Genomic DNA, 278,684 nt, shown 5'->3' with positions numbered 1-278,684 from the left:
CCACCCTCAGTTGGGAACATCCAGCAGGGCGAGGCTGGCATGAAGCAAACACACAAGTACTTATATAGTGTGACATCGATGCAGTGGGAACGAGTAAGGGCCAGAGTATGACCAGGTGAGAGGGGTGGTCAGGGAGGGAGGTACCTAGGAGGAGGTGACTTTTGAGCGGAGGCCTGGAGGAAGTGAAGGGTGGAGCATTTTCAAGACCTGGGACAGAGCTTCTAGATGCAGGGAGTAGCATGTGCCCAGGCCTCGGGGTTGGGGGAAGGGGTGGTGATGAGCGGGGGTCTGTTTCAGGGTCAGGAGGATCAGTGTCACTGGGCCACATGCAGGGAGAGGACAGTGGTAGGTGACGAGCGGTGGTGGGCAGGGGTGAGGTGTGGGGGGGACATGGCAACTGTGGATTTTATTTTGAGTACGGACATGACAGAGGGAGGGTTCAGAGTAGGGGAGCACCAGGCTCTGGCTGGGGCTTCACACAGACCCTCCGGCTGCTGCCTGCAGGCAACAGAGAGGGAGGCTCCCACTTCCAAGTCTCCGCACTACTGTCCTGGGCTGCCCCTGCTCAGCAAGGCCCAGGGTTTATGGAGCAGTGGGAAAAGCAAGGGCTTTGGAGCCAAACATATGGGGACTGAATACTGGCTGGGTGACCTCAGGCAAGCACTTGACCTCTCTGAGCCTGCTTCCTCAGTAGCGTGGTGAGGGGAAGGAGACAGTACAGGCCCAGGCCACCCTGGAACACACAGTGTGGGCTGGTGCAGCCCGCGACAAGGCCCCCTTGGACCTCTGCTCTTTCCCCTTCCCCCTCCACCTTTCTGTCTGGGAAAGGGACCTTGCCATCACCCCTTGATCACCCAGAGCGGTAACTGCTCAACGAAGGAATGAGGGAAGGTGGCCAGTGCACCAGGGCCACCCAGAGCGGGCAGACTCCGCCTGTGTGACCTACAGGGACACCTAAGTCCCCCAGAATGGGGCCGGAGGGGTGGATCTGAGAAGGCCAGGCTGGGTTTCTTGTCACAGGAGCTGGCTAGAGTGAGGCGGAGGCCTGTGGACTGGCCTCCAGTCCCCGCGGGAGATGGTCGGGGAAGGAAGGTGCGAGGGAACCCGTGGGCCACGCCGCGCTCCGGGGTTTAAGGAGGCCGGGCAGGACGGCAGGAGGCGGGCGTTCACCGAAGAGTGGCCCCCGCCCGCCCCTAACACAGCGCAACGCTGGCCACGGGCACGTCCTCTCACAGCTTAGAAAGAGGCTCGCGAACGTGTCAACCGTCCCTGGGGACGCCGCATTCCGGAGTCGGCCGGGGGTGGGGGCGGGGCCGGGGGCCCCGGGGCGCGCGTTTGGGTGAAGGAACGGGAGGGCGGCTTCCCCGACCCCCGCGGCTCCTGCGGACTCCGCGACCGGGAGCGGGACGGGAAGGGGCCCGGGGTGGGCGGCGGGGCGGCCTCTGCGCCTACGGCCCCTCCGCGGGCCCCACCGCCGACCCGGCGCCCCCGGCCCCAGCCCCGGCGCCGCTCGGCCTCCCGCCCCGCCCGCTCCGCGCGTGTCCGCGCCCCGCCCCGCCCCCTCCGCGCGTGACCCCGCCCCGCCCCCTCCGCGCGTGACCCCGCCCCGCCCCCGCCCCGGCTCCTCGGTCACTTCCTGATTCCCGCTTCCTGCTTCCCAGAGGTCGGGATCCGGAGCCGCCCGAGGCCGGTGCCGCAGCCCCCGGCGTCCCCGGTGAGCGCGGCGGGGCCGGGGCCGGGGACGCGGGCAGGGCTGCGGGGGCCGAGCGGCGGGCGGCTGGGGTGGGGGTCGCGAGTCCGGGGGCCCTTCCCCTCCGCCGCGCCCCACCCTCAGTCGCAGCTCCTCCTGGCCGCGCTCCCTGGAAGGTGGGCTGCTGGTTCACCTGGACCCCGCTCTGGGATGCCCCGCGGGGCCGGGCTGGGGCTGCCTGCAGCTCCCTGCACATTCCCTGGGACTCAGAACCGGGACCCAGCTCGGCCCGACAGCAGGGAGACCTCAGGAAAAGCCTCCCGCCGTCCTCCCCATCACCCAGCGTCCAAATCCCTGGGCAGGAAAGAGGCTGCTCCGAACTGGCTGGGGCCTGCAGGAGGGCTGAGCTTTCCGGGCTTGGGCGCCTTCTACCTCCTGTCCCCCACCCCGATACCAGAGCCAGGGAGGGGCCACGTAGATCCCTACAAAGACCCTCGGGACTCAGCGGTGGCCAGGGCCGGGCAGGTGCATTTACCTTTCCAGATCTCCACCTGGAGGAGGCAGCCAGGGTCTGCACCTGTGATCCCATTCTGTAACTGGGGAAACTGAGACCCAGGCGTTATGAGACCAGGCTCCCAGTTGAACCCTCCCCACTTCCCTATGCAGCAGTCCTGGGAGGCTGAGGGTTGTTGGGGTGGGCCGAACTGATCCAGGCTTCTCTGCCCTGCAGACATGTCCTTCCGCAAAGTGGTCCGGCAGAGTAAATTCCGGCATGTGTTCGGGCAGCCCGTCAAGAATGACCAGTGCTACGAGGACATTCGAGTGTCCCGTGTTACCTGGGACAGCACTTTCTGCGCAGTCAACCCCAAGTTCCTGGCGGTGATTGTGGAGGCCAGCGGTGGGGGCGCCTTCCTGGTGCTCCCCCTAAGCAAGGTGGGCCCCATCAGGGCCAGAGGAAGAACTGGCGGTGCCTGACCACACCTGCCCGGCCTTTCCACACCTCACATCCCTTATCTTGCCCATCCCCACGCTGCTGGGCAGGTGTCATAATCCAGATTTCCTGCCCAGGTGTTAGCACAGATGGAGAAAGTGTTTTATTGCCATGTAGTCAGGGTCAGAGGCAACAAACATTTCCTGCTCACCTGGTGGGTGGGGCACAGTCACATCTGGGCCACCTGTGAGCCAGGCCAAGCGCATCACTTCCACTCCATGGAGAAGACTAAGGCTCTGGGAGGGAGGGAGCCCAGGGGTCTTGGGTCCCCCCTGATTGCCCCTCATGTCCTCAGATGGGCCGCATTGACAAGGCCTACCCAACGGTGTGTGGGCACACAGGACCTGTCCTGGACATCGACTGGTGTCCCCACAATGACGAAGTCATTGCCAGCGGCTCGGAGGACTGCACTGTCATGGTGAGGCACAGTACAGGTTGGGCAGGGGTCTCAGGTGTGGCTCGAGGCTGCTGGCAGCAGGGGCAAGCAGAGGCCTCAGCCTGGTGTGCCTACCCCTACCGCAGGTGTGGCAGATCCCTGAGAACGGGCTGGCCTCCCCACTGACGGAGCCGGTGGTGGCTCTGGAGGGTCATACCAAGCGAGTGGGCATCATCACCTGGCACCCAACAGCCCGAAACGTGCTTCTCAGTGCAGGTCTGCACCACTCCCTACCCCGTCCCCCTGTCCCTCTCCATATGGCTCTGGAACATCACAGCAGCCTGTCTTAGGCCCATCTGACAGATGGGAAAGCTGAGGCCCACAGAGACGGAGAGACCCAGTCCCAGGGGATGGGCAAAGTAGGCCTGGTGGGCTGATGGCCCCCCACCACCTGCCAGGTTGCGACAACGTGGTGCTCATCTGGAACGTGGGCACAGCAGAGGAGCTATACCGCCTGGACAGCCTGCACCCTGACCTCATCTACAATGTCAGCTGGAACCGCAACGGTAGCCTCTTTTGCTCGGCATGCAAGGACAAGAGCGTGCGCATCATTGACCCCCGCCGGGGCACCCTGGTGGCAGTACGTGACCCGGGAAGGCAAGGATGGCAGTGGACAGGCCCAGGGGCTTGATCAGGGTGCTGCACTGACCAGCCTGTATCCCCACAGGAGCGGGAGAAGGCTCACGAGGGGGCCCGGCCCATGCGGGCCGTCTTCCTGGCCGATGGCAAGGTGTTCACCACAGGCTTCAGCCGCATGAGCGAGCGGCAGCTGGCGCTCTGGGACCCAGTGAGTGGCTGTGGCCGGCCTGAGTGGGCAAGCTGGAGACTTGGGCCCCACCATTGGGAGCTCCCCACTGAGCCAGGTGGCAGGGATCACCCTGGAGAGGCCTGTGGTTTCCGGGTTCTCAGCCAAGCACTCAAGGCTCTCACGACTGGGGCCGTGCCGGCTTGTCCCCCTGCTTTGCAGCCCTCCCCAACATCTCCATTGCCTCCCACTACCTCCCGTGCCTGTGCCCACATTGTGCCTCCCACTGAAAAGCCCTTCCCTCCTTTGCTTGCCTGAACCACCCAACTGTTCTTTGAGGTCCAGGGCAGAGGCTGCCTCCTCCAGGAAGCCCCCCAGCCCTTCCCCTGAAGCTCTCTGTTCCACAGACCTGTGCTTCTGTACAGTGACCTCCATGGCCCTTTTGAGGCAGAGGCTGGCACCCCTAGACTCCCTGTGGTGGGGATTTTCTCACACTTGCTCAGTGGTGGCCTGGGAGTAGTCTTAAGACCTGGAGAAGGCTAGAAAAATGGGGCCCTGAGAGTGGAGAGGAGCCAGGAAAGGTTGGTGGGGCACACCGTGTGGGCAAAGTCTTAGAGCGGGGAGAGAGCCCATCAGCATGTTTGGGGTCAGTGCTGGCTGGCATGTGAGGCCTGCTAAGTCCTGGTGGAGGGTTGGGGATGGGGGAAGTTCTGGCTTGGTCTGACTGTCCCCCTGTGTCAGGAAAACCTTGAGGAGCCCATGGCCTTACAGGAGCTGGACTCAAGCAATGGGGCCCTGCTGCCCTTCTACGACCCAGACACCGGCGTGGTCTACGTCTGCGGCAAGGTGGGGCTGGGCAGGGCTGGTGGGGGTAGAGGAGAGGGGTGCCCGAGTGCTGAGCTCGCTACCCCCACAGGGTGACTCCAGCATCCGGTACTTTGAGATCACAGACGAGCCCCCTTACATCCACTTCCTGAATACCTTCACCAGCAAGGAGCCCCAGCGGGGCATGGGCAGTATGCCCAAGAGGGGCTTAGAGGTCAGCAAGTGCGAGATTGCCCGGTAAGAGGGGCCGCTGAGGCAACCCTGAAGGCAGGGTTCAGCTTGGGGATGGCCTGGGGATGGGTCAGCCTGGGGGACAGGGGCCGGGCCATTGGCATGCAAGGTGAGAGGTCAGATCATGCCCCTACTTAGGAGTAGGAACAGGCCATGGGAGGACCCAGGGGTCAGCCTGTGGGCACCTTTGAGGCAGGGAGGTGGAGAGGCCATGGGAGTGAGTCACCAGGCAGCATGTGGGAGGGATCTAGGGGCCAGCTGTGGGAGGGCTTGGAGTGAGGACTGGAGGTGGAGGGCAGGGGGAGCCAAGAGAGCTGGGGGGTGGTCCCACCCATGGCTCTTCCACTTTCTTCCCAGGTTCTATAAACTGCATGAGCGCAAGTGTGAGCCCATTGTCATGACTGTGCCAAGAAAGGTGAGACCACATGGTTCCCCTGCCCACCTGCTCTGTTCTCTAGCAGACAGGCCATGCAAGGGTGACCAGGGTGAGGCCTGTGAATGGGACATGACCAAGTGTGGGGTGTGCTCAGTAGGCTGGACACCAGCATGCCCTTGTACCCAGCCAGGTGTTGGGCTGTGCCAGGCAAGGGTGAGACAGAGTGAGCTGAGACCTTGCCCTGGGCGAGCCACAGGAGACATGCCCATCAGTCAGGGAGGGAGTGGCATCCATGGAGGTCTTCCTGTAGGAGACAGAACTGACAGCACAGCTGAGGTGGTGCCATCCAGTGGAGGGTAGGCCGGGCAACGGGCGTGGAGGTGGGAATGGAGAGAGAGGGACAGGAAGTCTGGCCACAATGGAAGGTCCCATGAGGAGGGGATCAGGCCAAGACTGTGGCTTGGCCCCCGATGCCCAACCAAGAGCCTTGGACACACTACATAATTTTCCAGTTGGCGTTCATTGAGCTCTTCATTCAATGTGCCAGGTACGTTCTGAGAGATCGAGGCTGTGAACAAGGCCCCCAGGGCCTGTGCAGGAGCTCAGATGTGGCCCTCAGAATCCCACAAAGCCACATAGCTGGCCCCTGCGGCTTGCAAGAGGAGGGTGGTGATGGGCCCTGCTCAGGAAAACTGGGGAAGGCCTCAGAGGAACCTGTTGGTGGTGCCCAGAGGGAAGTGAAAGGACACATTTGAGCTTTAGAAAGGTCACTTGGGCTGGCTGGTCAGCTTGCTTGGTTAGAGCATGGAGCTGATAACACCAAGGTCCAGGGTTCCATCCCTGTACCTGCCAGCCACCGAAAAAAAAAAAAAAAAAAGTCACTGGGGGCTAGGCCATTGGAGGATGGGTTGACAGAGTGCAAGCCTGGAGGCCAGGGAGTGATGGAGGCCACCAGGGGCCGCCAATGGATCCTGACCAGCCCCCCCCCCGCCGCGTGCAGTCTGACCTCTTCCAGGACGATCTGTACCCCGACACAGCTGGGCCCGAGGCGGCCCTGGAGGCAGAGGAGTGGGTGAGTGGGCGGGATGCCGACCCCATCCTCATCTCACTGCGGGAGGCCTACGTGCCCAGCAAACAGCGGGACCTGAAGGTTAGCCGGCGCAACGTGCTGTCCGACAGCCGGCCCACCGTGGCCCCTGGCTCTGCCCGCCCGATGGCCTCCACAGCTGCTGCCACCACCACTGCCAGCACCACCAGTGGCAGCTTTGCTGGAGCCGGGGTATGAGCCCCCAGCCGGGGATGGTGTTGGGGAGCTCTCTGTAGGCCTGAGGCCTCTGCTGGGTGGCAGGTTTGGGGAGTGCTGTGGCTCATGGCCCCTCACTGTCCCCCCACCGCCATGTCCCTTCAGGAGGCTGGGAAGCTGGAGGAGGTGATGCAGGAGCTACGGGCACTGAGGGCACTGGTCAAGGAGCAGGGTGAGCGCATTGGCCGCCTGGAGGAGCAGCTCGGCCGCATGGAGAATGGGGACGCGTAGGACCACCCGCCCGTGGACACCACTTCCCCCACGCTGCCACCTGCTCCTCCACCCCCTTCTCACTCGGCTTCTGCTGGCAGGTCACACCTCCCGGTGGGCCTCTGGGGCAGATCAGGGGCCAGTTCACACCCAACCTATCCTGGGCCCCAGTCCAGAGCCACCACCTGGCTTTCGTCATTGTTACTGAGGAGGATTTTTGTACCAAGGCAAGCTTGCTTGTTCTCTGAGGGACCATCTCCGCCACCCCCGCCCAGCCCTCTGCTCCCTCCCCAAAGGAAGCAGTGCAAGGGATGGGCTCTATATTTTCATTCCAAATAAAATTCTCTTTCTAAAAGCCAGGTTTGACGTGCTGCTGCAAGGGTGGGGCTTGAAAGGAAGTCTGGAAATGTGGGAACAGATGAGGCCACAGGAATCACAAACATGAGAAAGTTCTGGGGGCCCCGAAAAGCCCTGTAGTCGTTTCTCTCCGAAATTGTGAGGAAGGGAAGCTGAAGCAGAAGACCTGTGGCCATGTCCAGGGCCGTGTCCTGCTTTGAGCTGGGCGCCCAGTTCCTCTCGGCCCCGCAGCCCAAGCTGCATCCAGACAGTCCTAAGAGGGTGGTCCTGAGAAGCCAAAGCCCCAGCACGGTGCGGTGGCAGGTGGCAGTGAGGAGTGGGTGGGGTGTCGCAGGCAGGAAACGGAAGCGTCGGAAACCCCTCGCTGCAGTGAGAGCTCGAGAGCTCACTTCTCGCTCAACACAGCCAGGGCTGGAGGTGGGCGCCCAGCGCGGAGGCCTGTGGACCCATGGTGAGCACTGGGGGCCCACTGGGTTCTTGGGGTGGGGGCCGCAGGAGGTCAGTGCTGGAGTGTCTGGGCCCCGGGGGCTAAGGAAGGATCCCTCCACTGGGGGCCGGGGCCAGACAGGCCAGGATGAGCATGGGCGGAAACCAGGCCTTCCTCCTCACCTCAGCTGGGCTCCCCAGGGCTCAGAGGTGGTCCCCAGCATCTCCTTCACAATCCCTGGGATAGACCCTCACCTTCTCTTGTGAGCCAGAGCTCGGGCAGAAGGCACAGCTCCACTCACGCGCTGGGGCCTGGGCGTGCAGCCCAGGGTGGGGTGGGGACGCTGGCTTGTGCCTCCCACCCCTCCCCCACACCCTCCACCTGCCGCTCCGCAGACCGACCCGACCGCAGGCTTCCTCTGGCAGCTGCACCCGCCTCCCCAGCCCCCGGCCCTGCACCCTGAGGCCCTCAGGGACGGAGTTGAACAGAAACCTGCAGCTGGGGCAGCCCCGTAGCTAGGGGGGAGGAGGGGCCTCAGGGACCCCCATCCTGGGACCCGGCCAGGAGAGGATGAGCCGTTGCTTCAGGGTGGTCCAGGCCCCTCCATCCCGGGCCTCCCCTCCCTTCCATCTCCTCCCACACCCCCCTACCCCCCACCCCAGGCAGGCAGAGTCAGGACATATTCAACCAATATTTATTGAGCACCTACTATGTGCCAGGTTTTTTTGGGTTTCTTTTAGGTGCTTCACCCCAGAAAAGCCCCTTCCTTTCTGCAGCTCATTCCAGTGGGGGAGATAAGACGATAAACAAAAAATAAGTGCACTTATCTCCTGTGTGAGGTGTCCTGGGAGGGGAAAGTGGAGCAGGTTAGGAAGCATTGAGTGTCGGGTGGGGTGGGCTGCGGTAACAAACATGAGCTCAGTCACGTTAGGCCTCACCGAGGTGACTGGAGCCAAGGGGAGCGTGTGGCTCTCAGGGAGGGAGCATCCGGGCAGAGGGATGGCCATGCAAAGGCGCCAGCAGCAGAGGCTTGCTGCAGTAGGAGGGAATGCAGCGACGGGTGGGAGGAGGGCAGGGGGTGGGGGGGCTGGTCTCACAGGACCAGGGCCTGGTTGACCAAATAAGGACTTGGGCCTTACTGCTTGACTGTCCCCATGTGCCTGAGAGGCACCCAAAGATGGATGCACTCAGAGAGGAAAGGAAAGCGATCTCGGTCATGCAGCCTGTCCCCCGCTGGCCCGCATCCTGGGTGATGAGCCCCGCCTGTCTCCCTGTAGGCTCTGCCCTGTGCCCTAGGGCTCGGGATGCTGCTGGCCCTGCCAGGGGCTCTGGGCTCAGGTGGCGCCAACCACGGCGTGGGCTCCAGCTCTGTCACTGTTGTCCTGCTGCTGCTGCTGCTCCTGCTACTGGCCACTGGCCTGGCTCTGGCCTGGTGCCGCCTCAGCCGGGACTCAGGGGGCTACTACCACCCAGTCCGCCTGGGGGCTGCGCTGTGGCAACGCACCTGCCGCCTGCTCTGGGCCAGCCCCCCAGGCCGCTGGCTGCAGACCCGGGCTGAGCAGGGGTCACCAGACAACGACCCAGAGCAGCAGGAGGATGAGCAGGAGGCAGAAGACGACTACATTATGGATGGTGGCCTGCGGGTGGCCGAAGCCCGGGAGGGCGTGCAGCAGTGCGGAGAGGGGCCCAGCCCAGAGCGGACCCCGGAGCAGGCTGAGGACGCACACAACAGTGATTCCGAAGGGGGCCTGGGCCTGGGCTCCCAGGGGCCAGCGGGCTCAGGGGGCAGTGCCGAGGCCCTGCTGAGTGACCTACATGCCTTTTCTGGCAGCGCAGCCTGGGACGACAGCACTGGGGCAGCTGGAGGCCAAGGCCTCCATGTCACTGCACTATAGGGCCAGCCTTGGTGTCCCATCTTGCCACGGCCACTCACTCACTGTGCCCCTGCTTCCCACGCTACCATGGCTGGACACAGCCCCCAACCCCCACATGGAGCCCTTCAGACTGTCACCCCCACTGGTTACCAAGTCTGTGCATCTCCATCCCCATCCCCATGGGCATTGGGCAGCTATTTGAAATAAACCCCCCCATCCCTGCAGTGTGTCCTGTAGCGACCCCTCGCCTCCTTATGCAGGGACTCGTCCTGGCACAACCCCACCCACTCCTGCCCCCAAAGTCCAGCAGAAGAGCCAGGTTGGTGTCATGATTCAATCCTTTAATGTCCACGGGCACAGATGGATGCAGGAGGCCAGGTGGGTGGTGGCCCCTCCACCAGCAGCCATAGCCTGTAACTCTCCACACTCATGATTCCAGGGCACAGCCACCCTCGACAAGGACACTCCCATACCCCAAACACAACCCCAGGTCTCTGGAACTGGCCCAGGGTCCAGCTGCCCTCATCCCTACCCATCCTCCTAGCGCCCAGGGTGCCCACGGCCCTTCTTGGACTTCTTGGTCCCTGAGGGGGGACGGATGGGAAGAGGGGCAGTGCTCGAGGGTGGTGCTGGTGGCGGTGGCATCAGGAGTGGAGGGAGAGGTGGCTCCATGGGCTCTGGTGGGCCAGGGCTGGGCCGGAACCCTTCGAAGGGGGAGAACTTGAGGGGACTGTAGGGGAAACCAAGGCAGAGTCAGAGCCTCCTAGGCCCCGATGGCCTGCAGGCACTGTGTCAGGGAGGGCAGTCTCCCACCCACCTGGGTGCACAGACTGTAGCATCCACAAGCTCCCACCCAGGTCCCCGTGGGAGATGAGGACACCGACTCTAATGCTGATTGAGAGCCTCGGCTGAAGCAGCCCAAAGCTAGAGATGGCCGCCTGCCCACTGGAGCCCTGCCCCTCGGTACCTGATGGGGGTGCGGGGGCTGCTGTGGAGGCGCCGGGGGGAGCGCCGCTTGGGCTGGAAGGAGAAGCCCTCCTTGATGCTGTCCAGGACAGAGGGTGCCACATACGTGAAGCCCTAGGGGCGTGGGCAGGGCGGGGTGACACTCAGTGTCCACCACTACGTGGCCACAGTCCCTGTCCCGGTCCCCATAAGCACCAGGTCCTCACCAGGAAGGCCTGGTTGGCGCTCTCACTGAGGGCCGTGTCGTCTGGACTGTCCACTGGCGTCTGCCGCGTGAAGCGACTGTCAAACTGGCTCACGTCCTCCTCTGACTGCTGTGGACAGACCCAAGAGAGGAGGGGTCAGAGGGCACCCAAGAAGTGGGTCCTCCACCTGCCACTGGGCCAGTGGACCTCCACTCACCAGACAGGGCCTGAAAGGGGGGTCCACACGGCGGACCAGGAGGTCATCCCAGTTGATGTGCCGGAAGAAGGGGTGCCTCTGTGGGTAGAGAGCACCCTTGAACATGCCAACAGTTTACCCTGCTCGGCTCCCTCAAGTAACTCCCTCTGCCCAAGGTACCTGCCCCTGTACCGTCACTCTTGGAGCTTCAGCCCTGCCCCCTTGTGGTGGTCCCAGACCCACCTGCACATCAGCAGCGTCCCCTGGGCCACCCCCAATCCGTTGGCTGGGATTCCGCTTCAGAAACTGTAGGACCAGGGCAAAGGGTGAGGGCCTGGCTGGGGCGGGCTCAGGTGGGGTGCGGGGGAGTCGCTGGAGTGTGGCCTCCACCTACTGACTCCCTCAGGACTTTCAAGGTTTGGTCCAGTGGCACCCTCTCCATGAAGCCTTTGCAAAGGCTCCTGGTTGCTGACAACGCCCAGGGCGCTTCCTTGAGGCTCCATCTCCAAATTAGGACAGAGCACCTCCCCTCCCCTACCACACCTCCAGTGCTCACCTTTTGCTGGAAGAGGGGTTAGCTCATCATGAACTGTTTGCTAATTAAGATTCAGACTAGGGACTGGCCAGGGGCAGCCACTGGTCCGTGTCAGGGCTGAGGCCTAGGCAAGGAAGGAGTCCTGGGCCCCATGCAAGAGCTTTCCCTCCCAGGGGCTTGCCACGCAGTGGCAGGGGTGGCTCCAGCTTCTTGGAGGCCCAGGGCAGGGAGACTCAGGAATGTGTGCGGAGCCTGGAGGAAGCTGGGGGCCTGATCATGGACAGGAGGGAGCCCCACCTTTTTGACAAGGTCCCGAGCATCTGGGGTGAGGTAGGGGGGCAGCACCAGTTTGCCCTTGACGATCTTGTCCATGGTTTTCTTCCGATTCTCCGCGGTGAAGGGTGGCTGGAGGAGGCAGCAGGTGAGAGGAGCCTTGTGACCTTGCACCAGGCCCTGCCTGTAGTGGGGGAGGGGGGTCCTCCCACCCCACACCCACCCTCCTCCTGAGGGGTCTGGACTTGCCGATCCAGTGAGCATGTCGTACATCAGGGCCCCCAGGCTCCACCAGTCCACTGCCCGGTTGTGGCCGCTGCGCGCCAGAATCTCGGGGGCCCTGGGGGCCGGGTGGAACTGTCGGTCAGGCCAGGCCCTTTCTGGCTGTTCTCCCGACCCCTGGGGGCCAGCCAAGTGCCACTTACATGTATTCAATGGTGCCGCAGAAGGTGTGAGTGACAGCGCCCTCATGGATCGACTCCTTGCAGAGCCCAAAGTCTGTCAGTTTGATGTGGCCTGAAGAAGAATGTTGCAGGAGGTGGTCAGTGCCCCACCACACCATGGGGCTCCTGGGCCCTCCCGATAGAGTGCACACCCCAGGCATGCCGCTGCTGCATGTGCATGCAGGCACATGTGCGCACCCTGGCTATTGAGCATGATGTTCTCAGGTTTAAGGTCCCGGTAGATGATGCCTTGGGAGTGCAGATGGCCCAGGGCCAGCGTGATCTCGGCCAGGTAGAAGCTGCAGAGACAGAGCAGGGTGAAGGTGGGGGATGGAGGCCAGGCGCCCTACGGGAGGAGGCAGGAGTAACACCCACCAGGCTGTGTCTTCCAGGAAGATGCCCTCGCGCTCCAGATGTGTGAAGAGCTCGCCACCTGCGACACAAACACATCAGCAGCCATGTGCTGGGACAAGGCCCATTTACTCTGAGTCTCGGATTCTTCCTGGGGAAGGTGGGGCTCGTAATTCCCGCCCTACCTGCCTCACAGAGCTGCCGTGGGGATTCAATTCAATTCAGCAAACATCTATGGACGCCTATTCGGTGCCTGGCCCTGTGCTGGGTGAAGCTGGGGACAAAGATGAAGAGACCCAGCCATTGCCCTCAGGATACTCAGGCTAATGGGGAGACAGACATGCACACAATTGCTCTAATACTCCACGCTGCAGCAACACCTCCAAGAACTTAACCCCAAAGATCCCCCAGAGGAGACAGGAAAGAAAAACTTCATCCCAACACAAGAAAACGGAGAAAGTGTGGTGGCGGTGGGACTTGAAGGGGATGCTGAGATGGAGGGGAGGGAGTACAGAGCGTGGAGGCAAGGCTCACAGGGCTCTTCTGGTACAAATGAGGCAGATGAGAAAAACAGGCCTGGACGATGAGTAGGGAACAACAGGCCAAGGAGGCTAGGCTTTCTCTGGGCAGCTACAGGGTCACAGAATTCTGACTAGCTGTGTCAGGAACAATCCCGTGCGCCAGGAAGATGACCCTGGCAGTCAGAGGAGGAGACACTAGAAAGCAGGTGAGCTGGAGGCCTCAAGCCTCATTAAAAAACAACTGTGACTCCTCGCCTCCCCCCGAGAGTGCAGGGGGTGGACGACACTGCAGAGAATGAACCGGCTGGATTTGGGACCTGACTGTATGAAGGGCACCCATGGGAGAGGAAAAGGACATGAAAGGGTAGTAGAAATGGACAAAACCACCTTCTGGACTTCTTTACCAACTCCCACCACTCCTATCCACCCCAACACAGGTGAGACACAGCACTGGACAGACGTTTGCTGAATGAATGAATGGACGGACGGATGGATGGACAGATGGGCAGTGGGTGTGGGGGCTCCTAGCCATTCTCCATGACCACATGTCTCAGGGCTTCCCCCCAGAGCTACCTGTGCTTCCTGCCCCGCCCACACCCCTGGCTGCGCCTGCAGTCATACCACTGAGACACTCGAGGATGAGGTAGAGTTTGCCACCAGTCTGGAAAGCATAGGCCAGTTCCACAATGAAAGGGTGCTTCACTGACTCTAGAATGTTCCGCTCAGCCCGCGTGTGTGCCGTGTCCTTCGCATTGCGCACAATTTTGGCCTGAAGAAGCAGGAATCAGTGAGAAGGTGGGGTACCCAGAGCTTCTTCAGTCCCTCCAGCCATTACCCTTCTGTCATCCTCTGCCACTCCATTGTATTTTTCCATAATTCTGCTGCTGTCAGCAATCACCCTTTTCAGGAACTGGCTTATCCTCCAACACAGGGTTTCTTAACCTTGGCACTACTGACACCTTGAGTCAGATAATTCTTTGCTGTGGGAGGTTGTCTTGTGCGTTGTGGAATGTTTAGCGGCATCCCCGGCCTCTACCCACTGGATGTCAATAGCACTTCCCTCTCCAGTCTTGACAATCAAAATGTGTCCAAACATTGTCAAATGTCCCCTGGGAGGCAAAAGTGCCCCTATTTGAGAATTACTGCAAGACAATATACATCACAATAGATAATAAACTGGCCAATGCCATGTCTCCTGCATTGTGTTAACTGCTGTCTTCCCAAAGCCTGGCTTGTGCCTTGGGAATGGCAGCCAATCACTATTTGTTGGCTAAATGAATGACTCACCTTCCTCAGGACTTTCATGGCATATATTTTGCCCAAGTTGGTGCCTTGCACCTTTCGCACCTGGAACACCTGTAGAGCAGGGGAGACAGGATCAACTTCCCTCTCTACATCTAGTCTTCAAGAAGCCCCACCCTGAAGCTCTGGCATTGGGACCAAGAGGCCTAGGCCCACCTAAGGGTGGGGCAGTAAAGATTTCTAGTCTGATTCTGACAGCATTTGCCCTGCCCTCCTTTATGTTCCTAGATCTGAATTCTATCAGAGGCTCTGCTGATTTACAAGTCTTGTTTGTTTTGAGAATCCTTTGCTGGCACAAGATTGAGGCTATGTGGTCGTGAGGAGGGAGCACCAGTACCTTGCCATAGCCCCCCTTGCCCAGCACACTCAACAGCTCAAAGCAATGGGGTCCGATGCGCTCAGGGCCCAGGTTCACACTGGTCTCAGTCAGCTCCACCTCCTCATAGTGTCCCACAGGCCTATGGACACAAGAAGTTCATGGAGGCAGGCTCCAGTGCTCCCCGGGTCTCCTTCCCCACCCCATTCCCCCTCCCCCAACACGACCCTCACTCACTCCAGGCCAGCCGCCCTCGACTCGGCAAGGGGACACGCGTCCTGTGAGAAACCGAGGGGTAAGAGCCAAGGGAGGTGCCGGGATACCCCCCTCCCCTCCGAGGTGGACTGCTTGGCCCAGGGGAGAAGGGGATCAGGGATGGGAGCTCGCAGAGGATGGGCCAGGACTGGGGAGGAGAGGACTAAGGCAGAAAAGAGAATCCGGGGAAAGGGCTGGGGGCCTGGAGGAGAGGTGGGGGAAGGGTGCGGTCACGGCTGGATAGGGGCGGGGATCAGTCGCGCCCGGGCGGAACACTCACCGCGGAGCTGAACTCTGGCTCGCCCTCGCCCTCGCTGCCTTCCTCCGTCTCCAAGTCCAGGTCAAACACGGCCGTCATGGCGGCGCCGGCCCCGCGGGCCCCTCGGCCCGTACCTGGCCGCGCTCTGACTGACAGTCCCAGGCCCGGGCATGTACGTTATCATCCCGCGACGACAGCCGCGCGCGCCGATGACGCAATGACTTTGCTCACTCTCCGGTAGGCCGATTAACCCACAAGAGAGAAAAGATGGCGTCCGTCGCAAGGCGTATCGGGAGTTGTAGTCCCAGAGTGCAGGGAAGCCCACACTTCAGCCTGCGGAACCCTCTTCGGAGGGCCCCTCTGGCTTCCCAGCACTGCTCCCCAGGGTCAGCACTGGACAGAAGCGGATGGCTCTGGGGAGAGCTTGAGTTTGGATGGGTCAGAGTGGGAAGTGCATGCAGGTTTGAGTGTAAATGCAATCCCCAGACCTGTTGGAGACGTGTGCTGCCAGGCTGGCTGGGTGGCGAGGGGCAGGTCGCCCTCCTCCCTACTCGCTCCTGAAAGGAAAGCGGCTGCATCAGGGCCTCCCTAACGTGCCTCTGGCTCGAAGACTCTGCGGGTCAAAGCATTTACTGGGTGACCAGCTCACTGCCGGGTTCTATTGCCAGTTCCTTGCCCTAAAGATTTTGGGGCTCATTGATCCACCTGTAAATATGGGCAAACTCAGTTGTCAATTTGAGCACATTTAGTAATTTGGCCGCCTGGTACAGAATAAGCACTTAACAAAACTGTTGAGGCTGGCCGGTTGGCTCAGTTGGTTAGATCCTTGTGCTGATAACACCGAGGTCCAGGCTTCCATCCCTGTACAGCCAGCCTCAAAAAAAAAAAAGCAAAGCTTTATTGAAAGAATAAAGACTCCAGACCTTGTCTATGACTTCATTTTTATTTTTTCTAAAAAGATGACCGGTAAGGGAATCTTAACCCTTGACTTGGTGTTGTCAGCACCACACTCTCCCAAGTGAGCCAACCAGCCAGCCATCCCTATATAGGATCCGAACCCATGGCCTTGGTGTTATCAGCACCGCACTCTCCCAAGTGAGCCACGAGCCAGCCCCATCGTCTATGACTTTAGATTGGTCATGGATTCTTGTCTCATGTGGCTCTGGGGGTGAATTGGGGCCAGACCAGGCCTTGGGTGTGAGTTCTGATTGTTGGAAGCTGTCTAGATGTGTATTCCAGCTGCACAGGGGAGGCTGGGTACAAACTCAGATGGACAGAACTTAGGGGTCTCCAGCCTGGTAGAGGGTTATCTGGTTGGATGTGGCGTTCTGGCTGTAATTCCACCAAAGGAGATCCTCAGGTTTGGGCCCTGATGTGGTGTAGGGAAGGCCCCTACTGAAGGTCAACCCAGAGGCCTGGCCAGTGGCGTGCTTTTCCCTTAGCTCCAGATGCTCCAGGCATCACCTACCCTCACTTCCCTCCCCTCTCCCCCCCAAGCTGAGCCTTGGAGGAGTTGTCCAGTTGAGGGAACCTATCTCAGACTCCAGACACTTCACTAGTCTGTAAACCTTTATTTGGGGAGGGATGCTTGGTTGCTGTCCACAGCCCCTGTGCTGTGCAGAGGCAGGAGTTCCTAAAGCAGCCTTCCCTGAATTAGGTAGTGTAGACTCTCATCAGCCAATGCTAGTTAGGTGTGACAGGGGCCAAAGCACTGAAGTTTGGTGGAAAACGTGCATGGTGCACAGGAGGGAGGTATTCAGGGCCACTTATGGATGAGGGCAGGGAGGTGAGGGGGGCTTAGAAGCTGAGTGCACATGTAAGACTTAATAAAAGTGAAAACCTGGACCTTGCATCATGTCCCACAACCCTCCATCCACTGTGGTATGACCTTGGGGCAGTAATTTTTCCTCTCTGAACCTGTTCCCTCACCTGTAGAATGGGGGCAATAGTGTCTGCCTGGAGGTGTGAGAGGAGATGACACTGCTGACCACAGGTCACTTCCTTGTACTGCCGGAGAAGCGGCAGGGCACTGCCAAGGTTTTCAGCAGGCTCTAGAACTATCCTGGGATTTGGGTAAGAGGAAGACAAAGGCTGTAGTCTCAGGTTTTCCTGGGATTCATCCAAGACCAGAGGCCCCCCTTCCCCAGTTCTCTTCTCCTATAAGTGGCAGAAAGAGAGACAGACCTGGAGGGGTGGGGAGAGGGGCTGGGTTTGAATTCACTTCCACCTGGGGTGGGGAGTGGGGGCAGCAGTATGTGTGTGCAGCTGTTGTCACTTCTCCAAGGCTAGAGTCCTGGGGCAGCCATGGGGTGGGCTGGGGCCTTTGAGAGAGCAAGAGGGCCCGGCAGCCCCCAGATATTTGCTTTTGTGGCGCTTGAGCCCAGGAAGCCTTTGGTGTCAAAATGGCCCTACCACTCTGAAATAGACCTGAGCATTGGAGTGGGCCAGGCCGGGGCTGGGGTGGGGCCATAGAGAGAGGGGCAGGGAGCACCAGGGAGCAGAGGGCACTACAGCTCCTCTCCCCAGCACTTCGTCCCTGCCCCCGGCCCCAGTGCTATTTGAAGTGAGACAGAAAGTAGGCAACAGGGTAGTTGGGCCCGTCAATGCCCAGACCCTGGCAGAGTCCCAGCAGGCGGAGGCGGGCCTCAGCGGAGCTGGACCCCGCACAGGCCACACTACAGTAGGGCTCCTCGTATTCGCCAGGCACCAGGGTCTCCTCCAGCAGATTGAGGCGCAGCAGGCCCTGTTCCTGCAGAGCCTGCAGGGTCTCCCGGTTGGTGGTAGAACTCAGCATCTGCTGGTGCTGGGATACCAGGCACATGATGCCCATCAGGTGGCCACGGGCACGTGGGTGGGTGGGCAGGGCGGGACGCAGACCGCAGGCCACCATAGCAGCAGCCAGCAGCAGGTCCACACCATACAGCTCCAGGATCCAGTCACGTAGATAGAAGCCACCCATGCGGGGATTGATCTCAATGAGCCGAGGCCCAGCCCCAGTTAGCTTGAGCTCCACATTAAAGACCCCATCAAGCAGCCCGCAGCCCAGGCAGCAGCGGAAGGCTGCCTGCACCATCTGTGCCTCCTGCTCTGGTGCCAGCCCAGTGGGCATGCAGGCTGCCGTCTCAGTGAAGCCAGGCAGTCTTGTGGGGCCATTGTCAGAGACAAAGGCAGCCAGCAGCCGCCCGCCGAACACCACCAGGTCTACATCGTGCTCAGTGCCTTCTACAAACTCCATCAGCAGCATGGCATTGCCCCAGCCCAGCCCGATGCCCGGGTAGTCAGCCTCCCCCTGCAAGTCGCGGGCAATCCGGGAAAAGTGTTCGTGGCACTGTGGCGCATCCTCCACCAGCCGCACACCCACTGCACCTGCCCCAAACTCCAGCTTCATGACGCCTGGCAGGGGTACCTGGTGGACAGCCCTCTCCACGTCAGCTTCACTCTCCAGCGGGCAGCAGGGCACAGCATGGAGGGAGGGCGCAGGCCAAGGCGGGCCATGGCAGCCCAGCAGGTGCAGTTGGGTGCGGCTCTTCTGCTTGGCCAGGCGCATAGCAGCCGGGGGACTGCAGGGCAGACCCAACTCCTGGCAGAGCATGGCTGTGAGCACCAGGCAGTCGTCCCAGTAGGAGAAACAGCCATCTAGCTGCAGGCCACGTGCTCGCACCAGCTCTGCCAGCAGCCGTGCGTTCTCTTCATCCCTCCGGTGCTCCGTCGTGTCAAAGTGAATGAAGGTTTGCACCAGCTGGGATGCAAAGTGGTTAGGGTCTGACTCCACCAGGTGCAGCTGCAGAAACCACAGGAGGATGACACACCCAGGTCAGCTGGTGCAAGCACCTGCTGTGCCCTGGGGAGATAGGATGGGGTGTAGGACGTGGTGGTCCCAGCCCTCAGGGGAGACGGCTCACAAACACTAGGTGTGCTCAATAAGTATTTGTTAATGACCAATTGAATAAATGGAAGGTGTGGAGGTGGGACACCCAATCTCGCTTGCAGGAGAGAAAAGGCGCCCTGGAGGAGGCAATGCTTAAACTGGGAGCTGAAGAACAAGAGCCAGCAGAGGAAAGGAGAGGCTAGGAAAGACGGCTGCAGGAGGAAAAGGGCATGATCTGGGTGGCAGTGGGCTGGAGTGCAGAGGGGAGGCTGAGAGAGCACTCAGGAGGCTCATTCCCACCGGCAGCCTCACTGCCCAGGGCCTCTCTCTGCAACCGGGGTTGGGGCTCAGGACAGGCCGTTATTCGCTCCATGTGTTCTGACACTGGGAGGTACCCATGGAGGAATCCAGTGAGGACATGGAATGCCAAAGCCCACTGCCCACTGGTACCCAGGGCAGAGGCAGCCACTGAAGAGGGACGGGAGGATGGCTGTTTGCATTGTAACACTTGACATCAGGAGTGGAGTGACATCCCAGCTGGAGAACACAGTGTGCAAGGCTGGGAGCGCAGGTGGCATACCCCAGGAGAAGTGGGGAGAGGGGGAGAGAGCGAGGGGAGGAGGGGTAGATTAGGGCCAGCCTGAGAAGGCCTCAGTTTTCTTATCTGTTCAATGGGGATAATGTCTACCCGCCTGGCTTGCTGCAGATTCTGTAAGGTGGGGCCACTGCTGAGAACTTGATTTGGGATCTGTAAGCTGCTCCCCAGCACCCTCCGCGGACCCTGGGTGCCAAGTGCCAGTTCAACCTCAAAGGGCCAGCCCTTTCCCCTGGATAAAGCCAGGCTCCTTAGCCTGGCATTCAAGGACCCAGCCCGGCTCCGTCTCTGGCGCTAACCGTAAACGCCGCCCCTGGCCCCTGGCCCCCAGTCCCCAGCCTATTTATACTGGGCTCTTCTGCTCCTCTTTCGGCGGAGGGATCCGTGCCCTTCCGAGGGGCCTCTCACACTTGGCAGGGCCAGAACGAGCTTAGTCCCCTAACCCCGGCGGGACAGCGGGTCCCGACCCTGCGCCTGCGCATTGGCGCCCCGGGAAGGCCCCGCCCCTAGGGCTGCTGGCCCCGCCCCAAGCCCCACCCACCCACCCCTGAGCGCCTTGGCTCCAGGCCCCGCCCCGCGGTCCCGCCTCCACCACTCAGGCTGGAGCTTGAGGCCCCGCCCCGCGCCCCGCCCACCTTGAGCCCGTAGTCGCGCGCCGCCTGCCACACGAACTTCTTGCTGACGCTGCCCGCGCCCACCAGCAGCAGCTGCCTGCCCTCCATCAGGCAGCGCGCGGAGCGCCGGAGCATGGTCTCCACGAGCGGCGCGGCCGCCACCTCCTCGGCCCCCGGCCCGGGGCGCGGCGCGGCCCACAGCCCCTCGAGCGCTCCGCACGCCTCCAGGCACAGGCCGCTGTTCAGCTCCAGGGCCACCGGGGTCAGCGCGCGGCCGGCCACCGTCAGCGCGAAGTCCACGCCTGGGTCGGGTGGGGACACGGGCTCAGCGCGGGGCCCTCGGCTCTCGACCCCCAGCGCCCGGGCCAGGGCCGCCCGTACTCACCGAGGAAGTCAGTGTGAGCCCGGCGCCCGCCGCGCTGCTCCGCGCTCAAGCTGGCCTCCAGGGCCAGCACGGCGGCCAGCGCGGCCTCGGCCGCCGCCTTGACGCGCTGCCGCACGAGCGCCACCTGTGCCGCCTCGCCCAGGCCGCACTGAGCCAGCGCCATCTCCAGCGTCCTCGGCAGGGAGCTCTGGTGTCGCAGAGGTCGGTCCCTGCGGCCCACGCCGCACACCACCTGGGCAGGGTGTGGCTCAGGGTACTGGCCCAGGAGGAGCCCTCCCAAGACTCCCCCCTCTAACTGCCCCCCGAGATGCTCCCCCGCCCTGCCAAGATCCAGGCCAGACCCCTCACTAGGCATTCAAGGAGCCCCATCCTCCTGTGTGACAAACTGCACAGAACACCCTCCCCTGCCACTACCCATCTGGTCCCCAGACCCCTCCAGGGACTGTGCCCGGACTTCCAGGCCCAGCTGGGGTCCGTGATCCTGGAGGACTCTATGCATGCTTGCTCCAAGCTCCTGCAGCCTGGGTGCTTGTGTCACCCTGGTGTGCCCCGGCCCTGGCATCTGCCCTGGAAACCTCTGCCCTGCTCTACTGGGACTCCCTGAGGGCAGGGTTGAATTTCTCTCCATTTCAGCTTGGCCCAGAGCTGGGTACCCAGGAGGGTCCCCAAGCCTTCCTGAACTCCCCAGCTTGATGTCCCCTCCTAAAGGGCTCCAGGTAGTGGAGGTTTATCAGGGAACCTGGGTCAGCATCTTCAGCGGGAAGAGGTGCAGCTCCCTGGACCCTGGTACCCAGCATGGAGCTGAGCATAGGGGCAGGGGCTCCTGATGGGGGAAGGGTTCAGGAAGGGTTGGAGGAGAGGGAAATTTTGTCAGACCCAGGAGTCTCCCCAGAAGCAAACAAGATCCCCCCGAAGATTTTGTCCTTCCTGCCCAGAGACTGCCCAGGGGCCCTTGTCAGATATTGAGCAGGGCTAATATGGCAGGTAGGGTCATGACCTAGACCTGGGCCACACTCACCTTGCTCATCAGGGGCCTGTCACCCTGTATCCGACACACCACAGCACAGATACGCACAGCCAGCTCAGGGCCAGGTGAAGGACCACCTGGGGCAAGACGGGGAGGCCTAAGCCTGGCACAGGGAAGCCAAGAGGCCAAGCCAAGCTTCCACCCCTGGCCAGCCCGGGTGGCTCTCACCTGGGAAGGGCAGCTGGGCAGGTGGGCACACAGCCTCCACTAGGACACTCTCCTCCTCCTCCAGCTTCTCCAGCAATGCCAGCACTGTGTCCACCACTGCGCCCAGCTCTGCCCGTGAGTGCAGACGCAATGCCTGCCGCCCCCGCCAGCGCCAGCCACTGAACTTCACTGCCACCTGCGGTGAAGGGAGGGCAAAGGGGCTTCCTTGACACCTCTCCACAAACCCGCAGGGTGGGATGCTCATACCACAGCAGCCAACAAGTAAACTGAGGTGAGAGGGCAGGGGATTGCCCTGGAGAGATGGGGCAGTGGCAGGGCTAAAAGTTGGGTCAGCTTCCCAGCAGGACTTGGTAATCATGCATGGATCCCATCCTGCTGGCATCTGCACAGACTTTAGGGTGGGCAGGAGCCTGTTACCTGCACGACATCACCCAGGGCCTCAGAGCACAGAAAGGCCCCTATTTCCTCTTTCACCAGGGTTTCCTGGCCCTCTTTGCCACTCAGCTCCACCAGCCGCAGTCCTGGGCTGGCATCCCCTCCCTGCAGAAACCCCGGTGGCTTGTAGGTGAAAGCCAGGGTAGCTGGCACGGCCACACTGCCATGCTGGGCCAGCAAGCGCCTCGTCAGCAGCCGGTCCTCCAGCAGCCGGGCCAGCTCAGCCGAAGCTCCTGTGGGGCAGGTCAGGTCACGGGCAAGCTCTGCTGCCTCTCGGCCCCAGCCAGGCCCCAGCCCCAGGCCCGCCAGGAAGTAGGTGGCACGGCGCGGGGGGACAAATTCATCCAGGAATGTCAGGCCGCCTGGGTAGAAGCTCACGGCCTTGGAGACCATCAGGGCTGCCTCACTCGGCTGCCCGGGTGCTGGCACCTTCGTCAGCCAAGCAGGGGACAGGCAAAGGAGCATGTTTCCTGTGGGCAGAGGGAGGCCGGTGGTTGGCTAGGGAAGGCTTACTGCCCCACGCCCTCCACCTCCAGTCTGGGCCCCTGCGTAGTGGGGGCAGCTGCTCCCAGAACCCACCCCCACTCAGAGTGTGGCAGCTGGTCCAGTGGAATGAGAGCAGTTGCCAGGGTTGGCGGGTATTTTGGGATGTGGCTGGGCCAGGCAGGGCTGCCCTTTCTGCAGGAGGGGGTGGAGAACTTGGGCAACACTCACCCGGACTCTGGACCCCCCCCTCCAGCAACACGGACAGAAAGGTGCTGGGGGATCCCAGAATGCACAAGGTCACCTCTGCCCCAGGGCAACCTCGGGGGAAGAGAACATTGCCAAGCTCAGGGAGGCTCTTCCTGCTGTCTTTCTGCCCACCTCCCCCGACTCCCACACCCCTGCCCTCACCCTTGGGCCCCCAATCCTTCCCAGGGATCAGATGAGAAGAATACAGGGGACAGAGAGGGAGCTGGATCGGAAAGGGGGAGCTGCCCACTCGTCCTGCCCTGTGAGGCTGGCTCCCTTCTCTCTTCAGCTGGTCCAGAAGGCACTGCAGGCTGGGTAACCAGAGACCTGGGTTCTAGTCTGAGCTTTGAATTCTGTGTGGATTTGGAGGAGTCACTGTTTCTCTGAGCCTCAGTTTCCCAGTCTGCACAATGGGATCAAGTATGTGATTCTCATGTATTCTAGCTGCAAACCCTCTGTCCACACATCTTTCATGGCTACCTGAGAGATAAAGCAGAGGAGGAGCCTTGGGGTCCTAACTGCTGAGCTGCCTCTACAGCAGCTCCCAAGACACCTCTCTAGACACTTCAGTTCCATAGAACATGGTTTGCACATCCCAGGGCTGGCTCTTTGGGGGAAGCGGATGAGGGTGGACAGCCCCGATCTCTGACCACTGGTGCCAGATGCCCTTGGAAACCATGGCTGCCCTGGGCCGACTGGCTTTGCCTCCATGCCTTCAGACCCAGGCAGACTCTGGGGGAAGGGACCAACCTCGACAGGGATGGGAAAGCAGACTGGGCTGAGGGCCCTTCCCTGCCCCCAGGGGTGCTCCCCTCCATGGAGCCCTCGGGCACCTGTTCGGGGCACCTGGCTGCGGTCCTGGGTCTCCGGAAGGCCAGCTTGCTGCAGACAGCTCTGCAGGAGGCTGTAGTAGTAGACGGTCCAGGCCCGGGCCTCGGCCCCCTCAGGGGAGCCCTTGCAGTCCAGGCCCACATCCTGGCGCCAGGAGCCAGGGAAGCAGCCTGTGGGCGGCAGGCTGGAGCCCCCTCCCCATGGGCCCTCCTCTTCATCCAGGTCCTTGGAGCCCAGGGGGCAGTCCCATTCAGGACCCAGTGGATCCAAGGAGAGCTGAGGGGGCAGAAGTGGTGGGTCTTGGGCAGGGTGGGCAAGAGGCACATTAAGTCACCCAAGGGTGTAAGTCCTCCTCCCCAGTCTCCCAACCTGGGTTATGCTCAGGGCAGACACTATCCAAGGGACCAGGAGAGGAAGGAGTTGGGTTGGGGAGTGAGGACGCATCAAAGGGAACTGCGTAGGTGGGAATGCTTTGCAAACTGTTACATGTGGTGCCCCCGGGGGCAGGCAGGAAGCAGTGTCCTGCTGGCCAGACCACTAACCCCCATCCCACACTGGGGTCTGCCCTAACTTGCTTGACAGGGGCAGAGGTTTTTGTCTGTTTTGTTCGTTGAGGCAACTCCAGCACCTAAAATAGTGCCTGGCACACAGTTAACTGCTCAATAAGTGGTTTTTGTTTGGGATTTTTTTCAGCAGCTGGCTGGTAAGGGGATTCGAACCCTTGACCTTGGTGTTATCAACACTGCTCTCTAAGCAACTGAGCCAAGTGGCCAGGCTCCTCAGTGTTTGTTGACTGAAGAATATATGAATGGGGCCGGCCTGGGAGAGTGCGGTGCTGATAACACCAAGGCCATGGGTTCGGATCCCATATAGGGATGGCCGGTTTGCTCACTGGGTGAGCGTGGTGCTGACAACACCAAGCCAAGGGTTAAGATCCCCTTACCGGTCATCTTTAAAAAAAAAAAAGAATATATGAATGAATGAACTCAGCAATCACTCCTGGGCTGCTCGTTTCTCTCTGGGCATTAGTGATGGGTATCTGCCAGCGTGGAGTTCACTCTCACCTAAATGTGTAGATGAATCTGTTTCACTGTCATCCCCAAGTAGGGCTTGAAGACCTACTCTGCGCCCAGCCCTGTGCTAGGCACTGGGAGAAAAAAGGCTGGTGCCCTTCATTTCAGATGTTTTGAGTTCTGGAAATGCTTTCTTTGGATAAAATTTAACACCCCTGCCCCTCTCTGAGGCTGGCTGACTCCCATATGGGGCTGCTGTTAGGTTCAGTGTGAACACAGATGGAGACACTTATTCTTTGCTGGCCAGGCCAGCCCTGGCAGCTGGGTCTGTCCTCCAGGAGACAGGCTGGGCCACCTTGAGCAAGTTATGAGGTCTCTTTGGGCCTTGTATTTGCCTGGTGCCTGCCCTGTTCCATCCTGAGGGTGTTGATGAGGCTTGGACTGAGTCACTTCGTTGTTGGGAGACAGTGTACTGTGGCTGGGACAGCAGAGGTCTGGGGCTCAGACCTGGGCTTGAATCCCAGTTTGCCAGGGCCAAACTCTGAGCCTCTGTGCCCTCCCAGAGGGTGAGAAGTTTCACTGCTATGTCCCCAAATCCAGAATGGTTCTGGGCACGCAGTAGGTGCTCAGTAAATGTTGTGGAATGAACGAATGTCAAAAGCACTAACAGTGACCACCTGCCGGGGCTGATGGGGACATGGGGTGACTGACACACAGCAGCTACTTTTGCCATGGCGCAAAAGCTGGGGGATCAAGCTTGGGGATGGGTCTGAACTGTCTGCACAGGGCAGCCCCCAGGATTAGGCCTCCGGGTGCCAGTCGCTGCCCTCTGGGCCCTCCCTCTGTCCAGGGATTTGGGCCTTTTGGGGGAGGAACCACAGGTGACTCACCATCTCGCAGGTGGAGAGGCTGAGAGACTGATGGCAGAGACAGAGGGACAGAGAGACAAAGGGGGGGTCAGGGCAGCCGGGTCCCTACCAGCCCCTAAGTCTTTGGGGGCAGAAAGGTGGCCGCCACCGTGCCTCTCTCCTGTCCCTGCTAGGAGGTCGCCAAGGCTGCCCCACCCCCGCCCCAAGGTGGAGGGGGGACTCTGCCGCCCGGACCCCCTGGGCTCACATTCCGGGTTGCGCCGGCTGCGCTGGGGGTCCTGACTCAGCCCCTCCAACGGGGGACGCCCCGGGTCCCCGCGTGTGTGTGGTGGGGGGTTGGTAGTGTCGCGGTGCAGCGGGGGGCGCGGGCGCTCAGGGTCCCCGTCCCCGCGGCCCCGCCCCGGCAGTCCCCCTCCCTGGCTCTCCCGGGGCAGGGGCCGGAACCGGGGTACCTGGCGGGCGGCAGCGGCTCGGCCGGGCTCGGCAGCGGACAGGGACCGGGCGGGGCGCGGCGGAGGCGGCGGCGGAGGCGGAGGCGGCGGCACAGCGCCCGGCCGCGCGGCGCCGCTTTATATGGAAGCGCCCGGGCATGCCCAGTGCCGGGCGGGGGCGGCGCGGGGCGGCGGGGTCGGGCACGGCGGACCCAGACACGGGACCGACACGGGATGCGACACGGGACCCGACGTGGGACCTGCCGCCAGGGACCCGCCTGCCCCTCCCGCCATACGTCCGAGACCTGGGGCATGGGGACAGGGAGGACTTGGACCCGGCAACAGGCGGCTCTGAGCAGGCCAGGGAGAGACAGACAGTCCGAGGGACAGACCTTCAGAGACAAAGTCCAACAGGGGGCCAGGTACAAATGGACAGGGACTGTCAGAGAGGGTCGCGGACATCGGGCTGTGGTAAAGAAGAGACAGAGACAGAGAGACCCACGTGGAGAAGAGACGGGGGAGGGGGAGGGGAGCGCTGGCGCGGGCAGAGGCTGGTACTAGGGCCCGCCCTCGGGGTGCGGTGGTGGCCGGGAGAGCAGGCCCCGTCCCGATCCCCGCCCTCGGATGGGTCCCGAGAGCTCCCGACGCACCCAGCCCTGCAGCTGTCCCGCCCAGCCTTGAGCTCTCTGCCTGTTGCAGACTCTCCCAGAAGGGCCCTCCTGGGCTGGGTCTCTGTACCTCTATGGAGTCCCCTCCTCACCTTTCCTGCACCTGCAAGTGGGGGCCCCTCCGTTAGATGCCCTCACGAAGGTAGTCCCAGTTCCAAGGGAAACCTTCTACCCTGCAGGGGGCCAAGAGGAAAGGGGGTGGCCAGGCCCAGGGGTCCCAGTGGGCCTGTACATGGGAAGGGGAGTGTCTACAAGATCTGCCGTGCCCTGCCCCAAAACACCCAGGTCAGCTGCACACCCAGTTACACCCACAATCTCTCCAAGACCCACATACTCACACCCAGGTGCACCCATCCAAATACCCACAGAAGTATACCCGGAGAGACCTGGCTCACAGCTGCAAATTCACCCCCAGAAGCACACCCCAAGACTTGCACCCTTTCCTTGAATGTGTCACACCAGCGGGTTCCAATCCGAGCTCTGGCTGTGGGACCTGGGCACCTCCCCTTTCTGTCCGAAGCTCACTTTCCTATTGCCTAAAAAGGGACTGATTCCCACCTTGTAGGGCTGTGGTGGCCCTGTGCCCAGTACAGGTTGCCTTTTGTTACAATTCCCTCACCTCACACCCCACACTCAGACCCTCTCCCGGCTGTCGCTAAAGCCTCCTGGGCTGGGGAGAGAGTATGGAGGGGCTGGCGGCACCTATGGGGACAGAGGTGGCAGCTTTTGAACCTTTTCTGTAACTACACAGAGCAGCCCGTGAGGACCCACCCCTGTCTACCACTGGAGGGGCTCACAGCAGGGAAGTGACTTAGCCAGGGTCCCCCCAACCCAGCCCACATTTCCCACACAGCTTTCTAGGGCTCTTCCAGCTCCAGATCCACGCATAGCTCTCCCTGCCACCAGCCCAGGAATGAGGTGCAGCCACCCCAAAGGTCCATTCCCTTAATGCATGGGTGGCCTGAGCTCCTGTGTGATCCCACTGCAGGGGCAGGGGTGGGACATGGATGTCATCTAAAGAGCATGAGATCTGACATTTAGCGAGCTATGTATGCAGCCTTTGGGTATTCAGTTTTCTCATCATCAAGTGGCGATTGTGGTGCATACCTAGCCTAGGCTTGGGCAGGGGACGCCTGGCAGTAGGTGAGCACTCAGTAGTCATATCAGCAAGTGTTTCTTGACCTTGTACCAGGCACTGCAGGGGGCTGTATGTGCAGGATCTCACTTAACACTGTGAGGTAGCAGTTACAATTCTCTGCCTTTTACACATGAGGAAAGTGAAGCTTAGAGACGTGGTATGATTTGCCCAAGGTCACACAGCTGGTGAATGGCAGAGCTGGGGACTTCCCTCTGCCAGAATGTGTGCATACATGGACAGAGAGCAGTGTGGTTCTGTGCCCACTGCCAGGCCTCCCTGTCTAGGCATCAGCCACACTGGCTTTTGACTTACAGATGCAGGGAGGAAAATCAGGCCAGACAGGGTGGTCCTGCTCTCTCCCCGCCAGGAAAGCCTGGACATCACCTGAGGCTGAGCTGAGCCAGGTAGGGGTGTGGTGAGGAGAGGCAAAGCTTCAGCTGCCCAACGGGACTGAACACAATCATCACAAGGAGACTGTCAGAGCACTCTTGAGGCTGGGGCGGGAGCTATTGTTATCCCATTATCTGTAGGAGAAAACCGAGGCTCAGAGAGGGTGAGAGGGCCTTTCCCATGTAGGGACTTTGCAGAGAGTCCAAGACTGGCCTCTGGGAGCCGTGGGGGATTGGGGGAACATCTGGGGTGGGTGGCAGTGCAAGATGGAGACATGGCTTCTCCCCCTGATCCAAGGTGGGGATCCCCTCACCCTTCCACTCCCTTGTGTGCCCCCCACTTCTGTCCTCTGGGCTGATGCAGGCCGACAGACAACCCTGGGCGCTTTGATCCCCACAGACTGAGCACTCTTGAATGTATCGCCTTCCCTCTCTGAGCACCTTTCCAGGCGGGTTTGCAGTGAGCTACTAGGTTTACTGAGTATGGTTGTGCAGGTTTCTCACTGCACAAAGGCACCCAGCTGAGTGGTTCTCCCCACTCTGCCACACTGTGCACTGTGGCAGGGCTGCATATCGCCTGGAGGAGGGACATCGTTTTCCAACTAGTGCAAAGGCGCTGTAGGGATTAGTGCGGCCCTGGGGAGGAGGGCCTGCAGGAACATGTGTATACATGTTCACAGGAGGAGGAGCTGGTCCTTTTCTGGTGTGAGCCCTCAGTTTGGGTTCCCTCTGCAGATGGTTGGTAATGGGACCTGCAGAAGAGCTGCCCAGAAAATACTTCCCTGAGTACGAATGTCAGTGATTCAATGCCAGCTGGGGGGTCCCGGCTGGAGGCCATCTGCTCCTAGGGTCTGAATCCAGGATGAGCCACTGTCACTGTGCCACTCCTCCCACCCCCAGCCTCATTCTGGGCCCAGGACTGAGGTTGCTGCATTCTTGCTTCCTGTTCTCCAGCAGAAGAGCTGAACCTTGGAGGGCAAAGAATTTATGTGTGACCTCCAGGGGCAAGCCCCTCACGGACCCACCTGCTATAGTACCTGAGATTCCATCATTAGACTCCTCCTCTGGGCTAAGGCATTATCTAGAAGGCACAGAGATCTGCATTCTAGCCAGCTCTGCCTCTCGTTGTGGTCTTGGGCTGGGTACTCAACCTTGCAAAGGCTCCATGTCTTGAATCTATCAGGGCCACCTACAGAGGGAAGGTGTGGGGGGTCTGAGAAAGGGTTTTGTGATCTTCAGGTGAGAGGATTATTATTCAGCAGCAGGTACCCCAGTAGGGTGGAGGAGGGAGGAAAGGAGGGCTCTGGAAGCTCTCTTCAACTCTGTAACGCACAGGGCCCCAGCCGACACTCCACACTAAGAGGGGCCAAGCCCCAGGCTGGCACGGACTGGGGGTGGGATGAGCTGGCAGCGGAGAGAGCACCAGCAGGAGGGCAGGCCGAGGTGGGTGCCCAGTGCGGGGGTTTGTTCATGGGCTGCCAATGGTGGGGGCAGGGGTAAAGCTTGGGTCTGCCATGGGCAGTGAGGCTTTGACCAAGTTTCCTCCCCTCCTGAGCCTCAGTTTCCTCCAGCAGAACTACAGATATGGGACTGGACCTCCATGATTCCCTCAAGGTGGTGAGCTCCTTGGGAGTAGGACATGTCTGCCCAGATTCAGGGCCTGGCCAGGCACATAGTAGGTACCACACGAACATGCATAGAGTGGGTATGTTTCCACAGCCTGTGGCCCAGTCACTAGAATATTTGGAATCCAGGTTCTGATAGGTGCCCATGACAATGTTCCAGCACAGCCACTGGGACATGCAGATTAAATGCTCACCGTTAGGTAAGCATGGGTCTCCAGGTGCCTTCTCTTGGTCCTCCCAAGTCCTGCCATGTTCCCCACCTCCAGCATGATGGGGAGCTGCCAAGGGAGGCAGAGAAGCAGGGCACCAGTAATGGGCACTGTGGGGACACATCCTGCATCGAATCAGCCCTGTTGTCCTGGCGATAGCTCATGTCCCAGGCACCCCAGGCACCCATGGGAGCAATTAGTGAGTGTAGGAGGGGGTTTCCATGGTGGCGGTCCCGAGGGTGTGCATCCAGGGCTTAGGGAGGGGCAAGGGCTGGCGGGACCTTTCTCCTTTGTCCTGGGCACACTAGGTCTTTGTTCTTGCCTGGCTCCCTTTGACAGATGGATTAGGATCATGGCAGGGCGGGGGGGGGGCACTTGGGGTTGAGTCCCCCCACCGCGGGGAGTCCTGAACCAGGCTGGGGGGAGGGAAGGAGGGCAGATAAGGGGATAGAGCTCCTCCTGGGCCCAGCATCCACTGGGGACCCCTCCTCCAGCAGGTGGAAAGCCTCACCTGCCCCAGGAGGCTGGGGCAAATCGGCTCACAATCAGCTCCTGTTCCTGGTAAACACCTTCTCCAGCAGCCAATGGGCAGGCTAGGGCTGGGCCAGAACAGAGTGTCCCTGGGAGGGGGGGGTGAGGTGAGGAGGGCCAGGTACAGCACATCCAGGGTTAGGGGTGGAGGCCACTTGATTCAACTGCATCCAGACATCTGCTCAGTCAGACTTTATTCCAGATCCCCCGGGAGCCCTTTGGGGTCCCGTAGCCCCACCAGCCACCTCACCCCCATACTCCATCAGTGCTGGCTTTGATACTTGGGAGGGCCCAGGAACCAGGACAGCTCCATGAGTAGATGGCTGGACTGGGTCCCCACAAGCCCCACTCTGTGAACTTCCTTCATCCTTGTGCCTGGCACAGTCCATAAAGTGGGGAAGTCCCCTTCCCCCACTGCCTAGTCCTTGCTGGGAAGGGAGCTGAGTACCCAGATCCCAGCAGTAAATGCAGTGACCATTTGCAGGGCTGGCATCAGCCACTCAGGTGGTTGGGATTAGTGGGCACTGCGTCCATGGTACCCTCAAAAGCAGGACCTTCAGAAGTGGGTGTCCAGGAAGGAGGCGGAGCCTCGATGGGGCCTGGAGGGGCCCTCGATGGGAGGGCCCCGGGCCCGAGTCAGGAGTCCGTGGAAAGTCTTGCCACGGGTCTGGGGTTTGCGCCGTGGTGGCCTTGGCTCCTCCGGGGGCTGCACCACAATTCGAGGCACCTCAGGCTTGGCGCCTCCTCTTGCCCCTGCTAGCTGCTGGGCCTCAAAGATGGCTTGGGCCCCAGGAAGGCGGTCCTGCGGCCGAGGAGGTGGCCCAGGCGCTGAGTCGGACAGCTGGGCCAGCTGGGCCCTGATCTCCCGCTGCAGGTCCCGCTCCGACAGGGCCACGCTGTGCACCTGTGGGGAGCAGTTGGTACTGAGTTTGCCCGGACTCAGGGGGTGGGGCAGGAAACCATGAGGTCCCCACAGGGCGGGCAGTACACAGCCCAGGAAGCGGCTGAGGGCTGAGGGCTGACAGAGCCTCGCTAGGTGAGCCACAGAAAGCTACTTGAGGCCTGGGGTTTTCATGTTCTCTGCAGCTCAGAGGACAGGAACTGGGCCCTGGTTCTCACTTTGGCTTTCCGTTCTGGGTCTCAGTTTTCTTAGCTGTGCAACAGGGGCTGGGCCATTGTGGAGGGTAGGCAGGGGGCACCCACCTGGGACATGAAGACCTCCTCCTGCAGCTGGGCTGGGGGGATGGCTCGAAGGGCACCGAGCGTCTCCAGGAGCCCCGGGCAGGCCATGCGCTGCTCTGCAGTGCCCAGAGCCAGGCGCACCAGGGTCAGCCCCACACGGAACAGCACCTTGGCACCTGCAGGCCAGGGGCTACTCACTGGGAGGCCAGCCCTGCCCTGGCCAGTTCTACACCTGAACCTGCCCTCAGCCATACTCCTTCCACCCTCCCTGCAGCTCTGCCCCTTCCCCAACTCAGGCCAGGAGCAATGATGAAGGGGAAGATTGCAAACTGTGGGGAACGGGCCAAGTCAGCGTCAGGAGCCCCAGACACTTCTGGGGAGAGCAACCTGCCAGGAGCCAGGGGCTACTGATAACTTCATGCCCAGCTTTCTCCGGGCCTCAGCTTCCTCGTATGTACAAGGAGAGGTCAGGTGGGTGCCTTTTAAGGCCGTTCCAGCTTGGATCTGTGACCCTCTAATTCTAGAAAGAACCTAGGCACAACTTCTCACCCCTAAAGTAACAGCATAGTGCTGAGTGTGTGTGTCTGCGTGCATGTGTGCACACATACACGGTGTGACCTTGGCCAGGCCTGGAGCCTCAAAGTCCCTTCCTGGCAGCTTCTGATCTGCTAAGAACAGCAGCCAGGGGACCCACTGAGGCCTAGTGACAACTGTGACTGGTGAAGGCACAATCACTACTACTAATAACATCGTTGTTGTCAAGGAGGGCCTGCACAGTTCTTGTTCCCAGGTGAAGGGGGCAGGGATGAGCTCAGCCACACTGGTCAGGCCCCACCCTAAAGGTCTGAGGCTGGAGGGGTGGTGACACAAAGATGGCAACTTGGACATGTGTGGCCAGAGCTCTAGACCAGCTAGTGCTCCTGCAGCTGGCTGGACATATAGCAGGTGCTCAATGTATGTACTGATTGATTTCTACTCTTTTTTTAGGCACAATCTTCAGACGTCACATATAGGACAGGATACGGGTGGGTTACAGGATAGGGGTATGGAGGCAGAGTCCCAAAGACCCAAGGAGTCCAGCTCGGCTCTGCCCAGCTCCTCTTCTGCTCTTGACCTGGCTCCCAATGGCTCTCTCTCTGGCTTCACCTCCCCACCCCTCCCTCCTGCGTCGGCTATAGCCTGGACCCTGCAGACAGTGGCCTTCCTGGCTGTGGCCTCCATGAGTGCCCCTGCAGCCTTGCCTCCTCCATAGAGTGGCCAGAAACATCTTTAAAAACAGGGATCACCTCCTGCTGCTCCCCTGACACTCTCTGTCACATCCTTTGTTTTATTTCCTTCGTGGCACTCAAGACAATCTATAAATATCTTGTTAATTGGGGTACCATCACCTCCCATCCCTGTCCCCACCAGAATGAAGAAACTCCTGGCTGCCAGAGCCGTGCCTCGTGCCGATGAGCATTCGGCCAGTGCCAGGGGCTCCGAGGAGGAGCACCTCCTTTCGTCAGCCATGCCCCAACCTGCCCAGCCCCTGAGCCAATCAGGCCTCCAAGAGCTGTGCTCCTGCCCCACCCACCTCACATGGAAGCCTCCCTGTCCCCAGCCCTGCCCTGGGCAGCACCTGTCCTCTCTACAGTGGTCTCCATCTTGGGGGCTACGATTCATTACACTGGTGATGTGCCACCAGGGCCTGGGCTGCTTTCTCCAGAGCCAGGCACGGGGCCACTACTTTCATCACACCCAGGGCTGTGATGTGAGGCTCCCGAAGGGCCAGGAGTGGCAGTGGCAGAGTGGAGCAGATCCAGAACAGGCGAGCTAGCTCCCCGTGTGCACTCAAGGCTCCCAGCCCTGCCACGGGCTGCCCCACTCACCCTCACTGAGGAAGGCATCCCAGACACGCAGCACCGTGGGGAAGGGCAGGGAGCGAGCGAAGAGGCACAGGAACCACTCAGGCAGGTAGAGCAGGGGTCCGACGCCCACCTGCTGCAGGTGCTTGTGCACACGTGGGAGCAGCCGCCGCAGCAGGGCCATGAACACCTCGGCGTCCAGCCGTACAGCTTCCTGCAGCCATACCCATCAGCCCGGCTGCCCAGTGCTGCCCGGCACCACCACTCCTAAACCCCAGGCTTCTGCCCCCCTCAGTCCCCAGGCCCGTCCCCCTCCTGCCTCCAGCCCCCATCCCAGCCTCTCACCATGTGGGGCCCATAGTAGCCGGGGAGGTAGACCTCACAGATTTGCACCAGACACCAGAAGGCCTCCTGGGGGGGATGGGCAGGGCACAGGCCCATGAGTGCCCACCGTAGAAGGGACCACAGAGGGGAAGGCAGGACAGGGGAAAGGGGCAAGCAGGGGAAGGCCGAGGCAGCAATAGGAGCCTGGACTCAGTGCTGTTCCTACTCCGCTCAGTGCCTGGGGGCTCTGCCCAAGACAGGGCCCACTGATGGGTTTAGGAGGTTGGCAGTCACAGGGCTCAGGGTGCTGGATTTCAGGGTCACAGGGTTGGGGCTCACTGAGCAAGGGTTGGGAGGGTCCCAAAGCTCAAGCCCTAGGTTCCTGAAGTCATTGAGGTCAGGGGTCACAGGGTTCAGAATCAGAGAGGTCAGGGGTCACAGGGTTCAGAATCAGAAGTCATGGGTCAAGGTGATAACACCCAAATTCTTAGATCACTAGGGTAAGGGTCAGGGTCAAGAGTCCCAGGTTCCAAGAGTCTAGAACATTAGACTTGAAGGTCACTGAAGTTGACAGTCACGAGGCCCTGGGTCACTATAGGGTCTGGGAGTCAAGGATCTCAGGTCCCTGAGGCTGCAGGTCATGGGTTTAGAGCTCAGGATCACCGGGGGCCTAGGTCACTAGGGTTTGGGGATCAGGGGTTCAGGTTCCTGGAGCAGGGTCGAGGTCACTCACCTCCGGGGGCAGGTGCATGAGTAGCACAGCAGCCACAGGGCCCTGGGCCTGGCAGTAGCCCTGTTCTGGCCGATACAGGGTGTAGGCCTTCAGTACCTGCAGGAGCCCCTGCTGCCTGTGCCAGAAGACCCTGTTAGGGGCCAGTCCTCCAGGCATCCCTTCCCTACCCTCCGGTGGCCTCTGCCCAGGCCTCAGCCTCCCTGGGCCTTACTGGGTCCCCTGAGATGCAAAGACATAAGGCTCGGATGGGGAGACTGGTCTGAAGCACCTGGGGGTTGGGTGGCTGGGGGTCCCTGGGCATCACCGGCCTCATACCCATGACCCTGAGGTGACACAAACATCTCGTGCAGAGGGAACTGGCGATGCAGGTCCCTGCCGATGGTCTCGGTCCACTGCGGGTCTCCAGGAGCCTCCGCCAGCTCCTGTGGGTGGGCAAGAAGGTGAGTGCAAGGGCTCAGTGTGGCAAGGGGCTCCGGGAAGGGGAGAGCCCTTCCTCCCCTGCCAACCCCCTCACCTGATAGATGCTGGGGCTGTTCCTCTGACACACATGGGCCCCACACAACAGGGGCCAGCAGCGGGCCCGCAGGGCAGAGGGGATGCCTTTCCGGCACTGCATCTTCACCTGCAGGGGAGGCCATGGGGCTATTAGGCCAGCCTCCCTCCTGTGGGCAGGCCCCAAGCACAACTTATCATCAGGCGGGGACCCTTTGGGTGGCAGGGAGCCAAGGCAGGAGGTGCTGGAACACAGGATGGGTAAACCTTGCCGAGGCGTGGGCAGAGGCAGAGGGAAATGAGCCGAGGATGCCGGGGTGGGGCTGCTCTCCCCTCACCTTCTTGTACCGCCGGGACATGGTTTTCTCCCAGTGTGAGGTCATCTCCACCCACTTCATCTCCCGTTGGCGGATAAGGTCTGCAGGGGGATGACCTGGCCTGGAGGCACATGGCATAGGTATCCAGGCACCGGGCAGCTGTACCTGGATTCCACACCTGCCACCCTCCAAGCTACCCAGGTGAGCCCAGCTCCGACCTTGGGGATCTCTGGGAAGTCCTGAAGGGTGACCTGTGACCCAGGAGCTGCCAATGGTTGTCATGGGGACTGGAAAGCATGTGACTCTGATGTGGGCATAAGCAGGTGAGACTGAAGGGGTGAGTGGTTGTGTGTGGGGGGAGGGGTTGGTTGGCCGTCACCCAGGACAGGAACACAAACAATTCATTGGGGAAGCTGAGTGGACACAGCCCTGGACTGAGTTTGAGTCTGGTTCTGCTTCTGATCTGCTGCATTACCTGGGGCAAGTTTTAGTCTCTGGACTTGTTTTCCTGTCTGTACATTGGGGAAGATAGGGTGGGAGGTGGGTGGTGGTGTAGTTTCTGCGATTTGGATCTGGGATTCCTGGGCCAGAGATTAGGAGGGGAAGGATGTTCAGCACTAGGGGTAGTGCAAACCCTTGGAAGTCGTGGGTACAAGAGACATACAGAGGCACACATGTTCCCTTCTTTCACTTCCCACCTTAGGATCCCACCTGGATCCTGAAAAGGGGTGATACTGGCCAAGTCCCCAGCCCAGTCCCTACCGACAGACCATCTCCTGACCCCCAAAGTTAGGCCTCACTCCAGAATTCAGCCTTCAGCCCCCATCCTCAGTCCCAGCACCCCACCATCCCCCATCCTTTCCCCACTTACCCTGGCTCTACTGAGCTGCCCCCAATGAAGCCATAGCGGTCAGCCTGGCGGTACGGGCCGGGCCCACTCAGTTCTGAATCAGACCCCAAAGAGCTGGAGTCATCCTGCAGCTCAGAAGGCTGCACCAGGTCCTCCCCCAAGGCCCGGGCCATGGTGTCCCAGACCCCCGATGCCACAGGCTGCAGGATGTGGGGAGAGCCAGTGTGAGGGGCCACTCCTGGCCAATCGGGCTTGGGTTCCCATCAAGCCAGTCCCCAGCCTCAGGGCCTGTCTGTGGAATCCAAAGTGGAAGGTTTCACACTATCTCACCAAGCCCTCTATGTCCCCTCTTTTATTGGGGAGGGGCGGCTACGCTCTGAAGTGACAGAAAGGCTAGGCCTTTATACAGAGACCCAGGCCCAGGCCCAGCCCCTGTTCCCACCAGCCTGGCTCACCTCCCCGCTGCACCTCACCTCCTCCTCTCACTTCCTCCTCAGATGGCTTCAGCAATCTGCTGGGGGCCCCTCCCAAGTGTGGGGGGGTGACCCCTTCCTCTCTTAGGCTCTTCCTGCCTGCTGCAGTGCCCCAAGCCACGGGCTCCTCCCACCTCTCCTTGGGCTGGGTGGCTGCAGATTTGGGTTCCTGAGCAGGGTGTGATGACATCAGGGCCTGCTAGAGGTAGACAGGTCAGACCACCTCTGGTTATGAGGCTACTGGCATGTAAAACGCCCAGTTCTGGGTTCCAGTAAGAACTATGGTTTATTCAATGTTTGTTCTTTACAAAGTAATACTTGATTGTTTTTTATTTAAGATGACCAGTAAGGGGATCTTAACCCTTGACTTGGTGTTGTCAGCACCACGCTCTCCCAAGTGAGCTAACCGGCCATCCCTATATAGGGATCCGAACCCGTGGCCTTGGTGTTATCAGCACCACACTCTCCCTAGTGAGCCACGGGCCAGCTCTTACAAAGTAATACTTGTTAACACACACACAATGCAATATTATTATGCTATTAAAAGGTAATTATGGGATATGTCAACTTAGCATGCATCAAGGCAGTGTAGACCAATACGAGCACGATGCCCAGGGACAGGTGTCTCTGAGTCTGGTCAGCAGCCTGAGGACACAGGGATTCAGAATGAAGAGGCCTTTTACGAACATGAGGCCAGGTTTGGGATCACCCCCCCCCCCCCGCCCCATTCGTGAGCCTCAGTTTCCTCTCCGCACTTCGAGAACGCAATCTGCAGGGCATGGGGAGATCGGTATTAAAGTGCACACACCATCCTTCCACCCAAGGCAGGGGTGGGAAGGGCTGTTTAACCTTAGAAAAACAAAAACAACTTCCACAGCACTTCCGGTCTCATCCTCTGAACGGGGCTGGTGACTCTTCAGGGGCGGAGCCAGACTCAATCCCGCCCCCCACAAACCCCGCCCCGCCCCGCCCCCCGCGCCTCCCGTCCGGTGGGGGCGCTAGAGCAACCGGGAATGGGCGGAGCCGGGCGGGCGAGGGGGCGGGGCGGCGGGCCGGGGCGGGCGGAAGAAGAGCCAGGCCGGAAGGAGGCCGCGGGAGGGCGGGAGGCAGGAGCGGGTCGGGAGCTGCTGGGCCGGAGCGGCGCCGCCGCCATGTCCGACAGCGAGAAGCTCAACCTGGACTCTATCATCGGTCGCCTGCTGGAAGGTTGGCCGGGGCGGGAAAGGTCCGCGCCCGCCGCGCTCTAGCCCCCGGCCCGGCCCGGAAGTGGCGCACGGGCGGGCCTTCCCCTCCCGGGGCCAGCTTAGACTGGGCGGGGACGGGACCGCGAGGTCCCGTGGTCACAGCCGGCCCCCCACTCACGGGTGCGCCCGAGGTGTCTGGGGCCCGCTCTGGCACGAGGAGCAGCCCCCTCTCCTGGGCTGGGGGCGCCTGGCTTGGCCTGCGCTCTTGGGTGAGGCAGAAACCTGTGAAGCCTAGCCCGGGAAGGGGTCCTGCGCTATGAGGTTTGGGGTGGCAGGCCCCTGCGCACAGCAGTTCCCTTTCGAGGGCCTTGAGGGTATTTGGGGTCTTGTACTGGGAGGCTCAGCAGTAACAGCTGTTCCTGAGCAAGGAGGGGTCCAGGAGACCCAGGCGCCCCTAGAGGTGCCCATGGGGACACCCGTGTCGCCCACTCTCTTCCCATCTGAGGAGCCAGGGTCCTGACACCCCATTCCACCCCCAGTGCAGGGCTCGCGGCCTGGAAAGAATGTACAGCTGACAGAGAACGAGATCCGTGGTCTGTGCCTCAAATCTCGGGAGATCTTCCTGAGCCAGCCCATTCTTCTGGAGCTGGAGGCACCCCTCAAGATCTGCGGTGAGCCCCTGCCCAGGCCCCTTTGGCTTCCTGAAACTGGCATTGGCCCCCCAAGTTCCTGGATCCCTCCTCCCTTGAACCCAATTCCGGCCCTGGGTTCAAGTCTAGACCCTGCACCCATCTTACGTAGTTCCCTGGGTCACAGGTGACATCCATGGTCAGTATTATGACCTTTTGCGGCTGTTTGAGTATGGCGGATTCCCTCCGGAGAGCAACTACCTCTTCCTGGGGGACTATGTGGACCGGGGCAAGCAGTCTTTGGAGACCATCTGCCTGCTGTTGGCCTATAAGATCAAGTACCCTGAGAATTTCTTCCTGCTCCGTGGGAACCACGAGTGTGCCAGCATCAACCGCATCTATGGTTTCTATGATGAGTGTGAGTGGTTGGGGGCTGCACTCCCTGCTATTCAGTGGGACCCTCACACTGGCCCAGCAGCAGTGATGTATCTGACAGATACCTGCTAGACTATGAGCTCCATGAAGCCAGGGCATGGGTCAGTTCATTTCTGTCTGCCTTAACCTCCCTGCCATGGGGGCTGGCAGTCAGGAGGGGTCCAATGACTGGCTGCCAACTAGAAGGCTGCCCATATTCTAATGCTTTCCCTCAGGGCCCTCCCTGATGACACTCCCCTCCAGTACATCCGTTACTTAAGCACTTAGCATGCCTATATGAACTAGACTCTGCTGGCCAGTTGTGATAAACTAGATCGTCTTGGCCTGGCTCTGCTCATGGAGTGGGGACGGGTGCCACCAGTGAGGTTGGTCCAGATTGGAATTCAGGTTCCTGTGGGCTCAGGAGCTTTAGAATTACTCCTGGAAGGCTGGTAGGTAGTGTGTGTGTGTTGGGGGGGGGGGGGTTGAGCCCTCTCTGCCTTCCCCTCCCTTCTCCCAGCTGTTTGAATAGACCACCAATGCCCTGCAGGGCCCAGAGACCCAAGTTGAGGGTGGGGCGGGCAGGCCTCCTCATGAGCCTTCTCCTTCCCCTGCGCAGGCAAGAGACGCTACAACATCAAACTGTGGAAAACCTTCACTGACTGTTTCAACTGCCTTCCTATCGCAGCCATTGTGGATGAGAAGATCTTCTGCTGTCACGGAGGTGAGGGTGGCTCTGGGGCAGGTACCGAGGGAAAGCCTGGGAAGAAGGAGCCTTGGCTACATCCATGGGGATGAAGCTGTTAGCTGGAGGACATGTTACCAGTCACCTGGAACAACTCTCCCTTGGGTCTCATATATATTATCTCTTCCAGGAGGTCCCCCCTGCACCCCACTGCGAAGCCACACTCATTTTCCTGTTGTGGCATTCAGCATCCTGCATGGAATTTACTTGTCTCTCTTCTCCAGGGAGTGCTGTGCTCCCAGAGAACAGGGAACATCTCTGTGCTTGTGTTTGGGTACTGGGAAAAGCCGAGGGGAAGGTGATGACTTCTGGTGCCTGGGCTCCCAGGAGTCCAGGAGAGGGGCCAGGTGGTAGTGGGAAGGCTCACTGGCAAAGGCTTCCTGGAGTAAGGGGGTCCTTGTTTTCAGGCTTGAGGAAGTGACCTGTCCCCTCTGCCCCCAGGCCTGTCCCCAGACCTGCAGTCCATGGAGCAGATTCGGCGTATCATGCGGCCCACAGATGTGCCTGACCAGGGCCTGCTGTGCGATTTGCTGTGGTCTGACCCTGACAAGGATGTGCAGGGCTGGGGCGAGAACGACCGTGGTGTCTCCTTTACCTTTGGGGCTGAGGTGGTGGCCAAGTTCCTGCACAAGCACGATTTGGACCTTATTTGTCGGGCACACCAGGTGGGCCGGTGGCTCAGGGTCTGAATGGGGAGAAGGAATGGGCAGGCCAGCACTTGTGAACTAACTTTGCCCCTCTTACCCAGGTGGTAGAAGATGGCTATGAGTTCTTTGCCAAGCGGCAGCTGGTAACACTTTTTTCAGCTCCCAACTATTGTGGCGAGTTTGACAATGCCGGCGCCATGATGAGTGTGGATGAGACTCTCATGTGCTCCTTCCAGGTGGGTGTAGGGAAGAAGCTGACGGGTTTTGTGGGTTAGCCTTGTGAGCCTGACCAGCTTTCTCTTTTAGATCCTGAAGCCCGCCGACAAGAACAAGGGAAAATATGGGCAGTTTAGTGGCCTGAACCCTGGAGGCCGACCCATCACTCCTCCCCGAAACTCCGCCAAAGCCAAGAAATAGCCCCTGCGTACTGCTCCTCTACCCCAGATGGATTGATTGTACATTAATCACGCTGCCATGGATATGGGGGTGTCACACTGGCTCCTCAGGCCCACCCGTCTTGGGGAACATGGAGACTTCATGTATTTTTCCTTTTTTTTAATGAATAGCAGCGTCCAATCCCTCAGGGCTCCCTCCTGTCTGCACCTGCAGTGGCTGCAAGCAGGATCCTGGGGCCGAGGCTGCAGCTCAGGGCAATGGCAGGCCAGATTGTGGGTCTCCAGCCTTGCTTGGCCTCAGGGCTGGCAGCTGATCCTGGGGCAACCCATCTGGTCTCTCGAATAAAGGTCAAAGCTGGATTCTCGCCACAGCCTCTGTCTCCCTTGTCCCAAAAACTGGGCCTGGCAGCCCTTCTGCACAGAGCCACTTAAGAGGGCAGGCTTACTGGGCACAGGGCCCCAGCCAGGGCAATCCCAGCCACACACTCAGGGCCAAAGGTTCTTAGAAGTCCAAGCCATGGCCAAAGAGTACTGGGAAAACAAGAAAAACAGTCTGTGCTGGCCATAGAGGGTCCCAGAGGTGTGCCCAGGATTTGAGGGAGGGACAGGTCATGATTGGCAGAGAAGGTGGATCAGCAGGGACCAGCAGCCCCACTGGTTTTTTTTTCTTAGGTGAGCCTGAGGAAGGCAGGCTTTCAGCCCAAGCCAGATGGCTAGAATCTGACCTGAGGCTCTGCAGTTAAAAAAAGGCTCCTGTCAGATGGCTGCCCAGCACCAGGCCTGGGAGCAGACAAGATCGCTTGATAATTGGGAGGACATTACAGGTCCCAGGCCCATCAAGGTCAATGGCCTGCAGGAGGCAGCAGAACAGCCAGCTTAGCTCCAGCACAGCCCACCTTTATGACCCCCTGCCCCAGGGCTGAGATTCAGGCCCGTGCTGGCTAGGACTTCTAGTCCATGGCCTCTGGACAAGACTTCAGGTTCTCAACTCAGCCTTCACCCTCACTGTCTTCAGCCAGCACAGGGCTGGGGCCCTGGGGGGAGTGTACAGGGACCAGGATAGAGCCAAAGAACAGCGAGCGGAACTGGAAAGAGAACAGGGGCCAAGTGAGTTCTGGAGGCTGCTGCCTTCCTCACCTCCCACATGCTGCCTCCACCTCCAGCCCCTACCTTCTTGGGTGGGGGAGTCCCAGGCACTGTACTGGGCTCAGCTTCATCTTCCTCCTCTGAGTGCGGGCCAGGTGAAAGGGAAATGGAGGGCAGTACCTTTGAGCCCTCACTGCCTACTGTGGTTTCCATGGCGATCATGTAAGAGTCAATGTCATCATTGGCAAAGTCATCCAGGTGAGGTGTGCTGCAGGCAGAAAAAGGAGGATCAGTGAGGATCAGGGAGAGAAGAGGGGGCACAACAGCAGGGCCCCACCTTGTAGGACTGAGAGGGGCCTTTTGGGCCTCATGACTGCTGGTGATCTCTTGGTTTTGTTACTTCCTGATTTGGTTGGAGAGGAGAGAATGCAGAGGTTAAGCGGTGGCTTCCTGGAGGGGGTGGGCCTGGAATCCCTTTAATCAGAGTTCAGGTAGGGGCCTGAGGGAGGCATCCTAGGGGCCAGTTTGGCTCAGCTGGGGAAGGAGAGCAGCAAGTCCTATGAGCTGGGCCACTTGGGACCTGAGCCCACACCTTCCCAGGGGACAGGAACTGGAGAGCACTGGAGCCCAGGGACACGCTAGGCAGGAGGCCAGACCAAACTTCCTCTGCTTTAACTACACTGGGCCCATCCTCCCCAAACCCATCTGCCCTTCCAGCCACCTGCTTCCCCCAGCCCAGGCAGCTCCTTGCCTCCCAGCAGCCCTTTCCCTCCTTGGCCTGGGAGGAGGCTCAGAGGGGAGGCCTCAGCCAGAGAAGCAAGCCAGCAGGACCTTGGGGACACTTCCTTGGTTGGGAGGGGTCTCTGAGTACAGCTGACCCTGAAGACAGAGCCTGCAAGGCTGGAAGCTGTGAGCACTGGAGGGGCCAGGGCCTGACAGGAAGCGTGTGCATTGGGGGAGGTGCAAAAGCTGGAAGCAGCAGGCTCAGGCTGGGTGCACAGGGATGGGAGAGGAGTGTGGGGGGTGGGGGCCTCTCACCTGTGGGTTCGGATCTGAGGCACTGGCTGGTGGAGCTCTGGGGAGCCCAGGTTCTGGGAGTGTGGGTCAGTGTCTGAGAGTGTGGCCAAGACAAAGTGGCCATCCAGCAGAGAGTCCTTGATGGTGAAGATTGCTGGCCTGGGCAGGGGACATGGAACCCAAGCTAGGACATCCCACTCAGCTCCTGTCATCCCAGATCCCTCCCCTCCCCTGTTCTGAGGCTGGGAATTACCTGCCTGGAGCATCAAAGTGAATGCTAAGAGACAAGTTTGCTGACTCTGCAAAGCTCAGGAGCCCCTGGGAGGGAAGAGGCAGAGTGGTGAGGCCCTAGGCTGGAAAGGTTGGTGAGCTTGAGGGGTGGGGGGGCAGTGGAACCTCACCCGGAATTCCTTGAGGCAAAAAGTGATGGCCACCCCTTCTTGGGCCTGCATCTGCTGGAAATCCTCCTCTCCAATGCTCATCTCAGTCACCATAGCTTTGACGGTGCTGTCTGTAGGGGTAGGAACAAGAGGAACTTGGGCCCCTGGGTCCCACCCCTCTCCCAACTACTCTATCCCAGGCCACATCTGGCTCCCTCACCTGCTTCCTCTTCCTGGTAGCTGCGCAGGATGACCCTGCGGCCACGGCCAATGCCCAGCGTCACTTCAGCCAGCGCAGGTGGGAAAGGCAGAACAGCCTCCCCCAGGACCCTGTGAGGAGACCAGAGCATTACACCCGATGCATATCCCCGCTCAGGGGCTTTTCTCTCAGAGGACACATGCGCATGAGCATGTGCCTATGTGTACAGGCCTAACGTGCCCTGGGCGGGAGAGGACAGGACAAGCAGGACACATGTTCCCAAGGTGGGAGAGAAGGGACGGGGCAGATAAGAGCAGAGCCAGAGAACGTAGCAGAAAGGATGGGCAAGCAGCACCTGACCATGCAGGGGTGGGAGAGGCCGTGGGGTGGGACACCACAGTCATGCCATCCCTATAAACCTGGCCCTCAAAAAGAACTCTTAAATCCTTGTTTTCCAAGGATACACATTGCTAAAGATTTACAGATAAAATAACATCTGGAATTTGCCTCAGGACAACTGGGGACAGGAGCTGATATCTGCTTTTATATGTATTTGAAACTGTTCATAAGAAAAAGAGAAACAATCGATCATTTTTAAAAAGAGAGGAACCCCATACTGGCCAGCTGCCAAAAAGAGAGAGAGAAAGAGAGGAAGAAATAACCCCCAAATGCAGACCAAGGTGATAGCCTTCCCTCCTTTCTCTACCCAAAGGAGTCCTGAGCAGGGCTAGCTCAACAGAACCTAAGGAAACAGACTGTCAGGACCCACAGGGACCTTCAGTCACCATGAGAAATGAACGGGACCTTGGATACTTGAATGCAAGCAGCATCCAGCACGGGGCAGGGAGCAAGCCCACTCTGCACAGTACCAGAACGGCCCCACCCTCATGGCTGATTGTTCAGGCAGCACTCCTGGACCTCAACCTCCCTGCCCAGCCTCTTGCCGTGGTCTGGGGGCGCTTCAAGGCTTGAGCTCAGGCAGTTAGGAAGAGAGGCTGCCCTTGAATGGAGAACATCCCCAGGATGACCAGGCCAGAGAAGGGTTTTGAACCTCTAAGTCGCATAGTTAAGGACAGACCTTCAAGGTTACTGAGGTAGACAAGAGATTTGACGGCAGGCCCGAGATGATTCCTCTAGGAGAGGAATCAGAATGGGTCTGACAGGCCAGAAAGCCGGGCCAGACCTTCAAGATGCAGCCTGCAGACTCGTAAAGACAATGAGGAGAAGGGAGCAAGAAGGCACCTGCCCCTCCTCATCAGCCTGTGCCTTTAAAGAGCCAGGAAAGGAACTGAGAGCACACTGGGCTGGGTGAGTCTCTGAGAAACCCTGTAGTGAAAATGGAGGAGGAATCCTTTTAAATAGACCCTTGAGGCCCGAAAGAAGGAAGAGAGAGACCTAGGGCTGTGCGTGTGGCAGGGGTGTGCTCACCGTGCTGGGGCACGAAGCACGTGGCGGCACAAGGCTGGGTCGAAGATGGCCTGCAGGGACTCGCAGTCCTGGAAGGACAGGTTGTGAGTCTTCCTCACCCCTGGATGGGCAGACGGGGTCTCAGTGGGCCTCACCTACCTCCTCCCTCCCACCCCTCAGGGATCTCTTGATGGGACAGCTGCCTACTCACTGTACTTGCAGTGCAGCTGGACCACCAGGCGGCTGCTGCTGCCATTCAGGAAGATGCAGCATTTTTCCACAGTCTTCTCCAGCATAGCCAGCGAACGGAAGACGGACAGGAAAGACTGAGTGGGAGAAGACACATCAGCCCTGCACTACACCTCCACCAACCAGCTCTCATATCCCATGTAGGCCCGGACCCATCGTGAGCCCAGCATGTAACACCGGGATAGGGGCTCCCATGACATGTGGGGCATTTGCACACTTCCAGATCTTGTTCATGCTGTTCCCTTGCCTGGAATGCCTTGAAAGACCCATTCACCTTTCCTGGCCTGGACAATGTGAATCTCACCACTGTCTCCAAGTCCCTGGCTCAATCAGTTGCCCTGTCCACAGCTCCCTTTACCCTGTGGATGTCTCTGCTGTGCTCCTCGCTGCATTGTGCCTGCATGTGTCTCTCCCCAACTGGCATTTACTGAGTGCCCAGAGCAGAGGCACAGCTAGTGGAGATTCCTGGGGTGGGGAAGTGCTGCTGCTGAGGGAAGAGCCTCACCTTCATCAGGATCTTACAGCGCAGCAGGTCCTGACCAGGGCTGGCCGCCTGGTACTGCTGGAAGAAGAGCGGGGCAAAGAGGAAGCAGGCATAGGCAGAACGGGAGGAGTTCACCGTCCGAAGGGAGAGCTGGGCCACGAAAATCACGGAGAGCGACGTGGTCAGAGGCAGCGACAGGCCCGGCCCTCTGGCTTGCATTTGCCCTAACGTCCTCCCCCTCCACTATCACCTGTTGAAACCTCCTCCTCCTTGGAGCACCTGCTCCATGAGCCTTCCCAGTCCGCCTCAACACTGCTCCTAGAGGCACGGGTCCACACACGCCGCCCTTCCCCGTAGTTACTCTAAGTCTACGCCACCCTCGCCCCATCCCGCCACTGGGTGCTCCAGGGAGGACGACTGCCCTCAATTCACACACCAGCATGGGAGATGACAAGGCCCAAGCTGACGCCCCACTAACCAGGGAGAAAACAAGCTCATCCTGCCTGGTGGAGGCGGGACTCGAGTCCAAGTTACAGCCTCCCGGGTGGAATGCCCCCATGCCCCTGCCCCTCACCCCGTCCTCCAAGGGTTCCAGGTAGATCTCGTCCCCGATTCGGGAGAGGGAGTGGACAGCCTTGCCGAGCACTGCGGGCAGGAGAGCAGACAGGGGGTGAGGCTGGCGCCTCGGGTTGGTTCACGTGCGCCCCCCGCTAGGCCGGCCGGAACTCACCTTTCACGTTGCCGCCCGTGACCAGGCACTTCATGCTGCCGCCGGCACGGAACCCGGGCCTAGCCTGCCACTAGGCTGAGACGTGAGCGACTTGCGGCGAGGCCACACGGCAGGGCTCCGTGGCAGCCGCGGGGCCCAGGGATCCCTTCCCGCGCGCCGACTACCGGCCACCCCCGCCCCCGCCTCCTCATTGGTCAACGCGCGGGAGCCTCCGTCACGTGAGAAAACGCTCGCAGGTTCCGCTGTCACGTGACGCAGTCCGCTGGCGGGGGGGGGGGTCGGGCCCTGTCGTCACTTGGCCGGGGGGCGCCGTGCGCCGGCCTCAGCAGCGGCTGCTCGCTCTCCAGGACCGTCCCTGGCCTTTGCGCGGCCCCGGAGCACGAGGCCACGCGGCGGGCTGCGCACCCGAACGCGAGGGGTAGAGGACGAAACCCCAGGGCGCGAGCTGCCTGGTGCGGTGGACCGGCGAGCCCCCCGTGGGCCACTAATTTAGTACACACTTCCTGGGCGTCTGTCCCGGGGGATACAGAGTTGAGGCAAGACCGTCCGCACCCAGTCTGGGCCGGGCACTCGCAGCAACCACCAGCTCTAAGAAGAGGTCAAAGCAACTTGCTGCAGGACCGAGGGGTGGGAGGTGGCTGTTCATTCTGGCTTTGAAGATCCTTCATTGATCCAGGAAGAAAGAACAGAAGATTGCCCTGGAAGAAAGGGATAGAAGGGTGTACCTGGCAGAGGGAAGAGCAAGAGTAAACGTTCAGCCGTGCAAGGGCTCTGCCGCGTGGAGGGAAGTGGGCGTGTGAGCCTCACAGAGAGTGGGGGCTGCCAGATGAGGGGCACTTCTGGGAAGCAGTGGAAATGTTTTATTTATTTATTTATTTATTTTTATTTATTTTTTAAAAGATGACCGGTAAGGGGATCTTAACCCTTGACTTGGTGTTGTTAGCACCATGCTCACCCAGTGAGCAAACCGGCCATCCCTATATGGGATCCGAACCCGTGGCCTTGCTGTTATCAGCACCGCACTCTCCCGAGTGAGCCACAGGCCGGCCCAGTGGAAATGTTTTATGAGGGTAGATCATGGTAATGTGCATTTTAAAAAGACCCCATAGGGGTTCGGATCCCCATACTAGCCAGCCGGAAAAATAAAGACCCCAGCCTGTGTGAAAGGAGGGGCTTCATCGTGTGGACGGTCGTCTTCTAGCTCTAATCTCAGTGCCCACGCGTGTAAAGTGAAAGGCAAGTCTTGGAGGGGACTCTGACCCCTAGTTCCCTGCAGCACCAAGGTTCTGTGGTTCTTAGAGTCCTAGGCATCGCTGCTTCCTGTAGGGCCGGCCTGCACCTTTCCCCTCTGGGCCTGTAGTTACTGCTGAGGCTACATTCTGCCTGAGGCCCCTTGCCCTCTAGCCCCGCACTTTTTCCCTCTCCTTCCCCTCACTTCCCCTCCTCTCCCAGCCTTTGCCCCTACCCTAGAGGAGGTTATTCTGCCCTTTCCCCTTCCTGAGGGGTCAAGTGTAAATGGTACCGCCTCTACCAGGGCATTTAGCTCAGTAAACTGGGCGTCCTTAACCCCACCATCTGTACAAACCTTCAGCAGATCCTGACCGCTCTGCCTCCCAAACAGATGACAACTTTGCCTTCCCCTTCTGTCTCCACAGCCACCACTTTGCTTGGGCAACCATCCTCTCTCACCTGTAACGGCTCTCAATGCTCTCCTGCCTCCACCCTGCCCCCTCCAGTCCACTCTGCATACAGCAGCAGAAGTGGCCTTTCTAAATGTGGATTGTGTCTTGATTCTCCCTTGTTTACATGGCTCCAGTGGTTGCCATAAAATCCAAACTCTTTATCACGCAGGAGCCAGCCCCACCCATGGCTCCACCTGTCTCTTCCCCTTGATCACCTGTGCAGCCATGCTGGCCCTGTCCCCTCAACGTGCCACTTCCGCTTCCGCCTGGGGATCTTTGCACATGCTATTCCCACCGCTGGGCATGGCCCTCCCACTTCTCACATGCTGGCCCTTCTCTCCCTCAGGGCTCAGCAGCAATTGCCCCTCCTCAGCTAGGCTTTCTCTGCCCCGGCCCAGCCCAGTAATCTGTCGCTCAGCCCTCGCCCTGTTTTAGCCATAGCACTTATCACAACTTAACGTGGTTTCGTACATATGTTCACTTATCTAACACCTGTCTTCCCCACTGGGATGTCGGCCTCTCCAGGGTATGGACCATATCTGTTTTGTTTATTGCTATATCCCTGTACTTCACACAGGGCCTGGCCCCCACTAGATAATCAACAAATAAGTGCATAGTAAATTTGTGAACCAAATAAAGCTGAGCTGCCTCTAAGTCACTCTTAGCACAGTGCTGTGGTGAGAGACTCAAATCCACTTCCAACCCAGTGCCCACAGTCCCACCCTTCCCTGTATGATAGCTGAGCCCACACTCTCCCCATCAAAAACAAAAAACAAAGCAAAAGCCTCATAGCATTATCGGTTTGCTTTCTTACCTTTTCCTCTGCTCTGGATCTCTCTCTTTTTCCTCTCCAATGTAAATCAGCATAGCCTTCCCAGCTTCTCCACCTCTGCCCCATACCCATTACCCGGGCAGCCCACCTGGAACAGGAGGTAGAAACCCAACCTCCCCAGAAGGCAAAGGAGGGGAAGGCTGTGAATATTCACACACATTCACATAATATTCCTGTTTCTGCCTGTGACACCTAAGGGGCTGTAGGGTCCTGTGGTCTTAAGGTCTTTGGAGCAAGGCCCTAGGGAGAATGGAAGGGAGCCATAAGCTCTTTAGGACTTTTTTTCTTTTTCTTTTTCTTTTCTTTTTTTTTTTGGTGGCTGGCTGGAGGACTCCTAATGAGTTTTCAGTCACCCTCCCACCCCCTTTCAAAAAGTCAGAAATCATCTGTACCTTCTGAAGGACTTAAAATCAGAAAGGAGGGCTGGCTAGTTACCCAGTTGATTATAGTACAGCCTTGTAACACTAAGATCAAATCTCCATACCAGCCAGCAACAAAAAATAAAAATAAATAAAACCAGAAAGGAGCCTGGCTGGGAGTCAGGAGACCTGGGTCTCTCATCTGGGATTCAGCACTGACTTGCTCTTGACTTTGTGCGAGACTCTCCTGTCTCAGGCTGTTTCCTCATCTGTATATGTGATACTCATTGAGGTCCCTTTTAACTTTGATGCACTGTGATCCTGAAGGGTCCCTTCGGCTTCTGCGTGCCCCTCATTTACCCACAGCTCTAGAGAGGAGCTGTACTCGGCCGTGCTTCTTCCCCTCTCCCCGCCCCCAGCCTGTGGGGCTGGAAGGGAGCTTTCCACTCTGAGGCCAAGGAGCCTCTCCAAGCTCACAGTCGACATATCCAATAATGCCGTTCAGGTCCAGGAGGGAAGTCACACCCAGGAGGGAATGAGGAGCTCAGAGCTATTAGGAACACTTTGTGTTGGGAAAGGGGTGAGTATAGGGACCCAAAGAGGATTTGGGGTCTGTGCTAAACATCAGGAGACCTGGGTGTAGCTCCAGCCCTACTCATAGATGATCTCAAGCAAGTCAAAGCCCCTCCTCTGGGCCTGTTTGTTTCTCAATAAAATGAGGGGATTGGATGAGATGCTCTCTTGGGAGTCTTTCAAACTCCAAATTTATCGTCTTCGCGGTACCCCGCAGTAGAGGTGGCTTTCTACAATTAAGTATGTAAGTATGTGTGAATGTGTGTGTGGGTGGGGGGTGGCAGATATGGAATGGAAGTGGTTACCATTTCAGACCCTTAAAATAATTATCTGCTGGGAAATTTCTTCACTTCATCCACCACTTCTCACCCATCTGGTTAGGTCTGAAGTTGTAGGAAGCCCAAAGCTTCGGATCTTGGTGCTCAGTAATTCACTCATTCAACAGATATTGATGCACTTTTCTAAGTATGGGGAAGAGTATAGGACAAAAATCCCTGCTGTCATGGGGCTTCCACCCTGGTGGAGAGAGACAAACAACAAAATAAACGAGTCAATCACATAGTATGCTAGAAGGTGGTGGGCACTACAGGGAAAAAGAAGCCTGGAGAGGGAGAAAGGAGGGTTGGGAGAGGAAGGCTTCGACTTTAAATGGCATGGCCACACTGGCATCATTGAAGAGTTGACACCTGAGCAAACACCTGAAGGAGGTGATGGGTGAGCCCTGCAGACATCTGGGGAAGAGTGCTCCAGGTAGAGGGAATGGCCAAGGCCAAGGCTCTCCGTGGCAGTCTGCCTGGACAGTTTGAGGACCTGCACCCTCAGCAGAGTCAGGGTTCCTGAGCTGGGGAGGGTGAGGAGAGCTACATTCTGGTGGAGGGAAGCTGACATTAGTCAAAGAATCAGCACACTAAATATGAAATTACACCTTTGAGAAGGGCCAGGAATGATGATGACATGGGCTATAAGAGCATGTCACTGGGTAGAGCTGTAAGGGGCAGCAGGGAGGACTTCCTGGAGGAAGGAGCAGTCTGAGGGAGGTGAGGCATGGAGAACAACTTGACCAGAAAAGCACATCTGCTGAGGAGCCATTGGTGAGGATGATTTGCAGGCACCACTCTGTCCAATCATGGGATGTCCTGTGCAGCCCCCTTATAGACATAACAGCACACGTGGGATTACTCGTGGTTGGAGTTTTGCCAGATTGGGGTAACTAAAGGGCAGAAGGGCAGGGAGTGTAGAGCTTGGGAGTTCAGTCTGGTTTGTTTTGATCTAGTCTGTGCACACACAGAAAATGGTATTTATAGGGTTGATCTGGAGTGACCCTAGCTCTAAGCTGCTGGGGGCACTGAGCTGGCGGGGCACTACTCGGCCCGCTCGTGATGTGTCTATGGCACGCCAGGTGCTGCCGCCCCCAATGCCGAGCTCTGCACATGCCTTTCTTGTTCCCTGGCATTTCCCCCAGCATGCAGAAGAACGTTTGGCACCTAGTAGTGGTTTAATAAGTCTGTGTTGAGTGACCAAAGCATATGGGATTCAGAGAGCTTCCAAGACTTGAACCCAGGGTTGTCTGTTGAAATGGAGAGTGGGGTTCTAGGTGCCAGCTGCCTAGGTCTGAGTCCTGGCTCCATCACTTTCAAGTTGTGTGAAAATGGACAAGGTGCTTCTGTTCTCTAAACCTCAGTCTCCTACTCTGTATTGGGGGTCATAACATGTATTAGTCCGTTTTCTGTTGCTTATAACAGAATACCTGAAGCTGGATAATTTATAAAGAAATAGAATTTATTTCTTACAGTTTCAGAGGCTGGAAAGTCCACGGTACAGGGAGCATATCTGGTGACGGCCTTGTTCCTGGTGGTGGCTCTACAGTGATGCAGGGTATCACACAGCGAATGGCTTGAGCAAGAGAGAGCTAACCTGCTCATTCACTCTCCTTATAAAGCCAAGAGAACCACGCCCATGACCACCCATTAAACCAGCAACTTATTACTCCATAAATGGATCAATCCATTCACTGGGGCATGGTCCTCACGATCTAATCACCTCTTAAAGGCCCCATCTTTCAATTACCATAATAGTATTTCCCACCCTCAACACTATTACAGTGGAGATTAATACATGAACCTCTGTGGGACACAATTCAACCCATAGCACTACCTCAAGGGCATTTGTGAGCATTAACTTAGTTAACACAGAACAGCTCTTGGAGTCTGCTGTTAGTATTGCTATTATTATGACTGCATTGTCCTGACACCTTCATCTCTGGGGTGTATCCTAACAGTATCTTCGGGTCAGACCTGGAGCAAATCATGACCTTAGATGAAGCCACAGCAAATCCACCCTAGAAACCCAGGAGGAAAGTCTCTCCAAAGCAATATTACAGAGAAAAGGTCTGCACTCCAGAAACTGGAAAACATCAAGAGGACTCTTGGGTAGGGGGAAGAGGTCAGGAGGAAGCTGCTGCCTCGAGCTGCCCCACGTGCCAGCCCCCACAATTGTGGTCCCTTGGTTTCCTCAGCTTCGTGAGGACAGTGTGAGTCCTTGGCTTCCTCACAGGCTGCTGGAGACTGGCATGAGATGATGGGTGTGCCCACACTGCCGGACACTGTGCACAAAGGAGGGACCTGGTCTTTTCAGTCTGCACGGCTGGAGGTGGAGGGGAGATGAGATGGAATTTTTTAACTCATAGTGGGGATGGGAAGGGGGAAGCTCGGGATTATTCACCAAAACCTGGCAGGCTGGAGCTACAGGGCCCCCTTGGAGCATAAGTGAGGTAAGTTTAGGACAAATCAAAGGCAGTGCGCTTCACCCAGCAGGGGAGGACACCGATGGAACTCATTACCCCAAGATGTGGTCTCCATTGGAAATATAAATAGCTTCACAAAAGGTTTAGATAAATCTGTGGATGACAGCTTCATTCATGGGTTAGAAGGGAAGGAGGATGTTTGGGGCTTGCTGTCTTCCTGGGAAGGCACCAGGGAGGCCACCTGGCCTCCCCAAGACCACCCCTTGGTGCTCCTGTTGGAGGCAGGCTTCTGGCTGCAGGGACCCAAGGAGGCAATGTCGGTGTTCCTGTAGGCTAGAACCTGGCCCGAGTCCCCAGGCCCCTGGGAACCCAGGAGGGAATGTCGGTGATCCTGTAGGCTAGAGCCTGGCCTGAGTCCCTGGGCCCTTTCCTCAACATCCCCCAAACTCGCCATCCACTGTTTGAGGGAGCCAAGGGCACCACCAGTTTTGGGGAAAGCATCCTGGCCGGGATGTCCCCTAAAGGACCAGCAGAGGGAGACAGACACCAGCTCTCAGAACCGACCAGGCAGGTCAGCCTCAGATAGGGTCAAACAAGCTTCCGTGGATGCCAGCTCTGTGCCCAACTTTGTGCTAGACACTCACAGGGGGAAGCGGGCAGAGAAGGTGTCCTGCCTGACCAAGATGGGTTTACTACAGGGGAGATGGGGGTGGGGAGGAAATTTCAAGGAAGTGGGGCCGGTGGTGGGGGAGTGCTACTAATTAAGGGCAGGGTGGCTCTGGAGCCAGGTTGCCTGCCTATGTGAACTTAGGCAAGTTATGTAACTCTGTGCCTCAGTTTCCCCATGGTAAAATGGCAACTACAGTAGCACCTGCCTCAGGAGGACGATGTGAGACTGTCTGTGTCAAGTCAAGTATTTAAATATTTCACTACAGTGCTGGGCAATTAGTGAGTGCCCAGTAAATAGTAGCTATAGTCTACATGGATGGGGAGTCCAGAAGTCTTTCTGGTCTCCTTGGAGCTTTGCAACTTGCAAAGCCCTTTCAGTTTATTATCTCATCTGAGCTTCACCACCACCCTAGAGACTTGGCAAGGCTAAAGGCTCACTAGTACGTGGTAGACCTGGGTTTTCTGATACTAAAGAATCCAGGCATCTTTCTAGAGTTCCCTGGGGAGCTGGAGGTAGGAGGAGGTCTGCTCCTGGTGCCCTGGTCTATGCTGCACCTCCTGGCAGGCTGCCCACATCTCTGGTCAGTACTGAAGTCATCTTGCTCTCTGTCCTAACAGATCCCAAGCCCCTGGCAGGCAGGCTGTGCGTCTTCATTGGTCCACAGTATTCAGCAAGGTGCTTCAGAAAGCTTCTGGAAGGTGACTGGACCCCACAGGTCTGAGCAGCTCCTCCCCAAACCCTGTACCTGTTCCAAGCCAGGTGTGACCCTCCTCTTTTTGCCATTCAAATCCCTCTGCTCTCTGGGTGAAGTCTTCTCTAACATCTCCTCCCTCCTCTGATCTCTCCTTGCTCTGCCTCACAGCCCTTTGTACACCTTCTTAAGTTCCTGTTTTATTTAAAATTTTTTTCAATGGTTAACGGCTGAAACTGAAGTATGTACAGAATGCACTGTTAAGGAACACGGGGTGGACCTCGCAAAGATGCCTGGGGGTGCTTGGGAGTGAGTGAGCGCCTCACAGACACAAACCACGATGTCTTGCAGATGCCCTGAAAGCCTGGAATGGGGCTGGCATGGGATCGGTTGGCTCCTTTCTTCCCTTCTGAGCAACTGTTCCCTGAGAACCCACCCTTCTCATCTCCACCCTCCTTCAACACATTGACATCCTACAAGAATGCTGCCTGGGATACAAGGTCACATCCTTAGGAGTTGTTTATTGTGAGGGGGTGATGAGATATCCTCAGATAGAGCTTATGACAAATGGTAGAGCAGCAAGGGCCCTGTGGTGGGGAGTCAGAGTGGGAGTGATGGAGACAGGCTTCAGGAAGACGGCAGAAGAAGAAAGAACAGACAAGTTTTATTTATTTATTTTACTTTTCTGGCGGCTGGCCACTACATGGATCGAACCCTAGACCTTGGTGTTATCAGCACCACACTCTAACCAACTGAGCTAACTGGCCAGCCACCAGATAAGGTTTAGATGTGTATACATAGGGACTTAACAGGGGTAGGTGGAATTCTAGGTAGAGGAGACATCGATAGCAGAGATAGAGGGATAAGGCATGAGGGACAGGTAGCAATACTATTTAACAGCAATATTTATTGCTCCCAAGTGCCAGTGATTTGACGTATATTAACTCGACTGAGTGCCTTATTCTGAGGCAGTTGCTATTATTATCCTCCCTATTTTACAGAGGAGAAACCCGAGGTGAGGGGTTAAGTGACTTGTGCGAGGTCACACAGCTGGTGGAGGTGGAGCAGGCACTCTCTCTTTATCACTAAGTCTGGAAGCGCAGGCACACATGGTGGGACCCCACAACACTGCATCACAGGGACAGCCCCAGGGGAGGTGGTGTCTGTCCTCTGACCCCCAGCACCCCTTAGGAGCCTGGACAGTCTGGAGAAAGCTGTGAGACGCCTGAAGGAGGGAGGCGGGTGGGAGGGAGGGAGGGGAGAGAGCAGGAGGAGCCGACAGTGACTCAGCAGGGCAGGCAGGATAAGGATCTTCCAGCCCAGGGAGAGGTAACCCCACTCCTCTGCCAGGGGAGACGGAGTCACAGAGCCTGCGGCATGGGTTGGCCAGGGCAATGGAACATCCTGGGAGAATGGCGGGGAAAGCTCCTGGCAGGCAAGGGAGGAGATGAGCACCTGGGGTATCCCTTCTGCCCCTGCCTTCTTCACACGCCCATGGCCCAGACATCCTCGCAGATGGAGAGAGGCCAGGGAGGGCACGGGAAAGGTGGGCAGTAGGACCTGGTTCCTCTCAGCTTCTCTCTGGCTTCACAGGGGTGGCAGGGGGTAGGTGGTGGTGGGGGGGTGTCCTTTGGGAGGCCTGAGCTGGGTCAGGTGTGGGTGGGGGACCTAGGGCAGGGTAGGGCTGTTGCTGAGGTAAGAGGAGGCCCTCTGCCCCAAGGTTTCTGCTGACATCACGGCCAGCTCAGGGTGAGGCAGGGCCCTCTGGGCTTCTGCCCACTGGAGGGAAAGGGAAAGCGCGCCCCACTGCTTCTTTCCCCTCTTGCCCTCGGTGGTGCCCGGTGCCTGCACACAGACATACTGGAGGGTGTGCACACACGGTGGTGAGAGGAGGGCTCCTCCTAAGGATGCACAATCCCAGGTGCATCCTGGGCAGGGCCTCCGAGCCCACGTAGGCTTCACTTTGCTGGACGTCAGTGGGGCCCTCAGGAAGCAACAGGATTCTGGTTCTGCTGCTCGGTAGCCATCAAACTCCCAGTTTGATGCTCAATCTGTGATTCCAGACTCCCTAATGGAATCCAGAATTCTAGCTGAGCTCTCCAGTGCTCTTGGGTCTGCCCTCTCTCCAACTCAGGAGGGTGATGTGAGGTGCCTGGTCCAGTGTCACACAGTCAGTTCACACCAGTGGTGGGTGGCAGACAGAAGAGCTCAGGCCTCCCCAGGCAAGGATTTCTCGGGCACTCGAGGACACTCTTTATGTCCCAAGGAGCATCTTAGTGTCCTGAGGAGACCAGAGGCAGCTCCTGCTATTGCTGAAATCTGCTCTCAGCATCTAGCCTCTTCTCATTTCAAGAGCCCCCTGCCTCCATGCCCCCTGCCCCAAGCTGGCACCTGCATGGTATAATTAAAAGAGCATGTCACTGAGGTCAGAAGATGCTGGGCTTCAGTCTAGCTCTACCTCTTACAGGATTATGTGACCTGAGGCATGTGACTTCACATTACCAAGCCTCAGTTTCCTCATGTAGAAATGGGAAAATGATAGCTCCTATCTCATGGGGTTATTGAAAGTATGAAGTGAAATAGTGCATGGGAAGCCTTAGCACCAGCACAGCTGGGAAAGTTTAGCACGTTTAAACTATTGTTAGTATTTAAGCAAAGCAAATGTCAATGAGAAACGCCAGTACTGCAGCAGAAGGGCAGGGGTCGCTGTGGCAGGCTCCTGCCTCGCTGGCCTGCCCCTGGTCAGCCTCCACCCCTCCACCCCATGGCCCCTTAGGGCTCCTCTCTTTGTCCCCAGCACCTGGCATGGAAGAGACACTCAGGGAATGTTTGGTGAACAAATGGATGAATTGGTGAATGTCCCTACCCACCTCTGTGGGCTTCTCCAATACCACATTCCTGCTTGTCTCTCAGGGGGAACCACACTAGAGGCTTCCCTAGTTCAGGAATCTGGACACTCCCTGGGTCAGGGTCCCTTCAATACTAATTCTACAGCTTTTCAGGACATGGTGTTTTTTGGGCACCCAGAGAGCCTTCCTTGGGCATGTCAGTTATAGGGAGAAGGGAGGGAAAGCAGGAGGAGGGGGTGGGACACTAGCTAGCCCCTTGGCCAGTAATGACTCACCCTCACCCCTTGGAGGCCAGCTCTGCCCCCCATCCAGCCACACCTCTTGGTGCCTGATCTTCCACCCCCCGTGGATGGTAAAACCTGGAGTCTGAAGGTCCAATGAAGGTGGTAAACCAGTGTCTCCCTCCTCAGCTCACTGAACATTCCCACCATCCTGTGGAGGGGAGGGCAAAGGTGGTCATGCCCCATTCCACAGAGAGGTGACAGTCTCAACCTGGCCCTGTGCCCTCTGCAGGGAACTGTGTGGGCCATGCCCAGTGCTGCCTCTGCGCCTCCACCTGTGGTTGCTGCTGCCCTTCCTGCTCTGTCCGCCCACGTTTCCACCCTGAAGCTCTACCTTCTCCTGAGGTTCTTCTCTCACCATTCCCCTCGGCCCTAAACGCATCCACGACCACCTATGGCTGACCTCAGATGGCTTAATGAGTGTCCTGAGACTGAAATTCTTGGAGGCAAGGGTGGGTTTTCCTTGTCCTCTGTCCTTTACAAGACCTAGCACCCAATAGGAACTGAGGAAATGCCTACACAATGTGCCATGGGACAGATGGAATGTTTCTCTACCTGAAGATACTCATCTGGAGCGAGGGACCCCTAATAAGTTCTGTTTCTGAGAGCTGTAGAGGAGCAGGAATTTTCCCAAGGTGTCCCAGCTGGAAATCAGAGGGCAGCCACCTGTCCTGCCCCATCCCACAGAAATTCCGGAGGGGCTGCTCCTGCTCCACCTCTCTTTCCTTCCTTCTCCCCCAGATCCCAGCAGCCCACCCCCATTTGGGGATTTGGCAGAATAAAGGCACAGTCTTTATTCCAGCCCCCACCCCAACCCCACTGGCAGCTCCTAGCCAGCTGCCTTTGCCCAGACATGGCGGAGGGGCACTGGCAGCTTGGAGATGGAGTTGATTTTCCCTTTGGCAGTGTGGAGGATTGGGGGAGGGGAGAAGCTTGGCCCCCACTGGGTGAGGGGAGAGGGCAGGGACACAAGTCCAGACAAGAGGCAGAGGGAGAACATGACTTGCCCAGCTTGTGGGTCACTACATTAAGAATCAAAGACAAACTGGGAGCCCGGGGGGGTGGGGGGGGTGGGTGGGGGGGTGGCGCAGAGAGGAGGGTTATGTGTAAAGCCAGTCGTCCCTGCACCCACCCAGCCTGGGTCCCTGGTTCAGAGCTGCAGCCCTTAGTTCCTATAAACCCGTGCTTTCTGGACTCCCGAGGTGAGGAGGTGAGTGTTTGCTGGGGGCAGCATCGTAAACTCCCCTCTCGTACTTGAGTCTCTTCCTCTTCCTCCCAGCTTCTCCCCCTCCTCCTCCTTCAGCTCCTGCCTCCTCCCCGCTTTCTCACTCCCACCCATTTGCCTCTTTGTGTCTCCTCTTTCCTCCCCTGGTCCCTTCTCTCTTCTCACTCCTCTTCCCTCCTGTGCCCCCCTCCCTTTCTTCAGCTCCCCCGCCCTCTTTCCTCTTTCTCTCCTGGCCCCCTCCTCCTCTCCCACATTGGGGCTGCTTTCTCCCTGACTCAGCAAGGTGCTTTATAAGGTGCTGAGGGGGCTCAGCCAAATCCAAACCACATTGTCTGTGCAGACTCTCTCCACAAGGAGTGAGGCTGCACGGCAGAGGGGAGAAGGGCTTGAGCTGCTCCCCATCGCCCTCTCCCCCTTCCCTTCTTGGCCCTCCCTCTGAAAGGGTAGCGGCTAGGGGGACCTCCTGGCCAGCCTCAGTGCCAGTCACCCATGGGCATCTGCCTTCTTGACCTTGGCATGGGCATCAAAAGATCGTTGGGCTAACTTGCCAAGAATGTCATTGAAACTCCAGAGTCCTGGCTGGTGGGGGGTGGGGAGGAGATGAGGGGTGGAGGGGAGAGGGAGGCCCTGAGCACTTTCCACCAGGGCCCCTCCAAGGCAGTTTTCATCAGAGCTGCTGCTGATGCCCCAGAAGGTCCCCTGCCCCCCACCCCAGACCAGCTCTCCTTTGCTTTTTCTCCTTGTTTAGGAAAAAATTTTATAAAAAAGAAAGAAAGAAAGGAGGGAGAGAGAGGGGGGGAAAAAGCAACCCAACAACAAAGTCTGTCCCACTCCAGTGAGGTAATTGAAAACAAACTTCTTCCCCCCCACCCCCCCACCCCACCTCAGTTCTTGAAGTGCAGAAAAGGGAAAAGCTGCCCTGGGAACCCAGCACTGGCCATGACCATGATGCCTGCTCTGACCCACAGGCTGGAGGGGCTGCGGCCAGCCTGGCAGAGTGCCCTCCCTTCCCAGGGGCACAGGGGCAGGAGTGGGGAATAAAGGCTCTGATGACACTCCAGAGAGAGACATCACCTTCCAGGGCTGGCCCACCACTGGCCTCTCCCCCTTTGAAACATCAACAGCAAGGAGAGCAACTTATAACCAAATGATTTAATTGGTGGTGTAGTTCTAGAGCACCCAAGCCTTGGAGACCAAATGACTGTCCTCCAAGAAAAATCACAAAGTGGATGTTGTCTACAAGCCCCAGATTAAGAGCTGTTTCCTCTGTGCTTGCTCTCCCTGGCAGCCCTTTCTAGAGGGAGGAAGGGAGACCCTCCAGGAAGGGTCTAGGCTTGTGGGTCCCCTAGGTATCCTGCCCAGCAAGTCCCAACCCAGGCCTAAGGGAAGCAAAGAGAGCGCTGCACAGCCAAACCGCCCCTACCTCAGCACCAGAAAAAACCAACAACCCAAAACCCCAAAGGAAGAAGAATGCCAAGTGTCTTTATGGGGAAGCACTTCACAAATGGGGACGCTTGGTCTGTCCATCGCCTTGAATCAGGAGCATTCTCGCTGAGTCACCCATGAAGCCTCTGGTGTTGAAACTGGTGCCTCGTGCTGATTAATGAATTACAAATCCCCCACTCATGTGCACTCTCCCTGGTCACTGGGAAGAAGAATGAAGAACCTTGTGAACTTGAGGGGAAAACTCCCCGCCAAGTGCCCTCTTCTTTCCTCCAAGCTGGGCAGTGGGTCTGTGGTGCCCTCTTCCTCCCCCACAGGGGGCATTGTGAGCTGGTTAGTCACCTGCCCCAGCCCCTGGCGCCTCACTTAGTTCGAGCTTTTGGAAATGGGACAAGTGGCGGGACAATAGGCAAGGGGGGCGGTCAGCCCAGACAAAGGGCAGCAGGAAAAACACCATCACTTGCTTCGAGGCCAGCTCGCTGGCATTTGGGAGAATGTGTCATTGCATTTACTCGAGGGGGAGGGGGAGGGAAGGTTAGAGATCAGGAGGCAGAGGTAGAGTGGGTGCAGGGACCCCGCACCGGGCAGGGACAGGGGACAGGGGGCAGGGGGCAGGCGTCCCCAGCCGACACTGAGGGAGAAGCCCACACCCCACGCCGAGGCCGGCTCACGCCCCTGGCTCTCGGGAATCTGCAGGAGGACTGATGCCCTCCCCGCCCCCTCCCCCAGGAGCCCCGGGGTGGTACCGCCGCTGTCTCGCCTCACCTCACCCCCCCTCGGTGCTGTGGGAGGGAGAGGAGCCCCAGAAGCCCTCCCTTCCCTCCTCCCCTCCTCCCCCCACCCCGGGGAGGGCCGCTACAATTTGTGGTTACAGCTTTACACGTCAGAAAAAAAAAAAAAAGTTTGCAGAATGTCCCACACCGAAAAAAAAAAAAAAAAAAAACCCGAAACCGAGCGAAAAAAACCTGCGAGTGGGCCTGGCGGATGGGATTATTAAAGCTTCGCCGGAGCCGCGGCTCGCCCTCCCACTCCGCCAGCCTCCGGGAGACGAGCCGCGCCCGGCCGGCCCGGCCCCCAGCCCCATGGACCTCCGAGCAGGTAGGAGCCCCGAGTCCGCGGCCCCGGCCCCCGCCCCCGCCGAGCGGCCGCGAGATCCGGTCCCATCCTCCCCCTCCCCATCCCCGGAGCCCCGAGCCGGGGCGGGCCGGGGAGCAGGGCTCGGGCTGGGGGAGGCACGGCTGGGCGCCCTCGAGAGGGGCCGGGCGGGGACGCGGCATTCCTGGAGTCCGCTCGGCGGGGCCAGGAGGTGGCCGGGAGCGCGGCGGGGAGCCCGGACGCCCCGCAGACCCGGGGAGGCGGCAACCTGGAGCCCCAGCGAGGCGGGGTCCCGGGGAACCCGCGCACAGAGAGCTCCACGCAGAAGTTGGGGCGAGCGAGTCCGAGGCGGGGACCGAGGCTGCGGGAGAGAGAAGCGGCGCGAGGGGAGGAGGGGGCTGGGGAGAGGAAGAGGGAGGGAGGCGGAGGGGAGCCCGAGGCCGGGCCGGCCGGAGGCGAGGGGAGGCCGACACCTCGGGCCGCGCCGCTCTCCCTCCCCGGCCCGCCCGCAGGGAAGGCGGGCGGGAGGGAAGGCGGGCGGGCGAGGGGAGAGGGGAGCGGCGGGCGGAGGGCAGAGCCTGGGCCGGCGGGCGGGCCGGGCCGCGGCACTCGCCGTTCGCTCTGCGCGCAGCGAGCCCTCCGTGCTGCCCGGGGCCGGGGAGCCGGCGGCGGCAGGTAGGGGCTGCGCGGCGGGGCGGGCGGCGGCAGCGAGTCCCCCGGCCCGCCGTGGCCTGGGAGTGATTACTGCGGGGGGGCGGGCGCAACCCGGCCGGACCCGGCAGGAAAAAGTCTGTCACCGGCCGGGGAGCGCCGAGAGCTGCCGGCAGCGGCGGGAGCGGCCGCTCGGCCCGGCGGCCCGCGAGCAGGAGCGCGGGCAGGGCAGGGAGTTGACGCGCGGGAAAGGGCAGCGGCCCGGCCGAGCCCGGAGCCCGGCGCCTCGGACCCCGCCCCCGCCCCCGCCGCCGGGAAGGGAGCGACCGGGCGGGAGCGGGCGGGGGGCGGGGCCGGGGGCGCCGGGGCCACACAGGGGGAAGGCGCCGTCGCCGGGAGGGGTCCGGGAGCTAGAGGTCACCGCGGCGCAGGAGGGCCGGCGAGCGGCCGCCGCCGCACACTTCCCGGCTCGAGCCCCTCGAAGGAAAGCCCAAGTGCCCGGGGCCGCGCCAGAGTTCCCTCGTCTCCGCTCTCCCCACCTTCATTTCCAGCAACTCCACGCTGGGCTCCGGGAGCTCTCCCCACAGACCCAGGGACCCCTGTTACCTCCGGGGCCCAGCCTGGTCCTCCCGTCGGGGGAGGCAGGAGCAGGCTCTCCTGTGAGCCTTGGAGAGAGGCTGGGGTGGGGACACCGGACACACTTCTCTTTCGGGCACCCGCTCTCTGACCCTGACCCAGGGACATCTCGTTTTCACTGCCTCCGAAGGACCTCCACCCCTGCTCCCGAGCACACACTGCCCCTCACATGGGACACAGGTACATATGACCCTAACAGACCACATGCGCCCCCCCCCCCCCCCCCCGCGCCCCGGCTCCCAGCTCAGACACACTAGCTGCCCTGGAGCCACACACTCAACCAGGGGAAGAACAGGCAGAGATGGTAGCAACTGTCACCCAGCAGCCACAGAAGTGTCCACTCCTGACGGGTGTAATGGCTCCCTCTCCCTTCCACACACACACCCACACTCTGCCCCGTTCACACTTCTGCACAGCACCCCTACACACCAGCTACTCGATTACTGACACTTCACATTCCTCCCCACAATCCCACCTGCCTATTCACACCGTGGCTCCTGCCCACTCTCCCGGCCCCGCCCACACCCTCTTGCACACTCTTGAGAACACCACCCTTTGCAGCTCACCCCCACACTTGCCTGGACTAACTTCCCTTCACTTCTTCCCGTGCCTTGCTTTCGCTGGCTGCTCAGCCCCCTCCCCCGCCTTCACCCTGCTCTCCCTGAGCACACACACCCAGGGCCCTCTTGTGGCACAATCAGGAACCTTCTCACTCCAACCAAAGCCCAACTCCTGTCTCAGTTTCCGACTTCACAAGGGAGGGGGGCTGGCCTGCCCTCTGCTTCTTTCACTGGACCTGAGTTTCTTTTTCTGCCATTTAGGCTGGATGAGAAGGGCAGGGAAGCGGATGCTGAGGAGGATAGTAGAGATGGAGCCCCAAGTGTCTCAGCTGGGAGGAACTACAGCATGCATAGTGCAGCCTCCTTACACAAGCCCACATCACCAGATGAGCTAGTGGCAAAGCTAGGTCTTCCAGGCCCATGTGTCCCGGCTCACCAAGCTACTTCTCAGAGGCCTGGGGGAAAGGGAACCAAGGAGAAGGCAGAAGGAAGAGAAGGAAGAGAGGGGAGGGCAGCCAGCCCAGAGGATGGAGGAAAGATGGGTTTCTATGGGGCCTTCCCTGGGAAGACAGGTCAGGAAGCACCCCTAGGGTGATTTCCTACCATAACAACACCTGCTGGATCTCACACCACATTGTACATACTGCCCCCTAAACCACTCCATCCCCCCAATTCCATTCAACAGACCCCTCCAAGGTCACTCAAATGCTGATCCTGGTCCAGCCTGAGGGCAGGGCCTTTCCTTCTGGCTCCTATATTTAGCCCAGCTTGCTGCCATCATGCCCCAGCTCTGGAGCTCTGCAATGCCTCCCTGGCTCCAACATTTAGGGCTTACAGCTCTTAGCCACCAGTCTCAGGTGTGGAGTCTCCTGCTGACTGGTCTTAGCCAGCCTAACCACCCTGGCACATCTGCACCGCTGAGTCCCCACCCTCACTGAGTGAGGTCAGCATGGGGGATACAGGCCAGGGGCTGAGGGGCAGTTGGCTAACGAAGTGTACATGTGTGTGCCTGCCCGTGCAGCCGTGTCATGCCCTTGCATGGGCTGAGAGTGTGAGAGTATGTGTGTGTGTGTGTGTGTGAGTGTGTTCATGAAGGGGCCTTGATTCCCAGGGCCCAGGGATCTGGATAGAATTAGGGGCTGGCCTGGGCGGGGGCCAGGATGGGGGTGGGGGGCCGCAGCAGGAAACGTGAGCTGCACTCATTAGCTCCTCACGTGCTCAGCCGGATTTATAAACACAAGGAGGAGACGGGATGTAAACAATCAGTGGGCAGCAGCCAGAGGCAGAGCTGAGGCGGGGGCTGGGCTGGGGGCCAGGACTGGGGGAAGGGGTACAGGACACAGCCCCCAATGGGCCAGGGTCCACCTGCACGCCGTGAACCTGGAGGGGAGGATGGACGAGGGCTCCAGGACGCCCACTGCATATTCCCACTTAGGGACGCAGTGATCTAAGAGCTGCCTGGGTTTTGGGCTCATGAGGAAACCACAGGTGTTCTCTGCCCCAGGCAGTTTTACTGCCTGAGATATGGGCACATCTTGCCCAGAGTTGGAAGCTGCCACAGGAGAGGGCAGAGCCCTGTTCTTTTACCTCCCTTTCTCCTCTCCTAGCTTCTTCTCCCTTTGAGCTCCTGAGACGCCTTCCCTCTTTCTGCTTCTCTCCATGGGCTGGTCAGTCAGAGCCTTCTGCTCTCTCCCTTGCCCCCCTCACCCCCCCAGCCTGCAATGACACAGTTACCTCAGAACTGAAATATTCCTGGAAACACCGGCCTTGTCTGGTTAATTTCATGAGCCGTTTTTCTGCCCAGATGACTTAGCTCTTGTTTATCCAAAGGCTCCTCTCCCTGCTGTCCCTGTGTAGGGAGCTGGTCCCCCCCAGGGATGTCCCGCAGGGCCTAGAAGGGGAGGGGGGAAACAAGGCCCAGAGCTGGGTTCCTGACCACACTCCTGCGTGGGATAGAGTGCAGTCCCAGAACTCTGGCTAACAGGGCTGCTCAAGGCAGGGGGGTAAAGAGGCAAGCCCAACCCCCAATTCCTGCTTCAGCCGGGACCCTTGTCATTGCCATTCACTTTGAGCGAGGCCAGATTCAATTCTGAAGGCTACCTCAAGGCTGGAAGGGCCACTGCCTATCTCAGCAGGTCTCCAGTCTCCAAAACTAACCCCACCTGGTACCCATAGGAGGGTGGAGATGACTCAGCCAGATCCCCAGGCCGAGGATAGCCCAAGGCTTCCTGCAGAGGAGAAGGGCCTGGAGTTGTCTTGGGATGTGAAGAACAGGGATAGAAAGGAACTCTGAGAGGCAGAGCTAGGAATGGAAGGGAAGAATGAGAGAAAGGAGCATTTGAGAGGGAAGCCACAGGCTGCAGATGGGGAAGACGAAAAGGGGAGCATGTTTCCCCAGGGAGCAGTTAAGTGCCTGACCCTGCTCTCTGTCCTAGAACACATGTGCACATGTGCATGCGCAACTCCCCCCCTCCCAAACCAAGAACCCTTTACCCAAAAGAGCAGGGTCCCTGTGACTGCTGGCACCCGCACTCCCACACTCCATCAGTAAGGCCAGCCAGTCAAGCACCTGAATGAGTCAAAACTGACCAGTTGGGCTATGGCAAAAGTCCCCACCTGACCCTGTACTCTATAAGAGATGTTTTATATAAACAGTTTGAATCCTGAACCCTTGCTGGTTTGTAAGACTCTCTAAAACCCTGACCCAGCATTGTTACTTACTCTAAACCTAACCTAGTCTTCATTCTTGATTTCTTTTTTTTTTTTTTTTTGGCAGTTGGCTGGTACAAGGATCTAAACCCTTGACCTTGGTGTTATAACACCACGCTCTAACTGATAGTCTTTATTCTTTCTTAACTCCAAACCCTATCCTAATTCTAAATACAGTCAAATTGTTAAACCTCTCCAACTTATTTCTAACCGTCAAAGCAACATATGTCATTATAGAAAAATTTGAAAGTATGAAATACAAACTAGAGGAAAGAAACGACTCGCGACCTCACACCTATTCAAATTTAAAAAACCCAAGCTAGCCCTACTCTTAGTGACATGCCAAGCATCGCCCCGTCTGACATCTAAATCAACAAATTCACAAATCTTAGCCCCAGCTAAACCTCTGCCTGCCCAAACCTAACCACATCCCCCTGCTGGACTCAAATCTCAACCACACTCAATCAAGCAAATCCCAAATCTAAACTAATCTGAACTTGAAGAGGAACGCAGTTCTTAAACCTAACCTAGCCCAATACCAATTATATCCCTACTCAATCCTAACCCTAATCGTCTTTACCCCTCCCAAATGTTCACTGAAGAACCTTGACCTGGGACCTCACCGAAAAGCCTGGAAAAGCCCGAAAAAGGACAGCTATCTATGTCCCTCTTCACAGCATCAACCCCTGGCATCCTGGGATGTCCAAACTCTCCAGTGCCAACAGCTGGCAAACGCATAGCTCTCCCCTTTCTGTCGCCTCCTCCCCCTCAAGGGCAGGCTGATGGGAGGGCCTCACCGAAGTCAAACTTTTCTTTATCCCATAGATAAGAATGGGGTGAACCTCCACACTGCCACCAATCCAAGACAGTGAATGCTAAATCTCCTTCAGTCTAACCCTGCCCTACACTGCTCACACCCAGGAGTCATATCCTAGAATATACCCACAGCTGACTCCATCAGCCAGCCCTGCATCCTTCAGCCTGACCCTACACCTTGCCTCCTATGGCCAACTCCATTCTTGGCTGCAGGCTCTCTCCTGAGCCCACCTTAGGGCTGGCTGCTCTCAGCTTGCCAGCTATGACATGCAGTTTCTCAATCCTTGGCTCCCCTCAAGCTGCAGTGGTACTGGGAGACTGGGAGAGGAGGCTGGTGTACAACGGGAACCCAGGCATACTAACTCTCCGTCCCTAGACCTGGCCACATCCCTCTGTGTACACACACACACACACACACACACACACACACACATTGGCACATACACCATGACACAGGCCAAAGACTTTCTCAGCTGACACACAGATATACTCTCAAATACCTACTGATAGAGACACATACACACACACACACACACACACACACACACGCACACACGCACACACACACACACGCACGCCCCCTCTCCTCTCTCTCTCTCAGGCCAGACATACTTCCCCTCCTCCATCCCCCCCGCTCTGCCGCCCATCTGGTGTCCCACCCTCACCCCCGCTCCCAGCTCAAGGTGGGGACAGACACCTGAGGGGCTGCCAGCTGCTTCCCTGCCTGGGCCTGGGCCCACCTCATGCTTCCTGCCCATCCTGTCCACAGGGGACTCGTGGGGGATGCTAGCTTGCCTGTGCACGGTGCTCTGGCACATCCCTGCAGTGCCAGCTCTCAATCGCACGGGGGACCCAGGGCCTGGCCCCTCCATCCAGAAAACCTATGACCTCACCCGCTACCTGGAGCACCAACTCCGCAGCTTGGCGGGGACCTATGTGAGTACCCAGCTTAGGAGTCTGAGAGTTGGGGCAAGAGGGAGAGAATGGTGGAGGGGTCCTGGTGAATGATGGGGTCATGGGGAGGGGCCTTTTGGCTCCAAGCAGCCTCCCTGTCTGGCCTATCTCCTTGCCCTTCCCTCTGAGGTGCCCCACTCCATCCCTGGCCCCAGGACTAGGCATGTGGGCAGGCCTCGCACCCGCCTTGGCCCATTGCCCCACTGGCTGCCAGCCCAGCCACCCGCCTCCCCCTGGGGGCCGGGGAAGTCTCCTCTGTTTACACCGTGTTGTGGTGTCTCTTGTACGGGCGGGGTTGGGTGGGGATGGAGGGGGGCCCCACCTCCCATGCCTGTGTTCCAGCTCGCCTCTGCCCCCAGACCTGGGGCCCTGCTGCTCTGGACCCATGGGCCTCCCTCTGTCTGCCTCTCCCATCCTGGCTGGGCCTCCTAGGGGGGTCTTGAGGGAAGGGGGCTGCAAGGAACCCAGGGCAGTGCTGGCAGGGGGTTCAGGGTGTGGATGGAGGCTGTGCTGTAAGGATTTTGGGGCAGTCCAGAGGTGTTCAGAGAGCCCTGGAGAGAAGAAAGGAGAGTCAGAGGAGCCGAGGACCATGGGGAACCGGCCCCCTCTTCCCGTGTTCCTCTTCCACATCCCAGACCCTACTCTGGAGCCAGGGAAAGGAAAGGGAGGAGGTGGCGGGGGAGCTGGCTCCAGCCCCAGGATACACCGAGGAAATTAGTTTGTCTCTGTGCTTGTCAGCGTGTGAACCTCCCCCTGGGCCCTTGCCTATCCCAGGCCTCGCCCCTCTCTTCTCTCTTCCTCTCCCAGTTACACATCTCCCTCATCCCTTTCCCTGGGCCCCAGGCCGCTCCCCTGAGGGTTGGCAAGGGCTTTGCCCTCTTCCCTATACTGTACTGTCTTCCATATCCTTCCTCCTGCCCCACTCCTGGGACTGCCTTAGCTTCTTCCTTCTACAGCCCTGCTCCTATCAGCCGAACCCTCCATTGGGGTGTGAGTACCCTCTGTCCCCTATCCCTGCAGATGGTGAGACTGGGCATGTCAAAGAGGCAAATGGAGCTCTGATGCCAATGGGTCCCTCTGCCTTTCGACACCTACTTTCTTTCTACTTTCCCCGTGCAGAAAACCTTTGCTTGACTCTGCTACCCCCTCTTGTTCCCGACCCTTTTTCTCTCCTGGCTTTCCCTGCCAAATTTCTCGAAGGAGTGGTCTACACCCTCTGCCTCCACTTCCTCTCCACCCACTCACTCCTTAACCCCCTGCAATCTGGCTTCCAGGCCACTGCAGTGGTTCTCTCCAAGGTCGCTAGGCACGTCCTTCTTGCCAAACCCACCAGTATCTCCTAGGCTCATTCTCCTCGCTCTCTGTTTTGCAGCCACACTGTGAGCACTGCTGCCTTCTTGAGCTCCTCTTCCTTGGCCTCTGCACTCTCCTGGTCCACCTTCCACCTCTCCGCCTCGCTCCTGGCTCCTCAGGCTCCTCTTCCTCTCTGCCCTGCCCCCATGGTGGGTGCTCTCCCAACGCGTACCTGCCAGCCAACCTTCCAGCGCGTCCTTCCAAGTGGCTCCTGCGTGGTTTTCTCTTTCTACACCTCTCCATAGACGAGCTCGTCACCCCCATTGCTTCAACTGTCACCTTCACGCACATGACATCCTTGTTGGAGAGACATAGGGGAGGCCTGTGAACTTGAGAGGACTAGTATGGAGACAGAGCCAGTGTCAGGGGACACAATAAATAGAAGTTTTGGGGGCAGGGATCTCCTCAGTAGCAACTGGCCACTCTGCCCTCCTTTCCATTGCCCTCTCCTTTTCACAGCTGAACTACTTGGGGCCCCCTTTCAATGAGCCTGACTTCAATCCACCTCGGCTGGGAGCAGAGACTCTGCCCAGGGCCACTGTCAACTTGGAAGTGTGGCGAAGCCTCAATGACAAACTGCGGCTGACCCAGAACTACGAGGCCTACAACCACCTTCTATGTTACTTGCGTGGCCTCAATCGTCAGGCTGCCACGGCCGAGCTGCGCCGCAGCCTAGCCCACTTCTGCACCAGCCTCCAGGGCCTGCTGGGCAGTATTGCGGGTGTCATGGCAGCTCTCGGCTACCCACTGCCCCAACCTCTGCCTGGGACTGAGCCCACCTGGGCCCCTGGCCCTGCCCACAGTGACTTCCTCCAGAAGATGGATGACTTCTGGCTGCTGAAGGAGCTGCAGACCTGGCTGTGGCGCTCAGCCAAGGACTTCAACCGGCTCAAGAAGAAGATGCAGCCTCCGGCAGCTGCGGTCACCCTGCACCTGGAGGCCCATGGCTTCTGATCTCTGACCTTTACCACCTCCTCTTCCTTCCTCTTTCAAACCCTGACCTACTTTGGGAGGGAGAAACCCATATGCCAACACTCGTTGAGCCAGGAGACAGAAGCCATGAGCTTCTGGCCCTCCCCTGGGCTTGGATGGGGATGCGATGAGATAAACCATGTCCCCTCCCCACCTCCCAAAGTCTTACAGGTCTGGGGAAGAGGTGCAATAGGCCCTGTCCTGTTTCCACAGGAAGTAATACTCAAGGGAGTCCCAAGTGGTTCAGGTTGGTGCAAAGGCTGTCACAGTCTCTGACCCTCCACTCGCCAGTAACCACCCGCCCCTCAAGTGGCACTTCCAGGAAGCACACCTGGAGGACAGGGGTGGAGGGCCACCACAGCATGTGCCTTTCTGGGGTGAAGCCCTTTGGCTGCCCCACTCTCCTTGGATGGGTGTTGCTCTCCTATCCCCAAATAACTCTACACATCCAATTCAGGAAACAAACATGGTGGAGGGTCTAGATAACAGATGGGATTTAAAATGGAAGGGGTGGGGTCTGCATTAGAGATGGCCTATAAACTAGAAGAGATAATATAATACTGAAAGCAGAGGGGCAGGGATAGACTGGACCCAGGATTCACCAAGGCTGTTGGTGGCACAGGGTGGCAAACAAAAGCCGTGCATCAGGACCTTGCCTCGAATCTTCTTGCCAGCATGATCTGGCACCACCTGGCACCACCCGGCATCATGATGCCTCCTCTCCACCCCCTTTCCCAGTGTATCTGTGGGTTACTCAGGCTGGGGAGGGCAACCATAGCCACAGCCACAGGATTTCCTGAAAGTTTACATTACAGTAGCATTTTGGGGTGTGGGGTGGCAGCTCCCCCAGGCCCTGCCCCCCAGCTCCACCTACTCATGATTCTAAGTTTGTTGTATTAATATTTATTTATTTGAAGATGTTATTTATTAGATGATATTTATTGCAGAATTTCTATTCTTGTATTAACAAATAAAATGCTTGCCCCAGAACTTAGTCTCTTGCCTGGCCTTGCCCCTCCTCCTGGTGTTCATCGCTGGCTGTCCTGATCTTTGCACACCCCCAGTTCCCACCCTCCCACCGCAGTCTGGGTAGAGATGCACAGAGCTGGGGGAAGAGGCTCTCCACCCTGTGTGCACTGGGGTGACGTGCACACCTTGGACTTGTCTGCTCCTGCTCTCACCACCAACCATGTGATCCCTCAGTCCTCCCAAGTAGCTTGTCTGTCGCTGGCTTTCCTTCTGCCTGCCATTGCCTAGTCATCCTCACCTCTCCGGATTGCTCTAATGGTCTCATAGGTCTGTATCCCTGCCTTGAATTTCTTCCCTCTAGCCCACCCTCCACATGGTGAGTAAAGCTGTTCATCTGCCCCTCTCATGCTCTCCCCCAAGCTGTTGGCACCTGGGCATTCAGGTCCAGCTTCCCTAGGACCCACCTGTGACTGCCTGCTGGGGTGCTAGGAGCGGTGACCTTCACCTCCATTCCCTTCTTCTCCTAGGGAGGGCAACAGACTGTGGCCAAGTCAGAATTCTCAGCTGTGACTTCCTTTCTCTCCAAAGTAAGACAGCATATCAACCCCCAGCTTCATGACCTACTAGCTGAATGACCTTAGACAAATTAAAGCTTCCTATTCTCCAGTTTCCCATCTGTAAAATGGGAATAACTAAATATCCTTTTAAGATTGTGGGAAAGGATAACAGAAACAATAAAGCTAAGATGCATGGCTATAGCAACAGCAATTATAATAATTACAGATTATTTGGGATATATCAGCATATCATGACACTTAAGAACCACTGGGTAAATTAATAGGTTAACTGATCCCAGGTAATACATGGGTATTTTACAAGGGCTTTTTTAGAGACAATGTCTTAAGCTAAGGAAGTAATAAATGATTTGTCGATCAGTTAAATATTCTGAAGACCTAGTTACCTGCCCATCACTGTGCTAACTGTTGTAGGAAAGCCAAAAGAAGTCTAAGATCTAACCCGGCTCCTGCCCTTATGGAGCTTTCAGTCTACTTAGGAAGAAAAGGTCAGCTTACCTGAAGTAATGAGGGACAAAAGCATACATGTGCCATGTAGACTAGGAGGTACCAGCAAGTGCATGAGCCACTAGAAAAGGGAGGGGTCAGAGTGTATGTACAGGAGCTATTGGACTTGTGTGTGGGTGGGGTGAGCTAGGCTTTGCTGAATGTCCCTGAGTCACCTGGCCCAAGCTGGAGGGAACATGCCCAACCCTGAGGGGTCCATACTCTTCAGGCCGAGACATCTGCCCAGGCATGGCCAGGGGCACCTGCAGGCCCTGCTCCTTGCCTAACAAGATAGAAAGGAGAGGGTATCTGGGCTGTCTCCATGCACAGGCAGAATGAGTCAGGCCCTGTGATGTGCACGGCACTAAGCAAGAGGCTATAAGGCATACAGAGATAAGTAAGGTGTAGGTCCCATGATCACAGAACTCGCACAATACTACACTGTGAGTTTCTTAGGGCAGATTCTGAGTTTTCCTCTTTTCTCTATCCTAGAACCCAACCTAAAGAAGGTGTTCAATTAGTTTTTGAACTAAACAATCTAGAAAAGGGAATAGGAACCCCTCCTCACAAATGGTAGAATTCAAAGCAGAATTTGATTACATGCAGAAAGACAGACCCAGGAAAAATACTATGGAAGTCAAGTAAGGTGTGACTGCATCTAGTTGGGTGCAGGCACTCTAGCCTGTGAGCCCTAGAGGTGAGGAAATGGTGTTTGAAGTCACTACTGTATTTCCAGTGCCTAGCACACAGCAAGTGCTCAACAGCCACCTTTTGCATAAATGCACAAAGTAGGATTTAACACCATTCTTGGAGGATGGGCAGAATTTAGACAGATGGAGATGGTGCAGGATAAGACTTAATAAAGTGTGTTGTCTCTTTTTCAAGCAGATAGCATCTTGAGGCCAGGCTCCATGATTTACAGATCTTTGTAACCCTACAGCATTTTATTTTATTTTATTTTTTGCAGCTGGCCAGTACAGGGATCCAAACCCTTGACCTTGGTGTTGTAACCACATACCCTACCAACTGTGCTAACCGGCCAATCCCCTACAGCATTGTAGCAAAATGCCTGGCATGGTAAAGTACTCAATAATTTGATTTAAACTGGTTTAAAGAGTGTCAAGACAATAGTGTTTTAGAAGTTGAGAAAAAAGAATGTGAAGGAGGCAGCTGATCAACAGTCTCAGATGCTCCAGAGGAATAGACAGAAGAATTTGGAGAAAATTCCATTGGCGTTGGGAATCAGGAAGTCACGGTGACCTTTGAAGGAGCAGGTGAGACACAGATAACAAACTGTTAGTAAAGAAGGATCTGGTGGGAAGACAGTAGAAACGGTACATATATTCCCTCAGAGTTTGATGGTAAAGGGATTATCTAGAGGAATTGGTAAGACCAAGAAAGGTTTGTTTGTGCTGTTGTGTTGGTTTTTAAACAGAAGAGATGTAAACATGTTGTTGCTGAGTGAGGAAATGGTGGCTGAAGAACAATGGAAAAGTCTGGGATGGAATGAAGAGACAGCCAGAGGAAAATCAGAAGGGCTACTGGGCAGCCACGTGGAGCCCAGTGATATCAGCAGGGATATCATTCAGCATGGATTGTGACATTCCCCAGCAAGCCAGAGATGGCCAGAGGGCATTTTTCAAGGCTGAGGACTTGCAAGACAGTAATGGCTGAGAATCAGGGGGCAATGGAGGGACTCTCAGGCGCTAGAAGCTGTATTGTTGAGTGGCATTTGAGGGCAGGGTGGTCAGCAGAGGGAAACAGAGGAGGGATATGTTGGGAGAAGCAAATGGACCTGAAGTAGCATCCCAAATGGGGAGCACTGGAGTTCACTCCTGTGAGGATGCAGAGAGCTCCCATGGGGGGCACACAGTCTGAAAAGGTACTTTCAGAGTCTGAGTTCCTGAACCCTCCCCCAAATAGTTCCTGATGACAGTGGCAGGGATGCGAGCCCCTCCTTCAGGTTTTGGCACCGTGCCTCTTGTGAAACGCCAGCACCACAGGACAGGTCGCTCCTGGTAAATGATAGGTCAACAGTGTTTTCTGTGAGTGAGTTTGTCATTGGTTCTCTAGCCATAGCTACTTCAGGAACTTGATGAAGTTTCACTGCTTATCTAGGTTCCACCTCTTAAGCATGGCCTTAGGGTTAGGGGCCCAGGTATCCACAGGCCAATGTAAGAACCTAGAATGCCTGGGTCCCTGTAGAGTCATGCGGGGGCACTATCTCTAGAAGTCCTTACGTCCTCAGGAAGGCAGGGAGAGGGAGAGTAGGACGGAGGGAGTGAAGGGCATCCTCCCTCTCGGTCGCCGGACAGCACGGGTAGGTTAGCAATCCTGCTGTCATCTTGGATGCCTGGAAATTCATACCTTTGTGTGAGAGAATGAGCACAGGATGGAGAACTGTCATTTGGGGGAGGAGGCAACTTCCAGGAAGGTGGAGTGGGTATAAAGGAGGCTCTGATGGGAGGTGGCAAAACAGTCAGACCTTGCCAGCTTCCCGCTTTTGCAAAGATTTACCCAACATCCAGGACTCAGGGGCCCCTTCATTATGTGAGGAGACTCATTCAAGCATTCATCTTACAGACACACACACACACACACACACACACACACACGCACGCACGCATGCACGCACGCACGCGTGCGCGATCACCCACTTGCCACAGCCACCCCAAATGGGGAAGGGCAAAGGGAGGCCCTCTGTTCCCCTTAACCTAGAGGGCAAGGGACAATGATTCAGGCCTGGCTGAACGCTCTGATAAGCAGGTTCCTCTCAGCTCCCCCTTCTTCTCTAGAGTTACAACTGTTTCTGCCTTTGTCCCTTCAATTCTTAAGCTCCCTGACTCAGCCTGGTTCCTGAATTTCCCAGCAGGGGACAAAGCCCTTGCTGGGGGGGGGGGGAGCGAGGGAATAACTGTGAAAAAGCTTTAGAGCCAGAGTTCCGGTCCTTTCCCCCGTCTCAGTCTTCAGGATCCTTTTCGGCCTCACTAACTCAGAGGACACCTCTAGTGTGTCCTTCCCACCCCCACAACTTGCCCTGATCTCCAGGGCCTGGCTGATAAGGTAGAAATGGTTAACAGAACCATCCTCCCAGCTGAACAAAGTCTGACACCTGGTGGCCAAGGTGAGGAATGGCCAGAAGAGCCCCTGTTCAAATCTCCCCAGAACTTCTCCAGAGCCAGGATGGCTAAGGTGAAAGGGGGAGGTGACCAGTGGAGGTGCAGAGGATGGCGGGGTCAGGGAAGAAGAGACATCAGTGGCAGAAAACACCAGACACTCAGGGGAACCTTTCCCTTCCCCCAGGTTCCTGCTCCTTACAACCACTAGGCCAGAGAACCTGGACCAGGGAGAGGAGGGGGTGTTTGGGAGGGTAGTGAGGGACTAGGAGGAGCTGCCTGGAAGTATTTTGGCCCACAGGGTGATGAATGGGGCCCAGGGTGTGTGAGTGTGTTGGGGGCCAAAGAGTGTTAGTCTGGCTGCCCCAAATCTCCTGAGATAGCCCGATTTTCAGCTCAGGGTAGGTGGCAGGGCCCAAGGGCTTGAGGAAGGGGGGTGCTGGGGAGAGGGAAGGAGAGCTGGATACCCCACAGCCCACTGGGCCCCAGGAAGCTGCTCCCCTCCCTCCTTCCCAGCTCTGTCTGCTCTCCCCACAAGCTCCATCATGAACTGGAGGAGAAGGGGCTCATAGGGCACAGGCACAGTGCTGAGGTCCCCCATTCTGCCACATTGTCTGAGCTAAGCCAGGCCTAATCCTCCTTCCCCTTGAAGCAGTCACTGGTGGGCCTCAGCCTTCATGAAGGTGCTGGGCTCCTGTTTCGGTTCTTTTTTGTTCTGAGCTCCCCGGGACTTTGGCTTTGGGAGTGTTCCCAGGCCAAGGTGCAAATGTCGCCCTGCTAATGCCATCACCAGCCTCTGGGTGTCAGAGCTGACACAAAGAACCCATGCCTAGGTTTCAGGACATTTCCTGAGAGAGAGAGAACTTAGTCCCCAACTCAGACCTCTGGCCTGGCCCTGCAGCCTGAAGCCTGAACTGTGACAGACTCCAGGACAACAATTTTGGGAATGGGCACAGGAGGCTGCCTGAGTAGGGGAAGGGATTCTAGGCAAGGTGACAGGAAGTGAAGAGGGTTGGGGAGTCAAGGAGGAAAAGACCCGAGGGATGGCAGGCCAAGGTCCAGTCTAGTTGCCAGCACACCTTAGCAGTCCAGATGCTGAGTCAGGGAAGCATGCCTTTGGACAGGGATGGCTCCAAAATCCTTGGATGCCAGCTCCTCCCTGGGGCTTGATCCCACCGCTGACTGGCACAGGGGGGCAATGCTGCCTGCAGAGAGTTCCAACTCCAGGCCAGACTCCCAGTCCTAGGATGCCTGTGCTTGAGCTGACCCCTCTGATTCTCTTTCTTGGGCCCTGGAGTGGGGGTGGGGCTGAAGCCCAAGGGAGACATCTTCCAGGTTGGGTGGGAGAGACTAACAAGTCCTGGGCCAGGCAGAGCTGGGGGCAGCTGGAAAGCACGGCCCAGACAGTGTTCACAGAGCAGGTCAGGGTGCCAGAGGCTGCCAGAGGAGAGAAGGGAATAGGCCCAGGCGGCAGTAGGAGCCGCTGTGGCCGCCCAGCGGCACACCCTATTTCACGCTCCCTGGGCGGTGGCAGGGCCCCACGGCTATCAGCTTTCAGGGGTGGGAGGGACCAGGAATGAAAAGGGGTCTGCCCCACCCATGGCTCCCTACTCCCTCAGGGCTTTGTGGACTCAGGAGGTGGGTGCCACACACCTCAGGGAACAGCCCAGGATCCCCTTGCTGAGGTCCTCTGGGGAGGGCCTGGTCATCCCACAGAGCCTGCGTGCCGTCCCTCCAGAGTGCTCAAGCCTGACTGGACTCAACACCTAAGCCCTTCCCAGCTCTGATGGAGAGGGCCTCCTTGCCTCCCTCCCTAATTCAGTAGGGCCCGTCTCCCTGATTGTGGGCCCCACTCAGTCCACCAGGCAGATGGGAGATTAGACCAAGCCAAAGAGTAAAGCAGGGAAGGGCCCTCCAGCTCTGTGCAATGCACCCATGAGCTCCCTCCTCCACTGGGCCCTCCTCAAGGAAGCAGACAGGGAGAACCAGACAGGAGGTGGCCCCTGAGGACATGGCCTGCTTCTCCTCCCCTGTGGTGGTCAGCTCTCCACAGCATTCTTCCCCCTAGCTCCCACGCATACCAGGAGCCCAGCTCTCTTCCTAACACAGAGCATCCAGACCCCAGAGCAGTGGGAAAGGAGGAAGGAGAAGCCTCTGAGCAGGCATCAGCCCTGGCATCTCTGCCTCACCCTCCAGCCCTTGCACCCTTGGAAGGAAGAACCGGATGGGATCTCTAGAGGGTGATTAGAGCTGGGCTGGACCCTGTGCTGGTTCCCAGACTCCCACTGGCCAGCACTTTTGCCTGCTGCCAGGAAGCTGGTGAGGGGGAGGCGGGATTAGGGGTGAGTCAGCGATGACAGGAGCCCAAGGGACAAAGGTCATGGGTGGAGAATTGAGAGACTGTTTACAGCAGACCACCTCCTCCAGGAGGCCTTCCAATGCTAATTATCCTTATGGTCCTAACTAACCTCTGACCCGCCCCTGTCCCTCTCTTCTGTTTGTCAGGAATTATAGCCTTGCATGGACAACTGTCATCCATGTGTCCTATACTCCTGTGAGTTCCTGGGGTGCAAGGAGGAACTGTGGTTTTACTTGAGCCTCACAATGCCTGTGACTATCAGCAGTGATCATAATTTATCTGTACTTCCTACTTTCAAAAACCTTTTTACATCTATTTCAATTAAGTTAACACGTGGGAAAGTTCTCAGAATAGCAGTTGGCACATGGTAAGTGCGATATGAGCATTAGGTTTATTGATAGTATTTTCTGCTCATACTCACATTACTGTAACAGACATGGCAGATTTTGCCAATGAACTGGGGATCCAAACACATTGTGAATGGGGACTAGACCCCTTCTCTGGCGCCCTGCTCAGTAAGGAATCTTCCTGACTGGAGGACAGGCAGGTGCAGGCTATGGGACCCCAGGACAGCAGACAAGGCAAATGCCCGCCTGGACTAAGAGTGGGCAGTGTCTTCAGGCGCAGACTATGAGAAAGGAGCTTTAAGAACCCATGGGCTTCTCCAGCCAGGTCTCCTGGGGTCGGTGGGAGTGGGGTGGGGGCAAGGAAGGGGGCTGGATTAGTCCACACTCTCCTCGGACTTCCAGTCCTGCCCCCACAACGGTCGGCGGGCCAAGGGGCCAGAGTGGAAGGCTCCAGCTGGGCTCTGGGGAGTTACAAACCGGCCACGGGGATTAGTGAAGCTGAAAAGAACATTTGCCTAGGAAGGGAAAACGGGAAGTGAGAGGCTGAGGACAACACGCTGTAAGTCCCTTGGGACTCCCTGCGGACCAATGGGGGCCAGGAGGAGGTGGCGAAGTCCGGGGCACCCTGACAGCTCCCCCACCCCAGCCTAACCCCTCCTCCCAGGACACAGCTGCAGCAGCTGCCCCGGCCCCGCCCCCGCCCCCCGCCATTGGCCAAGCCGGGGCCCCGCCCCGCAGTGGCGGCCTGCCATTGGCCCAGTCTTTGATGTCTGCGTGCTTGCGGGGGAGGGCGACAGGCGTCATCCCTGGAAGCAGTGCCTTCCTCTCGGCTTGTCTGGGTCGTTTCGTCTGCCCGTTGCTGGCCCATCTCTCTCTCTCTCTCAGCAGCTGTCTCTCTCGCACCCGCTGGCCAGTCTCTCTTCCCCGCAGTCGCCTCCTTCTCCGCCTGCCTGGGTGGCCGCCATGGGCCGGAAGCGGCTCATCACTGACTCCTACCCTGTTGTGAAGACGAGGGAGGGGCCCGCTGGGCACAGCAAGGGGAAGCTGGCACCAGAGCTAGGTCTCTGAGGTGTGGGGGAGGCAGGAGGACTGGACACGAAGGGACCTGGGAAGACGTGGGCGGTGGGGCAGATGGAAGGGGAAATGTAGCATGTCCTCCACTTCCCACACGAGGTTTGGCTGCGGGATGGCAGAGGCGAAGGAGTGGTGAGGACGGCCCGGAATAGTGGCACAGCTGTGAGCAAGAGGCAGGGCAAAGGCCCGGGCAGGCCTGAGGAGCAGCATGTCATTACAGGGGAGGAGCCCCAGCCCCCCAACGAGGATGAAGCGGAGCTGGAGCTGCTGAGGCAGTTTGATCTGGCCTGGCAGTACGGGCCCTGCACAGGTGAGAACTCCACTCAGGCCCCATGGAGCTAATCTCTGAGCCAATCCTGTCACTCCATGCGTCTCTGAAGAGACTCAAGTGCCTGTCTGACTCTTGGGCACTGTCTCCCGAGACTGGGAGGTGTGAGTCTCCCAAGACTACACACCACTCCACACACACATTACCTCTAGCCTGGACTCTTCCCCACCCCCCATGAAGCCCCAGAGTCTTCTTCCCACCCTGGCAGGGATCACACGGTTGCAGCGCTGGTATCGAGCAGAACAAATGGGCTTGGAGCCTCCCCCAGAAGTGCATCAGGTGCTGAAGACCCACCCTGGAGACCCCCGCTTCCAGTACAGGTCAGAGACAGGCTGAAGGGCTTTTAGGGGAACCAGGGCCTTCTCCAGGTACCCCTACACTGCTGGCCCAGGTAGTGGTTGCCCTGACCTGAGGGAGAAATGGATGCAGGCTTGGGGGTCCCTGCTGAGTAGGCAAGAAGGTTCTATAGGGTGCCTGGCTTGGGAGGACAGGTTGCTTTAACAATTCTTGTCTCTACGAGATAATGGTGGGGGAAGGGCACACCCAGGGCCCAAGGGACTATCTATTTAGTATTGAAGGACTTGCCATGGACAAGAACTGGGGCTGGTGAAATTAGAACAAGGGACTTAACTGACACTCTCTCTCTGGTGTATCCCTCCTTCCCACCCATCTTCCACAGCCTCTGGCATCTCTATCCCCTATGAGGCACTGCCTAGGACCTCCTGCCCTTGGCACTCCTGCTAGCCACCCGAGAACCTCAGGACAGAAGCAAGGGCCAGTTGCTGCTGCTCAGCTCTGCTGTGGAGGAACATTTGACAGGCTGAATCTGTATGTCTCAGCAGTTCAGTTCTTCCGTCTAACCAACAGGCTCTTGGAGCCCCCTCTGAGAGCCCATGCAGCTGAAGCTGAGCACCTCCTAGATGGAGAGTGGTCTGTGGGGACAAGGACCTGGCCATGACCCTTCTGACACCTGCCACATGCCTCCCTGACCTGTGGTGTGGCAAATTAGATATAGCTGTGGGCAGAGCCAGAAGCAGGCAGATGATCTGAGAGGCAAAGATGAACTCCCCACCCAAGACTGGGAATCTGTGGGCAGAACTGGCTGAGCACAAAGGGCAAGGAGTTCACTGATGCTTATCAATAAAGAACTTTGAGCCTGGAATCTTGGCCTCCAGTCCCTTAATGTGACCCTGCTTTGGCTGGCAGTCTCCAGCAGAGTCCTGTCAAGAGCTGAACAACCTCTGGCGCCCCCTGGTGGTATACAGGGAAACTACTCTTTAATCATCTTCACTGACCAGCCAGGCCTGCCCAGCGTTGCCCACCTCACAAACATGGGTGCTTTGCCAGAGAAGGATTCGTGGGGCCCATGGCTCGTAATGTCCAGACAGGCCTACACATCCCAGAAAGCACCTCTGCTTCCCACATCGGGGGCTACCTTGATCCAAAGTAGGGCTGGGGGAGGGTGTCAACCTGCAGGACCTGCTCAGACATGACCATCATCTGAGGGGCTTTGGTAGGGAACTGGCTGGATCCAGAAACAATGCTTAGAGGATTCTGGATCAAGCTATGACATGGAAAATGGAATCAGTAACCCCTTACATAGTGTTACCTTCTTTTGCTATATCAGCTCTCTGCCCCAGGGGCAGATAGAGACAGCACTATTAACTCCATGGAAAAAGGCTTGGAAAGCAGCTAAGTGGCCTTTTTAGCCCCCATCTTGTTGAGCATTGACCACGTCTCAGGTACTTTAAATGTATTATCTTTAATTCTCCTAAAAAACCTTCCAGGGGGGGCTGAGCCCATGGCGCACTCGGGAGAGTGTGGCGCTGGGAGCGCGGCGACGCTCCCGCCGCGGGTTCGGATCCTATATAGGAATGGCCGGTGCACTCACTGGCTGAGTACCAGTCACGAAAAAGACAAAAAAAAAAAAAAAAAAAAACCTTCCAGGGGCCAGCCCATGGCTCACTTGGGAGAGTATGGTGCTGATAACACCAAGGCCACGGGTTCGGATCCCTATATAGGGATGGCCAGTTAGCTCACTTGGGAGAGCGTGGTGCTGACAACACCAAATCAAGGGTTAAGATCCCCTTACTGGTCATCTTTAAAAAAAAAAAAAAACCTTCCAGGTAGATTTTACAGAAAGAAAAACTGAAGCTTAGAAAGGTTAAGTTGCCCCAAAGCACACAGCAGGTAAGTGGGAGTGCAGAGACTTGGGGCCATGTGCGTTAGGTAGGCTCTCCCACACTATACTATGCCCCTGACCATCTGCAAGCGCCTACTATGTGCCAGGCACCAAAGGTCCCCTTGGGGTGTTATTAACGGTGAGACGATGGACAAAAACAAACATGTAAATTAATTATGTCAGGTGGGAGTCAGTGGTAAGCAAAATTAGGATTAGGGGTCAGAGAATGCCAGGGGTACTACTTTTGAGAGCTTGATCAGGGAAGGCCCTCTGGTAAGGCGGCATTTGAGCAGAGACCTGAGGGGCGTAAGGGAGCAAGGCTTGCACCTTCGTGAGTGTTCCAGACGGAAACAACAACAAAAAGAAACTCCCCAAGGCAGGAGTGTTTCCAGGCTCTTGAAGGAACAGCGTCGGAGCCAGTGAGGCTGGGACAGAGGGAGCAAGAGGACAGTGGGAAATGAGGCCAGACAGGTAGCAGGCCAGTCCCATAGGGCCTTGCAGGCCGTGATAAAAAAAATCTGGATTTTACTCTGAGAGGGGAGGCCTTTGGAGGGCTTTAAGCCAATAAATGACATAGTCAAACTTATATTTTGAAAAAAATTATTCTGGCTGTTAGTGGAGAACAGATTGTAGAGTTGAGGAAAGAGAGAGGTAGCAAAACCACTCAGGAAACTACTGGAGTCAGCCTCATGAGTGAGGAGGAGACTCACTTGGACTAGAGTGGGGAGATGGAGCTGGTAAAGTGGCCAATTCTCTCTGTATTTTGAAGGGAGAACTGACAGGCAGGATTTGCTGATGGGCTGACTGTGGGACTTAAAAAGAGCCAAGGACAGTTCCCAAGGTTTTGGCTTGAATGACTGGAAGGACAAAGTTCCCATTACTGATATGGGAAAGATTTATGGGGAGGGAAAGGTGGGCTGGGGAATCAAGAGTTCGGTTTTAGACATGTTGGATTTGAAGTGTCTGTGGCACATCCAAGTGGAGATGGGGTATAGGCAGTAGATATTAAGTCTGGAATTCTGGGAGGTCTAGATATGAGATAAAAATCTGGGAATCTTTTAGATGGCATTTAAATCCATGAGAGTGGAAAACATTACCTGAGTAAGTACAGAGATGAGAAGTGGTCCAAGGGCAGCCCTGGGCCCTCCTATGCTTAGAGGCCAGGGAGAAGGGGGCATGCAGCAAAGGAGACTGAGGAGTGGCCAGTAAGACTGGAGGAAATCAGGAGAGTGGAGGGTCTGGGAGGCCAGGGCAGAAGGTGTTTCAAGGTCTCAGACACTCCTGAGAGGCTGTTAAAACAGACTGAGAACGGCCCACTGGATATGGCAATGCGAAGGTCACTGGAGACCTTGATAAAAGCAGTTTTGTGGAGTGACGGGGACAGGAGCTTGCCTGGAGTGGCAACAGAAGTGGAAACAGGGAGTATGTCAATTCTCTTGGGGATTTTTTACTGTAAAGGGAGCAGAGAAATGGGGTGATAACTAGAATGGATGTGGGATCAAAGGAAGGTTTTTTAATGTTTTATCTTTCGTTTTAGATAGAGTGATATTGCAGCATAATTACACAGTGAAGAGAGTGATACAATAGGGAGGGAAACTGGTGCTGTAGGAGACAGGGAGGTAATTGTATGAGTGAGGTCTTTGCGAAGGTGAGGAGGGCCAGGAACTAGCACACAAGAAAGAGGGTGGCCTTTGACAGGAGCGTCCACTGTGACAGGAAGGGAGGCAGAGCACGTGGGAGTAGGTGCAGGTAGGAGGATATATTTGCGGATGGGAGTATTTGAAAATAAGATGTTTATTGAGAGCTGGCACCGCTGGGAGGGAGCTGACAATTCCTAAGTGTCCCTGCTGTCTGCTGTGCTGAATGCTACACGTGCGTTATTTAGCTGGATCCTCAGAACAGGCTCATTAGGTAAGTATTGTCTATGTTCTACAGATAAGGAAGCCAAGACTGAGAGAAAAAGTGCCTTGCTCAATCAGTAAACTCTAGGCCCTGAATCCACAGCCAGATCTGTCTTGCCATTCGGTCACGCTGCACCTGCACTCCAGATGCTTAGGATGCTGTTGAAGAGATAAGGCCTACATACATGGAAAGTTAAAAACCATGCAATACAAATGCTACCCCGAGGCAGCCTAGGCGTGTAAATAGACACTGAGGTGTCCAAGTTGTCAGGAAGGAGAGAATACCATGGGTTACAGGGACCTTCCTGCAGGGGCCTGGAGTATAGGGCCTGTCACCTCCCACTGCACTGGTGTTAACCCTGCCTTCTCTCATCTGCACCTAGCCCCTTGGACTCCCAGAGTCCCTGCTCTCAGACCTTTCCACTGCAGACTGAATGCAGACACCCCACTGGGACTGGGGGGTTAGCCCAAGACAGCTCCACTCTGAATATTCTAAGTAGTTTTGTATTTTATCTTAAAAATCTTCTGCCAATTTTGCATACTACTTCATGATATGTCTGGGAGTAGTTGTTTTAATATAAAAATAGATGAAATTATTTATTATCAAGTAAAATGAACCCTTCAGGAAAACGTGCCATGTGTGGCCTATGGCTGGCTTCATATACCCAACACACCACGTTGGTCAATTTGAGCAGCAGTACAGAAATGCTAAGTAAGCACTTACCAGAAGGAAATGGGAGGTAACCAGCCGTTGAAGGGTAGAAGTCAGCAGGCAGCAAACAGCATGCTAGACCGAGGGAATAGGCTGAGCAAACGCGATGAAGAGGGGGTCAATGCGTGTGTCCAGGAGGAGGTGTGCAGAGGTGTGCAGTGTGCAGCCCTCCCTTTGTGAAAACCAGTGCAATAAAAAGCTAGCATTTGAGCTCTTACTGTGTAGCCAGTACTGGTCTAAGTGCATTTTAACCTCACAGCAACCTGAGAAATGATTATAAAACTTCATATAAAATGATTTTAAAGAGCAAACTCAGGCACAGAAAGGTTAAGTAGTTGCCCAGGGTCACACAGCATGTAAGTGTTGAGGGTAGGGTTTGATCCCAGAGTCTGGCTCCAGAGTGTGTACTCTTATTCATGTACGATAATGCCAGTGAGGTGAGCCGGGGCCAAAAAAGGCTCCTGAGCCCAAGGCTAAGTAGTCTGGACTTTATCTATGGTGATGAGAGCACCTGAAAGTTTTTGAGCAGGAGAAAGACAACATAAAAAATCTGGCCAGGTATGAATGAGAGACTAGAGGGGAAGAAACTGCAGGCACCCTGGATTGGCAGATAGAATGGAAAGGGCAAAGAACTGTAAGAGAAGTTGCAAAGGAAGCTGGCAAAACTTGGGAAGGGGAAGGGCCGGCCCGTGGCTCACTCGGGAGAGTGTGGTGCTGATAAAACCAAGGCCACGGGTTCGGATCCTGTATAGGGATGGCCGGTTGGCTCACTGGGTAAGTGTGGTGCTGACAACACCAAGCCAAGGGTTAAGATCCGCTTACCGGTCATCGTTTTTAAACAAACAAACAAACAAAAACTTGGGAAGGGAAGGATGAGGAGGAGGCACCAAATCTGACTCAGGTCTCGAGCTTGGGTGGGTGAGAGAACGCTGATGCTACAGGCAGAAAAATGGAAAATGGTGATGGGGGAGTGTCGGGAAGACAGGCTCAACTTTCACACTTGTTTAGTTTGAGATGATGACAGGACACCTTATAGGAAACATCTGGTAGGCGATGGAAACACAGAGCTCAAGTCCAGCAGAGAGGTCAGGGAAGAGGGAGGTGTCCAGGGGACAGAGGGGAGTCATCTGCATAGAACTGACCCGTGAACCCATGAGCATGGATGAGTTCTCTGAGAGAGTAAAGAGAGACAGGGAGAGGGTGCAAAGAGAGGACCAGGCTGGCACTGAGGAAAATTCTCTCCAGAAGAAGGTGGAAGAAGATCCAGCACACCAGAGGGGAGAGAGGCAGGAGATGCAAGGTAGAGCAGTGTCACAGGTCAGTGAAGGACTTCACAAGTGGCAGTCAACAGCGAGATGCTGCAGAGATACCAAGGAAGACATCGTTAGGAAGAAGGTAAAGGAGATAGGAAGGCTTACCCTAATTCCACTCCTGCCTTTCCCACTCCCTCTGTCCCAGTTTTGTAGTTCTCTCTGGGATCTCCAGCTGTCACAGTAACTACCAGCACCACACCCATCCACGAGGGCCACACTGATTCATTCTTTATTGACTCAGGTGTGGCAACATTTATCCACCCTCAAACTCACTATTAGCTTGAAGGTTTAAGGAGCTAATTTACCAAGAAACTAAAGTAAATAAGGGAAAGGAACAAGTCTCTGAATTGGTCTAGAAACAGAAGAAAGCTACAACAGTGCCAGCTTGAGGCAGATTTGGGTTAATGCCACCTCTAGGACTTACGGGATTCTCAAAATGATTCCTAGTTTTCTGTGCAGGTAGGTCACCAGTTCATCCACCTGAGTCCTAAACTAGAAACTAGAAACAGTAACTTTGTGCTAGTCATGGCAGACGCAAAAGACTAGAACCCCAGTCCCTAGGCTCCAAGAACTTACTGTAGTAGGGGAGAGAGAAAAAAAGACAGGCAAGAAGATTTCAAACAGTGTTGCAAGAAAGGTGTGAAAGGAACCTGTGTGAAGTCAGAGACTTCCTGAAGATAGCCTTTCAGCTGAGTATCTGAGGACGAGTAGGCTTTCACATGGTGAGCAAGTGATGGTGGCCCATGTGTTGGGTCCTGGGTTGTTCTTGATTCTGACTTTGGTCTTTTGTCTCTTGAAGGAAAAGACATTTCCTAGAAACTTCCTTTGGGGTGTGAACTTCCTTATACTGATCTTGTGGGGTACCTCCTTCGCCTCACCTAGAGGTGCTGATGGTTCCTACTCTTGCAAGCCCTACCTAAGAAGAGTTAAAGATTCCTTCTTTGCTCCTCATAGTAACCTGTTTATATTTTATTATAGCATGTCACATTGCTACAATACATTTCATTGTCTCTACTGCTAGAGCGTGTGTTAATCCTTGTTGGTGTATACCTAGCACAGGGTCAGCTATACAGTAAGCACTCAAACCCAACAGAACCTTCCCACTTCACTCACATCTACTTTTTGGCCCATTGGTCCTGTCCAGCCTGTGAGAATCATTTATGTGACAGTTGTGAAGGCCAGTCCTAAACTTCAGTGAACTCTGTTTCTTCTACCCAAGTCATTTCTCCATGGGGGTTGCATGGCCAGAAGCCACTTTTCCCTAGGGCTTCTCAGCAAGGCAGGCATCAAAGCTGTCAACCTCAGAAGCTGGTCCCTTTTCATTTCCTGTTTCAAAGCCCATGCCTCTGCTGGGCTAGCCAGTGAAGTGCTCATCTGAGGCCCTCTGAGGTGCAGGGTGGAGACAGTCACATCTAGAGTGCAGTGGACCATCTAGCTCATTTCTCTACATGCTCTCAGGAGGATGGCTGGCCAGGATCCTACTATTACAGTCATACAGTGCTGGAGTTTAAGCTTGTACAACTCCAAGGATGCCAATTACCAAAATTTAAAATGTACATATTCCTTTCAGTCCATATCTAGGAATCTATCCTACAGACACACTCATATGTGTAAAATAACATCAATAAGTTTATTTCTTATAGCACTCTTTGTAACAGCAAAGACTATAAACAGCCTAAAGTCTATCAATAGGGACCGGTAAAGTAAGAAATAGTACACAATAGATAGGATACTGTAAAAAAGTTTCAGGAGGCTCTTTACATATTGGAATAGATTATAGGATAAGTTCCAAAATATACAGGAAAGTGGGAGGGGGAAAGGATTTACAGAACAGTGTGTATAATATAGTACAGACTGGATAAAAATATGTGTATTTGCTTATATTCTGCATACAATATCTCCAAAAGGACACCCAATAAATTGATATTATTTTGTCTTCGAGAGGAAGATAATTTGGTGGCTTGGAAATTAGTAATGAAGGGAAATTTTTCATTGAATAGTACTTTGAATTTTGAAATATGTAACAATATTACATACATATTACATATAATCAATCAGTAAGAAAAAATTCTTACCATGTCCACGTCAACATATTTAACAAATACTAAAAATAATGGAAACAATTCCACCAGCATAAAAGGGCTATTATACCATGCAGTGCAATGATTTTGTGGTAATCTCTGGACTCATGATGCTGTGCTCTTTTTACCACATTCCACCGGGAGAGAAGGGTCTTCTACCCATCTCTGTCCTGGAAGAGGGAAGGTCCAGGACATGCTCCCTGTAGAAGGCCCACCTCCTCTTTTACCAGATCTCTGCCAGGCACCTGACACTGCCCCACACTGAGACAAAGGGCAATTTGTCAAGACAGCAGGTATTTACAAGAGTCCAAACATGATGAGTTCAGTATAAATCCAACCAGTTCATTCATTTATTCCTTTAACAAGTGCCATATAGTATACTCAGTAAGAGTAGTATGTGGAAAATACAGCTTGGGTCCCAATCTTTAAAGAGTTTTCAGTCCACCTTTAAATACATGAAAAGATGCTCAACTTCACTATAAATAAGATTGGCAAAAGCTAAAAAACTCAAACAGTGAAAGAGAAAAATGAAACAGCCTGTATGGAGGGGAATTTTGTACGACATACTAATAAGATGACATAGCACAGCATTTACCCTTTGACTCAGCCAGCAATCCCACTTCTAGGAACTTATTCCAAAGATTCACTTCCACAAACATAAAAGAACATGTGCATAAGCGTATTCATCCTGGCATAACTCATAACAGAATATCAGAAACAACCTAAGTTCCCGTCCAAAGGAGATCAATTAAATAAACCTACCCAATGGAATACTGTGTAGCTATTTAAAAAATGAAGATTTCCATTAGCTGATGTGGAGTGATTTCCAGGATATATTATTAAATATACAGTATGCTACCTTTGTGTAAGAAAGAAGGGGAAATACGGTATATATTTGAAAAAAGAAATAAAGGAAGGGTAAACTAGAAATGAATAAAATGGCTACTGTTGGGAGCAGGAAAGGATGGGGCAGAAGAGATAAGATGGAAGTGAGGCTTCTGTAAGTATATTTTTAAAGACAGTTTCAGCTCTTGAATCATATAAATATTTTGTGTAGTTAAAAATATCATATCAAAAGAGATTTTTAAAATCCAAAATCAAATACAAACAATAACAAATGAACCTCACTATATATCCAGGTGATAGTATAACCACAAGAAAAAAGAATACAAGAATTCAAGTAAATTGTAAACACAGTTCATGGACTTCCTAAGAATAAAAGAACTACAAAAAAATCTTGAACTTTACCTAGTAGGTTTCTTGCTGATAATGGTATTGGTGTAGTAATTCTAAAACTGTTTTACTATTTTTGTGTTAAGAATAGAAAAAAATGAATAAATACTGTATACGGATGTTGGAAACCAGAGATTGCACTGTGAAAAAAGGGAGATGAAATATGTAATGGGGGAAAGTGAGGAAGAATCCTCAAGTATTGGATTTGAATTGGAGATATCGGTATGCAGATTTTTAAAAAATCAACTTTCAAGGTACAATTTATTTACAACAAAATTATAGATTTTAAATGTATAGTTTTGATAAATGTATACACTAGTATAACCACCAATCACATTAAGACCTAGAACATTTTTCTCAGCCCAGAAAGTTCCCTCACCCTCCTTTGCACCCAATCCCCCCTCCTCCACCCAAGGCAATTTGATTTCTATAATCAAAGATTTGTTTGCCCATTACAGAACTTCACATAAATGCTACCATACAGCATGTCTGGCTTATTTTCCTCAATATAATGTCTGTGAGACTGATTCATCCATGCTGTTGTGTATCAGCAGTTCATTCATTTTTGTTGCTGAGTAATATTCTCTTGTATAAATATACTAAAATGTATTTATCCATTTATCAGTTGATAGACATTTGGACTGTTTCTAGTTCTGGACTCTGATAAATCCTGCTGTTATGAACATTCATGTACAAATCTTTGTGTGGGCAGGTTTTCACTTCTCTTGGGTAAATGCCAAGGAATCAGATTGCTAGTGAGAATAAACTGCCAATCTGTTTTCCAAAGTGGTTCCACTGTTTTACATTCCCATCAGCATAGGATGACAGCTTTAGTAGCCTCATATCCTCACCAACACTTGATATTGTCAGTCTTTTAAATTTTAGTCACTCTCATTATGGTTTTAATTTGCTTTTTCCTAACACTGACCATCCTTTCATGGGCTTACTTGCCATCCATATATTTTCTTCGGTGAAGTGTATTTGCAAGTCTTTTGCCTTTAAAAAAAATTATTTTTATTTTTATTTATTTACTTTTTTTGCGGCTGGCAGGTACAGGGATCAAACCCTGGACTTTGGTTTTACCAGCACCACACTCTAATCAATTGAGCTACTCAGCCAGCCCCAATTTTGCCCATTTTAAAATCATGTTGTTGTTTTTTTGTTTTTTTTTTTTAAGATGACCATTAAGGGGATCTTAACCCTTGACTTGGTGTTGTCAGCACCACGCTCTCCCAAGTGAGCCAACTAGCCATCCCTATATAGAGATCCGAACCCATGGCCTTTGTGTTATCAGCACCGCACTCTCCCAAGTGAGCCATGGGCCAGCCCTTTGTTTGGCTTATTAATGAGTAATAAGAGTTCTTTATACATTCCGGAAACACGACTTTTGTCAAATACATGTACTGTGAATATTTTCTCCTAGTCTGTAGCTTCCCTTTTCTTTCTTTCTTTCTTTTTTTTTCTTTTTGGCAGCTAGCCAGTATGGAAATCCAAACCCTTGACCTTGGTTTTATAACACTGTGCTCTAACCAACTGAGTTAATTTATTTTCTGAACAGTGTCTTTTGAAGAATCAAAGTTTTAAATTTTGATGAAATCCAATTTATCAGTTTTTTTCTTTTATGGTTAGTGCTTTCTATGAACTAAGAAATATTTATCTATCCCAAGGTAACAAATATTTTCTCTTATATTTTTTTCTAGATGTTTTATTGCTTTAGCTTTTACATTTAGGTCTGAGATCTATTTTGAATTAATTTCCACTCTCATTTCTGATAATTAATAATTTATATATTCCCTTTTTCTTAATCTTGCTAAGGATTTATCAATTTTATTTTTTTCAAAAAACCAACTTTTGGCTGTGCTGTCTTTAATCTTTGTATATTTTCTTTAAAAAAATTTTTTTTTCTTTACGTATTTTCTATTTCATTAATAGAGTTAAAGTTCGAGGTTTGAAACTAGTTTTTTCTTTTTTATTATGGATATCCAGTTACAGCACTATTTATTCAAAGACTTCTTTTAATCACTTAATTACCCTGGCAGCTTCATCAAAAATCAATTGGCCATATAAGTGTGAGATTATTGATAAACTCTCTTTTATGTCCCATTGATAAGCTTGTCCATCCTTAAGTCAATGTCATCTTGATTAGTGTAGCTTCACAATAAAGCTTTAAATCAGAAAAGAGTCCTTCAACTTTGTCTTTTTGGAAATTGGGTTTTGTTTTGTCTTTTTAATCTTTTAGATCCTTTGTAGCTCCTATAAATTTTGGAACCTGCTTGCCAATTTCAACAACTGCTTGTATTTTTATGAGAATTACATTTATTGATCTATAGATCAATCTGGGGATAAATGACATCTTAACAACACTGATTCCTCCAAACCATGAGCACAGCATACTTCTGCATGCATATAAGTCTTCTTTATCTTCTTTAATTTTCTCAGCAATGTTTTCTATTTTTAAGTGTAGAGGTCTTACCTGTCTTTGGTTAAATTTATTCCTAAGAATTTTTTTGTGATATCATAAATGGATTTTTTAAAAAATTTCATTTTCCCATTGTTTGTTGCTAGGATATAGAAATACAATTGGTTTTTGTATATTGACCTTATGTCCTACCACCTTGTTAAATCCACTTATTTATTCTAGTAATTTTTAGACAATTCCTTGCACTTTCTATGTAAACAATAAAGAATTTTACTTCTTTCTTTCCAATCTGTGTCTTTTTTTTTCTTTTTAGTGCCTCAAATACCTCCAGTACAATGTTAAATAGAAGTGCTATGAGCACATATCTTTTCCTTTTCCTTACCTTAGAGGGAAAGCATTCAGTATATCATGATTTAGTATAATGTTAGCTGCTTTTCATAAGTGTCTCTTATCAGATTAAGAACATTCCCTTCTATTCCTAGTTTCCTGAGAGTTTTTGTTAGGAATGAGGGTGGAGTCTTATCAAATGGTCTTTCTTCACCTATGAGATCATTAAGTCATTTTTCCCTTTTATTCTGTTGATGCCATATATCACACCAAATGATTTTGAGCAGCGAACCAACTTTGTATTACTTAGTCATTATCTTTTTTATCTATTGTTGGATTTTATTTGCTAATATTTTGTTGAGGATTTTGCATCTATATTTATAAAAGATATTGGTCCTTAAGTTTTTCTTGAAATGTTTGTGTTTTAGGTTTTGCTCTCTAAGTTTGCCAGTATTATACGATGAGTTGTAAAGGGCACCCTCCTCTATTTTCCAAAGGAATTTATATAAGATACGTTTTTTTGTTTGTTTTTAAAAATCATGTCATTTGAATCATATGGATTGGTATTTTTATTCCTTAGATGTTTGATAAAATTAACCAGTGACACCCTCTGGGTTTGGAGTTTTCTTTGTGGGAAAAGTCTTTAATTACAAACTCAGTTTCTTTAGTAGCTACAGGGATATTCAGATTTTTATATCTTCTAGGGCCACAGTTGGTAAATTGTTTTTTAAAATTTGCTCATTTCATCCAAGTCAAATATATTGCCATAAAGCTGTTCACAATTTTCATCATTTTAATATCTAACAATCCATGGTGATATCTACTTTTTCATCCCTGATAACTGGTCATTTCTCTCTCTTTTTTTTCTTAATCAGTCTTGCTAGGGATTTATCAATTTTATTAATTTTTTCAAAGAATGAACTTTTGGCTTTGCTAATTTTCTCTATCCGTTATGTATTTTCTATTTCATTAATTTCTGTTCTTCATTATTTCCTTCCTTTGGGTTTAACTTGCTCTATTTCTAGCTTATTTTATTCTATTTTTGAGATATAATCCACATAACATAAAATTCATCATTTTAAAGTGTATAATTAAGTTAATTTTAGGATATTCACTATGTTGTGCAACCACTGCCACTATCTAATTCCAGAACATTTCCATCATCCCAAAAAGAAATGCTATTGGCAGTCTGTCCCAGTTCCCCTCAGCAACCACTAATCTGCTCTCTCTCTCTATAGATTTGCCTATTCTGAACACTTTGTATAAATGGAATGATGCAATGTGTGGCTTTTTGTATCTGGCATCTTTCACTTAGCACAGGGTTTTCAAGGTTCATCCACATTGTATTGTAGCATACAACTACTTTATTTTTTTGATGGCTGAATAATATTCCATTGGATGGATATGTTATGTTTTGTTTATGCATTCATCTGTTGATGGACATTTGGATTGTTTCCACTTTTGGGCTATTGTGACTAATACTGCTATAAACATTCATATACAGTTTTTGTATGAACATGTTTTTGATTCCCCCGGGTATATACTATGGAGTATAATTGCTGGGTCACATTCTGTTTAACTTTTTGAGAAGCTGCCAAACTTTTTCTAGCTTTGTAAGGTAAAGACATAGAATACTGATCTTAAATCTTTCTCTTTTTTTCTGATATAAGCATTTACAGTTACAAACTTTCCTTTAAGCACTTCCTTAGCTGCACTACACAGATACGTGTGCTTTCATTATCTTTCAGATTGAAGTATTATCTCATTTCATTTGTATTTTCTTCTTTGACTCAGTTATAAGAAATAACTATATTCTTTAGTTTCTAAATACTTGGCGATTTTCTATATATTATTTCTTTCTAGTTTAATTCCATTGTGATCAGAGAGCATACTCTATGAAATTTTCATCTTTTGAAACTTATTGAGACTTATTTTACGGCCCAGGATATAATCTAGGTTGGCTAATGTTCCAGAGGGTTTCTGAATCTCTGACTATGTGCATTTGTCTGTTTCTCCCTTTAGTTGTTAATTTTTGCTGCATTTTTTTGTAGCTCTGTTACTAGGACTATATATTTCTGTTCAACTGGTTTTTTGCTTCTGGCAGCTTGCTGGTATTGAACCCTGGACGCTGGTGGGGTTTTTTTTTTTTTTTTTTTTTGGTGGCTGGCCACTACCTGGATCTGAGCCCTTGACCTTAGTATTATAACACAGAGCTCTAATCAACTGAGCTAACTGGCCAGCCCTCTGTTCAACTGATCCTTTTCTAAATGTCTCTCTATCTCTGCTAATTCTCCTTGTCTTAAAGTTTACTTTGCCTGATTTTTTTTTTTTTTTTTTTGACAGCTGGCTGGTATGGGGATCTGAACCCTTGACCTTGGTATTACCATCACCGCACTCTAACAGAGCTAACCAGCCAGCCCTACTTTGTCTGATATTTATAGCCATACTAGCTTTCTAGTGCTTCCTACTTGCATAGGATATCTTTTTTCATCCTTTTACTTTCTGTATCTGTATATTAAAAGTATATCTCTTTTATATATTACATAGTTGGGTAGATTTTTTTTATCATGTCTGACAATCTCTTTTAATTGGAGTGTTAAATTAAAGTCTTTATACAGCCATGTGTTGCTAAATGGCAGTTACATTCTGAGAAATGCTTCGTTAGGCAATTTTGTCACTGCGCAAACATCATGGAGTACTTACACAAACCTACATGGTATATACAACCTACTGCAAACCTAAGCTATATGCTCCAACCACTGTCATATATGTAGTGTCATCGACCAAAACGACGTATAATACAATCATTAGGCAGTGCATGACTGTATTGAATGAATTTATTAATATGGTTGGGTTTAAGTCTGCATTAGTTTGCTAAAGTGTTCTACAGTCTGAATGTGTCCCCAAAATTCATGTGTTGGCAACTTACTCCCTAATGTAACAGTGTTGGAAGGTGGGGCCTTTTGGGAGGTGTTCAGGTCATGAGGGCAAGCCCTTATGAATGGATTAATGCCACTATAAAAAGGGCTTGTGGGAGAGGGTTTGCTCTCCCTTGCCCTTCCACCTTCACTATGAGAGGATGCAATGAGAAGGCCCATGCCATGGGCTGGCCAGTTAGCTCAGCTGGTTACAGCATGGTCTTTAACACCAAGGTCAAGGGTTCAGATCTCTGTACAGGCCAGCTGCTAAGGAAAAAAAAGAAGACCCATACCAGATGCCAGTGCCTTGGTCTTGGACCTCCTAGCCTCCAGAACTATGAGAGAGTACATTTCTATTCTTTACAAATTACCTAGTCTCAGGTATTCTGTCACAGTAGCACAAAACAGACCAAAACAGGTTGCCATAACAAAGAACCAAAAATTGGACGGCTTAAACAACAACTTATTTTCTCACAGTTCTGGAGGCTAGAAGTATGAAATCAAGGTGTTGGCAGGGTTGATTTCTGTTGAGGGCCATGAGAAAAGGATCTGTTCTAGGCCTCTCTCCTTGGCTTGTAGGTCACGTCGTCTTTCCTCTGTACATGTCTGTGTCCAAATTTTCTCTTCTTATGAGGACACCATACATATTGGATTAGGGTCCACCTTAACTTAATACTTCTCTAAAGACTCTTTCTCCAAACCCATTCCCATTCTGAGGTACTGGGGGTTAGGACTTCAACATCCAAATTTTTGAGGGGGAACACAATTCAGCCCATAACAAAGTCTATCATGCTGATATTTGTTTTCTATTTGTCCCACATGTTTTTTGTTCCTCTGTTCTTCTTTTCCTGCCTTCTTTTGAGGAACTGAATATAACTAATATGTTTACCTATAATCTGATAAGATTATAAGATTATAAGATTTTATAATAAGATATAAGATATTAATATAAGATATTATAAGATTATATGTTGAATGTATAATATATAAATATAATTATTATTATATTTTATTATTATATTTGCTTTTTAGCTATACTTCTTTTTATTATTTTTAATGGTTGCTCTAAAAATTATCATATGTACCACAAATTTATCATACTCTTATTGCACTTGACATTTCACAGATATAAAAACGTTATAACCATATAATTCTACTGACTCCCACACTCTTTGTGCTATTATCATATATTTTATTCCTCCATATATCATGAACTATATCTTAAAATAACAGTACTTTTGCTGTAAACAGTCATTTGTCTTCTATGGGAATTAAGAGAAGAAAAAAGCTATTTTTTTCTATTTACCCAGATATTATAATTTCTGTGGCTCTTCATTCCCTCCCATAGATCTAAGTTTCTAAATTTCCTTTCAGCCTGAATAGCTTCCTTTAGCATTTCTCATAGCGTAGAGTTGAAAAATCAGTTAAGTCAAACCACTGTAAGTCAGGGATGGTCTGTATTTTCTTAACCTTTGGTTTTCAGCAATTTGACTACCATGTGCCTAGTCTAGGCATGATTTTATTTGTATTCATCCCATTTGGGGTTTACCAAGCTTCTTGAATCTGTAAGTGAATACTTCTCATCAAATTTCAGAATTTTCTGGACTACTATCTTCTCTTCAGGTGTTTCTGTCTGTCCCATTTTCTCTCAACTCTCTCACTGAGGCTCTATTCATTTCTCTTCAATATTTTTATCTCTGATTATCAGTAGAGATAATTTCTTTAGACCTGTCTTCAAGCTCATGTCCCTTTCTTCTGCCAAGTCGTCTTCTTCAATCTTCTGTTAAGCCCATTCAATGGATTTTTATTTCACATACTGCCCTTTTCAATTCTAGAATCATTCTTTGGTTATTTTTCACAGTTTCAATTTCTCTGCTGAGATTTCCCATTAAGACCGCCATATTCGGGCCGGCCCGTGGCTCACTCGGGAGAGTGCGGTGCTGAGAACACCAAGGCCCCGGGTTCGGATCCCATATACGGATGGCCGGTTCGCTCACTGGCTGAGCATGGTGCTGACAACACCAAAGTCAAGGGTTAAGATCCCCTTACCGGTCATCTTTTAAAAAAAAAAAAAAAAAGACCGCCATATTCTCCTTTAAGCCCTTAATCCCATTTATAGTAGCTGCTTTAAAGACCTTGTCCACTAATTTCAATGTCTGAGTCATCTGAGGGTATGCTTCTACTAATTGCTTTTTTCTTGACTATGGGTTATGTTTTCCTTCTGCATTGAATGACTAGTAAGTTTTTATTATATGGTGCAACTTGTCTGGATTGTCTTCTTTTAAAAAATGCTGAGAGCTTTGTTCTGGCCAGAAACTCATTTCTGGCAATTCTCCTTGATCATTCTGAGACTTGATTATAAGCTTTATTAGGATAGGCCTAGAGTTGCCCTTACTCTATGGAGCTGACTCCTGTAAAGGGCCAGATAGTAAATATTTTCAGCTTTTCAGGGTATGTCGTCTTTGTTACAACTACTCAGCTCTCAGCTCTGCCACTATAATGTAAAATCAGCCATAGACAACATGTAAATAAATATGCATGGCCCTACTTGGCCCGTAGTGGGCAAGATTTGGGCAGGTTGTAGTTTGCCTCCCCCTGCTCTAGGTCATGGTCCTTATTCCTGAGGCATGGCATTTCTGGTGTGTCAGTTCAATGCCCAAGATATTAATGAATTATTTCCTCCCTGGCTAGGTCAGAACTCAAATTCTACCTGCACTGTGTGACCTTTAGTATCTCCATTCCACTCCCAATCCCACAGCAGCAGCAGCCTCTGCCACGTCTCACAGAGTCTCATCCTACACAAGTGCAGCTCAGCTCTCAGCGAAGGATTCACAGAAAACCCACATACAGACCTTTGAGCATCCCCCCCTCTGCACAGCTCCCACCTCTCCAGCATCCTGCCCTGTAATTTCCAGCTGCCCTCAGCTCTGAGTTCTGCCTTATCAGTTCAACAGAACTGTTGTGTTCTGCTTAGTCTCCACCTCTGTGCTGTGCTCAGCAAACTGTCTCCAAGCAGAGGTTAAGGGCCAAGGTTAACATGTGGCTCAACTCAAATATCTTTCTCCTCTCAGTAATCACAATCCTGCCTATTGTTGAAAGCCTAATAATAGTCACCCTATATATTTTACCCAGTTTTATAGTTGTTTACCATGGAAAGGCTCTAATATGGTTAGAAGCGGAAGTCTTTTTTTTTTTTTTAAATGACCGGTAAGGGGATCTTAACCCTTGACTTGGTGTTGTCAGCACCATGCTCTCCCAAGTGAGCTAACTGGCCATCCCTATATAGGGATCCGAACCCATGGCCTTGGTGTTATCAACACCACACTCGCCACGGGCCAGCCCCAGAAGCAGAAGTCTTAAAGCTCATTGATTAAAGGGAAATTTTTAAAATTCTCTGTCCATTGAAAAGGCCTAGAGCAGGGCTAGCCGGTTAGCTTACTTGGTTAGAATGTGGTGCTGATAACATCAAGGTAAAGGGTTTGGATCCCTGTACTGGCCAGCTGCCAAAAAAAAAAAAAAAAAAAAAAAAAAGACAGAAAGAAAGAAAAGGCCTAGAAGCAATACAACTCTTGAAGCAATGAGCACACCTAGAATCTTGATCCTAGTTTCTAAATATCTTTTCCCACTTAAAGAAACCAGGGATCTTTGGACAAATGGCTGATTCCATGCATCTGAAACATTATGCTAGAAAGCAACAAAGTGCTCAAAGATTAATAGAAACATGACAAAAGGACCTGGGGCCAGCGTGAAGAAGTTCTCAATGGCCAAATATAGGAAAATTTGATCATCAAAAAGGATAATAAGGTCCGAGCCCGTGGCGCACTTGGTAGAGTGCTGCGCTGGCAAGCGTGGCGACGCTCCCGCCGCGGGTTCGGATCCTATATAGGACTGACCGGTGCACTCACTGGCTGAGTGCCGGTCACAAAAAAACGACAAAAAAAAAAAAAAAAAAAAAAAAAAAAAGGATAATAATTGCATGACTTGTAACACATTAAATAAAAAAAAAGAACAGATGTATCTACAGCGATATTAAAAAAGGGGATACAGGAAAATTCTTTTTTACTGAAGAATAATACCTTATATTGATGGAGTTTGGATGTGTTGTCCCCTCCAAAACTCATGTGGAAATTTGATCCCCAATGTGGCAGTGTTGGAAACTGATTGAGTCATGGGGGCGGATCCCTCATGAATGGATGAATGCTCTCCCTGGGGGAGGGGGAGTAATGAGTGAGTTCTCACTCTATTAGTTGCTGAGCTTGTTGTTCACAGGACCCTGGCACCTTCTCTCAATCTCTTGCTTACTCTCGCCATGTTATCTGCTTGAACCCACTGGCTGCCTGCCACTTTCCGCCATGAGTAGAAGCAGCCTGAGGCCCGTGCCAAATGTAGCTGTTCCAGAATTGTAAGCCAAATAAACCTCTTTTCCTTATAAATTACCCAGTCTCAAGTATTCTGTTATAGCAACATAAAACAGACTAAAACATATGTTAAATGCATAATAAATGTAGAAGGAATGGTATAATTTTTAAAGCACAATGAAACAAATAATTTAGGCAAAGAGTATCACTTGATGTTAAAACCAGGGGTTGATAGGTTGTTGGGAAACAGGATATTCACATGGTCTCAACTTAGCACCCAGAAGATTACTTAAAAAGGGAAAAGGGTTCCTTGACAATGGAGAGATTTTGTAGATACCATCTTAACCAAGTAATCAAACTCAGTATCACTAATAATGGGATAAAGTAACATTATATGACTAAAGTAATGCAACAAACAGGAAGAACATATTATTCTTGTTTTTTTGTTTGTTTTTGGCAGCTGGTTAGTACTGGGATCTGAACCTCTGACCTTGCTGTTATCAGCACCATATTCTAACCAAGTGAGCTAACCAGCCAGCTAATGTAGTATTCTTATGTAGTATTCTTGTAGTAGTATTCAGTATTCTTGCAAAAAGGCTTAACCTAAATCTAACTATAGGAACATTCAAATAAACCCAGATTAAAGAATATTCTGTAAGACGACTAACTTGGATTCTTCAAAAATGTCAACATCATGAAAATCAAAAAGGCAGGAAGGGGGTTCCAGTCAAGATGGAGAAATAAGCGGTCCCCAGCATCACTCTCTCCCAGAAATCAACAAATTACACCTATATAAAAAAGCAACAACAGCCAAGCTGGGGCCACGAGAGCTCAGGGGAAGAATGAAGGCAGGAGAAGCCATGATGGGAGAAAGAAAAAACTGCTCTGACTACTTCATGCCGTGGCTGCTTTAAGGCTAGAACAACTGAGCACACAGAGCAGGAGACAGCAAAAGCTGCAGCTGTGCCCTTCGGATGGAGTTGCTTGGAGGTGGCAGGGGAGAAGAGGGCCTTGGTGGCCCCCAGGCCAGCAAGACCACTAACAGGGTTCCCGTGGACCCACATAGGAGTGAGGAGCCAGAACAGCTGAAGAAATGGAGCCACTCAGAGGCCGGTGAGTCACTGCAAGGGACTGGTGCACAGACCATTGCACGGGAAGTGTTTGCAGCACTGGCAGTGGGAGAGACAGGCCCACCGGGAGGACACTGGGGCATAGCAAAGACAGCTGATCTGCACCCCAATCAGCATAGGACCACTCAGAGGAGACTGGTCAGGAATATAGAAATGCATGGGATGAAGTTTGATGAGAAGACTCTGGCCCAGATCAGAGTTTCTACACAACCCACGTGCACTAGGTCTCTGGTGAGCTGGAAGTACCTATAAAGTCAACCATTATAACCTGCCACAAAAAGCCTTCCCTAGGGAAGACTGCAGCAAAGCAGCAATTTAGCTAAACCACAGAGCTCAAGTACTGGTCCCAACAGGAAGTTCCCCCACTTTAGAAGTAAGCAAAGGACAAAAAAATTAGTTCCATCTCAGACACACCACCAGCACCTCAGGTCCTCCCGGGGATGTGAGGTATGGAGCCAGGGACCAGAGCCCCCTCCCACACCCGGGCACACCACCAGCACCTCAGGGGTCACCTGGGGACCTGAGGCTTGGATCGGGGACCGGACCCCCCTCCCCACAACCAGGCACACCATGCCAGCACCTTGGGGCCCGCCAGGGACCCAAGGCATGGAGAAGGGAACTGGACCCCCTCCCCTCAACCAGGAACACCACACCAGGGCCTTCTAGCCCACCCAGGGACCTGAGGCATGGAAATGGGGACCAGACCCCCCTCCTACAACCAGGCACACCATGTCAGTGCCCCAGGGCCTGCCAGGGGATCCGAGGCATGGATCTGGGGACCAGACCCCCTCCCACAACCAGGCACAACACCAGCACCAAGGAGCATGCCAAAAACATCACCTCCATGTAGGTGGTCCACCACAGCCACCACAATAACCACAGCTGCCACAAAAGTGTCTAGACGCCAAAACCACCATGCAGATGGTCCGCCAACCACTGGAGTGCATTGACACAAGGAGAGTCGCCAGCAGAGATAAAGAAAAGAAGAGGATGTCTCTCTTCACAAAGCCCATTCCAGAGTGACATAAGAAGTATCTGCTCTACAATATTGGGGGACCTGAACACACCTCTCAGCATTGGACAGATCATCTAGGCAACAAATCAACAGAGTAACCATTACTCTTTCAGAAGGAGAGAAGAAATCTAGGGTAATTAGAGGGGTGAGGGAGAGGGGGATGGGGAGAGATTGGACAAGTGGCATAGAGAATAATAAGTATGATTTGTAACAATATATATGCTAGTAATATTGATTTGATCAACATATGTCAATGTTGAACCCCAAAAATATGTTTAATCAATTTTGATTCAATAAAAATTTAAAAGTTAAAAAAAAAAAGTATCTCATTAATAATTTTATACATATATTCTGTATATGTTGTATTTATAATACTAAAATTAATTTCACCTGTTTAAAAAAAAAGGCAGGAAGACTATTCTAGATTAAAGAAGAATGAAGAGACATGACAACCAAACATAATCTGTGATCCCTCATTGGATCGTGGATCAAATTTTTCTAAAAAGCTGTAATGGGGCCGGCCCGTGGCTCACTCAGGAGAGTGCAGTGCTAATAACACCAAGGCCATGGGTTCGGATCCTATATAGGGATGGCCGGTTCGTTCACTGGCTGAGCGTGGTGCTGACAACACCAGGCCAAGGGTTAAGATCCCCTTACTGGTCATCTTTAAAAAAAAAAAAAAAAAACTAAAAAGCTGTAATGGAAAATTTAGGGATATTTAGGGAAATGTAATCATGGTCTGTAGGCTATATAACAATATTGCATCATAATTTCTTGGTTGCTATGGAAAAGTCTGGCAGCTCTGCAGAAAGTTAAACATAGAAATACCATATGATCCAGCAATTCCACACTTAGGTATATACCCAAAAGGACTGAAAGCAGGGACTGAAACAAACACTTGTAAACCAACGTTCATAGCAGCATTATTCACAATAGCCAAAGGTTAAAACAATCCAAATGTCCATCCATAAATGAGTGGATAAACAAAATGTGGTATATCCATACAAGGGAATATTATTCCGCCTTAAAAAGAAATGAAATTCTGATACATGTTACAACATGGATGAACCTTGAAAACATCATGCTAAGTGAAATAAGCCACTCACAAAAGGACAAATAATGTGGGTCTCCACTTACATGAGGTAACTAGAAGAGGTAAATTCACAAAGACAGAAAGTATGAGAGGTTATCAGAGGGAAATAAGAAGTTATTGTTTAAAGAATACAGAGTTTCTGTTTGTAATGATAAAGTTCTGGAAATGGATAATGGTGATGGTTGCATAACACTGTGAAGGTACGTAATGCCACAATTATACACCTCAAAGTGGCTAAAATAGTAAATTTTATGTTGTGTACATTTTACCACAATTCTGTTTTTTTAATAAAAAAAGGATAGTGTGGTTACATAGGAAAATGTCATCATTATTAGGAGATATGAGCCAAAATAGTTAGGGGTGAAGTGTCACAATTCCTGCAACTTATTTTCAATGGGTCCAGAGGAAAAAAAAAAAAGACAGAAGAAAGAAATGTGACAATAACTGGTGAATCTATATGTAGAGTATATGCATGTTCATCATATTATTATTTCAACTTCTCTATAGGTCTGAAATTTTTCAAAATAAAAAGAAAGTGCTCAATAGGTATTTTTTAAATGGTGAGATGAATGCTGGAGGGGACCCTCCCAGATAGAGAGAACAGCATGAGCAAAGGTGAAGAGGTAGAAAATGTGTTTTTGAGAAATAGTAGTCTAGTTTGATCACAGTGAAAGGTACACACTAGGACATTCTGGGAGATAAAGCCATAAAGGTGGGCTGGTGCCAGATTGGGAAAGGCCCCAAGTAAAAGAACAGACAACCTGTACTGCATTTGGCAGGCAATGGAGAGCAATGCCAAAGGCATGGAACATGGGAGTAATGCCTGTGCAGTGGTGGAATAGCTCTGAAAGGTGAATTTAGTCATGATGCTTCAGACAGACTAAAGGGCACAACCAGTTAGGAGGCTATTACAGTGGTTGAGTCAAGGGAACAGGGAAGGTAGGTGGAGGAAGTGGGACTAAAAGGCAACTGTTCTATGAAGAACCATCAGAATTTGATAACTGATTAAATGTAGAAAGTGAGAGTTATCACCCTGAGGTTTATACCTGGGTGCAGGAGACTAGAGAAAATAGAAGTCAGCAGGAGTGGCTGGTTTGGAGCTCAAGATTTTGTTTATCTCAGCCTTCCTATCAAATGGATACTTTACAGTCCATCAGACTCAAACAGGGGTCCAAAGAGAAACAGAATTCTCCTTCCGAGGACAGACCCTCCATCAGACCAGCCTCAAGTGGCCACACACCCATTCTCAGGGACCTTCAGGCTCTTACGGCTCTCTCAGGTTATTGGGGCCTTCAGTTCTTCTCAGGTAGCACCCCCTCAACCTAGCTCCTTCCCATCTAGCCTCAACATAGTTCTTAGTCTTCTTGCCCTAACCTCGTCTCTCATCTGAGTCCTTTTTCTTTTGTAAGAGGAGAGGAATCAGACCTATCAGCCCAGGAGCACAAGTCCTGCAGCGTGCAGGCCAACACAGGCATTTCTAGGAAGCTCAGCTGTGGGTGGGTCAGGCAAGGGTATGTGCCCCTGTGGTCAGCAACTATTGCTGGTACTGCCAAGAGGGAGGAAAGGAGGAAGAGAGGGGAGAGATGAATAAACACGGAGGGCTGAGGTGGAGGATGAGGCTGGAAGAGGATGGTGGGTGGGCCAGTGTAACAACCTGCAGATCTTGCTGTAGTGACAGTATGTACGCCTCACTCTAGGCCAGCCCCACCCACCAAATGTGATACAAAAGGAGTACCTGGTGGGGGGATCTCTGCTTACCAGCTCAGGGATCCCAATGACCCCAAAGTAATTCCATCTGTTGCCCCCTAACCACTTACTGTATCCACCATGGCACTCAGCCTCACTCCCAATTTCCCATTTCTATGTTGAAAAAAAGAGCTTCGGGTCGGCAGGAAGGAGGACAATCTGAGGAGGCATAGGTCCACCTAGCATAGGAACATTTGGGATGATGAGATCATCCATCTGTGGACAGAGCTAGAGGAGCCACAAGTGAGGGTGGAGGGTATGGAAAAGGTCACTTGTGGGCCTTCATAGAATAGGAGCCAGTCCACCAAACCAGGAGATGAGCTGCGTAGCAGTGTGTGCTGTCCTGGGTAGACCTGCCCAGCTCTAAGCCTTCTCAGGCCATATGAAGATAAATTATGCAGGATGCATATAACCAGCCCCCTCTCCCCCCCTGAGCCTCCAGGGCATCCTCCTTCACCCAGAGCTGAACCCACTCCCACAACTGTGTCTGGCTTGAGTTAGGCCAGCATGTGGGATGCTGCTTTAGCCTGGGCTTACAACTTGTTGTGCCCTTCCCTGCCACACCCACCTCACCACCTTTACCTCTGAGGCTCACTGAGCTGCTGCCAAGGGTGCCAATGGGGTGGGGTGTGGCATTACCACCCAGGCCAGTCCCATCAGTCAAATTTTTGCTAACTTCCCTCCCCGCCTAGTGAGAGACCAGCTTTCCTATTCTTCCTCTAGCCCAGATGCAGAATCCCCTAAAGTATCCCAGCTATCCAGGGTGCCCACCTGGGAGAGGGGAAACCTAGCAGACTCAAGGGGAGGAGCACTAGCTCCCTGATAGGACCTGCTGCTGTGAGAACAAGTCAGTGTCTAGCAAGGGCAGGAGAATGACAGGCTCTGATCAACTTTGTCTGATGACAGAGATAAGCTGGGCTGGGATGGAAAACTGAGGAAAATGGGCAGGAAATTCTGGCTGAAATGGGAAAGAAGGAGAGTCTTGGTCTAGTTTCAGGTTAGCCTAGGACCATGGCCTCACCAGCAGCCAGATGGCATCCCTTCAGTGATAACAGAGGCAGTGGAGAGATCACTGGTCTCAGTGCCATCATTTGGCTCTCTGACTTATAACCCAAGCACTCAGCCCCCTCATATGGAAAAGTGAAAGTTATAGTACAAGAGCTTCCAGCTGTTGTTGAGATAAAATGAGATCACAGGAAAGTGACACAGTTTTATAAATTGTAAAGGACTCATAATGCCCCAGAAGAAGGCTGATGTAGGCACTGAGCTCTCACAACCTCCTCTCAAGCGCTAGGCCTGGAGTTACTAAGGCTTCACATGGTGCTTAGCTACAAAGGAATCCTGACACATTCTGTCGGCACTTACCTGTAGCCACTGGAGAGCAAGCAAAGTGGGGAGGCAGGATGAAGAGGAAAAGCAAGGCTCCATGTGGGAGCACAAGCTGACAGAAAAATGATGTAACAGCTCACCTCGGGGTGCAGCTCCAGGAAAAGAAGCATTTGTGGTCCTCAGAAGTCGAGCACCATCCACTATCTAGGGACAAAAAAGGCAGTCAGTCGTGCTCTATCCCCTCTCTGGTTGTATCCACTTAACCTCTCCCCAGCTTCCTCGTTCTGAGGATGACTGCACCCTCTGGGCAACAGGATTCTAGAGGGAATCTAGACCTTGGAGGAGTTAAACAGGACTTGGAAGGATGTACCCTATCCTCAAGCCATCCTCCTTTCAATCTTCTCCCACTTGTGCCCTCCTCAAGAGACACCTGCATCCCAGGTCCTGAGGCAGTTCTCCCCTCCAAAGGTCACTAGACACCTGTCTCAGAGGGGTCTACTTCAGCACTAGCTCCTGACACAGGCTCAGCCCTGGGCCGGACTGGAGAAGAGCAGGGCCCCGAAAGTCAGCCTGAAGATGGTGCTGCTAAAGCCAACTTCATTCCTTTGCAGCTGCAGGCCTTGGCAATTGTTGATGTGGTGGACATGGTTTTCCACTCCCAAGTGGGTCACAGATGGGAGATAACTGTCCCTTGGGAGGAGTGGGCCTTAGAAAAAGAGCCAAGAATGGACACAAGAGCCAAAGGAGTATCCAGACTGCTTCATAATCCTGTGCCTCAGTTTCCTCCCCTGTGGTTTTTCACCTTGATTCCAGGGAAGGAGGCTCACGAACCCTCCTATTCGTTTATGAGAACTTGTTGGGCTCTCAGCTGGTTGGTACTATACTAAATATGTCAACAATATCGCCCTTGCCCCATAATTGTCTGCCTGTTCACATTCTCCCCCTCAAGAGGGGCTGTAAAGGGGCATGCCCGTCTAATAAAACAGCCTCCGGGTAATATAGAGACCACAGCTTGGTTCCTCCCTGCAGGAAACTCATAGCCTCTATTCATTCAGTAATATTTACTGCGTGCCCACTTTGCCATGTGGGGGAGTAAAACACTGACCAAAACACAGTCCCTGCCTTTTAGGAGCTCACCAACTAGTCAGGGCTACAGACACTTCTCCATGTATCTCAAGGCTGTGGAAAAGGTGCCCAGAATAGCTTTTCCCTACTTCTTGGCATATCCATATTTTCTACATCCTTTAGGAGGTTCAAATGCTGCCTCCTCCTTGATTCTCCTATTATACAGTGACTCAGCAGTGGTCTCTCCTGCCTCTGAATCTTCATAGCACAGTTACCTGCACCTCTGTTATGACACATCACTTTCTACTTGAATTACATGTGTTTTGTAAGCATAATTGGTCTTCTCTACTAGACTCTGTTTCTTGAGGAGAAAGATTGTCTTATACATCTTCATATCCCTCAGAGCACCCCGCACAGTAGCACGTACATAACAGATGCTCAAAAAAGTGTTCATGGAATGCAGCTTCCCCATAAAGATGTTTGTTGGAAAAATGGAGTCTTCTTTGTGAAGGTACTGGGAGTTCCCAGACTTAAAAAAATAGCAAATACTTTTTTTTTTTTTTTTTTTTTTCCGTGACCGGCGCTCAGCCAGGGAGTGAACCGCTCATCCTTATATAGGATCTGAACCCGCCGCGGCGGGAGCGTCGCCGCGCTGCTAGCGCAGCACGCTACCGAGTGCGCCACGGGCTCAGCCCAGCAAATACATTTTTATCACTAATTCAAAGCTCCTTGTTAAGATTTTCCCCATTAACACAAAGCTTGAGGGGCCGGCCTGTGGCTCACTCGGGAGAGTGTGGTGCTGATAACACCAAGGCCATGGGTTCAGATCCCATATAGGGACGGCCGGTTGCTCACTGGGTGAGCAAGGTGCTGACAACACCAAGTCGAGGGTTAAGATCCCCTTACCGGTCACCTTTTAAAAAACAAACAAACAAACAAAAAAAACCCAAAAAGCTTGAACTCAATTCAAGCAGCATAGGATGCTTACGTATTCTTTAAAATTGTGTGTGTATCCAGTCTTAAATATAATTCAATATTTATATGTTTTTGCACCATAACATGTATGTGCTCACATCCTCTACAAATCTTTTTTTTTTTTTTTTTTTTTTTTTTGTGGCTGGCTGGTTTGGGGATAGGAACCATGACCTTGGTGTCATAAGGCTACGCTCCTCTGTGAATCTTAAGGAATGAAAAAATCGAAAGAATTGTCCCTACTACATGGTGTTGGGCCTTTCATTCTCCCTAGATGCTGTACAGTAATTATATAATCCAGACAACAGCTGAAGAGAGGAGATACACACTGGCCTTGAGCATCCAACCTGGATAAAGGAGAATGGATTTGCCAAGAAATAAAGGAAGTGACTTCAAAAATTAGGAAAAACGGTTCGGATCGTCATACCAGCCACCCTCCCCGACAAGTTAGGAAAAGGTTTTACAGTGGCTAAAGAATGTTTTTTAAATTATCAGAAGTGATAGTTAAAAGGGCTGGCCAGCTAGCTCAGTTGTTAGAGGGCAGCCTTATAACACCAAGGTCACAGGTTCTGATTCCCCGAGCCGGCCAGCCACCAACACCCCCGCCAAAACCGAGGTGCAATATCTCGCTTAATCCTCAAAACCCTGAGGTGGTACTACCATTATTCCCAGTCTTGCAAATAACTAAACTGGGGGTCAAGAGATGTAATAACTTTGCCCATAGTGACTCCAGATTTCAAGCTGAGAGTCTTGCTCAAACCACACCAGTTCCCTTTCCTACTTCTTGCACTTGGTGTGCAATAACGGCCAATGAACCCAGCTGCATGTAAAACACACCGCTAGAAGGGACCTTAGGGATCATCTGCTTCAACCGTTTTGTCACAGAGAAGGAAACGGATTGAGAGAGATAAAGGAGTTTGTTCTCTAGGTCACACAGAGCCGGGGGCTGCTCTGCAACGGAATCGCAACGGGCACCAGAATCTTCCAGAACGGGGAACCTGAACCCCACAGGAGCTGGGAGTCGCCCCAGGTCCCGAATCCATCAGAGGCAGAGCCGCGTCCAGCCCCGAGCGAGCTCCTGGCCCTGCCCGACGCTACCTCCACGTTCACCTGCAGCGCGAACCATCCCTGCCGGCTGCCCCAGGAGTACCTGTCGGCGGCGCGTAGGCCCTCGGCTGGGGGTGACAAAGCACTGGGTCAGGACGAATGGGCCTGCGCGGGCCAGAGCCGGACCCTGGTCTCGCCGACCTGGGCCGACCCGAGCCGACCCGGACCCCTTTGCCTCAGGACGCCGATGCCCCAGGAGCGCGCGGACGCCGGGACGCCCAGCAGAACTTGGGAGCGCTGGTCCCGGGAAACGAAGTTGGCCTGGCCTCCTCCCCTCCAGCCACATACTTTCACCCCTTCAGCCGTCTGCAGACCCCGTCCCGTGCCCCTCAGAAGGAAACAACACCTTCCCGCTCCGCGGAGTCAAGCCGCTAGGACTCTAGGGGCGAGGTTCCCATGGAAACGAGAAGAAGTCTTTGCGCCTGCGCAGGAACGCTAGGCACGCTGGGAAATGTGGTTTCCGGATTCTCAGCTGGAGGCCAGGGAAGCTGACGCAAGATGGCGCCCGAGCGTCGTGGTCGACTCAGGCGAGTCTCGTCTCCCGGCCCCCGGCGCTGCCGATGTAGGAGAGGCCGCGGAGGCCCGAACTGTCGTTTCTGTGGGTAGCCGCGGCTCTGAGGCGTCTGGAAGGCGGGGTGAAGAGAAGGAGGCGCGGTTTGATTTCGCCGTTTGAAAACTTGGCCTAACGGGGGGCTGCCCTGGCTCGGGGCAGAGGAGTGGCCACGTCCGAGACCCCGCCCTAGCCCGGGCCGAGCGGGGCTCGACGGAGGGAGAACGTTCCGGCTGGCCCAAGGGGGACCGGCTGCCCGAGGGACGCGAGCTCCTCGTCGCAGAAAGTGTTGGGGTCGGGGCTGGGCGGCCGCGCCCGCTGCTGAGAGGCTCCTGTATCAGGTGGGAGCCGAGGGGGCTCCGGAGCGGGGTCATCCTGGCCCTCTGCAGGGGGTTCCAAGCCCTGCTGGGCTGTGGAAGCAGGGAGTTGACTGCCTAGGAACCATCCTCTCCATTCCCGAGTTAGGCTCCTGGACTGAGGAATTTAGAAGCCTAGGAACTATTCAGGCTCTGTGCAGACTCAGTAGTTACTTCTCTGAGCCTCGATTTCCTCATTTCTAAAAACGGTGGTAATTATAATGCTTGCCCCTTTTTCCTCTGGGGGTGTTGCCAGGTGATATTAATGTGTCAGCTGGACAGCCCTTTAAGGACGTAGACAGACGTTCTCATTCACTATAAATTGGTGCAACTTCTTGGAAGATCAGGCGATGCCTATCAAAATTAAAATTGCACATAGCCTTTGCTTCAGCAATTCTAGAAATACGTCCAACAGATTTAGTGGCCATGTGTGCATAGGAAAGTATATTCAAACGTACTTAATGAGGCATTACCTGGAATAAGGAAAAAGAAACCTGTAAACAACTTAAATGTTCATCAATAAATGACCACTTAAATAAATGATGGATTCCATAAAGTGGAATATGTGTGGTTATTTTTAAAATGAGGCAAATCTTTATACCGATATGTGGAACTCTTCATGACATGAAAATATTTTCAAAGTGCAGAATAGTATGTTAATGAAAAGAATACATGTACCAATATATTTGATTATATAAAGCATGGAGTGTCTTTGGAGGGACTCTGAAGAAGCCGGTAAGTCATTGCCTGTGAAGAATGAAAGTGAAGACTGGAGGACAGGGAGGGAAGATTTACTTTTCATTTTATATCCTTCTTTACTATTTGTTGCCCCTTTATCATATTTGCATGAGCTTTGTGTATACATATGGTTCTTAATCATTTGTATTATTGATGCTAATAGTTTCTTCTCCAGTCTTTTGTTTCCCTGCTTGCCGAATTCTTACTTCTTAGAGTCCTCATGGATTCTAGTCGGACCCACAGCCCTCAGTTCATGATTGGACCCTGCCTTCTGAGCTGCACAGACTGCAGGAGGGCAGGGCCTGGCCTTGGCTTCCTCCTGACACTGTCACCTCCACCCACCTGCAGCCCCAGCCTATGACTGCTGAAAGGGCGGTCTGGGTGGGACTCCTGGTTGGCCGCAGGATGTCAGGTAGCCCCCAGTGTTTGCTCAGCAGGATGGATCAGGAATCAGAACTAGCTTCCCTGAACCCCATCCTGAGACCCTAGGCATGCCACCCAGACAGGTGCAAGTGATTCCTCTTCTGGACAGCACTTAGAGGTTGAATTCTAGCTATATATATAGATGACATGTATTTTTTTTTTTTTTTTTTTTTTTAAGTATCAAAGTAAGAGGGGTGGGCCGGCCCGTGGCTCACTCGGGTGAGTGTGGTTCTGATAACGCCAAGGCCATGGGTTCGGATCCCATATAGGGATGGCCGGTTAGCTCACTGGGTGAGCGTGGTGCTGACAACACCAAGTCAAGGATTAAGATCCCCTTACCGGTCATCTTTTAAAAAAAAAAAAAAAAAAAAAAGTAAGAGGGGTGTTTAGGGATTTCCTGGTGTAATCCCTTTGTTTTACATAAAGAAACAGAGAATCAAGGTGAAGTAACATGTAAGTGGTGAAGCCAGGGCTAGAATCCAAGTCTTGGCATTTTAGGGTTTGTGCTGGGAGTCTCACCAGGGTCTGGGTGAGAGATTCGTTCTTAAAACTGGGCGGGAGATCTCAGTCACTGAGAACATTTGGTGCCAGCTCCTACCTCTGAGACCTACTTTGAGGGAAGGAGTTGAGCACTGCCCCCTTCCCCCAAAGCCAGTATAGTGTGTCGTAGGGCAGAGAGTATGGTCTTGTGAAGAGGGGATAGAAGCAACAAAGATGGAACCACCAACTCTTCCTGAACACTAAAATTAAGCAGAAGGAACCCCTAGGCAGGAGGGAAAGAGTCGTTGAGGGTTCTTCCCTGGCAGCAATGGGCTGGCTTGGAAAATCAGTCTCTCATGTTTTATAGCAGGAGGAAGATATTCTTGGGACCCAAAACGTGCTTGAGAACTAGCATCAAGTGTCCAGAAGGAATCTTAGCTGTTGGAACAGGCTTAGTCTTGTCCAGATAGGCGGCAGCAGCTTCCACGACCTCATGGGTAATTCCCTTCAGCTGTGCCAACAGAGCCAAATGCCTGCTGCCCAGTGTAGACTTGTTTCCCACCACCAACCCGCCTGAGGGGCATGGGCAGCCGCCACTTACCCAGGCCCTGCCCTAGGAGATGAGGGAGATAGCACTGGCCGCCTCCTTTCTCTTCCCCATTCTTCCTCCCACTCCACCCCAAATACACCACTCCCCCAAACAGGTCTGTCACGAGCCACCCGGGAATTGTGACAGAACTGTAAGGAGTGAAGGGAGGCCAAACTCCTTGTGTAAACAGAAGGATCTGATTGAAAGATGGCATTATCATAAAACTGCAAATAACAATATGAAAACGTGTATTTCTCAGTACAAAGCCAGATACTATTAAGACAATGAAAAATCGGCCATAGGCCGTGAAGTTCAAAAAGAAGACTCTTTGGCCCAGTGCCCGTGACCAAGTGCAGTGCCGTGGGAGGACCAGGGCAGCAGGAAAAGACTCAGGCCAGGTGTGAGGTGTGTGAGGGAGGCGATCTGCCAGCCCCCTTGGAGCCTCCTGGGGCTGGGAACTGAGGCTCGTCTTGCCTTTGGGGCCCACTGGTTCTCTGGCCCTGCTGGCTCCAGGAATGAAAAGGGGGAGAGCCGGAGGAGCAGGGATGGGACAGACAGGAGGGGGAGGCATGGACCTTTCAGCAGTGGGAAGCTGTTTTCCGTGGCTGCAAGTGAGTCTTTCAGGGCAAGGGTTGAGAATGAAAGTAGGGTGTTATTCCCCCCAAAGGCACCTTCGGTCTTTCTACCAAATCCCCAATTATGCAGACAGTCTTGAGCCCTTGGACAGGTGGACATGGGTCTGAGACTTAAGGCTGTAGGAGGTGAGGCTGAAGAGACAGGGGTCTGGGTACTCCAGGGGAAGAGCTAAGAGAGGTGTATACAGGCCAACAAGCGTGAGGGGTGTTGTCTGAGGAGCTGTGGATCATTAGCCTCTATTTAGTGTCTAGGGGGACATGGGCATGTGTGGGGCTCAGGCTTCACCCTCCTCTCCACTGTCATCCACACTGGCCTGCCTCACCATCTTCCGAAGCCTGGGGGTGGAGGAAGTGCCAGCCTCCCCCCGGCCCTGCTCCTGGAAGGCCCGGGTCCGGCTGGCCACGAGGGCGGCGCTCTGGAGGGCAACTACAGACTGGCGGGATTTCAGGGCAGGCCAAGGCCCCTTGCGGAGCTTGGCCCTTGGGAGCTGAGGGAAGGGCTGCTGAGGCTCTTCGTCTGAAGACTCATGGGAAGAGAAAACCTGGATGGGTGAAAGTACAAGGAAGAACAGCATGGGGCAGGATTCCCAGGCCGGGGCATCAAGTACAGAGCCTGCAGAAAGGTAGGTGCAGAATGTCTGCTGAATGTGAACAGAAAAACGGCCGTTTGTGGTCCTCACTTTCCTAGGACAGAAGACAGCAGCCTTACTGCCCCTGCTCCTTGACCCTTACCTGCCTGTAGTGTCCTCTGGCCCCAAGAAGCCCTTCAGCCCCCCTGCGCCTGCCCCTGCCTGTAGACCTAGACCTCACTGGCCCTCCGCTCCTCCTCTTGACCCTCTGCCTTTGTAGTCAGCCTATGAGTCACGGAGGAAACACCTTCCGCTGCCAGACCTGGAATGGGGCGTGTGGATGCATGTGCTGGTGAGGGGTGAAGACACCCTGCCTCTGGCAATGCCTGCCCATCCATCAGCCCTCCATGCTTCCCCATCCTTCACACCCAATGCCTCCTCCAGAAAGCCTCTCCCAAATGTTCCCATCCTCAATAGACTTTCCTTCCTTGGGTCAGCCATCTGGCCTCGAGGTGCATGTGGGGCCTGGCTTCCTAATGCAAGGACCAGCTTTAGGTCTTAGACTCGTGCCCACAGAACTTAGCAGAGAGGGTGCTTGCTCAGTCAGTACTCAGTCAGGGGGTGTGGGTGCCAAGACCCCTGTCCTCCCTCACCCTTGACTGTTGCGCCTCAGATTTGAGAGGAGCCTCAGAGATCATCTTACCCACCCCCATCTCGGGTAGGAATCGTCTCCAGGGTCCGCAGTTGGCTGTGGAGCTTGTGGCCTGGGAAGGACGCTCATTCCAGTCCTGCCCCTTAGGAAGCTAGTCCCTTGGTCACATGGAAACTTGCCTGCGTTCTGGGGCTGGCTTATCAAGGAGCCCTCAGAACAGGTGATGCCTTTTGCCCCTAATCCTGTGACTGCTCTCCAGTTTTCCAGACTATGCCTTCAGAGCCCTCACCTGCCCTCACTGGGTCTTCTTGGCTGCTCTGAGGATGAAAGGGCCCAGGATGTGGTCCCTGTCCTCAGGTATACTCATGGGACATTTCAAGATGCCTGGTGCTAAGAGGTATTGGGCAGACAGTGTGGGGAAGACAGGGACCAGGCCCCCAGCGTCCTGACGTCTCAGGAGACCCTGGATGAGGATCCCAGTGTGGGTCCAGGTCCCCCTGCTCAGGGCCTAAAGCTGAGCCAGTCCTGGTCTTTCTCCATCCTCCCTCCTCTTCATGCTCCCCTGCCACTGCAGACTGAGCTCCCCTAGCCTCACCTCTGGCAGGTCACCGGCCCCTGAGGTGTTCTCCAGCTCCGAGGAGGGCTCCAGGAGACTGATGGACTTCATGACCCCTCGGAGGTTGATACGGGGCCTTGGCCCAGGCTCTTCTTTTGGGACTGCCTGGGTCTCCTCCAAGCCGATAACCTTCACCTCCCCACTGCCCCCCGGTTCAGGTGGAAGAGCTGGGAATGGTGTGGAGACTTCGGGGGCCAGGGGCTCCTCTGGAGAGACCCCACCCACTTTCTGCTCCCAGACATGGCTCTGCCGGCTGTGAGGAGTTGGCCTGAGTCAGCTTTGATCGACCCAGCAGCCACCCCCAGCACACACGTACATTCACCCCCTGCTGCTTGCTGCCCTGCTCCATACCTGGCAGTCAGGATGCCCTGGTAGGTTTGCAGCTGGCGCAGGAAGCCGGGATTGGGGCGGGCGATGGGCCGGTGCTCTTGCACGTGGTGCAGGGCCTGCTCCAGGCTCCAGCCATACTGCTTCATGGCGTAGGCCAGCACCGTGGCCGCCGAGCGGCTGACGCCCATCTTGCAGTGGACTAGCACCCGGGTGCCCTGTGCTCTGGGAGGTGGAACATGGTTAGCTCCCCCCACCCCCTCTGTGAGGGGCCTTGCAGCACAGCGGGGGAAGGGCAGGTAAAGGGAGAGCAGAGGGAGGAAGTAAGGACACTGGGGGCCAGAAAAGGTAACAGAGCTGATAGCAGGGCAGGCAGGAAGAGGGCACTGGCGACAGCTTGAAGGGTGGGCAGCGGGAGCCAGGAGGAGCCTGACCTCGCCGCCTCAATGAAGTGGTGCGTCTCCTTCCAGTGGGGCAGCAGCTGGGCGGACTCCTCATCCCAGAGGCGCACGTTGTGGTAGGTGAAGCGCTCAGGGTAGAAGTTGTCAATCTCCCGGGCCATGTTCAAGATGTGGCTGACCCTGTACGAGAGGGCCCAAGGCCAGGCTGATATGGGCAGGGACACCAGGCTCTTTGGCCATCAGACCCAGCACACCCTGGGCCTTTCTGTTTAGTTCTTAGTTCCGAGTCAGGTGGAGGCAGCAGTGATAGAGGGAGAACTAAACCAGTTGTCACATGACTGTGACCTTGAGCAAATCATCTTACCCGGCTGGGCTTGAGTTTCCCCATCTAGTCCAGATAGCTGAGGCCAACTGCAACACTAACCCTTCTATTACTCTTGAAGAACAGCTTTGGAGCTAAGCTGAGATGGGGTGGATCTGTATCAGTGGGGGAGCAGGGCTATCGCAGGTCTCCCAGAAGCCCGTGGTGGACAGATGACAGGTTTCTATCAGAGCAGGCAGCCAGGTCTCCACCAGGAGAAGGGTAGTTCCTTCTCCCCTGAGACATGAGCAGGCAGAGAGGAGACTTCTACTAGTAAAAGGCAGGCACAGCAACACATGCTGCTGCCCACATCTCGGAGTGGTTGAGGCCCTGTTTCTGCACTTGCTTTACAGTGCAGGGAGGGTAAGAGAGCAGGCCTGGGCTGGCCAGCAGGGCAGCGAGGCTGCTGTCTGTCCCACACAACGGCACAGCCCAAGGGGGAGTTGGAAGCAGAGGCTGGCCAGGCTTCCCCTTTTGGGGAAGCCAAGAGAAGAAGGGGAAGAGGGTGGGTAGTCCTGACAGGCTCATGACCCCTACCTGTTTCTCTGCAGCTCCTCCAGGTTGGCCGCGTTCCACTCTGAGCCCTGCAGAGAGAGAAGAGCAGCATGGTTCTCCCTTCCCTCCAGCCACAGTGGTCCTCACCCCACCCACCAGCCTGCAGCTCACCAAGTAGAGGTGGGGGAAGATGCGGGAGGCCCGGTCTTGCTGGGCCATGAGCAGCAGCATCTGGTTGTCAATGAAGTCACGGTACTGCTGGAGGGGGTGTCCCAGGCGCAGCTCCAGGGCCTGACGGATCTGTGGACAGAGCCCAAAGGGAGGAGAGGCTGGGGTTGGCTCTCCAGCTTCCTGATCCTCCAACCCTCCCTCTGGGCCTCTGAGTACCCTCTCCCATCTAGACAGTGGAGCTGAGGCCAGACATGGGGCTGAGGCCAAGACATCACAGGGGCTCAGGACGGGAGGAAAGCGAGGGGGAAGGAAGGGTTCCAAGGAGAGGCAAGCTCGTGGCCCCAGCTGGGCAGTCCCCAGCCCCTTGGCCACCTGCCCACCTCTTTGGAAGTGACGCTCTCCAGGTCGCTGGAGTCCAGCACTTCCCACAGCTCAGCCCGAATGGCCTGCTCCATCTGCTCCTGTTCTGAGGACCTGGGAGCAGAGCCGCTCCGTCAGGGGCCCCTTCCCTTCCACTGTGGCACCCCTGCCCTTTCCAGCCCGCCCCCTTCCCCCAGGCCCACCCCTCCCTGCACTGACTGGCCAGGCTCAGCACTGGAAGGTCGCAGAGACTCCAGGTCAGCCATGGCCATCCACTCATTGAGGCAGCTCTGGTCAGAGTTCAGTCTCTCCTGGTAGTAGCCAGCCCAGGTGAGGGCACTGCCTCCAGGAACAAGGCCACTGCTGAGAGCTGCCTCACAGGCCTGGTGCAGCACCTGGAGCGTGGCCCTGGGACAGGAGGAGAGGCTGGGTCACACTGTCCTCCCTGCTGCCCTTACCCAGGCCCTGCAGCCATCTCCCAAGATGAGGCTGGCCCGAGTCTGGGCAGCCCCAGCCCTTACCACATGGTCTGGATGGAGATCGGCTTGAAGATTCGGCTCTGCCCACCTGACGTCACACTGAAGCCCCTACAGGAGACCAGGTGGGGGTGAAACCAAACTCCAGGCTGTGGGACAGAGAGCCTGCCCATGTATGGAGGCTGAGGCCCGGAGAGTTAGGTGATTTACCCAGGATCACAGTGAATCTGAGGTAGAGCTGAGAGGAAGCCTCAGGCCCCAGACCCCCAGCTTCGAGTTCTGCTGTTCCCCAGTGCCCAGCCGCTCTCACATACATCACACTTCGTTATTCTGCCCACCTGGCCCTCCCCCCCCCTCATTTTCCAGTTGCCACCTCTTACCCATCTCCATCCAAGTACACCTGAGTGTCACTCCAGAGGGGCAAGACCAGGCCCAGGGTGCAGCTGGGGGAACTGGCAGGGGACAAAGGGAAAGCCATTGTCCCCCAGCATCTCACTTCCTCGCCCCCCTCTCTTCCTGTCCCTGCTCCCACCTGCTATCAGGGAAATCCACCCCCAGGAGGACTGTCTCATCCTGACTCAGAGGTTCTCGTGTGGAAATGACCAACAAGTAGCGGAGCCTGGGGGGCCGGGCTGCCTCCAGCTGGGCTGCCTGGGAAAGGTGGGGACAGAGAAACCCACAGTCACAGTGGTCCGAGGCCCTTGCTCCCCCCACCCCACCTGGACACACCCCTGGGCCCAGAACAGCCCTGCCTGCTTCCTCCACTCCCACCCGCTCTTCCCAGGTACAAGATCAGTGGTTACAAGCCAATGGTTCCCAACTTTTAGATTTTATGGTCCAACAAAATTTTTACAAAGATCTTTCATAAAGGGGCAGTGTGTGGGAAAAAGGTGACAATGAGACTGATTTAGGTCACCTATTTTTTGTTTCTACCTAGGAAAGAGATTTAAAAAAAAAAAACCCTATTACTTTCCATTACTACCATTTCATTCAAGAAATGTTTATCACCGGAGAAGTATTAATGACACAATCTTACAATAAAGAACGGTGCCTGTGCTACAAATTCAGCTTCACAAAAGACTTCCTGCAGCTTGTCCACATTTTGCCGTGGAGAGCGGGCTGTGTCCACAGGCTCCCACCTGTACTCAGCCCTCATAGGTGTTCGAGGCTTCTACCCTCTACCTAGGCCCCTCTGGCACACCAGCCTTGGCAAACCCTCTTTGGGCGCCGGTCTGTTGACACACACCTCACATTACCAGGAAAGTCTTCTGCTGGTTGAGGGGAAACCTACCTCCATGGGAGTCCTGACTCTTGCACCTAATTTGGCTGCATGGGCTCACACGGGACAAACCTCCCCTGTCCTTTCACAGCCCTTGGATCGCTGCAGACATGACCTCACCCTTTGAAAACATCTCTGGCTGAAACAGCAGAGTTATCGGGTTTGGGTGATCCCTACACTCATCGGATGTCCCCTGCCTTCACACCACTGCTCCCCAAACAGACACACACGCTGGCTCCATCCCCCATCATGGGGGCCTCTCACTTCTCCTGGGCTCTGAACAGGCCCCTCACCAGGCGGATGTCGTCCTGTGACCTCAGCAGCTCCACCATGCGATGCAGGTGCTGTCTCTGCTCCTGTTTCTGGGGACTCTGGGGTGTTTGCCCGCAGTCAGCCTGGTCTCCGTAAGGCTGCTCCTCACCCGGGGGTTCCTCTACCTGCTCAGGGCTGGCCTCCACTGCATCACCATTATCCCCTCCATCCTGCAGTCCCAGGACAGCCCCATGGAGCACTGCGAAGCTCTGCCTGGCAGGGTGGAGGAGAAATCGTTATGGCCCCTCACATCCCTTAGGGTAGGTAGGGCTTCTCAAACTTCAGCCTGAATCAGAATCCACTGGAGGGCTTGTTGAAACACAATGTTGGGCCCCATCCCCAGAGAGCTGATTGGTGTGCAGTGGGGGCCTGAGAATGCACTTTAGCCAGTTCCTGCTGCTGCTTAGCGCACTGAGTGCCAGCCTGGGGGGCTCTCAAGTCCCTGGCCCAGCTCTTCTGGCTTGTCTGAGATGGGAGGAGGCCGTTCCCTTTTCCTTCCTGCCTGCCTAACTCAGGAGAGGGACCCAGGAGTCCTCAGGCTCTGTCGTCCCATCCTGCCCTTTGACTTGTGACTACAGGCCTGAGCCAAAGTCCTAGGTACTATGTGAAGGAGCCCCAGCTGACTGGGGGAAGGTAAAAGCAAAGCAGCCAGCAGACCATGGGTCACATCGCCCACATATGCAGCCGTGAACTTTGGCTGCGAGCCCTCCAGTGAGCCTTCCACGCTGACACCGGGAGTCCGGGATGGCAGCGGGCAGGCCTGGGGACTGGATGGAAGCATCTGTGTCGGCAGGAAGGTGCTCACCTTCGCTGGAGCCGGCTTCTCGGCTTGAACGCCTGGTCCTGCTGAGAGAGCAGCCTTCAGGGGCCAGTGGGAGCAGGGGCACCCTCCTCCCTCTTCTCCTCCTCTCCCTCCTCTCAGGGCTGCTGGGGTGGGGGTGGGGGTGGGGGCTCTGGGGATTCCCTTTGTGGGGCAGGGGCAGAAAAGGTGTCAGATGCCAGTCCTCTCTCTTCCCCAGTCCACTGCCCACCGGAAGCACTGGGGAGCCCCAGCCCAAGTCCAGGTATGGAGGGAAGCAGGAGGTGGGGTGGCTGCTGAGGGCGTGGGAAAGGTCAGCCCAAATATGGGCCTCCGCGGACTGGACTGGCCCTCGGGGCTCCGGATCTTGCCTTGGGGCGAGTTCCTGGGTGCCTTGAGTCCCCCCCGCAATCCCCTCCAGCCTGAGATTTGAGGCCCTCCTCCGCACAGCCCCGGGCTCTAGGGGAGGCTGCCGGGGGGCAGTACGTGCTCCCCCGGGCCCAGCCGGTAGCCAACTGCGTGGTCAGGACCACAGCAAAGCCAGACTCACCGCGGGCGCCACAGGCGTGGAGTGGCCGCTGGCCGGGGGCGAGCGACTCACTGTGACCAGGGCCATGGGGGCAGGCCGGGGGCACCTGGGCTGGCACCGGGCACGGCCCCCTCCCTCACGGGCAGTCCCTGCCCCGTAGGACCAGGAAGAAGAGACCGGAGCCACCAGGGCCTGGCACCTCCTCAGGGACGGCCCTTAAAGGGCCAGACACCCGCCCAGCGCTGCCTGCCGAGCGGGCAGCGGGCGGCCGCGGCCCCGCCCCTCCCACCTCCCGGGGTCTGCCCGCCTCGTCCCGCCCCTCACCGTGCGGGGGCGGGGCCGGGGCGGGGCGCAGGTGCGGAGCTCGCGACCCGGAGAGAAGCTGCCCTAGGTCCTGGCCACCTCTGCCTTTATTCCGGGGCTCGGTCTCCTTCCCTCCCCAAGGAAGCGTCCTTGCCCTCATTTGGGTCACCTGAACAGTTTGGGGCCTCAGCGTTCTGTTACCCAGCAGAGGTGTGTCCCAGGGAGGCAGGGGCTGGAGACCCAGGTCTTAGAGGATCAGGCACAGTGGGTCTTAAGTCAGGGGCCCCCACCCCAAACATATTTCCCCTTGCGGGCTGGCCTTCATGCTTCCACTCTGCAGGAACCACTGGAAGACACGCAAAGCCTCAGGAGAAACCGGGACAGAAATAACTCATGAAGCTCACGAGGGGTTCTCCCCCTCGGAGGTGAGGCGGGCAGGGCTAGCCTGCTTCACAGCTGCAGCTGACAGAACACGCTGGAGTCAGGGAACCTGGACTTGGGCTGCAGGGGATGGGGGCGGGGTTCTTCCCAGCTGCGCCTGAGTACGGTCTGGAGGCTCAGCCTTTCCCTCTCCCCAAGAGGAGCACGGGCCGGGTTACACGAAGGCCAAGCGGGATGGCAGGAGCCTGGGCCTCCAGCGGGGGACAGGGCTCAAGGAACTGACGCGTATGGAGTATCTGCTCTGTGAAGGCACCTGACATGGGCTGGCTCCTTTCACCCTCCCAACAGCTCTGAGGGGTGGGGGTGGTCTCATTTTACAGCTGAAGAAACTGAAGCTTAGAGAGGCTAAGGGGGCCATGGCCAGGATTCAAATTCAGGTCTGAGGCCGCTGACCATGATGCTCCCCGACCTCCAGCCCACTGAGCCGAGCAAGCCTGCTGCTGACGTCTCTTTATTTCCATCTTGGTCTCCACTGCAAGCCCACCCCCAGGGCTCCAGGCCCCAAGCTCTGCAGCAGACAGTTTATAAATAAATAAATTACAAAAGCGGGTGGAGGGAGTGGCCCCGGACAGCCCTCCCAGGGGCAGGTGGCTTAGTGCTCCGTGAGCGACAGCTGCAGGATCCGCTGTAAGTCTTCCTCCTCCTGCTGCCCCCGCCGCTCCCGCTCCTCCTGCTCCCGCGATGACAATTCCAGGGCCAGGCGAAGCTGCTCCTCAAAGCTTGGGGGGGCTGGGGGCATCCTATGTGGGGACCCCAGGCCCCTGGGCTCTGTGGACAGCCGCAGGCTTTCCTGGAGGGCCCTTCCAGGCAAGGTGTAAGAGGGAAGAGCAGACCAGTGAGTGCTAAGGCTGGGGAGGCAGCCAAGGGGCTGGGGACTTAGCTTTGGAAGACAAGGACAGGGTGGCAAGGAGAAGAGACAAGACAGGGCATTATCTCCCTATCCCTCATGCCACTTTTGGTGGCGGGCAGCATGGCTGATGGACGGTGGCCTTGAGAGGGCATGGGGTCCTGGGACCAGCACTTCCCTGCTCCCCAACCCTATCCCACAAGCCAGGGCCAGCTGGGTGCTCGAGCCAGAGTGGGGCAGGAGCGGGACCCAGTAGGTCCTACAAGGGCCTCACCGCTCCAGCTGAAGCTGCTCCTCATAAACTGTGGCCTGGGGAGGAGGGTGGGCACCAGGCCGGGTGTTGGTCAGGGCTTCCCAGACAGTCACCTGCAGCCGCCAGAGCCCAGAGCTGTCACCTCTACCCTGTGGCTGCAGAGGCCAGGGGCCCACCCCCTGCCTAAGTCGCACCTGCTCTGCCTCTGTGCCCGCCTCAAGCAGGCTCTGCTGGATGGCGAATTGCAGCAGGTCGTCATCCTCGTCGCGAAGGGGCTCACTGAGCTCTGTGCCCAGCACACTGTACCCCTTGGGCACCTCAAACACCATGGGGTCCACCTCGCATGGGAAAGGGCCCCCTGGGCAGATGGCAGAAGGGCCATGCTCAACCCCCAGGGCTCAGCCCCAGAGAGCTGCACAGCCTCCCTCTTCCTCTCATGGTGGTACCTGAAGCTGCGACAGCAGAGCTGGGGGCCGGCACCCACACTGAGCTCAGGGGCTCGTCACAGCCACACAGGTTGCTGAAGGTGATGCGGGCGTTGAGCACGTGGAAAAGAGGAATCTCTGAGGAGACAGCCGTGCCTGAGCCGCCCTGCGGAGACCCACCTGCACCTGACCCCTGGCCCCGCACCCACCCTGCTCTGCAGGAGCGGCCCCCCGCTACCCCGAGCCCACCCGCTCACCAATCTTGACCGGGAAGCCGGGAGGGAGGCGGAGGGTGATGAAGTCACGCAGCTTGGCAAAGTGGGCGTTGCTGATGGCCATCAGGTCAATGATGGGTGTCACTTGGTCACCCAGGGAGAGCGGGTGCTCCTCACTGAGCCACAGTGTGGCCTTGAACCTGCCCAGCCGACCACGCATGTGGGTCAGGAACCTCGGGCGGCGCTTCCGCTCAGGCTGCCCCCTCTGAGCCCTGCCTTCGCTCGCACCTTCCAGGGGTCTGGGGTGCCCTGCTCTCCGCTCACATGCCCCTACCTGCCTCTTCCAGGAGTTGTGTAGTGGCCCCCTGGCCCGAGCTGCCCCCACACCCTGGGCCCACACTGGGGCTCATGATGGTCTTGTGCCAGCTCATCTGGTCTGGAAGAAGGGGGCAGGGCCAGGCTGTGGGCTCCCCTCTGGGCCTCATCCACAGCCTCTTCCTCAGGCCAGAGCTGGCCAGCGCCTCACACTCAGCCATACTTTTATGTCCGCACAGCCCAAGGGTCAAGACTGCTGGGGCACGAATCCCAGCTCCATCACGGGTGGCTCACAGGATCCACGCGAGGTAGCTGGGGGGTGCTGGGCCTGCTGAAAGCCCTATGTGTCCATTGTCACCACTTACACCTGCTCATCACACCCTCATGAGGCAGGTGGGCCGACAAGTGTAAGTGTTCTCATTCCACTGAAGAAGAAACTAGACTTGGGGAGGGGAAGACATTTCCTTGGGCCCAGCAGCAGAGCCCCAGGCCCCTTCCATGGGCCCTTCCGACTCCATCATGTGCTGGTCCCCAGCAGGTGCTCATCATATTGTATAGAAAACCATAGGTGGGTGGTGCCACACATTCATTCATTCATCAAAGAAGCATGGCCAGTTCTCTGGGCCAAGCCCTGTGCTGGGTGCTGAAGACCATGGATAAGACAGACATGGTTCCTGCACTCAAGGAGCATGGTCCAGAGAGAAGCCAGCTGGGTGAGCAGGTCCCTCACTATGATGGGCCCCGTGTGTGACAGCAGTCTGCAAGGGTCCAGGCAGGGTTCCCATTTCTGAGGGAAGTCCACAGCCAGCTCCCAGACCTCACCTCTGTACTTTGCTGGACATCTCGATGGGGCGGCCAATGTTTCGTGACTCCAGGCTGAAGTTTGGGTCGAAGTACTCATCGGGTGAAATAGCTGTGGGGTTGGTGGGGCTGGCTGCCTGCTGCACAGGAGCCTGGGGTGGGCCCCAGGACAGCACTTAGCACTCAGGATGGCACACTGGCCCCTCCTGGCCCAGCCCTCCACCCCCAGCCCTGGCTCACCCCATTGTGAGAGGAGTGTTGCTGGGCCATCCCCAGGAAGGACTGGAATGGAGTCTTCCCCCCTAAAGACAAGGGGTAGGAGCCCATGAGGGGACTTTGTACTACTGTCCCCAGACTGCCCCCACCCACCCTCCAGCCTGGGAGCCTCCTGTCAGGTGGGAGAGAGCAGATAGGAAAGGGGAGGCCTCCCACCTTGTCCTGGGATACTCTGGCCCCCGACCCCAGGGTGACCCCCACCATGCAGTGTGACCAGGCAGCAGGCAGGCGCACCTGGGTTTACCTTTGCTCCTTGACTTGTCCTGATCAGAGAGGTGCTCCGTTCGTGTGCGTGTCACCAGTTCCACGTTGGTGGCACTGTACACCTGGGGAGCAGGGGGGACATGGGGAGCTGGGGGCTCAGAGCCTGCTCCCCACACTCAGCCTCACCAGCTCAGGACCCAAGTCTTCCTATCGCTAGAGATAGACAAGATCTCACCCTCCACAATGGAGGATGTGGCAGGGTCTGAGCCCCGGAGAGTCACCAATGAGGGGATGTAGCCCCAGGGTTAAGAGGAAAATGCTCCTTGTTTGATCTTGGTACCATGGGTGGGGGCCCGTGCTGTGGGTGATCCCTATACACTCAGCAGGGGTTGGGTACATGGACCCCATTGTGTTCTCTTGACTGCACAGGGTTTCCAGAGCCCAAGGGCTACTCCAGCTCTCCCTCCCTCCACACTCTGGAGTGGATGTGGAGAAGGAGCTGAGTTCCTGGGCCTCATTTCCTACCCCCAGCCCTCCACCACTAGCCTCTCCTGCCTTGGCTTCGTAGCCGCTAACAGTTTCCATCTTCTCAGACCGCCATCCCCAGATACCACATTTGTTCCTGAAACAGACCAAATAGGAGCTTGTGAGGACTTGCACCCTCCACACCCTTTCCTTCCAACCCCCCCTCCAAATTAGCCTGCCCTGGCTGCCCAACTCCCAGGATCCCTCCCCACTGTGAAATATGAATGGGCCTTGAAAAGGGTGCCTGGACAGCTGGGGACATTTTAACAAGGACTGGGGACTAGAAGATACTGAGGAATTATAATTAATTTTGTTGGGTGTGATAATAGTTCCAGGACTGGATTAAAAAACAACCTTATCTGTTAGAGTCATTTGCAGAAGCATTTACTGTTGAAGTGATATGACATCTGGGATGTGCTTTCAAATACTCCAGGAAAATAAAAAAAGGCAGGGAAAGATAGAGTTAATAATATTGGTAAAAATGTTCATAAATATTGAAGCTGGGTAATGAGTAAGTACATTATCTCTTCTTTCATATATGTTTGAAATTTTCCATAATAAAACATTAAAAATAAAAGTATGTCTGATTCAACAATAATAGTTAGAGACTTCAATACCCCACTTTCAATAATGGATAGAACAAGTAGAAGATCAGCAAAGAAATTGAAGACATGAACAACACAGTAAACTAACTAGACATTACAGACATTCTTAGAACACTCCACCCAACAATAACAGAATACACATTCTTCTCAAATGCACATGGAACGTTCTTCAGGATAGAAAATATGATGGGTCATAAAAGAATCTCCAATGAATTTGAAAGGATAGAAGTCATACAAAGTATTTTTCCAACCACAATGGACTGAAATTGGAAATCAATAACAAAAAAATGTTGGAAATTCATAAACAGGTGGAAAGTAAACAATACACTCCTAAATAACCAATGGCTCAAAGAATAAATCAAAAAGGAAATCAGAAAATACTTTGAGGGCCAGCCTGTGGCTCACTTGGGAGAGCATGGTGCTGATAACACCAAGTCAAGGGTTAAGATCCACTTACCGGTCATCTTTTTTAAAAAAAAGGAAAAGAAAATACTTTGAGATGAATGGAAGTGAAAACACAACATAACAAAACTTATATGACATGGCTAAAGCCATGCTTAGAGGAAAATTTATAGCTGTAAATGCCTAGATTAAGAAAGAAGAAAGATCTCAAATCAATAACCTAAACTTTCACAATAAGACACTGGAAAAAGAAGAGTAAACAACCCACAGCAAGCAGAAAAAAAAAAAACAAAAAAGAAAGAAAGAATAAATATCAGAGTGAAAGTTAATGAAATAGAGAATAGAAAAACAATAGAGAACATCAACGAAAACAAAAGCTGGTTCTTTGAAAAGATCAACAAAATTGAAAGACCTTTAGCTAGACTGACCAAGAAAAAAAAGAGAGAGAGAGAGAGAAGACTCAAATTACTAACATCAGAAATGAAAGAGGGGGAATTACTACTGACCTTACAGAAATAAAAAAGGATTATAAAGGAATATGATGAATAACTATACTCCAAAAATTTTGATAATTCAGACAAAAAGGACAAATTCTTAGTGAGTCACAAACTAACAAAACTAACTTATAGATAATCTGAATAGACCTATAACAAATGAAGAGATTGATTGGTAATAATAATTTTAAAAACTACCCACAAAGAAAAACCCAGGCCCCGATGGCTTCACGACTGAATCCTACCAATCATTTAAAGAAAAATTAATGCCAATTATTCACAAACTCTTGCAAAAAAATAGGTGAAGTGACACCTCCCAACTTATTCTGAGGCATCACCCAGATACCAAAACCAGACGAAGACATCACAAGAAGAGAAAACTACACACCAATATCTCTTAGGAATATAGACAGAAAATCCTCAACAAAATACTAGCAACCCAATCCAGCAATATATGAAAATAATTATACACCATGACCAAATAGAATTTATCTCATGAATGCAAGGTTGGTTCAATATCCAAAAATCAATTGATGTAATACATCATATCAATAGAATTTTTAAAAAATCACTGATCATATCAATAGACGCAGAAAAAGCACTTCACAAAATCCAACACCCTTTCATGACAAAAACACTCAACAAACTAGGAATAGAAAAGAACTTCCTCAATCTGATAAGGGTTGTCTACCAAAAACCCACAACTAACATCGTACTCAATGGTGAGACTGAATGCTTTTCCCCTAAAATCAGGAACAAGACAAGGATGTCTGCTCTCCATACTTTGATTCAACATTGTACAGGAGGTTCCAGCCAGAGCAATTAGGAAAGAAAAAGAAAAAAAAAGGCCTTTAGATAAGAAAAGAAGTAAAACTGTATTTATGGATGACATGATCTTATATATTAAAAAATCCTAGGAATTCAATAAAAATCTAGTCAAACTAATAAACAACTTCAGGAATGTTACAGGGTACATGATCAATATAAAAATCAATTGTATTTTTATACATTTGCAGTGAAAAAATCAAAAAAATTAAATTAAGAGAACTATATGATTCATAATAGCATCAAAAAGAATAAAACACTTAAGAATAATTTCACAAAATGTAAAACTTATGCTCTGAAAACTACAAAACATTGTTGAAAGAAATTTTAAAAGATCTAAATAAATGGAAAAACATCCTATGTTCATTGATTGGAAGGCTTAACATTGGTAAGATGTCAATACTCCCAAAACAGATTTACAGATTCAGCGCAATCCCTATCAGAATCCCATCAGACTTTTTTTTTTTTTGGTGGCCAGCCAGTAAGGGGATATGAACTCTTGACCTTGGAGTTATAACACCAGCACTCTAACCAGCTGAGCTAACTGGCCAGCTCCCCATCTGACTTCTTTGTAGAAATTGACAAGCTGAATCTAGAATTCATATGAAATATAACTGACCCAGAATACCCAAAATAATCCTGAAAAAGAACAAAGGAGGAAGACTCACACTTTCTGACTTCAAAATTTACCACAAAGCAACAATGTTAAGACAGTGTAGTACTGGCACAAAGATAGAGTTACAGATCCAAGGAATAGGATGGAGAGTCCAGAAACAAACCCACACATCTATGGTCCACTGATTTTTGACAAGGGTGTCAAGACCATTCAATAGTAGGGGAGGGGGAGGGAGGTTGGGGGATAATTGGAAGGGGACGAAGGGTACAAAAGCAATTTCTGGTAATGGGTATGTCCCCAATATGAATTTGGCCCCCACATCATGGGCAAGAAGGGGAACAATCAGCTTTGTATCTCATGAATATTTTTAATTAATTAATTAATTAATTTTAAAAAAAACCAAACATTTGCCATACAGATGGAGTACAGTATGAAAAAAAAAGTGTTCTCTCTAAGATCTTTGAAGGTGTTTTTCTTTAGTAGGTTTATATTATAAACTCTTAGTAAAAAAGCAAAAAAAAAAAAAAAAAGATCATTCGATAGTAAAAGCAGAGTATTTTTAATAAATGGGGCTGGGACAACTAGATAGTTGCATGCCAAAAAATGAAGTTGGATCCTTACCTTCCACTATCCACAAATATTAACTCAAAATAGCTCAAATACCTACATGTAGGAGCTAAAACTATAAAACTTCTAGAAGACAGAAGAAAATCTTCATTGCCTTAGATTTGGCAATTAGATATGACACCCAAATAGCAAACAACAAAAGAAAAACAGTAGATAAACTGTACATCATCAAAGTTAAAACTTTTGTGCTTCAAAGGACAAGAAAGTGAAAATCAAGAAAGTGAAATGACAAGCCACAGAAATGTAGGAAATGTTTGCAAATCATATATCTGATAAGGAACTTATATCTAGAATTTATAAAGAACACTTACAACTCAATAACAAAAAGATAACCTAATTTAAAAAAATGGGTAAAGGATCGGAATAGAAAATTTTCCAAAGAAGATATACAAATAGGGCCGGCCCGTGGCTCACTCGGGAGAGTGTGGTGCTGATAACACCAAGGCCATGGGTTTGGATCCTATATAGGGATGGCCGGTTGGCTCACTAGCTGAGAGTGGTGCTGACAACACCAAGCCAAGGGTTAAGATCCCCTTACCGGTCATCTTTTAAAAAAAAAAAAAAAAAAATGCAAATCAAAACCACAATGAGATACCACTTCACTAGGATCGTCATAATCCACAAATGAATGAGTGAATGAATGAATGAAGAATCACAAGTGTTGGTGAGGATGTGGAGAAGTTGGAGCCTCATATACTGCTGGTGGGGATGAAAAACAGTACAGTACAGCCCCTTTGGTAAACAGTCTGGCAATTCCTCAAATAATGAAACACCAAGTCACCACATAACCCAGCAATTACACTGCTAGGTATGTACCCAAGAGAAATTAAAACATATGTCCACACAAACACTTGTCTATGAATATTGATAACCACATTATTTACAACAGCCAAATGGTGGAAACAATCCAAATGTCTACCAATGGACCAATGAATAAACAAAATGTAGCATATTCACACAATGGAATCTGCCATCAAAAGGAATGACGTGGTATATGCTAGAACTTGGATGAACTTTGAAAACTTTCTATTAAGTGAAAGCAGCCAGACACAAAGGCAACATATTATAAAATTCCATTCATATGAAAGTACAGAATAGGGAAATCTATAGAGACAGAAAGTAGACTGGAGGTTATTTAGGGCTGTGGGAGGGGATGCAGGCATGGTGGATGGGGGGTGGCAGCTAAAGAGTATGGGGTTTCTTGTTGAGCTGATGAAATGTTCTAAAATCTATTATAGTGAACAAATCTGTGAATACGCTAAAAACTATTGAATTGTACACTTCAAATGAGTGAACTGTATGATACATAAAATTATATCTTAATAAAGCTGTTTTCTTATTTAATTTTTGGTGGCTGGCCGGTATGGGGATCCAAACCCTCGACCTTGGTGTTATCAGCACCACCCTCTTCCGAGTGAGTTAACCGGCCAGTCCCAAGCTGTTTTTTTAAAAAAGTATTCCCCAAATCTGCTATTGCAACTGGAGGCATATGTTGTCAAATAACACTCTTGCCAGAAGGGTCAGGTTCCTAAGCTACCCACAAAGGACTGTGCCCCAAACACAGCCATGCTAACAAGAAGCCAACATTAGTGCAAACAGCTGTCTTGAATTACAGCCTAAATCCTTGTTTTTATGGGAAAATATGTGAGGTCAGAAGTCAAGGAAGTGGGAACATGCTGACCTAGCCCCCTCCCTGGGAAGCCAGCTGCCAGTATAGACATGTGTGTGCCCCTCCCCCCCAATCTGAGCAGCCTCTGACCTCCCAGGCCAGAGCCAGCCTCTGGACCTCAAGGACAGCCCTGCCCTCATAAATAGTGGCTCCTGCTACCCCCACAGTGTGCCAGGCCCTGACTGACCTCTCGAAGGCCACATTGCGAGTGTCCAGGTGGGTGGAGACGATCGGAGAGGTGAGGCGACTGGCCACATGTTCCTCGCTTGGTCTCATGGCAGCCAGCAGGGCTTCTGGCTCATGCAGAGTGATCCCCAGTGTCTCTGTGTGTACCACCTGCCGGTCGTGGTCCACTTCCATCACCAGGGCCCCTGCCTCTGCCGGCCGGCAGGGGAAACAAATCAGTGCCAGGCCCCCAGCCAGCAGGGAGAAGGTCATTGTGGTACCCTCAGTCACCTGCTACTAAGTGGGTACAGCCTCAGCCCCTGGATTCCCCTCCACCCCCAGCCTCAGTCTCCACATCCAGAAAGTGAAAAGGACAGCATCATCCTAAAAAGCTACTGGAGGGGGGCCGGCCCGTGGCTCACTCGGGAGAGTGCGGTGCTGATAACACCAAGGCCCCGGGTTCGGATCCCATATACGGATGGCTGGTTCGCTCACTGGCTGAGCGTGGTGCTGACAACACCAAGTCAAGGGTTAAGATCCCCTTACCGGTCATCTTAAAAAAAAAAAAAAAAAAAAAAAGCCCCTGGAGAATCTGAGGGCTCTAGCATGCCTCAGGTCCCAGGGAATGCCCCCAGAGCTCACCCTGGCCCTTGAAGATGAAGCTCCTCCGGCCGCGCTGCCAGGACATGTGCTCAAAACCCAGGAGACTGGTGTCCACCCGCAGGTTCTCACCCTGCTTCCACACACGGTACACATCGCTCGGGCACATCTTGGACACGAGGGGCACTGCAGGGGGTGCTGAGGTCACAGGGATCTTCCCCAAAGACCCCACCCCAAGCCCCTGGGAACTGAGCAGTCCCCACTCACCCCAGCTGGTGAACTCCCACTTCATTTCCACGTAGAAATCAGGGGCCTGAGAGAGATCGGAGTTGCCTGTCAGGGCCCTGCCTGGTGGGGGCTGGTGGATGTGGGAGCTCCTTGTCCACAGCCACTCCCTGGGGGCCCAGCCCTTCAGCAAGTCTCAGTGCACTGTTATGGCCCAACTACGCCCCCACCCCAACCAAACCCTGTCCAGGAGAGGTGGGCCATGGGGACCCTAAATGGTTATGCTCCGTGCTTAATGAGGCTATAATCATTTGGAGGCTTGAGGACAAGTGTCAACCTGGCCACCAGCCCACTGGGGAGCTTTTTTTCCCCTCTGGGTCTAAATCCCCATCTGTAAAGTGGCACAATGACCCCCTCTCTGGGCCTGCCCCACAGGTGGAGAGTACAAGGTAGTGTGCTCTGTCAGCCAGACCCCTCTGCATGCTTCCAGAAGGGTGGACAGTGCCCAGTACCAGGCATTCCAGGGATCCAGGCCAAATCCACTTAGTCGACCTGAAATTCCCCCTCTAGGAAATCTGTATTCTCCAGGGGGCCCAAACCTAAAGCTCTGTAGAGATTTCTGGCAACAGACCCCTTGATGCTGGCAAAAACTTTCTTTCCAAAGCGCCCAATCTCATCCATGTGGGACTGGACTCCTCTTCCGCATGACCCTGGGCTGGTCATGTAACACAAAAAGACCTCATCGATAGTGACGGGAAAGCACACTGCACAGGCTGGGTACTCTTCCAGGGCCAGGCCTGGCATGGGTGACCGTGGTGATCCTGGCATGGCACCCCAGCCCCCTTACTGGCCACACCTCTGTGCCCTGCTGTACCTGGCGGAGTTTGTTGAGCAATTCCGGAATGCCAGCCAGCCGCTGTGTAGCCCGCTGGTAGTCCCGATACTGGAGCACCAGCTGCACCATCTCGGGGTCTCCCGTGCTGACTGCTTCCTGCAGGACTGGGGGGCACCAGGCTGCTGAGTGAAGCCTTCCCGATGGCCCCTCGCCTGGCTGCTCACTCCCACCCACCAACCCCACTGCCAGCCTCAAGAGGAGCCCCTCTGCCCTCTGCAGTACCTGCCCAGCCCTGGCGGCTCTCTTTGCCCACGTTGGCATTGTATCGAAGGAGGACTCTTACAGACTCCAGGTTCCCCAGGGACACGGCCAGCTCCAGGGGGGTCCGCCCCCGAGGGTCCTCCTCTTCAATGTCGTGCTGGGGGAGATGGGACATTCAGCACAGGGCAAGAGAGAAGTCAAGCCACGAGGCTGGATTGGGAGTCACTGTGCCCTGTAAGGTGGGCAGACCGGCAGGGCGAGGCCCAGCGCTGGGAGCCGGGTCCAGAGGCTCACGTGCGAGGGGCAGGTGACCTGGGCTTCGGATGGGTCTGGGGAGGGGGGCCGGGATGCGGCTGCGGAGCTGAGCAGGGGCGGGCGGCCTCCAGATGGAGACCACGGTCTTGGGGCGAGGGGGAGGGACCTGGGGACCTAGCGGGGCCCCAGCGGGGTCTCACCTGGCGGCTGTGCAGCGCGGCCTCCAGTTCGCGGTGCCGGTTCGCCCAGACGAGCCGGTGCAGCGGGAAGGTGGGGCCCGGGCCGGCCATGCTGGGCCTCAGCGCCGCATCCCGGGCAGGCGGGCGGGCGGGGCGGCCCGGCCCGGGCTTCGGGCCTGGCGCGGCCCCCTGGCCTCCCCTCAGCCGCGCCCCAGCTGCGCCCACCGCAGCCCCGCGGCCCGGGCGGCAGTCGCTGCGGCGGCGGCGCAGGCGGCGAGGGGGGCGGGGCGGGGCGGCCGAGGGGCGGGGCCTGGCGAAAGCTCCGCCCACGACCTGCAGGAGGCGCCCCAGGCCCTGCGCAGACCCCCGCTTGCGAGTCCGGAAGGGGAAGGCGGGGACCCGGGGGCGGGGCTGCTCGGCGGGGGCGGGGCCTGGGCCTCGGGGACGTCCGCAAGCGTGTGCGCATGCGCCTGAGCGGGCCGGGGTCCTGCCGTCAGAGGGTTACCCGCGTTCCTCTAGCAGACCGCAGTCCACGCCCCCGTCTTCCTACCCCCGGCCCCCGGGCACCGACTATGCCGTGTGTGCGGATGAGGTGGGAGGTCCCGGCTCCCCGCCATCACCGCCGGGCAGAGCCCAGCTTGGGGATGGGTGTCCAGCAGATGCCCCTATATTCTGGCCGGCTGAGCACGAAGCACCCTCCCCAGGCACCTGGGCCGGTGTCTGGGGGTCCCGCGATGCGGGGAGGCATCCAGGGCTCCTCAGGGCATTGGAGTCAGGGATGAGAGTAGCGGGGTATGGGGAGCGCAGGCCCAGCCAGCTCCAGAGTTTTCCTGGTAGAGGACCGTCCACGGGGAATGGCTGCCTTTGCCCACCTCATGGGTACCTTTTGCAGAGGCTGCCCTTTGCTGCCAGTGTCAGGAGAGGAAGGAGAGTTTCAAAATCAAGGCCGGCCCCTCCACGCACACAGGAATCAGGGTGCAGGCCTCAGTCGGCTTCAGTGGGCTTAGTTCAGGCCCCTGGTGACCAGAGGCCCTGCCCAGGGTCTCTGATCTTGGTGGGTGGTGAGGCTGCCATCAAGTTTGCTAAGGCTTACCCTCTGGTCTCAGTTTCCCTATTTGTAAAATGACTTGATCGTTTGATCTAGAAGGGCTGTCTAGCTTGAGAGTCACCTTCTGCTCAAAGGCATCCTCATTTCTGAGTCTCTGAGCCAGGAGGCCTGGTTGCCATTCTTACCTGTCTTCTCATTGTAGTCAGGTGGCTCCTGTGCTATCTGGGATCACTTTGGAACCCCACCCTATGGTGTCACCAGGTCATCTGTAACATCCTGGGGTTTACAGCAGTTCAACGGCTTCTGAATGTCCAGAGCTCTGAAATCAGGCTCTGCTGGCCACCATTGCTGCAGCCCTCTCTGGCTTCCAACCTTCCCCAAGTCCTCTTCAAACCCAAATCTAATGGGACTTCCTCAGGCCCAGACTCTGCCTGTCTCTGCAGTCTTGAACACACCTCCCCAACAGCTCTTAATTCTGTGTCAGTGCCTCTCAACCATTTTCTAGGGCCCTTTCTCTCCCCTCCTGACCCCCAAAGTGGCCTTCTCTTTGGCTGAGAGGCTGTCTGTTCCCACTGTTACCCTGATGCCACCTCCAGGCCCACATTTCAGCTCCCCCCAGGACATCTCTGTGCCCAGGTGTCCCATGCTATCCCATCAGTGTGTCTCAAACCAAGTCTAGCCACTTTACCCTCTTCCCTTCAGTCCAGCTCTGCTCCTGGCTGTGCTGCCTCTGTGAATAGTACCACGGACTTCCCCACGGGCCATCGTGGACCCCCACCTCTCTCATCCCCAAGTCCAGCCCTTTCCTGCTAGGCCATGTTCTTCCCATCTGGCCTCTTTCCAGCTCTTCCTCCACCACCAGTGCCATTAGGACATCCCTTCCCTGGACAGAAGCAGTAGCCCCAAGCTATCTCCCTGCCTCCTCTCGTCCGCTCCCCTCCATACATCCTGCACACAGCCACTCGTTTTAGAGCCAGCTCTCATCACCCCAGCCCCGTTCAGAGGCTTCAAGGTCTCCATGGAGCCTAGTAAAGTTCAGACTTCACGTCCATTCATATCTCCATTCTGCAGCCACCAAGTGCACAGGAAGCTCTGCTAGGTTAAGCCTGGCGTTCAGGGCCTCCTAGGCATGGTTCCTTCCCACAATGGTCCAGCCAACCTGAGCCTCTCATGAGTGCCTGGTGCTTCCCTGAATCAGTGATGTCCTCCTCACCCCCTACCCCCATGCTGGAGGCCCAGCTCAAAGGCTGTTTCCTCCAAGACTCTTTAGCTTCCCTACCACCGGCCTGCCTTCTCTGCCTACCATGTTGTGCTTTGGCCCTGGGCCTCAGCCTTGCCGGGCAGAGCCTGTGTGGAGTGGGCAGCAGCACATGTCTACTCAGTCACCCACAGGAGCCTGTAGGGCAGGGGGGTGGGGACAAGGAAGTTGACCAGAAGCCTCTGGGTAGATGAGAGGCCTGATGTTGGGGTACCCCTCAAGCCTCAGGGAACCCTATTGAGGGCTGCACAGCAAGGCCAGAGGGGAGGCCAAAGCCAGAGAGGGACAAGGGCCCAGAGAGGGCAGAGATGCTTCGTTGTAACTGTCCTGGGGGGGGTGTGTCAGGATGGTGCCTGGTATGCAGGAGTGCTCACAAGGCTGAGATGGCCCCAGTCAGTCTCAGCTGACACCAAGCACGGAACTGTTGGCACCTCTGCCTGCTTACCTGGGCAGTGGGCGGAAGACTACTTCCCCTCCCAGGGAGGAGGTGGGGAATGGGCACTGGAGGAGATGAGCCAGCTGGCGGGGTGGGAGAGGGAGAGTGGGAGTCCCTGCCCCCGGATGCCTGCCATGGTGGTGGAGGGGTCCTGGTGACCCTCCCTCCTCAGGCCCCAGCCTGGAGGAGTCTGGGAAGCATTCACCAGGCACAGAAAGAGTCTGAAACAGCCAAGGAGTCAGGCACCATTTTTTATAAAAACGCATAGTCTCATTTTCCACTCTTTAAAATCACATTCAAAAATCGGCAAAGAAATGCCCCGGGGAGTGAGTAGACGGGAGGGGAGGGTGCTCCGACCCAGCCCCAGGGAGAGAGGGCGCGACACCACACACGGCAGCGTGGCTGGCACAAGGGGACATGCTGACAGGACATGGGCTATGGCGCTGGACAAGCAGAGGCACACTGACAAACTGGGTGCAGGACAGGCTGGCCCCAGCCGGCACCCTCTCGCTGTGCTGCCCACCTGCCCAGGCCAGCCCCCTGTGGTCCTGGGCAGATGAGGCCTCACCCAGCCCAGGCTCGGGGGAGCTGGGGGCCAGGCTAGGCCGGTGTGGCCCAATCCACAGTTGCCTCTGCGGTCCCTGAGCCCAGGTGCTTGGGGTGGAAGAGGGGGGTTGCAGGGAGGGCAGCAGCCCACTGCCAGTGCCATCCTCCTGGCCGAGCCCCACAGCATCCTGGGAAGGTGGGAATGGAGGCAGCAGGGACCCACGGGCTTTTCCTGAACAAGCGCACAGGGACCCAAGTCACCGTGGGAGGCCTCAGGGGCCGGGGAGACAATGGGCCCTTTCCTCTGGCCAATAGCAAGAGGGCAGGACAGTGCAGGGCTCCATCCCTTTGCCGCAGGAGGGCTGCAGTGGGAAAATTCAAGTAGTGTCCCCATGCTGCATCCTCCCCTAGGATGGGGGACGCTGGGCCACCTGTTGTGCCCATGGGCAAAGAGCAGAGCCCACAAGCCTGAGGTGGCCCAGCTCATGTGGCATCATCCCCCAGGGAAGGGGTGGGAGGGCTGCTGGGGGCTGCTGCTCTGCCCACAGGAAGACACTGGGAACAGGTGGTCCCAGGGGGTCAGGGTGGAGGGCGCTGGACAGTGGCTAGGGTGGTGGCAGCAGGAGCCAAGGCAAGCAGGCCCCTCCTGGGGGGCTGGGCCAGGCTGGGGCCACAGGAAATCACAATAATTACAAAATAAAACCTTTTCCGCTTGGCGGGAAAACAAATAATAAAAATTCGACAAAATAAATTAGAGGTTTATAAAAGGCGGTGGCGGCGGCGGTGGCGCGGCGGGGTCAGAGGCCGTTGGCACTGCCGCGCTGGACCAGGGGCACCTTGCTCAGCTCGGCCACAGGAGAGCGGGGCTTGTTCTTCATCTTGGGCACCCGCTGCACCAGCTGCTGGGCCTCGCGGTAGGCGTCGCGCAGCTCCTTCTTCCACTGCACCAGCTCGGGGTCGCTCTGCACATGCCCAGGCTGCTCAGCGGCCGCCGTGTCCCCGCCGCCACCCCCGCGTCCCCCGCATCCGCCCTGCGTCCCCCACTCACATCGCACTGCAGGACGAACTGCTTCCCGCCGCGGATCCTGAGCAGCAGGCACTTGCGCTCCTTGATGTGCGTCTCCTCCACCGACTGGATCTCCTCCATGGTCAGGAGGCTCTGCTGCAGGGCGGGCGCAGGGGTGAGGGTGGGCCCAGCCCCCCGTGGCCGGCTCCCCGCCCTGGCACCAGCACCTGCTCCTTACCGGGGCCTCGCCCTCACCCCGCCACTCGAGCCGGTTGGGGAACAGGTAGAAGTACCGCCGCTGCCACTGGGTTAGGAAGGGGTTGCCCATCTTGGACATGTAGCCGTGCATGATGCAGTCCTTGCCCAGGGCGTAGTCTGGTGCAGACAGGAGAGGAGCAGACTCAGCCCGGCCCGGCCTGGGTTTAAATCACGCTCTGGCCACTTTCTGGCTGTGACCTCAGGCCCAGTCCTCAAACTCGAGCCTGTTTCTCATTTCTAAAGCGGACAGTGGGCCTGGTGCCCGGCAGCCAGCGAGCCCTCACCTTCCTCGTGGCCCAGCTGCTTGTTTTTGGCTTTCTTGCGGGCCTCCAGCCGGTCTGTCTCAGTGTTAATGGTGTCGAAGACGGTCTCTGCCACCTCCTGCTGCCACCGCTCCGAGATGGTGAGGGGGAAGTTGCGGTAGAGCTCCTGGTCGCTGTCCAGTAACTTCACAAGGTGGAGGGGGTGGGGACACATGGAGGACAGAAGGTGCCAAGACATCCATCAGCCACTGCCTGCCCATACCCAGGGCTCTGGGGCAGGAATGATCTGGTCCGACCTCCAGGGAAGTGTGGGAGGAGCTGAGGCCCACCAGCTGACAGGGCTGGCACACAGTCTCGGGGAGGCAAAGAAGGGGCAAGGCTCCCACCCAGGCCAGGCTCAGGGCTTGGGTGTGAGAGGCTGGCGAGGCCTGGTACCTTGATTCCTTTTGTGTCTTCCTCATCAAAGGAGCCAATGTCGAAGGCATCAGCTGCATTCACCTCCCCACGTGGGGGGATCAGCGGGGGAGGGTACTGCAACAGAATAGGGGTCATGGGCATTGGTGGGGGAGGGCTGCAGGACGCCCTCCCCAGCCCCTGCCACAGGCTACTACCTTCTGCAAGAAGACCATCTGCCAGTCCAGGGAGCGGAAGAAGGGGCTCTCCTTTACCTCCTGGGCCCTATGGAGAGATGTCTGTCACTGGGGATTGGCACCACTCTGAGTCGGAGGCTAAGTCTGGGCCACGGAGTCAGGTGAGCCAGGCTCAACCCCTGATTCAGCCACTTTCTGGCTCTGTAACCCTGGGCCAGTTCCTTAAACTTGAGCCTGTCTCCTCTTCCGTAAAACGAGAGAGCAGTAGTTCCCATGCCAGTTTTATTATGGTAAATCTTGTAACACCGTGCACAGCACTTAGTAAATGTTCAATAAACATAAAAAGCTGTTGTCATCATCATCGTCACCACCTTTGTCAAAAGGGGCCCTCTGGAAGCTGGTCCCTAGCTGGCTCCAGCAGCATTATCCCAGGTGGTCCCTCCACCCTGAGAACATTGGAGGGAACTGGCTACACGTGAACCCCTCAAAGGAGGCTGGGACCAGGGAGGGGCTCTAGGTGATGGGACACGGCCAGAGGCCCAGACACGCAGCGTGCCCAAATAGCCACGCAGGCTACTCACCCACGGCCCAGGCAGCCCAATCTCCGGTTGACATCCCTCTGCAGGAGGCCCTCCAGCAGGGAGCGGAGTTCAGGGGAGAAGGAGTCGGGCAGCTCCACGGCCTTTGGAGGAGAAGGACGTTGGCAGAGGGCGAGGAAGAGCCCTTGGCCCCCTCACTGCTCCAAGGTGAGGGGTCCAGATGCCCAGCAGAGGGAGAGACAGGGCCCCACTTTCTAACTCGTCCCCCCAGCAGACATGTGTACTCTGACAATGTAGGGAGGGTGAGAGGACTGGGTCACAGAGGCTGAAGTGGGGATCAGTGGCCTGAGATCTCTGCTGGTTGGTGAGAACCAAGAATCCATGACCCTGGAACCCGTCAGATACCCCAGCCCCACTGTGGCCCTGCATCAAGATCCTTCTTCACTCACCATTGTCAATGTCATGCGGTCGATCTCATGCTTGTCTTTGGTCTTGTGCTGCCGAAAGGGGCTGTGCCTGGGCAAGAGAGGCCAAAGACCAGGATCAAAGGACAGGGATGGGGAAACTGAGGCAGACTGTGTGAATGAGCCTTGTCCAAAGCCAGAGATGATGCCATCCCTAATACCCAGGCAGCCGTGGGCTCCCCTCTCCCAGCTTCCTCCCTGGATTGGGGAGGAGCAGCTTCTCTCGGCCCTGTCCCACCTGCCCACCTGGGATGGCCACTCACCCCCGCAGCAGCTTGAAGAGCATGCAGCCCAGGGAGAACCAGTCGGCACTGCTGTCGTAGGCCACTCCCTTCTGCAGGACCTCAGGGGCCATGTACCCGTGGGTGCCCCTGTGGGAGCAAGGAGGCCATGAGTGGAGTAGCGGAGGGAGGGGGAAGGGAGAGTGGCAGCTGAGCACTCACACGCTGGCATGGGGCTTCTTCTTGGAGAAGTCACAGGCCAGGCCCAGGTCTGAGATCCGCACGTGGCCATGCTCGTCCAGAAGGATGTTGGCGGGCTGTGGAGGAAGCCCAGTGAGCTGTTGCTGGGCAGCTCAGGATGGGGCCTGGCCAGGCAAGAGGCCAGACGGGTCCCTGCCTTCCCTTGAGAGGATTGTGGGTATTCAGGGACCAGGCCCCAGCTGGGATCTTCTCTTCCTCTCCCCAATCAAAACCTGAACCCAGAAAGTGGCTCAGGTGAGAGGGACGGGGGGGTGAAGCAAAAAGAGCTGGCCTTGTCCCAGGAATGCCACTTCCCTGGGCCTGGGGCCCTCCCTGAGAGTGAGAGGAGGGAGAGGAAGCCATGCCTGAGGGTGGCAGGGCAGGGGAGCCTCACCTTCAGGTCCCGGTAGACGACAAAGCGGCTGTGCATGTGCTCCAGGCCCAGGATGATCTCGGCCGCGTAGAAGCGCATGTCAGCCTCGGAGAAGACCCCGTGCTGGGACAGGTGGTAGTGCAGGTCCCCGCCTGAGGGAGGCAGCCCCGTGGAGTGGCACTCAGGCTCCTGCCCTGCCCTGGCCCTGTCCACCCTGAGGCCAGGCCCCACACTCACCATTCATGAGATCAAGGATGAAGCTGAGCTTGTCCGGCGTGTGGAACGCGTAGGACATGCAGACAATGAAGGGACAGTCCTAGGAGGGGAGGGGCGGTCAGCAGGGGCAGCCACGGTTCTGGAGCCAAAGGCTGCTCTGGTGGCCCCGGCCCCGCTCACCCCGGTGCTGACGAGGGAGAGCATGATGCGCTCGTTGAGGGCCAGGGTCTCCCCCTGCTTCATCTTGATGCGCTTCTTGTCCAGACATTTCATGGCGTACCTGTGGCGGTGCGGGGACGGAGGCCACCGGTCAGTGCCCACCTGCAGGGCAGGGCCCCAGACCAGATGCAGGACAAGTGTGTGACAGGAGAGAGTGTGGGCAGGTTGGGCTCTGAGGAGCCTGCAGCAGGGGTAACAGCACAAACAAGAAGAGAGGGCGGAAGACAGCGGCACAGAGGGGACAACGTGGGGCACTGAGCCCCTGGCAGCTCCTCCCCTGGATGCCCATGCCTGGAGTCACCCTGGGGCCCTCCGTCCCTCCAGCTGAGCAGGTGCTCACTCACATCTTGCCCGTGTCAGCCTTCCGGCACCCGTAGACCTCACCGAAGCCCCCACGCCCGATGATGCGATGCACACTGAAGTCGTTCATGGTCAGCTGCAGGTGGCAACAGCTGCGTCACTGCAAGCTGCCAGGGCCTCCCATGCCATACGTGTACCTGCCTCTAGCCTCCCCTGCTGGAATCCCAGCACTGACCCCCAAAGCCCCACCTGCGGGCTAAAGGACAGACTTCGCTGACCTCCCCGCCCCGGCCAAGCCCCAGCCCAGCTCCCCGGGACGAGCAGCAGGGAGCGCAGCCCTCCCCGCCTTCAGTCCCACTCACATGGATGTTGAGCTCCACGTTCTTCCACTGGCAAAATCGTGTGAACTTGTCGCTGTAAGAGAACAATCTCAGGCTCAGGCGAGCCTCAGAAACTGGTCAAGGGAGACACGGAAACACCCCGAGCCTTAGCAGGAACCATATGTTCCCTCTGGGGTGTCAGCTCGCCTGCCTGTGCTCTGGAGCCCTGGCCCTCACACCCAACCCCGGGAGCCTGCTGGGACCAGACAAGTAGAGAGACAGAGGTCTTCCCTGCAGCCCAGACTTCCTCTACCATGTCGTGGACAAGTGCGCCTCCGTCCCTGCCTGCATTCTTCCAGCCACACAGAGCCCACTCCCTGCGAAGCTGCCTGCTCTGTGGCTGGGTAGCTGTGACCTTCAGAAAGCCGCTCCTTGTATCAGGCCGAAACCTGCCTACCACTCCCACCTACCTGGCCGACTGGCTGCAAGGGCCACGGGGTCAGTGTGCTCTCCCTGCCTGCCCCTATTGCCACCCTGAGGCTCTTCAGGCCAGGGGGCCCAGCAAGGTGCTAGACAGTCCAGGGGATGGAAAGATGCACAGGTGGCCCCCAGCTCCCCAAAGAATCACCTGGGACAGGTTTTGAGATGCCTGGTGCTGAGAAGAGCAAGGCAGGAGAGGATGACCGGGAGCCTGTCTGACCTCTCAAGACTCCCTGCAAGGGAGCCATTGGGGGGCCCAGTCACCTGGCTGGTCAGAGCCCAAAGCAGCTGGCTTCTGTCCTCCCTACCATCCTTCTCTGAGTGGCCTCCATCCCCCTTCCTCTTCCACACCAGCCCCTACACTCACCTCTCGATGAATTTCTGAAACACATCCCCTCGGAGGTTCTGGCAAATCTCTTCGATGTATGGCTAAGGGGGGAAGCTGAAAGTTGGTGACTGAGCCCCTGGGGACCGTGGCTGCTCAGGCCCTGCCCCCAGCTGACCAGGCTCCTTGACCTGAGCTGTCTGAAGGTAAGCCTGGCTGGGCAGGGGCCAGGGGGCAGCGGGAATAAGCCCAGCACGCACCTGGAAGAGATCTGGAGGCACCTGCTTCTTCACCAGGTGGCCCTGGACGTGCTCGGTAGCACTCTTTGAGAAGGGCTGGGGAAGACAGAGGTGGCTGTGAATTCTCTGCAGGGTCCTTTCTTCCCTTCCCAATCCCCGGGTCACTAGAGGCCAGCATGCGGTCCAGACTAAGGATGCACGGGCAGGGACACTCACATGTGAGCAGGCAAGCAGCTCCTTCATGATGTACAAGTCGAAGATCTCCCGGCTGCGGGCCATGCGCTCCTCCTCAGTCTCCAGCTTCTCATACTTCTTGATCTGCAGGACAGGACGCCCACAAGTGATCTGTGGCCCAGAAGGCCCAGGGCACCACCAAGGGGCATCTTGTGCATCCAGGGGAAGCTTCCTGCACCTCCTCCCATCTCTAGCAGAGCAGGGCCTGGGCTCGCTTGGCCCCTGCCAGCCTGCCCAGCTGGGCAGGGTCCTGCCTCACCTCCTCGTAGAACTCCACCAAGGGCTTGGCCTCCTCCAGGTGGTGCAGGCAGAAGTCCCGGAAGAGCAGGAACCCTGAAAGCAACCATGACAGGCCCCACTGAACCCACCTCCTCTCACAGGCCTTCCCACCATCACGGACGCTGTGGGTTTGGGGCTCCCTGGGCAGGACCAGCCAAGGAAGCAAGCAGAGGTGGTCTTAGCCACAGGCAGGGGCTGGGCAGGGCAGCCACAAGGTTGCTGCCAACCGGAAGATCTTGGATTCCAGGTCAGGCCCTTGGGTTTCTACCCCCTTTCCAGAATCTGCTTCCTCATATGGTGGCTGGGAAAGTGACAGGCACCATGGTGAGGCAGAGTGGGGCTGTCTCTGGTGTCAGGGAGCCCTGGGTTGGCACCAGGCCCCCCTCCCCCACTATAGTCTGGGACCCTACAACTCCTCCGTGAGGCCGACACCACCTGCCAGGGCAGTCTGTGCAGGTGCAAGAGATCACCCCCTGGATGCCCTGACCACCCAGGCCAGGTAAGGCTGCAGCAGGCGACAGGTGTGGAGGCCAAGGGAGCGCTGAAGGAGGGCCACACCCCTCTCAGACCTTGCTCCTTTCCCAGACCTTGCTCCCCACTTCATCATCTGGCTGGTTCTCAACAGACAGGGAGGGTGGGCCCAGCCGGTGAAACTGAGGCTCGGGGAGACCTGTCAGACACGTGGTATGTGGCAGAGGCATGAGAACTCAGGGCTCCTCTACCTAATGGCAGCTCCCTGGGAAAGATGGGCCAGAGGGTAGGACCTCAGTGCAGGAGGCATGGAAGGGTGATGGGCCACAGGGGAACAGAAGAGGTAAGGTGGGCTACGGGTAGGGCTCTCAGGAGACCCTGGGCAGGATGTCCTCACCCTTCCCAGGGACCAGGGGCCTGAGGCCTGGCCCCCGAGCTGTTGCCAGAGGACAAAGTAGAGCTAAGGGCAGCCCCGCTTGCCCCTAGTGCCTCCAGTCTGCCGTGGGTGAGTGGGCTTGGGTGGGTAGCTTCCCACACCTCTTCAGGGGCACTGCCTTGGTGTCATCATGCCCTTCACTGCCTGGGCACCTCTGCCAAAGCTTGTAGCTATCATCTGTGGTAAGGACAGCCTGGCCTTTTCAATATAGTGCCTTTGAGTAACTCGTGAACAGGGCTTCATGCTGGGTTAAAGCGCTCTCACTGACATCACTTCATCAGACCTGACAGTCCTAGGCACTGGGGCTCATGATCCCATTTCCCAGATGAGGACGTCATCAGGTTCAGAGAGGTGAAGCGACTTGCTCAAGGTCACAAACCTAGGCCCCAGACTGTGTGCTGTGACACTGACTCCCCAAGGCTGACCTCTGATGCCAGATCCTGCCAGGCCTGGCCGGGCCACTCCTAGTTCAGAGCTGAGATCCTGTTTTCCGGAAGGCCAAATCAGCTGTGCATGGCTGGAGCGTGCTGCCTAGAGACTGCCCCAAGCCTGCCCTCTGGGCCAGGTCCGTGGGGTAGACCGCATGATGCTTCTAAGACAACAGGCACCCGGCACCAGGAGGAGGGAGAACGGAGGGGCCGGGGCCAAAGCAGGTTGCTCACAAAGAAGGGCCCGTGGGGCGGGCCAACCGCGGCTTGGAGGCGCCACAGGAAGGGCCCCGCCTCTTCCTGTCAGTTCTACCAACAGCCCAGAGCAGCTGTGGCCTGGCCAAGGGGAAGCTGCAACTCTCAAAAACAAAAACCCCAAAGGAGGAACTTCCCTGGAGGCCCTAGAAGGCCGCTGGGCCCCCACCCCCACCACACGGCTTCCTGGGCTGACAGCCAGGGGCTGGGAGGCACCAGGGGTCACAGCCTGACCCAGAGCAGCCCCTATGGCCACCTGGGGGGCTTGCTGGCTGCCCTGCCCTGAGTGGATGGGAGGCCAAACCTTCTGGGAGAGGGGAACACAGCCTGGCTGCCTGGGCTGGGGGCAGGAAGTCAACCTCGGGGTCTTTCAGCCCCCACGCCTCAGGCCTGGGCAGCTGGACATGTCCTTAGGCTACTGTACTCACCCAGCTTCTGGGAGAAGATCTTCTCAAAGGTCACCTCACCCCGGTCCTCCAGGTACTTCTGCATGACACTGCGGATGCTGTGCAACAGGGAGGGGGCGCAGTGAGCAGGAGCCCCTGGAGCCCGATGGGGCTGCAGGCCTATCCCTGCTACCCTGCTTCCCCGCAGGCCCAGCAGCAGACCCAGCAGTGGTCACCGGGTCAGGCCTACTCACTTATCCTAACCACATGTCACACCAGAGGGGCCCAAGGAAGCCTGTGCCTGCCCACCAAGGCTCTGTCCCCAATTGCTAGGGTGGCCAGCAGTTGGCGTCCTACGCAGAAGCCCACCGCCTGCAGAAGTTTGGTCCCAGCACTGCCATGTGCTGGCTTTGGGAACTTGACCAAACTGTAAAAGCCAGGCCTGGTCCATCAGCAGATGAACAGATAAGCAAACAACGTCCATCCACACGATGGCACACTGCTCGGCCACAGAAAGGAATGAAGCCTCGAAAACATTACAGTCAGTGGAAGAAGAAAGTCACAAAAGACCACGCATTGTTGAATTCCACTCATGAGAAATGTCCAGAACAGGCAAATCTACAGAGACAGAAAGCAGATTCCTGGTTGCCAGGGGCTAAGAGGAAGGGAAGGAAGTGACTGCCAGTGAGTATGGGGTTTCCTTTGGGGGCGATGGAGAGGTTCTGGAATTAGATAGGGGTGAGGGTTGCACAACATAGTGAATGTACTAAAAACCACTGAATTGTACACGTTAAAGTGATCTGAACCCTTGTCCTTGATGTTATAACTGCATGCCCTAACCAACTGAGTTAACTAGCCAGCCCATATCTCAATTATAACAATAGTTTAAAAAGTAAATAATAAAAGCCTCAGTTCCCATGTCCCCCATACTTGGCTAAAAAACATGACTCCTGCCCTGGGTTGCTTGGTAGGACCATAAGGGAGGACTGGCCATTGTGATGCCTGAAGCCCACCCCCAACACTGACCACTAACTGGAAGAGCCACACTGGGCCACACTCCACGCCTCGGGTGCCTCTTGCTGTTCCCTACCCTCTCTCCAGGGACACTTTCAGCCCCGCCCTGCTAGCCTGTACCGACAGGCCCTCTCTGGCCTGAGTCCTGGGGTAATACTTGGCTGCTCAAGCCAAGGGCACATGCAGGGCTGGGCCACACAGGGCTGTCACACCTGAGCCCAGGACATGTGGGGCCACCAAGAGGCCTCCGTTGGAGAGACTCTGGCTTGTAAGGACTCAAATCCACCAATCGGGGCTCTGTGCAGGGCATAGCCCATGCCTCTGTGTAACCTGGTCCCTGCCCCTTGGAGCCAGCAAGAGGCTGGCCTGCCTTCTCACCCAGGCTGCTGTCACTGAGCCCTGCTGCACATCCCCTACACACCAGGCACCATGCAGGTCACATGAACCCTGCCTCCGCCCTCCAGGGCACTGGCTCTGGGTGTGTGCTATCAGCATGTGTGAAAGCCTCACATGGACCCCACTTGGTGCCAGGAGACTCAGGCAGTGGGGAATCCTCTGGGTGTCAGGAGATGCCGTGTGGAGAAGGCAGACCTCCACAAGCTCCTGAAATGCAAACGGGACGTCGACAGGTGGTGAAGCCCAGGGCAGGTGGGTGGACGTGGGACCAGGCAGGGGATTGCCCCCCAGGAAAGAGCAAGAGGCCAGCAGGGCAGGGAGGAGGGCACAGTGGAGGACACAGCAGGAGGGCAGGTCACATGGGAGGGCAGGCTGTGGATGCAGGGGAGGGGACTTCAGAGCCAGGAAGTGGCCAGAGAGCAGCTCTTGGGAGGCTCAGTCCAGGGAGCGAGTAGAACGACTCCACGGGGGTCATGGGGAGGAAGCCCAGGCAATGCCAACATGCAGCCAGGGAGTGGGGGAGAAGCAGGTGGGCAGGAGAAAGCTCAGGCTGTCAGGTGGAAGTAGAGGTGTTCACAAGGCGGGCCCGGCAAGGGTTTCCAGGCTTTGGGCCCAGGGGTCTGGAAAAACTGTGGCTCCAGGCAGGGCTGGTGTGGCCTGAGGACCCTGCCCAGCCTCTAGTCTTGGAAGCGAGGGCTTCTGCCTGTTTCCATTCGCCACTGTCCTTCCAAGAAGGTCTGGGGTGGAACCCCAGGTGCTGGTCCTCCCAGGACCTTGCTTATGCTGGGGCTTCCTCGGGAAAGCCACGCAGGCAGCCGTCAGCACAATCCTGAGCCTGACCCCCGTGCCTGCTCCCCATCCTCAGAGGCTGGAAGGTGCTGTGACCTCCTCCCAAAGCTGTCTCCGGCAGGAACTAGGGTGCTGATGACAAGGACAGGCCTTGGCGACTCTGTTCCCATCCTGTGATTCCTTTGGCACAGACTCTGCCCGGCCAGGAAAAGAAGAGCTGTCAGCCCAGACCCAGAATCCTGGAGACCCCAGACACCCCCATGCTGCCACTTTAGAGCCGGTTCCCTCCAGGAAAGAGAGGACACTCTCCTCAAACTGGCAGGGGCCCCCAGGTTGGGACGTGCCACTCATCCACGCTGGCATACGCTCCTGTCCTGGGGCCACACAACGGCTCAAATCCACTGGCCACCATCAAAGACAAGTTTCCTGGCCTTGTGGGACTCACAGGGACACAGGAGATGGAGGACAGAAAGCAAGTCTCACAGAGCGCTCCACACACAGCAGGAGCGCGGTAAAAATCTGTGACCCTGAGAAAGACACAGGCCTTCCCTTCGGGGCCTGTACACTGGAGAGTCCCAGGAGGCCCTCAGGCACCTTCTGCCTCAAGCTCTCAAGGCTTCAGCAGGGTCCCACCAGGGGTCCAGAGAGAAGAGGGTGGAGACAGGGAAGTGGAGCCGGGAACCTGCAAGACCAGCTGCCTGACCTCACCTGCCAGGTGGGCAGGGAAGGCGGGGCCTTCACCACCCTGGTGGTCGGCCCTGGGTGCTCTGATTCTGCACCCAATTCTCATGTTTGGGGACATTTTGGTCCACAAAAGGAGACGAGAAAAAGCAATAGAGGAAAAAATAACACAAAATGTCAATTTTCCGTGGCGGCGGAGGGTCAGATAGGCATGGTCGGGTGCTGCTCAGGTGGAACAGACAGACAGACAGAGCAGATGACAGGCAAAGTAACTCCAGCCCATGGGGAGTAACCCCCCCCAGGAGCTAGGCATGGCCCTGGGAATGGGGGCCAAGGGGCTTCACTGGGAAGCCCTCCTGAGCCCAACTTGCTTCCTGGGAACTGGCAAAACTGGTGCCAGCTTGGCAGAGGGAATGTCCACCCCGGACCCAGGGGACAGCAGTACCACTTGCCACCATGTGACTCAGCGCAGCTAATGACTGGACACGCAGAAGTCTCCAGCTGGGAAGAGTGCTGGCTGAGATACCCTGCCTGTGCCAGCCAGGGAACCTGCCGGGCAGGGACTTCTTCCTTCCCAGAGACTCTGCTTGTTGACCCAGGCCCGGGGACAGCAAGAAGCAGGACCCCGGGCTCTAAGGCTGTCCCTGCCCTTGGAAGCCACGCCTGGGGATGGCCACAGCATTCTTCCCAGCCCACAGCACTTCACTTTCTTCCTTAAAAAGAAAAAAATGTTTTTTAAATAAAATAAACCTCCCCCCCCAAAGAAAACCCAAAGACAAGGTCAGGCCTGAGCAGAGTCCTTGAATGGAAGGCCCCCAAAGTGGCATTTTTAGGGTTTCCTGTCTATCCCCACAGGGCTGGTGGCCAAGGGAGCTGGCAGGTCAGAAAAACATGTCACTGGAGGAAGCTCCTGCCAGGGTGGCAAGCACAGGCTGGCATGGGAGGTGGGGGCGGGCTCCAGGGCTGGGTCACCTTTGTCTCCAACACCTGCTCCCTGATACTGGTGGAGTCTGGGGTGGCAATGAGCCCAGGATGGCGTACCTGCCCCCCACCCAGGTCAGCAACTCTGACATCCATGGATAAGTTGCTCCCAAGATCTACTGTGGATTGTCAAGAGAACCAAGTGCCTGAGCATTCTCAGACAGAATGACCTCGAGGTCCCCAATCCCTTTGGGGAAGGGCCTCGGAACCTCCTTTGCTCTGGCAGCTGGATGGGCGCCCAGGCCTGTTCCAAACGGCTCTCCCCACCTCCCCTCTGGGAAGCCAGGCCAAGGCACAGACTTTAAATGTCCACTTTCCCCATTTGTACAATGAGGATGGAAAAAATGCTGCATTGCCATTGCCACGCCAGCCATTTAAAAAGCCTGAGGGGACACAGAAGGGGAACACTCCTAAGGTGCCAGGTTCACTGGGTGGTTGTCAGCTCACGTCCCACCTCCTGGACCACCACCCAGCACCCCACAGCTTGCTAACTGCCTGAGCTGCTCCTTCTAGAATGTGATCATATGCCGACTGGGCATATTTGGGTCTCTGCTCCATACCTGCCGCATCCTGTGGCCAGGCAGCCTCCTGACTGGCTGGGCACCAGCCGAGGCATGCGGGCTGGCCGCAGCTCCACATGCTCACAAACCAGCCTCGTGCACTCTGTCGCTCCACCTGAGCACCCAGCGGGTAAGGGCCCGACACCTGCCCACCAGAGTATGGAGGGCACCTTGGCACAGGGGAGAGAGATGTGTGGGCCCCAAGCCCCGGCACCCCATCAGCTAGGGCTGCTCTGAGCAGCAGGCCCAGGCTGACACTGGGGGACAGGACACTTCCAGTGTGGTGGGCAGCTGAGAACAGCAGGGAGTGGGGAGGGCTGAGGGGCAGACCCTCCGGAAACTTCCATTACCAGGAGGTTCAGAAGAAAAGCAAGGTCCCACGCACTGTGGCGCTGTGGCCTGGTGCGCTGCCTGGGCTCCCCCCTCAGGTGGCTCCCCTCAGGGTCAGAGGCAAACACCATCATTTTGATGGTGAGAAAACCAAGGCTAGAGGAAGCCGGCTGGGCAACTTGCCCAGAGGCCCTCAGTGAGTTATTGGCAAAGAAGGCGTCCAAATCCTCCCTGAGAACTGGCCTCCCACCAGAGCACCCTTGCGCCCCCCAACCTGTGTGCAAGAGCTGCATGCAGGGTCTCAGAGGACCCCGACACGTGTCCAGCCTCCACCCCGTTTGTGTTCCCTCTGCCCCCGCCAGGGGCTGCAGGAAGCAGACAACATCCCTCTTGGGAGCCTGTCAGGCTGGAAGCCACAGTTGCTGTGCCCCCTGTGTGACAGTGATGCTGAAACCCAGGCATCCCAGGATGGTGCGAGCTGGTGCGGTGGCTACAGGCCTGGCAGGTCTGGTGCAACCGCGCTTGGGGAGGTGACGGTTCACAAACCAGCAAGGCAGGGCCCGTGGCTGCAGCTGAGTTTTTCCCCTGTGGCATTTCCAGGAAACCTGGCACTGAGGTGGCAGAGGTACGAGGAAGTCTCCTCTGGGGCTTCTTATAAATATTTATCAATGACTCTCTCTGTGGCTGACGATGTCCTCAGAGTTCAAAGACGGGGCCACATACCAAATGGGAAAGACCAACCCAAACCAGCAAATGTGCAGCAGGCCCCAGGCAGGGGAAAGAAAATGCCAGCCAGCCCTGCATACACGAGCCCACCTCCAGGCTTACAGCAGCCCAGACTCTTGATCATCACAGCGGCCACAAAGCAGCTCCACTGTGGGGACGCACCGGAAGAGGCGCTTTGGCTGCCTTGTCAAATGTCATGGCTCCTTCACGAATGTGACGTGAGGGCTCACAGCCTGCAACTCACTGCCGGCGCAGACTGCAACCTACCATCAAGTCAGGATGCACCCAGAACAAACTTCCAGAAGTCCTTGCCCTACAGTTCCCAGGAGGTGCTGTCCCCCACTCCAATCCCAGAGTTTCCACTGTCAGAGAACTGCCCTACTCAGAAAACAGAGCTGCTAACACATTAACACCAGAAACCCGCTTCTGCCATTATAGATACTAGCCTTTGCAGTAAGTGGCGATGCAGAGAAGGAATGCTATTATTTTAGGAAAAAGCTGCCGGGCTGGCTGGTTAGCGCAGTTGGTAGAGCACAGTGCTGTAACACCAAGGTCAAGGGTTTGGATCCCCATACCAGCCAGCTGCCAAAAAAAATAAATAAATAAAATAAAGCTGCAGCCAGATACCTCATTTTTAACATCTCATTTGAAGCAGATCAGAAATAACTTGAATGTAACTCTGTCTAGGGGGGAAATAACCCATTGGGAGCCAGTGGCAAGTGGGGAAGGGACCCAGGAAGAAAGGGCAGATATGACGAAGGCTGTGTGTGCCTCAAAGACTATCAGGAGCTCTGGGATCCTGCTGTTTGTTCCCAGGAGGAGAACGATATCCTGGAAGCATTAGCCACTCACATGCAGCCAGAACCCACCCCACCGCTGCTGAGCGCTCAGCCCCTCTGCAAAGCCGACCCGGGCACGGGGAGGAACGCTGGCTGCGGAGCGTGCCTGCACCTGACGTCACCGGGAATTTACTACTAGGAATTGATTGTGCATTAATAGGACACATCACTCCAGGTTGACAGAGCCCAGATTTCCCTGCACGGATTCAAGCTGTAATGCTCACGCTCCCTTCAAATCCATTTACAGAGGGAACTGCGGGCAGGCAAGCAACCTAAGGGCAAATACGTGGAGCCCCATCCTCTGGAAAGGAGAGCAGACGGGAAAGCCATCCCAGAGACCAATTCCTGGGGAACAGCAGTGTCTTCAAAGGCCCAGAGGGAGTGAATGCTGAAAAAATAATCTTGTTTTCAGAGGCAGGAGCGAGGAGAATGCTGCTACTGGAGTGGAAAGTTCTGGGTAAGGGATAAAGACTGGAAACAGCAGGGCCTCTTCTGGTGATGAAGAAGCAGAGGGAGGAAGAAGGGAGAAAGCCTTCCCCTGCACCCCTTCCCCCAACAGGTCGAGGGCAGGAAGTCCTGGCTGCAAAGAGTTAACAGGAATGAAGAAGCAGCAGAGGAAGAGTGGCAAGGTCTGGGGAGACAGGGAAGCCAGAAAGGGGCAGGAAGGAGGAAATTCGTGGTGGGGGAGGGACCAGGAAATAGCCAAGAAAATGGGAGGCTGCAAGAGGCACCCAGCTCTGGCAATCTGCTGCTGGGGCTGCCACTGTCACTGGGGAGAGCAAGGGCACCTCCTGGGACCGCCCAGGCAGGGCTTCTCAGCCAGGAGCCCAGAGATTAATTACATGAGGCCTCAGTGGTCATATTAAGCAAATGATGATAATTACAAGACTGCAGCCAGCCGCTGCTGGGAAAGGGAGACAGCGGTTCCTTCAGGGTGAGGCCCAGACCACAGACCCTGCAAGCTAAAGAGGCGCTGAGAGGTCATCAGCGAGGGAGCAGCTCCCTCATTTTCTACCAAGGTAGAAACTGAAGCAGGTCCAGCTAGGATAGGGGACCTGTCTGGGTCCCGTGTAAGCTGGCATTGCAGAGGGATGAGAAGCCTGGTCTCCTGTCTCCCAGCTATACAACGCTGCCTCCTTCTACAAGAAGGTTGGGAATGGGTCTGTTTCCTCGGATTCTGTAGGGTGACAGAAGGGAGGCCCCTGTGCCAACTCAAAGTGGCACTATGCCCAACCACTCCCATTCTCAGCCCAGGGAAGTCAGGACTGTGATGCCAGCCCCAGCTCCTGGCCAAGCCACAACCCGGGCACCAGTCAGAGAGAGGCTGCCAGATGGACCACCCCAAGGTGGGAACAGCTCCTAGTTGCACCTTGTCATGGGGACAAACCACAGCCTCTCTCCCTGAGCCTGACCTTGTGGGTGGGGGGGAAGACCGGACCCTTTATCTGATGGAACCCCTGGCACAGAGCTGCCCCCTCTACGCACTAGCTTTGCCAGAGCAGCTCAGTTCTCTGTCCCAGTCAAGGGGACGGGGCTGGGCCTTGTGAACTGTCACAGCTAATGGTGCTTCCAGGCCACTGCTCCAGAACCATGGCTCTCCAGACAAGGGGTGCCGGCCAGCCCCTTCCACAAAATGTGGACCAGGGTGGGGGTGTGGGATGGAGGAGATGAAGAGCTGGGAAGAGCACCAGCCTGGGGGTCAAGAGACCCGAGTTCCAATCCAGTGCTCCTCTGTAACCAGGCCAAATCTCCTCCCCTCTCTGAGCCTCAGTGGCTTCAACTGTTAAACGGGGAAAATACCATCTGCTGGGCCTGCTTCCCACAGTCGAAAAGGATAAAACAGAGTCAAAAGCACTTTGCAAACTGGGAAGTGCCGGGCCAATGTAAGATCCAGTCATAACTACCCTCAAGGGCAGGAGGCATCTGACCACTGGTGTGCAGAGCCTAAAGCAAAAGGTGCCTGCTCTGCAGTGCAGGAGGTGGGGCCCTCTTGTCCATTTCCCAGATGTGGGCAACTTGCCCTGTGTCATGCTGCTGATGTGAACCTGCATGGAAACCTGTGCTGCCTGTCCATCACCTGCTGTCCCCCTAAGACTCACAGCCTGCCTCGTTTCTGCTTAGGACTAGATGAGACGTCACCCAGTCCTGGTATTGCTTGAGCAACTACTACATTCAAGGCATGGCCCTCCCCACTTCACAGGTTGGTTTTTGGATCGAGTGAGATGACAGGTGTCAAAATAAATAATAAGTTACTATAATTTCCACCATTGTTCCTATTATCACCACCATCACTAGCCCTGATTCTCAGGTTTCTAACACCTGCAGAGCCAACCCAAGGAGAGGCCCCATCAGGAGCAATGCATTCTGGGAGAGGTTACCCAAACACAGAGGGTTCCAGAAAAGGCCGCGCCTCATGCTTTGCAGAACTCCAACCTGCAGGAGGGTCTCGAGGCTGCTGCAACCAAGGACAGCCATATCAAGCCCTAGAGGTTAACTCCCCCATTTCCTTCCTTGTGGCTTTGTCATTGCTGAACTCATTTCTGTTCTAACTGTCACTGCTCCCTGGACAGTCCCCAGATGACAGTCAGTCTGGTTCTTGTTTTGAGAAATCTGATTGCAAATGTCTTAGAAAAAAAGGGCCCTAACGGCCTTTTCAAAACGCAGACCAATTTTCCTCTCTCAGGCCTGTTTTCAGTCAATCCGAAACCCCATGAGCAGGGCACGGAGGAGGGGGCCGACGTGGCACCCCCGGCAGCTTCAGGCCAGGCTGAGACAGCTGTGGCTCTGCTTCGAAAACAGGACGCCGTAGTCACAGCCCTGACTTCATGCCATCCACATTTATTTCACAGATGAGAAAACCGAGGCCCAGAAACGGGAAGGGACTTGCCCAGAGTCACATGATAAGACTGTGGCTGTGAGCACAGGCCTCTCGGGCATGCGTGAGGAGTTGCTAGGGCTGGCCTCACCACACAACACCAGGAATCGTGGTGCGCACATGTGCTCTCCCTGATGCAGGACCTCCGGGTCCCCGCTCAGGCCAGAGTAGTGGAAACAGGTAGAACTAGAAGCCGGAAGCCCTGATCTGGTGGCCAGCCGCCACCCTGGATTACCTGTGTGACGCCAGGCAGGACACTCACTTCTATGGCTGTAGCTTCCCCACCTGTTCCATGCGGACAAAACCACACCTGTCCTACCACCCCTTAGGTTTCCGTGATGTTTAGCCAATGGGAAAACAACTCTCCCAGCCATAAAACGCTGGGCAAGCCACAGCCAGCGTTCATATCCTGTGTACTTCTGCACCTATGTCCTGAACAGTTTAAACTTTGATACCGGGTGTAGTGGTGATAGCAGCTGTCTAACAGAGAGGTGGCAGCTGTGGCCTGGCTGCTACAGGTGTGCCCGGATGTCCCATGGTCAATGGCACCCACGGGGCATGGTATGCAGGCCCCAGAGGAGAAATGCCAGGCGGGTGTTGCCCCCGCCCCAGCGCAGCCCGCGGGGACGGTGCACCCACCACACCACGGTCCTCACCGCCACACGACCACGAAAGCATCTCGAACCCAAGCCCAGGAAAGCGACCCCACCAGGGGCTGGGACGTGTTGGGACGACTCGTCGTCCCCCCACCCCTCATAAAGTGTAGACCGGAGGGGAGAGAGTTGGGAGCCGTGGAAGGCCCAAGGGGGTTGCGGGCAGCAGGGACAGGGAGGGCTGGGGGACGCAGCCAGGCAAGGTAGCGGTGGCAGGCGGAGGGGAGGGGACCCCACGGGGAAGGAGGAGGGGGTGCGCCGGCCCCGGAGGGAGAAGGCAGGAGCCGGGGGCTGACGGCGACCGAGGGGCCCGGCGGGTGCGGGAAAGGACAGGAGGCAGAGCGGGCCGGGGGCTGCGCGGGTCCGGGCGCCGGTGGGGCCGCGCGCACAGGGCCGGGGCCCCTCACCTGGGCTCGGGCAGCAGGATCTTCTTGCTGGCGCGCGCGGCCGGCGTGGCCTTGCTCTTCTCCATGGCCATCAGGTAGCTCACGTCGGCCAGCACCGCCTCCAGGTCCGCCATCTTGGCGGCGGCGGCGCTGCCTCCTCCCGCCGCGGCCGCTGCCGCTCCCGCTCGCTGCTCGGCGCGCTCGGCCCGGCCCGGCCGCGGTCGCTCGGCCTCGGGCGCCGCCGCCGCCCGCTGGCCCCGCTCGGCGCCCGCGGCTCCGCTCGCCGCCGCTCACAGGCGGCGCCGCCCCATGGCGCCGGCTCGGGCCCGGCCCCGGCTCGCGCTCCGCTCCCGCCGGGACTGCAGTCGGGGCGCCGCCGCCGCCGCCGCCGCCCGCCCGCGCCCCGGAGCCGCCGCCGCCTCCGGCCCCGCCTGCCGCGCACAGCGCCAGCGAGCCCGCGAGGGGCCGAGCCGGGCGGGCGGCGCGGGCGGGCGGCGGCGCCCCCTGGAGGCCGCGCGAGGCGGGCCCGAGCCTGACCCCGGGCGGGCGGCCACCGCCACCCCGAGCCTGACCCCCCCGGGCCCTCGCCCTCAGACCCTGGCCGTGAGCTGGCTCTCGATCCTGGACCCCGCCCGAACCGGGACCTGATCCACCACAGGGACCCGGGACCGAAGACCTCCCTAGACTCGGACCGTGACCACAACCGCGGATCACACTTCTGGATCCTGGCTCCACAGTCAGGCTGCGTGCGGCCCTGAGCCCAGACGTGGATCACAACCAGGACCCTGGACACCGACCAAGACCCCACACTCAGGCTTCGGCACACGATCTTGGGACTTGGATCTCAGAGCCTGGCTCTAACCCCTGACTCCCTGACCTTGGACGCAGTCCATGACCAGACAACACCAGACCTGGATAATAATTCTGACTCGACTAACCCCAGATCTGTATTACGATCCTGACCCCAGACCCCCAACAGGACCCCAGATCCAGATTTTGGACCATGCTCTCGAGTCCATCCTGGTTACTGACCCCAGCCTTGATTCTAACCCCAGACCCAGACTACTGCCATGACCCTGAATCCTGGATTTTGGGCCAGCACCCAGACTTGGACTTGGACCACCAAATCCAGACCAGGATTGTAGACTTTGGATATGGACTCAGGACCAGGACATCCCACCTGAGACACAGACTGGACCCAGAACCCTTAACAGGTCACCCAGAAACTGGGACCTGACGAGTGCAGCCAGACTCTGGGCTTACTCCAGCCCCTGTCTCCACCCCTCCTGCTCCAAACTCAATCCTGGCCCCAGGACTCCCACTCAGGATCAAGTACCCTGCATCCAACCCCAGCCCTACTGACGGGCTTTTAGACCTAGTGCCTGGCCAGCACACTGTGCTCACCTTCCTTCTCTGCACCCCATCCCATCCAGAGGCTCATTCATGATGACTCCGCAATGTGGCGTCAAGCCTCTCCCAGCCCAGGATGGCACAGCAGTTTCAGCACTGCCTGGCAAGGCAAACCTACCCTGCTGAGAACCCACCCAGAGAGGGGAAAGCCAAGTGTCTCACCCCATCTCAACACGCCCCTCTCTAGAGCCCCTCTCTGCTTTCCTTTTTTTTAAAAAAAGATGACCGGATGACCGGTAAGGGGATCTTAACCCTTGACTTGGTGTTAGCACCACGCTCTCCCAAGTGAGCTAACCGGCCATCCCTATACAGGGATCCGAACCCGTGGCCTTGGTGTTATCAGCACCACACTCTCCCAAGTGAGCCATGGGCCGGCCCTTCCCTCTCTGCTTTCCAAGGTTACAGGACCCTCTTCTCAGCCTTGGACATGCAGATCTCAATCCTTATGCCAGTTTATGGGCCAGCAGTCAGGACCCTTTTGCAGAGCATCTCTGAGCACTTTTAAGCTACCTTCTCGGGTCAGCCCCAGAAGAGCCGGGAACCAGAGCACGCCAGAGATGATGAAGTCCCCTTTAGGGGGTGACACCACACTACCACCCAGATACCCGAGTCAGAACTCCAGGCTTCTTTTCCTTGACTCCTTCCTCTTCCTCTCCCCCTTCCCTAATCTATCACTACACCCTCCCGTCTGGCCTCCTGAGAATCTTCTTGAACCTGTGCCCATCTCAGGATCCCTATGGCCACTGCCCTAATGCAGGATCTGACCAGAAATGCCTTTCCCAAATCTAATGGAGTCCCTGCCTGCTTAGCGCCGAGAAGCAGCTCTCCAGGCCTTCTGGGGCTACTGAGAGTGGGGACCTAGAGGAGGCTCCAGGCCCCCACTCTCCTCTGCCTAAAGCAGATTAGGTGAACAAACTCCTTAACCTGCAAGTCAAGGTCTCAGGTGGCTGAGCCCTGCTCCCCTCTCCAGTTTGTTTTGCCACCGTCCTCTGCACCTGGAGTTGCCCCACCAACCCAGCCATCCTTTCTCTCCTAAGTGCCTCTGCTGTTCCCTGGGCCTGGAAGCCCTTCTCGGTGTCTTCTTTCCTAGCCAATTCCTGCTCATCCTTTAAGACCCCTTCCTCCTGATCTCTCTGAACCTATGTACATCTCTGATTCTACATTTATCACCACTAGGTCCTATTTCCTTTTATTTGAAAACACTGTCAGGGGACCTGCCTGTGGCTCACTTGGGAGAGTGTGGTGCTGATAACACCAAGGCCACGGGTTCGGATCCCTGTATAGGGATGGCCGGTTAGCTCACTTGAGAGAGCGTGGTGCTGACAACACCAAGTCAAGGGTTAAGATCTCCTTACCGGTCATCTTAAAAAAAAAAAAAGAGAGAGAGAACACTGTCAATTGCAAGATGCATCGTTGCAAGTTTTGACAGTGGAAGGACTGGCTGGTTAGTGCAGTTGGTTTGAGTATGGTGTTATAACACCAAGGTCTAGGGTTCAGATCCCTGTACCCACCAGCAACAAAAAAAAGAAAAAAAGTTTTGATGTGGGGGAGGGTGAAGATTTATTACATGTTTGCATCAACTGGAAGATGCATCCTGATGTCAGAAATACTGATGTATGGGGGCCGAGCCTGTGACGCACTCGGGAGGGTGCGGCGCTGGGAGCGCGGCGACGCTCCCAGCGGCCGCGAGTTCGGATCCTATATAGGAATGGCCGGTGCACTCACTGGCTGAGTGCCGGTCACGAAAAAGAAAAAAAAAAAAAAAGAAATACTGATGTATGTATTTTTTTTAAAAGGTGCATACAATTTCCCACTGTAACTGATGGTCCTGGTTCATCTCTTGCCCCCAGGGCCCACCACAGCAACTGAATCAGAAAGGCATCAATGTTTAATGAATGAATGAACTAATGAGTGAATGAAAGAATGAGTTCCGGTGGGACATGGAGTTTGGGGCAGAACAGGGCCAGGTGCCACAACAGAAGCCCTTTAACCTCCTCTCTCCACTGCCCTGCCCTGACTCTTTGGGACAGTGAGTACAGCCACACACTGGCCTGGGTTTTCTGGAACAGCCCTATTTAAAAAATTCGGTCTGATGAACTTGTCAGACCAGGCTGCATGTGGATTCTGAAGTGCCAGCCATCCTGCTCCAGAGGGTGGTTCTACTTTCTCCCCACCACCTGAAAACTCAGACAGCCCCACCCATTCATAGCCCAGTCTGCAGCCCCCGCCAGGCCTGAAACAGGGCACTTTCAAGGGAGCTGGTTTCCCCTTCACTGATTCCTGGGACCCAGGAAAGTGTCTTCAGGAAGCAGAAGATTCAGAAGAGGTTGGTGTGAGTCTGGCCTGGGGAGCCTGGTTTTGGGGATGGTGCTGCCCTCTGGTGGTTCTGGGAAGGCAGATTAAACCTGCCCTCTCAGTCATCGCTTCTCTCAACAAACCTTTGTCTTGGTGCCCAGCCCTGGCCAGGATGCTGGGAATGCAAAGAGGAGTGGAACCCCCCATCTCTGCCCAGCTGGCAGGCCCGTAAACGCATCATTACTTGGCACCTCCACTCGGTGACTAATAGGTGTTGCACACTCAGCGCGTCCCACACTGAGCTCTCACTCCCACCACCCAGCCCCTGTCCAACCTGCTCTACTCCCACCTCCCCATCGCAGTCGTGGATCCTCCATCCTCTAGAAGCCTAGGAGTCATCTTCAATTTTTTTCTTCCCCAACCTGTCTCCCACCCTGCTGTCATCCAGCACTACCTGGTGTATCTGTTTCCAAAGTATACCCTGAATCCTTCCACTGTGCCCTGCCAAACCCGTCTCAGGCCCCATCGCTTCTTGCCTAGGTGCCCGCACCAGCCTCCTCTTGGGGCTCCCTGCATCTCCTGCATCCAGAGCTTTTATGGGCCTAAATCAACCCACCCCCCTCCAGTGACCGTCCCTGCACTTAGGATAAAACCCACCCCCTCCCTGTGGCCTGTAAGACCTGCACAGGCTGTCCTCTGCCCATCTCTCTAACTCAGCGGCTTCCACCCTTCCCCTTGCTGTTCGTCTCCAGCCTCTCTGGTCTTCCTTCTGTAAGTAGAATGAGCCATGTCCATTTCCACTGCTGGGGTCCTGACTCTACATTTCTCTTGCCCAAATGCCCTTCTCCTCACTTCCAGCATGGCAGGCTCCTGCTCATCCTGCCATCTTGTGGGCTGAAAGATGCCTGCTCAGAGGGCTCTCCCTTGGTGTTCCTGTTTTTCATGGTCACTGCTGCACCCCTCTCCCCTGGCGTGATACCTGGCACAAAGTTAGGCCTGCAAAGAGAAACAAAACTTGGTGTTGGCACAGCCTGGTGGGGAAGAAACCCCCTAAACATGTATCCAATTAACCTGGCAAGAACTATAATGCAAGAAGATGGGGGCACTCTGTAGAAAAAGGTCAGGGAGGGTTGGGGGAAGTCCTGAATATGACATCGTGCACATGCAAACTTATGGGAGGATGGGGTGAGGACTGGCACACCCCAAGGCCCAGGAGTTCAAGTGCTCTCTTGCTGAGGCTTTGAAGAGGAGGGTGAGCTTGGGGGCTTCCCTGACCTCAGCAGGTGTCTGCTGGTTGACCTGGAGAAACTCATGCCTAACGTGGATAGCCATCTCTCTGATACGGGTACCCAGATAGTACCAAGCTCTGGCTGGTCTGCTGGAAGTTCACTTCATTCATTCCCTCATTCATCTGACAATATTCATTGAACTCCTACTATGTGCCAGGCACTGGTGCTTGCTTGGCTCTAGGGGTCCAACACAGGAAGAGACAGCGCCCTTATGTGCAAACTATAACTAATACGAACAGCTGACATTTGTTGCGTTCTCACTATGTGCAGGGCACTGTTCCTGGAGCCCAGCTGATCTCATTTAATGCTCGAAACATCCCTGTGAGGCACGTGCAGAGTTATCCTAAGAGCCAGCAGCCTTCTGGGCCAATCAAGGGAAGCATCGAGGAAGGGCGTTTTTGCCAGAGCCAGGATGGGAGAGAAGCAGTTGTCTTACGGGCAGGGAAAAGAGCTTTCCAGGCATGTGGAACAGCAAGTGCGGAGACCCTGAGGAAAGAAAGGTCCCGGTTATCCAGGAGGCTTCCACATCCCACATCACCACAATCCAAGGACCTTCAGGGGGTGTCAGCCCGCAGGCGCCAGCTCACAAACCCGGCAGGGCTTCAAGACCCCTGACTCCTCCCGGCCCGCTTCCCGGGAGTAGCGCCTCTCCCGAACACTCCAGAAGGTCACACAGTCCCCTCACTCTTCCTGGCCCCAGTCTCCTCTCCCGCCTGCGACGCTTCGCCCGGACGTGCCACTGGTGGGGGATCTGGCACCGCCCCGCCCCGCCTCGCGCGCCGCCCCGCCCACCGGCCCCGCCCCGCCCACCGGCCCCGCCCCGCGCGCCGCCCAGCCCACCGGCCTCGCCCCTCCCTGCCCCCGCCTCGCGCCTCGCCCCGTCCCACACCCCGCCCACCGCCCCCGCCCCGCCCTGCCCCCGCCTCGCGCCCCGCCCCGCCCACCGCCCCGCCCCGCCCCGCCCTGCCCCTACCTCGCGCCTCGCCCCGCCTCACACCCCGCCCATCGGCCCCGCCCCGCGCGCCTCCCCGCCCACCACCCCGCCTCGCCCACCGGCCCCGCCCCTCCCTGCCCCCGCCTCGCGCCTCGCCCCGTCCCACACCCCGCCCACCGCCCCCGCCCCGCCCCGCCCCTACCTCGCGCCTCGCCCCGCCCCACACCCCGCCCACCGGCCCCGCCCCGCCCTGCCGTCGCGTCCCGCGCCGGGGCCGTGCCCAGCGCGCATGTATCTCCCCGCCAGCCGCTCAGCCTGGTTCCGAACCAGCTGTGTTAGCGGCGGGTGCGTTTGTACTTTGACGCACAGTCTCGTAGCCCCCACCGGGCCCACGCTGTGGCCGCTGGCACTTGCCGTAGGTGTTGGGAGAAAGACCTGAAGTATCCCAGTGCCGCCTCCTACTAACCCGGCTGGGTGCCCGAAGCGAGTTACTTAGCCTCTATGAGCCTTGCATTCCTCATCTGTACAAGGGGCTCCCCCAGCATGGCCTTACTGGATTGTCTTGAGGATTAACTGACATAAGGTGTGTGAAGTGTTGGGCTGGGGAGACTGACTGCTGAGTGGCCACCGTCACGCTGAGTATCTTGGGCTGCGCTTGTGTCTCCCCCTAGGCGTCCTCCGTGGTCTCTTTTCTCTCATTTTTCTTCCCCCTCTCCCTTTACGTCTTCCTTTGCCTTTCCTTTTTTTTTTTTTTTTTTTTGTCTTTTTCGTGACCGGCGCTCAGCCAGTGAGTGCACCGGCCATTCCTATATAGGATCCGAACCCGCGGCGGGAGCGTCGCCGCGCTCCCAGCGCCCACTCTCCCTAGTGCGCCACGGGCTTGGCCCTTTCTTTGCCTTAGCACATTCTGGTGGGGGGTGGGGGAGGTGGAAGCAGAGATGACAGCGTTAGGCAGAGGGTGAGGCCAGGTGTTCCCAGACCTCCTGTGCCTGCTGTCAGTTTCCTGCCCACACATGGGTGTCGCCCAGGCCTGGGCTTTGCGAGCTGTGGCCTGGAAAGATGGTGGGAGGATGGGTCTCCCCAGCAATCAGGTGTCAGGCCTGCTCTGCTACTGGCTACCCAAAACACACTTGGCAGAGCTGGCCTGCGGGTGAGCTGAGATCGCCCCTGCCCCCAGGACCAGCTACATCATTTGCAGGGCCCGGTGCGAAATAAAAATGTGAGGCCCCTTGTCCAAAAATTATTAAGAATTTCAGGATGGCGGTAGCAGACTGTGAAACCAAGCTCAGGCTCTTCAGAGCCCTGGGCCCTGTGTGATTGCAGGAGTCAGTTGCCCACGAAGTTGGCCCCGCTCCCGCTCCCCATACATCCACCTTTCATCACCATCAGTAAGTTTCCTCACTCCCCACAGCTGGGGTAGATGGGGAGGGAATAGAGCTAGCTGAAGCTATCCTCGATCTCAAGGAGTTGGAAAGGCCAAAGGGGAGGAGTGTGGGCAAGCATCTAGCCTGGGATGCTCAGCAGGGCACCAGAGAGCTGGGGTAGAGGCTCCAGAGTCCCAGGTCCAGTGTTCCTATATGTCTTAGCTCTGCCACTGAGCCTAGGACCGACACTTCACCTCTGAGTCTTGGCTTTGTCACTTAGAGAATGAAGACATACCCGCTTCATGGGGTTAGGGGTGTGAGCAGAGAGGCTGGGTAGTCGGGTGTATGGGGTGGACTCTAGGACCAGTCTCTGAGTTTTACTAGCCAAGTCATTTTGGGCAAAGTAGTCAATGTGCATAACTCAGTTTCTCATCTTTAAAATGGGGAAAACGGTAGAGCTGTTGTGAGGTTTGTATGTAACATGCTTAGAACAATGGCCAACACTTAGTAAGCCCCATTAGATATCAGCTGTTATTACTATGTTGTTGTTGCTTCTGAAAGGCACACAGAATATCCAACTTAACCCCTTCGGGTTGGAGGGAAAACAGGAAAGGCTTCTGGAGGAAGAGGTGTTTGAAGGAAGGATAAATTTTCAAAGTTATAGGGGTGGCAAATCTGGGCACCACAGAGGCATTCAAGTTCTAGGCCCCTTCGATAGAAGCACCTGTGACATGCCAACCACAGACCTTCCCATTTTACAGATGTCAGTGGCAGGATGAGTTTATTCAAGTTTAGACATGACCCCAGAGGGTTATCGAAGATTTTTGTGTATTGTATGAGCTAAGAAGGTTCATCTGAATGCAGGTTAGATTGAAAGTAGGCACCCACAAGAAAGGAGGGGAGATGGTGAAGTAGTGGAAAAAGTGAGAATGTGGTAAGATTGTTATCAGGGAGGAAAAGGCCTCTACGTACCTAAGCTGCTGGGAACACTCAGCAGTGTTTCCTGGGCATCTTTTATGTGTCAAGCACTGTGCCAGCTGCTGGGGATGATATGGTGAGTGAGCAATACAGACTGATCCTGGAGTTTCTGGAGTAGGTGGGGAAACTGACCTCAAAGGAGTCCTAAAAACCAGTAGGGTGTTATGGGAGCGTGCGATCCAGTCTTGAGCCGAGTAGGAAATGGCTTCCCAGAGAAAGTAACGTGTAAACTGAAGGTGTACCAGGAACAGCACATACAAAGGCCCAGAGATGGTGGAATTAAAAAGTTAGCTATGGGTGGAGGAGTGGGAGGGGCAGAGGGTGAGTGATGAAGCCTGAGGGCTTGGCAGCCTTGTGGGCCACGTCACCGGCCACGTCCAGATTTTATCCTGAGATGAACACACTGAATGGTTCTAAGCAAGGGAGAGTAGTCAAATCTATCTTTTAAGAGGAATGTTCTGGCTGCCAACATGAAGCCCAGGGGATTAGACTAAGCTCCTCTAAAGGTAGTGATGAAAGCCTGCTCAGGACCTCCCAGATGGGACTTGATGTGACAATCAGGTAAGGAGGTAGTCTTCAGGCAGCATGTAGCACACATATTTAAGGGCTAGAAGCTTGTACTCAACCTACCAAGTGATAAGCAGCAGCAGGATGAGGTGGAACAAACGCCCAGGCCCTGCTGAACTTTGGGCAGGCATTGCCCTTTGAGGAGCCTGTCCTGCAGCTTTAGTGGAGGTTAGCCTTGGCTATGGCTAAGGTGGTGGTAGTGGGAACAGATATAAAATTCCCAGGCCCATTCCCAGGAAAGTGCCACTGAGGTCCCTTGCAGCTTTCGGGGACAACACTGACGACTCTGCAGAGTTGCCCCAAGTACCACCTTTTTTGGCGGGCCAGGGGGGATGATCAGATAGTCTCACACTCACATTTTCCATGTCCATTAAAAAGTTCCCCTTGAAGTAAATGCTGTTTTTGACGTTTAAAAAAAAAAAAGCTGAGGAAATTCGAGTAGTTGCAGGTGCCCTGAAGTTCCGCTGAGGGGTGAGGCAGGCACACCCTGGCCTTGGCCACCAGCACGAGTCTGCGTGATCTTCTGACTCATTCCCACAGATACATACACACCCCCAAACAGAAAAGGTTTAGTTTTTGTTTTTAAAGAGTTTTTATTTAAAAAAAAAAAAAAAAAAAAAAAACCAAAAAACAAAACAAAACCAAATCATAATATTTCTCATTGAAGGCTATTTCTTTTGTCTTTTAAAAATTTTATTACACAAATATCTCCCATTCCCCCACGTGTCAGAGGAAAGATGTCCTTGCTCTTTCTAAAACCAATAGTGTAGAACTTTTAGAAAACAAAACAAAGTCCAACTAGCTTCCCTCCTTCCCTGGCCCAAAATAACCCCAATGTGTCAACTGAGATAGCATAAGACTTATCCCCTTAATGCTTACATTTAATTTAAAATTTTTAGCACAACATTGGAGATTGACTCTATATCAGCAACAAAAAATATATATTTACAATATTTCTCCAAAAAACAAAAAACACAACCAAACCCTTTAAACATAGTGACTTTAGGAGTTTTATTTATGGAGCAGTTATTTATTTTTTTAATCACCAAGTGATTTTATATTATATATATATAAATTTTCTTCCTTTCCTTTGTGGTTTTTCGCCCCGCGGTGCTTGGAAAGATGGAGGCAGGGGGTATGGTCCTGTAGTCAAGAGGAGGGCAGGCTCTCCTGGCCAGGCCGGATCTAAGAGCAGATTGCAGGAAATGCGATGGAACTTCCTGGTTCCTCTGTCCCCAAACAGAGACACTTCTTTCCTCCACATGGACCAACCCTCACCTCTAAAAACCATTTTCCCCTCACAGTCCCAAAGAAAAGGGAAACCCAGTAAGGACATCAGTCCACCTGCCGCCACTCCTGGGCTCCCTTTTCTGCTGACCAATTTATGTGCACGGTAAAAATGCTTGTTTTTCCAAACCAAAAAACAAACATAAAAACCAAAACCCAAAACAAACCATCAGCTTGGAAATTTCTGTGGATGAAATGTCCCAAAGTCAGAGGCACTCTCCCGGCACAATCCCTGCTCTGAAGGGGTCTCTCCACCTCCCCTTTTATAAAAAGACAACAAAACAAAATGAAGCAATCTTCAGTATTTTCCACAGGAGCAACCAAAAAAAAAAAAAAAAAAGGCAGGAAGCTTCCAATTATAGGTCATTAACAATAATATTAATAAGGTTTTTGCTCAATACCCAGGGTTCTTTACAGAGAAGTTCCCCTAACTGAGGCACTCTGGAATAAGTCACTGGCATTTCCTCAAAGTTTCAGCCCTAGATCACTGGGGCCTGGAGACCAATGGAAGGGGCAGAGAGTCTTGGGAGCAGACTGCTGTTTTTAGGGTATAGCTAAGAGAATCAGCAGATTGGAAGAAACAGACATAATGCCACCCCTACCAGGACCCTAATAAGGCCTGTTAATGCCAGGGTCAAAGTGGGGTGAGGTGGCAAAGAGAGGACCCCTCTGCCTCTATTGCTTTGGAAATGGCAAGGGTGCAGATGGCATCTCTCCTCTGGGTGGCTCACACATCAGACCCCCAGTGCCTGGGCTCTGTCCCTTACCCTGGTAGGGCTTCAGGAGGAAAGCCTGAGACTGGGCTACAGGAAAAAGGACAGGAAGGGATGGGGCTGGAGGACAAGAAGGCAGGGGCAAGGTTGTGCTATCAATATCCTTACAGATGGGGAGCAGAGTGCAAATTTGCGTCTATAAGCTCTTGCCACAGGCTGCTGCTATTGAGCATCTCCTCACACACTTAAATACTGACCCAAAAGAAATTCCAACCTTCCTTTCTTTCCTTTTTTTTTTTTTTTTTTTTTAAAGTGCAAAAAGCTCTCTGCTGCCCTAGAGAGAGGATCTTTGGACAGGCCGTTCAATGCAAAGTAAAAGGGGGCAGCTGATGGGGCTCGACAAAGGGCGGTGGGTGGAGTGGGAGACATCTACTCCCCTCCCTACCACCCTCCACACACACGCAGAACACACTCAGCCACACACACAGAGGCACATGCACACCCCCTTCCATGGCTGCAGGCAGAGGGCAGGTGACTGGCTTCTCAGCAGGACCCCCTCCTCCCTCCAAAAGGTGCCAGATCAGTGAGCTGCTGGGACTGGGCAAAAGCCTGGACTCTGGGAGGCTATACTAAACCAGAGGCCTGAAGGAGCCTGGCTGGGAGACAGGTGGAGACTACGCCCGGTCCTCTGCTCCCCCCAGCTGAGGACATGCATCCTGGGAAAGCGCTAGTCAGGCAGAAATGAGGACATGTGGAAAAGGGCAGTCAGTGAGAGGCAAAAGAGAAAGAGGAAACATGGAGATGGTGCCTGTCTCAGAATCTGCCTGGGTAGCAGTGAAATGGGGGTGTCCCTGCGGTAGACAGTCCCAGCTCCTGAAGAATTTTAACCCCAATAAGTGCAATAAGGACCTCATAGAGACTAGCAGGAAAGTGTGGGGTGGGGTAGGACAGGAAGGGGTGGAAAACCTCATTATGAGAACGAGCACAAGTGTTGGACAGAGTCAAGCTGAAGCGAGAGGAAAGGAGGGAGCGCACAGATGTGGACGTGAAGCTTGGGACATCTCAACAGCACCAGTGTGATCTGCACGGGTCTGGCATTCCTGGGACTGCTGGTGCCTCCTGCATAAGCCGGGAGAGTGTGATGGAGGAGAGACACGCACTGGACACCACAAGGAGAACCTGGCCAAGGAGAACCTGGCCATGAAGACAGGGCTACTTTCTTCCCTGGGCGTTTGCTCAGAACCAGGCACTCCTGAGGACCATAGGTGGGGAGGAGGGGCCTAGGGCCCAGTACAGATGAGAGCTGCACAAACACCCCAACTGAGAGCCCGGCCTCCTGGCAGGCGAACAAGCGAGCAGGCACCCGTACAGCACAGCCTGTGCTTTCCCCTCAGATCAATCTGCAACTCCCTTTTCCTTAAAAAGGAAAGGCTTAGTGTCCACCACCCTCTCTGCCCTGCCTGTAGGGGAAGGGCTCAAGGGACAGGAGAGCACAGAGGGAGTGTGACGCTGGCCTCAGAGCCCGTGCAGGGTCAGGGAGAGGCTCTCCTCGGTGGGGAGTCAGGGGAAGATCGGTTTCCTGTTCAGTCTGGGCTGGGTGTGTCTTAGCTGATCTTCTGTATCAGCTTCTCGTCAGACAGGCAGTAGAGGCTGTTGATGGACAAGTCTGAGATGAAGTGCTCGCAGGCTTTTCGAGTGATCTGCTTGCATCCTCGAAGGTCGATCAAGGTGACGTTGGCAATGCGCCGTAGGTAGATCAGGGTCTGGTCTGTCAATTTATTGCAACCTTTGGGAGAAAGTAGCCACAAGGACAATGCTCACATACATACAGCCACAGAGGCCTTCCTCTGCCATTCAATTCCCCTAGCCCTCTTTGTCCCGCAACAGCCTGGCACAGAGACCAGAAGTGCCACTAGCAGTGGCTCCCTGCTGCCTCATTCCCAGCTCTGTGTGACAGCAAGCACAATGGCTGCAAGGCCGACCAAACTGCAGCTGGATGGTGGCCATGCATATAAGACCTGACTTAACTACTCAAAGCCTTGGTCCCCCATCAGTTAGAAAAGGGACAGAAATCCATGTCCTTATCCAAATGTGAAGAAACGAGTTAACCATGGTTCAATCAACAGACCCAAGGTCACTCTAGTTTACTGGTCAAGTTCCAGGGAGGGCTGGGAAGTCTAGGAGGCACAGAAATTTTATCATAAAAAACTGCAGCAGCATACCTGCCATATTGAGCTCTGTGAGGGAGTAACGAGTGGAAGAGCCGACAGCGGTTAGTAGATTGGAGGACTGATCTGTAAGGTGGCTGCAGTGACTGAGATCGAGTCGAGACAGGAGGGGCATGTGGCGAATGATGAGGCGAAGTGTGGCATCCGTGATGTCAAGGCCTGCCAGTCGGAAGTCGGTCATGTTTCGGAGCTTGCTGCGATTGTCCTGACCTGAACAGGCAAGAAAGGAACCTAGATCAAAACTCTTATCTAATCCAGCTCCAAAGCTCCCGGCAGCGTCAGCTATGTGCTGGCCAGGCCTCCTTCAAGGGGTTAAGCAGAACTGCCCACACCTAGCCCTGCCTTCAGGGAGTGAGCAGTGTGTGGGGGCAGTTTCTAGGAAACCAGACAAGTTTTCTTTCTTCCCAGCTGCTAGATTATGCCTCGCAAAGCAAAAGAGTATGTAAGGAATGCTCCTCCCCTTCCCACACCCCCACACTTTTCTAGACCATCATGCAAACAACTTTGATGCTCCACCTCAATGATGAAGCCTTCCAACATTTTCTAAGGCTTATACTCTCTGGGCCCCAAACTCCACTGACCCACAAAATGGACTTACTCCTTTGTTTGTAGGTTGCTATCTGCTTGTAAATAGTTAACCTGTACTTGTACATAGTCCATTCTGCTCTCATTTTATACTCTTCTTCCATAGCATCATTTCTGACACTACCTTAACTTTTGAGGATGATGTTTATCGAAAGACAAAGCTATCCCAAGATGGACATAGAGAAGTCAGGCCTAGTGCATACCTGGCTTATCAGCCGGTGGAGTCAGCAAGTCCCGAATTTGAGGGTCCTTGATTCCTACTGCCCACCGAAGATCAAGGGTCCTGAGAAGGGGGCAGCTGGAGGTGCTGAGGGCAGAGACTGCAGACCAGGAACAGCCTGCTAGGAGTAGGTCTTTCAGTCCTGCAACAGATAGAAACAGAGACACACAACACTGTACTATATTCTGTTTACGAGCACATTCAAAGCCTCAACTATTAGCTCTTTTGAGCAAAACAAATGGATTTCCAGTTTAGTAGGAGAGGGACTATGTCCTAATCTTCCAGGAATCCAACACAAACATTCTTATGGTATCCTACATTATATCTTCTAGCCTTGGTGTTAAACCAATTGCTTAGTTTCTACCAAAGCAATACAAGTGTGAATGACTTCCTATTTTTCCAAGCACTTACAAGGGACTGACCAAGATAATATCTGACTCAAGTTTCCTCATCTGTGGCTATGCTCAGGAGACCTGCAGGGCTGGCAGCGGCACCTGATCCCATTCTCTTTGTTGTCTAGTGCAGTGATTTGCCTGCTGGTCCAGAGTTAAGTCTTGGAGACTGGCAGTTAAGGTGGCCCTTTGTAAATCTTTTGCTAAGCAGAAAGGCAACAATGGCATGGGACTGCTTCCCTAAACTGCCCTAAAGCAATTCTAAGAAGCACTGCCAACAATGCAGCTTTCTCTGCCAGCTCCTCTGGGCCCCTGGAAGGACAGCAGCAGAGCTGCTCACCTACCTGGCAGCCTATTGACGAGCCATGTCAGTTGCTTTTTGGAGATGTTGGTCCAACTGAGGTCGAGACTGACTGGCTGCCTCTTGATGATGCCACTGAGAGCCTGGGGTACAATGGCCTTACACCTACTCAAGTCAATTTTTGTCCAAAGTCTCTTGTCGCAGCACCTGTGACAGAAGGGAAGAGAACTAGCTATCGTTGATATCCCTGTCGATGACACTCCCATCACAGGCTGCTGGAGCCTTCTGGGAGAAGCAGAGCACCTGGAGGGTCATTCTCCCTAGGTTTTTCCACAAGTGTACAATCATCACACCCTGTCATTTTTTGCTTCAAATAAGCCAAAAATTGCCTTGCCCTCTACAGAAACTAGACAATTTGCAAACCCATATCTTAAGTAGTGTATAACTTGACCAGTTAACCCTGATTTACTCTGGAGGATTTGAGAACATAACAGTTGTTAAGAACACATAGCAAACAATATATTATAACCCCTCCATTTCCATTAAAATGATATGGTTCCTAATGAAGTGTATATAAGGGAGCACTTTAAAATTTCTTGACTTCTTACTAGGCTTGCTCTATTCCCTCCCTCGTCAGTCACTTGCAGCTACCTGAGATGCAGGGTGCTACTCAACACATCCATGATTCACCCTGCCTTAAGCCCACTACCATATCAGGCTGAAAGAGGCTCTTTATCAGGCCTACGGAGTCCTCACCCACCCTCGAGTTTCTGCCTCAGTGCTATCTCGACATTTTCTAGCCAGTCCAGACCAGAACTGAAAGGGAGGCCTGTCTTTCACCGCAGTCTACAAAGCCGCAGGCCACAAACCACACTTTAACATGTAGGCTTCCATCTAATACTTTACACCTCAACCTAGCTCAGAGTCTGGCTGGCAGGGGAAGGGGAGACAACATATAAGAAGAGTCTTATGTGCCTCGGCCTGGAAACCAGGGGACTAGAGCCAGGCAGGCCCACTAGTCCTACAAAGAGAAATATTAAGAGAATTTGGGTAGCTCACCTGTTGACTGAAATTTGGGAAATAAACTCGTGTTAGCAAAGAGTAGGGTATTTAAAGACTGAAAAAATTTTCACCAATGATACATAAAACTTTTATGGTAGAAGCTAGCTCCTGCTGATACAACAGCACACACATCAGAATCCCCTGGAGGGCTTGTTAAAGCAGACTGGTGGGCCCACCCCTGAGGTTTTGATTTGAGGCCCAGGATGGGCCCTGAGAATGGGCATTTCTAACAAGTTCTCAAGTACATGCCACTGGTAAGCACACCACACTTTGAGAACTACTGTAATAGGGTGTGACCCAGATATAAGGATATATCCTAGAGCTTAAGAAAAAAGAAACAATGCCCAATGGAAAGCTCTTTGTTCATCATCACTGGAGATTTCTCCCCCCAAGTATCTGTTAACTTGAGAGCTGGCAGGTCTTGTTATGAAGGAAGCTTCAAAACTGGACCTTGTTTGTTGGAGAAAGGAATTCTGATCCAGGTTTGGGAGATGAGAATTAAAGCTAGAAAACTGTGAGCACTTTCAAATTCATTCTGAAAAGCATGTCTACTTCTCACTGGATGAAGTAATTCAGACAGGGGCTTAAGTGGTCATTTGTGTCATGAGCACCAGAAGAGTGACTAGCACATCACAGGCTCTCAACCAACATGTGGGGAGTTCAGCTGACTTGTGGGGAAACTTTCAGCCACTAACACTCTGAAGTTTTAGCAAACTGTACAAATCCATTCCTCAAGTCAGTTTCTTTCCCCCCAGTAAAAAGAGATGGGAAGTACAGAGCAGAGAGAGGAGGCAAAGGGCCAAATTTCCCTAATAACACCGGCAAGCACAACTGACCACATCCTTTTTTTTTTTAAAAAGATGACCACCGGTAAAGGGATCTTAACCCTTGACTTGGTGTTGTCAGCACCATGCTCACCCAATGAGCTAACCGGCCATCCCTATATAGGATCTGAACCCATGGCCTTGGTGTTATCAGCACCGCACTCTCCTGAGTGAGCCACGGGCCGGCCCTACAACTGACCACATCTTTAATAGGACCTGCAGTCTGGGAAACACACTGGGTTGATTCACTCCTTAGAGGACCCCACAAGCCTTCAGATGCCAAGATGCATGCTGTTCTCATATGTAAAACCTGCCACCTACTCCCATACCCCTATTCTCTGACCCCCTGTATCCCTGCTCACCATTTATACCACGTCTTGCACACTCGCATACATTCACAAAGTTCTCTGCGGCTGAGGTAGCGGAAGACAGACATCCAGACCTCCCGCTGCATCCAGCTTTCGTCTCCATCCTGAGCCCAACTGCCCCGGCCATTCAGCCTGGCTGCACCCCCCTCCTCTGCACTGTCATCTTCCTCCTCCTCCTCCTCCTCTTCCTCCTCATCTCCCCCCAGCCCCTCCTCATCCCCACGCTGGGGGGTTCGGGCTGGGCAGTGCTGCACTAGCACACGGGGGGAATGGCGAAGGTTGGCAGAAGAGGCCGTGATGGCCTGCAGCTTGGGCACAATGGATGTCCCGTGGAGCTCTTTGGTGGGCCTCTGTAGCGTGACAGTGAGGTACGATCCCCGGATCTTGGCTTTCTCAACTTCAGACAGCTCCTTTTTGCCGCTGGGATTGTTCTCCTTTTCCCGTACCATGGTGCGCTCTGTGGCCTGCAGCCGCAGCAACTGCCGCCGTTTGAAGCGCTCATCGCGGCTGGCATTGTGGTGGTCGCTTGGGCCAGCCCCAGGGGATGACCGAGTCACCATACCCCGGGGGGAAACCGGGTCATGGATGAGTTGCAGCATGGAAGTGGGTGAGTGAGGTGGGGGCGTAAGGGGCTCATCGCAGCTCCGCAGGGGCCGCAGGACTTTGGCTTGCACAGCTTCTTCGTCGTTCTCCTCCATTTTCCGCTTCTGCAAAACAGGCCCAGAAAAGCAACATTGGTGCTTCCTTTCCTCCAAACTCTCTTAACTGACAGGATGAGCCTGACTTATTCTCAGGGGGCTACAGAGAGACAGGTCATTGCTGCTAGAGGGGGTCATCTCCTCAGAGTCTGCAATACAGACTCTGCAAAGATCAGCAACCGAGCTTAAGCTAGAGCCAGAGAACACTGATTACAGAACAAAAACCTTCAAATGGGTTGCCTGGAAAACCTACCTGTGACAAACAAGTGTGTGTCCCAGTACAGAGGACTAAGATCCAAATTTGGACTGCCTGACTCCATACCCCACCTCATTTATCTCTTGTCCCAATTTTTTTATTTTAATTCTCTGGGTAAAAATATTCTTTAAAGAGGCCACAACTCTACCCCTATGTAATCTACCATTTTAATTATTTATTTACTTATTTTGGCACCTGGCCAGTATAGGGATCCAAACCCTTGATCCTGGTGTCCTAACACCATGCTCTAACCAACTGAAATAACTGGCCAGCCCCTGACCATTCCTCCCCCCCCCCCCCAAAAAAAAGATGACTGGTAAAGGGATCTTAACCCTTGACTTGGTGTTGTCAGCACCACACTCTCCCAAGTGAGCCACGGGCCGGCCCTCCCCTGACCATTTTTAATCCTGTCTCTACTTTAGCCTTTTCACCCAACAGATGTGTCTCATTTTAAGTGGTGGAAGAAAAATAGCCCACATATACCATTTGAACTAGGATGCAGAAGTCTGATAGCGGTAAACACCACTGACTTTTACCTCTACCAGTGTCTAAGCTTGTCTCTACCACGCTGCTTCTTCCACTCCACATCCCATGTGAGAGAGAAAACAGAGGAGAACCTCTAAAAGAAACCATCCCACTACAAAGGAACCTGCTCAGGATTAAGGTGAGGAATCCCCACAAAGGTCCACAACCTCATCCTGTGGCACTTGTGCTCCCCAGACACTTGTCCTTCCTGGAGCCCACTGTGGCTATGTTGTGAAGAAGCACAATCAACATGTTCCACTAGAAAACCTATTGGTAGTCCAGGTTGTTCTTAAGGAGATACTTTATGTCCCTCAGCAAGAATCCTAGTCTCTGCTCCTTTCTCTCCTTACATTTTTTTGATCACTATGGTTGGAAAAGAATGAATGAGCACCTTTTGGGTTCTGGCTTTTACAACCTGTTAGAAAGTAATACTAAAACAGCACACGCCAACCCACCTGTTTTAACAGGGATGCAAGTACTCAACACCACTAATGAAGACAAATATAAAAGTTACTAGTGCAAGAATTTTTTTTTTTTTTTTTTTGTGGCTGACCAGTACAAGAATCGGAACCCAGGACTTTGGTGTTATAAGGCTGTGCTCTAACCAGCTGGGCTAACTGGCCAGCTCTTGAATAAGAACGTTAGCACTAGTCAACTCCAGAAATCCTTGCTCTCAAATATATAGTGGGAAGAAATGAAAAGAAGATAAGGACACTCTCTTATGCCCTCACCCACTCCCATGAAGGGTCTCTGGAGCCAGGGCCTGGAGGACTGACACTAGGCCAGCCACTTCCTCCTTTATGTGCCCTCAGCAGGACTCTCCTTGTCAGCCCAAGTAACCAGAGTACTCTTGGCCCTTTGACATTACTGGCGACCACTGGGCCAGCAACAGTGGCTACTCTGGGCCAAGGTCATGGTGCTGGTTCCCTCTAGGGGGTGGGGCTGCCTCTATATGACACATTTGGGCATGTGGGGTGGGCAGGGCTTTCTGAGAGGCCACAATGGTGAAGATGACAAAAAATGTGAACCTGCTTAACTGGAAACTCCAGTTCACCACTGTACTTGCTGGCTGCCTCAGGCTACTGCCTGCCCTCTAGTTCCATTCCTCAGGGAGATGGTGCTCATCTAATTTCCCTCCTCAGCCCAGCTGTGGTTCCCCACTTTCTAGGGTCCTAGAGTATAAAAGGACCACAGGAACCGATTAAACCAAAATTCAGTAATACAAAATCAAACACTAAAAATCATTAATTAACCAAAGAAAAAAGATATCAAACAAAACAAAAATAATCTCCCAGGTCAGAGAAACTGTGTGAATACCGTTGCAAGGCAAATGTATAGTTATTTCCCAAACTTGACGCTTCCTTTCTTGTCACAGTGCAAGTCTGGAAAAGTTCCTTTACCTGGGTTTTCTCCGAGCTGTCCTCCTGGTAGCACTTTGGACACTCCCAGCAATTTGGCAATTCCTCATTAAGCAACCCCTCTCCATCCATCTACAGGCAGATAGGGATGTTAAAAAAAAAAAGTCTGTCTCTTAAGCCTCCTTTATCAAACAATAACACAGGTGGGAAGAACATGGAAGAGTCACCTATTTCTAAAAACACTGGTCCATCAAGGGAGAAAAACTGAGGAATATCCACTCCCAGCTACTGGGAAAATGGCCACCCTCACTCTTGGTCACTTGGTCAAAGTTGGGCTCCATGCGGAGACTTCCAAGAAGCTGGGTCAATCTGGGGTCTCTTCTCCTGACACACATTCTCCTGCAGGTCTCACACCAATGGTGCCAGATCTAATCTTGACAGTGGGGCACAGTTACACTGCTTGGGTTCAGAGACTAATGATCTAGTCTCTGTGATTCAGTGTTCTCAACTATAAAACAGGGATGCGTACAACAATACAATTGTCGGGGCCCCAACAATACCCACCTTATGAGGTTGTAGTGAAGATTAAATTATGTCTTATGTAAAGTGTTTAGAAAAGCGCCTGGCATATAGTAAATGCTTTGTATAGCCATTATCATTATCATGGAGATAACACCGTTTTATGAATTCTAAGACACGTATTTTTCACATTTTAATCTTTCTGAAATTGGGAGGCTTCTCACAATTGAGTATCTTATAATCATTGTCAGCCAGGTTTGACACTTTATGGGAAGGCCAAGAAAGTACCAGCATTCATGCATTTAGATTTAAAGAAATAGGAAGAAAAATAGTAGATCCAACTTCATAAGGTGTCTTAAAGAAAAACAGCAGTTCTCTGCCCTGGACGTACATTAGGATCACCTGGGGAGCTTTTGGAACACCAAGGCCCAGGGCCCATGCCAGACCAGTTGACTCAATGTCTGGGGCTGAGGCCAAACTTCCATATTACTTTTTTAAAGCTCCTCAGCTGTGTGCTGAACCTGATAACAAACTGAACACTCATTAAATGTTGGCTGATATTATCACCCTCACCATCCCTCAGGAACTGATTTCCAGAGATACAATGAAGTATGTAACAGAAATGCCTAAAGACTTGATGCATCCCAAAACAGACCACACAGCTCCATAATTGCCTGGGGACTCCAAACATACCATCAAGAGGCCAGAGTGTAAACTGCATGAGGGCAGAAACTAGGTCTATTCAGGGTTTAGCACAGTGCCTGACGCTTATAGTAGACATTTGAATCAAGGGCTGATATTATACCACTCCACTACTTGACAGCGGGATCTGATGGCTCACAGTAAGGAATGCTGGCAGCCTCTTGTGACAGGTGTCCCACTCTCCTGTTGCTCCACTCAGTATCTTTAGACAATCTATCAGCTGAGACCTCAGAGGCCCCTTAGGCCTTGCCTCACCTGGAGGCAGCCAGGATGGACGATCTCATTGCAGATACAGCATTCCATGAGTTTCTTCTCAAAATCCTGCGTCTCCTCATTCTGATCCACCTCTCCACAGAGGGAACATGTGACTGAGTGAGGCAGTCTGGGCTACAAGAGGACAAAGAAACCAAGAGACTCAGATCCTTATCATTTCATTTCAGCTTCCCTTTAACTGAAGATGGGCGACTTGGTTCCTCTAATTCTCTAGTAAACATGTAGTGAGCATGAAGACAGGGTGGAGAGGAGAGAGGATTTTGGTAAGAAAATGACTGAGAAAAAGATGGTAGACTCAACTGCTTGGGAACTAAAGACCAAAAGAGACTAGTTTATTTTCAGTTGGCCTTTCCTTGGCCTCACAGGTCCTTTCTAATCCACTTAAAGAGGGTACAGAGGGCAGTGATTTGCCCTGGCTAGTCTTTTGTTTGAAAATTAGGCAAGTAAGGCCAAAAGATTAAATTACATCAGTTTTAGTACTAGATACCTTCCTTCTGAACCCAGGGAGAAAAGGGACAAAATAAAAAAAGCTAAAAAGAGAGCTTAACTTTTTCTTCCCAATTCTGAAATCTCTTTAACTCTATATGTATTTCAGTCCCTTTGGCACTGCCACCCCTCCCGCAAATTTTTTACCCAGCAGATCACTCACTGCCAAGCACTGTCGGAGGACACAGGACTGCTTCATGCGTCCAGGACCCCCAAACTTCTTCATGTCCCTGCAGTAGTGGCAAACACCACACTCTCCTTGTACACAGGCTTTGCATTTTCGACATCGCACTCGCCTCCGCCTGGCTCCTGACACAATGGGGGAGGCAGCAGCTGGCCTCACAGGTGTTAACCGTGGAGCTGGTTTCATAGTGTGAGGCTTTGTGATGGGGATGGTAGGAACCCGCACCTTTGGCCTGGTGGGGAATTTAAGCTGGAAAGAGAAAGCAGTGAGGTCAAACATATCTGGTTGCTTTAAGGACTGCAGAGGGTAGAAGATTACATTGGTAGTATACCTAGCCCAGGGTTTGGCAAACTATGGACTGTGGGCAAATCTGGCCACTGCCTGTATTATAAGTAAATTTTATTGAAACACAACCATGTATTGTCTTTAACTGCTTTCATGCTACAATGGTAGAACTGAGAAGTTGTAACTGTGTGGCATACAAAACCTAAAATATTTACTATCTTGACTTTAACAGAAACATTTGCCAGCCTATCCTAGCCCTTTCGCCTGCTGCCAGGGCTGCATCCCTTTCATTTTGCATAATGATAAGGTTTGCCTCTCCCTGAAGATTTCTGGTAAGTGCCGTATCACTCCAGGGGCCCTCCGATATTTCTTTATCCTTAATACTGCTACTCAGAATATACTCCTAAATAAGACAGTCATCTCCTTGAGGGTGAACCTGGTCTTGTTAATTTCTTTAGTACTCTGAATTCGAACATAAGACCTGGTACATAGCAGACATTCCAATTATAATTAAGTGTGGAATAAATCTCTCAGGTATATGTGTATAATTTAAGCACTTGTACTTACTCCACTGGTAAGTACACTTGTCCTTTTCAAGGACAAGGACCATACTATCTACTTCAACTTCCCACTGTGTCTTAAACACTTTTCTGGCACAAAATACTCAGTAGCCCAAAATGACTCAATTGTTTTGAGGCAGTCCCATGTGGCTAAGCAGAGGCCAAGTGGGACTCCTTTCTCTAGGAAGGAGGTGGGGTTCATTAAAGACACGGTTCAACTCCACACCATTATATTCTGCCTAAAAACCCCCGAATGTGATGGCTTTGCAAATTTCAGTTAGGGAACACCAAAGAGGGGCCTAATTTATTTGGTAAACTCATGGCTAGGATCAGAATGCTATCATTTATTTAATTCATAAGCCTGACAAAGGACAATATGGAGAAAAACTATACAGGACCCAAACTGAAGAGGCATGAAAATTCACAACTGACAATTCATTAGCTGATGGTAATTCTTTTCTTCTCTTTTCAATTCCACACTGAAAAGTCCACATTAAGGGAAACCTTGAGAGCATGGTTGAATAAAACAAAGAAAAACTGTGGTTTTAAAAATGTAATTATTTTAACTAGTTTTAAATTATATCTAGGAAGATAAATGATTCACTGGGTCAGAAGGGTAGAAGCTGGTCCATTTTGATGAAAGAATGCACAACTTGGCATCTGCATCTGGAGGGAGGCCTCCCAGTTTGATAGCTCTGTTAAGAGTCACCTCTAAAGATAGGCAATTGCCCTGACCTAAGTGTCAAAACAAAACTGAGTAATGATTTTCTTTCCGTCTGTATTAATGCACCAAAAGCTGTCTGCCTCTAGTTCTTTTTCTTTCTGGAATGGTAATGACCAGTTGGCAGAAGCCTTAAGCAGCCTGAAGATCAAGCAGAACAGTTTCTTACCTTATCCCTTTTTGGCCACTGTACTATAGGGACTCCAGTGAGGGCTAACTTGGGGTCACTGTTGGCAAGCTCCTCTAGCAAAATCTAAGGATAGGAGAGGAGAGAAGGAAAAAGAAGGGCATGGTGAACAAAGAGCCAACCACTCACAGCAGCATCCAGACTTAGCCTCAATCCCCTCAAGCATCAGAGGGAAGAGAAGTCTGCCAACTGTTTTCCCTTCATGTAGAGAGACCCACTACAAAACAAGTAAATCAAAGATGAAAAAGCAAACTCAAGTTTAGACTAGTGCACTACTATTTAGACTTGCACCTTACCTTTGCCCCAACCCCTTACTTGTGTACTCACTGCACTAACACTAACACGGAAGCAATTAGCTACTGTGGTGACAAGTGTTGTCATGCAGTTCTATATAAAACAGTAAAACTTTATATTGTCAGTTACTGAATATAATGAGGTAGTTAAGTGTTGCCTTCATTTTGCAGATGTGAGAAAAGTGGCATATATTTTTATTGGCTAATACTGAATTAATGAGATTAACAGCAGGACCTTAACGTCCTGATTCAACCCAGGTCTCTGTTCTTCTAAGGTTCATTACAGAAACCTCAATCTGAAACTCTCAATTTCTCTCTCACACACACCGCTCCCCTCCCAGAGTCAGCATTTGCTTTTATTCTTACAAATGGGGCAAGAACAATGTTAGGGGCAGTAGTTCTCATGGCTTTAAACAATCAAGTTTGAAATGACTTAGGAACAATGCTACACTAAGAAACTGCCACTTAAGTGAATCACACTAGTTAGGTGTTATTTTGAAACAAACCATTTATGTTTCAGACAAACTTTTGAAGCCCAAACCTTCTAGCCAAAAGAAATCCCTCTTCCTCCAACCATATGAGCCCTAAAGCAATGTCAACAGAACAACAACCTAAATCTGGGAGACTAGTTATTCCCCTTCTGGTTGCCGTAGGTATGTATAAGATAGTAACTGTTTCAGCAAAAAACTAAACTTCAATCCAATAGGTCAGCACGCCTGAGCCATCTTTAATAATCATTCTCATAATCCTGTGCTCTTTGCACCTGGTCATGACTTTTAAGCATTCTCATCCAAAACCTAATGGATTTGGATCATGCTCCAAATCCCAGAGTTGATACTGGAAAGACCCTTTAATCATGCCCAAGAAGCTCCTCTACGAAGATCCCCTTTTACCAAGTCTCCAGATGCCTCCCACCTTCCCCCAAACTGATTTCATTTGCAGATGTTTTATTTACTTCAAGTTGCTATGGTATCCTATTCTGAAGCCTCCTGTTAGCACCATACTGCCTGGGGGTGAAGAGGCGGGGTGTGGTGCCACGTGGGACAAGGTTCTGGTTCGGGATCCTAAATTGCCCTAGGGTGAAAAATTCAGGTCCATTCAAAATGTGTGCTAGGGAGTGCACAGCTCCCCTCCCCCACTTCACACTGCTGAGGAGTAGGACTCTGCCCATTTCCTCTGCCAGAGAGAACTGAGCTGTCCACAAACAGGGACTTTCCACTTTCAGCAAAACAGACTGCACAGAAAGATTCACAATTGTTTAAGAGAGTAGAAAAGGAACTTAACAGTTCACCAAAAGCAGTCTAATCCTACCTGTAAGATTTTTGCGGAGAGATAGGGAAGGGTAAGCAGAGAAACTGTGTTGGCGTGGGGGGGCAGCTGTTCACACATACACGACTCAGTTACTGGGGTATGTGTGGGTGTGGAGGGAAATGCAGATTTCCTTCCAAGTCTTATTTTGCTGGGGCCATTCAAACAAGCACGCCCTGCTTTCATCAAAAAAGGCAGACTCCAGCTGAGGCCCTTCAAGAAACCATATAAAGAAGCCACCACCCTTCACCAGAAGGGGTTTGGGATGGGGGAACGGGGGTGGAGCGCGGAAAGGCTGACGCCAATCTAGGCTCCTGGCATTCGAGAGAACATTCAAACATAGGCCCACACCCCACAGATCACAGGAAGGCAAGAGAGCAGAGGGCGTCTGGGCAGAGTGGAGGAAAGGATTCCCAAAAGGCAAGCGCACCAATTCAAAAGCAGATCCCACCAGGTGAGGGAACAAGTGCAACGACGGCTTAAGCACCACGAAGTAACGTGAGCATTGTCCTGGACTTGCCCGGCAGGCAGTTCTGCCTCTTCACTGAGACAAAGTCCCTACAGTTACATACACCCCCAAACAGAAAGGGTTTGCTGACCGACCGCCTGACCTTGCGTTTTCCGTCGCTCTGGAGCGGCCGAGGATCTTGGGTGAAGTTTCCCCAGCGTCTTTGTTTTGTTTTCTGTATTGGAAGTTGTGCTGAAGGAGTTAGGTTTTCTGCTTCTAGGAAAATCTTGATTTACTTGAAAATTCTGGAATTTCCCAGAGCATATAAGGCAGGGCAGTCCGGCTCTAACCCTTCAGACTACCCAGAGGGAGCAGCGTGCAGCACTCTGAGCTCCTTCTCGAGCCCTTCAGCTCAGCCGCGGCTTCCTGTGCCTGCGAACAATGCTGCTGCGTCACCCACATGCAGCTCCCAGAAATGCTTTGCAACGGAAGATGGCAGGAGGGGGAGCCGAGCTTGAGTGAGCAGGCCAGGCAGAAGGCCCAGCCGTTCTGCTGCAGAGCAGGGAGGAGGTGTGTTCAGCAACTGCTCTCTGCATGGCGATTGGAAGAAGCCCTGCGGGAGTGGGGAGCTCCTCCCGGCCACGCCCCATCTCCCTCCCACCACCACTGCAATAGGAGAACCCAGGGCCAGCCCCCTGAGGTCTCCGGGTAGCAGACTTCTGAAGGCGCCAGGGAAAGGGAAGGCTTTAACCCGTTCTGCGGGCGACACTTGGGCACCTTGTCCCACATTTGTCCTTGTCTCAGTCCACACCCTTCCCCTCAGTGTCGCGTCTTATTGTTACAGCCAGAGCTCTCGCTGACTGCACACACTCATTTCTATCTCCTCTGGCAAACACACAGGATGGCCCAAAGTCCCGGAGCTGAGCTCCTCCCGAGTTAGATCCCCCAGCTTATTGCCTGCTTCATTTGCCCTCCCTGACGCTGCTCCCAACCCACAGTCCGGAACCAGCATATATGTTTCCAGAAAAACCCTCAGAAATGGCACATTTCAGCCAACACTGAAATATTCAATAAAATACGGCTGTTTCATATCATCTACGTGGACAACAGATGCCTGCCCTTGGTTTTAGGGAGGAACTCCACCCCTGTACTAGATATGCGTATGCAGCAATCTTCTGGCAGTTCCATCTCAACCAAGTCAAACAGCTGAGGCACAACCTAAGGTCAATGCGCTTTGCCCTCCTGCCTCTAAACAAGGTGCAGGAAGCCAGGGAACACTCTTTCTCCCAACTCCAGCCAGTTACTTCTGCCCGTCGGATTACCCCACCCCCAGGATACCAACTACTCCCTGGATTTCCATTCCTATTCAAGTCTATTTTGCCTGCCTCATTCTTGATATTCCCTAGATGAAGCAGCCAGCTCTGCATCCTGTCAGAACCTCAATGATGCTTTCTGACAGCCACGTGACTGATACGTGTTGCCCACACCTCCATGAGCCCGTCCCCAGCCAGGTTGGGCTACAGAAGAAAGGGAAGGTGCACATGCAGGCTGAGTTCCCAGCAATCTACAGTGTTCCATGTCAGCACGGGAGGAGAAGCTCCGCAGGAATAGAAGCCTAAGCAGCAGCAGTTTGGGTCCAAATTTGTGTAATTTTTAGACCCTCACAAACGGCAGCAAAGCCTCATTGGCTTTTTTGGAAATTACAGATGCTACTTTGACAAAAACATCTAGCTCTTAAAACTGGAAGCATTCTTATTTCCAGAACTGTTGTTTCAGGGACTTTCTGGTACAGATTTAGTGGTCTAATAGGCTTTCTGGTGTTTGGGACTTGGCTGCCAGGAGCTTCATATGTTAATTTTTACAGTAGTTCACCAAGGGAAGGAGGGACTTTTGTGCTCTTGGTTGAGCTATTCCTGGAAATGCTTATATGGTCATCCTAATCCTAAACCTGTTCCTTGCACTTTAAGACTCAAAGACCCCATGCAATCAGTTTATTTTGTTTGAAAAGCTTTCCTTAACTGTGATCTAGCTATTGAGTGGTTTTCTTAGAAAATGCTTGTTTTGGTTTTCAGTGCTATCTAACCTAGGGATGATAAACACTTAAAAGAAAAACATGTTGTTCCAACAAAATAAGTTCAAGTTGTAGCAAGTGCAAATTCTAAAGGCCACCAGGAAAGAACAAAAACCAGGCAGGGTACTAAGAAATTCACTCCAATTAAGTTTCCAAATCACAAATTAAACAAGGCCTAATTTTTTGTTTCCTATTAATTCAGAATAAAAGACACAAAGATAAGAATTAGTAAGGACACATCATATAACATAGGAATATAATAAAAATATTTTGAAAAATTATATATGTTTTAACTTAACCTTATATGCCTCATAACTGAGTTATATTATTTAAAACTTTCTATTCAGTAAGAATGTATGAATTACTATAAATAGCTTCTTAGTAAAAACTGCAAAGGAAGTTTTATTTGTACAGGTTGCTTTTTTTTTTTTTTTTAAAAAGATGACCGGTAAGGGGATCTCAACCCTTGGCTTGGTGTTGTCAGCACCACGCTCAGCCAGTGAGCAAACCGGCCATCCCTATATAGGATCTGAACCCATGGCCTTGGTGTTATCAGCACCGCACTCTACCGAGTGAGCCACGGGCCGGCCTACTTTTTTTGTTTTTTAAAATCTGGCTTAATAATGGGCCGAGCCCGTGGCGCACTCCCGCCGCGGGTTCGGATCCTATATAGGGATGGCCGGTGCACTCACTGGCTGAGTGCCGGTCACGAAAAAGCCAAAAAAAAAAAAAACAAAAAAAATCTGGCTTAATGGACTAAGAGCTAATAATTCTGGGTCTTGTACCAATTCTCTTATTAGTGTCAGAATCACCCCCAAAGTGTCAGATGAAGAAAATTCCTGATTTCTGTAGTTATTTGCAACCATAACTCTTTCTGCTTTAATCCCATCATACTCCCAGAATGGGGCCCAGTGTAAGTTTTTAGATCACAGTTACAAAATAAAATGTTAGAATCTTAGACAAGAGTAGCATAAGAGTAACAAGTAGCCTATTGTATCACAAAAAATACTTTTCCAATTTATTGAGAGCTTTTACCATTTAAATAATATTGTAGTAACCAACTCGTAACATCTACCAGGAAAGTTTATTAGCTGGTGAATTAAGAAGACTGGCACCTCCTTCCCTCAAGATAAACTCTGCCACCTTCCCCCAGTGTTTGCTCTGTGCCGTGTCATGCACAGCACCTGCAAACCTAGACTGCACTTACCCACACCCTTCCCAAACAGAAGCTTATACACACTGATTAATTTTACCAATAAGTCAACATTTTTTAATGCCTCATTTTTTCATTTAATCCCCTTCCAACTTGATATGCTATGATTCTTTTGTCAACACTGTAGAACTTAAATTTTAGAATCTTCAAAGCCCTTTTATCACAGCACTAAAATGGACTTTTCTTCTAAGGAATACGTAATTATGTATATCTCATCTCACCACTTTTCCTGCCACAACTTCTACTAGTTATTTCTGAGAGCCAGATAGGTTACAACAGGAAACAATTCCTCTCTCTGCAGGAGGTAAACTTGTGCATTTGCTTTTGTCCCCCACTGCAGTGTAGCCATCAGTGCTATATGCACACCAAGTTCTCTAGCACTACAGAGTCCCCAGCTGGGCAGTGATTTGGCACCTTCCCAATCTAATGCTTTTTTTCTTTTGAGTGATGCTCAGATTCTCAAAGTACCTAAACTCGCCATAGCTGAATCTCAGATTAAATATCACTAGTCAGTCCAGGGTTTGATCCCTGTTTTGGGCCAGCTGCCAAAAACAAACAAACAAACAAAAAACCCATAAGTGGCCACATATAGGAACAATTAATCCTTTGATCTTAAGTGAAACTACTGGCAGAGCTGGGACCTAAATCTGTTGCTGAGCTGCATTCTGACTATGGTTTTGGGTAAACAAGAGAAGGTATGGAGGTATGTACAACCTTTGGAGGGAGAATTTAAAAACTGTCCGCCTATGCAGTCATCCCACTGGCCACTTGTTCCTCATGCTCTATCCTCTGCCACTGTATCTTAGCCAGTGATGGCAGCCATGTTTTTCAGTGATCCCTGATAAACATAAGAAAGCTCTCTCCAGACACCTTTCATAATGCTAAGAGTCTTCTTCGGATGTCTCTTCTTAACTCGTTCTCCTTCTTGCTTCCTCTTTTTATTCTGTTTAATATTTGACACAAATCTTTCTACATTTTTCCCTGGTATACCATTGTACCATTCTGTCTCCTCCAATCTCCTTCTTTAGCTACCCTAGTTAAACTATTCCAATGACGTCACTTCAGGGAGTTTGTGTATTTCCAGTATTTCTACTACAAGACTTGACCTTGTACAACTGATTAATGGATTACAGTGTATCTTTTTACAACTAGATTCAATGGAATCAAATCTATCTATAGGCTTCCTTAGAACTAAAAAGACATTTTTCTTTTTCATGAATTAGAAATATAGATACCCAGGCCGAAAGAATGCTATGAGATAGGATCTTGGAAATTTTTTGTCTTAGAGCTCCTAAAGACAATTACACAAGTTAACAAGTCTCAAAAGTCATAATTTAATGTTTCTCATATGCATCCATGATGGAATAGCTGCATAAAAAGAGACTTCTGTAGAAAAGAAGAAAGGTGTTACATTCAATCAAATTCTCAGTATTATATAATTATATAAGTCCTACCATAATGGAAAAGAAAAATTTAAATGTCCCTTGCTCACTCAAGGGTGTGAAGTGAGTTCGGGATCTAGTTTGTGAGTATGGAAAAGTATGGCTAAATTTGTTTTGTTGCAAATTAATTACTATAGAAATAAAACAACACATACCTAGAACTTTATCATTTCCTCCCCTAAATATGAGCCACAATGATACTACCTGATTCTTCTAGTGTAAACCTTATAAAATCAAGCTATCACATCAACTGTCTAGCATCTATTACTACTGAAGAGAACCAACCTCACCAGGTTACCATATCTTTTTAGCCTCTGTATTTTTTACCTTTACATTGATGCATAGACAATAGAAGATATAATTAAAATGTCAATTGTAAAAGGAAAAAAGGAAAAGATGAGGTCCCATTCCAGTTTTTGGAATTCTTTCCTGAGGAGGCTGGCAGAAGCTGAGGAGCATCTCAGCTGGTTATAAAAATGGAATCAGGAATCAGGGATGGAAGACTTACTATGAAACATTTAATCCATTTTCACTGAGATCACAAAATTATTCCCTATAAGTTCTTAAAATGGCTTAAAAGTGACTTAAAACATGTCACTTTTTTTTTTTTTTTTAAAGATGACCGGTAAGGGGATCTTAACCCTTGACTTGGTGTTGTCAGCACCACTCTCTCCCAAGTGAGCCAACTGGCCATCCCTATATAGGGATCCGAACCCGTGTCCTTGGTGTTATCAGCACCACACTCTCCCAAGTGAGCCATGGGCCGGCCCAAAACTTAATTTTAAATGGCTTAAAAGTGACTGAAGTTTTGGGCTGGCCCGTGGCTCACTTGGGAGAGTGTGGTGCTGATAACACCAAGTCAAAGGTTAAGATCCCCTTACCAGTCATCTTAAAAAAAAAAAAAATAATAATAAAATTAAATTAAATTAAGTTTTAAGTCATCTGACTTAAACTTAATCTTTAAAACTGTCACACTTATGTGACTGTTTTAAAAATAACACTTATTACAAATTGTGTACTAACTTTTTAATACACATACCCATGACCTGCACCCAAGATATAGTTGCAAACATTGGTTTTTTTTTAAAAAATTGTTATTCCCAGCTCTATACTTTTTGGAGTTCATATTAATGGTTACTCATGAGGAAAGACTTAGAATTCCCTCCCGTTTAGATAGCTCAAATCTGGATTCCTTAAAAATAACAATAGGATGGATCATGCTTAAAATGACACTTTTCCCAGAAGCTGTCCCAATGTATTTTAGTCTTAATACTAGATAAATGTGAAACTACAGATGCTAAACCCAACCAGCATAAAACAATTTATTTTCTCGCCATCTGCTTGGGATGAGACTGCTTTCAGCTACTTTTACCCTGCAAAACAGAACTCTTTATTATCTGAGGATAACTTAAATTTAAAGTAGTATTTCTTAATATACACACTTTTTCAGGCTCTCCTTTACTGGGGGTCAGCCTGAAATCTCTGCTTTTAGGACTAAACTTAAGTCCTCATTGAACACACAAATGTTACTATTTTTAAAAGCGAGACCTAACCTCACTATAGGAAATGAAACATTGAGAAGCACTAACAAACACACGCACATATTATCTTCTCTCTGGCTGAAAAAGAGATTATCCAAAATTCCTGTATTTTATCCCTGAATCCAGAAACTGCTTGCAGCCAGATCAGTAGCTGTCACACAACAAAACAATCCCTTACCTTTACGTCAGCAATGAGAGCATCTTCATCTTCTATCCCTGTGGGGACACATTTCTTGTGTAGTGGCAGAGACTCCAACTTATCTACAAGGCAGCGAAGTCCTTCAAGCTCAAAATGGGTCAGATGCACTTGCTTGTCCTTTCTGGAACCACACTGGGGATCCCACACTTGGCCATTGTGGGAGCCCCGGCTAGAGTCAGAGGATGAGTCTCCAGACAAAGTTTTCTTTAGACCTGGAAGACTTCGGCAGGTTTTGCCCAGTCCATCATAATCCAGGTTGACTCCGTTGGCTACAGGGCTAGTGAGGACAGAACGCCTACTGCTCAGGCGTCGGGGTTCTCGTTCCATTGCTTCCTCATCCCCATTTCCAGACTCCAACCCATTTAACTCCAAATCTACCAATATGAAGAAAAACTGCAGTAAGATGATGCCACTTGGCCATGTGATCAACAAGAGAAATAGGTGGAATGGTGGGGCCTCAAGGCTATAAATGACAGAGTTGTCACATTTAAAAAATGGTCTCTCCTTATTCCAACTTATTCATCCACTGCTGAAAATCACAATTACAGGCAGAAATAGGATCCTGACCTAGTAGAACAACTGAGATAATGGCCAATTGGATTTTTAAAAGATTGAAAAGGACGCAGTCTTTGAACTGTGTACTAGAAATAAGTTACTTTTCAAAGTGGCTGTAAATAAGGTTCAAGTTTAAGCCTGAATTTGGTATTATGATTTCATTATCTTTTAAAAGAGTAGACAGTAGAAAGTACATATATTTAAAAAATAGTTTTGTACCAAGTTTTGGTCATAAAATTAAGTTTTGGAGTTGAAATCCTAGCAACATGGATAAAAAAAATAAAGTGACTATTTTGTAAAGAAAGATTTTGATAGTCAAAGCACAGTGATAATGTTCATTGCTGTTTTTTTTTATTATTATGAAAGCAATACATGTTACTATCAATAATGTAGAAAATGCACGAATGTTCAAGGAAGTAAATAAGTCGCCTCTTATCTCCACCCTGGGATAACAACCAAACAACATGATGTATTTTCATTCCATCTTTTTCTTTTTAAAAACATTTATTTTTTGGTGGCTAGCTGGTACAGGAATCGAACCCTAGGTCTTGGTGTTATCAGCACCATGCTCTAACCAACTGAAGTAACTGGCCTGCTCCATCCTTTTCTTTACTGTATGAGCACATGAACCTCTACTTTTTCTATGCATATATGTATGACTATGTATTTTTAAACAAGATTAGGATCATGCTGTATGTATGATTTTGTATCCTGCTTTCACATATTGGGTGAGCATTTTTTAAATTTTTCAAATGAGAATATAAACTATGAGGAAAGTTATGGAGTAAAAGGAAAATGCTAAAGCAAAAAGTATCGTGCTTAGATTGAAGATTCCATAGAAACATGTGATCACAGGATATTACAACGTGGCTTCTCTCCAATTTAAGACATGGAACAGTCTAAAATTGTGTACTGAAACTACCCTGTAATCCAATAAAACATCTCTCTTCTTAGATGCTGGGAAAACATTAAAGCTCAGAGGTTAAGAGCACAGATTTTAGAGCCTGATCAACCTGGTTCAAGCTGATGCTCTGCTACTTTTTAACTGTGAGATCATGGAAAAAGTTTTTTAATCTCCTTGAACTTTAAAGCCTCCATTTGGTTTTTTTTTTTTTTTTTTTTTTTGGCGGTTGGCTGTTAAAGGAATTGAACCCTACTTAGCACCAAGCTCTGACCAAATTAACTAACCAGCTAGCCTAATATTCCCATTTCTTTTTTTTTTTTAAAGATGACCGGTAAGGGGATCTTAACCTTTGACTTGGTGTTGTTAGCACCACGCTCTCCCAAGTGAGCCAACTGGCCATCCCTATAAAGGGATCCGAACCCTTGGCCTTGGTGTTGTCAGCACCATACTCTCTAAAATGGGGATGTTAATACCTACACCTCATGTGTAATAATAAGAACTTAATGTACATAAACTGCTCAGTATAGTGCCTGGAATATAATGAGTTATTTTGACAATATATTCCTAGTTTTTATTGTGCCAAAGACCATTCTTTATACAATAGAACATATCAGACAACTGATCATCTTTCTTGAGGAACTAAGTACTAGCCCCTCAGACAAAGATCAGATCCACAGCACTTCATTTAAGTCTAGGAATACACAGCTGGGTAAATAACTAGTATTTAATTTTGATGAATGAATTTGGTGATTCTAAGCAGATAAATAAAAAACCAAAAGTCAAAAACATAACTACTGAGCTAAATAGCCTACTGAATATTCCTGGCCTCACCCTCATACCTAAAGGGTGTCTTGAAAGTTCACATAGACAGAACACTCACCCATGCTGAGGGACTCTTTCTGAAACTCCTTAGTTAGGTGGGAGCGGTTAGTTATGCAGTACACATAGCGCTCCAATACGTACCAACACATCTCATAGTAGAATGGATAGCGGAACTTATTTGGAACCTACACAGGAATAGAATAATGAGAAAACAAAGTGATGACAACTGCCAAAGAAAGGGAGTAAGACAAACTGAATCAGTGCAATAATTAACAAAGAAAAAAGTCTTGCCAGTCAACTTGCAAACCCAGGTTGGCATCTGAAACAAGAACATAAGTTGATCTGCCAACTTAGAAAATGTTGGTCTTAGGAGACAATCTAAAGATGTCTTGGTTTTTTTTTTTTGTCTTTTTTGTGACCGGCACTCAGCCAGTGAGTGCACCGGCCATTCCTATATAGGATCCGAACCCGCGGCGGGAGCGTCGCTGCGCTCCCAGCGCCGCACTCTCCCGAGTGCGCCACGGGCTCGGCCCTAAAGATGTCTTGGGAAGACCATTCAGAACCATCAAGAAGCTGTCTTGGTTAGGTGGCAAAGCATCAAAAGAAATTTTGGGTTTGGAGGCAGAGTAAAATGTTAAGAGTGAGATACAATATACTTCAGAAAATTGTTTTAGGATTCTTAGAATACAAGGCACTGTTGCTTTACTATAGTTTTACCCTGTATTAGAAGGTCATGGAACAAAGAATCTATGGAAAAACAGGACGAGATGACATTCTATGTTCACATTAGCTTATTACATATACGAAAGTATGAACAGTGATTCTCCCACTGTGTCCAGTCTAGGATACAAGACTTGCCATTTCCTCCCCATCAACATTCAGCTTGCCCACCTAGTACTCTGCAGTCTGCCAAGACGGTATACCCACAAATCAGATTAATGTTCTACATGGCCTAATGAGCCACTGTCTTCAGTTTTCTTTCCATTCTCTCCAAAAAAAACCGTTTTTATTATTATTACAGCTGAATAATAACAAAAAGTACCCTTTAGATCTGCCATATGCAAGAAAAAGGCAGATCAGCGTGGATTAATCAGTGAGGAAGACCACTGATGAGGATGACCCTCAATATATTTTGCAACCTTCTTTTAGAGTGGCCATCTTTCAAAAGTATTAGCCAAACCATTACTTTGAAGATTGTTTTGAATATGCCACTTCTGAGAATGTTCCCATGTCCTCCCATCTTGAAGAGATGACTTCACCACCCCCTTTCCAAAGCCCAGTATCACACAGTCTTCCTGAATGAAGGAGAACTAGATTGGAGTTCCTTTTCAAAACCCTTCACCAGGTCACAGGGCATCACTATGGAACGAAGAGATCATCTTTCTCACTGCAAAGCAGGAGAGGCATGTGCTCTTCATAGTTAGCCCCAATCAGCTCTCCCGAGCAGTGGCCAGGCCCTGAATCTGGGACTCTTTTGAATCAGTTTTTTTTTTTTTGTCTTTTTCGTGACCGGCACTCAGCCAGTGAGTGCACCGGCCATTCCTATATAGGATCCGAACCCGCGGCGGGAGCATCGCCGCGCTCCCAGCGCTGCACTCTCCCGAGTGTGCCACGGGCTCGGCCCTTGAATCAGCTTTAACAACTAGAAAAAGTTTCTCCTTTCTTACTTAAGTCAAATTAATTTATTTCTGGTAAATGGGGGTTGGGGTGGGGGGAGAGACAAGAACTGTTAGGTACTTGGTTCCCCAAAATTAAATTTAACACACTGTGCCTGTGTACTAGCTTTTTAAGTTTATCAACACTTTTCTAGAAGGGTTCTCATTAGGAGTTCAGGACAACTCCAAATTCTGAACCTCTCTGAAACTCTATTCAGAGCTGAGTAATACTGACAGTTAAAAAAAAAAAAAAAAAAAAAAAAAGAGAAGAAGGAAAAAGGAAAGAAAAACGAAGGGGCTAGCCAGCGTGCTCAGTTGGTTAGAACACAACCTTGTAATACCAAGGTCAAGGGTTCAGTTCCTTGTACCGGCCAGCTGCCAAAAAGAAAGAAAGAAAGAAAATAGAAAAGGACATTAAAATTTTTTTTTTTTTTTTTTTTTACCTGGAACATATCAGACTGTATTAATAATAGCCAAGACATCACATACCCACATGCCCCATTACATTTTACCTATGCTGCCAAATACCACAGAGCATATCGATTTCTAAGATTGGGTTAGAATTTTTTTGAAAGATATTTTCAAAATCCTCATTACAAAATTATTGAGCCTTTTAGTGCTATCAGAATAATCACCAACACTCAAGTATAAATAGTAAATTTCTACCTCGGTATGGCAAAAAAGTAACCAAAAGACTGCCTTGTTTACAACACACTTTGTATTTCTTTCATAAAATATTCTCTATACATTGTCTTTTAAATTAATTGTTAAAGTTTATAGAGATTAGTAACATATTAATATATGGCAATTGGTATTGGCACATAAAAGGTTGGTATGCAAAGCAATAAAAAATTGCTGTGTGTACATATGTGGAGGATCCAATGAAATTTTATACAAACGCAGAAGGATTCCTTATTTGGAATGAAATTAAGGTATACTTAGAAAAAATAGAAACATATGATGGCTAGATACTGAAATTTGACATTTCCTGATAAACAAAGTCTAGAAATTAGATAAATAAATCAAGATCAGTTTTCACCAGTTTAACAGTTTGCAGGAAACATTTCATGCAGAGATAAGGTGCTCACTTTACTTATGCTATTTAATACATATTTTCCCTTTCTTCCCTGAAACTGAACCAATTAAGCCAATTAACAGAGTAACAATCATCTTTTTTATTTTTTTTTTCCCAGCAGCTGACTGGCATGGTGATCTGAACCCTTAATCTTGGTGTTACAAGGCGGTGTTCTAACCAACTGAGCTAACTGACCAACCCAAGTCATCTTTAGCCACAAAAAGGAAATGTATTCTAAAAACTAATTTTCAGACTTACTCTTACGACAGGTGGGTGGTATCACCTCTTAGAATGATTGAGTTAAACAATAGTATTTTACTATGAAAGTATGGATTTTTTTCTTTTGAAACATTTTACCCATTTTTGCTTATTTTTTATTACATATATTTTTATTACAACTTCAAACTTACTAAACTACACAGTACCTTTTGTAGTAACAAACAAGCAGAAATTCACTTTCATAAAATTTACTGAAAAAGCATTGCTTCCTCTCTTAATTCTACTAGTAAGGCAACTCCTATAACTCAAACAATAATACCAATCTCGTGTGTAAGGTGATACGTAGCTCCTAAAACAAAATAAATGCTTCAAATAGGCACCATGATGGTTAACTGGCCATTCCTTATTAAAGTTGTGAATTCTTCACTAATTGCTATTCTTAAATTTTTAATACTTTTAAATCTACTAAAAAGTTTCAAGAACATTACCATGAACACTTCTATATCATTCTCTAAGATTCACTGGTAGCATTTTCCCACATGTGCTAATCTCTATTCAAATATACTGTTATTATTTTGCTAAACTATTTGAGAGGAACTTGTGAACATCACAACGCCCGAACACTCTAATTGCTGTTTAATGTCAATTCCATTTATACTTTCATCATATATGATTCAGCCTGTAACCAACCAGGGTTCTGCTAAAAAATTTAAGCCCTAATTCCCTAAGGCATGGGTGAGCCAGCAAACAATAGCTACTGGATTTGGGTTGACTGTTTTTGTGAGGCCTGTGTACTAGGAGTGTTTTTTACATTTTTAAAAGGTTGAAAGAAAATTAAAGACTATTTTGTGACATGTTAAAATTATATAAAATTCTAATTTCAGTATCCATAAATAAAATTTTATTTTATTTGAGCCACACTCATTTGTTTAAGTATTTCATACTACAAGGCAGAGTTAAGTAGTTGCAACAGATACTGTATGGCTCATGAAGCCTAAAATATTTTCTATCTGGTCCTTTACAGAAAAAGTTTGCCAACCCTTGCATTAATATAGCCATTGTATGCAATGAATTAACTTTTTTCCTATGTATATAGAATAGCACCAGCTGTGTATTATCCTAGGGAAAACAGAAAATAATACACACAAATTATTTTCTGTAGGGCTTAATTATCTTATGGAACCCCAGTTGATAATGACAGTATACACATTTATATATTTGAGTAAGATGGTTCAAGTGTTAGGTAGTTATCAGAGTAAAGAAAGATACATGAATTTAAAGTTGTGAAACAACTTTAGATAAGTTGATAAACCCCATTACACCAACTTATTCTACAAGCATAAAAATGAAAAACATGGCTCAAGAGATTACCAGATAACTATCTCTGGCTCTATAAAAATCCAAGATGCCAAGAATGTCAAGTAATTGGTACCCGCAAAACCAAGCATGTAGATTCTGTTAAAATTATTTTTCTCCATGTTCCCAAAATGTCAACACTGCATTTTAACCCGAAGGAAAATTGAAGTTTTGTCAAACTATCAATGAATCTCTTATAACATCTGTTTTAAATGGAGTAAACCTCTTCACATCAGATTGTTACATAAAATTACATACCCGTGTCCGATCTTCAATGTTGTATATTTTTAATTGCATGGGGATGTTGAAGCTATGCAAAAAATTGCCTCCAAACACTAATGTGTCTGTAGGAGTATACACAGCATGAATCCAGCCTGGAAGGAAGAGAAGGGAGGGCAGAGGCTGAAAGCACACATCACAATACAGAAAACTAGCATGACTCTTAGATCACACTCTTTACTCCGTCTGATTCTGCTTCTTAGTGGTTGGTCAAATTACATAATCTCTCGAAGCCTGAATTTCCTCTATAACACCAGAATAAATTATACTTCATACGATTATTGGTGAGCATTAAATGAGAAGACGCATATGAAGTATTTACCACATAGCAAACTTTTAATAAACACTGCTACTATTTATTGGAACACCAACTATGAGCTAAGCTCTATACAGGATAGTTTATATGTATTATTTACTCCTCATAACAAAATGAGACACAGATTTAAATATTTGACCAAAGTGGCATTTAGCAGGTAAATGCATAGTCAGAATTCTAATACAGGTCTGTGACACCAAAATCTGTGCTCTTTATAAGCACTTATTTTGGGATCTAGTGATGTAATCAAAAACATTACTGATTCAGCACTCTAGCCTTCATAGCCATTCCCTAGAAGAAGAGATAGTTCTTCACCAGGGGTTGTATATCATCTGCAGAACAGGTCCTATCTGCAGAGATTCTGAATTCCTAGGGCTAATGTGGGGCCCAAACATGTAGATCTGAGAAGATGCCTCCACCAGCAATTCTGATACACTTTTAGTGGAAAATCACTGCCTTTGAAAATTTAAAAAAAATTTTTTTTTTCAGCATCAGAAATGGGAAATTCACCATTGTTTTCTACTCATCCCAGCATCATAACCATTCTTGGTGGTAATCCATCAGTTTCTTTTTCTTTAAGAAAAGAAAATGGCTAAACAGCTCACTTTTCCCCATGTTGCTTACCTGAGGGAATGACGAAGGTATAGCCCTGCTTGAGCTCAATGCGCTGGCAATCTGACACTCGGTCACCCAGAAAGATGTCTCCCTGTTTCCCTGATAGCAGCCAATTCTCGTACAGCTCCAGGTTGTGGGCTGTAGGGGGGATGAGCCAGAAGACCTGTGAGTTAAAAAACTTCAGTCTGTTAACAGCCATTGACATGACCCAGTCGTCTCCCTCAACTAATAAAGAGGTACAAAGTTAAGGCTCCCAGGTAGAAGAGAAGCAAGCAATTCTCTCAGCTTATAGACCCTGACTATTTGGGAGACTCTACAGGGCTCAAGGAAGTATCCTCTGTTTGGATCAAACAGCATTAGGACTTCCTTAGGGTTTAACTGTTGAACCCAGAACCCGTCTAGGACTCAGACAGAAGTGGGTCATTCAGCTCATTACCCAGGCCCCTGGCTCTCTGGCCTCTAGAGTCCTAAGTAGTACAATATCTTCAAAAGACTGGCCTAGGTTGCTTTGTTCTAAGCTGTTAACTAAGACCAACAGGACAAAACTTCTTAAGATGCCACTTAAATGGATCTAAAGTAAACAAATTGACTTCTGGATTTAAAGGTATAGTTCTAGATTACAACCTCACATTTTAAAAAAACATTATCTGTTTTCATTCCAGTTCTACTTTTCTCTCACAAATGCATTCACTTCCAGTAAGTGAAAAGAGGGTAACAACGAAGTATAATATTATAAACCTTTGATATTAATTCTAGATTTCCATTCTCACATAGCAGTCAGAAACACTCTGACAAGCAGGAATATATTTTTTATGAAAGAAGATAATCTTTCAAAACCTTTTTACATCCTGAAAAAGAACTTACAGGATTTCTTTGGCCACATTTTAGACTAATGCCTCCATACAGGGAAAGTTAGTTTGGACAGTAATTTGCTACATTCATTATGAAAATATCCAAAATTTGTGTTCCCTTCTCCTACGCTATTACACTTCCAAGTACAGAAATTATCTTGTCCTCCTAAAATCACTCCCTTGGCTTCATTTGGAGAACTCTGCTTTGGGAATCTAGAAACAGAAATGTTGAGATTTACTAAGTACTGTCCCAACACTGGTGTAATAATAGTGGACTAGATGAATACTAATTCCTACTGAACACTAGCCAAGAAAGTCAATTTAATCTACAATTCTCTCCAGACACAAATGGGGACAATTTCCTAATAGATTGATTTCCAGGGTATATTAAACATGCATGAACTGAAGCAAAGTCATATAACCAGCTTCAGATTCCAACCCCCATCACAACTATGACCGTACCTTTCCCCCTTGATGGATGTGATACCAAACAGAAGTACCACCAAAGTCCACATGGAAGTCAGTATAGCAGCCTCGAACACTCATTAGACAGTACCTGACACCCCCCCCACAAAAAAAGGCAGCATTAGTGCAATGACAAAAATAAGAGGACCTGCCCCACCAAAATAGCATACTCTCCCTTGTGTACTCCTCCTTCCTTCCACCTAATCAACTCCCAGTAGGTGAAGGGAATGCAATTTCAAGTCATCACATTGCTAGAAGGATAGTTTTTTTTTTCCCCCATGTAATCATGTGCTATGGTACTCACACACACTCTTCCTTTTATTTTACTTTTTTACTTTATTTACTTATTTATTTATTAATTCATTTTATTTTGGGCCACAAAACAAATCCTAATACATTTAAAAAGACTAAGATCATAGAAAATATGTTCTCTGACCAAAATAACAGAAGGAAATTTAGAAAATTCACAAATGTGTGGACATTAAACAACACTCTTCTAAATAAACAACGGGTAAAAAGAAAAATCATAGGGAAATTAGAGTGCTTCAAGGTAAAAATCAAAGCACAGGGCCGGCCTGGAGCTCACTTGGGAGAGTGTGGTGCTGATAACACCAAGGCCAAGGGTTTGGATCCCTATATAGGGATGGCTGGTTAGCTCACTTGGGAGAGCGTAGTGCTGACAACACCCAGTCAAGGGTTAAGATCCCCTTACTGGTCATATTTAAAAAAAAAAAAAAAAAAAAAAAATCAAAGCACAACATATCAAAATTTATATAGTATGCAGGGCTCATGCAGTGCTTAGAAGAAAATTTATACTTGTAAACATCTATATTAAAAGTAAGAAAAAAATCAAATCAGTAATGTAAACTTCTACTTTAAGAAAACAGAAAAAGAGCAAACTAAACCAAAAGCAAATATAAGTAGGAAATCACAAAGATTACAAAAGAAATATATGAAATATGGAATTAAAAAGCAATAGAAAAAAATCAACAAAACCAAAAGTTGATTCTTTAAAAAGATCAACAAAATTTGCAAACCTTTATCTAGACTGACCAAGAAAAAAAAAGAGAAGACAGAAATTACTAAAATCAGAAATAAAACAAGGGGCATGATAGAGTAGCTGTTTCTTCTATTAAGCTGGTGTGGGCTTTGAGGAGAGATATGTCCTCTTCTTTTTCCATTCTCTGCTGGTGACTCTCCTTGTGTCACTGCAGTTGAGTGTCAGTCTGCATAGTGGCTGTGACTACTACTGTGGTGTCAAGCCACTTCTGCAGCATCCGTGACTGTGGCAGGCCACCCGTGTGGAAGTGGTATTTTCGGCGGGCTCCTTGCCTGCTTCTGGGTATGGGATGCTGCCCTTGACTCTTGCCTGGGACCCTGGGCAAGCTGTGTTTCTTGCCTCATTCTGGGTGGAGGGGGCTGCCCTCAGCTCCTGCCTAGGAACCTAGGCTTGCTGTCACACTCTTCCTTTTAGAACTGTAAACTGTACTCTCTAAATAATTCACTTCTTCAATTGTTTAGGACATGAAGCAAAGCTCATAAGGAAGGAATCACTCCTTGCTATCACTTTAGTCTCCCACAGCACATTGAGGAAAATGCAGGATAAGTCACTTACTTCTGCACTTTAGGGTACTGCATCTCCAAGATGGCATTTGTTGATTCAGTCTGACTTTCCTTCAAATGCCTTGGCCACATGTTGTCTACCCAGTCAATGAAATCCACCTTTAAAAAGGAAGAGGAAACATTTAGGCTCCAAGGAAAGGGTCAGGGTTAAAGAGAATTTTAAAGTCAAGGAAAACAGAATTTCTTGAAACACACACCAAAAGACTACAATTTAATTATAAGCAAATTAAAACAATCTGTTGGTAAATCTTAGGGTTACTAGACAAACTTTCTAGAAATAATTATTAAATGATAATAAAGACTAATAGTTCCATCAACATGATCATAAAGATAGCACTAATCAAAATGGAGCCATTTTCTCCTGAGCTAGGGTGGTGGGGGTGTGAAGGCTTCAGCCACACACCCCATGACATCTGCATCCAGCCCAGCAATCACCAAGACACTGCTGGAAGCCCCCTGGTGTCCCTGCAGGAATGACAGGGGTGCCGCATGTCTCAACCCTTCCCATCTCCTCCTTCCTTCTTCTTCCATCCTATTTCCTTCCCCCTTTCCCTCTCCTCCCGCACAACTACTCCACAACATCATAGAATGTAAAAAAATAATATTAATAAATAAATAAACTTTTAAAAAAAATGGAGCCATTAAATGATGCAGTAGTGCCCAACCAAGAACTTTCTTCTATGTCAGTACTGGTATAATTTGCTGTATCTCTTTGATCTGATAAAAGGTGCTATCTGGAAAGTACTTAAAAACTCACCCAAATACATACCACTGTTAGAGCAGCTATGATACCAAACGAAGGAAGAAAGGAAGGGGAGGGAGGAATCGGGGGTAGAGGGGAGAAAAGGAAAGTAAAGGAATCCAATATGGATTTGTAGCCTTGCACGGTCAATGTGCTGTAGAAACTACTAGGTTAGGAATCAGAAGTTCTAGGTCTGTCATGTTTTCTCAAGATCATGAGAGGCCCTCAAACTTACTGGTAAAACTAAGATGATTACTTCAAAGGGATGTTGTGAGGATTAAATGTAAACACAAGTTAAAATATTTGAGATAATGTTATAAGAGTTTAGGAATCTGTTTTAAATAATATTTACTGAAAGAAATGAGAAATGAGGGCCGAGCCCGTGGTGCACTCGGTAGAGTGCGGCGCTGGGAGCGCGGCGACGCTTCCGCCGCGGGTTCGGATCCTATATATGAATGACTAGTGGACTCACTGGCTGAGTGCCGGTCACGAAAACGACAAAAAAAAAAGAAAAGAAAAAAGAAATGAGAAATGAAAGCAGTATGAAATTATTTTAATAACTTTACACTGAATTGTAACATGTGCTATACCTTCACGTGTCTACACCAAACCACTGAACTCCAAAAAACAGCCAAACAACCATGAATTCAGCACAGTACTGACATTGCAAATACCTAACTTATGGCTGTAAAAAACATGTATTTGGTAAGCTTTATAGTAACATTTATATATTTGATCAGTTATTTCCCTTACGATGTGTACCTAGACAAATGCACACAATCTGTGCATAATGACATGAGGCAAATGTCTAATGGACACCCAGTTGTTAACTGTGGGAGAGTGTTTGCAAAAAGATCACCAATGACATGGAAGAAACGAGCAAGATGAGGAGCAACCATTAAGGTTAACTTGCTGTTCCATTTCAAAGAATTTCTGCTCAGGGAGCCAACAGTTTTAACCAAGCATCCACTGGGTCTAGAACACTGAATGTGAATGAACCCCCAGATGACTTTCTTTCCTTCGAACAAAATCTACTTTCTGTTTCTTAACGTAGTGGCTAGCATCCCCTCTCTCCTTGTGCTGTCTTTTGGGATGCCTTTAATAAAATAATGAATAACGTCCTTGCTCAATACACTGTAAGCTCTCATGTCTGGATGCAGAGAGGAAGGGTTGGGAACATATGAGTACTTTTTACCATGTGTTCATTCACAGAAAGCAGAATTTCTCTGGCCAGAATTTCTCATCTGCAGCAACACGTCAGTCACTCTTACTTCCCTTTCTTTGGTATTATTATGTATCTTCTGACTACAAAGAGAATTTGTGGTAACATGTTTAACTTTTCTTCTTAGGTTAATCTTTTGCCTCCGGATAGGCCCTTTGCTAAATACCCTGATCCATATGAAGGCAAGTCTCCAGTAAAGATAATCACCAGTTTCGACCTATTTACCAAAACTAGGACCAAACTGCCAAAAAGTCCAGTATCTAGGACCTAATCTAGTCATAAACTGTGTAAAAACAACTCACAACCTTCAATGAACTAATTTGCCCATCACCAAACAGATGAGCACGTTGTATCTGTTGCCATTTTCATCTACCTCTCAATTACTGCTAGAATGACAGCAATAAATGATCTCTCTTCTCACCAAAGAACTCCACTTTATGCTAGTTCCCACAATGGGCAACGTAAAATTCGCCCACCTTACTTACCTGCACCTACTTTTACACATGCTATTCCTTCTGCCTGCAATTCTAGTCTCTCTTTCTTTGCCTCATTATTTCCTTTATGTCAGGCTTAGGTATCACTTCTTCTAAAGAGCTTCCCCTAATTCTTCTCCAGTTTAGGTTAGGTGGGTTTTTCCTATATATTCTCACAATATTCTGTATTTACTTATTTTTTAAGCACTCGTCATATTGTAGTTTATATAAATGCCTATTTTCTTATTTTTCCTCCCCCTGAGTCTCTAAGCATTCTGAGGACAAGAATGGCCTTACTTCCACTGTATCTCTAGCACCCAGCACAGTTCTTGGCATGTGGTCGGCATCAGATAAACTTATAAGCAAACTCTGAAGGTGGTGAAGGTCATATAGAACAAGAGATTAGGTAGCTCTAAGCTTAAGAAATACCAATAGGAAATGTTCCAAATCTTAACTGTGGTGGTACTTACAAGAGTAAATACATTTGTGACAACTCATTGAAGTGTACACTTAAAATGAGTGTGCACTTTATTGTATATCAATTTTACCTCTTTACTGTTGTTTTTTTTAAAAGACCATTATTGAGATGTTGGAAAAGACATAAATAAATGAAGGGATGATATACTATGGGGGGGAAAAGCATATTACTACTCACCTACCAAGGTCACAAAAAACTTGCTTGTTTTTAGGTGGTGACCTTGGTAATAGCTCACTCAATCTTTCTGGCCATGTTTTAGGTCCCTGAAAGATACTGGTGCATTGTGGCCTCTGCCCTCTAGATAATTTTCTATTCTTGAGTCCTCTTATAAGTTCAACTCCTCCATTTAATGGTGCGGCATTTTTCTATTTTTTATAAAATGATGTAGCATTTTTATCACTAAAACTAGGGACAAAATGAATACATTCAGGATTACATAAAGAAGGCATCCAAATTTTAATACTGGAAAAGTATGATCCAGGTCAAGTTTTACATTTAGCTATAATCACTGTATTTTTAAATTAAAAATCCTAGAATTATTAAGGAAATGCATTTATGAACAATGTTATTATAATTCTTACACCGCTTTCTCACTGAATATTTTACTTATTACACGCACCATGTTTGGCTAATAAGGGCTAAATTCTAACCACTTGTATTTCCACATGACCAAACAAACAATGATAATATAAAAAGAATTCTTGTCATTCTGCGGGGGGGGGAAGTTTTTCCTTATGAGTAATTTGGGTTTTAGTTGGAGCATCTCCAGGAACATGAAACAATGACAATTACACTGTCTCTTTGGACAACAGTGAAATACTGTGAACATTTCCCCCTTTGTCTACACATATCAATGTATTAGTAGTGATAATAATAATGCAACTTATTAGTAGGCTAAAGGTATATACAATTTAAGTAAAGATGTTATAAGCAATTACCACATTTCAACTTTAAAAGTCAAAGGGTATAATTAGGATAATTTCAATGGAGATAGGATAAAACACTGAGACCTCGACTTTAATAAACTGACTAGAACATTCCAAGTTCTGCTGTACTAGGTGGAATACTTGACTCAAGTGAGTTCTGAGTCAGGAATTAAATGAATAAAAATGGTCCAAAAATGACTAGGTACATTCCAAAAACAAAACCAATTCCCCTTAGGGAAATAAGTGTTCCCAACATCTTGTAGATAGCCACTAAGCTAAAGATCAAAACCAAATTAAACTAACTTTCCCTTAAGATGGGCTGACAATCTGTTGTTGCTAGTCAAACCCACTAGATCCTACTCAAGCAATCATTTCATAAAACACTCACCTAACCCTTTTTTGGGGGGTGGGGCAGGGGCTGGCTGGTACGGGGATCCAAACCTCTGATCTTGGTGTTACAAGGCAGTGCTCTAACCAACTGAGCTAACTGGCCAGCCATTACTGCTCACCTACCTCTAAACCAGTTTTCTCCTAATCTTCTCAGCAAGTATAAACCTATACGATAGAAATTGCTTAAGCAAACTTCCCACCAACAGTTGTAACAGTGGATTTTTAGGACTCTTCTACATTACGTGCAAAGGCCAATGTTCTTAAGTTATTGGTGATATGAATCAGAACCCTGCCCTATACAGAATTAAGTAATTTTTTGGGCCAGCCCCATGGCTCACTTGGGAGAGTGCAGCGCTGGAGCACCGAGACTGTGGGTTCAGATCCTATATAGGGATGGCCGGTGCGCTCACTGGCTGAGCATGGTGCAGACAACACTGTGCCGAGGGTTGCGATCCCTTACAGGTCAAAAAATAAAAATAAAATTAAGTAATTTTGGAAAACAAAGAGGCTGTTGAAAATACAAGTTATCATTATCAAATAGTCTTGTTCACCCTCAGCTTAATCTTATGTGCAAAAAGTTATAAATTCTCTCAGTATAAAAATAACCCTTTGGTGACAATAACAATATGGAAAAAATGATTAGACTAACCGTGGAGGGTCTCTGCACCATGTTCTCCAGCCTGGTGTGGCTAAACTCTAGGCTGATGACATTATAGAGTTTCTCTCGCTCCTCCTCTGGCGTCTCATAGTAGCGTGTCCACTGAGCCATAGTCATTTCAATGCCTTTCTGTGTGTTCACATCCATGACATCTACCATGCGACGACTCCCTGCCATGAAAGATGCATTGATCATTTATTTCAACTGAGCCACTAATATCCTTAAATATATTAAGAATACAAAATACAAGTAGACGTTAACAAACTATCCTTTCTTATTCAGGGTATTCAGTAATAGACGAGGAGACTGCTCTCACTTGAGATGGACAATCATAAACAAATCACAAGAGAATGGGAAAGACAACAGGTAATGTTAAAAATAACAATCACTCCCTATGGTATGTTTACTACACTATCAGGTGTTTAATCTCTTATTCAGTATCTCATTTAATCCTAATAATTATGAATGCTAAGAACTAATCTCCACTTCAAACATGAGAAAACAGCTGTTAGGTAACTTGCAGGACAGAGCAGGACAAGAACCCAGGCAGCCTAACACTAGAGTCAATGCACTGAGCTATATTGCTTTGATGCAGGTTTGAAGGCTGACCTAATCTATCTCACAGTTTAAATAAAGGACCCACTATTTAGTAGGTAATAGACTGAATTTGAATTTGTCCATTCTTCTGTTTGACAGGGTTCTCAAACCTGTCAATAATTATTTCTAATTATGTGAATTATGTAACTTCTCTGAAACTTAATATGTCCTTAAAGGTTAATATCACCTTGTGGGTTGTTGTGAGGATTTAAAGTCAATGAAGTAAAACGTTTAATACAAAGTATATGCTCAATTAAACAGTAGTAAAAAGAAAAGATAAATAATATTTTTATTAGACTGATTAAAGGTTTTAGGAAAAGAGGGAAGAATAAACAGAATTCTAACATGAAAAGATTCAACAGGGACAACTGCAAGCAAAGGCAACAGCATAAGAGAAGTCATGGAGAGGCAGTACAGCTAAAGATTCAGAAAATTGTGGTCAAGGAAAGGTGAGAATAAAAAGCTGCCAATACTGTCCAACTTGTAAGATTAATAAATATATACTATGTACCTGTCCCTGTTAGATTAATCAAGTAGCATTAGGACCCGATCCCCTGCCTTCAACAAGGTGTCTATACTCAAGTTAAAGATAAGAGGTAATAAGCAAGAGGACAAAAATATGGCCACAGTACATAGGGCAGAATGTACATAACATATAACTGATAATGTAAGGCAATAGACTGAACCTTCCCCCTTCATAGTTTGGAAGGAAAAATGAATGCCAAATCAAAACTGCCATGAGATACCACTTCATAACTACTAGGATGGACATAATTAAAAAAAAAAAAAAAAAAAAAAGGAAATTAAGCCGCTGGCAAGGATGCAGAGAAAATTGGAATACTCATGTGTTGCTGGTGGGAATTTAAAATGGTTCAGCCACTATGGAAAACGATTTGGTGGTTCCTCAATAAATTAAACACAGAATGACCATTTTACCCAGGAATTCCATTCCTATGTAAATATCCAAAAGAACTGAAAACAGGCATTCGAACAAAAACTTGTACATGAACATTCATGGCAGCACTATTCACAACAGCCAAAAGGTAGAAATAACTCAAATGTCTATCACTAGAAGAAGGATAAACAACATGTGGTATATCCATATGATGAAACTTTTTCAGCCATAAGAAGGAATGAAGTACTAATACATACTACCACACCTTGAAAACATGCTATGTGAAAGAAGCCATACACAAAAGGCTACATATTACTTAATTCCACTTATATGAAATATACAGATTAGACAAATCCACAGAGATGGAAAGTAGATTACTGGTTGCCAGGGCTAAAGTGAGGAAGGAATGGGAAATGACTTCTCAAGCAGTGCGGAGTTTGTGTGTGGGGGGATGAAAATGTTCTAGAACTAAATAGTGGTTATGGTTGCACACTATGAATAAACAATGCCACTGAATTGTACACTTTAAAATGGTTACAATGGCAAATTTTATGTTATCTGTATTAAATCACAATAAAAAAAATTTTAAAAATAGAAGTGAATGCTTTCCTTCAAGAATACAAAGGAAAGGCAAAGTTCCATTCTTCCAATGCTACCATAGCACTTAAGTAATAATGATAGTCATAGAAATAGCTAACATTTACTGAGAACTTAGTATATGCCAGACACTGTTCTAAGTACATCACATTTAAGTAAATTGTCCAAAGTTACACAGCTAGGAATTAGTGGAGCTGGGATTTGAACGCAAACAGTTTTGCTCCAGAGTCCATACTCTCAAACAATATCCTATTGCATAAAGTCTACATGACAGAATGGTTTCCTTCTTTCTGGGACATAAACCGATGCTGGAGAAGTAACACTCTACCTTAGGTTTGAAAAGAACTGGATTAGCAAAAGTACATGTACTGATAATGGATTACTGTGATTAATAGTTTGTTCACTGCATTCTGACTATCATCAGTTATTCAAGAAACTAAATATCTAGACTTCGGAAAACGTGGATAGAGGATAGTCATCAGTTGAAATTTCTAAGCCTTTTAGGTTAGATATCATCATTGCTTTTAAATCACAGTAAAGATATCTGTGACCATCCATGGGTGTATTTAAAGAACAAAAGGTTACAAAGGGCTTCCAAAGCTCACTATTAGCAGTAAACAGATCACTGAGAAAATGAAAAAGTGGTAAATGGAAAGTAGAAAATGAAAATGAAAAAAAAAAAAAAAAAAGTATAGTGATTGAATAGGAACTTACATATTTATATAGCTCAGAAATTTGAATACTATATCCAGGAGTCTATATTTTCCAATTTTTTTATTGTGGTAAAATGCATAAAACATAAAATTTAACTCTCTTAACCATTTTTAGGTGTACAGGTCAGTGATATTAAATACATTCTTCACAAAGTTGTGCAATCATCATCACCATCCATCCCTATGACTCTTTTCATCTTGTAAAACTGAAACTCTAGACCCATTAACAATAACTCCCCATTTCCCCATCCTCCCGGCAAACACCATTCTTTCTGTCTCTATAATTTTGACTACTCTACCTACCTCTTATAAGAGGAGTCAGACAGTATTTGCCTTTCTGTAACTAGCTTATTTCACTTAGCAAAAGTCTTCAAGGTTCATCCAAGTTGTAGCACGAGTCAGAATTTTCTTCCTTTTTAAGGCTAAATAATATCCCACTATATGAATATATCGCATTTTGCTTATCCATTCATTTGTGGGTGGACACTGGGTTGCTTCCACCTTCTAGCTATTATGAATAATGCTGCTGTGAACATTTTCAGTTCTTTTGGGTATATATCCAAAAGTGGAATTGCTGGATCATATGGTAATTCTACTTTCAATTTTGGGGGGAACCACCATACGGTTTTCCATAGCCTCTATCCCATTCTACATTTCCACCAACAGTTGCAAGGCTTCCAATTTCTCCATATCCTCGCCAACATGTGTTAATTTTGGTTTTTTGAAAGTACTCATCCTAATGAGTGTGAGGTGGTATCCCACTGTAGGTGTGACTTGCTTTTCTCTAATGATTAGTGATGTTGAATATCTTTTCATGTGCTTATTGGCCATCTGTATATCTTCTTTGGAGAAATGCCCACTCAAGTTTTTTTTTTAATCAGATTTTGTTGTTGTTGTTAAGTTTTAGTTCTCTATATACTCTGGACATTAGTCCTTTATTAGATGCGTGATTTGCAAACATTTTCTCCCATGCTGTGAGTTGCCATTTTACTGTTGATAATGTCTTTTGATGCACAAATTTTATTTTTCAAAAAGTCCAATTTATCTATTTTTGCTTTTGTTGCCTGTGAATCTGGCATTATATCCAAGAAATCACTGCCAAATAGAATGTCAGAAAGCCTTTGCCCTATGTTTTCTTCTAAGTGTTTGATAGTTTCAGGTCTTATATTTAGGTCTTTGATCCATTTTGAGTTAATTTTTGCATATGATGTTAGGTAGGGGTCCAACTTCATTCTTTTGCACGTGCACATCCAGTTTTCCCAGCACCATTTGTTGAAAAGACTGTACTTTCCTCATTAAATGATGTTGGCACCCCTGTCCAAAATCACTTGGCATATATGTGAGGGTTTACTTCTGGGCTATTCTGTTTAATTGGTCTACATATCTACCCTTATGTCAGTACCACATTGTTTTGATTACTGTAACTTTGTAGTCCTGAACTCAGGAAGTATGAGTCTACCAGCTTTGTTCTTTTTCAAGAATGCTTTTTTCAGGGTCCCCTGAGATTCTATGTGAATTTTAGAATGCGTTTTTCTATTTTTGCAAAAAGTCCTTTGGAATTTTGATAGGGATTGCACTGAATCTATAGATCACTTCGGGTAGTACTGACATCTTTAATGATATTAATTAAGTCTTCCAATCCATGAACATGAGGTGTGTTTCTATTTATTTATGTCTTCTTTAATTTCTTTTAGCAATGGTTTATAATTTTCATCATATAAGTCTTTCACTTCCTTGGCTAAGTTAATTCCTAAGTATTTTATTATTTTTTCATGCTATTGTAAATGGAAATGTTGTAATTTCCTTTTCATTGTTAGTAAATAGAAAAGCAACTGATTTTGTATGCTGACTTTGCATCCTGCTACTTTGCTGAATTCATTTATTATTTCTAACAGGTTTTTGGTGGAATCTCTAGGTTTTCTATGTATAAGATCATATCATCTGTGAACAGAGATAATTTTACCTCTTCCTTTCCAATTTGGATGTCTTTCACTTCCTTTTCTTGCCTAATAGTTCTTGTTAGAGCTTCTAGTACTATGCTGAAGCGGCAAAAGCAGTCATCCTTACCCTGTTCCTGACCTTAGAGGAAAAACTTTCAGTCTTTCACCACTGAGTATGATGTTTGCTGTGGGTTTTTCATATATGGCTTTTATTTTGTTGAGGTAGTTTCCTTTTATTTCTAGTTTATTGAGTGTTTTTATCATGAAAAAGGTTAAATTTTGTGAAATGCTTTTTCTGTATCGAGATGATCATGTCTTGGTGTATGATCCTTTTAATATGCTGCTAAATTTGGTTTGTAAGTATCTTGTTGAAGGTTTTTGCTTCTATGTTCATAAAGAATATTGGTATGTAATTGTCTTTTCTTGCTACTGTCTTTGTCTGGCTTTGGTATGAGGGTAATAGTAGCCTCACAGAATGAGTTAAGAAGTGTTAGCTCTTCAATTCTTTGGAAGAATTTGAGAAGGACTGGTGTTAGTTCTTCTTTAAATGTTCGGCAAAATTCATCAATGAAGACACCAGGCTCAGGCTTTTTTTGTCAGTAGATTTTTGAATATTGATTCAATCTCCTTAATAGTTATGGGTCTATTCAGATTTTCTATTTCTTTGTGATTTAGTCTTAATAGGTTTTGTGTGTCAAGAAATTTGTCCATCTTGTCTAGGTTATCCAATTTGTAGGTGAACAAATATTCACAGTACTCTCTTATAATCCTTATTTCTACAGAATTGGTAGTGATGTCCTCACATTTCTGATTTTAGTAATTTAATCTCTTTTTTTCTTAGTCCATCTAGCTCAAGTTTTGTCAATTTTGCTCATCTTTTCAAAGAACCAACTTTTGGCTTATTGATTTTCTCTATTGTTTTTCTATTCTCTATTTTATTTATCTATGCTTGAATCCTTATTATTTCCTTCCTTCTGCTAGCTTTAGGTTTAGTTTGTTCTTTTTTCTCTAGTTCCTTAAGCTGTAAAGTTAGGTTGTTCAATTGAGATTTTTTTTTTTCCCTTCAACTTTTATTTATTTATTTTTTTATTGGGGAGAGGGTGGCTGGTGGAGGGATCTAAACCCTTGGCCTTGGTGTTACCAACACCATGCTCTACCAGCTAGTACAGACTTCCTGTTTTTTACTGTAAGCATTTATAGCTATAAATTTCCCCCTTAGCAGTGCTTTCACTGCATCCCATAAGTTTTGGTATGCTGTGTTTTTGTATTCATTCATCTAAAAGTATTTTCTAATTATCCTTGTGATTTTGTCTTTGACCCATTGATTGATTGTGTTGCTTAATTTCCACAATTTTGTAAACTTTCCAACTTCATCTTACTGTCTGTCGTTGAAGAAAATACTGTCTATCTTTTTAAATTTATTGAGACTTACTTTGTGGCCTTGCATATGGTCTATCTTGAAAAATGTCCTACGTACACTTGAGAACAATGTGTATTGTTGGGTACAGTATTTTGTATATGTCTCTTAGATCTAGTTGGTTTATTGTGTTGTTTAGGTACTCTGTTTCCTTACTTATCTTCTGTCTGGTTATTCTATCCAGTGTTGAGAGGGGAGTATGAAATCTCCATTTGTTATTGTATAGAACTATTTCCCCTTCATTTCTGTCAGTTTTTGCTTCATATATTTTGATGGTCTGTCATTAGGTGAATAAATGTTTATAATTGTTGTATCTTCTTGCCATATTGAACCTTTTTAAAATATTTTTCTTTGTCTCTTTTAACCATTTGTGATTTAATGTGTATTTTGTCTATTAGTATAGCCACCCGTTTTGATTACTATTTGCACAGAATATCTTTTAATACCCTTTCATTCCCAATCTATCAGTGTCTTAGGATCTTTCGCATATCTCTTGTAGACATCATGCAGTTGAAGCATGAATTTTCATTTATTCTCCCCATACTTGTCATTTAATTATAGGGTTTAATCCATTTACATTTAAAGTAATTACTGGTAAGGAGAAACATACTTCTGTTGCTTTGCTATTTGATTTCAATATTCCTTATAGCTTTTTTTGTCCCTCATACCTTGAATTTCTGCCTTCTTTTGTGTTTAACTTTTATAGTGAAACATACAACTTGTTTCTCATTTCCTTTGTATATATTCTATAGCTATTTTCTTTTTACTTATCATGGGGATTACATCTAACATCCTAAAGTTAAGCATACTATTTTGAATTAATACCGATTTGACTCCAATAACAGAAAAACTCTGCTCCTTTACAGCTCCACCCTTAACCTCTTTTGGTTGTTGATGTCACAAAATCACATTCTTATATACTGTGTGCCCCAAAACATAAACTAATAATTATTTTAAATGCAGTAGTCTCTTAAGTTATGTAGAAAATAAAATGTGGAGCTATACCCAAAAGTTTCTTTTGGCAATTTGAATACATTGGCCCACTGCCTCCTGACTTTCAAAGTTTCTGATGAGAAATCTGCTCACAATCTTATTAAGAATCCCTTTATGTGATGAATCACTTCTCTTTTGACAGTTTCAAGAGTTTGGCTTTCAAGTTTGATTATAACATGTCTGGGTGAGGGTCTCTTTGAGTTCATCTTACTTGGGGTTTATTAAGCTTTTTGGATATTTATATTCATGTCTTTCATCAAGTTTGGAAAATTTTCTACCATTATTTCTTCAAATACTCTCTCTGCCCTTTTCTCTCTCCCTCTTCTGTATATGTTGGTCTGCTTGACTGATGTCCCTAAGGTTCTTAGTCTGCTTTGTGTTGTTATAACAAACTACCCGAGAGTACGTAATTTATAACGAACAAAAATTTACTGGCTCACAGTTCTGGAAGCTGGGAAGTCCAATATCAAAGTGCTGGCATACAGTGAGGGCCTTTTTACTGATCACATGGTGGAAGTAAGAAGGTGAAAGAGAGTAAGAGGGAGCTGAACATGCCCTTTTATAACAGTACCAATACTACCTGTGAGGGTAGAGCCTCATGGCCTAATCACCCCTTAAGGTCCCACCTCTTAATATTGTTACAATGGCAATTAAATTTCAACATGAGTTATGGAGGGGACAAACATTCAAACCACTGCAGGCTCTGTTCACTTTTCTTCAATCTTTTGTGTCTTTCTGTTCCTCAAACACAATAATTTCAATTGTCCTATCTTCTAGCTCACTGATTCTTTCTTCTCTTTGTTCAAATCTGCCTTTAAATCCCTCTAGAGAATTTTTCATTACGGTTACTGTACAAAAGCTCCAGAATTTTCTTCTTTTTTTTAAAATAAGGTTTTCAATCTCTTTATTGATATTCTCATTTTGTCCTTACATTGTTTTCTTAACTTTCTCCACGTCTTTCTTTAGTTCTTTAAGAAGCTGTTTTAAAATCTTTGTCTAGAAGATCTATCGCCATGTGTTTTTCAGGGACAGTTTCTACTGATTTTTTTCCTTTGAATGGGCCATACAGGTGCTTCCTACTCTGGCATCTTCCCAGAATCTTCTCTAGGAGGCTACATTTTTAACAAGTATCACAGATATTCTGATGCAAGTCATTTCTGGACCACAAACTATAAGAATGTCTAACCAAAAGAGAAAAGCTATGGTAGCCTATTACCTTATGGATCTAGGGAATTACTGTCCTGGAGGTCCATTAAGAGAGGAGGTCAAATAATGAACTGGTAAGTAAGTATTCAAGTAGGTTTTCTGAGGCCCCCTGAGAGAGCTCTGCCTTATGAAGAGCAGCAAAGCATTTTAATTATTCAACAGATTTACTGGGCACCTACTATACTGTAGAAACTGTGCTAGGTACTAAGAAATACATGGTGACAGGCAGATGGCTAGAATCTAACATAGGAACAGTGAGGGAATGAAGATACAGGGATTAGAGAACTCTCCTCTATCTAGGCTATGATTTTCACCTCTTAAATAAACAGAAGTTTATCCAGCAGTCTAACAAGGGCCCTCAAGTGTCCAAGAGATAGTACTGCAATACTTAATTTCCAAAGCAAAGGAATGGCACTGGAGCTTCAGTACAGAGCACAAAACATAATACAAGTTGTAGTATTAGAAGTAAAAGAGTAAAATAAATAAATAAATGAAAAATAAAACACACACACACAAACAAAACTTTTGTTTCACGTTTTGCTGGAAACATTTCAAAAAGCCTTTACTTCACTGTATTGTCATATCTTGTATGGGAGAGTTACCATCCCTGAACTCCTAAGGATTCTGGGGTATCTCAGAGTCACGATGAACACCAACTATCTGTAGAAAACTAAGTTGAACCTCTACTGACCCCAGGAAGTTTTCTTCTTTAATTAGATTGTTCTAATTTGTTTTCTTTTCCTAAATTTTGAATATAATAAAATAAAAATCTGATTAAAGACTCAATTTAACTAGTCACTGATGAAGAGAAATTTTAATGTATCTATTTCTCAGCTTACAAAGTTTCAAGTCTTAGACAAGTTACCAAATGTAGCATTGGTCAGAATTCCCTGGAAATTTCTCTACAGCTTTAGGAAAAGGAAGAGAATCACAGACATCAATGAAGCTTCATTCTTGGCTCTGAGATACAAGTTTTCAGTTTCCTGGGTAGGTTGCCCTGAAGGGCAGGCCCTTCATAAAGAGAGGGAAGAAAATTCTCAGATGTTAATGAAATAGTAGTTTCTAATCAAGCATATACTTCAATATTCCTAAGACTTAAATCTCAGTCAGAAATGTTTGCCTCAAAGACAGAGAGGCCACAATTTCTCTCTGTAGACCTAAAATACTATAAAAATAAATTCTACTACTTAGAAAAACAAATAAATAAGCATCATACTCCTTACTCCTACCCTGACCTTTGAAAAAAATCTCAATTGTTCTAAAAAAAGATGCATAGAGTGAAAACAAAACAAAACAAAATCCCTAACTGTTCTGAGTCCAAAAGATGTCTGCATCAATATGTTAAACAATCAGAATTCAGGCATTTCTGATGAAAATGCCTAAAGTTCAACTCTTCGTGTTTTGTAAAGACATACTTCTGTGTATATCTGTGAAACAGTGCCTAATTTACATCATGAGAATGAGTGTCATTATAAATGTCCATTACTAATTTTCTAAATATTCACAAATTTCCAAAGCTTATATGTAAACATCTGAAAAACAGAATTTTTTTATCTTAACAATTATATTATGATTTTTCTGTTTTTGTATTTTTTTTTTTTTTTAAAGCACTACTTCAAGCACACAGGAAAAAAAGGAAGGGGAAAACAAAAAACAAAAAAACCCAAAAAAACGACATGGAGGCCAAAAGCTTGATACTTACCCACACACATTTTGACATCATTCACAGTGAAGTCTGGATCTGGCATCCTGTGAAACAAACACTAGTAAGTATAACTGGAAAGCACAACTTCTCTAGTTAAGTGTTGAGTTTTTCTTAAAAGTACTGAGAACTCCCTAATCAGAAATATGAACTTTCACATTTAGGTTTAAAATTATTTTTTAAATATAAATAATTATATATCTACATATATGCATAGGAGAAAAAGAATATACAACAAATGGTAATACTGATTATCTAAGGGTGGTAAGATTTCAGGAGATTTAGATTTGTTTTCTTTTTAGCTCACCCATGTTTTCTCATTTACCTGCAACATAAATAATTTGTGAAACAAAAGAAAAACATACACTTTTTAAACTAAGTGCGAAATTATTTTCAATTATCTTCTGCTTTGGGTTATCAATATGGCCACTGTCTATAATCCTGGGTGTAACATGGCCATTTCACAACCATATCCAGCCAGGCTAAGAACACTTACTTTATTCCAAGTCCATCAGAATTCTTGAAAATCAGAGGGTCTCTCAAGCCACCCCGCTGGATATACTCTACATTAAAATCTGTCACCACAGAAAAACAATAGTTAGAAAGACAAGAGGTATAGTTGGGAAATAAAGGATCCTAAGTAATAGGTTATACATAGTGGTTATTATTTTGTGTATACAGTTATGCATTCATTGTGCATGCTTGTTATTTATTAAGAAGCATATCTTAGAGATAGGGAAAGTACACTGAGAAGCTGGGCTTGAGGGGTTCTGCTAAGTCTATATTTCCACAGTAAATTCAGAACTTAAATAACGTACTATTAATGAGTCATCTCACAAATCCTAAGTAGAAATTATCATCATCCTGTCTCTTAACATCCAGGAAAATTAATTCTGACCACTGAAATACATACAACATCTTTATCAGTTTATCAAAGATCAAAGCTGCACGGTACACATTGAATCCCACCTCAAGTTTTGGTTGGGTGGGCATATGCATAAAAGGGTTTTCACTGTACTATTTTTAAACACAAACCAAGGGATGGGTAAAGAAGGAGGAAGAGGCCTTTAGGAAAAAACTCTTGCCCTAATAAAAGATTACTTCTAATACAGAAGAGAATGACTCACAGGGTGGGAGGATGAGGAGGAGGGGTGTGTACAAGTAGCATTGTGTAACAAAAGAAAATAGGTAAATAGCATCAACAGGCAATATTTTAGCTGCATAGATGCTAAAGCCACAGTTCTTAGGAGTCTATGACTTCCTACATCAAGGGGTTGCAGGTCTGAACCAAAATGATACCAACCTTTTCCCTCCATAAAAGTAACAAAATTGGCATTATATTTGTTGGTGTGGAGTTTCTCCTCCAAGTCAAAAGTTCTTTTCCCTTCAATTTCATCATCTGAAATGCCATCATCTTCATAGCGTCGTCGCATGGTACCACGCTAGGGAGAGAAGTGGCATAAGGATGAAATCATGCACATTTTTATGCCTATCTATGAGTTGTCACAGTTTTCCCTACATGTGCAAAAGTGCTACTTTCAATCTTAATTGCTATGTCAAACATCAATTTTCCTTGCCTTACAGATCTTCGCTCTCTCAACTTAAGATCAGCTGATGTTCTCAGAATGCACAGAATACAACAGTTTTTTGTTGTTGTTTTTTGTTTGTTTTGTTTTGTTTTAAAAAGATGACCAGTAAGGGGATCTTAAACCCCTGACTTGGTGTTGTCAGCACCACCCTCTCCGAAGAGAGCCAACTGGCCATCCCTATATAGGGATCCAAACCTGTGGCCTTGGTGTTATCAGCACCACACTCTCCCAAATGAGCCATGGGCCAGCCCCATATACAAAAGTTTTAATAAGCCACTGGGTACCTGTGAATTTTACCTTTGCTAACTCGAGACAAGAGATATAAATTCACAATAAAAACCTGACCAAATAGGGTCTACTAAATATTTGTCTATCATTGCTTATCAGAGTGGGGACAAACTATCTTTATAGACATTTCAAGCCAGGATACAAAACATAATTTTTTCATAGGGGAGAGCTGGATCTAAGGTAAGCTTTGTAAAACAACCCCAACTATAGACTAGAACATTTGAATTAATGGATCAAAAACTCTTATCTAAAGATAAAGGAAGAAAGTTAATTTAAACAACAGCATTTCAAACAGCAGACCATCAATATTTACAATATTTAGCTTTAAAGATATGTCTCTCCAAAGAAGATACACAAATAAGCACATGAAAAGATGCTCAGTATCATTAGTCATTAGGAAAATGTACATGAAAACCACAATGAGATACCACTTCACACCCACCAGCATGGCTATCATCAAAAAGATGGACAATAACAAGTGCTGGTGAGAATGTGGAGAAACTGGAAACCTCATACATTACTGGTGGAAATGTAAAACAGCGTGGCCACTTCGGCAAACAGTTTGGAAGTTCCTCAAAAAGTTAAAAATAAGCCAGGCTGGTTAGCTCAGTTGGTTAGAGCACAGCCTTCTAACACCTAGGTCATAGGTTTAGATCCCAGAACTGGCCAGCCGCCAAAAAAAACACAAATAAAAAGTTAAACACAGAGTTATCATATGACCCAGCAATTATGCTCCGAGGTATATATATCCAAAAGAATTAAAAACTTGTGCCCTTGTTTTCAGAACAAAAACCTGTACACAAACGTTCACAACAGCATTATTCATAATAGCCAAAAGGTGGAAACAACCCAAATGTCAATCAATTGATGAATATATAAACAAAATGTGGCATATCTACACAATGGAATATTAATTAGCCACAAAAAGAAATGAAGTATTGATAAGTGCTACAACATAGATAAACTCTGAAAACACTATGCTAAGTAAAAGAAGCCAGACACAAAAGACCACAAATTATATGATTTCATTTATATGAAATGTCTGGAATAGACAAATCCATAGAGACAGAAAGTAAATTAGTAGTTGCTGGGGGCTAGGGAAAGGGAGGAATAGGAAGTGACTGCTAATCAAGAGCAATGAAAATGTTCTAGAAAACATTCTGGGCGTGTTTGCACAACTCTGAATATACTAAAAAACACTGACTTGTACACCTTAAACAAGTAAATTTTATGGTACGTGAATTCTATCTCATAAACTTTTATAAAAAATATAGCTTATGCTGCAAATTTATGTTTTAATATATTTTAGTCAGTATTAAAATTTTCTGAAATTTCCTAAATATATACCCCAGAGACATTGGGTGTGGCAGTGGTAGAGGCAAGGGTAAAGTAGCCCTACACTCATATGTGCTAAGAATAACCAAACCTGGAATTTAAAGCTAGGTACTGATGATCTAGAACTGATTATATAGCACCTGAATTTACATAAATACATAAGAAAATGAGACACTGGAGAAAGGTCTCTTAGTGAGTGGGGGTCTATGAAAAGGCAGAAAAATAAGTCATAAAAATAAAAATTAAAGGAAATAAACTTGACTGTTAGATACCAGAGGAGAGCAAGATTCAACTAATCAGGTTCGGACAAAAACACTGAGGAGATACCTGTTATCTTTTCCATACTTGGTAAAAAACCTTAGAACACTCTCTTAACCTAGTACTTTGGCTGCCGTAAATGACAGCTCAAAGGTTAAAGGAAAACTCAATTTTGGTAGACTTTCACTTCAATAATGCCATCACTGCTCAAAATGTTTTTAGGGATCTTCTTTTGGGGGACAAGGAGTAGGTGTTCATTGACAATTTCTTAAATGGAGGTGGCTTTTTTTCCCTTTTAAAGATATCATCCAGTTCTATCCCTCACTTTATTTCATGTATGTGTCTCTGAGGAGAACTCCAAAAGACAAGTTCCAAGAATGTCACAGAGCAAGGGCAAAACCACTAGACTAAATGTAATTTCCTAAAATAATCACTTTTAGATATGTATATAAAAATCCCAGTCAAAAAAAATTTTTTTTTTTTTAAAGATGACCGGTAAGAGGATCTTAACCCTTGACTTGGTGTTGTCAGAACCATGCTCTCCCAAGTGAGCCACGGGCCGGCCCCCAGTCATGTTTTCAAACCTCAACCTTTCCTAAGTCTACCATTACTGATTCTTCTTGTCAGGAGGAAATAAACATCTTAATCATCCTTACATTTCTAACATGGTAGCAAGAGGTTACCCTGACTTTCCTGTCTTTTTATATGCTGTCCTTCTTACTATACTTCAAGAAGAATCCTTCCATTTGTGCTTTCAAATAGAGAGAGTAAAGATATAGGGAAGGCTCCTGCTCCAGCCAACCCACTCTCATTTCTTAAATACAACAGAAAAATGAATATGAATTTTTTTGGGGGGGGGCAGTTGGCCAGTACGGGAACCTGAACCCTTGACACTGGTATTATCAACACCCTGCTCTAACTAACTGAGCTATTTAGCCAACTCTGAATTTGAATTCTCGATCTTTTTTTGATTGTTATAACTAGGAAGTTAGCAACAATGCAAAAATTACTTGTGTCAGTTTTAATACTGTCAAGGATAAGATTTTTTTCCCTTAACCCCATCTTAATATAAACCCTGGTCAAAGTAAACTTCTATAGCATATCTCACAAGTGCTTTAAAAGCACATTCAATCCTCAGAATAACCCTGGAGATCAATAGGCTCTGCTATGGGGAAACCCAAAGGGTAAGACCACTTTAATACTAAGGAAATCAACTACCAATCTCCTCCAGCCCACTGACATTACCAAATAATTCAAACTGGTTTACCAGCGTGCTATGTTTTTATTCTAGGTGCTTGGCCTCTTGTAAATGCCAGCCCTTACTGGACCCAGTGCCACAGTTAAGTAGCAGGCACAAATTGAACACTGAAATCTATTTCAATCATATTTTGTCTCAAAAACAATACTCATTTTCCAGGGTTAACAGTGAATTGTATTCCTGAATAGCCAATAACTGTTTATCCTACTTAGATGACTGTAGTGGACTGAATTATGTCTCCCCAAAACTCACTGAAGCTTGAACTGTGTCCCCCAAGTTTATATATTAGAATCTTAGCCCCCTCTGTAACTGTTAAGAGGGTGGGAAATCCTATTATGGTAATTGAAAGGTGGAGCCTTGAAGAGGTGATTGGATTGTAGGACCATACAGTAGTGAATAGATTAAAACTGGTGGTCAGGGGTGTGGTTCTGAGGGCTTTAAAAGAAGAGGAGAGTCCATCTTTCTCTCTCTCTGCTTCCACCATCTTGCAATGTGAGACCCCTGGATCGCTGTTGCCACCTCCAGATGGACTTTGGACTTCCCAGCCTCAAAAACTGTAAGCAATAAATATCATTTTTCTTTATAAATCACCCAGTTTCAGGTATTCTGTTATAGTAACACGAAACGGACTAATATAATGACCAAATTATATAGCAAACTCATGTTTTTCAGAATCCAAATAATAAGAGGAATTTTTAAACTGCCTTAAAAAATATTTCACCACTCCCCATTAAGTGGCAATTAACTATAATAAATGGTTATAATGGACATATAAATGGAATACTTAGATCAACTCATGTACTGACAAGTAAGTCAAACTGAAGGAATATTAGTTATATCACTCTCCTAGACGATTAGCAGAAGAAAAGATGATGAAGCAACACTAAATGCAAACAGGTATTAATCATTCTATACGATCTTCTGACATTCTCTTTCCTAAAGCTATGGTAAAATAGAATGGTGGAAAGGGTATTTTCTTAAAATGTCTTTATGTAATACATTTAAAAAGAGAGTGGATAAGAGTCAGAAAATCAGAATTTTTAAACAGTCACTGATGCCAGCAACCATCTGCCTCTCTACTTGGGGGAGTGAAATGAGCTGAGGGAGAAACAGTTTTTAGGAAGGTCAGATAAAACCAGACTTGTCCTATAGGAAAATAATAAAGCCATCCAAGGTTAATAGACACTCTATTATGTGGCCCTTAACATGCTTACTGAGCATGGTGTTGTAACACCAAGGTCAAAGGGTTCAGATGTCCGTACAGGCCAGCCAAAAAACAAAACAAAACAAATAAACAAACAAAAAAGGTTTATTATAACCAAGTAACACTGAAAAGTACTTATGAAATATTGTTTAAAAATCAGCATGTGAAGTTACATCTATAATATGGCAACACTGCTTTAAAAAAAATGCATTGAAAAGAAACACTAGAAGACAATAGATCACATTTGTTAAATTTTAGTGCTGGATAGTGGGACTTCAGGTTTCCCCCACAACATTTTTCTTTCAACTCGTAACTCTTTAGTATTTTTAAATTTAGTATTTTAGTATTATAAATGTAATATAATAAAGGACCAAAACCACATGACCATCTCCATAGATGCAGAAAAGGCATTTAACAAAAATTCAGTATCCTTTCATGATAAAAGATACTCAACAAGGGCCGACCCGTGGCTCACTCGGGAGAGTGTGGTGCTGGGAACACCAAGGCCCCGGGTTCGGATCCCATATACGGATGGCCGGTTCGCTCACTGGCTGAGCGTGGTGCTCACAACACCAAGTCAAGGGTTAAGATCCCCTTACCGGTCATCTTTTAAAAAAAAAAAAAAAAAAAAGATACTCAACAAGTTAGCAATAAAAAGGAACTTCCTCCAGCTGACACAGGACACCTACCAAAAACCTACAACTAACATCATACTTAATGGTGAAAGACTGAAAGCTTTCCCCCTAAGATCAGAAACAAGAAAAGAATGTCTGCTCTCCCCACTTCTATTCAACAATGTACTGAAGTTTCTAGCCAGGGCAATTAGGCAAGAAAAAAAAAAAAAAAAGTTTGGCAAGGAAGAAGTAAAACTACCTCTTCTCACAAATGACACAATCTTGTACATAGAAAACTGTAAGGAATCCACACACAAAAACACTATAAGAGCTAATAAAAATTAGTTGTGTTTCTATACACTAGCAATGAAAAATCCAAAAACAAAATTAAGAAAACAATCCAACTTACAATAGCATCAAAAGGAATAAAGTATAGTCATCCCTTGGTATTCACGGAACTGGTTCCAGGACCTCCTGTAGATACTCAAGTCTCAGTATAAAATGGCATAGTATTTGCATGACACCTATCCTATATACTTTAAATCACCTCCAGATTACATATAATGCCTGATACAACATGAATGCTATGTAAATAGTTGTTATATTGTATTATTTAGAGAATAATGACAAGAAAAAAAAAGTCTGTATGTTTAGTACAAATGAAATTTTTTTTCCTCAAATATTTTCCATACACAATTGGTTGAATCCACAGATGCAGAACCCACAAATATGGGGGGCTGATTGCACTAAGAAATAAATTTAACAAAAGAAGTACAAAATTTATATACTGGAAAACTACAAAACATTGTTGAAAGAAATTAATGAATATCTAAATAAATGGAAAGACATCCTGCGTTCATGAACTGAAACACTTATTAAGATGGCAATCCTAAAATTCATACAGAGATGCAAAGGAACCAGAATAGCCAAAACCATCTCTAAAAAGAATTAAAAAGTTAGAGAACTCATGCTTCCTGATTTCAAAACTGACTATAAAGCTATAATAATCAAGACTGTAGTACCGACATAAGGAAAGACATATAGATCAATGGAACAGAACTGAGAATCCAGAAATAAACCCTTACATTTATGGTTAATTAATTTTCAACAAGTGTGCCAAGACAATTCAATGGGAAATATCTTTTCAAGAAATGATGCTGAAACAACTGGACTTCAACATGCAAAAGAATGAAGCTGGATCTCTACCTAACACCACATACAAAAAAATTAACTGAAAAATGAGTCAAAGACTTAGATATAAGAGCTAATACTGTAAAATTCTCAGAAGAAAACATTCTGTAAATATTCATGACCTTGGATTATAGGCAATGGTTTCTAAGATATAACACCAAAAGCACAGGTAATAAAAAAATAGATTAAGGGAGGGGGGAGAGGGAGGAGGAAGGGATGTTTTGGAAAAAAATAAAAAAATAAAAAATAAAAAGATTTGAGACATCAAAAAAAAAAAATAGATTAACCCTGGACTTCCTCAAAATTAAAACTTTTTGTGCTTCAAAAAAACACTATCAAAAAGTGAAAAGACAATGTGCAGAATACAATTTTCTCCCATTTGCAAATCATATATCTAATGAGGGTCTTGTATCCAGAATATTTAAAGAACTCTTACAACTCAGTAATAAAAAAGACAAAAAAAATTTTTTTTAATGGGCAAAGGATTTGAATAGATATTACTCAAAGATATATAATGGGTTAATAAGTACGTGAAACATCATTACTCACTAGGTCAATATCATTAATCATTAAGGAAATACAAATCAGAACCACAATGAGATACCATTTCATACCTACTAGTCAGATAATAATAAGTGCTTGTGAGGATTTGGACACAGCAGAACCCTCCTACACTGCTGTTGGGAATGTAAAATAGTGCAGCAGCACCTTTGGAAAACAGTCTGGCAGTTTCTCAAATAGTTTAACATAAAGTTACCATATGACCTAGCAATTCCACTCCTAGTATCAACCCAAGGCAATGAAAACATTTGTGCACACAAAAACTTGTACATAAACGTTCATAGCAACATTATTTATAATAGCCAAAAGGAAGAAACAACCGAAAGATCCATCAACTGATTAATGGATAAATAAAATGCAGCATATCCATACAATGGAATACTGTTTGACAATAACAGAGAACTAATTACTGATAAATGCTACAACTGAAAACATTATGTTAAGTGAAAAAAGCCAGTCACAAAATACCACATATAATTATATGATTCTTTTTATGAAATGTCCAGAATAAGTAAATCCATAGATAAAAACTAAATGAGTGGTTGCCATGGGCTGAGGGAGGGGAGATGGGTAATAACTGCTAATGTGTACTGGGTTTCTATAGGGTAATGACAGTATTCTGGAATTAGACAATGGTAAATAATGTTTGCACAATTTTGTGAATATACTAAAAACCACTGAAGTATACACTTTAAAAGGGAGAATTATACGGCATATAAATTCTGTCTTAATAAAAAAATAATTTGCAATCTGTAAAAGAATAAAATGTAATACAAAGTATATGCTTAAGTAAAGCAATGTATCTTTATAATACGAGAATAAGGATTGAATAGATTAATAACAGCCACACCGTTCAAGAACATTTTTTGAGAAAGCACAACTTTTTCTAAACAATTTCCATAGCTATTTTTATTGATTTTATATTAAAGAGAACATGGGCAAGTGACTAGAAAAAAAGCATACTAGTATTTAATTAACTAGTATAATGTGCCAGGAATGCAAAAGCAGTTTGTTAATTCTGAGAATTTCCATTCTATTACATCTATTGATGTAATTCATCACATTAACAGATTAAAGGAGAAAAATTACACAATCATCTAGATCTGCGCTGCACAGTATAGTAGCTACTACCACATGTGGCTATTAGATTAAAATTAATTAAGTTAAATACACTTTCAACAAATGGTGCTGGGAAAACTGGATACCTACAGGCAAAACAATGGAGTTGGGGAGAGGGGAGGATGAGAGGGTAGCCAATGGATACAAAACTGTACAGATATAGGAAGAATAAGATCTAGTGTGCTATAGCAATATAGGGAGAATACAGTCAACAACAAATTATTGTATAATTTCAAGTAGCTACTTGAGAGGATACTGAATGTTCCCAACACAAGAGGTAACAAATGTTTGAGGTAACAGATATGCTAAATACCCTGATATGATCACTGCACACTGTATAAATGTACCCAAATATCATATTGTACTCTATAAATATATACAATTGTCATGGGTCAATTAAGGGGAAAAAATGTCATAGACAGAAGGAGATTAAAGGCTACCAGAAATGGGGGGAAGGCATAATGAGAAGTTATTGCTTAACAGGTAAAGAGTCTATGTTTAGGTCAATGAAGAAGTTTTGAAAATAGAGGTAGGAGTTACACGGCATTGTGAATGTAATTACTTCCACACAACTTGTATGTTTTAAAATGCTTAAAATGGCAATCCTCATGTTATTTACATTTTATCACAATAAAAAAAAAATGGGGAAAAGGTAATACTAAAAAAATGGAGTTAAACCCATACAACATATACCAAAAAAAAAAAAAAAAAAACCCAAAATGGAACAAAGATGTAAGAGCTAAAACTACAAAACTCTTAAATCTTCACCAAACTGAATTTGGTGAGGATTTCTTGGACATGACACCAAAAGCACAGGCAACAAAAGAAAAAAAAACAAATTATACTTCACCAAAATTAAAAACTTTTGTGCAAAGGAATGAAACGCCAACCCACAGAATGAGAAGAAATATTTGCAAATCATATATCTGATAAGGGATTACTATCCAGAATATATTTTAAAAACTCTTACAACTCAACAACAAAACAACCCAATTCGAAAATGGGCAAAGGACTTGAATAGACATTTCTCCAAAGAAGATAAACAAGTGGCTGATAAGCACATGAAAGGATGACTACGATGTGATATCACTTCACATCCATTAGGAAAAGGCTATTATCAAAAAATAATAATAACTAAGAGTGTTAGTGGGGAAGTGGAAAAACTGGAACTCTCGTGCATTGCTGGTGGGTAAAATGGTGCAGCCTATGTGGAAAACAGTATGGTGTTTCCTCAAGAAATTAAACACAGAATTACTGCATGATCCAGTAATTCCACTTCTAGGTATATACCCAAAAGAATTGAAAGCAGGGACTCGGATACTTTTACACCAATGATCATAACTGCATTATTCACAATAGCCAAAAGGTAGAAACAACCCAAATGTCCATCAATAGATGAATGGATTAACAAGTGTGATATATACATACAATGAAATACTATTCCTCCTGAAAAAGAATTAAAGTTCTGACACATGGCACAACATGGATGAATCTTACAGAAATCATGCTAAGCAAAATAAGCCAGACGCAAAAGGACAAATACTGTAGATTCCACTTATACGAGGCCACTTCATAGAGACATAAAGTAGTACAGAGGTTATCGGGTGCTGGGAGAGGAAGAATGGGGAGTTATTACTTTATAGTCACAGAATTTCTGTTCGGGGTAATGCAAAAGTTTCAGAAACAGATAGTGGTGATGGTTATACAATACTGTGCATGCAGTTAATGACACGAAATAATACACTTAAGAGTAATTAAAATGGCAAATTTTATGTTATGTATATTTTGCTACAATTAAAAAAAATTATAATATACCAAAACCACGCTTTGAGAACTACTGTGCAATTCTGTCATTTTATATTTTACCTCAAATAGTTTTTCTTATGTAAGATAATCACCCTGTGACATAAGACATATGATGGAATATGAAGGAATTATCCTATAAATGAAGAAACAGAAAGGTAAAACCGACCTAAGTTAACCTTTTTAGATAACAACAGAAAAACAAGAAGGCAAAAGTGTCTAAAGGAAGAACTTACCTAGTGTCAATTCTACAATTACTACTTTGCTGTGCAACTGTAGGTCATTTAGTACATCATTTAACCTCTCTAGATCCTAATTATCCCTTAGAATTAAATAAGTTAAGGTCTTTTTGTGTTCTAAAATAAAGTCCTCTACAGTCTGATTCCATCTCAGATCTTCTTAGTCTTGTTTCTATTTATATTAAAGCATACTGAAAATTTTGCTATATACCAGTCCCTCAGGTTTGTTTATCTTGTATTCAAAAACTATCTAATTTCAGACCCAGCCCCCTCTCTCCTAACCAGGGACTCTAAGAGAGACCTGGTGGTGGGGTTGGTGGGCAGCCCTCCTAGGCACTTCCACATCTTCCTCCTGTGTTCCCACAACCCCCCATCCCAACAACCAAAAACATTAAACAAATCTCCATTACCGCAAATCTCAATCAACCAGTTCTTTCCAGTTCTTTCTGGAAAGCTTAGGCAATTCCCATTCCCAAAAGGCACAAAGGAGTCAAAGAAGGAAGAAGTTGTATGAAGTATGAAAAAGGGTGTTGCTCTTTTTATTAACGATACCCAGAAGGGCTACTGCTCTGAAGGTGAACTACAATGCCAGGGGCAAAAAAATAATAGCAACAGCAGCTAATGTTTGAGTGCTTACCATGTGCCAGGTACTGGAATAAGCATTATGCATATATTAACATATTTAAATCCAACATCCCTATAAGATACTATTATCCTCTTTCTTTTTCAAACAAGGAAAATGAAGGATAGAAGTAATTTGCCCAAGTTACAAACCTAGTAACTAGTGTGGATGGAATTTGAACCCAGGCATCTTTGCTCTAGAGCTGATAATTCTAGCCACTGCTGCATACTACTAAAATCTGTTTGGAATGAAATCCAACCCAGACCAGGAGCTTGAGGCAGCTGGAAGAAAAACTATCAAAGGAGACTCCAGACAGCTGAAATGGCTCTGGCGGAGCAAGAAGGCAAAATGGTGGGACCAGCTAGCAACAAAACAGACTGTCTTTAAGCCAGAAAGCCATATTTGGTTGACAGAGGATTTAGCAAAGTATCTTCCCCAGGGTGTGAGGTTTCTGATATTTGCTAAGAGACACTACACTTCAAGCTATGCCCCTGTTTATTTAATATTACACCATTCCTGATTTCTAATTCTAGATTTTATTTGACACATTACTTTACTGGTTATTCAGTTATTCTGGCTAAAATAAAAATACTGCAATTCCTAACCAGAGACAATTTTATATCACAAAATGCTGGAACTCAGTACTATTATGTGTATGCTAGAAAATTTGTTCTCATTCTCTATATTTGTAGTCAGAGTGACATTTATTACACACCTTCTACAAAGATAAAATTGTCAATATTTTTTTTACCAAGATTAATTTCTTCCTCTCCTATTTTCTCTAAGGAATTAAAGATTCTGATCTATCTTACTCCACTGCCTGAGAGCAAAGTTAATTACAAAACCTTTTGCTGGTGATGGTTTGAGAAGCCATGTAACAACTACATTTTCATGTCCTATGTTGTGATATCGCAAAAAAAAAAAAAAAAAAAAAAAAAACCCATAAGATAGATAGATACAATAGGTATTTGGGCACCTTTTTGTAAAATTATATAATGCTATATGGATTAAATATGAATCTTGCAATATATACCAAATCCCCACTTCATACCCTTAATATGCATTTAAACACACCTCAAAAGGAAAAAGCAAGCTCAGGATTTCACTCCACCCTTCCCCTCTCCCCCTCAATATATGGTTGCATACTTATCCCCCAACAACTGAACTTTAAAATGTTGTTGTTCCCATTTTCTTTCTTTGCAAGTTGTTGAAATCCCAACATTACTGCAAGGTCATACTTTGGGGCAGAAACATGAAGATACTTCAAAAAGTTTATGGACTCATATTATCTTTTAATTCTAATTTTTCTACTAACTTTTTGAAGTACCTATTGTGTATCTCCCCCAGCCCCCGCCGTGTGTGTGCGTGTGCGTGTGTGTGTGTGTACACTATAAAAATTATCAGAACACATCCATTCATACAAAGACACAATGAATATGGAATAATAGCCAGATAATACAAAGATAAAAAGGCACAGTTCTAGCTCTTAAGATCACTGGCCAGCAGGGGGAGACAGACATGTAAATAAATTATAGTATTACAATTCAATATCATATGTATTAAGATAGGTAGATAAAAATGTTATTGAAGCCCAGGAGGAAGATTAACATAGAGGGATTGGTGAAAGCTCCACATAAGAAGTAACATAAGAGAAAACATTTGTTCATTCAGTATAACTTTACTGACCACCTACAAAGTTCCACAAACTATGGTTACAGACTCTATGTTCCTCCTCTACAGCAGTGACCTCTTCAAACTTTTTTTGGGTTTCCCATCACCTACTGGATTTCTCAGTATCTCTTTATTAATAAAATATAAAGCACTTTCCTGAAATAAAAGTTTATTAAATTTTGTTTAGAAAATTTGATAAATTCATTACAGCTCATGATTTTAATAGGAATATACAAAAACCAAGGGAATTACTGCTTTAAAGTGACTGAACCTTGGGCCCAAGTTTTTATTTTTTGATCTGTGTAACACTTTTTGCCCCTAAATAATAAAAGGCCTGAGCACAAGGATAAAAGAGGAACACAGATTTAGTTTTAACGTAACTGCTTTAATGTATTGCAAAGAAGGAGTACTGGTGAATCGACATGGCTGGAAAAGCTTGCATTTCTTTTATTGAAAGTTCAGCGGAGTCAACCTTCAAATATCTTCTGAAACAAGTCACACCAACTTCTGTAGTCGGTCAACAGTAAATAGAACACTTTGCATATATGAAAAGCATGAGCAGATCACAGTAATTCCAACAAGACATGGAATCTGGCAAGAAGCTTATATACATCTAACTCTTGATTTAAAAAAAAAAAATGCTGAGAAGGTAGACTGCTCAAGGGAAGAGGAATACACAAAACAAAGTGAACTTTTCCCTAACAATTCCCCTCAGAATTGGTGTTAAATAGCTACTATATACAGAATAACCCTAAAATTTTCTCAGAGTCAGGATACACTTACCCTGACCACAAACTTGCCTTCCACAAAACCAATTGGCCAAGAAATAGGTTAAAGTTCTAGATCTCTTCCACCAACATTGCCTGCTTCTCTATATACCATTTGGTATAATCAACTGTTTAGTGTGCTAGCTGCACATTTAACCACAATATCACCATAATTCTACATGAAAAAACTGTGGCTACAAGTAGCAAAATTATCCTCTGAAATTCAAGATAAAGGTAATGAATGCATCTCAATATCATCTTCAAGAGAGGTAACTGAGTTTAGATGTTACACCTAAAGCACATTCTTTGTCCTCCCAAAGGTTTTTTACCAGAATATACAAACACTCTTTTCCTTGGGTACCAGCAAAAGCAGTACTCAATATTAAACTTTCTATCAACACACAAATGTTCAATCAGTTTGTCCTCCAAAAGTAGCCTAGTCAAACCACCAAAGAAAATGGAAACAAGTAACAGCATTTGTAATGTCTAGCCACCCTGATTTAGTATTTCTTCATAACTGTGAAGTAAAGATGTGTAATTCCTTACTTTATCTTCTGTCCCACTCTTTCAAATCTTTACTTCTTTTGTAGCCCCAGAACAATTTTAAAACTTAGCACTCTTAATAACTGACATTTAAAAAGAAGCCTAAGGGCCAGCCCATGGCTCACTTGGGAGAGTGTGGTGCTGATAACATAAAGGCCACGGGTTCGGATCCCTATATAGGGATGGCCAGTTAGCTCACTTGGGAGAGCGTGGTGCTGACAACACCAAGTCAAGGGTTAAGATCCCCTTACCGGTCAGCTTTAAAAATAATAATAATAATAAATAATAATAATAATAATAAATAAAAATAAAAAGAAGTCTAAGTTTCCCTCAGGAAATCTGAAGAAAAAAAGAAAAATTAGCCTAAGCTAAATGAAATCATAATTCAAGAGGAAAATAAAATGTTTGCATTTTCTAATTATTTACCTCCTAGAGCAGAAAAGGATTTTAGAAGGCCTAATCACTAAGAAATAATCTTTAAATCACCCTATACACACACATACACAAAATACCATTTGCCAGAGGCAAGTAATAATAACTCAGAAATATTCAGTTTCTCCCTCAAGTTAACCAATTTCTTAACTTTATTTTCATTAGCCAATGAAACACAGTGGATAAGATTCAAATATTCCCTGAACACTTCTGTTTACTGCCTGATTTGTTTCTATAGCAACAGACACCTGGAGCACAGAAACAAAGATAATGCCTAGTTTTTCCACCATCTTCTGTAACTGATGCAACTACAAGTCATTAATTAGCACGATACATGGCAAATTTACATCCTAAAAGGTAAGGATTAATATACTCGTATTCGTTATAAAAGAAAAATTTACAGAAAAAGAAAAAACCCCTAGAAGTTTACCTTAAATCTAACTAGGAAATAAGAGAGACTTTCCTTTTCGCCAGCCACCAAGGAAGGTTCTGTGAACCTGAAAGGACAATGTATCCTGAAAAACACTAACTCTAGACTTTTGCTCAGTAAATGAGTATAAACCATGAAATGTACATTTAGGGAGATAACAAGCAGTCACTTGAAACCAGAAGATACTACGTAATGCACCAGCTTTGCTACATTCCCTTCATCAGGATACTTTCCTCCATGACCCTTCTCTCTGGAGCTGTGATTAACATTTTGATTCATAGGCAAAAGTCAACCTCTTAATCAACATATAACCTCTTTTTTCAAACTGTCAAACTTGAGATTTATGAAATTTCATGTCTAGAAGTAGAAGCTTTAGAAGAAACTGGCATAAGGTCAAGAATTGATATTTCAGATTACTCCCCACAAACACATATACTCCATATACTCCTCCCCCTCCCACTACATTATAGTCCTGGTAAGACCTATTTCCTTCTAAGTGTTCGGTCACCCCATCTGTGCCAACTAAAGTTAAAGTGGAGAAAATTATGTCTTCATTTCTGAATTTACCTAGGAACATTACTATAAACATTACTATTAAGAGTGGTAAACTGATCCACATCATTAAAAAGTCCAATAGAGTAGTGGATTGAGTTATGTTCCCCCCAAAACTCACTGACGCTTGAATTGTGTCCCCTAAGTTTTACATATTAGAAACTTAGCCCCCACTGTGACTGTTAAGAGGGTAGGAAATCCTATTACAGTAATTGAAAGGTGGAACCTTGAAGAGGTGATTGGATTGTAGGACAATTGCGGTAGTGAATGGATTAAAAATGGTCAGGGGTGGGGTTCTGAGGGCTTTAAAAGAAGAGGAGAGTCTGTCTGTCTCTCTGCTCTGCTTTCTCTGCTTCCACCATTTTGGAATGTGATACCCTGCATCACAGTCACCACCACCAAGACCTTCATCAGACATGTTCCCTGCACTGTGGACTTCCCGGTCTCAGAAACTATAAGCAATAAATATCATTTTTCTTTATAAATCATCCAGTTTCAGGTACTTTGTTATAAGCAATGAAAATGGACTAATACAAATAGCAAAAGGAATACTAAAGAAAAGTTACACTCGTGCCACCAAAGAAACTAAAAACTGAAGTTAATAATGACAATTTGCTAAATTTCTCCAGACTTAAAGATCATATCTAGAACATTATCAAATCAAGCTAAATTCTTATAAATAAAATCAAAAATTCACTTTCAGCAATAACCCTATTTATTATGTTTAGCAAAACTATATAATGAGAAGAACAAAGGGATTATAGTCAGAAGTGGTTCTGGATCTAGGTACTACAATTTTAAGCTTCAAATTACCCGTGTTTCCGTTTTCTCATGTAAAAATGTCAAGAATTTCACCTAATGCACAGGACAGTTGTGAGGTTTACATGAGAACATATGTACAAGTACTTTATATATACATAAAAAGGGAGGCTATATACAGAGTAGTGGCAGGGTATGGATCAGCTTACCAGGGTTTAAATCCTGGTTCAGCTTCTCACTATACAGTAGTGCCCCCTTATCCTCAGGGAATACCACATTCCAATACCCCCAGTGAATGCCTGAAACCGTTTATAGTGCCGAACCTTATACATAACTGAGTCAGATACTACATGACTACTGGGTAGGCTATACAGCATGGATACACAGGACAAAGGGATGACCCCCTTCCTGGGCAGGACAGAGCAGGAAGGCACAAGATTTCATCATGCAACTAAGAACAGCACACAATTTAAAACTTATGAATTGCTTTTTTCTGGAATTTTCCATTTAATATTTTTGGACTGCGGTTGACCGTGGGTAACTAAAACCAGGGAAAGTGAAACTGCCAATAAGAGGGACTATCATATATGAGCTACTTAACTAATAACAGTAATAGAAGCCATTGCACAGGGTTGTATGATGATTAAGTGAAGTAAAAGATGGAAAGTAGCTAGAACATGATCAAAAAATATCAGCAATTGTGGTTTTGAACATGAATCAACACTGGACTGGGAAATCAACTATCTTTCCCAGAAAGAATGGCTTATGTATCTAGAAACAAGTCATACTTTACATGCCTCTTCTCAAATGCCATAAAACATCAGATAAGATGTTTTTTCTTTTTTTATTATCCCATGTGGTATGCTTCTAATACGTTTTCCAGGTCCATGCGTTTTGGAAGGGGATCTTATGATTCCATCATCTCTAAATCTCCTCATATCAAATGTTGAATCGTAGGGATAAAATTTTATGAAAACCAACAACTGTATCCTCTCCACTCTCACACTGCCAGCAATTTAATACAAAATGATCATCTATGCAAGGTGTTATCTGAGGAGAAGCCCCTGTTCTAAGTGGTAGAGTTGGTTATACTTTGTTGATCTGAGTTGAGAGAGCTTGAAGAAAAGGTCAAACATGAATAGGGGAAGTGTAGAGCTAGAATATAGAGTAGCACTTGACTTATACTCATACAAGAAGTTTCTGGACATCAAAAGACAAATGAGGGAGAAGAGGAGTGACTAACAAAAGTAGGAGGTCTAGAATACAGTTCAATTTCTGACTTTAAAAAAATTCACACCTGCTTGCCCCTGTTGCTATAAACCTCAGAAGGTGCTTCAGCAAATATTCTAACTATCCTGATTTGCTCATCACATATTGTACACAAATACTGACAGTCAACTCTGTACCCCACAAATATGTATAATCAATTACGTTTTAATTAAAAAAAAAAAATTTAATTAAAAGAAAAGATGCTTCAGGAGAAGTGATCATTACATACGTTTATAAAGAATTAAATCAATCTGACCTGAATTATTTGGCATCTGTTGCTATAATACTCTTGTTTTGTTGCAATGTAACAAGACAAACTCTGGTGAAAAGTATGCCAACTATGTCAGCATTTCATACAGCTAAGTGAAAAAGGAGATTAACCAAAGAAACTGAAATGATTTAATAAACAATAATTCATCCATCATATTTTGTACAAAGCCTGTTCAGTAGTGGAAGGAAGTTCCTAAGAGAAACAAAGTAAAGAAACAGAATAGGGACCTAAAAAGCTCTTTTCCCACCATCATCCTCATGAGGATTCGAAGCTTATGTGTCCGATGGCCTTTGTACTAGGATGCACATGTCTTGAGTGCTTACTACAGGCTGAATACTGTCCAAGACACAACAGAAAGAAACAGAAGAGAGCGGCTACTTTCAAGAAGCTCAGATTTGTCTGGAAGACAAAATACACTTTAAATAACGTCTAGAGTATAGTCAAGGGAAGAATGAAAGTAAGAACTTAAGAGTAGGTTTAGGGGCTGGCCGGTTAGCTCTGCTGGTTAGAGCGCGGTGTTCTAACACCAGGGTCAAGGGTTTGGATCCCTGTACCAGCCACCTGGAGGAAAAAAAAAAAAAATAAGAAAAAGTGGGTTTAGACAATCCAGTTTTACACAAATGAGTGTTGTTAAGAAATGCTACAGCTAAATATCAGTGTGGCTAGATGTTACTACATCTCCTATTATAATAACAGCTAACATATGAATGCTTCCTAAGCATTTTCAAGCCCCCTTTCCTAGCTCATTTAATCCTCACAACCCCCCTATGAGATTGAGATAGTAAAACATCAATTTTAGTTATAAGGAAAGTAAGAATCAAAAAGGTTGAATAACTTGAGCCAGAATTACTAAACAAGTAACCCAGCTGGGACTAAAACCCAAGTCCAACTGTTATAAAAAGTCTACATTCTTGGGCCGGCCCGTGGCTCACTCGGGAGAGTGTGGTGCTGATAACACCAAGGCCACGGGTTCGGATCCCATATAGGGATGGCCGGTTGCTCACTGGGTGAGCGTGGTGCTGACAACACCAAGTCAAGGGTTAAGATCCCCTTACCGGTCATCTTAAAAAAAAAAAAAAAAAAAAAGTCTACATTCTTAACTCCTATATCCAAAGTCCTCAACTTTTTGGTTTCAGGACACTTCCTCCTGCTCTTAAAAATTACTGAGGACCCCAAATGGCTTTTGTTTATATGGATTATATGTATCAATATTTGTTAATTATAAATTAAAACTGAGAAATTCTCTAAATATATAATTGCAAAACAAGACAACAAATGCATTTCTTGTATTTTCACATAAGCTCAGGGAACACTTTGGGATTTCAAAGTAATGATTCACTGGACTACAGTAAGGTTACAGATTACAGCAGGTATAATCAAAAACAATAAGAGCACAATATGAGTACTGAAAACTGAGTTAATCTCTGAAAAAGCACATATTTATACCCCAGACCTGCTACCTTAGGCAATTCTAGAAAATACAATAATACATGAATACACATTCCATTGGCCATGACAGCATCATCATCACACATATGTGGTTCTGAAAAACTCCACTGTATTCCTGGAAAGTCTCCACTTACTAAAGAATGAGAGAAAAAGTAAAATAATAGTATTAGTATGAGAAAAAAATAGTTTTAACTTCACAGGCCTCTATAAAAGAATCCCGAGTACATCCTGGACCAAACATTGAAAACCAGCATTCTAGACCAATCTTCTTTAAACCATGAGTCATAAAAAACAATTTAGATCACAATAGTATGCATTTTTTATTTATTTATTTATTTTTTTAAAAGATGACCGGTAAGGGGATCTTAACCCTTGACTTGGTGTTGTCAGCACCACGCCCACCCAGTGAGCTAACGGGCCATCCCTATATGAGATCCAAACCTGTGGCCTTGGTGTTATCAGCACCACACTCTCCCGAGTGAGCCACGGGCCAGCCCAGTATGCATTTTTTAAATGAAAAAATAGAATTAAAAAAAAAAGAATAGACTAGATCAGATCAGAAAACATAGTATGGGTAATAAGTAGCATTTCCTGAAATTTCTGTTACAGTTATGTATATCCATGTGTACGAAAGTACTAGGTCATAATATAAATGGTATTTCCTACTGCAGGCCAGTCAAAAACTGAAAAACACTGTACTACAACATACTAATTTCCCTAATCTAATTTCCTTCCTAAGCAAAGGCTATACATATATAATCTACAGTCTGTCTGATGAAAAATAAGCATTTGTGATATACTAGGTATTCTCCAACATAAAGGCAATTAAAGGTTTCAGGTGGATGCCATTTCTACGGATTGAAGAAAGTCACAGTTCACCTTACCATATCATGCTGTTGTCACAACCATCACTAAAGTCTTTTCTATCACCATCTCTTCCACTGTCTACTCAGGCAAAAAGGAAGGCAAGAGAGTACATCCAAGCTCCATCAGCCACAAAAAAGGGTGCTCTTTCTTGCCTTACCTCTAAACAGAGCTCTTGCTAATGATAAGGTCTACCTCCTAAATGGAGGCCTCTTCCCTGACAAACTGGGAAACAATCACTTTACTGCTGGCATTATGGTTACTGCTCTCATCCTGAACCTACAGGACTTTTTTGAGTCAAAGCAGCATTCTGACAATGGTTCAAGTTATAGATCTCTCCCTATCCTCGCAAAGGCAGGCCTGCATCTGGCCAACTGCAACAAATGGAAACAGCAAGTGAAAAGCAAAGCCTGTCTTCACCAGCAGCTGAAGCTCCATCCCACAGCCTAAGCATAATCCAGGACACCCAGAGATCTCAACAATGGTCTCCCTGAGAGGCTACAAAGACAAATTCTACTGGTGGCAATGGCTGAAATATAACATCACCGCTTCTAAGTATCTACCAGAAATGAACTACAGAAGTTCATCTCAGAGTTTCTCTCCCAGTGAGCCCAAACAGACCACCAGAAAGCCTGATGACAATTACCTAAGAAAAGGCAGTAAGGCAAGGCTAAACTCATTGATGCATCACGATCGCATATTCTTTTTTGTCCCTGTGTAACTGGCATTAAGTACATTCATATTATTATGCAACCATTACCACTACCCATCTCCAAGAACTTTTTCATCATCCCATACCGAAACTCTGTACTCACTGGCATATACTTTTTTATAGGTCCTATTTTTCTATCAACATACCATAAACTGCAAATGCTCCCTGCTCCAAAAACAGACACATTTCCACTATTGTCTTCAAACTCTAGAGGAAAAAAAGGAAAAATCCCATGAGAGTAGAAATCTTTCTTTTTTACCACTGTCTCTCCAGCACTAGCACATGCCTGACATATACTGATTCAAATATTTATGTTACATGGACAAAGTATCACTGACTATTTACTAATTGCAAATGGCAAAATGTACCTTTACAACGGAAAGATCTGCAGGTTACCACCTTAATCAATCTTGGTTAACCATCACTACCAATGGGACAACCTAACATTTCTTCATCTCCTGACCTGATACAATTTGAAGTGCTCAGTAATCAAAATATTGCCAAAATATTTAACACGAATCTGATCCTCTAGACCCAACTTCCAGTTTACAAGGAATAAAATTATACTATACGATAAGGAAACAGACAAATTCAGAACACAGGACATTTTAAAAGACAGTATCAGCTGATCTTTGACAATGGACCAAAGGCAACTCAATGTAGAAAGGATAGCCTTTTCAACATATGGGTGCTGGAACACTGAGGGAGGGAGGGAGGGAGGAAAGGAGACACAGACCTTATGCCTTTCAAAAAAATTAATTCAAAATGGATCATAGACCTAAATGCAAATCGCAAAACTATAAAACTTCTAGAAGATAACAGAAGAAAACCTAGGTGACCCTGGGTTTGGCAATGAGTTTTTACATACAACATCAAAAGCATGATCCATGAAAGAAATAACTAATAAGCTTGACTTCATTAAAATGAAAAACTTCTGCAAAGGACTCTGTTAAGAGAATGAAAACACAAACCACAGACTGGGAGAAAATATCTGCAAAAAAATACATATCTTATAAGGAACTAGCATTCAAAATATATAAAGAACTCTTAAAATGCAACAATAAAAAAAAAACTATTCAGACTGAGAGTGGTAAAAAGAAAAATAAACAACTAAAATGTAGCAAAAGATCTGAAGATATCTCACCAGAGAAGACACACAGATGATGAATAAGCATATCAAAAGATGCTCAACATCATATTTCATTAGGGAGCTGCAAATTAAAACAATTAGATATCACTACACACCTATAAGAACGGCCAAAATCCAAAATACTGATAACACCAAATGCTACTGATAATGTGGAGCAATATTGGGGCCGGCCCATGGCTCACTTGGTGCTGATAACACCAAGGCCATGGGTTCAGATCCCTATATAGGGATGGCTGGTTAGCTCACTTGGAAGAGCGTGGTGCTGACAACACCAAGTCAAGTGTTAAGATCCCCTTACTGGTCATATTAAAAAAAAAAAAAAAAAAAGAATGTGGAACAATATGAACTCTCATTCATTGCTGGTGAAAATGCAAAATGGTACGGCCACTTTGGAAGACAGCTTGGCAGTTTCTTATAAAACTAAATACACTCTTACCATAAAATCCAGCAATTACACTCCTTGATATTACTTAAATGAGTTGGAAACAGGTCTACACAAAAACCAGCACACAAATGTTTATAGCAGCTTTATTCATAACTGCCAAAACTTGGAAGCAACCAAGATGTCCTTAGACAGGTAAATGGATAAACAAACTCTGGTACTTTCATACAATGGAATATTATTCAGCAATAAAAAGAAATGAGCTATCAAGCTGCAAAAAGACATGGAGAAAACCTTAAGTGTATATTGTTAAGTGAAAGAAGCCAGTCTGAAAAGGCTACATACTATATGATTCCAACAGTATGACATTTTAGAAAAGGAAAAACAATAGACTATAAAAAGATCAGCAGTTGCTGGTGTGGGGAGGAGCAAGGGGAAATGAGTAAGTAAAGCTCAGTACATTTTTAGGGCAGTGAAAATATTCTGGGTATGCTACCCTAATGGTGGATAAATTTGTCAAAACCCATAGAACTGTACAACACAAACAGTGAACCCTAATGTAAACTATGGACTTCAGTTAATAATGATGTATCATTATGGTGCATCAATTGTAACAAATGTACCACACTAATGCAAGATGTTAATAATAGGAGAAATGGGGGTGTGGGAACTCATCCTGCTCAATTTTTCTGCAAACTTAAAACTACTTTAAAAGAAATTAAGTTTATTAGTTTAAAAAAAAAAAAAGAAAAAAAAAAAAGGAACTGTTCAGAGTCTAGAAGCTTTTACTGTACAGGGCTAGACAGTAAATATTTTAAACTTTGTGGGCCATACAGTCTCTACCTATATCATGAAAGCAGCCATAGACAACATGTAAATGAGTAAGCATAGCTTAATTTACGGACACTGAAATTTCAATTTCATGTAGTTTTCATACATCATGAAATATTATTCTTCCTTTGATTTTTTTAACCATTTAAAAATGTAAAAACCAAAGAATTAAAAACAGGTATTCAAACAAAAATACTTGTATGCAAATGTTCACAAGAGCATCCATTCACAACAGCCAAAAGGTAGAAACTCAAATGCCCATCAGTGGATGATAGATAAACAAAATGTAATCTCTCAATACAATGGAATGTTACTCAGCCACAAAAAGGAATGAAATAGTGATACATGCTACAACATGGATAAACCTCAAAACTGTGCTAAGTGAAAAAAGCCAGACACAAAAGGTCATAGACTGTATTATTCCATTTTTATGAAACATCCAGAATAGATCAATCCATAGAGATGGAAATCCACAGAGTGGTTACCAAGGGACGGGGGAGGGGAGAATGGAGAGTGACTGCTTAATGGGTACTGGGTTTCCTTTTAGGGTGCTTCAAATGTTTTGGAACTAGAGGGGATGGTTGCAAAACATTTTGAATGTATTAAATAACACTGAATTGTACACTTTAAAAAATGATTAATTTCATCTTATGTGAATTCTACCTCAATTCTTAAAAATATAGGAAAAAATGTAAAAATCATTCTTATCTGGTGAGCTTTACAAAAGTAAATGACTAGCCAGATTTGGTATCAGGGTTGTAGTTTACCTCTATTCCAGACTAAGAGAGACTGAAGAGTCAATAGTCAAATGCAATACATAAACCTGGACTGAAGTTAGAAAAAAAGCTATAAAAGTTAGTTTAGAACATTTGGGAAAATATGAATATTAGATATTACAGAACTGTAATTTTCTTAGGTATAACAATAGATTAGTGGTAAAATGATGTCCTTATTTTTAGGAGAGGCATGCTGAAATATTTAGGAATAATGTGTTATGACATATGCAAATTACTTTCAAATAATTCAGCCAAAAATAACATAGAATGTGACTTTTTTTTTAAACAATTGGGGACTCTAGATGCAAGGTACACAGATGTTCATTACACTATTTCAACTTTTCTGTGTTTGAACTTTCTCAAAATAAAAAAAGGTCTGGGGGGAGATTTACTGCATAAATGCAGAAAACAGGCTCTAGAAAGCTTATATAAAACTGTATGATAACATATTAAACCTAATTTCCCTCATTCTTTGGGGGTGAGGGTGTCTTGAGAACTGGGTTGAGGAATATACCTGGTCCCAGGATCCTTTTCTGTGACAGAAGAGCATCACTTTTCCAAGGACAGGCTTAATGTAGGAAGATTGGGAGGACCAGTTCCTTGTGGACATGGGTGTAAGAGGCACTACAAGAGGAAATCTTGGAAAATAACACACACACACACACACACACACACACACACACACACACACACACACACACACACACACACACACACACACACACACACACACACACACACACACACACACACACACACACACACACACACACACACACACACACACACACACACACACACACACACACACACACACCTGGCACTGTAATCCTATATTCTCACTGAATTATAAAATTTAAAATGGTTTCTTTTTCCTAGCCAAAAAAAAAAAATCTGAATCTATTAAATGATGACTTAAACATTCTTACTGAACTGAAATCACTCAAAATCTATGGAATGACCCATATGAATTTCACAGCAAGAAAAAAGAAGTATTCATCCTTGGCTCAGGTTGTTTCAGGCCAGCAGGGTTCAACAGAAATAAAATGTGAGACGCATACATAATTTTAAATTTCCTAATAGCCATATTTTTTAAAAGGTGATATTAATTTTAATAATATACTTCATTTAACCCAAGAAATCATTTCAAATGTAATCAATAATACTATTTCAACATATCATCAATAAAAAATAATTATTTTTTCATATAGAGGCTTCAAGATTCAGTGTTTATTTTATATTCACATCTCAATTCAGATTAAACACATTTCACAAGCTCAACAGCCACAGGTGGCAAGTGGCTACAATAATGGACAGCATAACTCTAGGCTATTAGAAGCAGCAGAAGAACCAGAGCTGAGAAAATTAGCTACCAAGAAAGCAATTTTAATGTATGTGTATGAATCTCCCAAGGCAACATATTCTGAAATTGTTCTATATTTTCGGTACAATAATCAGCCAAACATACATTTAACCAAGGCATAATTTACAAAACAAATTCAACCACTGCTTCTAGCATCCTCCTTGCAGAGGAGATCATCACATGTCTATTCTGGGCAGGTGGGCTATACTACACATTCCCTCCCACTCACGCTGGGTGTGGGGGTTTTGTCCTTTGGCCTCATCACTAGGTTAAAGCCTGAAGACTAGGATAAAAGAGGAGCTGAATCTTACGTTCCACTCTCCACCCCACCCCAAACCCCAATATTATTAGAATTAACACCATTTTAACTCAGCCTTTTCCTTTGTCTATTGACCCTCCCTCCGATAGTTTTATCCAACTGACCTCTAATTCTCCAGGGAAGAGAGATTAGGTCAAAGCCATACTCTCCAGTTCTTAGATCCCGGCTCCCAGAGTAGCTATGGCCTCTTCCTCTTGACATTCCTTCACTTGAACAAATGGATTCAGGAGAACAACTGCCAGCACTTCAAGATCAATATCCTGTCCTAAGTGGCCTGGGATCCTCTTCGCAATGCGTATATGTCACAAACAAACAACAAAAATACCACAGGTGACTGTGAAAATAAAACATGCTGAGGATCCGTGACGTACAGACAGCAGTTTCAATTGCTCTTCTCGACCATTCTCCCCCACTCCTTCCCAAAAAGGTGATGGCAAAATTTTTATCTTTTTGAGAAAAGGATACGTCACTTTTTAGTTGTCAGACTAACAAATGATATCTCTGAGTCCTAGTTGTAGAATTTAAGGAAAATTGAGAGAGTGAAATTTGTAAGTTCTGATATATTTATTAATCAGAAAAGCAAATGTGTATTTTTTAGGCTAAACAGCTCGAAGCCATATTTCTCACTCATAGCTTCTTCCTTTTGATTAAACCTTTCTAAGGTTGTAAAGAATTCCATAATTTGGTGCAAGATCTGCCACTACATAGCAAATTGTTGAATTTTGCTTTCCTTTTGGTTACTGAGTCTACAAAATGCAGATTTCAATATCTAGTAATTGTAACATTTACAAAGTTACTAAATTACTATCTTTTTTATTCTTGATCTATTAAGCAGAAAATATTTTTGTGTGTGTGTGCGTGTGTGTGCGCGCGTGCGTGTGTGTGTGCATGCGCGCGTGCACAGAAGCAAAGAAAAAGACTTGGAAGGATACACAAACTGATGAAATGGTTACCTCTGGTGAAGAGATTAGGATTGGTGAGGCCAAGGGGATCTTCAGCCTTATTGGTAATATTCTAATGTTAAAAATAATGCACCCATATATTATCTGTATAATTAAAAATCAGACTTGAAAAGTTTAAAACTGACTGATAATATAATTTATTAAGCTTTGAGAATTATAATAGATATCATTTATTAAAAGTTCCTTGTCTACATTATCTCATTAAATCCTCAATCAACCCTAAAAAGGTAGGTATCCTTACCACCCCCAATTTAGAAATGAGTCTCAGAGAGGTTAAGAAGTGCCCTGTTCAAGGTCACACAAATGTTGGGGCCTGGAAGGGCCTCCACCAAAATCAGTGTATAGCCTTAATAAGAGAACAGTCAACTAATTCAAGGAGGGAATAATCAGTTAATTCTGGAGTAAAGAGAAAATACTTTTTAACTTCTGCCACTGTTAAAGAGCTCCAGAAAAAAAAAAAATCTGTTTATTTATCTGCCAGCCTCATTCTTTTTTTGCAATATTTCTTGACTGGCTTATTAACCACCATGTTAAACATGGTTATAACATCCAAACCTACAAAAAGTTTAAGAGATTTAAGTAGATTTGTAGTACTGAGCTATATAACCACCAGCCCCTACTCCAGCTCTTCTGGTTAATTCTAGGCAAAATACGGTAGACAATTTCAACTGAATTGCACTTTAGGGTGTAGATTATTTGTTTCTGATGGGGGGAAAAAAACCACATGATTGTTACCTAAAATTTGAGTTTTATTCCACACAAAAACCCTAATTTTCTTAAAGGACAGCCTTAGCGACAAATACTTAAACGAAGTATAAGTCGTCTAGTAAAGATTTTAAGTGAATCAATTAATATGTATGCACTGAGATGATTTACATCACCACTAGATCAGCTTGAGAAGTCTTGCTACAAGAATCTCTAAGATAAGGAAACTACACAGTCTCTGGGGACAGCCCTTGATTCTTGAAATTCTCATTCCTTCCTACTTTAATAAGGTTTAGCTAGGTTCACTGACTCTTGAAATCCAGTGAAAGGCATATCTTTTAACCTGACCTTTCCCAGGATGGCACAAAAGATCTAGTTAAGCCTGGATGAAATATAAACAAGACTTATTTCTACTCTCCTACAGCAAATCATCAATAATGGTGTTTGTTTTTAAGTTGATTACATACTGTGGGACTTATACAGCAGACACTTTCATAAATCTTAGCTCTGTTCCATCTTGCATAGCTTTTCTGGCTTATTTCTGGTTCAGGAGATCTTAACTGCTACGGCTACAAATTAACATTAGTTCTCAGCTAGGTTCTGAGGGTGTTTCAAACATATTAACATTACCCTATGTGAGATCAGAAAGCTATGTGTGTTTGATAAATTTTTATGAAACACTTTTATCCTCCAGTTAAGGAATAAATGATAAAAACCACTCAAATGAGGGGGGAAAGCATCGCATTATAATCAATATTAAACTAAAAGTTTTCTACAGCAAAAAAATGAGAATAAATGAATATTTTTCATTCAGTTTTAACATTGCTCATTTTGTATTGGTTAGCTTCAGTTTATATTTAACATGCTGTTTCAAGTTCCTTTCCCAAACTCCATTCCCAGTTCTACTTTAAGAACATCAAAATCTTAAAAACTAACAATTCTAGTTATTCTTCCCTACCCTGTTAGATCAACTCTTCTTTCTCTCTTCCTCGTCCCATTATCAAGGTACCTTCTCACTGAGACTCAATAAATTCATTCAGATTTCAAGACAATTAAGTTCTATAATGTGCTTTTCCCACTTTTCTTTCAAAAATCATTAGTTCTCAACTGGTCAGAACTTATTAACATTAGTGTCACAAAAGTGGGTATACAACCCTCTGCTACTAAATTTGACTGGCTTTAAAAAAATTATTACTTTATTTTTTAAAATTTTTATTTTTGAAAAGATGACCAGTAAGGGGATCTTTAAAAAAAATTATTACTTTGCTGCCTCTCTTCCCTCATCAGTTCAAGATCTCCCATTTCCAGAGAAGCCATTATTTAATCCTGTTTCCTGAAGTCCTATCATCACAATTCACCCAGTTTGATCTACTTATAATCACAAAATAACTATTCTCTTTCCTTTGCCACTACGTCTAGACCAACCAAGTAGATCTCAAGTTCTGTTTTCTCTTGAATATTTCTACAACTAAGTGCTACATTCTGCCTACTGATGCCCATTTAAAAGAAAACTCTGAAAAGTTTAACAGGCCAAGCATGTGCATACTGTTAGACAGTAACAATCAGAATACAGAACAATGCCTTTGACATATGTCATAGAGTACATAATTCTAAAATAAGTAAGGAATTGTAAAGTCCTTTGTTATAAAAGGATAAAAGCTTGATAGTACCTTAGACCTTTTTTTTCTTTTGAGATCACCTATTCTCTTTTCTGCAAAAAAATAAAATAAAATAAAAATAAAAAAGTTTTTGTTTAATTTTTACATTTTTATAAAATGTAATGTAATAAAATAAATGGATTAGTGAAAGATTGTTGAGGGAATCCTAAAGCACTACCCCACAATTATTTTCTAATTATAAAGAAAAAACATATTTTTATAGATGAGATCTGACAGTCACACCAGTAACAAAGTGATCAAACTTATCACCAAGAATGAGACAATCTGATACTAGGTCTCCTGGTATGATGCAGTAAGTATACATCACCTACGTAGCACTTTCGCCAAAATGTTTAACCTGAATCTAACCACTTACAGCTCAATAAACTTAAAATATACCCATAATGCTCCTTTCCCATACTGAAGCCTCAATTTGTTTAATTTAATTTTATTTTTTGCTGGGCAGTACAGGGATTGAATGCTGGACCTTGGTGTTATCAACACCATGCTATAACCAACTGAGCTAAGTCTCAATTTAGCCACTATCAAAGAATGCCCAACAAACTCTGGAAGTACCCCCTTAAACAACCACCACCAAAAGTAGAGTAGCAGTAGAATGAATATGGGTTTGGAGCCAGACAGACCTAAGGTTGAATCCTAGCTCTGCTACTTACTAAGCTTATGTAAGCCCTGAGCCTCAGTTTCCTCATCTGTAAAATGAGATTGCATAAAATACCACCAACTTCAGAAGGTTGTTGTAAGGATCAAATGATATACCTGATACATGTAAAATATCTAAAATACTTACCTGTCACCTTAGAGCTATTCAGTAAATGTTGGTTGCCCTGTCATACCACGTATTTGTTCTCTATAATGTATCGTGGTTAACAAAGGACTTTGATATACATGCAGTGTCTCATCTGATCCTCCCTGTTAAACGTAGCTACAGTCACTAAAAATGAATACAGTGACATAAATTTTTCTGCAAGGAGTTAATCTAATACTACAAAAATCAAAGCATTTGTGCTCATTCGCACTCTCTCTTTATACAGGCAATACTTGTTTTGCATGGTCCCAATATGTATGAATTCAGTTACCACAGTTTTAAATATCATCAATACCCCAACAATGAGTTCAAATTTCAGTTACTATGGCATAGGAACTGTGAGCAGTTGCATAAAGTACAAACTTTGTTGCTAGCTCTTCAGTCCACAAATCACTATGTAAATAACAGATGTGCATCATGATGAATGACCAGTCTGTCACTGATGGGTTACTGGGCATGTTACTCAGTTCATGAACAGCCAGCAAAGCACATACAGGTGCTCCTTAACTTACAACAGAGTTATGTCCCAATAAGTCCATTGTAAGTTGGAAATATCTTAAGTCAAAAACGCACTTAATACATCTAACCTACCAAACATCATAGCTTTGCCTAGCCTAACTTAAATGTGTTCAAAACAATTACATTAGTCTAGAGTTGGGCAAAACCATCTAACACAAAGCCTATCTTATAATAAAGTGTTGAATATCTCATCTAATTTATTGAATATTGTACTGAAAGTGAAAAGTAAAATGCTTGTATGGTACTGAAAGTACAGTTTCTACTGAATACTGTACTTTATGCAACTACTCACCACGGTAACTGAAATTTGAACTCATCTTGTTGGGGTACTGATGCTATTTAATATTGTGGTAACTAAAACCCGCACATATTGGGACCATGAAAAACAAGTACCTCCTGTATAAAGAGTGTGTGAATAAGCACAAATGCAAATGCTTTGATTTTTATAATATTAGATTAGATTAAGTCCTTACAGAAATATGTATCTCACCATATTAATTTTAGTGACTGTAGCTATGGTTTACAGGGAGATCAGATGAGATACTGTATGTATATAAAAGTACTTTGTTGGGCCGGCCCGTGGCTCACTCGGTAGAGTGCGGTGCTGATAACACCAAGGCCCCGGGTTCGGATTCCATATACGGATGGCCGGTTCACTCACTGGCTGAGTGTGGTGCTGACAACACCAAGTCAAGGGTTAAGATCCCCTTACTGGTCATCTTTTAAAAAAAAAAAAAAAAAAAAAAAAAAAAAGTACTTTGTTAACCATGATTCATTAGAGAATAAATATATGATATGACATTCTACTGAATGCTTATCACTTTTGCACCATCGTAGGGTCGGAAAAAACGTCAAATCGAACCATCATTAGTGGCTGACCATCTGTAGTTATGCTAACTCCGTGTCTCCCGGTGATAAACCCACATGATATTTTACAAAAATGGATAATCAGAAGAGGGAATTGGCCAACAAAGATGAAAATGGAAGCAACAAAATAAAAAGTGGTAATGCTGAAGGTGAAATTTGAATAGAGAGTAAATGGAGTTACATGCAGCAGAGGAATAGTGAAGGTAAACTTATCAACATAAATAAGGAAATCGATTAAGACAAAAAGAATAAAGATGGTCCAGAGGAAGTGACACCAGCAAAAAACTTACAGGAATATCACAAAGATATTTTACAATATTGAAAATGCAAAGGATGACATGTTGGAAGCCAAGGCATGCAAAAGATGTTTCCTCTTTATCATGTTATACAAGAAAGGGCTGGCCGATTAACTCAGTTGGTTAGAGTGCAGTGTTAAAGGTCAAGGATTTGGATCCTGATCCTAACCAGCTGCAAAAAAAGAAAAAAAGAAAGAAAGAAAAAAATCTATTCAAGCAGCAGCAGGCAAGCACTGTTCAAACTACTCTTGATAAGTTTTTAATAAAGAAATAACACACTTTTAAAGACGTATGTTTAAATAATTTTTTAAAAAAGAATAAAACAGGGCTAGCCAGATAACTCAGAATACGGTGTTGTAACACCAAGGTCAAGGGTTCGGATCCCAATACCGGCCAGCCACTCCCCCCACACACACCAAAAAAAGAGTTTGTCACAAGTAGATGGGGAGAGAATTATATTCAACTGAATTCATTAAACTTTATTTTTTCCCCTAAAAGATGACCGGTAAGGGGAACTTAACCATTGACATGGTGTTATTAGCACCACGCTCCCCCAAGTGAGCTAACAGGCCATCCCTATATAGGGATCCAAATCCGAGGCCTTGGTGTTATCAGCACCACACTCTCCCAAGTGAGCCACAGGCTGGCCCTTCATTAAACTTTTTAACATCTACCAGGTGCCAGACACTGTCAATACTCTGGTAAATGAGACTGTCCTGGTTCTTGCCCTCAGAATCTAGAGAAAATTAGTGGAACAATCAGAGTATGCTATGACATCAGAAAAATCAAACGTTAAAGAAATGGAAGAGGCACCCTATCTAGTAGGAAAGGAGGAAGATGTCAAAAATTTCACAGAGGATATATAACATCTAAGCTGAAACCTGAAGGACAGAGTTAGAGGGGAGTGTGGGACAGTTTTCAACTCAAAAGGAACTACATAAGCAAACGTCCAAAAGTAAAAGAGGGCACAGAATTTTAAGAGAAAGTAGAGAGTATGGTATCATTTTCAGGTAATGGGAAAAGAGAAAGGGAGAATATGGTGTAATGGAAAGAAATTCAACCTGAAGTAATTAGACCTGGTTTCCAGTCTGCTCTCCCACTTACTAGTTGTAGAACTTTAGGGCAAGTCATTTTACCTCTCTGAGCCTCTAAATTCCTAATGGAGAAATGGAGATACTACCATATTCCCCCTCAAAGGGATGTCTCAAGGATCAAATTTTAAAAAGCATGTGACAAAACATTAAATTTTTAAAATTCTGCTCACCAAAATATACCATTAAGAATATGAAGAGACAAGTCACAGATTGGGAAAAAGTATTTGCAGCACATACATCTAACAAAGAACTTGTATCCAGAATACAAATAGAATTATAATCACGTGCCACATAACATTTTGGTCAAGGATGAACCACAAATATGAAGGTGGTCCCATAACATTATAATGGAGCTAAAATTTTTTTACCACCTCGTGACATCATAGCTCTCGTAAGGTTATTGCTCACTTTATTTTTTATAAATTAAGTGTAGCCTAACAGTAGTGTTTATTAAAGTCAATAGTAGCGTATTGTCTTAGGCCTTCACATTCACACACCACTCACTCTGACTCATCCACAGCAACTTTCAGTCTTGCAAGTTCCATTCATGTTAAGTGCCCTATACAGGTGTACCATTTTTTTTTTTAATCTTTTACACTGGATTTTTACCCTTCCTATGTTTAGATATACAAACATTTACCATTGTGTTATAATTGCCCACAGTATTGAGTACAGTCACATGTTGTACAGGTTTGCAGCCTAGGAGCAACAGACTATTACCATACAGCCTAGGTGTGTGATAGGCTATACTATCTGGGTTTGTTAAGTACATTCTACGGCATTCACACAACAATGAAATCACCTACTGACGCATTTCTCAGAACATATCCCTGTCATTAAGCAATGTATGACTATTCAAATCAATAATTAAAAGATGAATAAACCAAAAAAAGGAGAGGGGGCACAAAAGACTTGAACAGACACATCATCAAAAAAGATTACAAATAACCAACATGCACATGAAAAGGGGCTCAACATGATTAGTCATCAGAGAAATACAAATTAAAATCACAAGATACCACTTCACACTAACTAGAATGGCTGATATCAAAGACCAAATGTTTGCAAGGATATGGAGGCAAGTTCAGCTCTTCTTATACATTGCTGTGGGAGTGTAAAATGGTTAAGCAGTTTGGCAATTTCTTTATAAAGTTAAGCATACATTCACCATATGACCCAATAATTACTCCTCTGTATGTTCTTAAGATAAACGAAAACATGTCAACATCAAGACTTGCACAAGAATATTTATTGCAGCCTTATTCCTAACAGCCAAACACTGAAAACAACCTAAATGTCCATCAAAAGGAGAACAGATGAACAAACTGTGATGTATATATACACAATAATACATTCAGCAATAGAAAAGAACTATGGAAACACATAGACAAATCTCAAAAGCATGATGTTAAGTGAAAGAAGCCCTCACAGAAGAACACATGATGTGATCCCATATATATGAAAACCAAACAAGCAAACCTGTCTATGGTGACATAAGTTAGATACAGATATGGAGACACTAGCTGCAAAGGGGCACAGGGAACTTTCTGAGGGGATGGAAATATTTTCTATCTTGCTTTTATGGCAATTACACTGTAAAAACTCACCAAACTGAACACTTTATATCTGTACATTTTATTGTACGCTACATATATCTCAATTTTTTAAAAAGAGACACCATGAGTATGCAATCAGCAAAATTCAGAAAGTGTGAAATTCTACAGAATTGTGGATTTTTTTCCCACAGAAAAAAGGGGAAGATAACCTACAGATTAGAGAGATTTTAGGCATATATCAACCATGTACAACATGTGGATGGACCTTGTTTGACTCCTGATTCCAATCAATCAACAAAAAAAGAGACAACTGAGGAAAATAGGCAATGAAAATATTAAGAAATTATTCACTGTTTTACTATAATAATTGTAATTTGGCTATATATTTTTTCCTTTTAATTAATTTTTATTTATTTATTTTTTTGGCAGCTGGCCAGTATGGGGATCTGAACCCTTCACCTTGGTGTTACAAGGCTGTGCTCTAACCAACCAAGCTAACTGCCTAGCCTATACTTTGAAAAGTCTTTATATTACAGAAAAACATGAATGAGTCTCACAATGTTAAGTAAAACAAGCCAGATACAAAAGAATACACTGTATTATTCCATTTTTTAGAAGATCAAAATCAAGCAAAACTAAATTTTTTTTTTTTTTTTTTTTTTTTTATTTTTAAAAGATGACCGGTAAGGGGATCTTAACCCTTGACTTGGTGTTGTCAGCACCACGCTCACCCAGTGAGCGAACCGGCCATCCGTATATGGGATCCGAACCCGGGGCCTTGGTGTTATTAGCACCGCACTCTCCCGAGTGAGCCACGGGCCGGCCCCAAAACTAAATTTTAATTATACTAGGGAAGTCTGCACTGGGGAAGAAACTAGTGATTAGGAGGGTCATGAAGAGGCTTCTGAGGTGGTGGCAATTCCAAATCTTGACTGACTGATAGTTACACACATATTCGCATTGTGATTATTCTCTAAACTATATATTTATGTGTTATGCTCTTTTCTGTGCATGCATTAAACTTCACAAAAAGTAACTTTTCAAAAATCGAAGAGACTATTTCACACCTAAGCCAGTGTGCTCCTAGTTTAAAGTCCTGTCAGTGCTCCTAGTTTAAAGTAACCTATCAGATGCTTGTGAAATGAACAAATACATTTCAGCTCAAATGGACATGTGTAGGTTTGCCATTCTGTTCCCTTTAGAGCTTTAGCAGAAATCAACGAACTTGATTAATATGGGTAAGTATATATAAGCCATTCAAATGATTATTACAAGAGAAGATTGAGAAATTTTAGCCAATAATTCTGCTTTAAGATAGGTCTTATCAAGGGTTCAGATCCCTGTACAAGCTGGTCAGCTAGGTCTGTTATGGCACCACTTTGTAACTCCAAGGTTACAATTTACCATTATTTTGGGCTGGCCAGTTAGCTCTGTAGGAGAGCACGGTATCATAACACCAAGGGTATGGATATCTGCACTGGCCAGCTGCCAAAAAATAATAATAATTAAAGAAAACATTAAAACAAACAAAAAAGTCTCTTCCCAAGTTAAAGGGATGTTGCTAGATGACTAGAAAACCCTCAATCTATGAAAATGAAAAATTTGAGAGAAGCCTATTTTTACACAGGATAGGTTGAGAAGACTAGAAATGTGATGCCTTCCCAGATCTAAAACACGACCACCAACCACTTGACAATGACCACAGTGCTTGAAACTCCAATTCTACTTTTACATCTGGGGTTCTTTGGCTCATGCTGCTGAGAGCCACTCAAAGTTCCAACTTGACTTAGGATGGCACAAATATCAACGAGGGCTTTCCTAAATGTGCTTTTACAATGGCCACATGGATTCCATAAAAAGGGGGATATTCAAACGATGCAATTCATTTAGAATTAGAAAAAAATTTAGAGGCTTCCAGTCAAGATGGCACAATAGACAGTCCCCAGCGTCACTCTCTCCCACAAATCAACCAAACTACAACTATAAAAAAGCAACAACAGCCAAGCTGGGGCTGCTAGAGCTAAGGGGAAGAGGAAGGGAGGCCTACGGAGTGCATGAAGGTGGGAGAAGCCACGATGAAAGCAAAAAACCACTCCAACCATTTTGTGCCATGGCTGCTTTAAGTCTGGAGCTCCTGAGTGCACGGAGCAAGATCTGGCAAAAGCTGCAGCTGTGCCCTTCAAATGAAGTTGCATGGAGGTGGCAGGGGAGAAGAGGGCCTTGGTGGTCCCCAGGCCAGCAAGACCACTAATAGGGTTCCCGTGGACCCACACAGAAGTGAAGAGCCACAACAACTGAAAAAAAATGGAGCCACTCAGAGGCCAGTGAGTCACTGGCAAGGGACTGGTGAACAACCTGTCCCATGGAAAGTGTTTGTAGCACAGGCGGTGTGGGAGAAGGGCCCACCAGGGGAACACTGGGGCATGGCAAGGACAGCTGACCAGCAACCCAGTCAGCAAAAGAACGCTCAGAGGAGACTGGTCAGGAATACAGAATTGCATGGGGTGCAGTTTGATGAAAAGACTCAGGTCCAGATCAGAGTTTCTACACAACCCAGGTGCACCAAGTCTCTGGAGAGCTGGAAGTACCTATAAGGTCAACCATTAAAACCTGAGCTACACAAAAAGCATTCCCTAGGGAATCAGGAGCAAAGCAGCAATTTAGCTAAACTACACAGCTCAAGTACTGGTCCCCACAGGAAGTTCCCCATTTTAGAAGTAAGTAAATGACAAAAAATTAGTTCCAGCCCAGGCATACCACCAGTACCTCAAGGCCCCCCCACCCAGTGACCTGAGGCTTGGAGCCAGGGACCCCCCCCAAACCAGGCACACAACCAGCACCTCAGGGCCAGCCCGGGTTCCTGAGGAATGGAGCCAGGGACCAGACCCCCCCCCCCACTCCACCCCACTGACAATCACAACCAGGCACACTGCCAGCACCAAGGAGCATGCCAAAAACATCACCTCCATGTGGGTGGCCCACCACACCCACCACAATAACCATGGCTGCCACAAAAGTGGCTAGTTGCCACAACTTACGCAGATGGTCCACCGGCCACTGGAGTGCATTGACACAAGGAGAGTCACCAGCAGGGACCAAAGAAAAGAAGAGGATGCCTCTCTCCACAAAGCCCATTCCAGAGTGACAGAAGAAGCATCTGCTCTACAATAACATTGGGGGACCTGAACACACCTCTCAGCATTGGACAGATCATATAGAAAATAAATCAACAGAGTAACCATTACTCTTTCAGGAGAGAAGAAATCTAGGGTTTCAGAGGAGCAAAGGAGAGGGAGATAGGAAGAGATTGGACAAAGGGCATAAAGAATAAGTATGATTTGTAACAATATATATGCTAGCAATATTGATTGATCAACACATGTCAATGTTGAACCCCAAAAATATGTATAATCAATTACGATTCAATAAAAATTTTTTAAAAAATAAATAAATAAATAAGTCATCACTTAAAATTTAACAATGCTTCTCCATAGGAAAAAAACTTTTTTTTGGGGGGGGGGGGCGCAGCTGGCTTGTACAGGGATACAAACCCCCACAGAATTTTTAAAACATGGAATCTGGAAGAATTTTTTTTATCACATGAAGAACTGGTTAAAAAATATAGGACAGGTTGGCCCGTGGCTCACTCGGTAGAGTGCGGTGCTGATAACACCAAGGCCACGGGTTCGGATCCTACATAGGGATGGCTGGTTTGCTCACTGGCTGAGCGTGGTGCTGACAACACCAAGCCAAGGGTTGAGATCCCCTTACCGGTCATCTTTTTAAAAAAAAATATATATATAGGACAGAAGTAAATGGATATCTCCAGATGTTTGTGCCCCCCGCAACATAATGTTTAGAATGGTTCCTGACATTCTCATCAATGATAAATGATATAGACGATAACATGGATATTCCAAACAGAGGGGGATAAACTGAGAAAGAGCTCACAAGCCTAAGTGAATGAGTTGTATATTATTAACCTTTGACTTGCACAAGCATGAGGTAAGAGGCCTACAAAAAAATAAAATAAACCATGTAATAAGTAAAAATATAATGGTTTCTGAACTAGTTCTACCTAATAAAAAATCTTCCAAATCTATGTTGATACTTCATGACATCATCCCAGAATCTCTGGTAAGTTTTTTCATAAAGCAGACTCAGTAATCAATTGGCAAATTAAATTTGCTACTAGAGACATAAAGGAACATCTAATAGGGCCACCAAGTCCCATCAACTCTGTTCCAAAATGCCTCTTGGTTCAATCTGTCCTCCATCTCCATTCTTGGTGCCAAGATTTTTAGCTATGTTTTCTTTCTAAACTATCATATTAAATTCTTATTTCATTTCCTGGCCTCTACTATCCTTCTCTCACTAGACCATCTTCCACAATACCCTCCAAAGGCTATCATTCTAAAACAGAAATATGATCAAGTCTCCTCCATGTTTATAGTTCCTTCAATGTCTCTCCATCACCTATTATAACAGGTGCAAACAACCTAATGTGATTCAGACTCTTTCGCATCTCAGATCCACTCCTGTTCTTAGGTTCCAGTAACAGTGAACTACTGGAAGGCTGTTTTGAGCTTGTGGTGCTGCTTCATACTTCTCTGCCTTTGACCATGCTGGTTCTTCTACCTGGAATTTCCTTCCTCCACCCTGTAGTCTACTTGGACGACCACTAATGCTCCAATATCCATCCTGACAGTTACCTCCTCCTGAAGACTTTCTGCACTCCTCGATTACTCCCTCCTTTTTCTTGCCTCTGTACTCTATACCTCCTAAATTTCACTTATCACAATATAGTACAATTATTTGTTTATATGGCTTCTCTTACCAGACTATGAGTACAAGATACAAGATATTCACTTTTGTATACCCAGCACATTCATTAAACACTAACTGTACACTCAACAGTGGTTGCTGAATAAAGGAATTAGCAAAAGACCAAAAAGAACAAAGCTTCTGAACCAATAACAATTCCTGTAACCACACTAAGAAATAGTTAATAGGTAGAACAGGTTTGGAAGAAGGCAATTACAATAATTAAAGGGAAAAAGCTGAAATTTCCATGTAAGGAAAGACTAAAGAAAACAGGCTTCTTCAATTTAGAAAGTATGAGACAGGTTATTACTAAAGGTATAAGAAGTAAATGGAACAAATATAAAATTGTTTGCAAAATTCTAGAAGTGTTCAACCAGGCAACAACACTACATGTTAGGAGTTCTTTTTTTTTTTTTTTTTTGTCTTTTTTGTGACTGGCCGTGCTCAGCCAGTGAGCGCACCGGCCATCCCTATATAGGATCCGAACCCGCGGCGGGAGCGCTGCTGCGCTCCCAGCGCTGCACTCTCCCGAGTGCGCCACGGGGTCGACCCAGGAGTTCTTTTTTACAAACTCTATTTCCAAAAGTTTCCCTGTATTTAACAGAGAGTAAATTTAAACTAAAGGTATTAAGCCAAAACAACAATGGTGGAAGAGGGCCACACATAAAGTACTGAGCATAGTGCCAAGCACAAAATATGCATTTGATATATGCTGACATTTTTTAAGGTTTCCATCAGTGAAGGGTGCAACTCCTTTACAGGAAGTAAATGAACTAATAGTAATCAGCACTTTTCAATCCACAAAGACAACCTGTATGTCCCAGGTTGAGGCAATTAACTACTGCTAAGAAAGCTCCTTAGTATAGGAGGTAAACAAGTATGTATAACTAGTTGCTGCAAAAAAGCAACCTCTACTTTTTGACACTTTTTATTCTGTCATATTACTCATTCAAATCTGCCTAACCAAGTTCGGTACTTTCACCTTTATCTTCCCTCAACCGCTCATCACGGAGAAGTTTCCACTGATGGAGAAAAAAGCATGTATATGTACTAGACATGTGCATATAGATATAAAAATACATACACACAAATAATTTTGCTTTGTCCAAGCAGCATTAAGAAGCAGTCTTCAAAAACGTCTGAATCAACCGACTCTGATTCAAAGATACTGGGCCTATGTAGTTAACATCAGTAGTTCAGAAAAATGTCGGCAAACTCAACCGATAGGAAACACATATGAAGAAAAGTTTTTAAAATAACTTTAAGCTGTGAAGTTTGAAATTAAGGAAGTTAACTCTAGTTAATTTTTTTGCGAACAAACAGAAAAACAGACAAACTGCTAATCATATGGAACCCATACCAGATACCAAAAAAAAAGAATCACACAGAGGACTAGTTTAAACATAGATTTTTGAGTACCCATTCCCAGAGTTTCTGATTCAGTAAGCTTGGGATAAGATCCAAGAATTCCATCTCTCTCTCTCTCTCTTTTTTTTAAAGAAGATGACTGGTAAAGGGATCTTAACCCTTGACTTGGTGTTGGCAGCACCATGCTCTCCCAAGTGAGCCAACCGGCCATCCCTATACAGGGATCTGAACCCGTGGCCTTCATGTTATCAGCACCACACTCTCCCGAGTGAGCCACGGGACAGCCCAGAATTCCATTTCTAACTAGTTCTCAGATAATGTGGCCTGGGGACTACACTTTGAAAACAACTGGTAAAAACTGTCAGAACTGAGAAGGACCTTGCAGGTGAATAAAATAAAGCTAGATAACTAACCCAGGCTACCTCAGCAATCTAAGGTTCTTTCATTGTTAGGATTCAGTTATTACATTTTACATATTTTATGTATTTTTAGGAAGTGCATAACACGTTTTTGTTCAATTCAATAGACATTTTTTGAGCACTTCAATAAGACATAGTCTTTGCCTTAAAGAAGTCTATTCTAGGGCTGGCCAGTTAGCTCGCTTGGTTAGAGCATGGTGTTGGTAACATCAAGGTAAAGGGTTCACATCCCCATACTGGCCAGCCATCAAAAAGAAAATTTTAAAAAGTAGTCTACTCTAGCAAAATAAAAAGAGACTTATGGTCAAATAATTACAATACAAAGTGACTGGTCCTACAACAGAAATACATATAAAGTGCCTTGGGAATATAACTGAGGAGAGCTCAAGAGAAGTTCAACATCTGGAGGAACTGTAGGATATTTAGGAGCTTACCAAGAAGAAAGAATGGGGTGAGGAAAAGGGCATTTTAGATATACACATCCTCAGAAAAAATCCATTAAGCACCTACCCTTGACCAGGTGCTATATCAACCATGCAGAGAAACGATGAAAAAAGACACAGTACTAGCTTTTAATGATGCTTATACCCTAACAATGTAACAGACAACCAAATAATAATCCAAAGAAATAAAAAATGAAATTCTGACATGTGCTATGCATAAGAGGTATTCTATATCATGAGAACTTACAACAGGAAGATCTGACCTAGTCAAAGAAATGCTTGAGAAAAGGGTCTGAGCCAAGATATGAAGGATGATATCTTAGCATTCCATCTACCGTGTTCAAATGCCCTTCATAGAAGCAGGAGAACCTTTTGCACATAGGAACAGTGTTTGCAGATAACGTTATTTTAATAGGACATTTTTGTCTTCTTTAAAGTTCAAAGGAGGAATCTTGGTAGGCCACTACTCAGCTCTACAACACAAAACGTCAGTTAACTTCACAATACCCTGCACTAACTATGAATATTCATGCCTGTTATCCAGAGAATCCATTTTCCAACACCATGGAACCAGGGGAGCCAAACTAATTATGAAAGTAGCCTGGTGAGCACAATATAAGAGCAAAGATAACTGGATGGTCTCAAGGGACATTAACAGTCTTTTCCTCCTTTCTCTAATGACCAGAACAAATGGGGCAATCAGATATGCGAAATTTCTTGATCCTTGGCTCCCCTTCTCCTTGATTCTGTTCTGACCATCACCCTTTTAATAATTATAGTATTACCATATTTAATCGCAGAATGGAGTGAATTAATTTTATTACACTCTACTTTGCCTACATAAAACCATGTATTCAACCAGTAATACTAGAGTCTCAATGATGTAAACAGTACCACGCTATGCATGTGTCATGGAAGAAGAGTCATGCCCTGCCCTCAAGAAGCATATTATCTAGACATAATTAAATTTTCTATCCTGTATCCAGTTAGACATCATAAGAGGTAGGGAGAAACAATTATGAGGATTCAGGAAAGAGGTTTCCTTCAATACACAATATTGCGAATGGGCTTTAGAAGATAAAAACTAGGGTAGGGACTGGGAGACAGGATATCAGATGTGTGTGGAAAAAACAAGCAGGTAGCTTGGTTTGGCTGGAACATACAGGGTAAGAGTAGAAAATAAGACTATAACAGCCAAATGGGGCCTGAACACCAGGCAAAGGAGCTGGTGCCTACAATGGCAAAACCTTTAAAGTTAACCAAGCACTTATGAACTATATCCAAAGGATGAGTTTTATTTTTATTATTCCACAGATGAAAAAGTAAAGCTCACCAAGGTTAAGTACCTTGCCCAATATTATAGAGTTTATAAAAGCTGAAATTCAAAGGCAGGCCTCATGAACTGAAGTCCAGTGTCCATTCACACCACCAGTGACTTTATAAAGTGGAATGTCACAGAGGATGGGAACAACATGATCAGAACCTTGGAAGGAAAACATGAGAAATAATGGAAAAGATAATAACCTCCAAAAATCTAAGAAACAAGCTACTACAACAGTCCAGACTAAGGGTCAGAACTAGGAATGGCAGTGAGAACTATAAAGAGATGAATATTAGAAATCCAGCAGATCTTAGCAAAGGACTAAATATGGGGACAACAGAAAGGGGTATACTTGACAATGCCATTACAAAAAAAAGTGGTCTCTCCCATTTTAAAACAAAAACCCAAGAGACTTCTCTGAATCTCACACTCTAACTTTTAGCTACAACCTGCTCCCCATCTCTCTTCACAGCCAAACTTCTTTAAACTTCCCTTCATTTACTGTCGCTGTTTAATCTCACGTTTATTTTGAAGTTGGGCTAGCTGATTAGCTCAGTTGATTAGAGCACTGCCTTGTAACACCAAGGTCAAGTGTTTGGATGCCTCATTCTGAAGGTATCTTCTGCTCCCAAATGCCACTGAAACCCCTGTTTAAAGTCACCTCTATGTTGCCAAATCCAATAGAAATTTCAGTCCTCAGTACACTCAGCCTCTTAGCAGCATTCATCTTGATTGATCACTGCCTCCTCTTTGAAACACTGTCAGTATCAAGTGGTGGTTAAGAATACAAACTGGAGGGGCCGGTCCATGGCTCACTCGGGACAGTGTGGTGCAGATAACACCAAGGCCCCGGGTTCGGATCCCATATAGGGATGGCTGGTTAGCTGACAACACCAAGTCAAGTGTTAAAATCCCCTTACCTGTCATCATTTAAAAAAAAAAAAGAATACAAATTGGAGCCCGATAGCCTGGTTCAAAAACCAACTTCTCCAGTTACTACGTGGTGATCTTGGGAAAATTATACAGTGCCTTCTTGTGTCATTTTCCTCATCTATAAAACAGAGATAATAAAAGCACCTACTCCATATGGCTACAAGCATTAAATGAATAGAAATTCACAAATGCTTAGAACAACGCCTGATACACAATAAGTACCACACAGTCCCTTGGCTTTCATGACACCACTCTCCTGATTCTCCTCCTACCTCTCTGGCCCGTCCTTCTGTCTCCCTTTGTAGGCCACTCCATGTCTACCCAACTTTAATTATATACATATGATAATGAGACCCAGCCATATGCCAATAAGCCCTTCCAGAGGCCCATAATCATACAATACTTACCCAACAGTTCTACTGTGATGTTTCACAGGTACTTCACATTCAACCTGTTCAAACTACTCAACACTGAACTTATGCTCTTCTGCTCAATCTCCAAACCTGTTGTTATGGTCTGAAAAGCCAAGTTGCTATGGTTGAAAAAGAGGCATGGGCCGGCCCGTGGCTCACTCGGGAGAGTGCGGTGCTGATACCACCAAAGCCCCGGGTTCGGATCCCATATACGGATGGCCGGTTCGCTCACTGGCTGAGCGTGGTGCTGACAACACCAAGTCAAGGGTTAAGATCCCCTTACCGGTCATCTTTTAAAAAAAAAAAAAAGAAAAAGAAAAAGAGGCAGTATGGCGGCATAGGATGCTCTGGAACCAGACTGTCTACTTTGAATCTTGGCTCTGTACCTTTTTAGCTGAATAACCTGAGACAAGTTACGTCATGCACTACATAACAACAACATACCACATATACAGCAATGGTCCCATAAGATTATAATGGCTATACCATATAGCCCAGATGTGTAATAGGCTATACCATCTCGGTTCGTGTAAATACACTCCATGATGTTCACACAATGACAAAAATGAACTAACAATGCATTTCTCAAAACATATGTTAAGCGAAGCAGGGCTGTACTATACCTCAGTTTCCAAACCTGTAAAATGGGAATCATAGAACCCATCTCAAAGGGTTGTTGAGAATTATTAGCAAATTATTAGCAAATGTATGGAAAGTTCTCGTACCAAGTACACTGCATATACTCTATTAAAGTGTGCTACTATCCATCGGATTGGGCTTTCTTTCCTAGTTTCAAACATACAGGGTGACTCCTCCTTTACCATACCCACCACAAAAAGGGCCACCATGCACAGCCATATAGCCTGTGCACTGCAGAACTCCAAGAGCATCTTTCACATACATTAGGATATGTGAATGGCACCTTCTGGGATTGTGCAACATAGTAACACCATCCTCAAGTTCTGGCAACTCTAAGAATCATGATGATCAAAAAACTAAGATGAGGGCCGAGCCCGTGGCGCACTTGGTAGAGTGCTGCGCTGGCAGCGCGGTGACGCTCCCGCCGCGGGTTCGATCCTATATAGGACTGACCGGTGCACTCACTGGCTGAGTGTCGGTCACGAAAAAACGACAAAAAAAAAAAAAAAAAAAGAAACAAAAAACTAAGATGATAAAAAGACACCAGAGATAGAGAAGTACTTTGGAAACTATAAAAGCACTATAAAATGTTCACTACATTTACAAACATATATTCTCTTGAAGTTACTGTCAGAAACAAGAGTGGGTTAGCCAGATTACTGCCATGACACAAAGAAGTTCTTAATCTGTGACCCAAGGATATAAAGAAATGGATTAAGGCTGGGGCCACCCCGAATTCACAGATGGCCACGACCAGCTCATGAGAAAGTTTCTCAGGAATGGTCATGGGGTATTCAGCTACAGGGCAATTCATAACATTTCAATATTTGTTCACTTCAACACCACAGCTTTTATCTCATTTCCCTATCCTTCACAGAGAATATCAAAAGGAATCTCTTGCTATAACTCAATTACTGATCTCGAGATGGTGAATGCTTACTTCAGGTTACCAAAATAAGTTGATCTTAGGATATGTTAAAAGGAATAATAAGAAAATCTACAACTGGTTTGAGGATTGCCATAACCATGAAGTTAGTTTTGTGAAAAATCAACAAAAAAAACACTTCATGCTTACTTTTGGCCAAAATCCTGGGAAGCAGTCTGAGACTGCTTTTCAGATATTCTGTGTTAGACTTAAAACTCTAAGAAAACAGCAGATAATCATGACGGAAACACAGAATCAACCTACTGGATATTTCTCTTTATGCCAGGGTTTGCCTACCCTGCACTATTAACATTTTGGACCTACTAATTCTCTGTTGTGAGAGGCTGTCCTGTGCATTATAGGTTTTTTAGCAGCATTCCAGCATCTACCCACTAAATACCAATAGCACTCCCCCAGTCTGATAATCAGAAATGTCTCCAGGTAGTACCAAATGTCTCCTGGAGGGGCAAAACCATCCTCGGTTGAGAATCCATGCTTTAAATACATCTGCTAACATCTTCAACTGTCTAAAACATCCACCCCTATTCTCTCCTCCCCCTTTCAAAAATCCCTGCCTTTTGTCTTCCTGGTAACCCAAGCCTAATCCCAGAGTCTACCTTAATTCTTCATTTGCCTTTGCCTCAAAAATCCTCAGACATCACTTGTGCAACTCCCTTAATGACAGGTCAGTTCTCTTGTTGAAAAACCACAGTTGGTAATAAAGTTGATACTAGAACTCACAATCCCTAACTAAGCACTCTTTTTTATTATAATATGCTGCTATCCATTAGTCACCAAGTTCTGTCAGTCCTTCACTGCCAACATGTCTTGCTTCTATTTCTTCCTTTCCATTTCTCCTACCTATACCCCAGAGCAGTGGTTCTCAAACTTCTGTATGCATCAGAAATTGCCTGGCATTTGTTAAAACACAGACTAGTGGGCCCCAACCCCAGAGTTTTTGATTCAGTAAGATTGGGGTGGGGCCCAAGAATTTACACTTCTAACATGTTCCCAGATACCCGATAATGCTGATGCTGCTGATGAGGGCACCACACTTTGACAACCACTATCTTAATCACCTCAAAAAGTAACCTATTTCTTGCAAGATTGACTACTGCAAAAAAAAAAAAAAAAAAAAAAAAAAAAAAAAAGAACCTATTTGAATATTCTTCTAGACACCTCCCTGACCTGAAACCACACAAATAGTACTCCTAAAATACCACTTTGACCAAATCACTGTTCTATTAAAAACAAACCACAACTTCTAAAGCTCTCTATTGTCTACAGTTGGCTTCCTATATGTTTGAAATGTATTCCCAACATTACAACAGTGCCTCCCAAGACAAACTACCTACTTCAGTTCTACTAATCTATCAGATATATACAGAATAGGCCTTATAGTAGAATAAAGCTTACGCTATCTTTACCACCTGAAAGGCCACCCTCTTCCCTCCTCCTCTCTACTACCTGAAGGAGGCCTTCACCACTGTATTTGCCAAAACCATTCATTTGGTCACTATTTGCTGCCTTTTATCTTTAGGGTTTAAGTTATTACAAAGTACTCACAGACAGAGAAAACCCTCAAGAACCTAAAACTTAAAACAAAAAACAAGGATATGAGTGATATGCATAAGGAAAAGGCTTGACATACACACAAACTGCAACAATACTGATGTTTTAATAGATCAATTTGAATAAGTTTAGTGTTCACAAAAAGAAAAAATGTGCATTTGTTTTCAAACATGATCAAACACTAACTCTCAAATATTTGTAGGTATCTCATTTAGGATGTTAAGCGGACAACTGTTAAGAAAAAAAATTTTAAAGTAGCCTCAAAGAGAGAAAGTACTCAGTCTACAACTTACCTCAAAACAAAGGGTATCATTTATTTTCTGTACGAATTAACACCACAAAAGAGATGGGATGGTGTGAGAGAAGAAACATGAGGTTTGAAGACAAGGCACCAGAGTTCAAGGTCTGGTTCCATGCCTACTTACTTTTTGATCTTGGGCAAGTCATGGCCTTTCCCTGAGCCTCCATTTCCATAATAAAAAATTTAAGGTTTAAAACTACATCATCTGGGCCAGCCCGTGGCTCACTTGGGAGAGTGCAGTGCTGGTAACACCAAGGCCCTGGGTTCGGATCCCATATAGGGATGCCAGTTCGCTCACTGGCTGAGCGTGGTGCTGACAACACCAAGCCAAGGGTTAAGATCCCCTTACCGGTCATCTTTAAAAAAAATAAATAAATAAAAATAAAAATAAAACTACATCATCTACCTTACAGAGTTGTTTTGAGGATTAAGTACGGTAATATATATGAAAGAACCTAGCCTAGTACCTGGAACATAACATATGTTTACTGAATTTTAACTTTTATTGATGTGAAAGCACAATGCAAAAATAAAGTATTATTCCAAAAAGTGAAATAAAGAGAAAATTCATGAGCCTGATTAAGGATGTCCATTTACCAAGAAAAAACATAAAAGGACATAAAGAACGTTTGTCCCTCTACATGATACACAGGAAACGTACCAATTCCTTGACTTAATGGCCAAAACCAAGAGCTGAGAATAACACAAACACCATCACTTGCAACTTCACAGCTTTAAGGCTGTCTAAAGAATAGAGAGTTTAGGACAGGATTAGAGGAAGGAGAACTTAAAATTCAGACTGAACTTTTAAAGTCTACTGACATTTTCTTATTTGTTCTAATGGCCCAAATACCATGTGTTCATCTGACATGTGTGTGCTAAGCATAAGTTTTTATTTGTTATGGGTTAGACCTTCTGGTTCTTATCTACACTGCAATACTCAATATCCAGATATCTTGCTCATCCGTGTATACCAAACTCTCTTCCATTCTAGTGGCATATTCCTAGCACTCATGGTAGCAAAGAAAAGTATATAACAGGGCTTTCAACAATATCAACGAATACTTATTGAGCACTTGCTACGTGTCAGGCACTATTTGAAGCATCCACTATACAGCATAAATAAAAACAAAGTCCCAACTCTCAAGGAGCTTAGACTCTAATGGAGAGCTATACACAAACAAACTTAAGTACAATAGTGATTAGTGTTCCGCAAAATAAAACAAGAAAAAGTGACAGGGCTTAAATACAGTCCTCATTCTGAGTGCCCAAAATACAGCTTAATGTGGAAGACGTGTAAGAATTAACTCCTTCATTATCTGCATTTTGAATCACCCAAAACTGGGCAACAGGTTTTTCCTACATCATCAAGAAGGAGGATGCAGGGGCCGGCCTGTGGCTCACTCGGGAGAGTGTGGTGCTGATAACACCAAGGCCACGGGTTCGGATCCCATATAGGGATGGCCGGTTTGCTCACTGGGTGAGCGTGGTGCTGACAACACCAAGTCAAGGATTAAGATCCCCTTACCGGTCATCTTTTTAAAAAAAAAGGGACGATGCAATAATCAGAACAGTGTACTCCTCCTCCAACACAGAATGAAGGCTAAGTCTCTTAAATAATTATAAATAAACTAATTCAGCAAGTTAATTTAGACCACCTATAATTTTTTCTAGTTGTTAACAATATGATACTTTCATGCAAGAAAAAAAAACGTCTTAAAATAAGTATCCTATTTTGCCTCGTCCATTTCCGATCTGAAAGACCTTAGAGTGTAGTCATTCAAATTGGGAATGTTTGTTAAAGGCATAATCTGGTAATCGCTGCTGAATTTGAGGAGATAATTTTGAGGGTAACCCAAGGACAGATAGAAATATTATCAGGGCTTCAGTGTCCCCAGTTGCTACCCCCAAATAAATGATTTAGCCATTTCAGAATCATATGTAAGGCATGTTAACAGGATTGAACATCCAACAGTATAACATACTCTAGAAAATCTCTTAATCTTAACATCAAGATTGACAAGCAAACTGAATTCTCAAGTAAATCAACATATCCCCAATCATATAACACCACCAGGTGAATTCATGAGAAAAAATATTCAGGTTATTTAACTCCGTTTACCTTGAAGTATATTGTCTTCACTTTCTTTTACATTGATTTGCGTGTTGATTTGTTTCTACAATTGCCTTTGGCAGGGGCTAGTAAATTTTTTCCATACTAAACGTTATACGTGCAATATACTAAGAAGGCTGGGGGCAGATATTATGCTCTAGTATATTAAAATAAATAACAAAGGTCATCTTTTCCAGTAAAAAAAGGAAAAAGGTTCAAAGTTAAAACTGAAGGTCATTACAGTCCATAACATAGAAATCCATTTGGTGGGGGAGGGCCTGGCAAGTATGGGGATCCAAACCTGTGACCTTGGTGTTACCAGCCCCACACTTTCCCAAGTGAGCTAACCAGCCAGCCCCCCATAACTCTATAATATAGAAATCTTAACTTACATTTACTTTAGATGCATGTTATTTTGCCTCTGATTTTTCTAAGCAATAATAAGGATTATGCAGTATTGGTATGGTTTCAAAAACCTAAAAGTTCACCAATTATAATTATATGGATTAACTAACACTTTAGATTAAGAAACTATAAGATATTAGCTGAACATTTGCTATAAGTGAAAAATATACATGGACAGTGACAAAAACTCCTAACAACTATATTTTGGCTCTTAAAATCAAATGTAGAAAAAGTTCCATCCTTAGTATCTGCCAGTATTTCTTAATAAGGCCCTATGTCTAAATTCACTAGAAATCCAGAAATAAAACATCTTTACCTCAGGACAACTGCTATGGGTCAAATGTGTCCCTCAAAAGTTTATGTATTGGAAATTTGATCCCCACTGAGAGTGGGAAATCTGATTATGATATCTGAAAGGTGGGGCCTTTGAGAGGTGATTGGATCGTGAGGACTGTGTCCTCATGAATAGATTAACCCATTCATGGAGTAATGGGCTGATGGTTATGAGTTATCACTGGTGTGAACTGGTGACTTCAGAAGGAGAACACATGGGAGAGCTCTTGCTCATGCCAATTCTCACCATGTGATACCCTAATCATCATGGACCCTAAGAGAATTCCCACCCAAAAGAAGGTTTTTACCAGATGTGCCCCCTAGACCATGGACTTCCCAGCTTCCGAAACTGTAAGAAATAAATTTTGTTTCTTTATAAAGTACCCAGTTGCAGATACTCTGTTATAAGCAACAGAAATGGACAACCACCAAATACCCATCCTATCACTAAAATCAAGCTTCTATCCCTCCCACTTGAGCACCTCCTCACATATACAAATTTGCCTTGGATAGAGAAGCCAAACATTGTTTATCCACCCTTGTCATTTCCTAGCTGTTCAACTCCAACACGGCAAAATAAGTATTCTAGTTCCAGAAAGTGGATCTTATACCCCAAATCTACACATACACACCACCTTCAAAGGTATAATTTCTTTCCACATGTAATAGATAAATAATAAAGTTTGGTTAAAAAAAATTTTTTTTAAACTAGCTATTTCTGATTTTTTAAAAATGACTTGTTACAAAGATGATATAAATATATAAAATTTACTTTGTCAAATTCAGCTGTGCACTTGAAATAGCTACATTAGTAAAAAGCATTAAAAGGATCTACAAACATGATGTTCTTATTAGAATGAATACAACTTGTTTCTTAAAGACAGGTAAAGGATACTGAATACAAAAAAGTCATTCTTGTCTCAAAGCAAATTTGGACTCAGACTTTTAATACTATGTCTTCGCTCCCAAGAGGCTACCAAGAATGACCATTTAGGTTTTGTCCCCTAATACAACATGAAAGTAACAGTCTACAACACTACAATGCAATGTACTATGTGATTCAATTTAATTTTACAAATAAACTTAACTACTAAACCAAATTAATAAATCTGTAATTTTTTCTCTCTTTCAAACATTATGTTCCATTGCCAATTAACTGCAAAACAAATGTTAAGTTCTATACTTTTAAACACAGACACAAGGATTCAGATCCCCATACCAGCCAGACACAAAAAATAAAAAATTAAAAATAAAAAAAGACAGTGTTAAAAAAACAAAAACACACACACACAGTTAACTACCATAAAAATGAGCATAATGGGCTGGCCAGCTCGCTTACTTGGTTAAAGCATGGTGGTGTAACACCAAAGTCAAGGGTTCAGATGCCCCTACTGGACAACAGCAAAAAAAAAAAACAACAAAAAAAAAACAGAGCATAACTCTCCAAGGACAAGAAAAAGATTGAAAAAAAGCTTCTCAGTACTTTCATTTCATGGGAGCTCCTCACCTGCCTTTATGTTAGTCTTAAAACTCTTCATCTAAGATATAACTTAATCAGTAAGAATTCTATAATATGAGCGCTCACCACAGAGACATTAAAAGTTTGGTAGGCAGGGCAGGCCCGTGGCTCACTCGGGAGAGTGCAGTGCTGGTAACACCAAGGCCACGGGTTCGGATCCCATACAGGGATGGCCGGTTCGCTCACTGGCTAAGCGTGGTGCTGACAACACCAAGACAAGGGTTAAGATCCCCTTACCGGTCATCTTTAAAAAAAAAAAAAAAAAGTTTGGTAGGCATATTGCTACTCTAGTGAGCCGCCAATATGCTCTCATATCAAAAGTTAAGTTATAGAAGGGATTTATACTTGAGATGTAATTTTGTCATGTAATCTTAGGAAGGAAAACAGACATCAGTCACCCTAAACTTCAAAATTATTACTCAAAATTCTAAGATTCTCCGAAATATATGATGTACCCTTTTATACAATACTGCTACAATAGCATATTAACCAAATGAAAAAAAATGCTAGCTAAGGAAAGGGTTAATGTATGCAACAAGAAGCAATCATTCTACAATTAAAAAAAGAAAAAATTTACCAGGAGAAAAGTCAGAGTCCTTGGATCTCCTGACCACTACACTTCCCTACCTTGTTAAAAAATGTGAAAAGTTTTGCTTGAAGAAAGGCTCTTCCTTTAAAGACCAGATCCCAAGATCCTTTAGATATCTACCTAGCAGCTCAACAATTCTACAAGCCTGACGTGATAAAAATGAATTCCACGTAGCAATAAGTACCTGGGAAGGGAGTTTTGCAGCATTCTCTTTCTCTGTTCCCAAAAACAAGTTTGATTCAAGAGATGTCAAAACATAAGGCTGGCCGGTCTGCTTGGTTGGTTAGATCATGGTGCTGATAACAACAAGGTCCAGGGTTCGATCCCAGTACCGGCCAGCCGCCAAAAAACAAAATAAGTTCTAAATGTACAAAATTCGGAGCCCGTGGCTCACTCGGGAGAGTGTCGTGCTGATAGCTGATAACACCTAGGCCACGGGTTCAGATCCCATATATGGATGGCCGGTTAGCTCAATGGTTGAGCGTGGTGCTGACACCACCAAGTCAAGGGTTAAGATCCCCTTACCAGTCATCTTAAAAAATAATAATAATAAAAATAAATAAATAAATAAATGTACAAAATTCCACTACTGATATACTTAAAGTATACATAAATATTTGAGGTAAAGAATTATAACCTTAACACATGGATTAGGAATGAGACAAATCTCTAACATAAGGCTCACCAGAACATATATGCCTGCCTGTTGGATATACTTGCCAATATATGCCAAACCTTTTTAACAGCCACATTTTTTTTTAAAAAGTCTTCTCTCAAAAAGAGAGGGGATCATCATAAAACGGATTAGAGAACCATTCTTTTTTCCTCCAAACTCAGTCTAAAACTCAGAGTCAAATAAAACCACCAGAAATTCCTTTAATAATCTTCTAGGCCTTTCAGCTCAGCAAATTTTACATACTATATACAATTCTGTGGCTTTCCTCATAACCCACTCTACAAATACAAATTCAAATTTCTTTCTTTTTTTTTTTTGTCAAATTCAAATTTCTGAAATGAGATTTAACTAAGGAAAACAAAAATCAAATTCTTAAACTCCAATACGGAAACCTTGAGAAGAAAGCAGGGCCTAAAGGAACAAGTATTCATATGTACATACCAACTAATTCCCTCTAAATCATAACTAACATTTATTTCAACAAGCTATATCTCACACAATCCTCCGAAAATAGAAAACACAGAACTTTACAAGCATCCAGTACTCTACCTGTCCTCAGTCCCTGAAATGACCCTCCAAACCTACCAAAGCATTAATTTACAAAATAAAATAATTCATAGTTCTACTACCCAGCTCAAAGTCACAAATCCTGCCACATAATCTAAAAAAATTATATAGAACTATCTTTCCTCAAACTGTTCTGTCCCTAAATCTTATATTCTAATCTAACTTAATCAGATTTATTGTGACGTCAGTATGGCAAAATCAGGTATCCCTGTCACGTTGTAATCCACAGAATCCTTTGATTTACAATGGTTTCTATAAAAGTTAAAGATTACCTATAACGCCATTTACAAACAGGATGAATATTAAGGTTCTAACTGCTTAGCCAAAAATCAAATGAGATATCAATACACCTTTCCCCACCTCTGGTGCCCAGAAAAGCCACCTGAAAAGTTTTAATCAAAGTATGTTCACAAATGGAAACAAAATAGTTATTCTACTTCAAAACTGGGGGCCGGGGGAAGAAAATACTAACCAATCTCTGGCTGTAACGAATCCTTTCCTCTTCGGGTTCCATCTCTCACTCTTCTGTCGAAATTACTGTAAAGAAACCACTCCAGGGCTGCTTTCCTCTTCCTCCTTAGGAACCAGATTGCAACACTAAAGAATAATAATATGAACAGAGATGAGAACTCATTCTCAAACTTACGCTTTCTGTTCACGGAAAAGAGTATTTAAGATATGTGTTAAGTTAAAGGTTCTCTGAGAAATCAGGTTCCTCTTCATGAGTTTGGGACCTTTCAGCTCTTGGGCAAGTGGTCCATGTCATGCTCAACGTCAATCACCACATTACAACTATCCGAGGCCTAAGCAAAAGGAGATGTTGGTTTCAGTTCCTTGTGGACGGGCCACATCACTTGTTTCTCCCCATAGGATTACAATTAGCAAGGCTCCCCTTCAGGGCAGCATTAGCCAAAAAAAAAAAAAAAAAAAGGCCCAGGACTTTTATCTCTAGAGAGATGCTCAGGTGAAGCGCGCACGGAACTAATCCAGATCCTAACCAAATTAGTTCCCTCTCACCAGTAATTAGAGACTAAGGAAAAGAAGAGCAGACTATCTGTATAAAAAGACAAGAAATCAGGATTTAAAGAAAGACTCCAAAACAATTTCCCATACACCTCCAGTAAGGCCACATACACAATCGTCGCCTTCATTTTCTAGACTCCCCGGATCTTTTCATTCTCAAACATACTCTCCACCCCAACACAAGATGTGTACAACTCTGAAACAAATTAGAGAGTTGCAAATCAGGGACAAAAATCCCATCTGTTCTTTTTGGATAAGGTAATAAAATAAACGACTGTGGATACGAGCAAAATACATCTTTTCCAAAAATTAAATAAAGACCGGTTGGCGCTACGGTCAATCTGTAATACCAGGAAAGGGTTTTCTTTTTTCTAAATATTCTCATGGATAATGGCTTCCATTGGAAATGCAGATTTCCCCCCCTTTCTGTAGCTACATTACAGCCACGTTAATAGCATCCTTTCAAAACTGCTAGGAGACCAGAGGACCCGATGACATAGTTTGAGAGAGCAGTTCGGTGGCAGAGCCCTCCTGGAGGAGGGAAACTGTGTTTGCACCCCCTGGGCGAGGACCGCTCGGGATTGGAGCAGCCAGGGCCGGAGAGGAAAACCGGCAAATCTCGCCGTTCTCCCCCAAGGAAAGGCGTTTCGTTTCAATGGTTCGCCCATCGGAAAAAGAAATAGAAACTTTATATTAAGTCTTTAGATAACAAAGTGAACCAAACTTCCAAAAGGGGGGTGGGGGTTGAATCTCACCGGGGATTTTGCTCTTGAATTCTTGTCCAAGTGAGAAGTAAAAGATTCCAAAAACTGAGAAGAAAAATTAAATCCCAAATGTCGTCTTCGGTTTTTCCGTGGATCAACCCAGTATCCAGAGAGGGTCAGAGCGACCCGGAAAAGAGAGGAAACAGTTGCTGAATCAAACCTCCTCTTCTGGCTTCGGAGACCGGGAGTCGGAGGCGTCAGGAGAGGGGAGCGCGACCCCTCCGCGCCGAGCCGGGGCGCCCCCGCCTCCCCCGGGCCAGCGGTCAGCAGCCCGAGCCCAGGGCCAGCCCCGGCCGTGGGGAGCGCCCTCCTCGCCGTGCCCTCGGCGAGCAGCGGCCGGCCCCCTCCGGGAGCCCGGGAGCGGCGGCCGATCAGCTGAGACCGGCCGGCCCGAGGCTCCCCGCGCCACCCCGGCCCCCCGGAACGCGGGCCCCAGCCCCGGGGGGCGGAGAGGGCGGGAGCGGCGCGGCGCGCCGGGCTGGGGGCCCGGACTCTCCTCGCGTCTCCCCCTCAGCCCGGGCTCCGCGCTGCGGGACGAGCCCCCCGGCTACTCCCCAGTCGCAGAGGAGGGATTCCGGGGGATGGGCCCCCTGGCGTTGCCCCTCCTCCCGGAGCGCCCCCTGCCCAGGATAGACAGAGCGGCGACAGGCCCAGCCGCTGGGAAGGTGCTCTGCGAGCCGCCGCCGCCGCCGCCGCTGCCGCTGCCGGGGAGGGGTGTTGTTTCCCTCACACAGGAGGAGCCGCTGAAGCAGCCGCCGCCATTTTGAACCCGTCAGACTCTCACATACACATAGCTCCTCCGCGGCGCACTGCGCAGGCGCCACCTCCCCACCCCTCCTCCAGCTTGCCTCTCCAACCCCCCACCCCCTTCAAGCCTCCCTTGGCTTCTTACCGCTCTCCCGGGTGCACGTGAACGCGCACGCGTCACTCCCTCTAACGCGGACACAGCCAGCGCGCGCACGCGCGGATGCGTCAGCCTTGAATCGCCCGCGCCCCGCGACGCCGACGCGGCTCCACACCACCCCCCGCCCTCCCGCCGGCCTACCGCCCCCGCTCCCCGCGGGCCTTCTTCCAGGGCTCGGGCCCGACCGGCTCGTCGCGCCTGCGCGCAGGGCACCGATCCTCCTCCGCGCGCGCCCTCCCCCACACACCCTCGCCCCAACACACACACTTCGCCTCGGTGACCCCGCCCCTCGCCGGCCAGCTGTGCTGGCCGCCCTCCCCCACCTCTCCAGGGAGGACGGTGACCCCCGACCCCCACAAAGCACAATAACCCCCCCAAACCCTGGAGAGCGTCACCCCTTCTCCTTCAACCGCCCTCTGCCCCATGCGGCCCGTCACAGTCACACAACCTGAGGGCCGGGAGGCCTGGGCCAGGGCAGCCGTTGCCCGCCTCAAAGCGGGGACCCCGGGGGTCAAGCCCCTGGGCCGGGCCTGCCCGACCTGGGCGCCCCGCTGGGGCCTGCCCAGAGCGAGGGGGCGAAGGACAGGGACGCATTCCCGCCGGCTGCCCTCCCCTTGCGCGCCGGCCGGTGGGCCGAGGTCGGCCTGCCCACATCCCCGGGCAGGCCCCAGCGCCCCCACCGCGGGGACCGTCCGTCCTCGGCTCGGGGGTGCTCCTCGGTGCAGCGGCCTGGCCCCGCCTCACCCACTCCTCGCCGCTCCAAAGGGGCAGGAAACGGGAGTAGCATGTCTGTCCTGGGCTCGGCTCCCCCGGGAGAGCTCCAGGCGCTTGACAAGGGCGTCCACAGGTAGCAGGGGCGGGAGTAGTCTCTGCGACGGCCCGGGGGCGGCGGCGGCCGGCGCGCCCACCGCGGGATGGAGGCGCCCGGGGAGGTGGCCCAGGAAGCCCCCGCTCGTCGGCCACGCTCAGGTTTCCGCAGCGCCGGTGCCCCCGGCGGCCCGGGTGGGACGTGACCCCGCCCCCGGCGAGTCGGGGCGCCCCCCAAGGAGGGGTGCGCGGGCCGCCCCAGCCACCAGGCCGACCCCGTCGCCCCGGGCAGCGGCGGGCGCGGGGGGCGCAGGAGGCCCGGCCGGGAAGATGTCTCCTCTCGGTGCGCGCAGCTTCGCGCGAGGGTCAGCGACGGGGCAGCGGCCGCCCGAGCTGCGCCGGCCCTGCCCACGACGGGCCCCCGTGGCTCGACAGCTGCCCGACGGACAGGCAGGCTCTGGACGTCGACGAAGCCCGGCCAGAAGCATCTGAGCGGTGCCATGACAGCAGCCAAACCGCGATCAGGACATTTCCCCAGCCAATCTCGTGCTTGGGGCCCGTTTAAATAATAAATCCCATGGAGGACCGTGGCTTGCGCGTTACACATCGGGGTTGGCACTTTGGGCTTCACTGCGCCCTTGCCGAGTGGTGTCACACAAATCTTTTTCTCCCTGCCTTGGTTTCCCACCCTTTAAGCTCTGATTCCTGGGGAACCGGGAATGAAGAAGATAGGAAGTGCATGGAGTGAGTCATATAGCCTGCATAAACAGCCTTCAACTCTTAAGAAGACATCGGTGAAATACAACAGAGAATACCTTCTATTTCTGTCAAGGTTTGAACTCTAGGGTAAAGGCGCTACGTAAACCCAAGGTCTTGGTATTTATTACCACACAAGGTTTTTCTATACACAAACTTAAGGAGTTTTTACAGATATTTTCTGTTTTGTTTCACAGCATCCTTAGGACGCAAGCTAACGTGCCTGGTGGTGTTATACTCATTTTAAGGACAGACAATTGAAGTATAGAAAGGTTAAACAGCTTGCATAATTACTCCAACAGAGAGGAGTCCAGCGCTCTGCAATTGTCAACCAAAATATCTCACAAACAACAAAAAAGGTTTGTTAATATGGTATCATCCTCTTGCATTCTAATCACTGGGAAATATTCTTTATTCTGATCAGTTTTGTTCAGGCTTCTTAGATTTTCAGGGCAATGATATAAAGAAGATAATCACTGAAACTTTATCAGATCTAAAGTCTTTTTAAATCTTTCAAACTATAGTAAAATACATCTTAAAAGCAGCAATCTTTCACATAGAACCGTAAGGCATCTGGTTCTCTGTAGGTACAGAAAAAGTCAGCAGCTTGTTCTGTTTTTAAGTAGGAGAGAGACAGACTTTTGCCATTGTCAGATTAAGTAAGTGTTGGGCCTTGTTGCTATTTGCAAAATAAACAGTTTTATTTTCTTCCCACTTATTCTTATAACCCAAGAACACTTGGGGGCAAAGAGAGAGAAAGAAGGTCTTAGCAGTAGCTTGACTTGGTCTTGCCCTTTTTCTTAAGGTCCAGAGCCCCTTCAGTAATTAGCCCTCAACAAACTGAGCTGCTACGTTTAACTCAGGTAGACAAGCTAGGAGGAAACCTAGGGAGGCTCTAGAACAATAGTACTTATTATTTTTCTTTTTTTTAGTAGTAGTAGTAGTACTTATTTTGAAAAGGACTGCAAGTAGAGCAAGGTTTGTCAGTTTGCAGCCAGCTCTTTTCCAGTTGAAAACCATTTCTTAACTAGTCTGCATTGGGGGACATTGGCGTTTAAAACAGATATACACAATGGTTTCTCCACAGGCAGCCTTTGTTAATATTTCAAAGCAGATGTGCAGAATGAGATAAGAGATAGGCAGATGGCTAGCGATTCCCCCCATGATCACAGTATCTCTGATTGGTAAGATCAGATCTATGAGACTCACTGCTTTGCCATAAAAGAGCCATTTTGAAGGAGAATAGAGCTTGGGGGATTCCCCAAGAAGGCCGCTAGACCTATGAACTATATGTCTTCAACTGTGGCTGCAAGGAGAGGGGGAGAGTGATATATGAGAAGAAGGAAAAAAAAATTCCTTCTAGAAGCATTGAGAAGAGGGTCCCTGGCCGGACTAATCTGATGCCTTAATAAGATGTTAACAAATCTCTGCCTTCTTGAGTACAGCTAAGACCCAAGAAATGCTGAGAGTCAAAACCCAGATCACCCACTTATTATGAAGACTTTAAAGGGTAAAACGAGAACTCTGTAGTCTGGTTAACTAAGTTAAAGTATTTATGATTTCTCCTTAAATTTTAAGGATGTCCCAAACAGTATAGGCCTAAACCAGAATAGAGAACTTGGTCTTGAAGATTTCCCTAACCAGTGGTTAAAAAGCTCTTGCATTGGAGACTGAAGGGCTAGTCTGCTGGTTACCAGCAATTAGATCTTAATGAACTCCTCAAAGCATTGGTTTTTCATCTATAAAGTGGAAAAAATAAAACTCTCAGGATGAAATGAATAATGTCTTAAAGCTCAGTGTCTGGCACATAACAGCCACTGTTTATGAGCATTTTCTATGTTTCTGACCTCAATTTTAAGGAATGTTTCCAGTAAAGGTGCTTCAGTATTTAAGCAAATTAAAGTTTTCATATGGTTCACAAGTTTTCATATGGTTCATAGCACTTAAGTAGTGACTTGTTCATAGCCTCTCTTTCTTTTTCCAGATCCTGGTCTCTTTCCTCCCCAACCCCTAATGTCTCTGATCTCCATTTTTCTCTTCCTTGACTCCATCAGTTTCTCTCTCATCATCACTGGCCTCCTGAGGTCTCTTTCTTTCCATCCTTCTCTCCATCAGTCTACCTGCTCCCCACCTCCTGTGTTCATTCTCTTTCTCCTGGCCTGCTGTTATCTAACTGAACTGCTTGCCCACTTCCCTTTACCATAGTTTGGTGCACTTAATCACATGGTCTCTCGTTTTGTTGCTTAATCATTTCCTGAACATCTCCCTCCACCTCCTTCCTCTAGATTATAAGTTCTTTGAAGGCAGGGGCCAGATCATATTTGTATCCCTCAAAGGACCTTCCAAATACTGTGTCAACCCTAGGAGGAGTAAAAATTGGGTGTTGGGTGGGGTGATTACAAGCTTTAATTGATAGAATGTATTCTTTTGAGTCTAGAAATAGAATCTGAATTGATGGGGCCGGCCCATGGCTCACTCGGGAGAGTGCGGTGCTGATAACACCAAGGCCCCGGGTTCGGATCCCATATACGGATGGCCGGTTAGCTCACTGGCTGAGCGTGGTGCTCACAACACCAAGTCAAGGGTTAAGATCCCCTTACCGGTCATCTTTTTAAAAAAAAAAAAAAAAAAAGAAATAGAATCTGAATTGATCAGAAAAAAAAGAAAAAGCCAGAGATGCTCTGCAGATTCTCGTATCATTGAACATGAATGGCACATGAGATTCTTAATTGCATGAATATGGTTGACCCTTTCCTTGGGAACATGGGACCACACCCTTCCTGGCCCAATGCCTCCTTGCTGTCATCTTTTCTAGGAATATGGCCTTCCTTTGTGTAGACCCACCTTGCCTGAGTCGTGGGGTTGACTTTGGCTGTTGAGGCAGCTGCAGCAGCATCTGGGATCCACCTGCTCTTTTGCAGCCTTAGCTTCACTTTGGGGCCAGGCCACCTTCACTTCTCACTTCTAAAAGGGTGAGACTTCCTGTCCTGCCCAGGAGTGGGACTGAAAGATACAGAACCCTTTGCCTCAGCTACACCTGTGTTTGCTAGGGGAAAGTTTCTGGCACCCTGGAGTTACAGGTTCTGTCTGCAGTCCTGTGCTTGTTTGCTGGTTAGGGTTGGTGTTGATAGTTGTGCGGTGCTCCAGCCATATCCCCAAAGGGCCAGTTGCCTAAGCACTTAGACCTGATCCTAGACTCTCCTAGTGGGTCTGATCTTTGTTCATCTTCTTAAAGGACGTTCACTACCTTTTGTCAGCTTCTTACAAAGCCAATGTTCCTTCGGCTGCTTTGTGAGGGGTACTTACCAGCTGTGTATTATTAGCCCAGTCCCTTAAACTATCAGAAGCTCTGTTCTCTCTTTATTAAAACAGAGATAATGACTCCTCTCCTGTTTCCTCCTAGGATTGTTGGGGAGTCAAATGGACTAAGGGCTGGCCTGTTAGCTCAGTTGGTTAGAGTGCAGTGTTGATAACAGCAGGGTTAAGGGTTTGGATCCCCATACCAGCCAGCTACCGAAAAAATAAAATAAAATAAAATAATAAAAGACTAATGAATGCCCTTTGGAAGCTGGAAGACCATATATTTAGAAAGGATTGCTGGTTCTCCCATTGTTAATTTATTTTATTTTAGTCATCTTTTTATTTTTTATTTTTTTGCAGCTGGCCGGTACAGGAATTAAACCCTGGACCTTGGTAATTTATTTTATTTTACTGTGGTAAGAGCACTTAACATGAGATCTGCCCTCTTAAATTTTTTTATTTTTTATTCTTTAAAGATGACCGGTAAGGGGATCTTAACCCTTGACTTGGTGGTTGTCAGCACCACGCTCACCCAGTGAGCTAACCGGCCATCCCTATATAGGATCCGAACCCCTGGCCTTGGTGTTATCAGCACCGCACTCTCCCGAGTGAGCCACGGGCTGGCCCTGCCCTCTTAAATTTTTAAATGTACAATTCATTCTCCTATTTCGTTTTTCCTACATGAAGGATGTGCATACTTACTGAGTATCTTGTGCCCAACACTAAATTAAGTGCTGGAATGGAAAAAGGAGATTTGAAAAATTAGAAGACCTGGCTTTTACCCTTGAAGACTTCACATCATGGAGGAGACACCATGAAGATGTGATGTACTTAGAGAACAATCATCACTGCAAATGAATTGCTAGAAAACAATGTAGACAATATGAGCTGGCGATTGCATTAGGATGTAAGCCTCATGGGGCAGGAAGTTTTGTGGGGTTTTTTGTTGTTCATTGCTACATCCCCGGTGCCTAGAACAGGGCCAGGCACCCATTTGTTCATGTTTATCAAATCAATGAATAAAGTAGTACAGTGACGCTTTTGAGGGAGGGAGGAGTGTGAAGGCTGGAGGGCATTGAATCCTTGCAGAGAAGTTTTGTTTTTGTTTTCTTGGCGGTTGGCCAGTAAGGGGATCTTCACCCTTGACTTTGGTGTTTTAACATCATGCTCTAGCCAACCGAGCTAACCCACCAGCCCCTGATAAGTTTGGTTTTGATAGAGTAAGAGAGGCACATATGTTCTGGAGCAGAAGGTTGATAGAATCACAATTATTCCAGGGAAACTGATCCTGCAGCTATCACTGCACCTGGAATAGAGGTGATAGACACTAAAGCCCGTGCTGCTGCAAACCAAGCCAGGAGGTGAGTATGTGAATCTTAGGCCGAATTCTTCACTCCGTATTCCAGCTTCTCTTGTGATCTAGTCTTTCTGCTCCACTAATCTCTGCTGTCTCCAGTTTCAGGATGTTGTCTTTAGAGACCACATCAGAGCACAGCTTTTGATGTGATATTGTAAACTTAATATCTCCAGTCCATTTTTTTTTCCAAAGTGCCTCTTTAATTAAACTGTTCATTATATTTGAAGTGTGGGGGCTGGATGGTTAGGTCAGTTGGTTAGACTGTGGTGCTGATAACACCAAGATCTAGGGTTGGATGCGTGTATTGGCCAGCTCAAAAAAAAAAAAAAAAACCAAAGAATGTGAAGTGTATAATTTTATTTTTTTTTTATATATTTTTTTTTTCGTGACCGGCGCTCAGCCAGGGAGTGCACCGGTCATTCTTATGTAGGATCCGAACCCGCGGCGGGAGCGTCGCCGAGCTGCTAGCGCAGCACGCTACCGAGTGCGCCACGGGCTCAGCCCAAGTGTATAATTTTAAAATGGCAATCTTTTTTGTTTTTCCCAAGATGCTTGCTAAATATTTAAACTCTGAAATGTATTTAGTCTTCACTTTTTTCCTGGTTAATTCTGTTTTCTCTCTCTCTGGGGGACTGAAAGAAAATATTGACTGCATTTAAGGTGAGATTTCCATGTTATATTTTTTGCAATTATACTTAACTTGCCACAGCTTAGAGTTCATATTTTGATTTGATCATAATTACTAGATCTCCTTCTACTGTTGATCTAATTACCTTCTTATTGGCGAGCTACATATTCTTATTCTCAGAATTATTACATAATTTATTGGTATAAGGAATGTGGAAGACCCTACATCCATACCGTAGTCCTTTATTATTGGAACCGATTACAAGATTTACCCATGTCTGTTTTCAGTGCATATTTTTATATTGGTGAAGGTTTACGCTTTGCATAAATGTTGGTATTTTCTATACTATATTTTAGCATTTTCTATTTCATTTTACTATTTACTACTTACGTAGTATTCCCTATAATGTATGCAGTTTTATTGTCAACAAATTCAGAAAAGTGGGCAAATGGAATTCACAATTCTGACTTGCTGGAAGATAAATAAAGAATCTGCAGTGGCTTGCTTTTTCTGAATGCATGTTATTCCTCTTGAACGGACCATTTTTCCTTCTATATGCATTTAAGCTGCTCCTTAATACACAGGCACATCATTTGGATGTTATTGACATAGAACAGTGCCCCTAATTTCCACTGCTTTCTCAACAATCTGTGGTGTATTTCTGATTAAATCTGCCACCCACTGTCTCACAGTTGATTGGATCTCTATATGACAGTTATCATCAACCAAAAAGAAAAAATACATGTTAATTTCTAAATACCTGCTGGGTTCTCAAGATTTAAAATATAAGACTTGGACCTTGCCCTCAAGAAACTTACAGTTTTGTAGGAGAGAGAAGCAAAAAGAAAAGAAAGAAAGAGAAAAGACCAGCTACTTTGCATATTAACTAAAGAGATAAACAACAGCATGACAGAGTTAGAGAAGGAAGGAATGAAAAAGACTCCTTCACAGCTTTGGGAGCTGCAACAATACTTTTGATCTTCCAGGACTTCCTGGTGTGTGTATACGTGTTGCTGCACTATCTCTTTCCATGTAGTGTCTGCTAGGTCCTCACCTGTAAAGGGGGTATTAGCTCTGAATCACAGAATCTTAGCATTGGCATAGGAATCAGAGGTCGTTTAATCCAACCTGCTCATTTTAAAAACTGGCATTCTGAGTCCCAAAGATGTTGAGCAGCTTGGCCAAGGTCATGCACTATTTTGGTAATGAAATTGGAACCATAAACTGCTTCTTCTGCTAGCTGGCCCAGTGCATTTTCTGCTACTCCTTAAACTGATGACATTTTCTGATTTTTCAAAAGTTATTTAATTTTTTTGTGGCTGGCTGGCATGGGGATCCAAACCCTTGATGTTGGTGTTATAACACCTTGCTCTAACCAGCTGAGCTAACTGGTCAGCTATATGAAACTGATGGCATTTTCCAACCGTCAGATCAAATGTTCATTCATTTGTTCTTACCCCAGAAAGATCACCTGCCTGTGCAGGGCACTGTGCTTGACACTGGGGTTGCAACGTGAGTGACACAAGGCCACATTGTCAGGAGGCAAGTCAGGTAACCAAAGACATTAGCCTCCAAACTAAGACCTTTTAACACTAAGGTCAAGGGTTCAGATCCAGGGCCAGCTTGTGGCTCACTGGGGAGAGTGCAGTGCTGATAACACCAAGGCCACGGGTTCGGATCCTATATAGGGATGGTCGGTTCGCTCACTGGCTGAGTGTGGTGCTGACAACACCAAGCCAAGGGTTAAGATCCCCTTACCGGTCATCTTTAAAAAAAAAAAGGGTTCAGATCCTACCGGCCAGCCACCAAAAAAACCAAACAAAAAAACCCAAGACCCTTTGAAAAAGTGAAAGGATCTAATAATAACTACGTGTGCACATCAGGTGTAAACCAGTGAGTGCCGTAACACTAAGGTCAAGGGTTCAGATCCCCATACTGGCCAGCCACCAAAAATAAAAAATAAAAACCAGTGAGTGCCATGATGGACAGCAGGTATATACAGGATATTGTGAAGGCACAAAGGTGGGAGGGGCCAATTCTGCTGTGGGGTAGAGGTATCCAGTCAGGAAAGGCTTGGTGGAGGAGGCAGCATTTGAGCTGGCTTAAAAATTACTGGTTACCTTTGTTCTATTCAGGCCTTTAATTAAAATTTTAAAACTTTACTAGTTACTGGGCTGGCCGGTTAGGTCGGTTGGTTAGAGAGTGGTGTTGTAACACCAAAGTCTGGTTACTGAGGGGACAGTGGTGGAAGGGCATCGCCGTCTCTGGTGTACTCTGGATGCAGGAGGGGGGCAAGTTGATGGACAAGAGCTGAGCCTGAAGAGGGGAAGGGCATCCTATGCTGCAGGACCTTTCCCACCATATTCAGCACGTGGATGCAGCTTTGTCTTTTGTAGGGAATGGGTATTTGGTCATCCAGGCAACAGGTGTTTACTGAGTATCTACTGTGTAGCACATACTGCTCTGGGAACTGGGAATACTGTGGACCATAACAGATCCCTGCTCTGAGAGATATAGTGATTGCCCGGTGGGGGCCCTGGAGACACTGCGTTCCCAGTCCAGCTTCACCACAAAATTAATGTGTCACCTTCCTCAAACTACAACACTCTCAGGGTTTCAGTTTCCTTATAAAATGAGGGTAAGAATCCCTCCTCTTGGGCTAGCCGGTTAGCTCAGTTGGTTAGAGAGTGGTGTTGATAACACCTAGGTCAAGGGTTTGGATCCCCATACCAGCCAACCACCAAAAAAAAAACTCCTTCCTCATACATCACTGTGATGGAACTAAATGAGTTAGTATTCCCAATGCTAGCAGAGCTCCTGGATCGCAGTGCTATATAAGCAAGTTTGCAAAATAAAACTGAGCTTACAGTTTACTTGGGAAAATCATAGCAAATGATTTATTAGGTAAATTCTGTCAAAAAAAATTAGGGACAGCCTCTCTGAGGAGGTGACATTGGACTTGAGATTGTATGACAAAAAAGAACTTTCCAGGTAGAGGGAACATCTTGAGCAAAGACCATCAGTGGGAACAGGCATTGGAGTATTCAAAAAGCTTCACGCCAGAGTGGCTGGAGCAGAGTGGCCGAGGTGAAGAGTGGTGTGTGATGAGGTCACAGAGTGGCCTGGCTGGGTCACACAAGGCTTGCAGCAAGCCAGGGGTGTACTCTCAAGGCAAGAGCAACCCATGGTGATCACAGAAGCAGGGACTGACAAGGTCAAGTTTATGCTTCAGAAAGATATAAAAGCAGAATGCTGGTGAGAAAGGTGTTTTGCTTATCCCATGACAAGTGAAGTGCATGACTTCAGACCATAAAAAGGGTATGGAGGAAGCGGGAGGCATCACAGGTGACTGCTGCCTTTCTGTACTGGCTGATTTGCTGTGCCATCCCCTCAAATGGGAAATCCAGGAGAAACGGGCAGAGCCAAAAGGATGAGGTCACATTTGCATACGTCGAGTCTGAGTGACTCTGAGACATCTGCTGTTGGCTTCACAAGGACTGGAATGGAGGAGAGCAGTCTGTGCTGGAACCAGACCATAGGAGGAATAAGATAGCCTGCAGAAAGTGTGTAGAGGAAGGAGGCCAGAATGCTAGGGACAGGGCCACAGAGAAGAGAACTGTGTCCAGCCCATTGCAGGTGCCTGATAACTGCTTGAAGAATGAGTGGATGTACAAAGTGGCTGGCAGGAGAAGAGGACCCAGAGCCGAGGGGTAAGTTGAAGCTGGAAGACCACCCCTGGATGGAA

At 48.6% G+C, this 278,684-nt stretch overlaps 14 protein-coding genes across 24 annotated transcripts; 6 read left to right on the top strand and 8 right to left on the bottom strand.

The window, feature by feature from the left end:
• Positions 1 to 1,640: 1,640 nt before the first annotated feature.
• On the top strand, positions 1,641 to 7,162 carry CORO1B (coronin 1B). Of its 3 annotated transcripts, none has more exons than XM_063093461.1 (11): positions 1,641 to 1,714; positions 2,421 to 2,623; positions 2,977 to 3,099; positions 3,204 to 3,333; positions 3,516 to 3,697; positions 3,785 to 3,904; positions 4,604 to 4,708; positions 4,779 to 4,924; positions 5,276 to 5,333; positions 6,295 to 6,573; positions 6,703 to 7,162. In XM_063093461.1, exons 2-11 carry the CDS (start codon positions 2,423 to 2,425, stop codon positions 6,826 to 6,828), a joined length of 1,470 nt encoding a protein of 489 aa, XP_062949531.1. In that variant the 5' UTR covers positions 1,641 to 1,714; positions 2,421 to 2,422; the 3' UTR covers positions 6,829 to 7,162. The 3 variants fall into 3 exon arrangements, with proteins under 3 accessions (XP_062949531.1, XP_062949533.1, XP_062949532.1); XM_063093462.1 differs by lacking the exon at positions 1,641 to 1,714 and adding an exon at positions 1,789 to 1,866; XM_063093463.1 differs by lacking the exon at positions 4,604 to 4,708.
• A 1,341-nt stretch (positions 7,163 to 8,503) lies between these two features.
• On the top strand, positions 8,504 to 9,486 carry PTPRCAP (protein tyrosine phosphatase receptor type C associated protein). The gene is made up of 2 exons (XM_063095181.1): positions 8,504 to 8,629; positions 8,869 to 9,486. Exons 1-2 carry the CDS (start codon positions 8,504 to 8,506, stop codon positions 9,484 to 9,486), a joined length of 744 nt encoding a protein of 247 aa, XP_062951251.1.
• A 299-nt stretch (positions 9,487 to 9,785) lies between these two features.
• On the bottom strand, positions 9,786 to 15,261 carry RPS6KB2 (ribosomal protein S6 kinase B2). Of its 3 annotated transcripts, XM_063092936.1 has the most exons (15): positions 15,089 to 15,261; positions 14,791 to 14,831; positions 14,575 to 14,695; positions 14,223 to 14,291; positions 13,557 to 13,704; positions 12,439 to 12,496; positions 12,262 to 12,362; positions 12,046 to 12,136; positions 11,870 to 11,960; positions 11,645 to 11,752; positions 11,056 to 11,118; positions 10,834 to 10,911; positions 10,638 to 10,745; positions 10,433 to 10,545; positions 9,786 to 10,195 (listed from the first exon to the last, which is right to left on the bottom strand). In XM_063092936.1, the coding sequence occupies exons 1-15, from the start codon at positions 15,164 to 15,166 to the stop codon at positions 10,006 to 10,008; spliced, it is 1,458 nt and encodes a 485-aa protein (XP_062949006.1). In that variant the 5' UTR covers positions 15,167 to 15,261; the 3' UTR covers positions 9,786 to 10,005. The 3 variants fall into 3 exon arrangements, with proteins under 3 accessions (XP_062949006.1, XP_062949008.1, XP_062949007.1); XM_063092938.1 differs by lacking the exon at positions 14,791 to 14,831 and having other exon boundaries at positions 15,089 to 15,175; XM_063092937.1 differs by lacking the exons at positions 14,575 to 14,695; positions 14,791 to 14,831.
• A 1,362-nt stretch (positions 15,262 to 16,623) lies between these two features.
• Positions 16,624 to 26,139, bottom strand: CARNS1 (carnosine synthase 1). Of its 4 annotated transcripts, XM_063093857.1 has the most exons (10): positions 26,057 to 26,138; positions 25,626 to 25,652; positions 23,725 to 23,998; positions 22,874 to 22,963; positions 22,142 to 22,629; positions 21,725 to 21,899; positions 21,548 to 21,633; positions 20,530 to 20,761; positions 20,166 to 20,446; positions 16,624 to 18,848 (listed from the first exon to the last, which is right to left on the bottom strand). In XM_063093857.1, exons 2-10 carry the CDS (start codon positions 25,626 to 25,628, stop codon positions 17,622 to 17,624), a joined length of 2,856 nt encoding a protein of 951 aa, XP_062949927.1. In that variant the 5' UTR covers positions 25,629 to 25,652; positions 26,057 to 26,138; the 3' UTR covers positions 16,624 to 17,621. The 4 variants fall into 4 exon arrangements, with proteins under 4 accessions (XP_062949927.1, XP_062949930.1, XP_062949928.1 ...); XM_063093860.1 differs by lacking the exon at positions 25,626 to 25,652 and having other exon boundaries at positions 26,057 to 26,139; XM_063093858.1 differs by lacking the exon at positions 23,725 to 23,998.
• Positions 26,140 to 31,151: 5,012 nt separating this feature from the next.
• On the bottom strand, positions 31,152 to 36,510 carry TBC1D10C (TBC1 domain family member 10C). 2 transcript variants are annotated; one of them, XM_063095869.1, is made up of 9 exons: positions 36,359 to 36,510; positions 35,509 to 35,608; positions 35,193 to 35,300; positions 34,994 to 35,100; positions 34,678 to 34,793; positions 33,967 to 34,055; positions 33,646 to 33,835; positions 31,799 to 31,953; positions 31,152 to 31,499 (listed from the first exon to the last, which is right to left on the bottom strand). In XM_063095869.1, the coding sequence occupies exons 1-9, from the start codon at positions 36,508 to 36,510 to the stop codon at positions 31,152 to 31,154; spliced, it is 1,365 nt and encodes a 454-aa protein (XP_062951939.1). The 2 variants fall into 2 exon arrangements, with proteins under 2 accessions (XP_062951939.1, XP_062951940.1); XM_063095870.1 differs by having other exon boundaries at positions 33,967 to 34,032; positions 34,679 to 34,793.
• A 1,372-nt stretch (positions 36,511 to 37,882) lies between these two features.
• PPP1CA (protein phosphatase 1 catalytic subunit alpha) lies at positions 37,883 to 41,189 on the top strand. The gene is made up of 7 exons (XM_063092923.1): positions 37,883 to 38,016; positions 38,534 to 38,665; positions 38,811 to 39,041; positions 39,657 to 39,761; positions 40,224 to 40,447; positions 40,531 to 40,665; positions 40,736 to 41,189. The coding sequence occupies exons 1-7, from the start codon at positions 37,962 to 37,964 to the stop codon at positions 40,844 to 40,846; spliced, it is 993 nt and encodes a 330-aa protein (XP_062948993.1). The 5' UTR covers positions 37,883 to 37,961; the 3' UTR covers positions 40,847 to 41,189.
• Positions 41,000 to 46,522, bottom strand: RAD9A (RAD9 checkpoint clamp component A). Its single transcript, XM_063092921.1, has 11 exons — positions 46,377 to 46,522; positions 46,221 to 46,291; positions 45,668 to 45,796; positions 45,125 to 45,239; positions 44,935 to 45,034; positions 43,528 to 43,637; positions 43,329 to 43,438; positions 43,181 to 43,245; positions 42,949 to 43,086; positions 41,995 to 42,178; positions 41,000 to 41,909 (listed from the first exon to the last, which is right to left on the bottom strand). Exons 1-11 carry the CDS (start codon positions 46,408 to 46,410, stop codon positions 41,814 to 41,816), a joined length of 1,152 nt encoding a protein of 383 aa, XP_062948991.1. The 5' UTR covers positions 46,411 to 46,522; the 3' UTR covers positions 41,000 to 41,813.
• Positions 46,523 to 60,806: 14,284 nt separating this feature from the next.
• On the top strand, positions 60,807 to 69,494 carry CLCF1 (cardiotrophin like cytokine factor 1). The gene is made up of 3 exons (XM_063095980.1): positions 60,807 to 60,822; positions 66,961 to 67,127; positions 68,958 to 69,494. The coding sequence occupies exons 1-3, from the start codon at positions 60,807 to 60,809 to the stop codon at positions 69,450 to 69,452; spliced, it is 678 nt and encodes a 225-aa protein (XP_062952050.1). The 3' UTR covers positions 69,453 to 69,494.
• Positions 69,495 to 78,136: 8,642 nt separating this feature from the next.
• On the top strand, positions 78,137 to 79,886 carry POLD4 (DNA polymerase delta 4, accessory subunit). Its single transcript, XM_063095407.1, has 4 exons — positions 78,137 to 78,382; positions 78,617 to 78,706; positions 78,933 to 79,044; positions 79,404 to 79,886. Exons 1-4 carry the CDS (start codon positions 78,286 to 78,288, stop codon positions 79,426 to 79,428), a joined length of 324 nt encoding a protein of 107 aa, XP_062951477.1. The 5' UTR covers positions 78,137 to 78,285; the 3' UTR covers positions 79,429 to 79,886.
• Positions 79,887 to 111,014: 31,128 nt separating this feature from the next.
• On the bottom strand, positions 111,015 to 118,901 carry SSH3 (slingshot protein phosphatase 3). Of its 3 annotated transcripts, none has more exons than XM_063093983.1 (14): positions 118,765 to 118,901; positions 118,221 to 118,261; positions 117,397 to 117,628; positions 116,357 to 116,475; positions 116,205 to 116,276; positions 115,870 to 115,935; positions 115,568 to 115,756; positions 115,369 to 115,462; positions 114,989 to 115,117; positions 114,860 to 114,906; positions 113,995 to 114,141; positions 113,585 to 113,785; positions 113,213 to 113,486; positions 111,015 to 111,938 (listed from the first exon to the last, which is right to left on the bottom strand). In XM_063093983.1, the coding sequence occupies exons 1-14, from the start codon at positions 118,828 to 118,830 to the stop codon at positions 111,672 to 111,674; spliced, it is 1,944 nt and encodes a 647-aa protein (XP_062950053.1). In that variant the 5' UTR covers positions 118,831 to 118,901; the 3' UTR covers positions 111,015 to 111,671. The 3 variants fall into 3 exon arrangements, with proteins under 3 accessions (XP_062950053.1, XP_062950054.1, XP_062950055.1); XM_063093984.1 differs by having other exon boundaries at positions 118,221 to 118,258; XM_063093985.1 differs by lacking the exon at positions 115,568 to 115,756.
• A 1,051-nt stretch (positions 118,902 to 119,952) lies between these two features.
• ANKRD13D (ankyrin repeat domain 13D) lies at positions 119,953 to 131,217 on the bottom strand. The gene is made up of 15 exons (XM_063094151.1): positions 131,128 to 131,217; positions 130,694 to 130,829; positions 130,451 to 130,575; positions 129,619 to 129,664; positions 129,394 to 129,537; positions 128,774 to 128,963; positions 123,379 to 123,445; positions 122,864 to 122,945; positions 122,584 to 122,645; positions 122,365 to 122,495; positions 121,270 to 121,427; positions 121,034 to 121,150; positions 120,782 to 120,945; positions 120,609 to 120,700; positions 119,953 to 120,287 (listed from the first exon to the last, which is right to left on the bottom strand). Exons 1-15 carry the CDS (start codon positions 131,215 to 131,217, stop codon positions 120,080 to 120,082), a joined length of 1,812 nt encoding a protein of 603 aa, XP_062950221.1. The 3' UTR covers positions 119,953 to 120,079.
• Positions 131,218 to 134,085: 2,868 nt separating this feature from the next.
• GRK2 (G protein-coupled receptor kinase 2) lies at positions 134,086 to 153,367 on the bottom strand. Its single transcript, XM_063092910.1, has 21 exons — positions 153,188 to 153,367; positions 142,979 to 143,055; positions 140,941 to 141,014; positions 140,664 to 140,765; positions 140,469 to 140,543; positions 140,251 to 140,312; positions 139,446 to 139,497; positions 139,128 to 139,219; positions 138,745 to 138,844; positions 138,586 to 138,664; positions 138,370 to 138,500; positions 137,958 to 138,052; positions 137,778 to 137,885; positions 137,500 to 137,566; positions 137,093 to 137,193; positions 136,533 to 136,599; positions 136,357 to 136,452; positions 135,943 to 136,105; positions 135,639 to 135,775; positions 135,443 to 135,556; positions 134,086 to 135,356 (listed from the first exon to the last, which is right to left on the bottom strand). Exons 1-21 carry the CDS (start codon positions 153,298 to 153,300, stop codon positions 135,192 to 135,194), a joined length of 2,070 nt encoding a protein of 689 aa, XP_062948980.1. The 5' UTR covers positions 153,301 to 153,367; the 3' UTR covers positions 134,086 to 135,191.
• A 9,622-nt stretch (positions 153,368 to 162,989) lies between these two features.
• On the bottom strand, positions 162,990 to 267,586 carry KDM2A (lysine demethylase 2A). Its single transcript, XM_063092963.1, has 21 exons — positions 267,179 to 267,586; positions 265,873 to 265,997; positions 212,240 to 212,378; positions 211,433 to 211,511; positions 210,937 to 210,983; positions 200,868 to 201,046; positions 195,980 to 196,086; positions 194,362 to 194,455; positions 193,058 to 193,211; positions 192,097 to 192,212; positions 187,592 to 187,718; positions 185,232 to 185,626; positions 176,720 to 176,803; positions 174,964 to 175,233; positions 174,297 to 174,428; positions 172,863 to 172,952; positions 169,978 to 170,690; positions 167,773 to 167,936; positions 167,020 to 167,178; positions 166,226 to 166,441; positions 162,990 to 165,789 (listed from the first exon to the last, which is right to left on the bottom strand). The coding sequence occupies exons 2-21, from the start codon at positions 265,912 to 265,914 to the stop codon at positions 165,608 to 165,610; spliced, it is 3,489 nt and encodes a 1,162-aa protein (XP_062949033.1). The 5' UTR covers positions 265,915 to 265,997; positions 267,179 to 267,586; the 3' UTR covers positions 162,990 to 165,607.
• Positions 266,357 to 267,954, top strand: LOC134376703 (basic salivary proline-rich protein 3-like). Its single transcript, XM_063095180.1, has 2 exons — positions 266,357 to 266,364; positions 267,291 to 267,954. Exons 1-2 carry the CDS (start codon positions 266,357 to 266,359, stop codon positions 267,952 to 267,954), a joined length of 672 nt encoding a protein of 223 aa, XP_062951250.1.
• Positions 267,955 to 278,684: the final 10,730 nt, after the last annotated feature.

This window comes from Cynocephalus volans, chromosome 4, assembly GCF_027409185.1.
Source record: "Cynocephalus volans isolate mCynVol1 chromosome 4, mCynVol1.pri, whole genome shotgun sequence".
Taxonomy (NCBI): domain Eukaryota; kingdom Metazoa; phylum Chordata; class Mammalia; order Dermoptera; family Cynocephalidae; genus Cynocephalus; species Cynocephalus volans.
This window is presented reverse-complemented; position numbering and strand designations above follow the sequence as displayed.

Coding starts and splice junctions, on each gene's coding strand:
- CARNS1 (XM_063093857.1), bottom strand. Junction 20,762..21,547: donor ACAGGCCCCTGATGAGCAAG/GTGAGTGTGGCC, acceptor CACCCTGCCCAG/GTGGTGTGCGGCGTGGGCCG. Junction 20,447..20,529: donor GGCTCACACTGACTTCCTCG/GTGAGTACGGGC, acceptor CACCCGACCCAG/GCGTGGACTTCGCGCTGACG.
- PTPRCAP (XM_063095181.1), top strand. CDS start 8,504: ATGAGCTCAGTCACGTTAGGCCTCACCGAGGTGACTGGAGCCAAGGGG. Junction 8,630..8,868: donor AGCAGCAGAGGCTTGCTGCA/GTAGGAGGGAAT, acceptor GTCTCCCTGTAG/GCTCTGCCCTGTGCCCTAGG.
- PPP1CA (XM_063092923.1), top strand. CDS start 37,962: ATGTCCGACAGCGAGAAGCTCAACCTGGACTCTATCATCGGTCGCCTG. Junction 38,017..38,533: donor CATCGGTCGCCTGCTGGAAG/GTTGGCCGGGGC, acceptor TTCCACCCCCAG/TGCAGGGCTCGCGGCCTGGA. Junction 38,666..38,810: donor GGCACCCCTCAAGATCTGCG/GTGAGCCCCTGC, acceptor CCTGGGTCACAG/GTGACATCCATGGTCAGTAT.
- CORO1B (XM_063093461.1), top strand. CDS start 2,423: ATGTCCTTCCGCAAAGTGGTCCGGCAGAGTAAATTCCGGCATGTGTTC. Junction 3,100..3,203: donor CGGAGGACTGCACTGTCATG/GTGAGGCACAGT, acceptor CCCCTACCGCAG/GTGTGGCAGATCCCTGAGAA. Junction 3,905..4,603: donor AGCTGGCGCTCTGGGACCCA/GTGAGTGGCTGT, acceptor CCCCTGTGTCAG/GAAAACCTTGAGGAGCCCAT.
- RPS6KB2 (XM_063092936.1), bottom strand. CDS start 15,166: ATGACGGCCGTGTTTGACCTGGACTTGGAGACGGAGGAAGGCAGCGAG. Junction 14,696..14,790: donor TCGAGGGCGGCTGGCCTGGA/GTGAGTGAGGGT, acceptor TTGTGTCCATAG/GCCTGTGGGACACTATGAGG. Junction 10,196..10,432: donor AGCCCCCGCACCCCCATCAG/GTACCGAGGGGC, acceptor TTTCCCCTACAG/TCCCCTCAAGTTCTCCCCCT.
- GRK2 (XM_063092910.1), bottom strand. CDS start 153,300: ATGGCGGACCTGGAGGCGGTGCTGGCCGACGTGAGCTACCTGATGGCC. Junction 138,053..138,369: donor TCGTCTACCGGGACCTGAAG/GTGAGGCTCCCC, acceptor CTTCCTCCACAG/CCCGCCAACATCCTTCTGGA. Junction 137,886..137,957: donor AAGAAGCCCCATGCCAGCGT/GTGAGTGCTCAG, acceptor TTGCTCCCACAG/GGGCACCCACGGGTACATGG.
- CLCF1 (XM_063095980.1), top strand. Junction 67,128..68,957: donor GCAGCTTGGCGGGGACCTAT/GTGAGTACCCAG, acceptor TCCTTTTCACAG/CTGAACTACTTGGGGCCCCC.
- POLD4 (XM_063095407.1), top strand. CDS start 78,286: ATGGGCCGGAAGCGGCTCATCACTGACTCCTACCCTGTTGTGAAGACG. Junction 78,383..78,616: donor GAAGCTGGCACCAGAGCTAG/GTCTCTGAGGTG, acceptor ATGTCATTACAG/GGGAGGAGCCCCAGCCCCCC. Junction 79,045..79,403: donor GACCCCCGCTTCCAGTACAG/GTCAGAGACAGG, acceptor CATCTTCCACAG/CCTCTGGCATCTCTATCCCC.
- SSH3 (XM_063093983.1), bottom strand. CDS start 118,830: ATGGCCCTGGTCACAGTGAGTCGCTCGCCCCCGGCCAGCGGCCACTCC. Junction 118,262..118,764: donor CCACGCCTGTGGCGCCCGCG/GTGAGTCTGGCT, acceptor CTGCTCTCTCAG/CAGGACCAGGCGTTCAAGCC. Junction 117,629..118,220: donor AGAAGCCGGCTCCAGCGAAG/GTGAGCACCTTC, acceptor CCACCCTGCCAG/GCAGAGCTTCGCAGTGCTCC.
- ANKRD13D (XM_063094151.1), bottom strand. CDS start 131,217: ATGGCCGGCCCGGGCCCCACCTTCCCGCTGCACCGGCTCGTCTGGGCG. Junction 130,830..131,127: donor CCGCGCTGCACAGCCGCCAG/GTGAGACCCCGC, acceptor CATCTCCCCCAG/CACGACATTGAAGAGGAGGA. Junction 122,496..122,583: donor AACACTCCTCTCACAATGGG/GTGAGCCAGGGC, acceptor GGCCCACCCCAG/GCTCCTGTGCAGCAGGCAGC.
- TBC1D10C (XM_063095869.1), bottom strand. CDS start 36,510: ATGGCCCGGGCCTTGGGGGAGGACCTGGTGCAGCCTTCTGAGCTGCAG. Junction 35,609..36,358: donor GGCAGCTCAGTAGAGCCAGG/GTAAGTGGGGAA, acceptor ATGTGCCTCCAG/GCCAGGTCATCCCCCTGCAG. Junction 31,954..33,645: donor GGATGCCTTCCTCAGTGAGG/GTGAGTGGGGCA, acceptor CCTGGCCTGCAG/GTGCCAAGGTGCTGTTCCGT.
- RAD9A (XM_063092921.1), bottom strand. CDS start 46,410: ATGAAGTGCCTGGTCACGGGCGGCAACGTGAAAG. Junction 46,292..46,376: donor CACGGGCGGCAACGTGAAAG/GTGAGTTCCGGC, acceptor TCCTGCCCGCAG/TGCTCGGCAAGGCTGTCCAC. Junction 45,035..45,124: donor CCAGCTGCACTGCAAGTACA/GTGAGTAGGCAG, acceptor CTGCCCATCCAG/GGGTGAGGAAGACTCACAAC.
- KDM2A (XM_063092963.1), bottom strand. CDS start 265,914: ATGGAACCCGAAGAGGAAAGGATTCGTTACAGCCAGAGATTG. Junction 176,804..185,231: donor CTCTCATTGCTGACGTAAAG/GTAAGGGATTGT, acceptor TCCTATCCTTAG/ATTTTGCTAGAGGAGCTTGC. Junction 174,429..174,963: donor TCCTCCGACAGTGCTTGGCA/GTGAGTGATCTG, acceptor GTCCTCTTGTAG/CCCAGACTGCCTCACTCAGT.